The sequence below is a fragment of the Acinonyx jubatus genome, chromosome B4 (assembly GCF_027475565.1).
Source record: "Acinonyx jubatus isolate Ajub_Pintada_27869175 chromosome B4, VMU_Ajub_asm_v1.0, whole genome shotgun sequence".
NCBI lineage: Eukaryota > Metazoa > Chordata > Mammalia > Carnivora > Felidae > Acinonyx > Acinonyx jubatus.
Window position 1 is genome coordinate 135,144,743 of NC_069387.1, and position 282,156 is coordinate 135,426,898.

The 282,156-nt window shown below is 51.5% G+C and overlaps 5 protein-coding genes and 1 long non-coding RNA gene across 23 annotated transcripts in view; 5 read left to right on the forward strand and 1 right to left on the reverse strand.

Moving 5' to 3' along the window:
• Positions 1-10,200: 10,200 nt before the first annotated feature.
• UPK3A (uroplakin 3A) lies at positions 10,201-17,996 on the forward strand. 2 transcript variants are annotated; one of them, XM_053199507.1, is made up of 7 exons: positions 10,201-10,356; positions 11,371-11,526; positions 12,139-12,225; positions 12,647-12,923; positions 14,002-14,084; positions 15,950-16,082; positions 17,671-17,996. In XM_053199507.1, the coding sequence occupies exons 1-7, from the start codon at positions 10,305-10,307 to the stop codon at positions 17,816-17,818; spliced, it is 936 nt and encodes a 311-aa protein (XP_053055482.1). In that variant the 5' UTR covers positions 10,201-10,304; the 3' UTR covers positions 17,819-17,996. The 2 variants fall into 2 exon arrangements, with proteins under 2 accessions (XP_053055482.1, XP_026926285.1); XM_027070484.2 differs by lacking the exon at positions 12,139-12,225 and having other exon boundaries at positions 10,203-10,356.
• A 6,593-nt stretch (positions 17,997-24,589) lies between these two features.
• FAM118A (family with sequence similarity 118 member A) lies at positions 24,590-50,608 on the forward strand. Of its 12 annotated transcripts, none has more exons than XM_027070477.2 (9): positions 24,590-24,680; positions 35,965-36,020; positions 36,792-37,044; positions 40,034-40,255; positions 41,907-42,035; positions 43,264-43,549; positions 45,173-45,205; positions 46,003-46,086; positions 49,371-50,608. In XM_027070477.2, exons 2-9 carry the CDS (start codon positions 35,974-35,976, stop codon positions 49,388-49,390), a joined length of 1,074 nt encoding a protein of 357 aa, XP_026926278.1. In that variant the 5' UTR covers positions 24,590-24,680; positions 35,965-35,973; the 3' UTR covers positions 49,391-50,608. The 12 variants fall into 12 exon arrangements, 8 of the variants coding, with proteins under 8 accessions (XP_026926278.1, XP_026926276.1, XP_053055484.1 ...); XM_027070475.2 differs by having other exon boundaries at positions 24,599-24,680; positions 36,789-37,044; XR_008288905.1 differs by lacking the exons at positions 24,590-24,680; positions 49,371-50,608 and adding exons at positions 25,791-25,997; positions 44,007-44,613 and having other exon boundaries at positions 36,789-37,044; positions 44,938-45,205.
• A 1,460-nt stretch (positions 50,609-52,068) lies between these two features.
• Positions 52,069-127,790, reverse strand: SMC1B (structural maintenance of chromosomes 1B). Of its 4 annotated transcripts, none has more exons than XM_027070462.2 (25): positions 127,627-127,790; positions 113,217-113,405; positions 110,666-110,778; positions 110,375-110,578; positions 106,934-107,172; positions 105,399-105,657; positions 104,066-104,206; positions 99,212-99,294; positions 98,211-98,418; positions 95,330-95,515; positions 93,970-94,149; positions 86,131-86,277; positions 78,629-78,766; positions 78,238-78,354; positions 76,720-76,826; positions 66,235-66,376; positions 65,252-65,397; positions 63,800-63,953; positions 61,718-61,816; positions 59,757-59,913; positions 59,125-59,279; positions 57,938-58,089; positions 56,042-56,111; positions 53,799-53,909; positions 52,069-52,589 (listed from the first exon to the last, which is right to left on the reverse strand). In XM_027070462.2, exons 1-25 carry the CDS (start codon positions 127,733-127,735, stop codon positions 52,488-52,490), a joined length of 3,708 nt encoding a protein of 1,235 aa, XP_026926263.1. In that variant the 5' UTR covers positions 127,736-127,790; the 3' UTR covers positions 52,069-52,487. The 4 variants fall into 4 exon arrangements, with proteins under 4 accessions (XP_026926263.1, XP_026926264.1, XP_026926266.1 ...); XM_027070463.2 differs by lacking the exon at positions 127,627-127,790 and adding an exon at positions 126,306-126,471; XM_027070465.2 differs by lacking the exon at positions 95,330-95,515.
• On the forward strand, positions 127,534-147,044 carry RIBC2 (RIB43A domain with coiled-coils 2). Of its 2 annotated transcripts, XR_003424166.2 has the most exons (8): positions 127,534-128,177; positions 129,426-129,507; positions 132,878-133,222; positions 137,122-137,240; positions 140,411-140,638; positions 145,379-145,545; positions 146,496-146,754; positions 146,858-147,044. XR_003424166.2 is itself a non-coding variant. In XM_053199511.1 (7 exons), the coding sequence occupies exons 1-7, from the start codon at positions 128,064-128,066 to the stop codon at positions 146,934-146,936; spliced, it is 1,134 nt and encodes a 377-aa protein (XP_053055486.1). In that variant the 5' UTR covers positions 127,539-128,063; the 3' UTR covers positions 146,937-147,044. The 2 variants fall into 2 exon arrangements, 1 of the variants encoding a protein (XP_053055486.1); XM_053199511.1 differs by lacking the exon at positions 146,496-146,754 and having other exon boundaries at positions 127,539-128,177.
• A 45,643-nt stretch (positions 147,045-192,687) lies between these two features.
• On the forward strand, positions 192,688-276,205 carry FBLN1 (fibulin 1). Of its 2 annotated transcripts, XM_027070461.2 has the most exons (17): positions 192,691-192,868; positions 208,890-208,995; positions 214,388-214,523; positions 216,565-216,736; positions 220,884-220,943; positions 222,073-222,174; positions 223,006-223,143; positions 224,297-224,434; positions 228,551-228,694; positions 229,491-229,619; positions 230,305-230,430; positions 233,266-233,385; positions 234,250-234,381; positions 236,112-236,235; positions 251,685-251,827; positions 253,735-253,866; positions 275,395-276,205. In XM_027070461.2, exons 1-17 carry the CDS (start codon positions 192,793-192,795, stop codon positions 275,532-275,534), a joined length of 2,118 nt encoding a protein of 705 aa, XP_026926262.1. In that variant the 5' UTR covers positions 192,691-192,792; the 3' UTR covers positions 275,535-276,205. The 2 variants fall into 2 exon arrangements, with proteins under 2 accessions (XP_026926261.1, XP_026926262.1); XM_027070460.2 differs by lacking the exons at positions 251,685-251,827; positions 253,735-253,866; positions 275,395-276,205 and adding an exon at positions 243,744-244,186 and having other exon boundaries at positions 192,688-192,868.
• A 1,279-nt stretch (positions 276,206-277,484) lies between these two features.
• LOC128310993 (uncharacterized) overlaps positions 277,485-282,156 on the forward strand; it is a 6,501-nt gene continuing 1,829 nt past the window's right edge. Inside the window, exons 1-2 of the long non-coding RNA XR_008288908.1 lie at positions 277,485-281,688; positions 281,916-282,156. The exon at positions 281,916-282,156 is cut by the window's right edge and continues 1,829 nt beyond it. This is a non-coding gene — a long non-coding RNA (uncharacterized LOC128310993). The remainder of the gene's footprint in view (positions 281,689-281,915) is intronic.

Genomic DNA, 282,156 nt, shown 5'->3' on the forward strand with positions numbered 1-282,156 from the left:
GGCTCAAACTCACAAGTCGTGAGATCATGACCTGAGCCGAAGTCGGACGTCTAACCGAATGAGCCACCCAGGCGCCGCTCGTGAGAAAAAATGTTTAAGTCAGAAGGACAGATGAAACAAAGTGGGCCAAGTGTTGACTATTGGTGAGGCTGAGCCCCAGGCACACATTCTCTTATCTCTACTTCTGTGTGTGCTTTACGTTCTCCGTAACAAAAATCGGGTTTTCTAAGTGTTCGCGTTTGTTAGCGTCATATGTCAGAATCTTAGGTCTGCAGACTGAACTCAAGCACCGAGGAGACCCTTAGATATCACTTCCCGTGGTACGTTCAGCCATCCAGCCCGAGGGGAAAAGACCAGGCTGATCCCTTTTTCATCTTCCCACCCTCCTCTGGGCCCCTGCCCCCCATGGACTGCACCATTGGGCTCCCCACTCCCAGGCTTCCCTTAGGGTCCAGCAGCGGGGGTCCTGGCTGGAGATCGGGGGGCTAGAGGAGAGTGAGCTGGGTGTGTCTGGCTCTCCTGGAGGCCACCGGCAGGAGCCAGCTCTCTGTCTTCCAGCAGATTCTCTCCTTGCCCCTTGAGGCCTAGGAAAGGCCACCCCATGCCTCGTTTGTGCGCAGTCCCAAATTTCCCATTCTGGTGTGCAAACCTTTCCTGCACCGACTCAGGACCCCTCTGCCCAGCCAAACCTCATCCCCCCCAGAGCCCAGCCTAGGTGCCGCTTCCTTGGGGAGCCTTTCCTGCAGCCTGGAAGGAGTCCAAGCCCGATTCTAGGCTCCCCGAGCCTCCCCCTAGCCTGTTGTAGGTTTGTTTTTTTTTTTTTTAATGTGTTTCTGTGTGATTATTTGATGAATGTCCCCTTTTCCTAATACAGAGCATACTGGGCGCAGGGGCTGTTTCCCCCTGCAATGTTGGAATAATGGTATTCCCAGCACACAGTTGTAGGCACTTTGTAAGAAGTTTATTTATTTTTGAGAGACCCAGAGACAGCGTGAGTGGGAGAGGCAGAGAGAGAAGGAGAGAGAGAATCCCAAGCAGGCTCCATTTCAACCCGACCCGGGGTTGGGGGCTCGAACCCCGGAAACCGTGAGATCATGACCTGAGCAGAAACCAAGAGTCTGGCGCTTAAGCCCCTGAGCCACCCAGGCGCCCCAGCACTTAATAAGCGCTTGTTGAATGCATATTCCTTTGAAGGAAGGAATTAGTGAGGCGGTTTATCCTACAAGCAAGTGCGCTTAAGGAGCTGAATTTTTTACTTTAATTTGGATGACCTGTGAACAGCACGTGTCCGGCGGCTACGGAATCGGACACGCGGGTCTAGAGAAAGGGGCGGGGCTCAACCATACGGTTGGATTTGAGGAGCAGCCGCAGACCCGCCCCTCCCGAAACACACCCTCCTCTCCCCTCCCCTCCCCTCCCATGGTCTAGATGATGCGATCGGGTTATTTACTGCCCAGGATCTGCTTATTCAACCTTTACCGGCTCACTTAATCCTCACAATTGAGTCCTTTGTTATATACATTAGTTACTGATTTTATTATTTTTTTAAAGTTTATTTGTTTTTCAGAGAGAGTGAGCAGGGGAGGGGCCGAGACAGACAGAATCCCAAGCAGGCTCCGTGCTCACAGCACGTTCAGTCTGGGGCTCGAACCCAAGAACCGCGAGATCATAATCTGAGCTGAAATCGGGAGTCTGAGGCTTCCCCGACTGGGCCACCCAGGCGCCCCATTCCATGAGTCTATTTCATCCTTAGAGCAGACCCATGAGGGAGAGATTATGATCATTTCCAAATGAGGACATCGTGTAGCGAGTATTTTATTTGCCCAAAGCACAGCCTGCAGGGGCTGACAAGTCCCGTGGGCTTAACCTGGGTGCCTCCTGGCCTCCGGAGGGAACTGTCTAGGGAGCCCTGAGGCATTCACGGATTCACAAGAACTAGTTTGTCCTGCCTTTCCGGACAGGGGGTGGAGTTAGGGTGGGGACGCGACACTGAAAACTCATTTTAGATGTGTGGTTATTGGCAGGGTGTTCAGATGCAGGAGTAAAACCCAAAGGGCGGTGTCAGAAAACACCAGATTGATCGAGATGTGGGCACACATAGGGCAAGAACAGGGGTTTCTGAGCCTACCCTGCTGGGCTGTGCTGCCTGGCTGTCCCCGGCTCTTCCCTCCGGGCCTTGGTGGCTGTAAACGCACACGGGGCGGGGCTTCCAGCTGGCTGGGCAGTGCCTGGGTTGGGTGGGCTTTCGGAGGGGGTGAACAGCAGTTAAATCAGGCCGAGGCCTGGAGTACAGGCTCCCAGTGCCCAGCCATCACCCGAGGTCTGGGGGTGCCCCAACCCATCCCTCCATCCACAGCCCCCGCCCCCCCACCTCCACCCGCAGAAGTCCTGAAACACACAGTGAGCGTAACAGCGTAAACAGAACCACTGGCCTGGGAAGCAGGCTCAGCTTCCAGCAGGAGACAGAGGAAGCCACTGCAGCTTGTGAATCCTGTTTTCTCCCCTGTAAGGGCAGGGGTGGGTGTGGGGGGATGAAGGAAGGAAAGCGAGAGAGGGGGAAGCGCTTGGAGCTAGAAAGTCAAGCCTCTGACCCACCCAGGTTGGTTGGGGGTGAGGGGCCAGTGGGGACTGAGCCATGAGGCAGAGGGAGAGCAATTCTGAGCCAACAAGGACCATTTGGGGCCGGGCAAGAAAGGGCCCCATGCCTGCCAGCCTCCAGATCCCACAGATAAAGAGAGATTAATGTCTAATCCAGGCTTCATTCCAGAGATGGACAAACCAGTTTGCCAAGGCTCAACCAGAGAAGCCTCACCTTGCCCACCCCTCCCCCCCCCCCCCGCCCCAGGCAAGGGGGTGGGGGCCTGAGCATCCATCTGACCTTCCTGTGCCTCGAGGCAGAGCCCTTGACCTTGACTCTCTGTGGCAGGAGCAGTGGGGGATGGGGCTCCAAGAGAGTCTCCAGGACCCAGCGGGTCTGAGGGGCTGCCCTCAGTCCCCTGCGCCCTAAGGAACTTGGGGACATTCGGTAAATTCGGGTTGTAAATCAGTCCCCTCACCTCCTGCCACCCTCAGGTGTCCCTGGGTGGGAGAAGCTGTTGCTGGCCCCAAGAGATCCCCGAGACTCTAGGACAGAGGACCAGTCTCGTAGACCCCAAAGTGGATGCCGTCGGGAGCAGGACGAACATTGTAGATGGATCACTGCGCTGGGCTCCGGGTGGCCTGTTCTAGCCAATTTGCTTCTTTCCCAGAGCCTCAACTGGGAAAAAGGGAATCCAAAGGTCTAAAACTGACATCTTGATTCCCTGTCCTCTCCAGACCCACTCTTCCTGCGCCCCTCGTCTCCGTTTACGGCCACTCCAGCCGGTGGATGGTGGAAGGTGGCCCAGCCTTCAAAATATATCCTCAGGGGGAACATTCCTCCTGCCCCCGCTGATGCCAACCTGCTCTGTGCCTTGCCATAGCTCCTTCTTTCATTCATTCAACACTGATGGGCACCGGAGTCACTATAATAAAGGAGACTCCATCGTGGCCCAGGAGGGGCTCTTATTCTGGGGCTTGGGGAGCAAGACACGCCAGTGGAATGATGTCATCAGCGCTAGAGAGGTCGTGTGCGGGAGAGCCCCGGAAGGAAGACTCCCGGGAGAAGGACGGATTTGGGCTGGGTCTTGGAGGACAGGGGACCCCCAGGCAGGATCGTGGCTCAGTCACCCCAAGCAGTGGGCACAGGGGAGGGGCCTTGAGATAGCATCAGTTACTGATATCAAAGTTGGGAAGCACAGAGAAAGCTCTCATTTTTGGAGCCACAAAGGGCAAAAGAGAGAGCATGGGGAGCTTGGGGACATGCCAGCATCCAGTGGGGCTGGTGGCAGGGGTGAGGGGAGAGTGGGGAGGCAGACAGGTTGGCGGGAGCTGACCCACCATGCAGGGCCTTGGGCGCTGGGGTAGGAAGTGTGGCTGTATCCTGAAGACCGTCAAGGCCCCCAAGGGGGTTTTCTGCACAAGGGAGGTGACAACCAGATTCATATTTTAGAAAGGCCCCTCTGGAAAAAATAGTTTGAAACAGAGACGGGGGCAAACCATAAGAGACTCTTAAATAGAGAGAACAAACTGAGGGTTGATGGGGGGGAAGGGGAGGGGGAAGTGGGTGATGGGCATTGAGGAGGGCACCTGTTGGGATGAGCCCTGGGTGTCGTAGGTAAGTGATGAATCATGGGAATCCACTCCCAAAGCCAAGAGCACAATGTATATATACACTGTGTGTTAGCTAACTTGACAATAAATTATATTAAAAAAAAAAAAAAAAAAAGGAAGTCCCCGCTGGCTTCTGGGTAGAGATGCACTGGAGGGTGACAGGTTAAAGAGACCCAGGAGGAGGCAGGGCGGCATAGTGGTTAGGGACTGGGCACTGGGGTCCCATGACTTACATTTAAAATCTGCTTCCTACTTCTTACCTGGGGGCCACTGGACACACCTATTTGTCCAGCATAGCGGCCGACGCTGGATGCTGGGGTTAGAGACTCTGTTCCAGAGAGATGTTTACATTCTAGGTCCTCAGCCTCAGTTTCCCCATCTGTAAACTGGAGGCAATAATCATACCCGCCTCCCAGACCAGATGTGATAAACGAGTTAATATAGGTCAAACGCTCAGCATAGTCCCTGCCCCCGGGGGGCTCCTGCTGTTACTGGTTACTGGTCCAGGCAAGAAGGCACGGACAGAACCAGTTGTGTTCCCCCAAATGCACATGCTGAGGTCCTGACCCCCGGTATCTCTGAAAGTGACTGTATTTGGAGACGGGGCCTTTAAAGAGGTAATTAAGGTAAAATAAGGTCTGGAGGGTGAGCCCTAATCCAACGTGACTGGTGTCCTTAGAAAAAGAGGAGGTCGGGACACAGGCACACAGAGGGATGTCCACGTGAGGACACAGGGGGAGGACGCCCAGGAGAGAGGCTCAGAAGGAAGCAGACCTGCCCACACTGTGATCTCAGACTTCCAGCCTCTGGAACCGTGAGAAACAAGGTTTCTATGGCTTAAGTCCCCAGCCTGTGGAATCTGTTTCTGCAGCCCTAGCAAACTGATACACACACCAGGCAGCGTAGCAGGACCGGAAAGGAAGACACGGATATGAGTCGCTTGGGGGGGGGGGGGTGCGGGGGGGAACTCGTGTGTCCAGCACACAGTAGGTGCTCATTATCTGTCGAATATGGTTGGATCTGGCAGGACAGGGACCGGGAAGGGAGGGCTGAGGACGGTCGAGAGAAGGCAGGACAAACCCGATGGCACTGGGCAGAGGCAGATGAGAGCTCTAACCGCCAGCACTGCCCAGCCCCCAACCCCCAGCCACACAGCAAACACTTCATGCCTCTGCTCTGCCAGGGGGCACCTTGAGAGCCCACATTTACTGAGAAAGACACTAAGGCTTTGGAAAGGGGCAGGGACTGCTCCCGAGGGAAGCAGGGGCAGGGGCCTCCGGGACCGCCAGGGTGGGGACGCTCTGCAGGACAGGTGGCTGGAGCCTGGGAGAGAGGTGGGAGCTTCTGGGAACAGCCTGGAGCTGGAGGCGGGGGGGGGGGGGGGGGGGGGGGGGGGGGGTTGGGGGGGGGTGGGGGGGGGTGGATGGCCAGGCTCCCAAGGCTCAGGGCTCAGGCTATCTTACTTACATTCATTTCATTTTGTTTTCACGTGACTGGATCCAGGGGCACCTGAGTGGCTCAGTCGAAGCGTCTGACTTCGGCTCAGGTCATGATCTCACGGTTCATGGGTTCGAGCCCTGAGTCCGGCTCTGTGCTGACAGCTCAGAGCCCGGAGTCTGCTTCGGATTCTGTGTCTCCCTCTCTCTCTGCCCGTCTCCCACCCATTCCCTCTCTCTCTCTCTCTCTCTCTCTCTCTCAAATATTAATAAACATTGGGCACCCGGGTGGCTCAGTCGGTTAAGCATCCGACTTCAGCTCAGGTCAGGATCTCACAGTCCATGAGTTTGAGCCCCGCATCGGACTCTGTGCTGACAGCTCGGAGCCTGGAACCTGCTTCGGATTCTGTGTCTCCCTCTCTCTCTGCCCCTCCCGCACTCATGCTCTGTCTCTCAAAAAATGAATAAATGTTAAAAGAAATGTTTTTAAATAATTGAAAGAATGAATAAACATTAAAAAAAAATAAAACAAAGTGACTGGGTCTCAGCACTTTGGAAAGTTTCCAGGACTTTTCAGACGTAGCCAACACTAAAGGCAAGAGCTCACTGCGGTGAGGATTTCTGGCAACTTCTCTGGCTTCTAAAGAAAAGAGTCATGGAAACCAGAGGCCCAGGCCTCTCTGGTGCTTGGAGAAACATGTCGGGGTCAAGAATTTCCCACCCGTAAATTCCCCACGTTTCAAGTTCAGAGGAGGTCTGCGCAGGGCTGGGGTTTGCATAACCTCTCACATCCCAGCTCTTCCTGCTTTGCGGCCTCCTGACAAGCTTGTCATCTGGGCCAGGGTTCACGAAGATGGTCTGATGCACTGAGACGCACAAACAGATGTAAAGTCAGACTGAAGCTCGGTGCCCTGGAATTTGCTTGATCAAAAAGGGAAATTAAAAAAAAAAAAAAAAATATATATATATATATATATATATATATATATATATATTTTTTTTTTTTTGGCAAAAACGGTTTTGGAATGTGCACCCCGGGGCGCTGGGCACAGGAACCCCCCTGTCAGGGCCTCCTGGTTCCCCATTTCCCTCCACGCACACCAGCATGGTGTCTCCCAGCCAATGTGCCACAGTGACCCCATTTCCCCTTACACTTGTCCCTCTTCAGAATTCACCAAACAAAAGTCAGCATCTTTGAAGTGGATGTTTATAAATCCAAGACTTTTTTTTTTTTTCCCCAGAATGTTTGGAGGCCTTAGCAGATTATTTTAACTCTTTTCCCCAGATGTTCTTGCCATATTTGGGCAAGACAAGAGACAGGAGGGCTTTTTTTTGTTTTTTTTTTTTCATGAGAAACTGGACTGTCTGGGAGAAGGCCACGGGTGCCTGGGTCTTCTCTCTCTCACGGGCGATTCTGGGCTGAACCTTCATGAACAACTCAACCAGGTCCTGTTCCAGTCCAGGTACACAAGTGATCATCGGACGGGAAATGTCAGCCTGTAAACATTTTTGGAGGAACCCCACAGCACCTTGCCCAAGAGATCGCTATCTCTGGGGCCGAGACTTTCTGTCACTTTCTGTCTCCCAGAGATAAGGATCTGATCATCCACTCGGCATGGCAGGGCTCGGGGCGATCGGACCCGTGCCCATTTCACAGAGGGGAAAGCGAGGCCCAGAGAGGGGAGCAGCGTGTCCGGTTTTTAAACACATCTTCACGTGGGCACATTTCAAATCTATAGACACGTTTCACGAACAGTATAATGAATACCCATGTTTTTTTACCAAATGTTAACATTCTGCGACATGTGCTTTCTCTCTCTTTCTCTCTGTCCCTCCTTATTCATGTAGCTGCTCTCGCTTCGGAGGTGGTGACATCGTCCGGCATGCAGCTCCTTCTACGTGACCACGATACTGTGACTGCATTCTGGAAATGGCAGATCTACTCACTATTGTTATCTGATACACACTGCATAATCTGGGCTCCCCTCATTGTCCTACTAGCCGTTAATAGGGCTCTTTGTAGGTAGTTCTCATCCAGGAATTAATCAAGGGTCACCAGGGGCAGTTAGTGGCTGCGCCTCCTTCAGTCTTCAACAGTTCTCAGCCTTTTGTTTTGTGTTGTGTTTGCCGCTGGCTGTGCTGATATTAACACTTTCAAAACACCCAGGCCAGCTGGTTTGCAGGAAGTCCCTCAATTTGTGTTTGTCCGGTTGTTTCCTCTTGGTCTGATTGAGGTTAAACTTTTGGGATGGGAACACTGCAAAGAAGACCCTGGGCCCTTCTCAGAGGCGTGACACCAAGGAAGCACATGAAGTCAGTCCATCCATTATTGGTTATCTTACGTCTGATTACTTCCCTAAGCTGTTGTCCCCAGATTCCTGCACATCTTGTTCCTTAAAAAATCTTTCACCTATGGGGCGCCCGGGTGGCTCGGTCGGTGAAGTGTCCGACTTCGGCTCAGGTCATGATCGCGCTGTTTGTGGGTTCGAGGCCCGCGTCGGGCTCTGGGCTGACAGCGCAGAGCCTGGAGCCTGCTTCGGATGCTGTGTCTCCCTCTCTCTCTGCCCCTCCCCCGCTCACACTCCGTCTCTGTGTCTCTCAAAAATGAATACACATTCAAATTTTTTTTAATTTAATTTTTTATTTTTTAAAATTTACATCCCAATTAGTTAGCATATAGTGAAACCATGATTTCAGGAGTAGATTCCTTAATGCCTCTTATTCATTTAGCCCATCCCCAAACATTAAAACATTTTTAACAAAATGTTTCATCTATGGTTTTAACATTCATTGAGATGATTGTTTCTTGAAATCAGTTATTACCAGGATGTTTGCAAAATGGCGATTTTTGGTTTGTCATTCCTTGCACATTTATTAGTTGGTGTTCTCCGAAGAAAAATGTTCTCTTTTACAACATTTAAAAAATGTTTTTTTAATGTTTTTATTTATTTTTGAGACCGAGAGAGACAGAGCATGAGCAGGGGAGGGGCAGAGAGAGGGGGAGACATAGAAACTGAAGTGGGCTCCAGGCTCTGAGCTGTCAGCACAGAGCCCAACACGGGGCTCGAACTCACGGACTGCGAGATCATGACCTGAGCCAAAGTTGGACGTTCAACCGACTGAGCCACCCAGGCACCCCATACATGTTTTGTTTTGTTTTGTTTTTACTTTTTAAGTTTTTTAAAGATTTATTTATTCCGAGTTCGAGAGAGAAAGAGAGAGAGAGCAGAAGAGAGGGGCCGAGAGAGAGGGAGACAGACAAACCCAAGCAGGCTCCACACTGTCAGCACAGAGCCCAATGCAGGGCTCGAACCCACAAACCACAGATGATGACCTGAGCCGAAGCCAAGAGTCAGATGCTCAAATGACTGAGCCACCTAGGCTCCCCTGTTTTATAACATTTTTTAAAGTGCCAGTATTGGCCCGCGGATTCATGTTTCACCCAAGGGGCCAGATTTGTTACTTTCATTATTTATTTTGTGTGCAAACTTTCCATCTGGCCGCTGGGCGCCCCTTCAAGCCCCTTCTGGGCCTGCACCTTGGACATAGTCCCATCGTTTTCCAGTACTTTAGTTTCTAGGCTCCTCCTGACATTCTCTGTCCCAGCCCGGAAGTTACCATCTCTCCCAGGGGGCCCAGTGCCTTTTACTGGGGAAGGCTTTTGCAGGACCCAGAGTGCTAAGTGACTGTGGCTAGGCCCTTTGAGCAGACAGAGCTAGGGAGTTGCTATTTTTATCTTGGCAACACTACCAATTCAAAACTCCCTGAGTTCTCCTCCCCCCGCCCCCCCCCCCCCCCCGGCCCCCCAAATCTCCCTGGTGCTGCATTGAGGACCTGGGTCCTGACACCAGTTCTGGGGTATACCCAAGTCGCTGCAGAACCGCTCTGCCCTCCCCACCCCTGCTTCACTCCTGCGGTCCAGGCCTTGGCTACAGCTCTCTCTGCCTTCTCAGTGCTCTCTACAAGGGAGCACAGTCAGACAGGCCTCGTGAAGTTTCTCAGTAGTTTTCTGCACAGGGTTATGTCGTTCATGCTATACCCGGATTCCTTACTTTCTGTTAAGTTTCCAAATTTAGTCCCCCCCCCCCACTTGTTGATTTATTTCTTATATGTAAAATATAGTATGTAAGACACTCTTGGAGATTCCTGACGCTGGAAGAGTGTGTGTGCGGCCTGGAGAGTCCCAAGGGTCACACCGGGGTCTCTGGAGAGCTCACAGGCCCGGACCTCGTGGTCTCTATGACAGCGCTTTTTCTCATTAGCCTGTTTAATCTTCACAAGAGCCGAGAGAGTATCTGGCACCTAGTAGGGTCTCTGTAAACAGCTGTAGGAATTAGAGGCCCATTTCACAGGGTGGAAGCCGCGGCTCAAAGAGGGGACGTCTTGCCCGCAGAGGTCTCATTAGGGAAGAGACGCTGTGAGAGCGCCGCCCAGCTCCTTGCACACAGTAGGCGCTTCGGTGGAGACGCGGGGCGGGCGTGTGCCCCGGGGAACCAGAGTTCTGGGTAGACGGGGCGGGGCGTATGCAAATAGCCAGCGAGGAGGCCGGGGATTGGCCGGCGCGGGCGGGGGCGGGGCGCGCCGAGGGAGGGCCCAGGCCGCCAGGTGCGCGGACCCTGAGAGGCGCGGTGCCCGCTGGACCGCGCGCCCCGCGCTCCCCGCGGCTGGTTCAAGGCCATGCTTCCGCTCTGGGCCCTGCTGGCCCTCGGCTGCCTGCGCCTCGGCTCGGGTGAGCGGGGAAGGGGAGAAGGGGCCGTGCCTCGGGAGGGCGGGCAGCTGTGACCTGGGCCCTGACCCTCCCACAGTCCTCAGAGGAACCTGGATGCAAAGGAGCATTGGGAACGGGGAGCTTCGCGTGTTCACTCCAGGAACGGGCACGCCTGCCTGCTCTGTGCCAAGCCCTGTGGATCCTCTGGGGATTCGGGTGTTGCTAACAATAGACCACACTAACTAATAAGCTTCCTCAGGTGGGATTCCAGGGCTCAGGGATCACAGATCCCTGTGATGGGTGCTGTGAGAGACAGACGCACAGGGGGCTGCGGGAGAGCAGAGAAGGGGCGGGACTAGACCCTGGAGAGGCCTGGACTGGCGGGGATGGAGGGGCATTGCAGGGGAAGGGGCAGCCCCCGCAAGTTCAAGGAGGGAGACAGTATGGTCTATCCTGGGAACCTCCCGACCACTGTCCATCAGCGTGGCTGGAGCATGGGGTGGGGGGTGGGTGGGGGGCGTGCTTTGGGGTGAGGCCGCAGGCCCAAGGAAGCAAAGCCCAGAACCTCAGGACTTTGATGCCCCTTCAGAGGGGCTGGACTGTGTTGGAGTCCCTTCCAACGCAGTGGGGAGCCACAGAAGGGGCCCAGGAGGAGAGTGACAGGGTCAGGTTTGCATGTTAGAGAGCAGAGAATGGGGGAAGGGTCCACGTGAAGAGAGTGGAGCCACTGGACTGGGCTGACTGCGTGAAGAGATGCTTAGGAGAGGCAGTGGGGTTCTTGGCAACCGAAGAGAGAGGGCAGCAGGGGGCTGGACCGCTTGGCTTCAGGGGGTGGGAGGGGGGGTTGTGGGGGCAGGGGTGCCGCCTGTGTCTGAGACAAGTTCCTGAAATGGCCCTCGGGGAGGGCGAACCCCAGTGCCCGGCACACTCTGGGTGTCAGGAACCCTGTGCAGACATGGGGTGGGGGGCAGAGTGTGCCCAGGGGTGTGGGCTCGTCTGCTGGGGGTCAGCTCCTGTCCTCATTGCCTCCTCTAGGTGTGAACCTCCAGCCCCAGCTGGCCAGTGTGACCTTTGCCACCAACAACCCGACCCTCACCACGGTGGCCTTGGAAAAGCCTCTCTGCGTGTTTGACAGCTCCGCGGCCCTCGATGGCACTTTTGAGGTGTACCTCTATGTCCTGGTCGACTCAGGTAAAGGCCTTCTTCCCGCGGGCCGCACTGAAAGGGGCTTTGACCTGTCTGCAGGGAGGAGGAAAGGACAAGGGGAGTGGGGTGCTTTAGCACCGGAACGCGACTACCCCCGTGTACCTCGCTGACAGGCAGCCCTGGGGGCTCCGTGCCAGCCCTGGGCGGGGAGCTGAGGCCACATGTATGGACTCGTCCCCGAGAAGCGTCCAGTCTAGCGGAGAAATAAAGGCAGCACCAGTCACTGAGCACCTGCATCGTGCTCAGTGCTTCCCACACCTTAGAGCTAATATTGACAACCGGCCAGCAGGACAGCTGCTAGGATGCCCATCACAGAGCAAGGAATCAAGGCTCACAGAGGTGGAGTCACTCGTGGGAGCCCCCAGGCTGGAAAGGGAGCCCGGATCACTGTGGTGTCTCAAGCCCCGGCCCTTCCCCAGGCTCCCCGAGGTGGTGCCTGGCTGGGGTTTGCAAGGGAAACCATGCACTTGGACCCACGTGCTCTGGCCCGGCCTCGCCTGCTCACTGGGGCGATCCTGGGCTTCTGAGAGAAAGAACCCAGTGACGACCTCTGACATTTCTGGCAGCCCGTTCAGGGCCATCATTTCATTCTTTCAGCCGACACTTCCCACCTGTCTCCCTGCGCCCGATCTGTGCCCACGGCAGGGGGGTTCTCTCCCATTTTACAGACCAGGGCCCAGAGAGGTACGAGGGGTTGTCCAAAATCACCCAGCAAGTAAGGAAGGGACCTAGGACCCAACGCAGGTCTGTCTGCCTGCATGCTGTTTCCCCTGTACCGTAGCACCCTCCTTTCTCATTTTACGGAAGATCCAGGGCTCTCGGGGGAAAATGGTGGAAGTCTGTTGGGGCGGGAGGGTCTGTAGGAAGAGGAGGTGGGTGAGAGCCGGGAGCCGGGCACGGCGCCCGAAGCCGAGAGGTGATCCCGTCTGCCCCCTCCGTTGCACAGGGAGCCCTCGAAGCAGGGCTGAACCTGCCTCGGCCTGGGACGCAGGGCCCAGCATAGCGCTGGCTCAGGGAGGTTGTCCTCGGGTATTGGGTGAATGGCTGAGTGAGTGCCTTTGAGCTGAGGTGGCCAGGAATCTCACTCCCGACCCTGTCTCTGCAGCCAGCTCCAGGAACGCCTCCGTGCAGGATGCCAAGACCCCGCTGAGCTCCACCTTCCAGCAGACAGAGGGGGGAAGGACAGGCCCCTATAAGGCAGCGGCCTTTGACCTGATCCCCTGTGGTGACCTGCCCAGCTTGGATGCCATCGGGGATGTGGCCCGGGCCTCGGAAATCCTGGACGCCTACCTCGTCAAGGTGGGCGCCAACGGCACCTGCCTTTCAGACCCCAACTTCCACGGCCTCTGCAACCCGCCCCTGTCGGCGGCCACGGAGTACAGGTGGGTGTGGGCAGCTGTGGGTGAGTGACCGTCATGCCCCAGCCCTGAAGGGCCAGAAGGGCCCAGAAGGGCCGCGTTTCTTGTACCAGGACTGGCCCAGGGCTCACGAAGGGGCCTGCTTCAGGGCGTGTGACCATGCCAGGGCCCCATGCACTCAGAAGGACCCCTGCTTGGCTTAATCCTCTGCCTTTGTCATCTTGAAATTCTTTTATTATTTTTTAAATCTTTTTTTTTTCACATTTGTTTATTTTTGAGAGAGAGAGAGACACACAGAGACAGTGTGAGAGGGGGAGGGGCAGAGAGAGAGGGAGACCAGAATCCGAAACAGGGTCCAGGCTCTGAGCTGTCAGTACAGAGTCCGACGCGGGGCTCGAACTCACGGACCGTGAGATCATGACCTGAGCCGAAGTCGGACGCTCAACCGACTGAGCCCCCCCAGGCGCCCCCCCTTTTTTTTTTTAAGTGTTAAACTAGAGGCTGTTGATTTTTTGGTTCTCAGAATATCCGCTGTTTTAAACTGACCATGTATGAGACCGTCAGTGGGCTCTTGGTATTTTGTGCTGATCCTCCTTTATGATTAGAAACACTTGATTGGGGTTTTCTACATAAAAATATAGCCCTGTCCCAGGAAGGTTGAGTTGGGAATGAATATTATTCCTTTTTTTTTTTCTTTTTTAAAGTCTCTTTTGTGTGCCAAGGACCAAGCTGGGAATAGTGGAAGGCAAAAATACCACCAGGACAAATGGGTTAATGCTCAGCCAGTATGCTACAGGCCTCGTATAGATAATAGAGAAATGGTGGGGGCGGGGCTCCCAGAGGGAGAGCTGACCGGAGGGCCATTGGTCCCTTCCCGGAGGCTTCCTGGAAAGAGTCCAGGGGCAGGAATATGGGGCAACGGTGCCGATGCCAAATCCAGCACTGTCCTGTCGCCCAGAGCCCACCCTGTGGCCGCCTAGATTTCCATCTCCTAGAAGTACCCCGTCTGTCCCCCAAACCTGTCCTCCCAACCCCTCCCACCTGCCGGTGGCCGGGGCGCACAGGATGAATAGAAGTCGCCCTTTCCTCCGTCTCCTTGCAGGTTCAAGTACATCCTCGTCAACATGTCCGCGGGCTTAGTACAGGACCAGACCCTATGGTCCGACCCCATCCGCACCAACCGTCGTAAGTGGGGGGGGGGCGGGGGGGGAGGGCTGCGGGGCAACCCTCAGGGGAACCCGGGAAAGCAGACTCAGCCTGTCATGGGGAAAAGTCTCCCCAGATGCAGGGCAGGCTGTTGGGTTGATGAGGAAAGTGCATCTTTAAAAAAAATGTTTTTTAATATTTATTTATTTTTTTGAGAGAGAGAGAGAGAGAGAGAGAGAGAGAGAGAGTGCGTGCATGTGTGTGGGGTGGGAGGGAGGGGCAGAGAGAGAGGGAGACAGAATCCGAAGCAGGCTCCAGGCTCCGAGCTGTCAGCACAGAGCCGGGGCTCGAACTCACAAAGCATGAGATCATGACCTGAGCTAAAGTCGGACGCTTAACCGACCGAGCCACCCAGGGGCCCCAGAGGTGCATCTTAAAATGGTTTACCTGACATTTGCCCCCTCCCTTGTCTGAGGTGTTGTAGCGGGTTTTGCTGGCGTAACTGAGGTGGGTGTGGCGTTTGTCCTGCATTCCATCCTGACCCCCCCACCCCATGTTGAGTCCAACCCCACGGTAAGCTGACGGGCCATGCAGTAGCTCTGAAAGGTAGCTTGAAGTCACATGGCTAGTGACGGGTGTGGACAGGGCGTGTGTGCATGTGGCTGGGGTGCCCCGCCCCCCCCCCCCCCCCCCCCCCGTAACAGTGCTGCCTTGGGACCAAGAGTCCCGAGTTCAAGCCCAGCCTCTGCCCCTCACTGCTGTGTGAACCCTTCAGAACCTCAGTTCCCACATCTCAGAAGTGGGAGGAAAAACTCTTGGTCTGCCTCCCCAGCCGGATTCCTTTGAATTATCCAGGCAAAAGCACCAGGCCCGGTTCTTTTTGGGCAGGGCCCGAGGTCAGTTTGTGGGAAGACTGTGCCCTGTGGGATTAGGCAGACCGGCACGTAAACTCGAGTCTAGAGTCCGAGTGCCCTGGGACAGGAACTCAATCTCCCTGAGCTGCAGAAAGTGATCTGTAGAATGGGCATCTCGTGGGTCTATATGGGACAATGACCAGAAAGCAGCTAGTTCACTGTAGGACCTGTAAGTTGTTCACTGAGTTCTAAAGGTGACTTTGGTAGAGGGGTGGAGGGGTTCTGTTAGACCAGGGCCCTTTGCCTCATCTTTAAAAAAATGTTTTTTAATTTTTTAAAATTTATTTTTGAGAGGGTTTTGAGAGAAAGCAAGAGTGAGCAGAGGAGAGGCAGGCACAGAATCCAGAGCAGGCTCCAGGCTCTGAGCACAGAGCCCGACGCGGGGCTTGAACCCACCAACCGCGAGCTCATGACCTGGGCCGAAGTCGGATGCTTAACCCACTGAGCCACCCGGGTGCCCCAGGCCTCGTCTTTAATTGCGGATAATCCGTAGCCCATCCATTTCACCAGACGCGTTGAGTTAGGTTGTAATTTAAAATTATGCAAAAGGCCAGGGACACCTGGGTGGCTCAGTCAGTTAAAGCCTCGGACTTTGGCTCAGGCCATGATCTCACAGTTCGTGAGTTCAAGCCCTGCATCGGGCTCTGTGCTGACAGCCTGGAGCCTGCTTGGGATCCTCTGCCCCTCTCCCTCTGGCTCTCTCTCTGTCTCAAAATTAAGTAAACATTTTTTAAAAATAAAATTATGCGGAAAGACAGTTAAGAGAGGAAGAGACGAGACACGCGAGGTAGTTGGGACGTGGGTGTGGAACAAGCAAGATAATTGTGCCTCAGACCTGGGGGTGGGGACAGACACCGACCCGGGTCCCTGCTTCATCCTGAGATCTGTGGCTGCCGGGCCTGGGGGTTGGGGGGGGGGTCCCCTGTGTGTCCCTGGGAGAAGGCTGAGGGGTGCAGTGTCTGGGGAGTAAGTGGGCCCGTGTCCCATTAGCCACCCCCTACTCCGCGATCGACACGTGGCCGGGCCGGCGGAGCGGGGGCATGATCGTCATCACGTCCATCCTGGGCTCCCTGCCCTTCTTCCTGCTCGTCGCTTTTGCTGGTGCCATCGTCCTCAGCCTCCTGTGAGTAGCCACGGGCTGGAGGGTGCGACTCGGGGTGCACACCAGGCACGCTCCTCCTCGAGCGTCCCCCCCCCCCCCCCCCCGAGGCAGGGGAGAGCCCAGAAGGCCATGGAGCTGCCTTCCACCCCGGGGTGGGGGCGGGGCCGGGGGCTGGTGAGAGGGGAGCTGTGTCCTGGGGTGTCCGAGGTCAAATCATTCAGCTGGGTAGGGAGGGGCTCGGTACCCGGGCTTTGCGGGCAGGTTCCGGCTCTGACACCTCTCCTTCTGTGCCTCAATTTCCTCATCCGGGCGACGGGGATACGAATAAATACTATCCTCTTTGTGGAGTCTTGAAGGTTAAGTGACATAATCCCTAGAGTTTTCAGGGCAGCACCTGGACACTCAGTAAATATTAGCTTTGTTGTCGTAGTTCAGTTCACCTACTTGCTGTAAGATGGGGAAACTGAGGCCCAAGGTCACAACAGCCAGTTAAAACAGAGTTGAGCTCAGAGCCCTGGGCTTCTGAAGCTACCAACAGCTCTGATGTTGGACAAGGACTTGAGGTCTCCCGTGGGGGGTCCGTCGCAGCTCACAGGGCTGCCTGGTGGGAAGTCAGGTGTGCCCACAATCCACTCGTCCTGGGACGATGGCGCAGGGGGGGAATCAAGGCACCAGCAGGTGCTGTGGGAATCTAGAGGAAGGGGAGGAAGGTCCTGGCTGGATCCCTGCCAGGGAGGGCTTCCTGGAGGAAGGGGCAGGAGGAGCCGAGTCTGTACGGGGATGAGTCGTCAGGTCCTATGCAGAGTGCTGCTCAGAGACAGGGAGGCTCTGAAGGGGGAGAGGGTGCCTGCCCCAGTGCTGAGGACAGATGGGAAGTCCCCTTGGAGAAGGTGAAATTAAGGGGATACAGAGACCAGCCAGGTGGGAAAAGCCCTGTGGGCTGGGTGGGGGATGGGGAAGGGGACAATGAACTTGCAAATCAGGTTGCCCTCTGCCATTTAAGTCCTTAAAAACACAAATAACAGATGAGATTAGTCACTAGGAGACTGGTCTGTCTGGTCAGACTTGGGAGCCCTGGGGACACGGGTATGTCCCTCCCTCCTTGTGGGCAGCACGTTAATCTGGCAAAGGTCCTGTTCCCTGACGTTAGCCTGGCTCTCCCATTTATCCCTCCTCTACCCCCATCCCAGCCCCAGCGACACCAGACTGCCCACTGTTACCCCAGCCCTTCCTGTCGCGTGCCTGGAATGCCTTTCTCAGCCCCCTCCTTCGGGATCTACGACCTGTCCCCTCCTCCAGGAAGCCTTCCTGTCCGTTCTGTCTGGTCATTCTTTCCTGTGGCCTGTCTTCCACAATCTTAGCTCTTTGGGGATTTGGGACGGCAGCCTCCAAGCGTCCAGCTCATGGCAAGATCTGTAAATCATCTGTTCCCGCAGTTCCAAAGGGGGTGCCCCTTCCCTTATCCCGGGGCCCTGGCACGCAGTGAGGGCTCTGGAAAGACTGGTCTCTGGCCGAGGGCAGCGTCTAAGGAGAAAGGTCCCTGAGCAGCTGCAGGGCTTTAGGCTTGCTCTGTGCCCCTAACCCTTACTCTCTTCCTCTGCTTGGTCAGGGACACGGGCGGTTCTGACAGGGAAACGACACACGACTCCCAGATCACGCAGGAGGCCGTCCCCAAGTCCCTGGGGACCTCGGAGCCCGCGTACGCGTCTGGGAACCGGGGGCCGCCGCTGGACAGGGCTGAGGTGTATTCCAGCTAGCTGCAGGACTGAGCCCGGGCCCGCTCCTGGGCGGGAGGCCTTCTCCCCACTGGCCTTGCCCAGGGGGCGTGCGGGCAGCCGGTGCCCTGACCCCACCCACAGCGGAACAGGGTGTGTTGGCCCAACCTGCGGGAAAACTGTCAATAAAATCTTCCCAAGGTTTTGAGTTCCAAATGAATGAGGGACAAGACAGATGAATGAATGCTTGAGTCCGTGTTGGGCGGAGGGGCCGGATTGTTTCTCTAGAGGGTGGGGGCAGGGGACTGATTTTCCATCAGAGTGGAGGGGGTGAGGGTTAGGAAAACGGGTGTCAGAACCCCTGGAACATCCGGAAGATGGGGGAAGCAGCACCCCCCTGATCGCCTCCCGTGAGCTGGAGGGGTCCCGAGAGACGGGCCAGGCGTGCAGTCACTAGATGGTGTTTGGGGTTCGCTGACTCCGAGGTGCTTGAACCTGAACTGGGCCCCACAGGGGCAGCGGCCATCAACTCCTGTGTCCTCCAGCAGCCATCTCCTTCTCGCTGGGGCTCAGCTTCCTCATCTGTAAAATGGGCTGATGCGTAAATGGCTACTTTCAAGGCTCCTTCCCTGCTTTCCCTGAGGGCACCGCGGTAGGTGGGCCGAAGAGGCTTCCGGAAACAGAAGAGGGGCACCGAGTCCACTTGTGGGGGTGCCGCAGGGACCCTCCTACTCCTGCTTCCCGGCTCAGATGACTCAGTTCTCTCTTCTGAGCCAGGTAGCAAGACCACTTCCCTCTGGGGAATGTGCAAAACAAGTCATGGTTTTCCCATCACGGAAAGGAGAAATTTCTCCGAGCAGGGCTGGGTTAAAGCAGGCACGCTAACCTGTCAGCTGTGAGGGAGACAACACTCCTGAGAGGCGGCGGTCTCCCCGCTGGCCTTCATCAGCAGTGGCTGATGGATGGGGTCCACTGAGACCGCCAGATCTTCCTCTGGGGGTACGGATGCTGAGACCAGCACGGGTCCACCAGCGGGTTCCAAAGCCGGGAAGGCAGGAGGCAGAAACTGTGAGAAGAAGCCTAACGGCAGGCAAGGGTTAGGAGAAGCCAAAGCGGCTGAGGGTCCATCAGGGTGGCCGCGGCCACGGGAGCTGAGAGGAATCCAGTCCCTGGGCCGTGGGGAGGAGGGAGAGGTGGCACAGACTGGGTATGCTCCGGCCAGCTCTGGATCCCTCGACACTGTATTCCCAGCCCAGGAGCACTAGCCTGGGCGGCCACTGTGCTTCTGTGCTAATTCGTCCTCCCCGAGCCCTGCCTCCAGTAGGGCTGTGCTTCCAGAGCTCCTCCAGGAGAAACCCCAGCGGCCGCAGAGGGGAGGCAAGGCTTCCGGAAGTCTGCCCTTGTTAAAAATTCCTGCAAATGTGCATTTTGGGTTTTTTTCCATTTTTTAACAAGTAATCTCTACGCCCAGTGTGGGGCTCGAACTCACAACCCTGAGATCAAGAGTCGCACCCTGCCTTCTGTTTTGTAACATGCCTGTATTTATTTTAATTGAGGTGGGCTTCACATAACACACCAGTAACCACTTTAAAGCAAACAGTTCAGTGGCATTTAGAACATTCTTGATGTTATGCAACCATCACCTCTGCCTGGTTCCAGAATGTTTCCATCACCCCAAAAGGAAACCCTGTACCTATCAAGCAGGGACTTCCTGTTTCCTTCCCCCCCCACCCCCCCGACCCCGAGTCCCTGACAACCACCAGTGTCTCTGGACATTTTGTACCAACGGACTCCTACGACGCGTGGGCTTTTGAGTCTGGCTTGTCATGTTTGAGTCTTTGGTCATGTTTCTGAGGTCCAGCCACACCGTAGCAGGTGTCGGTGCCTTGTTCCCTGCTCATTCTCTCTCTCTCAAAAATAAAGAAACATTAAAAAGGAAGAAGAAGAAGAAGACAGGGCGCCTGGGTGGCTCTGTGGGTGGCTGGGTGGCTGAGCCGTCTTCGGCTCGGGTCATGATCTCACGGTTTGGGAGTTCAAGCCCCGCTCTCGTGGGCTCTGTGCTGACAGCTCAGAGTCAAAATCTTTGCGTCCCTCCCTCTCTCTCTGCCCCTCCCCCGCTCACATTCTGCCTTCTGTCGTGCTCTCTCTCAAAAATAAATAAGCATTATAAAACAACAAAAAAAGGCGACTCGTGGAGCAGCTCCCAGCCTGTACCCAGAAGCCCCTGCACATACTCACATCGGCCGCGTAGGCAGGGCTTCCCCACGGCTGCTCCGAGCCTTGGCCACACGCCCTGTGACCTCCAGGACAGGCGAGCACAGGAGGCACGGGGGGTCGGTGCCACAGAGCCGCCGCCAGCCTCCGCATCTTCCCTGGAGGCCGCCAGGGGCCGGGTTCCCATCCCGGGTTCCCATCCTGGGTTCTGATGAGGTTTAAGGCTTCCTGCCTTACGGTGCTGCTGGAGCAGGAAAGTTCAGTCCAGGAGTGTCCCCCTACTCATGAGGCAGTGGTCTGGCCCCTGGTGATTCTGGGTCAGCCTGCAGGATCGCAGGGGGCTGGGGTCTCGCCCGGCTTTCCTTGGCTGTCTGAGTCTAACAAGGAAATTCGTTTGTTCCCCACCGAATCTGCCAGCCTGGCCTCGGCAGGCCTGTTACGGCATAACCCACAGACTTTCTTTTTTGTTTTCTTTTGACTTGTTTTTTTTTGGGGGGGGGACGCGCAAGTGAGCGAGGGGCAGAGAGAGAGAGAGAAGCAGGGCTCACCTGACGCAGGGCTCGAACCCACGAACCGCGAGATCGTGACCTGAGCCAAAGCCGGACGGTTAACCAACTGAGCCGCCCAGGCGCCCACAGAGGCTGATGCGCGGAGCACACACGATGTGAGAGGCCCGGGGACTGGCTGAGATCACTTAAGGGGGATACAGAGACTGCAAGGGACCGAGCGCGTCCGCAGTGGGGCCGGGATGGAGGGACGCCCAAGAGAACAGGAAGAGAACTCACCGGAAAGATGCACCCTACCTTCTGTGACCCCGACGCGGTCTCTGGCCTCTGTTCTCCCGCTCGGCCCCCGAACCTCCCCATCACTGAGATGGTGACAGTGTTGCTCCCATGTCTCCAAAACCTCCTCCCCAATACACACTTCTGTCCACAAAACAGCCTCTCTGGGGTCCTTCGTTTGGTCCCTCCCGTGCAGCACCGGGGGAGAGAAGGGAAACCAGCGTCTTTCAGAGGGTGGGTTGAAGGGGGAGGCCAAGGCCCTGCTAACTCCCAGCCAGCTCTATCCCGTCTGAGCAGAAGAACCCAAGCAGCTGGGCGGGGAGGTGGGTGGAAGATATCGCGAGTGGTGCATGCGTTCTGGGCTGCACTAAGAAGGCTCTCAGAAACTCGTCATTGTAAATACCCACAGGAACGATTTTCCTGGCCCCTCCCCTGCCTGCCCCACGGCTGAGATGGCAGGACCTTCAAAATGCGCTTTCCATCTCCGCGTGGACACGGCCTCACCTTCCCTCCTACCCCAGGCGTGGCTCGCCAATGAACTAATCACATAGACGTGCTGTGTGACTTGGGGCAAGGAAGTAACCTCTCTGGGCGCCCTTGACCTCATGGGTGCAGAGAGGGTCGGAATGCTTGGGAAGCCCGCTCAAAGATAAGTGATTTTTTTTTTCCCTCAGATCTGATCAATCACAAAGTGATGTCATTCAGTTCAACCCAATAGAGCCCTGAGCCCCAGGCTTGGGAAAGCTGGCCAGAACAGAAATGCACAGACGAATTGTCAGAGCAGAGCCTTGGACAGAGCACGGTCTGCCCTTAAACACACAGGTCGGGCTAGAAGTCCCGTCGGATTCGGAGGTATGATCCCCTCCCCACCAATCAGGGCCGGAATAGTCAGGAGGGCTTCCTGGAGGAGAAGGTACTTTTCTCAGTTCCCTACCATCTCTAACCCAGCTCCTGAGCCCCGAGGCTGTATTCCACGGCCCTGTCACAGGTAGATAAATGCTGAAACAATAGGAACAAGGTCTCGGGACGTTGTGTTTCTTGTTCTTCCATTTTAAATTCAGGATTCTGAATTTTACAAGCGACACAGCACACTGGCTGCTTGAAGAGGACCGAGGAGGCTAGGGTGCTCTTTGGCGGGGCCTCAGACCCGTGCCCCGGTTACTGATCCCTTGAGCCTCCTTCCAGGCCCCTCCCCAGAGCCCTCTACCTTGCTGGAGAAGGTGCCTACAGTCACTATCCCCCCTCCTTTGTGGGTCGTGTGACAATCTGACGATGGACATGGAATTACTGTGGGACGTCTCTGCCCCTGGGAGCTCAGGAACACTCGCCGGGGGCCCCTTGGCACACAGGGCCCTGCTACTGCTCGACCTCGCCCCCAAAGCTCACCCTCTCTTCCCACCTGCACTGAATGGCTGTGCCCTATACGACAACCCCAGGCCTCGGAATGCGAAGGACGGTTCAACCTTCCGTGGCAAGGGGCAGGGGGAGAGGTCTGTCCCAAGTCACGCGAGCTCTCATCGCATCAAGAATGGCCCAGGGGAGGAAACTATCTGGACACAGATGCATCTGTCCCTGTCCTCCAACGCAGCTCCTGCTTCCTTCCTCCGTCTTCATTCGGCTCTCCATGCAGCAGTCAGGGATGCTGTGAAAATGTCCTGTCCGCACGTTGGCTGCTCCTCCCCCCACCTGCCGGTGTCCCCGTGTCTCCAGGTGTAGAAGCCAGAATCTTCCCACGACTGGGAGAGACGTCCTACCCTGAATGCTATCGGCTGCTCTCACTTCTCTCCAGCCACGGCATTCACCCAAGGAGGGGCTCTCGGGCGTTTCCAATTTGGGGCTATTCTGAACACGGCTGCTGTGAACCTTTATATGAGGTTTGCCACCAACACAGTTTTCATTTCCCCCCCCCTGGGATGAACACCCGAGGGTGTAATTGTTGGTCTGCACGTTCACTTTTGAAAGAAGCTGCCACACTGTTTTCCACAGTGGTTGGAAACCATTTACGGTTCCCCCGGCACGGGATGGATCATCCGGTTTTTCTGCATCCTTCCCAGCATTTGGTGTTACCACTATTTTTTATTTTAGCCTTTCTGATAGGTGGGCACACCTCACCTGCCCAGCAGCAGAGTGTGAGTTCTGGTTCCTCCGCACCCTAACAACACTCAGTATGGTTAGTCTTCTTAATTGGGGCCATTTAATTTTATATCCGTATGTAAGGCTATCTCTTTATGGTTTCGAGTTGCATTTTGCCAGCGGCTGAAAAGGTTGAGCATCTTTCCAGGTCCTTATTCGCCGTCCCTGTATCTATACCGATGAAGCATGTGTTCAAGTTTCTGTTTGTTTGTTTGTTTTTTAATTGGGTTGTTTGTCTTCTTACTATGAGTTATAAGAGTCCTTTCTATATTCTAGGTCGGGTCCTCAGAGAAATGGTTTGCAAATGTCTCCCCAGTCTGTGTGTTGCCCTTTCATTTTTCGTTCTCCTGTCCGCCCCTCGCCCAACTTCCTTTTTCTTTACAGCCTCGTCACGCCCTGACAGGTATGTTTATTGCTTGTGTTCCCTTCTACACAGACAGCTCCATGGGTTCAGGGGATGTTTGTCCTGCTCTGTCCTTGGCTCCCAGCACAGTGCGTACTCAGGACACATTTGTTCAGTGGCCATGCCGGGCTCCCTGGCCATATCCCAGCTGCTAAGGGGCTGGAGGGGCACATGAGCTGGTGTGTGGAGCCCTTAGAGTGGGCTGTTGCAAACTTCCAGGTCAGCAGTGAGGAGTCAGCTGGGGCGTGGGCACGGGCGGGGGTGGGGCAGAAAAGGGCTGGAGAGACTTTCCCAAGGTGCACGTGCCAAGCTCCCTTCCTCCCTTCTCCTGCCGGCGAAGCCATCCCACTCCGCACACGCCCCACCTCTGCCCGGTGCTGGATCACAGCCCTGCCTGTTGGCCTGCCCAATGGCAGGGGCAACACAAGTTTCTACAGGAAATTGATGGGGGGTGGTGTCCAAAGGGTATAATTAGCTCCCTTTCCATCAGTGTCTACAGTGCATGTGTAATTGAGGGGGTGTATACACAGAGGGTGAGGGTGTGTATGTGCCCTGCCTGCTATCTATGGAGGGTGTGGTCCAGGGTATATGATGTGTGGACATCCGGCCTCTCACAGCAGCGCGGGGCATCCGTGTGTTACGTGGGTCCTTCCATGCAATAAAGTGACAGGCTCCTCTCCAGGATGGAAGGATTGTTGGCTGGTCTCTGACGTCTTTTCTGGTCACCCCTCCTGGGACCCTGTCTGTGACTCTGGGCCTTCTCTCCCTTCTGACAGTGCAAAGCTCCCTGTGTGGCCAGACAGCCCCTGGCAGCAGTCCCAAGCAGATGCTTGCTCGCCAGCTTGGCTTAGATACTCTGAGTCCCCTGGGTCTGGTTTTCAGTCTGTTAAAGGGGAACGATAATACCGCCTGCATTTGGTGACTGTGTGGATGAAGCAGGATGTGCGTGAGAGTTTAGAAGGTGGCCCTTAGCAGGTGCTCAATAAATGGGAGCGAACACACGCGCACACAAGCGCGCCTGGTCCCTGGGCTCCGGGCGCTGAGTCTTGCTGTTTCACCCACAACCATATTTACTCCTTTGCTCAACGCACACTAGGACACGCTCAAGCCGGCTGGGTGGAGGCTAGGACGCAGACAATTACAGCCTGCAGCGCCCAGCGCTCTGTGACACACACACACACACACACACACACACACACCAGCCCACCAGCGCCATGCCAGTCCCTTATCTGCCCTGACAATGCTCCAGGCAGCCAGGTGGCACTACCTCTCAGTAATTTTCCACAACTTGAGAGAAGACGAGCCTCTCTCACACTTTCCTCTTAGGGGTTGCTCTGAGGACTGAACGAAGGCACGCATACAGCAGGCTCAGGTGAGTGCCTGGCACCACCCAGGAAGCCCACCTCTGCCTTGTTTATTAGGCACCCCCCCCCCCAAAGTTTACAGGCTGCTGAAACGCATGAGCTTCGCCGGGTGGGCTGGGGGGATGTTAACAAGCAATTAACGCCAGGCAGGGACAAAGATGCCAAGGAGGGAAGGAAGAATCATCAGCTCTGGCTGGCTTGGGCAGGGCAGGGAGAGCGGAGCTGGACAGGCTGCGCAGAGGAAGTGGTTTTTGCTCCAGTTGGGTCTTGTTCGCGGAAGGAGATTTCCAGGGGCAGAGAAAGGGGGGAGGGAGCCACTTGAATAACAGGATGACCAGGCGACGAGTTCAGCTGCGTGTTCCCGGGCCAAGTGCAACCACGCGTGATCATGAGTTCGCTCAAGCACCCCGTTTTACGGACGCAGACCCTGGGGCACGAAGGGGACTCGAACCCAACTGTCAGACCCTGGGGAAGGGCATTTCTTGATGAGGGGAGAGCGCGGGGGTGGGGGTGCACTCGCGCATTCACAAACGCCTGGCACCGACCGCCCCGGCTCCGTGCTAGCTGCTGGGGACCCAGGGGGGTCCTGCAGGCAGGGTCCCGGTTTTCTCGGGCAGGGAGGCAGCAAACAACAGGCGTGCGCGGTTTCAGAGACGGAGGAGGGCTCTGCAAGAGCAGAGCGCGGGGCTGGGGACGGGGGCCGACTGCTTCAGGTGGGCAGGGGGCTCCGGCCAGGAGGCGCATTTGGGACCCGCAGCGCACGCGTCGGGGGTCGGGAGCGCCCAGGCCGCGCGCGAACGCGCTTCGGGGCGCGGCTGCCGAGCGGCGCTTCCGGGCTCACAGAGACGCTCGCCGCGTCCCGGCAAAGTGCGCCTGCGCCCATTTTGCAGATGCGAGAAGCGAGGACGCGCAGCCAACCCCGGCAGGGCGGCGGCGCGGACGCCGGGTCGCGGGCGCGAGCGCCGTGCGCGCCCTCCTCTGCGCCTGCGCGGGAGAGCCCGAGGAGGGGGCGTGGCTCCGGGGGGCGGGGCCGGCGGTTTCGGGGCGGAACCTCCGCGCGGCTACGGCGGGCGTGCGGGGGAAGGCTTGGCGGCCGAGCCGCGGCCGGCCCCCGGGAGCCGCGCGGCGTCGGCTCGGGCTCCGGCTCGGGCGCCGGCTCCCGCCCCGGCTGCGCGCGCAGCCCTCGGGCCGCGGGCCGCCCTCCTCCGGCCCCGCCCAGCGCGGGGAGCGCGCGGCCGCCGCGAGAGCCGGAGACGAGGGCGACCGCTGAGCGGGAGGCGGCGGCGGGAGCGCGAGCTCCGGCCAGCGGCGCGGCGGCCCGGCAGGTGAGGGGACCGGGCGGGCAGGCCCCGGGGGGTCCGGGCCGAGAACCCCTTCGGGAACTCCGGCCGACCTCGGTCCCCGAGACCCCTCCCAGCCTTTCCCTGGGGACCCCAGCCTCCCGAGACACCCTGGGGGCCAGCCCGCGCCCCTCCGGACCCCTGGTCCCCGAGACCCTGTCGCAGTCCCTGGGCCACCTCTGGCCCCCGCCACTTGGAGGACCCCGCAACCCGAGACCCTTCAGGGTTTCCCCTAGACTTCCAGACACCCCGAGGACTCTCGGTTCCGGAAACCGCCCCCCACATCGCCTGAGGACCCCCTGAGCCCGCCCCAGGTTACCGTCCCGGTGCGCGGGGCTCCTGAGAAGCCCCCTGGGCCGCGCAGGCCCTCGGTGCCCTCTCTCCCCACCCCGGGGCTGCTCCCCTGCCCCTCTCTCTTACCACCTGCCCCGAGTGTCCACTCCCCCTTTGGCTGGTCTCCAGGCTGGGTTTCTCAAACCTGAGGTCCGTGGACCCCGAGGGGCACCCGTGAGTCTTCGCCTGGGGTTTGTGAATTTCACGAGTACCCAAGAAGTGGGGGCCTGTAACAGGTCAGCCGATGAGCCTCTGTAACAGAGCAGGGGGTGCGACCTCAGCCCCCGCAGGATCATTTGTGTTTGCTGTTGCATTGAAGCCAGGGCAGGGACAGTGTTTAACTTTTAATGCTCTTTGATGAGACTCATATGGCCTCACAGAAGAGTCTAGAGAACAGCGCTGATGTGGTGGAGGGAGGGAGAGCTACGTCGGTGAGGGAGTTAGGGCAAGTCAGCCTTTGAGGTCGTCTCCTCGGCTTAATCTTTTCACTGGTGGGACGCGTCTTTTTTCTCTTGAAGGCCTGATCATTAGGAGGAATTGACACTGGAGCTGGGGATGACAGAGTCCTTGCTCTCGGGGCCCCTCGCTGGAGGGGTGGGGGTGGGGGTTAGGAGGCTGAGCAAGTGGGTGGTTTTTCCAGTGTAGTGGCATTGAGCCCGGCTGGGGTGGGAGCCGGATTCTCAGGAAGTGGCGTTCCGGAGGGCTCGTTGAAGGGGAGGAAGGCTGATGGGTAACAGGTGAGCGGATTCTTGAAGGGTGGGGTTGCGGAGAAGCTTGCCAGAGCAGTTCCAGGGAAGGGGACAGTGTGTGAAAAGGCACAGAGGTGTTGCCACGAGGCACAGCCGATCTTGGAAATGGGAAGTGTGGCTGGAGCCGAGATCCATCCTGGGGTGGCTGGGGTGGCCTCCCTTAATGGCGATGTTCTCGGGGTGGTGTTGGAGAATCCAGCTTCGTTCCCTGAGGCTCATGCCCTTGGCCCTGTGCTGATTTACTGCCTCTGCCGTCACCCCAGGCAAGTGGTGATGCAGCGCAGGGCTGAAGGAAGGGAGGACTTACTTGGTGGGTGGAGAGGAGGGAGGGGGATTCTGGGGAGACCAGAAGGGGGGAACCTGGCAAGTTTGGCCGAGGGCGGGGTTTGAGGCAAAGAAAGGGGCGGGCGAGGGGGGTCAGGGTGAAAGTCCGGAGTCAGAGTCGAGGCCCGCTGAGGGGTTTAAGGAGGGAAGTGAGATGGTTTCTGTGTTTATGAACAGCCACTGGCTGCAGGGGGGGGCTGGGAGTGGGTGTTGTCTGGAGGAAGCCGGGTCATGGGAGCACGTGAGAGAGGGGTCCTGGGCCGGGGTGGTGACAATGGGGACCGTGGCTTGCTTCCTCAAGTCCAGAGCCCCGGGACTGCCGTTCAGCTCTTTCCTGTCTGAGCCTACAGTTTTCTGCCCGGGAACTGACTTTGGAACTTACTAGTTCCTGGAGGAGAGGTTTTGTCCTTTTTTAACTTTAACTTTATTTATTTATTTTGAAAGAGACAGCGTGTGAGTGGAGGAGGGGCGGAGGGAGAGAGAGAGCGTCCCAAGCAGGCCCCATGCTGTCAGCACAGAGCCCGAGAGGGGCTCCATCCCACAAAACTGTGAGATCAGGACCTGAGCCGCAGTCAGCCGCTTAACCGGCTGAGCCACCCAGGCGGCCCTAGGCTGTGTTAAGGGTTACCCCTTCTAATGTTTCCAGCAACGCTAGCAGACGGGAGATATTATTCCTCTTCTTACAGATGGCGGAGATAGAGACTCAGAGCGACTAACTTAGCGTTAAGAAGGACCACCAGCACCCGGTTGCTTAACTTGGAAGGCCGGGCTCTCCCTGCTACACCCTGCTTCCTCCCTGCCAGGAGCCTGGAGCATCCCCTGGCCCGGAGAGGGAAGTCCTGGGAGGCGGTGTTGGATCCCCGGTCCGCCCTCCTTGCCCGTCCCTGCGGAGGTCGGCGGTGTAGACCAAACAAAACTGTTGTGAACTGCTCGTTTTGCCTGCTGCTGCCTCTGCTGCCTCTTCGATCTTCCTCATAGTGGCCTCTTCCCTTAGCATTTCTGGAAAATGAGTCACGTAAGCAAGTGAAACTAGTGGTCAGTGAAACACCGTGGCTTGTTATTTGTGGAGATTTGGTGGTAAGAAGAGGTACGTCGGATGCAGTGAGTGCCTTAGATGGGGGTTTGGGGTCACGGTGGAGCAGGCGGTGCCCAGGGTAGTGCAGAGTTATGGGCCATGAGCCAGCGGTGAGTGTAGAGCGGGCCCCTGACTCTTTGGGGGGCCTTCACCAGGTCACTCCCTCTGAGTCTCCATTTCCGCTTCTCTAAGACGAGGGCATCTGGCATCCCGTACCTTTCGGATCCCTCCGTAATGTTGCATTTCACTAGAGGTGGACTTTCTAGAACATCTCTTCTTTTTGTTGGGTTGGAGACATGCTGGGGGTTCGGCCTGCCCTTGGCCTTGGCACTGGTGTGTCTTCACCATTATTGGCTTATCATGAAGTAGCACATCTGTTTGAGTTAATTCGACGTGTCTCATCTGATGATGGACAAACTCAAACAGCCAACATGTGATTAGTTGGCGGGGTGCCCGGCAAAATGTCAGGTATATTTGCTGTTCTGGACCACACTCGTGTTAGGAGGAAACATCATGGTGACTGGCCTCTTCGAAGGGTTTAATGTCAGCCTTGGCTGGATGAGATGTAAGAGAAATAGCTATTTCAAGGGGTTATTGGGAGGATTAAGTGAGAAAATGCATGCAAAGTGCTTGGTACTTTCCCCTGAATCTCATACGGGAACAAAAAATGTCAGTAACAAATGTGGTTTTTGGACTAAACTGTGACTTTTATGTTTTTTATTGGTGGGGGGTTTTGTTGTTTTCTTGGTTTGGGAAGTTTTGCCCAGTTTATGCCCAAGCAACTCCAGAGGCGTGGTTCATTTAAAACTGGTAAAAATAAGCATTTTTTTTTTTTCCCCTGTCGTAATTGATTTTGACTGAACTTTAGAAAGTGATGGGTTAAGTGTCATGTGTTCAAATTAAGGTTCAAATTAAGTGTCATGTGTTCTGTAAAGTGAAGAAAAACAGTTCATCCTGGAGATCCCCTATTAGGGATGGCTGGGACGAAGTTTAAGCTGCACTGTGGGCAAATTAGGGTGTGGTTGTGCTCCCGCCCTGGCACAGTGGTGTCGCAGAAATAAGCTGCCCGAGGCTGGGGGAGGTGAGCCGGCCGGTAGCGGCGCCCCCTTTCCGGTTGAGTGAGAACCTTTTCGGATGTTTGACTCACCTGGAGTTTTCACAACAATCCAACCGCTGGTGTGGCTGGTGGATTCCCAGGTGACAGACTTGGAAACTGAGGTGCAGAGAGCTCTCCCGGCTGGGACGCGGCGGTGTTTTCTTGACTCCAGGTCTTGTGTTTTCTCCGTGGTGCCTCCAGCGCTGCCTTCTGTTGGGAGTTGTAGTTTCGGGTCCGGGCCTCTCTCTGCGGTTCCGGAAGCTCGGTTGTTACCCGTTTGCACCTTGTTTCCGGATCAGGTGACCTCGTCGGCCTATCCGACTCTCTGGCAGTTTATTTCTCACCCCCAGGTGACTCATTTGTGGTTAGAAGCCTGGCTGTCAGCAGTACTTGAAAGCTTGGGCTCTTCTTACCCGGTGATTTGTGCTTCTGTGCCCCCCGCCCCCAAGTCTGCGTGGGAAGCCAGGCTGCCCTGAAGAAGGCGGTTTGTGGGAGTCACGTCGGAGTAGGAGAGGACAGCGGTAACCACGGGTGTCCGTGCTGGGAGCTGTGGGAACTGCCGTGGGACGCTGCTAAGTGGGAAGTGCTCGCTTCAGGGCTCCCGGGCTTTCAGACCCGCCTTGGTGCAGCCAGAGTACAACAGGTGGCTTTTGGCCTCCTTGTAGGACATCCCGGTCTTTAGGAACCCACGCTGGTTCCACGGATTGCACTTATCCTTGTACAGTTGACCCTTGAACCACACACGTTTGAACTCTGTGGGTCCATTTACCTGCAGCTTGTTTTCAGTAAATATATTGGAACATTTTTTTTTTTAGAGTTGTGAGTCTGTGAGTTGAAAGAACACAGACAAGCCACATAGCCTAGAACTGTCACAAGAACTCAGAACAAGTTAGGTATGTCTGAATGCATAAAATATTTGTAGATACCAGTTTATTTGATCAGTTAACTACCATAAAGCACACACAGATCCATTAAAGAGTTAAAATTCATCAAAACTGGCAGACTGTGTGTGACTTCATTCTCCGTGGAGAGAAATGTCGACAGACGTAGAAATGCACTGTTACAACTGCATAAAATTACCTGTAGTCCTACTGTACTGTCAGTATTTTGTAGCCACCTCTGGTCGCTGTTGTGGTGAGTTCAAGTCCTGCCAGTATCTGCTTAAAATGCCACGGGCACCGATCTCCCCGTGAGCATTTCATCTCTCTGTGCATTTTGTGTCTCGGTAAAAGGCGCTCTCTTGTGGCTCTTGCTGTTGGTAGTTAAGTTTTGGGGGAGTCAAAAGTTCTACGCACATTTTCAACCACGTGGGGTGCTGGTGCCCCACCTGTTCAAGGGTGAGCTCCTTCCGAGTCTGTCTCCTGTGAGCAGCACATTTACACATCTCTCCGTGTGGGTTACTTCTGTAACAGTGGTGGCTGTACCGTTGATAGAATGTTGTACAGAGGGCCGCCCTGTTGCCGGGCCTTTGTGGGAATCCAGTCATCTGTAGTCACGATGGCCGGTGTCACCCTTGCGCACACCTTCTGGGAGCATCTCATTCCGTCGCTCTCTGGATGGACTAGAGGTGAGGTGAAAGCCAACACGTGCAAACTCTGGCGGATGTTTGCAGTACCTCCTCCCCTGCTGTGTGAAGGGAATAGGTTTTGAGTACCTGTCTCTTGCCTGTGATCAAGGGCTGTACGACTTGAGAGCTCTCCCCACGCCCCTGGGTCGCTCAAAACCCATATCATTCACTTACAGAAAGAAACGAAGGGGTTTGTCTAAGGACGTTTGTTGATCCCACAGACTAATTTGTGGTTCGTGCTGTAATTTGTAATAGAAGGTAATTAGTTTCAGTTTAAGGTTTTTGTTGTGCTAACGCAATAAAGACCATTCTTGACAAACGTTTTCTCCCTCCGCCTCAGCACTCCAGATCCAAGCACTCATTGATCCGTTCTCTTGACGCTTTGGTCTCCTTCCTTTCCCGTCTCTGTGCTCTTCGTGGTGGTGGAAAACAGTGGTGGTGATGGGCGCTCCAAACTAGGGTCGGTTCTGCAGCTCAGCGTCTGGGCCTGTTCCGGCAGGTCGTTGGCTGGCCTCCCGGGCGTCACCCCTGCCCTTGTGCTGATCTGGCTGCTTGACTGGCACTGAGTGGCCCCGGGTAGCCTCTTCTGTGTTGGGTCGGGGGTGGTGCTGGGTTGTCACATGGTGTACCTCAGCTCTTCCCTGGGGGCTGTTCACCCTCCCAGAAGGCTGGAGTGCACTTGACAAGGCCCGGGTTCCAAGAGGGCTGGTTCCAGTGTCAAAGTGCCCCTCAAACTTTTGCTCGCTGCCTGTATCCCATTGGTCAAAGAAGTCACATGATGATGAGGTCCAGAGTTAGTGAGGGGACCGTCCAAGGGCGTGGTTATCAGGAAGCAGGATGGTAGGGGAAGGTCCTTAACAGTCTGGCACAGTGGGGTTAGGGAGTTGGGAGGGGGCCTTGTTTCGCTAGCCGCAATCACGAAGACCGTGGTTGTAGTTTATTCTTTTTTGCGTTGGACTCCGTTTGATGAACATTTATTTCATGCTGGATGCTGGGGGTTCAAAGAACAGGACAGTCTCTGGTTACTCTAAAGCTAGTTCATAAACTATGCATGATCTCAAATTAAAAAAATTTGTTTTTAATGTTTTTATTCATTTTTGAGACAGAGACAGAGCATGAGCGGGGGAGGGGCAGAGAGAGAGGGAGACACAGACTCCGAAGCAGGCTCCAGGCTCCGAGCTGTCAGCCCAGAGCCCGACGCGGGGCTCGAACTCCCGGACCGCGAGATCGTGACCTGGCTGAAGTCAGCCGCTTAACCGACGGAGCCACCCAGGCGCCCCTCATGATCTCAGATTTTAAGCAGAAAACATCCTGTTAAGACTTTTATTCGTGGTTTTAGAGAAAAGGGATGAGAGCTGCTTATACAGATCTGTGCTGGGGCCTGACTCCACTTTCAGAAAATGCTGATAGGTCCTTGAAGAAAAAAAAAAACGGGTTGCTCTGGGCCTGCACACTGGTGACGGCATGGTCACCAAGGAAACCAAAAGATGCAGCTTCTAAAAGGTCTCTGAAGGCTTTTGTTACTGTTGTCTAGAATCTGATTGGCTTAGCAGAATGGTGTCGGGGATGGGCACAGACTGCCAGCGGCCTGCCCTGCGTCCTGCTGAAACTTCTAGGATCTGGCGCTAATGGCCTTGGAAATCTCCTACTCGGCCCTTGGATTAAGAAGAAGGAGCGCTTTGGGGGTACTTTCTGGGTTATGGTGAGACTTGGCTCTGCTGAAGATTCTGCTGAAAGGACAGGAAATGAGGTAGTGTCTGTAGCGTGCAGTGTTCGAACGAACCGTAGATGTCTAAATATGGGCAGCTGTGCGGTTCATCTTCACGGTTCTTGGGTTGAGTTTTAATATAATTGAGTGCTTCCCCTGCTGGCTCCTTGGATTCTTAAAGGTGCACAGCAGTGTCTGTGTCTCAAGGCACATCTGGCCATTGCAGTTGGAGCCCGTGACTCGGTCTGAAGTGCCGTCTAAGGAGCTGGCTTCTGACCTTCATCGAGCTCAGGCAGAGAGAGGTTTGAGCGCTTAATCCAGCAACAAACCGCACGGCAGGGCAGGCTCTCATCTGTTATGTAAGCGTTCAGCACTTGCCGGATGAGTTCCTTTGGCAAACTTTGAAATCACATAATTTCGGAGTTCCGTCGAGCCTGCCAAAGTTTAAATCGTTCATACTTTTTGACAGGTGTGTCAATGCAATTTTTAGATTTCCAGTTTGTAACTAAGGTCCTGCCTGTGTGGCGAATCACAAGCATTTGAACAGAAGTTGCGAGAACGGCAGACAGGTGGAAGGAAGGTTTTTACCATGGAAACAGTTTGAGGCATTTCCAAAGTCTTTGGTTGACCAGTGACTGTTTAAGAGATATTCTAAAATGTTGCGTAGAGAAGGCCGAGGTGAAAGGCTCTTCCCCAGGAGTAACTATTTCAAAGCGGTGTGTGTTATTTTGCGGGGGAGGGTGGGAGGCAGCTGGATTGGTCAACCGATAAGCATCTCACGTTAACTTTTTTTTTTTTTTTAATTTTTTTAAACGTTTATTTGAGACCGAGAGAGACAGAACATGAACGGGGGAGAGGCGGAGAGAGAGGGAGACACAGAGTCTGAAGCAGGCTCCAGGCTCTGAGCGGTCAGCACAGAGCCCGATGCGGGGCTTGAACTCACGGACTGTGAGATCATGACCTGAGCCGAAGTCGGACGCTTGACCGACTGAGCCACCCAGGCCCCCCTCACGTTAACTTTTCAAATATGATTGAGTAGGACCGAGCCTCAAGTTCCTTCCTGAAGCAGGAGGTTAAAGAGCTACCTCACTGGCAGGTTGGAGCCAGTGCTGTTTGACTCCACAGTTTGAACGTCCAAGCACGTTTCACGGGAGACAGCCTCGAACTTTCAAAACTTGGTTGGCAAGAATTCACGTTTTATAGTTGTTAAAACTGACGATTGGTGAATAGTTATTGATATCTCAGGGCTGGGGTCCAGGGTTACTTAATATGGTGGAAAGTCCCAACATTTGTTACCTTCCTTAGAAAATATCTAGTAGGTTAAAAAAAAAAAAAAAAAAAAGATTTGACTTGATGGCTCTGATCGGAACTTTCTAGTGGGGAGGATGGAGGGAGGGGACGAGAGCCAGCCCGAACTTTGCCAGCCTTCCCCTTTGGGTAGATCTCAGGCCTCTGTGCAGGATTCCTCTTGCCTGTGGGCTGTGCTTTCTTAACATTCGAGCGAAGGTCACAGACACCATCCGTAGGTCGATGGAAGCATTGAACCCCTTCCCTGGGGCGGGGCGGGGCTGAGAGATGCATCCACGCCTGCACACGGGTGTATCTACGTTGTCAGGGCATATTCTTAGGATGCCATTTAGCTCTACAATCTAATGCTTATAGACCTATTAAGCCTTGTTTACTTACCCTGGGAAATTATTTTTGGTGACCTGATTCTAATTGAGATTAAAAGAAAAAAAGACTACACATGTAAAAAGGTGGTTTCCAGTCAGTGCAGGTTAGGATATGACAAACCACGCTTTTCCATATTTGCTGACCACTTTTCTGAAAGGTAGTTTGTCAGTGCATGCTGAGATGTTTTACGGTGTTTATATTCTTTAACTCAGCAATTGTACTTCTCAGGAATGTCTCCTAAATAAATAATTCCAAAATAGATAAAAATCTTTGTGCACAAAGATGGTTGTCCAAGTGCTATAGTAATGTCCTGCCTTGGGATTTTAGATAAAATAAATGATGGCATATTAATAAGGTAGAATTTTGTGTATGTAGCTATTACACTTCTAGTTCTGAATTAAAAAAAAATTTTTTTTAACGTTTATTTATTTTTGAGAGATAGAGACAGAACATGAACGGGGGAGAGGCGGAGAGAGAGGGAGACACAGAGTCTGAAGCAGGCTCCAGGCTCCGAGCTGTCAGCACAGAGCCCGACGCGGGGCTCGAACTCACGAACTGTGAGATCGTGACCTGAGCCAAAGTCAGACGCTTAACCGACTGAGCCACCCAGGCGCCCCTAGTTCTGAATCTTTTTAATAAGGAAAGGAAAATGCTTTTATTATAACGCATGGAAAAAAAGTAGGGTATGACCTTTGGACTCAAATGATGGGAAAAATGTAAACCACCTTGAGGGAAATGTACAGATGTTCCTAATAGTTCTTGCCCATAGGTAGCAGAGTAATGGGCTTTATAAACTTGATTTTTCTGTATATTTCCTTATTTACAGAAGTATTAGTTCTGGAATTGGGGGAAGGTGATTCTGTAAAATTCGTAGACTATGGAGATAGGTTGGCTGTAGAGACCTAGCTGGCTTAAGATGCTTGTTTTACGGAAGCTAAGAATCGACCTTTTACTTAGTTTGTATCTTTGGACTAGATTTCAGCCTGGCTGCAGGAGGGCTCCGCGCCCTGGAGATGTCGTCCCCCTGGCTTTGCTCTGGTGGGCAACTTGCCATCCTTCCTCCTGTGACCAGTCGTTTGTGCGCGTGCCCACGGGAAGCCCTCTGGAGTAGAGTCCTCTCACGGACCCGCCGTGCCATCTGCGCTGGGCACACGTTACTTTCCCTTCCCTTTCTGCCCAGAGTAGAGCTTCGGAGAGTCTGAATCTGAGCCTCCGCCTGGCCTGGTTGGTCACACGGACGTGGGAACGGTGGCTTGGGAAGCATTCTGGATGTATGTGTTTTGTATATGGCATTTTTTTAGGTATTGTGATTTAACAAAGATCCAGGACCTTTGATTTGAATTCTAGCTTTCACTCTTCCAGAGTCTTAATGAGAGAACTTTGATCTGGGAAATAGAAGGCACGGCTGACTTATTTTTCTCTCTAGGATTTACAGATGGATCCAGTGGAAAAGACCACAAACAGAAGTGAACAAAAATCCAGGTAAATAAAGTCAGCTACACCTTCATGCAGGTGTAGAGCACCTGTCACGGGTCTCCTGAGCTGGTGTTTATTTAGCCCCCGCACAGGGAAAGTGGAAGGAGAACGTTGTGTCAGGAGGGATGCTCGGGCTGTGTAGCCGCCCTTTGCTTCAACATAAGAACTGTTCCGGAAGGCAGTTCTCTCTTTGCCCGAGCAAGGGACTGTAACCTGGTCTCCAGACCAAGCAACAAGGGAACCCGGGGTCACGTCGGAGACTGGGAGGAGACTGGGAGTGCCATGCTTCTCTGGCTCAGTGGACCGCGGGTTACGGGCGTTAAGTGGTGTCGGGTTAAGGAGGTGTCAGCCTGGGGTGGGTCGCGATGGATAAGCGGCAGAAACCCGGTTTGGGCCGGGGACTTTCTTACCTGTCGCCGCCAGCAGGATCATTCTGTCATCGCGGTTGGTCTTTCCGAGCTCCCAGCAGCGTCAAAAGAGTTAAAATTGCCAGCGTGTTGTCCCCGTGTGTAGATGACTTAAATACGCGCTGCCCTCCAGGGGGACTCGTGACGACCAAGGCACAGCCGGCCCCAGCTCCTTTGTGGACGGAGGGCAGAGCGCGTGAGATAAACCCACAGCACAGCATGATGGGCGGGGCCTCTCTTCCAGCAGCGGCAAGTAGGGGGGTGACCGTGTTTGACCTGAGCCCCGCAGGTGTTCCTGGATGTCATGTTCCCTCTGACTGTGGTCCTTCCAGGGTGACTTTCGCGCTCTCTTTCCCTTGTTTTTAAGCAGAAAGTTTTTAAAAAGCCTCATCCGGAAGCAGCCCCAGGAGCTGCTCCTGGTCATCGGGACGGGCGTCAGCGCCGCGGTGGCCCCAGGAATCCGCGCCCTCTGCTCGTGGCGGAGCTGCATCGAGGCCGTCATCGAGGCCGCCGAGCAGCTCGAGGTGCTTCACCCCGGGGACGTCGCGGAATTCCGCAGGAAGGTGATGAAGGACCGGGACCTGCTGGTCGTCGCCCACGACCTGATCCGGAAGATGTCGCCTGTAAGTCTGTTTCAGAGGGCCGCTTCGGGTCTCCCTGGGTCACTTGCTTCCGGACGGGGCTGCAGAAGAGGGCGGAGCTGATGCGAACGCTTGCACGAGCCCGCGTCGCGTTCTGTTCTCGGCCGGGCCGGGCTGACGAGCCACCGTGTTCGTGTCCTTCAGAACCTGAACCGTCCCTTCCGACAGTGGTGATGCGGGCGCACCGCGGGGCTCCTGAAAGAGCCCATGCTGAGTGGAGCCGGGATACGAGACGTGGTGACTGGGGTGTCATGCCACACTGGGGACGAACCTTGGTTTCACGCCCATTTAGCAGACGGGTATCCTGGAGGTGTGGTTTTGGTTTAAGCAGGCCAGCCACGTAGCTTCGGAGGACAGGTGGTTCCCGAAAACATTTTAAGATGGGGGAAGCTAGAGCGTCTTTGTCCGCAGGGGGACGTGATCTGGTGGAGAGGAAGAGCGGTCCCCTCGAGTCGGGGGTGCCGGCGCAGGGTTGGGGGTCCGCCGTGAGGCAGCCGCCGTGGACAGGCAGGGACGCTGGGAAGCTACACGATGTGGAAGGGGCCAGGGGCGGGTTTCTTCTGGTTACTTCTGGGTTTATTAGAGCACAGCCGTCACCTGTGCGTTGGGGGTGGGGGGGGTAGGGGGGAGGGTGTTGGAGACGCTGCACAGAAAGCATGAGAGGGTGTCTGCAGGGTCATTGGGGAGACCGGGAGAGTTTAGGCCGCTGTGCCCCCAACTACTAACTTAATGTGGTCACATTTGTGTCCCCCACGTGGAAGTCCGGGCAGGCAGCCCCGGGACAGCATGCTGGTTTGCCAGGGCCGGGGCCCCCGGGCCTTGTTTTGTTCCTCTGCCAACATGTGCCTGTCCGGCAGGGCAGGAGGGGAGTGGGGAGGGCTCCCGCCTCACCCCTGCCTGACGTGGGAGCCGCATCTACCGCCTGTGTTCTCGTCGCGCCGGCCTGAGTCTCCAGCGTCTGGGAAGTGTTTGGGCTGGGCAGCTGTCCTGGGGGACGTGTTCTGTTGGCTCGGGGCAGCTGGGACGTGGGACCAGGCCTGGCCCGCTGCCTGTTTTGTAAATGAAGTTGCCGGTGCCCAGCCACGCCGATCATTTGCGTATTGTCCACGGCTGCTCTCACGCTCAGGCGCAGGGTCAGGTAGTTGTCTCAGAGAATGAGGCCCACAGACCCTGAAGCAGTTGCTGTCTGGGTCTTTGCAGACGGGGTTGCTGAGATGGACGGGGACGAGTCAGTGGACAGAGTAGTGTCGCGGGGCGGGTGGGGCGGGGCCGCGTGCGGTGAGAGGTGGTTCATTTGTTGAGAGGCCACGAGGCAGACACTTGGAGCTCCCGCACAGATGGAGCCTTCATCTACTCTTCTCTTTACTTCTGTGCGCTTTTTTAAACTTCATAAGACAGGAGTTAAGGTGAGGCCAGCCGGAACGGTTGTGTTTCCCCAGCCACGGTCAGCAGGTTGAGAACAGGTATGGGGTAAGTGGCGAGTTTTTCCAAATTGCCAGGAAATCCTGGCAAAGGACGGGAGGGGCAGCGAGGTTGAAAGCTTGGTCAGGGGAGTAGTTGTGGTGATAGATCATGGAATGGAAGCTGCCTCCTGGGAGAAGGTGGGTGGCCGGGGGGGGGGGGGGGGGGCAGGTCCGCGGGACCCGATTCGGTGGTGGGCGGGTCCTGCTGGCTTCGGGGTGGCCCTGGGCGCCGAGGTGCTGGCAGGGTGAGCAGGCGCGAGGGGAGGCCTGGCCAGAGGTTCTGAAAGGGCCAGGCTCTTGGTGGTGGTGAGGCTCGGGATGTGACAGCAGGCTGGTGGCGGAGATGGGACGCGGTCGGTGGAGGGGAGGGAGGGAGGTGCTTCGAGGGTCAGCTGAGTGGCTGAAGGAACCGGCAGGAACTGGCCCAGAAGTACAGCCAGAGAGACTTGATGGGGAGCTGGGTCCACCCCTGTGCTCCCAGGGCCGGGCCGGTTTTCAGTGGCACCAGGAGGTGGACGCTCACAGAAGTAGGTGAATGTGTGGGAATTTACCGATGACGGGCCCACGGGAACAGGGGAAGGGTTTTTAGGGTTGGGGAAGGAGTCGAGAATGTCAGAAAAGGGGGTTGAGCGCCGTCCTGGGGTCTTGGGACCTGGGACCTGCACCGGGACAGAGGTGGCTTCTGATGGACAGAACTGAGGGCGGGCCGGCGCATGTCGTGTCGTGTGCGGTGGGGGTGGCCGGGAGGCTCAGCCTTCCCGAGTGCACGCTGCCGCCTGACCCCCGCGCCCCCCTGGCTGCCCCCCAGCCCCACTCCCCCGCGGCCCCTCTCAGCAGGGCTCTTCGGAAGCTTGTGTGTGTTTGCGGCTCCCCCTCCCTCCTCTTGAGCCCGGGCTTTGCCCCCGTCGCTGCACGGAAGCGGCTCCGGTCAAGGCCGAAGGTGACCTTTGGTGCTCCATCCAGAGGCCGGATCTCCTTCCCGTCCCATTGGATCACCCAGCAGCATGTGCCTTACTGTCCTCCGCCTAACTTTAAGATGCTGTGGCACCGAGAAAGAGAAAGAGAAAACCAGCACCTCTGCAGCTCCTCACAGGGAATCTGAAGTCCGCAAAGCCCCACGTGATCTGGTGCCCGCCCTTACCCGCCAGGGCCCCGGATCACCCTCGGACCCACCTTTGCTGTTGCTACCTCAGTGCCTTTGCGTCCGCTCTTCCCTCTGCTTGGGCCACTCCCAGAGGGTGTGTGCTCCAGTGTCCCCATTCCTAGTGCCCTTTGCCCCCAGCAGCGCCGTCCCCCCTTTTCTGCTTTACTTTCTCGTAACGTTGGCCACCACTGACGTACCGCTTATGTTTTGTACGTTGTCTCCCTCCTCCAGGGTTTTAGGAAACTCTATGAGGTCGGGGTTTCCTTTCTTTCTGAAATCAGCAGCCAGAAAGAATGTTGCTGCCTAGGTGCTCAGTAGTTGCTGAGAGAGGATGTTTTGGTAACTCTGTTCCCCCTTTCTGTAGCGTACAGGTGACACCAAGCCCAACTTCTTCCAGGACTGCCTGATGGAGGTTTTCGACAACCTGGAACACCACATCCAGAACCCGCTGGTGTTGCAGTCCGTCCTCAGCCTGATGGACAGGGGCACGATGGTCCTCACCACCAACTACGACAACCTGCTGGAGATTTTCGGGCAGCAGCAGAGCAAGCCCATGGAGTCCCTGGACTTGAAGGACAAGACTAAGGTGCGGGCTGCAGGGTGGGGGGCGGGGGTGGCTCACCCCCTCCGCAGGCCGACCGAGCCTTCCCTTTCACGGCAGCCCATTAGCGATCGCGACACCGGGAGGGCGACGACTTGTCTCACCTGCGCGTTTCCTCTGTGCCTTTGTCCCGCGCACGTGCGAGGGCTGCTCACGTGCGTGTGTGTGCGTGGCAGGCCCTGTGGGAAGGAGGGCCAGTGGTTTGGGTGGCCCCTCCCCCTCGTTCTGGATCGGGTGATGCTGTGCGTGACGTTGTTATCTTGATATTTTCCCTTAGCACCGTACTGGGAATGTTTCCTGGCCACGAAGCTGCTTCTAAAAGCACGCTTACAAACGGCGGGGCAATGGGAGACCTGAACCAGAGTTGCCACCCTTTCTCTGTTATTATTAGCGTCTTTGCACAAGTACAAACGACACTGCCGTGAAGATGTTCACGCCTCCTGGTGTGTCCTTGTGGTGACTTCTTTAGGCTAAAATCTCAGAAGGGCGGCAGGGTCAGAGGGCATGAGTACGTTAGACAGATGATGTGAATCACCAGGTTGCTTCCCGGAAGATAGCCAGTTCCTGCCCCCACCAGCCGCGTCAGAGAGCACGCGCGTCCCACGTCTTGTCAACACGTGTCACCAAAAAGCAAAACAAAACACATTTCTCCCGTTGAGGTGGAAATCGGTGAACAGTGTACGTTTCTCTTTCTCTTATCACTAAGGTCGATCCTGGTTTCATTTTGTTGACTGTATTTCTTTTGTGAAATGTTTGTGTCTTTGTGTGTTTGCTTAAAGATGTTGTGTCATTACTAATGCCGCTGCTGGGTTATCCAGCTCATCCGCCCAGGAAGCCGAAGCGCGTAGAGATCGTGCCTTGACGTTGAGGGCTGCTCCTTGCGCCCTCCCCCGCGGAATGTGGCGAAACGTGTGCCGGCACGGTCCTCATGGTGGGGTCACGCCCTCCCCTTAGCTCTTTGTGACACGTGACGGAGCGCCTGCTCGCCGCACCCCAGCCACGCGGTCCCATCTGCGAGGCTCTCTGGCTGCTGCTGTTGTAAATCGCGTCCCTGGAAATCCAGTGCAAAGGGCCTGTGGCAGAAGTGCCGGCCCACCTCCTGCCCGGTGCCCACAGAGCTGGGCTCCTGCGGCGTGTCTGGTGGTGCCAGGCCTGCCCGCCGACGCGACGGTGGCCCTGGCGTGAAGACAAAATGGAGTGTGTGTGATGTGCAGCTTTTCAAGGGCCTTGTTCTAGATCTTGAGGTGAAGTCAGTCCAGGGCTGTTTGATAAGTTATGGGTCCACACGTGTGCTTTTCTGGGCGTACAGACGACACGTCCACGGCAGTGACTAAAATAGAACGTGTCACTCAGAAGCGAAAGTCCCCTTCATCCCCCTCAAGGAACCGGTCTCGGCAGGTCGCTGGCATCTCACGTGCTGAAAGCCGTCTGTAAAGCAGTTGTTGGTCCGACAGGACTCAAGTGGCACAATAGCCCGGTTCCTCTTAGGCTTTAAAGGTGTGATTATAAAGTGAAGTATTTCTCTCGCTCTTTCCAAGGAACGGTTGAAACCCGCGAGTCCGGCCTAGATGTCTTCCTCTTCTGCCTCCTTTAAATAACAGCTTTCTCCCCTCTGTCCTGGCTTGCTGTCCCACAGGTCCTTCAGTGGGCGAGAGGGCACATCAAATACGGGGTTCTCCACATTCACGGCTTGTACACTGATCCCTGCGGGATGGTCCTGGATCCGTCGGGGTACAAAGATGTTACTCAAGACCCGGAAGTCATGGTACGGCCCCCCTTCCTCAGGCACTGCTTGCGCCCCTTGGGACTTGGTGGCCCGCTGGCTGCTTGCTGGCAGTCCGAGCGGGTTCCTGGCCTCCAGGCATATTCCTGCCCCTCTGTCCACACAGCTGGCGCTGTTCTCAGCTCTGTCTCCCGGGGCTGGCGCGGTGAACGGAGGCCCGGTCCTCGTGCGGTGTGGCCCGGCCGCTCGGGGACGCAGGTGAATCTCTTCGGCGTGATCCGCGCCGGTTTTCTCCGGCCTCTCGTCCCGACCTCACGTGGTGCTTTTTTGCGTTCTTTCAGGCCTCCCCTCTCCTTTCTCTGCTTGGCATTCTCTCTAGCTTTCAAAACCTTGTTTTACACTTCATTCCTTCCCTGTGAGGCTTTTTTGATATCCTGGACAGAACGCTTACAAACCACAGTATTCTCACGGAGTCACCGGCAAGCTCGGGGTCGGGCGCCGTGGTCCTCGTGCCGATCCCGGCCCGGGGCCCAGGTGTGGCCAGACGGGTGGCCGGGCTGATGCCCCTCAGCTGCGTCGGTAATGCTGTGAGGACGTCTGGGTGGACACCGGACCTCCCCCTGGGGTGTTGGGCGTCTGAAGGGGCAACTTCCTGCCGCACGCCCGAGTGACCGCGCAGTCCTGGTGGCCCCCTCTGGCCCGCTCCCTGGGGTCCCTGTCCTTGGTCTCCCCCCTCCTCAGCTCTCTGCTCTCACTCCCAGAAACCCAGTTCTGACCACGGCACCCCTGTTACCGTCTGTGAGCCACGGAGACACGTTAATTCCAGACCGTCATACATAACAGTTCTGGACAGAAACGAATGGAACGTCCTTAGTTCCCATTTCGAGAATTTAAAATTGTACTTAATTCCAGGAGATTTGACTGGAGGGACTACACCACAAGGTGGGTGGTGGGTGGGCGTCAGACTCTCCTTACTTTAAGGTACGTCTACGCTGGACGTCGACTGGGACCTGGATCCGTGACCCCGGCTTGGAGAGGAAGGGGCTCCCGCGGGTGCCGAGCAGGGAGTGTGTGCGCGGCTCGGGCCTCAGTTTGCTCACGCGCCACACCGCGTTGACGCGAACGGCTTTGCCTCTCACACTGGGGACGGTGTGGCTGGTGGGGACGGCCTGTTGCCAAGCGACATTCTAAAGGCGCAGGCACGCGGCCGGGCCGGGACCTCGCCGTCTTTCAGACGAGCGTCCCTGTCTCTCGGCTGGTTTCTCCGCAGGAGGTGCTCCAGAACCTGTACCGCACCAAGTCCTTCCTGTTCGTGGGCTGCGGAGAGACCCTGCGGGACCAGATATTCCAGGCTCTCTTCCTCTACTCGGTGCCCAACAAGGTGGAGCTGGAGCACTACATGCTGGTGCTCAAGGAGGACGAGGACCATTTCTTCAAGCATCAAGCAGACATGCTTCTGCACGGGATCAAGGTCGTGTCGTACGGGGACTGTTTTGACTATTTTCCCGGATACGTGCAGGACCTCGCCTCTCAGATCTGCAGGCAGCGCAGCCCAGGTACGGGCCGTTCCCCCTTCCGGGCGTAAAGCGATGGGGTTCTTTCTGATTTTCCTTTCTTGGGGATAGAACGTACGTACCGCGAGACGAAGTGGAGATGTAGTTTTACACACCCTTACGTTGACCGGCCCTCCAGCCACGTTTTAAAAGGGTCCGTGTGTCCGTTACAAATCGGAGGCTGGGGCAAGTGGTCTGATGGTAACGTCTGCGAGCGGAGCCTTAGCGTTTAGCGCTGTGCGTGCAGGAGCCCCCGTGTACTCCTCTGTTTCCGATGGCCGGCTATGTCCCCGCCGAGGCCCTTAACCAGGAGAGCAAACTGCCCAGCCGGCCGCAGCCGTTGAGATGCTGAAACCCCAAAAAGTGCAGAGACCTCATTTATTCTCACCGTGTCGCTGCAGCTCACGACTTAGAACCGCAGAGACACGAGACGATTTCACGAAGACTTTTCTTTTCGCAAATAACATCTTTTCCCCGTTCTGCCGCGTGCAGCACACCCTCGTAGGTGATTCCTGGCCCGGCTGGGGGGGAGTTGTTGACCTGCCCAGGAAGGACCAGGGTAACTGAGCAGCTTTTAAGTGGGTCAGCCTGTCAGAAGGGCAGTTGATGGCTTGGAGGTCGGGGACGTCAAACACGGATGATGGTGGGCGTGGAGCGGTCTTTACTGGCTGCCATTTAATTGCAGCCAGAACCTTCCCCCCACTCCCCCCGGGCAGGGGACTTGGGTCAACCATGTGGACGGCTGCACGTGGCCGCTGTGACCTGGAAGGCCAAGATTGCGGCTGACCGGATGCGTACATGGTCCCGACAGCTCCGTCTCTCCCCGCTCGTCCTAGCGGACAGTTGGCTTTACGTCGAGGGCAGTGGTCCGTGTCGTAGCTGGAGGAGCAGCGGGGACGGACCCTCACGGGGCCCCACCCGCCGTCAGCTTTACCTTCTCCACCTTCGTGTTCGGTCACAGGACCCGGGGCCACGAAACAGATGATTCGATAGATGGCGAGGCCAGCTCAGAGGCGAATCACTTGCCCGGTGAACGCCCAGAGATTTCGGAGCCGGAGCGGGATCCGGTGTGTCCCAGGCAGGCCCGCGCGGCCTCGTCCTGCCCTCCCCACGGCCTCCCCCGCCTCCGCACGCACGGCTGCCCCGAGGACCGGGGCTCACGAAACCCGAGTGCCTTCCTGTCCCCGCTAGACCCCCTTCCGTGACCCCAGGTGCATCCGACGAGCTGTCAGGGCCAAAAGCTCTTTTGGACCCGGAATCTGTGACCGTGTCCTTCAGGACGTTTGTGCTTACCTTCGCGAATTCTCTCTCTTGACGGGAGAGGGTGGTGTCCTGGCGAGGACAGTCGTGACAGTGACCGCGGGTACCGTACCTTCCTCCCCGTGTGCCAGGCTGGCCCAGATGTGCCACACGTGGAGCCCCTCGGTCCTCATGGTAACCCAGGGAGGAGGCAAGGAGGGGCGCTCCCGGCCCGGGGCCCCACGGCACACCGGAGCTGGCGTTCAGGTCCCCTTGTCGCGATGCCTCTCCGAGCAGCCCTTGCCGCCGTCCCTGCCGCTGCCCTGAGGATGAGGACCAAGGGCACGTGACGTCTCGGTTCTGCTGACTCTCTTCTTTCTTCTCCAGATGCTGACCGAGTGGACAGCACCACGCTGTTGGGTAAACAGATCTTGATTTCTGCCAGCCCGTTCTTTGCCTACATGTGCTGCTAGCTCGCTGCCACTGTTGCAGAATCACCAAGTGTTTCTCGTAGTAAATACTTAGCCTGTATTGAAACGGCCCCCCCCAGAGGTGATGGCCAGCCCCGCCCTCGCGAGGGTCCCTGCCACAGCGCGGGGGTTAAAAACGCGTCCCCCCAGCAGGGAGGCGCAGCTCAAACACGGGTCATGTGCTGGCACCCGAGAATAATTTCCCGTCTTACAAGTGAGAGTTGCAGGGCGACCAGACGAGACTCCGTCTAAGGTGTAGCAGGCCTGGCCCGGCCCCCTCAGAAGTGCCCGTCGCCAAGGTTCTGAGCTTTCAGATCAGTTTTTCTGCTTGCTGCTTGTTGGAAAGGTGCAGCTTCTCGCTGCCAGGCCCTCTCTGGCCGGTTACGAATTTGCAAGACAGAGCCGGGCCGGGTGGCCGCCAGTGTCCTCCTGTGGGCGGAATGGGCACCGGGCCGTGCTCAGAGGTGGGCTGGTGGGGGAGAAGGGGCCGGTCTGTGCGGCCCTGGTGCCCCTGCCCGCCTGGCTCGGCCCCTCCGCTTTCCATTCCTGCCTCGTTTCCCTGTGAAAGGACGCCTTCGTTAGACCCTTTCCCACTTAAACGTGACTTTCAGATCCGTCCCTTTCTTTGGAAGAAAGCGCAACCCGTGGGGCATGGCAGGGGTTATTTGGCTATTGTTTCAGTAAAATCCGATTTATTAGCCCTTGAAGGGTGGATTCTAAAACAGATTAAAAATTTTCATCTCATAGGTAACGCGTGTCAGGACTGCGCGAAGAGAAAGCTGGAAGAGAACGGGATTGAAGATTCAAAGAGGCCCCGACGGTCCGATGCAGGTGCGTGTGCTTTCCGCGCAGCGGCCGCTTGGCCACACACAGCTGTTGGCGGCCCCTGTGTTTTGTCCGGTCATGAGGCCCCTTGCCGTGGGCGGGAGGGGTGAGGACACGTGTGTCCGTTGAAAGCGGCACGCGCTTGAGGAAGCGCACGGGAGGTCAGCCCAGGCTTCTCGCAGTGAGCGCTCTGTGCCGTCACACCCGCTTCGAGAAGCAGCATCGCTGGGAGCCTGTCCCCCACCCGCCACACCCCGGCTGACCACCGTCCTGCCTCCCCACCCGCTGCACCCCAGCTGACCACCACCTTGCCTTCTGTCCCTCGGGCCGCAGGGAAAACCACTTCAGGTCATCTGTCTTTTGTGCCCCATGTCACCGACAGGGAGTTACATAAACTGTTGATTTAAGCGGACAACGTCCGTGGCTCCGGGAGAGGAGACGTGGCGCCCTCACGCCTGCCTCCAGGCGTCGGCGCATCACCTCTAGTTGCCCACGTGCCGGCTCTGACTCCCGAACCGGCCCCTGCTGGTTGCCAGGGTCATAGCACGGATTGTGCCCTTCGGTCTGTCTATAGGCGGTAGAGTTTAAAAGGTGGAAAACAAAAGCGATTACTTTATTAAAACGACGCAAACGTTTTTTTTCTGGCCGAGCAGCCATCCCCGGTGCTGTGTTAACGGGACCAGTGTCAGCGGCGGGATGTTGTCAGTATCGAGGGCAAATGTGCTTTTTTGCTTGTTGCGTGTCGGTGCTTTTTATTTTTGAGGAATTTTTAGATTTCTCTTTGCCCTTGTCCAAAAAATAATGTTTTGTAGTATTTTTTTTTTTTTTAAGTTTATTTATTTATTTTGAGAGAGAGACAGCCAGAGCTGGGGAAGGACAGAAAGACAGGGGGAGAGAGAGAATCCCAAGCAGGCTCCACAGTCAGCACAGAACCCGACGTGGGCCTCGAACTCACAAACCGTGAGATCATGACCTGAGCTGAAATCGAGAGTCAGACGCTTAAGCGACGGAGCCACCCGTGCGGCCCACGTTATTTTCCAATGGATCATCGTCTGTCATAGGGCCCCTCCCTTCCCGTGACATTCGGCCTTCTGCCCGGCTCTGGACTGTGCACACTTGCCGTGTGGGAGCTCTCGCGCTTCCTAGGCCACTGTTGCAAAGACCTGTCTTCCTGCCCCGGCCATCTGGCCAGGACCTCCTCAGGGGGCGCTCACAGCCCCATGGGATAGGGGGGGACACCCCGGCCCTCGGGTGTCCTCATACTCCACTCACGGCCGGGGTGTGGGATTCTGCTGGGAAACCCACCGTCTCAAGGGTCCGTGTTTCCTGTTGGAGGTGGTCTGTTGCCAACCCAGCTCTCAGTGGTTTGTAGGTGATCTGTTGCCTGCCTTTCTGGAAGCTTTCAGGATCTTCTTTTTCCTCCTGTTCAGAAATTTCACGAATTTAGGTGGAGCTCTTTTTTATATACGTTGCTCAATTTTTTTTCCTGTGTCTCCAGCCCCAGGGATAATCTCTGGTTTCCCTGATTATGTCTTTCTGCTGTGTCCCCTTGTCCTCAAATTCATGCTGGCCGGGCCTCCTGGATTGTGTTCCGAGGTCCTGCATTTTCTCCGATGTCTTCCTGTTCATTTTGTGTTCAGCTCTTCAGAAACTTTCTGGGAGATTCTCAAAATCGTGTCCTAGTCTCTGGGTTCCGTTTTTATTTTGAGAGTATTACTGTTGATTTCTGGGAGCTCTTCTGTGTTCTGATTTACTCTCTTTCGTGGCATCTTTCCTCCCCTCCCCCCAAGACCGTGATCTTTTCAAATCTTGAGGGATACCAGAGGCTTCCCTGGTTGTCTGACTCCATTCCTGACAACATTGGGATTGAAGATTTTCAAATAACAGTTTATTTTTTTTGCTTTACATAAGAAAACCGAAGCAAAGTGCTCCTAAACGTAATAATCCACTAAGAATTTCTAGGCCTATGAAGCAAGTAACTCGTCAGTTTACCTATTTATTCGGCACCTAGAAGTTACCCCTCGGTGGGGCTGCCGTTAGAGTATCTTCCTCTTCTACATCGTGGGGAGCTTGTGCTGTCGAAGCGGCCTGGCACAGGTGCAAAGATTCACGGTGAATGCGGAGAACGCTTAGTGAAAGGAAGCAGTTTTATTTGATTTATTTATTTAATGTTTTTATTTATTTTGGAGACAGAGACAGAGCATGAGCAGGGGTGGGGTGGAAAGAAAGAGGGACACAGAATCCCAAGCAGGCTCCAGGCTCTGAGCTGTCAGCACAGAGCCCGACACGGGGCTGGAACTCACAAGCTGTGAGATCATGACCTGAGCTGAAGTTGGATGCTTAACCGACTGAGCCACCCAGGCGCCCGAAAATGAAGTAGTTTTAAAAGTGGGGCTCCGTGCAGAGTGTCCTCACCGGAGTAGGGCTGGTGACAAGGGGAGACGGGAGGCTGTGTCCTCGTTCATACCGGTTAGATGGACACCGAAGGGGCGGGCGTCCGGGTCCTTCGGCCGATTTTCTATAGCTTCAACACACTTCCCTGTAGAGAGAGGATGCCATTCCAGGAGCAGTTCCTCTGAAGTCTTTTGGCAAATATTTGGGTTGTGAATTTCGCTAGTGGGGACATTTATAACCAGACAGCGAGGGAAACGACGAAATTAGCGTTGACCTGTTTCCTCCAGGACAGGTGGTGGTTTCCGCTGGTCTGTCTCCTCCGTTTTCCTCCTGTCTGTCTGGGGCTCCTCCGTCGCCTGTGATACTTAAGAAGGCAGATCTTCTGGTCATTCTCTGCCGGTAGTGTTTCTGCTGCCACTGCCGCGCGCGTGTGCTTCTCCCGTCCAGGGCCTCCCCTGGGTGGCAGGCCGTGTGCCCGGTGGCCGAGCTCACCGCCCGGCAGACTTCACAGGATCAGCGGACGGGCCCCGCGTGCCGGCACCCGCTGCTCCCCAGGCGGCCGTGAGTGATGCTCAGAGGAAGCCCTCTGGGTCCGCGCTTAGTGCGGTGGCCGTTCCCATAGGCAGGCGGCGCGGACCTGCTGTTCCTCCGAGAAGGGAAAGGCGCCCGTTTCCACGGGTGGCGATTCCCGTCGGTCTTTGCAAACCTAGCACGGTGATTTACTTTGTTCCCGATGGCGACTACGGGTCACAACGCCGTTTCTAGACAGTGGCCACTGTGTCAAAGTCTTCAGCGTGTGCAGAAAACCGAACGGTGTGGGACGCCGACGTCCCGTCGTGGAGGCTCCTCCGAGCTGAATCTTAACGTCTGGGTCTTTCTTTGTTTTGTCGCAACAGACGATGCCGGAGGGTCTTGAAATCTTTAAAACCGCCAAAACCTGCCACTTGAAGACCAGCCTTGTGTAACCGCAGTGCCGTAACCCAAGCAACGAGGAATGTTCAGAGAACTCCGTGTGGCATCTCTCGCTCCAAAACCATCCTACACCCCGGGAGAGCCGCGCGGGCGCCTCGGAGGCCGGCTGCAAGTTCCACCGTGTGGTTCGCGCGTTCGGGAGGTAGAGCCTCACACGGGCCCCGACGGACGGCTACCTCAGTGACCGGCGTGGTGGGAGGGAGACCGGACTCCTGGCTTCTGCCCGACGGGCCCCCTTCGTCAAGGTGGTTTTTCCAGTAAAAAGGGGAGGGTGAGGACTGTCCAAGCAACAGTAGTTGCCAAAGAGGAAAGGGAAAAAAAAAAAAAAAAAAGACACTTAAACTTACGATTTTTACGTGGAAACGTGTTACTGTAGAAAAAAATTCAAAGTACGGTGGTTGCGTTGTTCACTAGGAAAGAACGAGCGGGTGCTTGTTTGAGGCACCGAGCCTGCTGCTGTGAGAGTGGTCGGTGTTGAAGAGGAAAGGCCAGCTGAGTGGGGTTGCTTTGGAATTCCCTAATTTTGGTGACTTCGGCTCCAAGGAGCGGCAGGGCCCAACTGGCCGCGGAGCCCCGGGGCCCCAGGGCCTTTGCACGAGCGCAGCTCGGCGCTGCACAAGTCGGTGTTGCGACGGGCGCCTGAGAAATGACCAGTGGAGCGCAAGACCAAGTTTGCAGCTTTTAGTTAGAATAGAAATCCCACGTTTTCAGAGTCTTTATTCTATGGGGGAAGGTCCAGCCTTTCTGTTCTTATCTCTTAGAAGTGTCTCCCCAGGGCCCATTTGGGGTTTGCCTGGAATGAGGTGGGCAGACCTTGTCAGGGGCGTTGGGGTTCACGCAGGCAGGAGAGCACCATGCTGGGGGCAGGGCTCACACCCGATGGTGGCCATGGCGGTGACCCTGGGACCCTGCTTGGTTTCCTCCCAGAGTGTGCCTATTTTGGATGTGCTGTCCTTGCCAAATTCCATGACGCTCCCCATTGATGGCGCTGGCCCCCCACCCTCCCCCCAGTACAGAGAAAGTTAAGAACAAGAAGCATAAGGTTGGAACATGTTGCGAGTGAGAGATAAGCCAGAGACCTGCTTGAGACACTTTTTTTCTCTTTTTGAAGCATGAAAAATCTTTTATGTTACTCTGGTCATAAATAAAATTTTAACCTCGACTACGTGTGCTCGGCTTTAGTTACGACAAAGCTGGGGGTAGTGGATTTAATGAGAACTTTGGCCTTGACTTCTCACTCAGCTGAGCAGTGACTGCTTGTGTTTAAATCTTCTAAAAAGCAGAGATTGTAATTTGTTGGTTTTTAAAGACACATTTCCCAAGTGCAACCAGAGGCGAATGTCTGTGTCTGAAAGTTGGTTGGACGCGGGGCAGGCCAGAACGACCGGCGTGGAAAGGGATGCGGAAGAGGAGAGGTTGGGCCAGCTGTGCGCCACGCTCCAGGCCGTGAGGCCTCATCGCCGTGACGGGCGGCCTCTGCAGTCGGGTCGGCTGTCCACTGAGCGAATTCAAACGCACGCTGGTTCCAACGTCCTTGGTCTGCTAGAGGCACCTGGAGCATGACTCGCTTGTTGGTGGCTCGCCGGCTGGCTCCCTGGGCCCGTGGTGGCACCCCAAGCACGAGTTTCCCGCCGGCCTGTGGTTTTCAGGAACGGGGTAGCCGGTGCCGTGACAAACCGTGCCGTGAAGGATCACCGACGGCGTGGGTCCCGGTGAGAGAGAGAGAGCGGCCCAAGGTGCGACCGGGGTCGACTCTGAGCTCACGTGGCAACGGGGACGTCTCGGCGCGAAGCTGATGTTGTGTAAAGCGGAGGAGGTCCGCGAGGCAGAGGTGTTGCTGGTGTTTTCTTAGGAACAGGAGACAGAGTGGCCTCTGCTCTCTACACTCGATAAGAGATTGATTGGCTGGGTGAGGGCAGGAAGCAGGTCTTCTGTGACTTTGGTCTAGGTGGGCACACGGGGCACTTCGTTTACGTGAAGCAGTGGGTGTTCAAAAGTGGCCGCGTCCCTGCTTCGGGAGGCTGCTCCCTCGTTAGCACTTGGGTCCAGCCCGTCTTAAGCGGAAGACCACCAGCATCTCGGAATTCTTTCTGTAAAGTTTGAGAGCGCACACACGAGCGTGCGTGTGTGTGTGTGTGTGTGTGTGCGCGCGCGTGCATGAGCACGGGAGGGGCAGGCGGAGAGAGAGTGCCTGGTGTTCAGGCTTTGCACTGACCACCAGGAGCCTGCTCGGGATATTCTATCTCGTGAACTGCAAGATCACAACCTGAGCAGACGTTGGACATTTAACCGACCGAGCCGCCCAGGCGCCGCTGGTCCTCACATGTCCACAGACCCTGTGTGGACGGGTAACTGTCAGTAGATTGCAGTGAGGGAGCTGCTCTGCTGTGTACAAAACTCTAATCCATTCTGAAAGGGAAATGAAGTATTATTGAAAATGCTGCAACTTTCCTCCCCAGAACCACGTATTTAAGCGGAGGAGTCAGTTGTTACTTAGGAAAGCCTGTGTACGACGTTTTCCCAACAGATTTATACTTAGAAAAATTCAGATTGCATTGAAGCAGACATAACTGTTTCACCTTAAAAGAATTTTTGTTTCTAAAATGATAGATCAGAGACATCTGCAGTTAGAATATTCTTTACTGAGATTTCCTGTATTGACATCAGTTCCCCTGAAATAACTTCCCATAAAACCCAGGTTCAACGTTCTATAACTAACAATATTTGAGAACCAAGAGTTTCCCTGAAAGATCACTTAAACATACTAGGCAAGACCTAAGTGAAAATAATGCAGAATCCAAAATTATTCTGACTGGCTTTCAAAATGACACAAAATTACATTTTTTTTTTAAATAATTCGCTCAACACTAACTCAGGAAACCTTACCCACGGGAAGGGGGCCCGGATGATGGACGCGAGCTACAGCGGCCCAGGCTGTCCCGACTGCTCCAGCAGTCTGTCATTCAAGAGCAACAACTAGGCAGCCGTGACTGTGACCCAGGTCACGGACACCCCCAGGTGTTCAGGGGGCACTCGCGGTCCTAACGCGACTCTTGGTTTCTTTTGCTGCTTTCTTGGCCTTCAGTGTCCGGATACTGAGAAAGATCCAGGGTCAGAACTCTGCTGAACATGCAGTCGTCGAACTGAAATGAGAAAAGACCGCTCAAGTCACCTGTCGACTTGGGGGAGAAACGTGTTATTAAACATAAAAGGAGGCCACTAGCGAATCTGGATTTGCACTTAAAAAGGAATCTCCTTATAACCACGGGTCTCCATTTACATCAGCTTTGTGTTTTGTATTATCTGGTAAAAGGTGCCCAGCGCGTGCCATCGCGGCGCACGGACTGCTCTGAGCTAAAGGCTACCGCGAACCAGCTGACACAGGAGCAGCTCTAAGGACCGAGCTCCATATTCACAAAGGAAACGTGCTCGATGTAGGAGGCCCCGCTCCGCTCTCACCAGCTCTCACCGGTGGAGAAGGCGCCCGCTTCCACACGCACCACAGGGCTTGCTAAGCGATCCGTGCTTACCACGGCTCCCCTCGCCTGCCCCCCAGCCCCCGCCCCTCGTGTTAGCCTGGAATGGTGTGTAAGCGCGGGGTCTAGCCGGCAGCCCTTGGGGTTACTCTTCACCAGGGCCTCTATGTGTACGTGTGATGCACGTGTTAAGCCGTTTTCCTCCTGTTAATCTGCCTTTTGCCAGTCTGATAACAGGGCCCCAGCCAGAGAACCTAAGTGCGTAGAGGAAAAAGGTAGTTTTTGTTCCCCTACGCTGGTGTGAGAATTTCCGGTGCTCCCTTGCATCTTGTAGGCACAGGAAGGGAAATTTTTATCTTCGTTTAGATGAAAACTCAGGAAGTAAAGCCTTACTGTCCCCAAACTGAATGATCTGAATTAGCTGCTCTACTCCATTAGCTCAGGTAAGTATTTTGAACAGCTGTAGGTGTGTTTGAATTCTAAGTTACTATACAACTTGGAACGTCTGGTGAATTTGTTTTGTTCCCCCTCTGGTCCTTTCTGAAAGATAAATGGGCCCTTTAGTGCTACCCACAGTGCATTTGTTTGGTCTAAAACATGCAGACGTTACGGAAATATGGAACACAGTATTAACAGTTTAGTGTGTACCTTATAGCTCTGTAATTTTGTTTGCTTTTTCACTTCAAGTCCATCTTAAAAATTCTGTCTACTGTCGTAGAAAAATAAGTCGTTTTAAAAAATCTTATTTGATTCAAAAACAATCACTTAAGCCTAATAGTTATCAACTGCAGAAATCAAACAGCATGTGCAGACCCCACTGGTACTTGTAATTTCACTGCGGGACACAACAGGGAGACTCCTGGGGCTGCCTTTTACCTCCGGGTAGATGCCTATCAGCGCATCGGCCTGGGAATAGAACTCCTCTTTTAGGGAAATGATTATCATCTGAAACTGCTCCTGAGTCTGCTCTTTGATGTAACTTGAGACCTGGGGGGGGGAGGGGGACAAAAAGCACACATTTCACCAGCAAGGAAAGGCTTCCTTTCTAAGGGCCCCGGGAGGGTGACTGTGCCCATCTCTGCCCATTGTAGGGGACAAAGCACTTACTTGCCTTTCTGGTAACTCAGTTAACCCAGTATAAGTGCAGAAATGGAAACCGCTCAGATTAAAAGGTGAAAAAAATTGTAAATCTTATGAAATCTGCCATCTAAACTTTAAGAATATTTTAAAGAACAAAGCTCTAACTTAAGATATCATCAAGTGAACATGCAATCAGTTTTCATAACAAGGTAAAAACGACCACTCAGACATTGAGGAAGGACCGGTCTTTAAATTTCCATCTTCCTATTTTGCTAATAACTCAGAGCCAGAAGATGGGAAAAGTGGCAATTATATATATTCAGGAACCATCCTCAAATCCAAGGAATGGGAGGGAGTAAGATAGAAAGGGGTCTTGTTGAACGAAATCTGCTGAGAACCCAGAGGGAGATGGAGAAGGACTGGGCACAGCCTCCCAGGATATTTGCCCACCCCCCGCACGTCTCTGAGGGGCTGGATGGCTCTGGGCCGCGCGTACGGGTCCCGACTGGGTGGGACTATGGCCCAGTGCTGGGCGAGGAGTCACTGGCGGAGGTGAGGGACCAGGAGGGGAAACTGCTTCTGGTGAAGGGGTTGAATTCACAGGCAGAAGGAACTCGGTTCAGCATCAGAGGCAGCAGTAGCCACTGTGGAGCGGCTGTGAGCGGCTGCGAGCGGGAGGGGGGGCGGGACGCACTGTGTTTGCCGAGGTGCACGGCGGGCACCCCGGGCACCAGAGGGGGTGGCCGTCACTTGGGAGCCGCTCACACGTCCGCCCGCGCTCAGCATGGCAGCGGAGCGGTCGGCAGGGTGGATCCTGGGGGAGACTGAAAGGTGACAGGTCTTTAATACACAGGCTGGATGCCACAGAACAGTCTTAAGTAAGACCTCGTCCCTGGAGAGGCCAGTAATACAGCTCCATCTTGCTGGAAGGCACGGATACCTTAAAAGCGAATGAGAAAAGAGCCCACAAAAATAGACCCCCGCCCTCCCACCCCAACATACAGAAGATGGGCTACAAAGCGCCAAAATTGACCTCTTCGGGGGAAGAGGTCTCCTAAATGAGGCCGTTGAGTCCAATCAGCCGATGCACGCTGGCCGGCGTTCAGGAGACGAACAGATTGTCTTTTGTTCCTGTTTTCTTTCCCTTCCCCAGTTAACCTGATGCCTGGCAGGTCACAGAAGGTGGCTCTTTCCTGTCCTCTACAAAGTTCAAAGGGATCGGGGACCTGGTTTTTAAACCTCTGACTACGGAGTGGACGTGTTCAGAACGCGGGGATGAGAAACCTGGGCTGGATGAACACAGCTCGGGCAGCGCTGAGTGAGGCCACGTGGGCCGCCAGAGGGGCCTCAGCCGCAGCTCCCGAAACCCCCCCCCGCCCCCCCCCGACTCTGGCATCTCCTGGCGGGCTCCAGGGAGCCCAGCGTCAGGGACCCAGGACTCCCTCTCTCAGAGGTGGACTCCTCAGCCAAGCTCACGAGACTAAGGTATATACGCCACGATGCCAGTTTACAAAGAGCCCGGTCGTCTCTGGAAGATGAACGTGCCTGGAAGCGGAACCAGGAGTCCAATTCGCCCAACTCCAGAATGGACGGCTCTGGCAGCGGGACCGTGACGCCTGGAGTCTGCAGGCAGGACCGCCCCTCCTCTTTGGTCGCGCTTCCACGGCTGACCCCGTGCTCCCGTCAGACTCACAGTGGGGAGCTGTGGCCTCACGGTCCGTCTCTTTCAGGTGGCTTTACACTGACGTCTAGAACCGGGGAGAAGCCACAGCCACCGCCAGCAGTGCTGTGGATTCAGCACAGCGATCCTGACCTGACTCCCTGTTTTGATTCCCCAGCAATTGACTGAGGATCCCCTGCCCCGCGAATGAAAACTGCTCCCCCACAGCATCTCCTGTTTAGATCTTTAACTTAGATTTGATTTTGAATCGGCCGTTCTCCAGCCAACTGGGTGTTCCAAGGTAGGCGGCCTTCTGACCAGCACGTGATCCTTGGACCACAGGTGTTCTTTTGGAAATTAAAGGCAGGGAGACACTCACTTTGCCAATGTTCGTGTTGTCCAGGGCTGCGTCCACTTCATCTAAGACAAAGAACGGAGCGGGCCGAAAACTAGGAAGAAATTACAAGTAACAGCTTTGGTTTTCGAGAGACCTGGAGAAGATTAACAGTACTCAGACTGAACAAGATCCATCCCCTTGGATGCTTCCGCCTCAGTCACCAAGTCACCAGTGACCCCGACGGTGCGTGCCGAATCCAACGGGCAGTGCTCAGTCGGTGTCCCGCATGACCTTTGCGGGTGGCATTGGGGGCTGCCCCCACCCGGCGGTCTGATGTCACAGATGCCCGTCTACTCCCCCACCTCCCCCACTGCTCCTTCCAGGTCTCTTCCGCCAGCTCCTCTCCGTGCGGTGCCCGAACGTTTTCACACCGCGGTGCCCTGGGGTACGGTCCATGGTCCTTCCACGCTAATTGGCTCGCGCGTGGTTTCCTCTCATCTCTGGGATTTAAACACCATCCGTATACCGATGGCTTCCACACCCTACCTGCCTCATGTGCCCAACAGCTTGCCCAGCGGTTCCTGGCGGGTGTCTGATGAACAGCTAAAGCTCATCCCAAATCCCACTCCTCAGCTGCCCCTCCAGACCTGTTCCCTCCCACGGTCTTTTCACTCGAGCTGGTATGTGTCACCCCTGCCGCCTCCCTCTCACCCCACACCTTGTCTGCTCAGCCGACACTCACCCTGGTCCAGCCCCTCTTCCCCTTTCTCCCTGACGGCTACCACAGTTCTATCCCTGTGTCCACCACTGTTGCATACGGCCCATTCACTACGGATGCCGGCTGTCTCTGGCCTCAGGGCCTTTGCACATGCTGTTCCTCATGTCTAGATAGAACAATCTTCCCTTAGCTGCATCCACATGACTTGCTCCCTTCATTCCTTCAAACTTTGTTCAAATGTTGCCTTCTCAAATAGGCCTTCCAGGGTGACTCTGATATTGCAAATCCCTCCCTGCTACTTACGGTCTCCAATTCCCTACTTTATTTTCTTCTCTATAGCATCTGCCATCTCCTGATAGTCTCTCTGTCAGAGAGTTAGTTTACTAAAATACCTTCTCCTCTGTCTTCCCCAACAAAAATAACATATCTTTGAGGCAAAGATTTTGTTTTGTTCCCTGCCGACTCTCCGGTGCCTGCACCACCACCCGACGACACACAGCAGATCTCTAATCAGTGTCTGTCGAATAAATGGATGGTAACAGTAATTACTAGTAAGGGACCCCTAGTAATAGTCTTATTCTGCTGCGATTTGCTCAACACAGGCTCACGTTTCGATTCCTGCTGCCTGCCTTCCCCACCAAAGTCTCCTGCATGAATGGTGGTTATTTTCTTTTCCTTTCCTGTCCTGGCCTCCTCTTACGAACATCAGCTGATGCTAATCCTTCTGGTTGTGAAAGTAGAGAGGGAGCACCATGCACACCTGGGCCTTCATCTAATGACTGGAATGTTGAACGCTAGCCGTCCTGATCTTAGCCGACATCTTCTCCATTTTCCTCACAGATTGCCACCACCATTAGTGGAGAGGAGGAGGTTAAACGTTTTTTCAGAAGAAATACTCTGTGTAACATTCTCTACCTAAACACGGCTCTCTGAATATATACTAGGAAAACAACACACGGGTTGGATGTTTTGTTCTGTTTGTTGGCAATCCTGATGTCACATCCGTCCATCCCAGGATTTCCTTTTCTTTCCTTTCTATAAACTTGGAATATTAGTAGCCTCTGGTAGCTGCAGAAATTTAGTGAAAATCTGTCAAGGACTGAATTACGTATTAGATTTTCAGTCTAAATTACTATAGGCCTAAAACAACCTGAATCGTCTGGCCGAAGAAAACAGTTTTGTAGCACATATGCTGAAAGACACTTCACTGTGGCCTTCACCTGTGCACCGCGAACAGGAGGGCCAAAGCCGCCACACACTTTTCTCCCCCTGACAGATTGTCCATTGGCATGAACCGTTTGCCTGGAGCCACGCAGTTATAGCCGATTCCCTCTAGGTAAGGCTCTTCTGGGTTTTCTGGGCTAAGAAATGCCTGAAACACAGGTTATTTGTTAGCAGCATCGCAGAAGCAATTAGTAAAATTTCGACTTTGGAAACTGAGAGAGGTTGTGAAATATTCTATTGGTGAGGTTTTCCTCCGTTCTGATGGGAAAATACCAATGCCTGTAAACAGGTGTCTAGCTGTTCATGCAGTCACAGGAAATAGGGTTGCGTGGGTTAGGAGAGGGAAAACATTCGAACACACACAAAGGAGTAGGCCTTCCCGTAGGACTGCCATCCAAACGTCAGCAGCACGTGTCGCAGTCTGACAAAAACAGTCTTTGCTCAGCCCACCCGTTGGCTCGTCATCAACCATTTATTGAACAGCCGTTGCGGGCCAGGTACTGTAGATACAGGCAGGAATCCTGCCTTCAAGAAGTTAATGGGTTTATTTTAGTCTTACTTTACTGAAGGTAAGTAAATTATTTTCAGCTGAAACCCTAAGTGTCTGATCCAGGATCAACTTTCAGCCACAAAAGAACACCAGCAGAAAGGCAAAAGCAGGTGTAGAAGTCCCCATGCACCCCTTGATTCCACGTTCAGTGCCACGGGGTCTGCTGTGGGTACTGACCGCGTCACGGGCAAAGGTTATAGCAAACGGACTATCGACACAGTCCTGCCTTTGGTTCCTTCCTCTCCTTTGTACTCCGCCCAACTTGTCACAGACCCCAGGTCAGCCATTCCCAAGACCCTCTACAGAACGTGACCCGTACTACAGAGACCACTGACTGTTCCATGAAACCAAATTAGCACCAGGCAACAGAACTCAGAACTGAAGAGAATCTGGAAACAAATGACTGAACCCCCTCATTTTTCAGATGAAGAAATAGAACCAGAGAGGTTCTGCCTTGTCCAGGCTGACCAGTGGGACAGTGAGTGGGATCTAGAACACAGTTACTATGGCAACCAGTCTTCTGGAATCGACTGGAAGTGGGTCACTCAGATAACGCGGTGGATATTTATTTCCCACCAGAAAAAAACCACCAGCAGCACGGTTTCCAGCAGCATTTGGGGTGGAAATACCTACTTGGGCGCTGACGTTTCTGCAGAGCTTCTTGTAGATTTGATCAATGGAGACTGAGACGTGCTCAAAACACTGGCTGAAAAGGTCGTATCTCCTTTTTTTCACCTGTTCAAACTCTTGCCTACACATTCTGGCTTCCTTTCTGCTGGCCTCAAAAGCTGAGAGAGAAGCAACGTTCTTTACTTTGAAGACCACTGGGGGGAGGGCTTCTCTTATTGCAACTTTAAAGCATAGAGTATCTTAAAAACTGGATTTTGAATTTGGTTGTCTTGAGTAAAATCTACCTTTAAAATACCCCAATTGTTATTAATTCTAAGAACATGGCTCTTAAAATTGATGGGCCCTTTTTCTAATAGGGCTAATTTTTAAATAATAGCGACAAATTCTGTGAAAGAGAATCTAAGACGGCCATTATACTGGTATAAAAAATTATGTTCTAAAATAACCAGTATACTTGTTTTTTTTTTTTTTTTAATTAAAGCAGAGCACTTTTTACAAAGGCAGCAACTAGTGACTCAGTACTAAAAGTACACATTAATATGGGATGACAGAGAAAGATCTAAGTTAAAAATAAAGAGACAGAACCCACGACCCCCAGGAGTGCGGCCTTGCTGACAAGTGCCGCCCAGCCTCACCGTCTGTGGACTCCTGGAACTTGTCCCTGATGGTCTTCAGGTTCTCCAGGGCTCTCAGGTTTGGGGCCGCCGTCTTCAACAGGACCTCCTCCTGGGACGCCACCTGCTGCAGCAGGAGTCTGAGGCTGGCCTCCACTTCTTTATCCGTTTGTAGAGCCTATTGACCGAGAACAGAGGTGAGACCGCTTGCCTTTCAGATCCTGGCTGCTGAGTAATTAGGCACAGGGCCCTTCAGGACCAGGTCCCTGCCTCCCTTTCTCCGCAGCCACCCCTTCCCTCCCTTGGCGCCTCGGAGTCTGAAACACAGTTGGGCCGCGCTGTCCGCAGCTCCCTTAGCCAGCTGTGCTGTGCCGTGGCTCCAGCGTTCTAGATACTGCTCTCCCGGAACATGCTTCACCTCCACACTTCCTAATGTGGGCAAAAAGCAGCAACTCATAGATCGCATTTTCTCATTGGTTAAAAAATACTGATCGTTTACTTATGGATTAGACCCTGAGGATTCAGTGATGAAAACTGTTCTGTCCTTGCTCTTAAAGAGCTCACTGGGAAGTCGGACACCCAGGCTGGCATTTCCAACAGTGTGGAAACCCTCTAACGGCAAGCGGAGGTGCTGCGGGGCAGGGAGAAGGCATCCAACCAGTCTGGAGGGGGAGACACTTCAGCTGAAGCCACCAGGATGAAGAGACCTTAAGCGAGGAGGGAAAGGAGGAAGGGGTGTAGGCGTGACCTTCCAGGAAAGCGTTCTTGGCCTCCCAGGGTGGTTCATTAACATGAGGAATGTGACGGTTTTAAGGCATTGAGAAGAGAATTATTTGAAAAATGTTGGGTACACTGGCTAATTTAGGTAACTTCTTAAAAACAGATACTTACCTCATGCCACCTACCAAAATAAACTTCAGATGAATTAAATAGGTAATGAAAACAAAACACGAACAATATTTATAAATATTTACTCAGTAATAAGGTGGGTAAGGATTTTCTAAATATGAAAGCACTAAATAGACTGCAGAGAAGACAAAAGCTGTTTTGTGACTGCCTAAAAATAGAACCGCGATCCAAGAGCCCAGCAAATCTCACAGCACCTGTAAGAACATGTGAAATTGAAAGGTGGACATTGCTACCTGGCATCTAGTCTCCACCCCTGTCTCACAGAGCCCATGTTTGAGCTTTCCTCCCTCACGGGTCCCTTGTAGCGGGGGGGGGGGGGGGGGGCGGGGGTCCCTGCTCCATCTGAGGCTCGCCAACCCCGTCCCCCCGACGGTGACTGGTCACCAGTTCTGGCCACTGTGATGCCAGCACAGCTCCTGGGGCTCTGTCAGAAGAGCCCTTCTTCACCCTTGACACACCACTACGAAGGCGGCCTGTCTCCTGCCTGAAGGTTGCGGGGCTGTGTGGCCGGAACGCTAGGACCGGCTAGTCGCTGTGCCCTCACCGAGAGACGCGGCCTCAGGAAGGAGGCAAAACGCAAATGCAGTATCGGAGCGCGGCTCACAGGGACGACGGAGCAGCAGAGCCAGAGATGCTGGATTAGAGACCCTGAAACCGGACCCCAGGTCTGTGCTCTGCGACTGTGACGGATGGGTCTGTCCCCTACTGTGGGGGCCACACCGGGACGGTGACAGGCCGACCCAGGCTCCTGGAGTACGGTGGTCACTTGTGTCTGCTGCGGGACTTCTCCGAGACTAATGGTCACTGTAAATCTCCAAGGAGACAGCCTTTCAAAAAACTGGCTGCCCACAGAAGACTTCATTTGGGAAGCATTTCCATGATACTCACGTTCTGTGAACAGTGAGAAAGGCTCACAGAAACATTTTTAAGAAGTTGTCTATTTATACCATTTCTTCAAACACCATTAGCAAATCTACTTTTCCCCCTGAACCTATGGTCAAAAAACTCTTCTGTATTATATGTAAATATTCACTGTCACCATGAACTAGCCCTAACGGAAATCCTCCATTTACCTTCAAATCCTCTCGTAGGGAGCTGTAGTCTACCTCAATGGCTGCTTCTTTTTCATAGATGTCACTTGTTGCCTGGGTACTTTCTGCTTCAGTTCCCAACTGAAAAACAGACGAAGCCCCTCCTTTGTTATGTGAAACGGGGAGCTCTACTCCTCCACCTGTCCCGAGCCCTTCAGTTGATCGCCACCTCACTCGGGTAAAAAGTTAAAATCCTCACGTGGCCTGCAAGGCTGTGATGACCCGGCAGCAAGACCCCCAGGTGCTCCATGTGCACAGAATGATTTTGGAACTAATGATCCGACACAGTCTCTCCCACCATAGAAGAGTCTTCTAGGAGAATCCTGGAGACCTAGGGAACATACCCTGTCTCCACACCTCCAGTGGAAGGGAAATCTCAGGTTCAGCCTCAAAACAGTGATAAGACAGTTACTCCTATGACAACTGTTGAAATGATTTCTACCTGGTGTTCCTTGTTCAGCCCTCTGGAGAGAGACAATTTCTACCTAGTGCTTTTTCTATTTTAGCCTTTATAGAAGATCTTATATTGTCTCCCCATTATGTGGCCACTACCAGACGTGCTTACCAAATTCCAGTCAGGGAACTCACCACTCAAGTAGTGGTAAAAGTGTTCCCTAGGAGAGGAAAGCTGTTTCTGTGGCCTCTCCTTCCCAACCCTGTATCCACCTTGGGACCAGAAAGAACCAATGTGATCTTTCCTCTGGGACAGGCCATCTTCTATTGGAGGAAAATGATCGTATTCCCCAAGACTTCTCTTCCCGGGACAATATGGTTGGGACCTTTTCACTCTCCTCAACACTTTATTCTTAAGAAGCATCATGCTTTAAAAAGTGAATGCAGGGGCTCCTGGGTGGCTCAGTCAGTTGAGCATCGGACTTTTGATTTTGGCTCAGGTTATGATTCCAGGGTCGTGAGCTTGAGCCTCATGTCAGGCTGCTGCTTAAGATTCTCTCTCTCTCTCTCTCTCTCTCTCTCTCTCTCTCTGCCCCTCTCCCCTGCTGGAGCGCTTGCTCTAAAAAATAAATTAAAAAAAATACTATTTTTCTTTCTAGAGTATAAGGACTATTGTTTTTCTGCTCCCATGTACTTCTGCTGTTAACAGACCCCCTCCCTTCTCTCTCTGCATCTACACAAGTGGACCTGTGACCCAGAACGAGCCAGAGTTCTTCCCCAGGATTTTCCCAGCAGAGAGTAGGGGAGAGTTCTCTTTCCCCTCTGGTCAGAACTAGTGGTTACAGCTGTAGCCTTGTGGGGAAGGCCCATTTGGGAGAATAAAGCCAATATATACTGAGCCAGAAAGAGTTCTTGATGGTGTTCAAATTCCTGGACTGAGTCTGGCATGAGATCGCCTCCATTCCAGTCCTGTCCCTTTACCCCCTTTAAAGCCTCTGAACTGGGTTTATGTCATTTGTGGCCTGGAAAGGGCTTTCTCCTTTCCTTACCTCCTGTCTAGAATGTGATCTCTGCTAAAATAAGAGAAAAAAGACAAAGACTTGGAGTATAAGGTCGTGAGAAGTAGTCATGTTAGCAAGGATGAAGGACTTCTGGAGTGGAGGGTGGACGGAACAGAGTAGATGTCTGACTGCCGGGCAGAGCAGGGCGGGGAGGAGGGAGGTAGGGGGGAGACCCCAGGGAAGAAAGGGCTCAGAGAGGAATGACCTGAAAGGCAGGACCAGCCGTTTCTGTTGCATCCTGTGGAGAGCTAACCGGAAGATACTCTGTCTGAAGCCACAGCACAGCCTTCCTAACACCATCCCCAGAGGTCGCTAACTCCAGCAGCTCTCACTCTACTCTCGGGTATCTAACGTGTGGGAAAGAAACTGGCCCATCCCGCGGGGGCTCAAAGGACGTGGATGGGCAAGAGATGGAAGAGACGGCACAAGACGCCCAGTCCTCTGTAACGACGATCCTTTTGCCTCCCAGGAGATGTCTCCTCCACTCCTAACGGGGCTCTGGGTGGGGCCAGGGGAACCGTCTGCAGCGCTGGGACTTGGCTAAGCAGCCACCGGGCGTTACACAAGTTCCCCACAGCTGGGTGCATTTTGAAGTCACGTGGTAGAATACCTCCACTTCAACGATGTCGTCCAGCGATCCCAACAAAAGAATTATTTCAAGGTCTTGAACTTTGCAGTCAAGCAGCATATTGTGCTTCTCTAGCCGTTTCTGTTCCAAAGAAGTCTGAATGATGGCAACTTCTTTTTGCCATTTTCCCACTTCCCTGTAAATACACAGATATGAGAAGTGATTATATCTTACCCATTCGAGCTGTACCAGAGAAGAGAAACGAATGTGTTACAAATAAAACTGCATGGAAAAGATTTTTTCCTAGGAGTGCTGTAAGTTCTAGAGTTATCGCACTGATGCTGTTATGTAAACTTTAACGCTCTTGAGAAAGGCCATGAATGTAATTAATTTATCCAATGGAGCATTTTCAAATAATAAACATAATTACTTTCATCGGGCTAGTTTGGCTTTAAAATCTATATAATTTTTCAAGCTGCATTTCTCCCTCAATATAAGCTCTACACTTTAGGAGCCTCAAACCAAGAGAAACAATCTTTTAACAAGAGAAATGTCTTACCAGGTAAGTCATGACATACCTATTTCCTACAGCCCCTATTAATGTAATGCCTTCTGTCTTAAATGAGGGTTTGGGGGTTTTACCAAGTAAAACAACGTGGTATTTTTAAGAGGTCCCAGAAACAGGACCAAAAAATAAAATAAATGAAGAATTACGTGGTTTTCAAGAATATGATGATAAACAGAGATGTGGTTCTGTTTAAATACAACCATGAAAACAATTCAAGACTAGATGAACTTTAACTCCACTCAGAAACCTTAGGCAAAGAACTTTCTGCTCTATCTCGAAATGCTGAAGGGCTTTGAACAGTGAGGAAAACTACGCAGTGCCAAGAGTGGAGCAAAAACAGAGCGCACGTTTCGTCTGACCACTTACGGTTGAAAAGCAGAGGTCGCTGGGGTGCGACAAGCCACCTGACTCCAAGTGTCCTTGTCACCATCACCACAAACACACATGCTCATCACGTGCCAGGTTCTAAGTGTCCTATGAACAACCCCTCACTGAATCCCGACAACCGTCCGGGGAGGCAGGCACTATGAGATCCCCACGTCAGTACTTCCTTCTGAGGAAAGGCAGGCACAGCGTGTAAGCAGCAGAACCGGGGTACCAACCACACGGGCTGGCTCCAGATCCCCCCCCTGGCCCGCCGTGCGTCCTCACCCAGACGGACTGTAGGAAGACCCTGTACACCAGTGTCAGAGGGACTCAGGGTAAGGGACTCTCTGTTCAGGGCCACGTCTGCATCTGCCAAAAAGAACTATGCGTTCTCAACAACCGACCGCCTCTTTTGGCTTTCCCCTAAATGAGAATGTCTGAAAGGTGTGATGTGGGACACATATTCAAGTAACAAACTGCCTCTAACAGATTTTAAATTGGTAGTAAATGTCTTTAAAACTCTGGTTGTGGTCCTTTAAGCTGACAAACTTCTTCATTACCTATCAATAGCCAGAACTTTCTTCCGTTCTTCTTCAAGCTGAGCTTGGACCTTCTCCGTGTTGGCATTCTGAGTGACAAATACGTCCTTAAGTTGCTGCCGCTTCGCCATGAGTTCATCCACAATTTGCAGACAAGTTTCTTCAGCCTGAATGAAGATGATTTGCATTGTAGACTTAATTATCTTTTACGTTAATAAGGTCAACAGATCATCTCATCGTCAATAAAGCAAAGCAGTGATTCTGTGTGCTGCTTGAACTTCTATTCCCGAATGTGACCTACTCTTGTTCTACACTTCTTGGGGAGACTGGTAATTACTACCTGCCTTTGTCCTTCACTTTGGATTCATTCCTCAGCTTGCTACCCTCTGACTCTGTTCCATTGGACGTTGTCCAATGAAAATGTTTTTGCAAAAATGACCTCTTAATTGGCAATTAAGCAGGCATCTCCCAGACTTTACCTTTTTGACAACTGTCCTCACTTCCGCCTTCCCGAGCTCCCCCCTCGCTTCACTGTTCCTCAGCATCTACTGCTCTGTCTGGGCGGCGGGGCAGGCTTGGGGGGTTGGGGGGGGGGGCGGTGAGGTCTCAACCATGCACATATGGCTTCAATCTACTCCCAATAACCAGCCTGGGCTTCTCCTGTTCTCCACGTGCCCTTCACCTGCTAGAGTTTGCTATCTAGATCTCACACAGGCAACTCAAGCTCTGTGGGTCCAGACTTTCCTCTCTTTAACTTGCCCCTCTATCCACGAATTGCCCAAATTAGAACTCAGGAGTCCTCAGCGGCACCTACCCCCCCCCACGCCTCTCCCACTTCAACACCTAATAATTTGTGAACCTGCTGATTTTACTTCCAGTATTTCTCACACCTGCCCCCTCCCCTTCCCGTCACTATGAGAACACTTCAGGAGTCCAACAGTGTTTACGCAATGAAAGAAATCATTTCAATGGCAACGCACTTCGGCCGCCTATAATTAGGTTACCTTCTTTAGGTTATCGATGTCTTCTCTGCCTTTTTCGATGGTTTCTTCTAACGTACGGATCTTATTCAGCTTCTTCTTCAGCTGATTGCGACTATATTCAAGTTGGATATTAAGCCGAGTTTTCTGTTTCTCAAATTCTAATCTAGTATAACAGAGTCAAGTGTTACAAGTGGCCAAGAGCCTTTAGTTCTTTATTTTTAATTGTTATCGTGGAAAATTTTTAAACAACTACAAAAGCAGAAGGAATACTATAATGAATCCTGTTTCATCTGGAACTCTACTGGGCACTGCTCCCCAGCACTGGGTTATTTGAAGCACATTTCAGACATCATATCATTTCATTGGTCAACATTTTAGTATGTGTCTCTGAAAGTGAAGTGACCATTAGAACAAAACCACAAACGACTATAGATAGAACTGATGACAATTCCTTAATATTAAATTGTGATCACTGCCAGATTTCCTGAGTCTCGTTAAAAAAAACAACTGGTTTGTTTGAATCAGAATTCATACATTGCATATGATACACGTTTCTTCAAACTTTTATTATCTCCCTCCCTCCCTTCCTCTTCAAGTGACAATTTATGTGCTTATTCTTGTTTATTTAGTCAGTCTTTGCAAATGGCTAGTCGTCCACAAACTCCAAACTTGGGAACTAAAGAACATGTTCCTTCCTGAAGCACTTCCTACTTTGCCAGCTTCACAGACTCCTCGTAAAGAATTCCAAGACCAACTGTAGCTCATTCTTCCCATCCTGTCTCCCTCACATACCCTAACAGCAACATTCAATCCAGAAACATTTTACAGCACTGTTATCAGAGATTGTGCTAGATCCTGCTGATACACAGACCACAACAAGAACAGGAATGATAAAAACCGAGTGCTATTCCATGAGAGGTTACTGCATGCCAGCCGCTGTTACAAACACCTTTCTGTGATTTAACTCACTTCAGTCCTATGACTCTCTGAGGTGGGTGGTAGTACTATCCCTGTTTACGATGAGGACGAGCAGACCAAGGCAGAGCCAAGTTTCCTGCCCCAGGCTACCCGGTCAGGACATGGTGGAACCAGGCGTGACACCCTCGGAGGCTCTGCTCTTAGCCGCTGACAATAGCGCCTGTGGTGGTGGTTAAGAACAAACCCCCGAAGGACTTATTTCTGCTGCAGACTCGTATGCAGACCACATATGAGTGAGACACTTCTTCACTGGCTCTGGTCACCACACTACTCCAGCTTTCCTCTCCCCTCACTGGCTGCTCCTTTAATAGTTTCTGGTGATCTCACCCAGGCACGTGGCTTTAAGTGCCATCTGCATACAGACCCAGACTTTATACCTCTCCCTGCACCTCTCTCATGAACTCCTAGCCTGGACATTCAACTGCCTACTCCACATTTTCAGTCGGATGTCAGAGGCATCCCAGGTACATAATAGATAAGCTACTGGAGGTAACGAGAGATTTTAGCAAACTTATCGTATGTTACATCGATCTAAACGTCGATAGCATGTTTAGTAGAAACCAGTAGAAACCAACTAGAAATACAGCATAAAAAGAAATACTATTCATAAGAGAAAAAAAAAACCTCTAAAATATCTAGGAAGTAAATTATGGTAACACAAGATCTCAATGGAAAAGAAAACTTTAAAATTCTAATAAAGAATATAGATGATTAGAATAAATGAAGAGTCATACTATGTTCTTAGATGGGAGGACTTGATATTTTGAAGATGTTCTCCCCAAATATATAATCAGAACCAGAATCTCAATCAGAATTCCAGTTGGATTTTTATGAGAAATTCAATAAACAGTAATAGACATAATTCTTTAGAAAGATAATCTACTGAAGTTCAAGCAGACTTCAGAAAAAAAGAATATGACAGGGATAAAGAGGGGGGCATTTTACAAGGATAAAGGGATTAATTCAGCAAAAAGACCTAATGATCCCAAATATGTATAGACCTAATCACAAGGCTTTAAAATACATAAAGTTGGGGCGCCTGGATGGCTCAGTCGGTTAAGCGTCCGACTTTGGCTCAGGTCATGATCTCGCGGTTTGTGAGTTCGAGCCCTGCATTGAGCTTTGTGCTGACAGCTCAGAGCCTGGAGCCTGCTTTGGATTCTGTGTCTCGCTCGCTCTCTGCCCCTCCCCTGCTCACGCTCTGTCTCTGTCTCAAAAATAAATAAGAAATTAAAAAAATTTAAATTAAAATAAACTCACACCACCAGAAGAAGAAATGGACAGATCCAAAAGTACACTTGGAAATTTCAACACCCCTCTCAGTGTTTGCTGAACAACCAGGCAGAGGACCAGTAAGTTACAGAGAGGATTCGAGTGACTAGATTTAACTGCCACCGAAAGAATACTCCACCCACCCCCCAGCAGGTGTCTATTAAACAACACACTTCTGAACCCCAGAAGGGTCTTTGAAAGAAATCACATGGGACGTTCGAAAATATTTTGAATGGGATGAGACTGAAAACACAACATACCAGAAGTAGTGGGATGCAGTATAAGCAATAGTTGCAAGGAAAGATACAGTTCAAAATACTTATATTAGAAAATAATGCTTATGTACCAAAATAAGTAGAAGGAAGAAAATAATAAAGGTGAGAACAGAAATCAACAACATAGACAAACCACAGAGAAAACCAACGAAGCCAAGAGCTGCTCTTAGAAAGGATCAATAAAACTAATACACCTCTAGCTAGGAATCAAGAAGAAAAGAAAGACAATAAATCACCAATATCAGAAATAAAAGAGATGATATCAGTACAGATCCTACAGGCATTAAAAAGGATAAAAAGTGATTATTATTAATAACTTTATGTTAATAAATTTGACAACCTGGGTGAAACACATAAATTCCTTGAAAGAAATAAACTACTAGAACCCATTCAAGGAAAAAAATACCCCGACCAGCCCTATATCTATTAGGAAAACTGAATTTGTAACTAAAAACTTTCCCACGAAGAAAGGTAGGTGGCCTCAGTGGCTTCACTGGCAAATTTCACCAAACTTTTAGGAGAGAAGTCATCTAATTCTACAAAAACGCTTCCAGAAAAAACAAGAGGAGAGAACAATTCTTGATTCATTTTATGGGTTTGGCATTAGGCATTACCCTGATACAAAAACATGACAAAGATATTCCAAGAAAAAAAAATATGTATACCAATACACTCATGAATGTAGATGCAAAAATCCTTAACAAAATTTTAGCAAATCAGATCCAAAAATATTTGAAAAGGATACAATACAGTACGACTGAATTGGGTTTATCCTAGGTATATCAAGTTGGTTTAACATTCTAAAATCAATCAGTATAATTTACTACATTAATAAACAACAAAAAACCCCAACCATGTAATCATCTCAAAAGACGACAGAAAAAGTATCCATTCATGATGAAACATTTAAGCAAACTACAAATAGAAAGGAACTATCTCAATCTGCTAAAGGGCACCTTAAAATTAAAACCATATCTAACTGTGAAAGACTGAATGCTCTGCCCCTAAGACTGGGAATAAGGCAGGATGTCCGCTCTCACCACTTTTACTTACTCGACATCGTACTGGAGGTTCTAGCTAGTGCAGTAAGACAAGAGAAAGAAATAAAAGGCACACTCATTGGAAAAGAAGAAATAAAATTATTTTTACTGAAATATGATCGTTTATATAAATAATCCCAAGGAATCTATAAAAAGAGCTCCTAGAACTAATAAGTTTAGCAAAGTTGTAGTATACAAGGTCAATTTATAAAAACCAATCTTATTTCAATATAGTACCAACAGTCTATTTGAAATTGATAATTAAAAACAGTTCTATTTATAATAGCATAAAAATATAAGGTACTTAAAATTGAACAAAATATGAATAAAATTTGTACACTGAACACTAAAGAACATTAATGAGAGAAGTTAAGGAAAATCTATGTAAGTGAAGATGGTTACTATTCATGCATTAGCATTAAAACATGTCAATTCTTCCCAAATTGATTTATAGATTTATACAGTCCCAATCAAAATCCCAGCAGACTTTTACGAGCAACTGAAAAGCTGATCCTAAAATGTACATGGAAATGCAAAGGACACAGAATAGGCAGGGGCTTGACCTGTTTTGTCCACTGTCGTAGTGTCAGTGCCTAGAAGAGTGCCTAACTCATGGGAGGCTTACATTAAATAGGTGTTGAATAAATAAATGGACTATGAATTATAGAGAATAAAATTAAAGGAATGGGCCAAAATATTGATAGTTTTTTATTTCCAGACAATGGGATAATGACTGATATTTTTAAAAAGTATTTTCTATGTTCTCTAGGAGGTACATATTACTTTTGTATTTAAAAACTGTATTTGATTATATGAAAAACCCACAACTAACATTATACTCAATGGGAATAAACTGAGAGCTTTTCCCCTAAGGTCAGGAACAAGACAAGATGTCCATTCTCACCACTTTTATTCAACATAATATTGGAAGTCCTAGCTACAGCAACCAGACAAGAAAAAGGCATGAAAGACATCCAGGCACCTGGTTAAGTGTCCAACTCTTGATATTGGTTCAAGTCATGATCAGCTCATGGTTCGTGGGATCAAGCCCTGCATCAGGCTCTGCGCTGACAGCACAGGGCCTGCCTGGGATTCTCTCTCCCTCCCTCTCTGTGCCCCTCCCCCACTTCTCACATGCATGTGCATGCTCTCTATCAAAATAAATAAACATTTAAAAAATTAAAAAAAAAAAAGTGGGGCACCTGGGTGGATCAATCAGTTGAGCATCTGACTTGGGCTCAGGTCATGATCTTACAGTTCGTGGGTTGGAGTCCCTCATCAGGCTCCATTGCTGACAGCTCAGAGCCTGGAGCCTGCTTTGGATTCTGTGTCTCCCTCTCTGTCCCTCCCCTGCTTGTGCACTCTTTCTCTCTCAAAAATAAATAAACATTTAAAAACATTTTTAGGGTGGCGCAGTCGGTTAAGCGTCCGACTTCAACCAGGTCACGATCTCGCGGTCCGTGAGTTCGAGCCCCACGTCGGGCTCTGGGCTGATGGCTCAGAGCCTGGAGCCTGTTTCCGATTCTGTGTCTCCCTCTCTCTCTGCCCCTCGCCCGTTCATGCTCTGTCTCTCTGTCCCAAAAATAAATAAACGTTGAAAAAAAAATTAAAAAAAAAATAAAAACATTTTTAAAGAAATAAAACGCAACCAAATTGGTACTGATGAAATAATACTTTCATTATTTACAGATGACATGCTAGCATATATAGAAAACCCTGAAGACTCCACCAAACAACTACTAGAACTGATAAATAAATTCAGTAAGGTTGCAGGACACAAAACCAATATACAGAAATCCATTGCATTTCTATAGACTAATAATGAAGCATCAGAAAGAGAAATTATGAAAACAATCCCATTTACAATTGCATCAAAAATAACAAAATGCCTAGGAATAAACTAGGAATTAACCAAAGGGGTGAAAGACCTATGCTCTGAAAACTATAAAACACTGAAGACAATACAAAGAAATGGAAAGACATCCCATGTTCATGGACTGGAAGAACAAATATTGTTAAAACGTCTGTACTACCCTAAGCAATCTACATATTTAATGCAATTGCTACCAAAATACCAATAGCATTTTTCACAGAACTAGAACAAACAATCCTAAAATTTGTCTGGAACCACAAAAGACCCTGAATAGCCAAAGCAATCTTAAAAACATAAAACTGCAGATATCACAACTCCATATTTCAAATTATACTACAAAGGAGTAATCGAAACAGTATGGTACAAGCACAAAAATAGACACACAGATCAAAGGAATGGAATAGAAAACCCAGAAAAAACCCACGATATGGTCAATTAATCTTTGACAAAGGAGGCAAGGCTATACAAGGGGAAAAGGACAGTCTCTTCAACAGATGGCGCTGGGAGAATGGGACGGCTCCACGCAAAAGAATGAAACTGGGCCACTTGCTTTCACCATACACAAAAATAACCTCAAAATGGATTAAAGACCTAGATATGAGACCGGAAACCGTAAAAATCCTAGAATAGAGGACAGGCAATAATGTCTCTGACATTGGCCAGAACAACTTTTTTCTAGATATGTCTCCTGAGGCAAGAAAAATAAAAGCAAAAATAAACTATTGGGACTACATCAAAATAAAAAGCTTCTGCACAGCAAAGGAAACAACCAACAAAACTAAAAGGCAACCTACAGAATAAGATACTTGCAAATGACATATTTGACAAAGGGTAGTATCTAAAATATATAAAAAACTTATACCACTCACCCAAGAAACAAAACACCCAAAAATCAAATAATCCATTTAAAAATGAACAGAACACATGAACAGACATTTCCCCAAAGGAGACATATAGATGGCCAACAGACACTTGAAAAGATGCTCCACATCACTCATCATCAGGGAAATACAAATCACAGCAAGTTATCACCTCACACCTATCACAATGGCTAAAATTTAAAAAAAAAAAATGCAAGAAAAAACAGGTGCAGGTGAGGGTGTGTAGAAAAAGGAACCTTCATGCACTGTTAGTGGGAATGCAAACTGGTACAGCCACTGTGGAAAACACAATAGAGGTTCATTTTTAAAAAGTTAAAAATAGAACTACCCTACAGTCCAGTAATCACACTACTGGGTATTTACCCTAAGAATATGAAAACACTAATTCAAAAGAATATATGCATCCCTATGTTTACAGCAGATTTACAATAGCTAAACTTTGAAAGCAGCCCAAGTGTCCATCAACAGAGGAATGGATAGAGAAGATGCAGTATGTATATACAATGGAATATTAGTCATAAAAAAGAATGAAATCTTGCCATTTGCAATGACCTGAATGGAGTTACTTACAGAGTATTATGCTAAGCAAAATAAGTCAGTCAGAGAAAGACAAATACAAAACAAATGAACAAAGGAAAAGAAAAGAGGCAAAGCAAAAAACAGACTCTTAACTAGAGAACAAGTACATGGTTACCATAGGGGAGGTGGGTGGGAGATATGTGGAATAGGTAAAGAGGATTAAGGGTAAGTACCCTTATCTTGATGAGCATATGGTGTAACACATAGAGCTGCTGAATCACTATATTGTATACCTGGAACTACTATAACACTGCATGTCAACTACACAGGAAATAAAAAACTTTTACAAGTAAGTAAAAATAAAAATTATATTTGATTTTTTGTCTGTGTGAGATGATGGATGTTACCTAAACTTACTGCGATAACAATTTTACAATGCATGTAACTCCGACCATTATGCTATACACCTTAAACTTAACACAGTGATGCATGTCAATTTTATCTCAATAAAACTGAAAAAAAGAGAAGTACCTAATACAAAATAAACCAATCATCTAGATGAGTATAAGTCTAGACCTTAAATAATCTGCAATCATAAATGCTTTGTGTTTCCTGTTTCTGCATGACTTTGACTACTTTTAAACATAAAATGATTACACCCCTTGGGCAAAGGGACTGTCCTTTGACTTACGGTACAACCTTGTCATTGTCACTATTGTATCCTTAAATTTAGAATTTATAGTCCTATTACCAATCACATTTGAATAGATAATACATGGATGTGGTACAAAATTAAAAAGGTGCAAGAATACACAAAAAATATCTCTTTCCCACCTTGTCAGTCTTCTCAGAGGCAACCACTCTTTACGATTTCTAAACATATATGTGTACATATGTTCTCCCCCGGATTGTCGTTTGTCTTGATTTTCTTCATGGTACTGTTGCCATGCAAAACATCTTTATTTCTATACCTTTGCATTTTATCCTTTCCTTTATGGTTCCCGGTGTTTAAGTCATACTGAAAGACCTTCTCTAATCTAAGATTATTTTTGAAAATTCTCTTATGGCTTATCCTAGTATTTTTATGCCTTCATTTTATTTCCTAGAATGTTTGGCATTGATCTGAGTCTGAAGAATGAGACAGGGACCCAAGTACATTTTTCCAGGTTGGAAACACATGTATCCCAACATGATTTACTGGAAAAGTATATTTTTTCTCTACTTATATAAAATGCCAGCTTTATATTAACTTGAATTTCCTTTATAGATCTGGACTCTATTTGTGAGCAAGTACCTCAAGATTTTAATTAATCCAACTTTATACATGTTTTCAAATCTGGGAGTCCTAGTCCTTTCTCATTACCCTTTTCAGATTTTTTCTTAGCTAGTTCTGAATGTGAACTGTAGAATCAGCTTACCCAGTTTTTTTTTTTTTTTTTTTAAAACCTTGTCCATACATGTGTTGAGATGAAATTATGGCTTAAATTAGGGAGAACCAACTTCTTTATAATACTGAGTCTTCCTATGAAAGAACTAGTATGCCTTTTCTTTTTTTTCTTTCTTTCCTTTGTTTCCATTTATTTATTTTTGAGAGACAGAGACAGAGCACCAGTGGGGGAGGGGCAGAGATAGAAGGAGTCAGAATCCAAAGCAGGTTCCAGGCTCCTAGCTGTCAGCACAGAGCCCAATGCGGGGCTCGAACTCACAAACTGTGATATCATGACCTGAGCTGAAGTCGGACGCTTAACTGACTGAGCCACCCAGGTGCCCCTGCCTTTTCTTTTTATTCAACTTTATTATTTCTCTGTCTTGTTTAAATTTCTTTTTTTAAAAAAGCTTATTTAGTTTTCAGAGGGGTGAGGGGCAGGGAGAGAGAGAGTGGAGAGAGAGAGGGAGAGGGGGAGAGAAAATCCTAAGCAGGCTCCACACTGCCAGCACAGAGCCCAATGGCTCAAACCCACAAATTGGGAGATCATGACCTGAGCCGAAATCAAGATTCGGACACTGACTGAGCCACCCAGGTGCCCCTAAAAGTTTCCTTATATACTTTCACATTTAGTAGCTTTATTCCCAAGTACCAAGTATTTTACACCTTTTTCCTAACATAATTGAGATATTTTCTCCCTATACATTGTCTCCCTGGTAGTTTCTATATAGAAAGGCTACTAATTTTAAAATTAATTTTTATATTAATTTTTAATCTATAATTCTCATATTAATATTTGTATTCAGCCACATGACTGAATGCTTTTTTGTTTCTAACAGTTTTCTAGGAATTTCAATTTCTAATTTGTTTTCTAGGAATTTCTAGATATATATCATATAACCTGCCAATAGTGGAAGTTTTGTTTCCTCCTTTGCAAATGTTTATGCCTTATTTATATTTCTTGTCTAACTCTATTGACTATTATTTCTAGGAGCACATTAGGTAACGGTGATACTGAATATTCTTCTCATTTCTAATTTTACTAGGAATACTTCTAGTGTTTTCCAACGTTACTCATGAAAACATAATGCTGATTTAGGATAAGGTATATTTTCTCATATTACAGATACCTACTCACATTTTAAGAATTTCAAATCAAGAATGGATGCTGAATTCTGTCTAGTTCTCTTAATCATTTCTAGAGTTGATTGATTTTTTTCCCCTTTGATCATTAATATGGCAAATTATAGCAATAATCCCTGATACGGAACCATCCTTTTATTTCCAGAATGAAATCTACACTGATAATGGTGGAATATTTTGCTGTTGTTGTTGTACTGCCTATTTCCTTTTAAAACTTATTTGGTTATTTACAGGTAGGAATGATTTAGATGTATATGTACATACCTTTTTTGGATTTTTTGCATCAATATTACTCAATATTATATTATGTTCATTTAATAAAAAGATGTTCATTTAATAAAACTTCCTCTTCTATACCATGAAGAAGTTTAAATATTGAACATTCGTTTAAATGTTAAATGTTGAAGTTCCTTATGCCTTTAAAGTTTGCTGGGATGATTCATTTGTGAAACCATACATGCCTGGTGGATTTGGGGAAGGGTGTGGTGGGCAGAAAGCTTTTTTACTTTCCTTTCTTATGGTAACTGACTTCCTCAGGTTTTTCTATCCTGGTAATATGTTATTTCTTGAAAATTACAAATTTTATCCATATACATGGATATTTATAGAGAAATAAGTAAATTACTGCCTTATTATTCTTTTAATAACTACTATGTTTGTGTAAGTATATCCTCATTCTCTTATTTCATATATTTATGCTTTCTTTCTTTAAAAAGTTACTGAATAGGGGCGCCTGGGTGGCTCAGTCAGTTGAGCTACCAACTTAGGCTCAGGTCCTGATCTCGCGGTTCGTGGGTTCGAGCCCCGCATCGGGCTCTGTGCTGACAGCTCGGAGCCTGGAGCCTGCATCGGATTCTGTGTCTCCCGCTCTCTCTGCCCCTCCCCCACTCATGCTCTGTCTCTCTCTGTCAGAAATAAACATTAAAAATAAAGTTACTGAATAAAAGAATTCTATCTCTATAAGAATATGAATGTTTACTAGATATTTCTCGATGAACTGAAATAAAGATTCGTTCAGCCACAATTCCCTTAAATTAAGAAATAATAGTTACGTTTATATATGTGTAAGTTGCTTACTAACATCTTCTGATAAAAATACCTTTTTTGATCAATTTCTTGTTGCTGTTTAACATGTTTCTTCTCAAATTCACGAATATTTTCCACACCAATTTCTTCACAGAAGTGTTGGAAAATATCATCTTCAACCTTTTAAATTATTTCAAAACAACTGGTTTACTAATTAATTTTTAGAAAGTATATAGACAATGCTTAAATCTAAATTCTTCCCACCAAGAACTTCCTGTATTAGGCTAAATACGAATCTGAAAAGCATTATTGTACTCTGAGGAGCCAGTGATTTCTTTCTCTTTAACTCCACAAACGACATCCATCTATTTTCAAATTTCTTACTCTAAAAACTAAATAAGAAAGCTCATAATTGGCCTTATTAACGGTTTTGGCTTTATGAAGTGTTTAACAAAATCAGAAATATTTCCTTTACGTTAGCTACACCATAATATAACATTCTACATAAATAAATAAAATATTCTTTCTATGTAAGTAATGCTATAGAGTCTTGGGCAATAGAAGCCATGAAGACTGGAACACTGAATTAAGACTCAGAAAGATCTGGAAAAACTAGAATGAGCCAAATCCCAACAAAATAACATTTAACCTCAATATCTTTAAAGCCCTGCATTTATTTATATACAATTACAGGATAAGAGAAACTTGTTGTTTTAAACAGCAGGACATGTTAAAAACTTTCAGGTTTTAGTTGAATATAAATTAAGCATGAATGTGATATCATTCATGCAGTGGTAAGTCATAATTTACATAACTAGATAATCAAAACTATGGAGAGTTATATAGTTCTATGTGTTGAGTCCCATGGTACTCTGTAGAGGTCAGACGATATTTTGGCCTTAAACTTTGTTCTGGGTATGGATAAACAACAGAGAGCCCAGGGGATGGCTGCCAGAGCTGGTCTTAAATCCACGGTCAACATACATGATTAAAGCATTAGGGGTACTTAACCTGGAAAAAAGATAATTAAAGTAACATAAGTGTGGTTTCAAAACCTGTGACACGAGGCAGAACTAAAGCAATGAGTGGAAGTTACTCAGCGATGGTGTGACAGACAACTTCCTCAGGATTAGACAGGATCAACAGCGGCATGAATTAAGCCACAAAGTTCGTGTCATGTTACAAGCAGAGGCTAGATGACCAGATCTTTGTTGCCCCGGAGGCAAGCACTGTGCCTGGTATATACAATAAACGTTCAAGAAATAATTACTGAGGGAAGAAGTAACTTTAAAAACTAATCTGAATGAAAAGTTCTTTCTTTCTTGCCGTTAAGGGCAGTGGGAGAAGAAAAAGGCCCTCGTTTTTACAATGGGCAAGGAGAAGAAGAGAGCAGAAGGAGTAAGTGTGCACTGGTCATGACCTCTCGCGAGGTGCCGCACTGGTTCTCCAAAGCCACAGACTCATTTGGCAGACCAGTGGAACCAGGCACTTATCGAACTGCTGTAGTGTATGTGCGAGAAGCCCCAAATCCGCTATCTGGTTGAGAACTCTACTTGACATGCCAATCGGTCATAAATACACGATGCGTGACCTTGTCTATCTCCTCTTGAAATTCTTCGATTCGTTGTTGCCGTTCTTTCACACCTTCACTCAACATAGTACATTGAGACGCAATGTTCAGCAGCTCACTCTGTAGCTGAGATTGCTCCTAATTACGAAAGAGAAAATTTTCTTTTTAAAATAGCTGTTTTAGCTTTAGATGGTGAAGCAAAAAAAGGTGACAGGAATCTTTTGGAATAAAAAGGGAATCCACGAGATAAGGTAACTGCAGGCACACCTGTATATCCAGATTAACAACCATAAAAATATAATCTCAATCATGGGATAAAGTGCAGAAATTACATGGTGTTATAGACATAGAATTCCTGAAATTCTCTGTCCTGGTTCTAATCTCCACCAAGTTTTATGCAAGCCCATATTACCCGGTAAAAAGCAGCAAGTTGCTTCTTTTTAATCATCTCTAGTTCACTCTGGGAATATTTGAGTCGTGTATGAGTTCCTTGTACTAGAGTCTGTATTTGTTTCAAGTCAGCTTCCTTGCGAAGTATCTTCATGAGATCCTAACAAGGGAGAGAAACATGAGAACATTTTATAAGAGAACAGCACTTTCATTTACCAGTGATCTCATAATTCACTAATTTTTATAAATAACCACACCCACGCCCCACCTTCCCTTCTTTCCTTTTTAAAATTTATTTGAGAGAGAGGGAGAAAGAGAGAGAGAGAGCCGGCAGAGGGGAGCAGAGAGAGAGAGAGAGAGAGAGAGAGAGAGAGAGGGAGAGAGAGAGAATCCCAAGCAGGCTCCACACCAGCAGGGCTGAGCCCGATGCAGGGCTCAAACTCACGAACAGTGAGACTGTGACCTGAGCCAAAATCAAGAGTCAGACGCTTAACCGATGGAGCCCCCCAGGCACTCCCCATCTTCCCTTCTTCTGATAAGAGACTGGCAACTAAGTACACAAGCCATCCGGAGTGCCCACGATGCCCTACAACAAGCACCCTCAAAAACTAACACACTTCCGAACAGGAAACAGAAATGAAAAACGAGGAATGGGAAGCGTGTGTTCCATACAAGGCACGTAAGCGGCTGAAATGGAATCAGCCTTGCTTTTAGCGCATCCCCTTCCTCCTTCACCCACCCTATTACTCAGCCAGATTAACTTCCTAGTATATGTCCTTCTGTATTTTCCTCCTAGTCTTTACATGAATATATGCGTACACAGAGTCACTTGTTTTACAAGTTTAGAATCACGTTGCATATGTGTTTCTGCCTCCTGTTTTTCTCAGTTACTCACAAAAGGCAATTGATAAAGCTCTAGATCAATTCTTTCAATGGCTGTGTATGATTCCAGAGTCCACCTGTACCAAAATTATCCAACTGTTCTCTTAATGATGGGCTGGGTTTCTGCCACTGCCAGCAGCTGCAACAACATACTTGTATGTACACCATTAAGTGTTCACGTTTTCATTTCCATGCAATAGATCCTCAGGGTGCGATCAAGGGGTCAAATGTATTCACGTGTTTAACAGCAGCTACCGCTGCTTTGCCAAAGGCTAGAACTCTCCTTTCCATAAATAACGGAGGAGTACATGTCTCTTTACTTCTCCTCCAGCATTTATATATATTTCCAAGCCTTATGGATAGGTATGAAGTAATCTGAATTTGCTTTGTATTCCCTTGAGTGCTACATTCTATACTGAGCATTTTTTCATGTTTATTGGCCAATGGACAACTTCTTTCCACGAACTGTCTAATCTTATCCTTTCCCCAGATGTTCTATCATGTCTTTTGCATGTCAACTTGGAAAGAACTCTTTGATAAGCAGAGAACCTAGTCTTCATTTTAAACTTAAAAAACTGTATACGATGGGTTTTATCCTCATTTAACTTTTTTACATTCAGTCTTTTAATCTGGAATTTATTTTTGTGTTATAACATGGGGCATAGCATTACTTTCTCTAGATATGCCAATACCATTTACTAAATCATCTATCCTTTTCCCACCAAACTGAAACATCTCTTTGTTGTATACTAAGTTGTCAGTATACCGGGCAGTATTTCTGGAATTCCTCTTGTTTCATTAATCTGTCCATCCCTATGTCAATACTACATCAGCTTGACTGCAATGGCTTCTCATGGTATTCTGTACACCAGCAAGAGAAGTTCTACCTTCCCCACTTTTGTCACATATTTTCTTTTACTAATCTTAGGGAATTCTTCATTTGTAAAAATTAGAACGTCATTTTATCAAGTTAAAATGTCCTCAATAAGGGGCACCTGGGTGGTTCAGATAGTTAAGCGTCTGACTTCAGCTCACGTCATAATCTTGTGGTGTGTGGATTTGAGCCCCGCATTGGGCTCTGGGCTGACAGCTCAGAGCCTGGAGCCTGCTTCGAATTGTGTGTCTCCCTCTCTCTCTCTGCCCCTCTCCTGCTCACCTCTGCCCCCCCTCCCAAGGTAAGTAACATTTCAAAAAATTTAAAAAGAGATTCTATGTTTAAAAAAATCCTCCATAACATTAAAATTTCTTTTTCAATGTTTATTTTTGAGAGCGAGCAAGCAAGCATGAATGGGGGCGGGGCAGAGAGAAAGGGAGACACAGAATCTGAAGCAGGCTCCAGGCTCCTAGCTGTCAGCACAGAACCCGATGCGGGGCTCGAACTCACAAACCTGTGAGATCGTGACCTGAGCTGAAGTCGGATGCTTAACCAACTGAGCCACCCAGGCACCCCTCCCCAATAATATTTTAATTAAAATTGTATTTAGTTTTATATTAATTAGAAGATTTCTAACCCAAGAATATAGTATGCCTTTCCTCTTTGTGTTTTTCATTAAGATTTATTTTCTAGAAAATTTTTTTAATCTTTATTTATTTGAGAGACAGAGACAGAGAGAGAGAGAGAGAGAGAGAACACAAGTTGGGAAGGGGCAGAAACAGAAAGGGAGAGAGAACTCCAAGCAGGCTCTGTGCTGTTCACGCAGAGACCAACGTGGGACTTGAACCCATGAACCCTGAGATCACAGCCTGAGCTAAGATGGAGAGTAGGACACTTAACCAACTGAGCCACCCAGGTGCCCCAGTTACTGTGTCTTTAGGTTTACAGTTATTCCTCTTGTGAGAATCTTTTCCCACTTTTAGATGTTTTTTGATAGTCCAGAGAAAAACTGGAGTTTTGTTTATCCACATAGCCCTCCCATTAGCTTATTAAATCTAGTAGTTTCAAAACTATAATCCTATTATCAGCAAAAAGTTAGTTTTTTTCTTTTCAAAGATTTATACAAATTTCATTTGTGCCTAACTATATTTACCATAATTTCCAAGACCACATTATATAATAATGTTGATAATAGATATCTCAGTCTACTTCCTAATTTTAACACGGCTTTAATGTTTCACCATTTAAGCAATTACACCTGTTAGGTTTGGGTAAAAGCTATTTATTTAAATCATTTCCACCATTTACTCTTTTAGTTAGCACTTTAATTAGAGCTACCTGCTGAACTTTACCAAATACATTTTTACATATAATGATATGATTTTTCTTATAAGCTGGCAAGTTTCCGTCCTTTCCTATAATCTAGAATGCCTTAGCGAAGATTAGAATTATATTAGAAGTCACCTGGAAACCCACGAGACCCAGAATCCTTGTTTCAATTGTGGTGAAACACACAGAACATTCACCATGTTTACCATTTTCAAGTGTGCAGTTCAGTGGTGTCTAAGTTGCATGTCTGTTGTTGTGTGGCCCTTCTCCAGAAGTCTTTTCATCTTGTAAAACTACAACTTTTGCCCACTGAAGAACTTTATGCTCAGTGAACCACAGTCCGTTCTCCGCACTCCCGAGCCCCGGCACCTGGCAGTCTACTTTCTGTCTCTATGAATCTGACTCCTCTAGGGGCCTCATGTACGTGGAATCCTACAGTATTCGTCTTTTTGCGACTGGCTTATTTCATGTAGCATCACGTCCTCAGGTTCATCCACTGTGTAGCAGGTGTTGGAATTTCCTCCCTTTTTAAGGATGAGTATTTCACTGAATGTACAGAACACATTTGTCTGTCCATTCATCCAGCGATGAACACTTGGGTTGCTTCTACTTTTTGTCTGTTGTGAATAATACCGTTAGGAACATGGGTGTACAACTATCTCTTCTAGACCCTGCTTTCAATTCCTTGGAGTATATACCCAGAAGCAGAATTACTGGATCATACAATGATTCTAGTTTGAATGTTTAAAGGAGCCACCATACTGTCTTCCACAGCTGCTGTCTATTTTACATTCTGGGCGTGTTTATTCAATGGTGGGTCACCCAGCTAGCAGTGGCTTAAAAAAAATGTGGGTTTATTTTTCTCACACAAAAGCAGTGTGATGCAGGCTGATGCAGTTCCTCAACAACGGCATCTAACTTTTAGTTTCCTAGTACAGTGGCTTTATCCTCATGCTTGCTGCCTCTTGGTGCAAGATGGCTGCTGCCTCCCCAGGCCTCTTGACTGAATTCCGGTAAGGAAGAAGAAAATGCAAGTGACTACCAATAATTCCATCTGTATCTCTAAAACGGTCACGTGGCCACTGGTAGCTACAATGAAACTTAGGAAATCAAGTTGTCTTAGTTTTTTTATGATTCTGTAATAGAGCCAAGCAAGAAAGGAAGATGTTATGGATGGGGCCTGGCCAGCAGACTGCACCACTGCCTAACTTTTCAAATGTCCCACTTCTTTTCTAGTTGGTCGGTCTCTCTGTCTGTCTGTCTATCTATCTATCTATCTATCTATCTATCTATCTATCTATCTATCTATCTATGTGTGTGTATATGTATGTATGTATGTATCTACCTATCTTCTTTTAAGTAGGCTTCATACCCAGAACAGAGCTCAGTATGGAGTTTGAACTCATGACTATGAGATCGAGATTTGAACTGAGATCAAGAGTTGGACACTTAACTGAGCCACCCAGGCGTCCCTATATTTATCTTTATATTTTTAATTATATTTTTCTGAAAATATCCCATTTCTTTCAGATTTTTTGTTATTACATAGTTATTTGCTTTTAAGATTCTCTTTAAATGATTTTAATTTTCTCATTTCCAGGCTGTATATTTTTGCTTCTAATTTTTCCTCCCTTTATTAAAATTGCAATTTCTTAGCCTTTCAAAAGAACAGCTTTTAGATTCACTAGTCTTTTTTCTATTTTGACTTGTTCTCTAATTAATTTTAGCTTAAAAAACTGCATTATAAGTTTTTTCTGTTTATTTTGTGGCTGTTGTTCTAATTTCTTAAAGTAATAAATGCCCTTATATTGAATCTTTCTTCTGAAGGTATTTCCTCTTGATGTAGCTTTTATGTCTCACAGACTTCCCATTTACCACTTTAGAGACATGTTGTGATTTGCCTTTTCATTACTTCTTTGATCCCAAAACTACCTATAAGTACATTTCTTAATTTCTATGCAAACGAAAATTTTTTTAGTTGTTACTTCTAACTTAATTTAATTATAATCAAGGTGACCTTTTAAAAACCTATTGAGATTTCTATTATGGACAAGTATATGATCAGTTTTTATAATTATTTCATGGATATTTTAAATAATATCTCACATTTATTGAGTACTTTGATCAGTGTTCTATAAAGTTTACATTTATTCACCCACTTAATCCTCTTAACAGTGCTATGAAGGTGCTTTGTTACCCCCAGTCTCAGTTCAGGGTCCAGGGGAGGGGGCCAACCATAAAGAAATCTGGAAGGTGATAGAAATGTCCTAAATATGATTATGGGGGCAATTACATGACTACATACAACTGTCAAAACATACTGAATCACACACTTAAAATTGGTGCCTATTACTGTATATAAATTACACCTCATTAAAGCCAACAAAAAGTCACACAATATATTTACAACATATATGACTAAGAATTAATTTACTTATACAAATAATTCTTTTTTTTTAATGTTTTCTATTATTTATTTTTGAGAGTGAGTGAGCGAGCGAGCCAGGGAACACACAAGTGGGGGAAGGGCAGAGAGCAAGAGAGACACACACACAGAATCCGAGGCAGGCTCCAGGCTCTGAGCTGTCAGCGCAGAGCCCTACACAGGGCTCAAACCCACGAACCATGAGATCATGACCTAAGCTGAAGCCGGATGCTTAACCGACTGAGCCACCCAGGTGCCCTGAAAATAATTCTTAAAGTAGGTAATAAAATAACAAGCAGCCTAATAGAAAAATGTGCACAAGAAATAAGTACTTTATAGCAAAAATTACAAAGAACCAATGAATATATGAGGAAATGCTCAACCTCAGTTATAATTTAAGAAATGCATATTCAAACAATCAGATATTTTTTTTAACCAATCAGATTGGCAAAGATTAAAAATCTGTTAATATCCAATGTAGCCCTCTAGGGATATACACATTCTACTATAGATTTTCTTTTGATGGGAATTTAGTAACATACATACCCTTAGACCTGGAAATTCCACTTATAGGAATTCATCTTAGAGATGTATTTATACAAAGATATTTTATTTATTTATCTACTGTTTATTTTTGAGAGAGACAGAGCGTGAGCGGGGGAGGGGCAGAGAGCGAGGGAAACACAGAAGGCAAAGCAGGCTCCAGGCTCTGAGCCGTCAGCACAGAGCCCAACGCGGGGCTCGAACTCACAGACCATGAGATCATGCCCTGAGCTGAAGTCGGACACTTAACTGTAATGAGCCATCCAGGCACCCCCAAATAAAGGTATTTTAAAGAATAACAACAAACATGTATACAGTACTCACACATGCCAGATACCATTTTAAGTATTTTAACTGGATTATCTGATTTAATCCTTAAAATAACCCTAAAAGGAAGGTACTTTTATTCTCCCCATTTTACAGGCAGGAAAACTAAGATACAATGGGGTTAGGTATCTTGCCCAAGGTCATACTGCCAGCAAGTGGCAGAGCCAGGATTCAAACTCAGGCAGTGTGGCTACAGAATTTATCCTCCCAGGTAGTTTGTTTTTCATCCTCTAAAGAACATGTAATGAGGGGCACCTGGGTAGCTCAGTTGGTTAAGCGTCCAACTCTTGACTTTGTCTCAGGTCACGATTTCCCAGTTCGTGAGCTCGAACCTTGCATCAGGCTCTGTGCTGACAGTGTGGAACCTGGTTGGGATTCTGTCTCCCTCCCTCTCAGCCCCTCCTCCACTTGCTCTCTCTCTCTCTCTCTCAAAGTAAAAATAAACTTAAAAAAATTTTTTTTATATATATAATGATGCATCATTTGTAATAGCAAAACCCAACACATCCATTATTGGAGACTGATGCAATAAACACAATCTATATAATGAAATACCAGGCAGGATTCATTAAAAATAAGTGGTTCTCTGGGAGCCTGGGTGGCTCAGTCGGTTAAGCGTCCGACTTCCGGCTCGGGTCATGATCTCGTGAGTTCGAGCCCCATGTCAGGCTCTGTGTTGACAGCTTGGAGCCTGGAGCCTGCTTCGCATCCTGTGTCTCCCTCTCTCTCTGCCCCTCCTCCACTCGCATTCTTTCTCTCCGCCAAAATAAATAATAAACATTTAAAATAAAAAAGTCATTCTCTGTATGCTAAGATGAAAACATGTCCGTGTCATAACATAAAATGAAAAAACTTGTTGCAAACATTATTTGTAGCAAAAGTCTATCATAAAACAAGTAGGAAAAATAATATATATGCTTACATATACAGAGAAAATTTCCAGAGGCTATATATCAGACTGTGTTTAGCAAATATCATGGAGATGTAAGGATAGGTAAGAGAAAGATTTTTATATTTTAATTTATTCTATTTTGCTTTACTTGAATTTTTTTAAGCAGGCATAGTCCTTGTATTAGTCCAAAAATTTGTTTAAAAACACAATTACTCTCCTTAGTATGCCACAATGTCTACAGCATGGGCTTACCTTTAATTCCTGGATCAGCTGGGTTCTTCTGTCTCTTAAGTTCTTTATCTCCTTCTCATCCCAGCATCTAGCCTTGTATTTTAAGTCACTTGATCCTCCAGAGATCACCCCAGATTTTAAAAATAATGTTCCATCAAGAGCTACTGTCTGTAAAATTAAAAACATTTTATCCTGGAGAGATGTACATAAGGAAGATAAAGATTGGACATAATATGGAAATTTTTCCAGCTGAGAATTTATAGATGAGAAAAACCACTTAATGAAATTTATGAATAAAATACCCAACTTATGAAGGGACAGACACTAGCCAATAAATGAACCACAAATACAAGTCCTGTTTTGCTAAGGCCCAAAGCAATTCTAGGCAACAGATTAGCAGCAATTAAAAAGTTTCAAAGTAAATTGTACATTAGTTCCAAACATATTCAATAATGAGAGGCAAATTTGGTATCAAATAGTTTGCATTATATATTCCTGTGTTTTGAAGAATTTCTTACCACATGCCAGTGGCATATTATGAAAACAGTCTTAGATACCAAGCATATCACATTCTCCCCGATGCAAATGAAACCGGGAGGAAGAAAAACATTTAAACAGAGTCAGAGGTACAAAATAGCTTCAAGTTTATAGTCCAGTGAGTAATCATATGCTTTATGCAGTAAATGATTCTCAGTGTTTTGCAAATGTTTCTAATTATTTGGTGAAAGCAGGTGCAGACCAACTGTGTAAGACTAAAACCATGCAATGTGAGCTTTAAAAAAAAAAAAAAAGTCAACAAATAGGAATCTCATTCATTCCTTCATTCAGACAAACATTCCCTGCGTGCTACTGTGTTTGAGACGTTCCATACCGGGGACCAGAGTGACCAAAGAAGTGACATATGGTACTGACCCTCAGCAAATCACTCTCGTGGGGAAAAGAAACATATCATTACAACATAAAGCGATGAGAAGCTAGAATCATACTCAGAATAATCTGGAAACATAAAACTGGAGGATTCCAACCCAGCTGCTCTGCAGAGGCTTCCTGAAGAGGCGAAGGCTTCCACTGTATCTTATCAGAGGAACTAGTTAGACGTTAACTAGCTATATTTACCAGAAAACTCAGTTTATTTCTGTCTCACAATTACAGAGGTACGCGTTCCAGGGTTTTTATGGTGACTCCAGAGTTAACAAAAACCCAGACTCCTGACAGAATATTGCTGTACCATCCTTAGCATTTGGATCACTCTTCAAGGGAGACAGCCTTGTTATTTTCTGGAAGGCTTTAGGGGCTCCTTTCCTTCCCAACTGTCGGCTTGGCGATCAGTTTGCTCATGGTCTGAAATGGCTCATGGGGAAAAGTGTTACTGGATAGCAACAGCAGTGGCATGGAGACTGAGCTCCTAACGGGAAGCTCTCTCTGAGCGGGAGGGCAGTTTGGGAAGCCCACTGGTACACACCTTGCTGACTCCTCTGACTTCTTCACAACAATGTGCAGTGATATGGAGGCAGCATCCCTCCCTGGGAACACTTTTAGCTGGGGCTATGTCTGCCCGGCCAAACCGTATTTCATTCACACCGAAGGAAAGGTGAAGAACCACATAGGCTCCTCTCCTTTTCTGCTTTTAAGTTCTCCACAAAGCTTACTCTACGTTTACACTATGTGTCACTAGTGATGTGTATGTCTGAATCTCTTACGTGACCGTTTCAAAGTCATTTGGTAGTCCAGGAGAATCCTACAGCTCCAGCTACTGTGTCTATGTTTCACAAAAGGAGGTAAAAGTTCTATTAAGAAACTTTCCTGGCAGGACTCCTGATGACTGCCATTTACTTCCAATTGTCCCCCCTAGATTGTCACGCAGGAAGATCAGGCTTCTGTTAGTAAGGAAAACAGGGAAAGGGATACTAAGCAGGCAACTGCAGTCTCTGACACACACAGGTAGGAGGTAGCCCAGAAAAGGGCGGTGGTGGAATGCAGGCAGCGGGGCACGGACACACAGACTGTGCGCGTACGTGCATGTGTCACAGGGGTGGGATGGAGACAGAGGCAACGTGAGTTTGGAATTCCTAGAAAGTAACGCGACAGTGAAGGAACAGCACAGAGGTACGGCTAGCAGGCAGGGCAGATCGTGGAGCTCTTTGTGTGCCCTCACGGGAAAATGGGGACTGAACACCACTAAGGACCAGGGAGTTTATGGAGGGCGCGGAGGGGATTAACATGGAATGGGATGGTAGCACATAGGAGACAGAAGTGATCAGACATGAGCTTTAAACAGACCATTCTGGCAATTATTTGAAAAACAGACTGGTCCAATAGACTGGGATTATAGAGGTTATGAGGAAATCCTTGGGGAAAAACCAGAACTTCATTTAGCTAGAATAGTGGTACCAAGAGTTAAATACAGGAGATCAAGATTTAGAAAGAACATTAATTTAGTTTCAGACATACTGATTTTACAGTGCTTGTAGGCTAGTATTTTATTTACTTATTTATAATGCATATTTTGATTACTTTCTAAAAGAAATTAGATTTCATAAATCATAATAAAGATTATAATAAATATAAATATGCAGTAAGATAGCCTCAAATAATAACTAGAGATAAGAAATCATACTAGGTGGAAAAAGAACCAAATATAATAATCTATAATGAGAAATCACTGAAAAAGAGAAAATGAGAAATCACTGAATTCAATTAAGCAAGCAGAAAAACAAAAATTATTCAATATATGATATTGGGATAGGTAATTAACCATTTAGGGGGAAAAAGCTAATACCTATACCTAATAATACACATCAAAATAAATTTCAGATTAAAATTCAGAACCGGTACCACCAAAAAACATGAGAAAAATTAAGTAAATATATATTTGATTTTATAGTAAAGACCCCATTAAACATGTAAAAACAATACTCACAAAAGTTAAACTGCTTCCTAAACATATAGCTTATATACCATAGTACGCACTAGAGCTTGCTAGGGTATGGTTGCCAGATTTAGCAAAGAGAGAAGCAGCACACCCAGTTACATGTGAATTTCAGATAAACAATGAAAAAAATTTTAATACAGGTGGTATGTCCAAATGTTTTCTCTGGTAACTGTAGGAGACAAGTTAGGGATGGCTTTCATTTTCCTTTTTGAGCTCTATTTTCCCAAATCTCTGAATTGCACATTTATTAACTTGTGTATCTGATATACAAAAGCCAAACATAACAGTGAGGAAAAACCTCACCGGGGCTGGCGTGGAGAGGGGCACAAAGAGCTCTGCGCTAATGAGAATCTGCCATATCGTGCATGGGAGTACAACGCCAGCGCCCTCTTCCCAGCTACAAGTCAACTTCTCCTCTTTGAGCAGGGGTACAGTTTTCTGAGGCTCTTTTTACTTCATTGCTTGGTTGGCTGCTGCTGTTGTTACTACAACGGTTTACTACTGCATATAACGTGCTCGGCACAGTACAGAGATGCTGTTTAGTTCTATGTTCACAACCCCATTAAGTAGATACTATTTCCATTGTACAGATAGGGACCAAAAGATATTAGGTAACTTGCCTAAGGCCATACACGGGGACCAAAGCCCAAGTTGGCTGAACATCTATCCCCGTGTTCTCACCGACCATGTTATACACTTCCTTCAATTCCAAAAACATTGTGAGCACCAATCACAGAATTATGAATCTTACTTGTTTTAATAGTTTCTAGGTTTATTAAAATAACATTTCTTCCCAAGGTAAATGTAATCTCCAACAACCTATTTTCATTTGATTTACAGTCAAATTCCTATTCCAGAGGACTATAATTATAACTTCCAGCCTGCAATTTCCTTAACTTAAATCTTACATTAGTTGGTCAGGGTTGTAATCCTAGTCGGAGGTCACATTCCTGAAAAATACCTTGGCTGGCACAGTTGGGATTTCATGACAGAAGAGTGGGAGGAATTTTTAAATAACACTAAATGAAACTTCTAGAGAGTATGTGCTAGAAAAAAATTCTTAGGCATTAAACACTTATTCTGCAGGATTACCAACCAATCCACCGAATCAGCTTCGACTGTTTCAAGAATAGCGTTTCAGTCTTATAAACTGCTAAGGTAGATTCTCCCATAAATTTTTGTGTTATGCAGATTCTACATATTTTTAACGTTCCCTTTCAGTGGTATGAAAAATAATATACTTTAATATTTTATTTCTGAATGGAAAAGATATTCACTGAATTCAAAATCCAAAAGATACAAGACTGTAGAGTGAAAAATTTCCCTGGCCCCTACCACCCACATGCCCTCCCCAGAGGTTATCAGTGATGTGATTCTCCCAGAATGTTCTTGCATAAACAGATGCGTGCAAACATCTCTTATTTCCCCCAATGTTTTACACACATGGTAACACACTACACACTAGTCTACATATGACTTTTTTAAAAAACTGAATAGATCTTGGAGGTGGTCTCATACTTGTACATAAAGGACTTCATTCTTATTTAAGGTTGCACATTATCAGTATTCCATTCTATGAACACACTACTTTCATTGAATTAGTCTTGTCTGGAATGTTTCCCATTTTTCCTGTTACACAGAATGGTTCAATAAATAAATCATTTCATGTACATGTGAGTTCATCTGTGTGTGAAGTTCCTAACAAGTACAACTGGTAGAACGGCCCTTCGCAGAGCTGATACGAATTTTATACTCTCAGAGCAGGGGATGGAAGGGTTTCTCTCCTCACACGGTGTTAGCAAACCTTCCAATGTTTATCAACCCGACAGGTGGAAAAAGCATTGAGTGCAGTTTTAGTCGGCATTTCCCATATAAAGGGAGAATGAGTTTTCACATAGAAGAGCAATTATATTTCCTTCCACGATAATACATTTGTTCAAATCCTTCATTTTTCTGCTTTGTGTTCTTTTTTTCCATTGATTTATAGGAAAATTTGCTCTTTACTCTGAGCTGCAAATATTATCCCTGGTTTGCCATGTCTTTTGATTTTGCTTGTGGTTTGTGCCATGCAGAATTTTTTATGTGAATTTACCCATCTTTTATGGCTTTGGGTTTTGTTTTTTTTTTTGTCATACTGAAAAGGTCTTACTATCTCTGACATTAAGAATAAAGCCCCGGGGTGCCTGGGGGGCTCAGTGGGTTGATCGACTGACTTTGGCTCAGGTCATGATCTCGTGGTTTGTGGGTTTGAGCCCCGTGTCAGGCTCTGTGCTGACAGCTCAGAGCCTAGAGCCTGCTTCTGATTCTGTGTCTCCCTCTTTCTCTGCCCCTCCCACACTTATGCTCTGTCTCTCTCTCAGAAATAAACATTAAAAAAAAATTAAAAAAAAAATAAATCCCCCATGCTTTCTCTTAATAGACTTATAGTTTCATTTCTCGCATTTATATTTTGAATCCATCTGAAATATATTCTGATATAAGGTATGAAATTTAGATTCAACTATGTTCTGTTCTAGATGGTGCCCAGTTTTTAAATTTAAAAAAAAAAAAATTTTTTTTTTAATGTTTATTTATTTTTGAGACAGAGAGAAACAGAGCATGAACAGGGGAGGGGCAGAGAGAGAGGGAGACACAGAATCGGAAACAGGCTCCAGGCTCTGAGCTGTCAGCACAGAGCCCGACGCGGGGCTCGAACTCACGGACCGTGAGATCATGACCTGAGCCGAAGTCGGACGCTTAACCGACCGAGCCACCCAGGCGCCCCTTAAATTTTTTTTTTTTAATGTTTATTATTTATTTCTGAGAGAGAGACAGAGTGAGAGTGGGGAGTGGCACAGAGAGAGAGGGAGACACAGGATCTGAAGGAGCTCCAGGCTCCGAGTGGTCAGCCACAGAGCCCGACGCAGGGCTTGAACTCACGAACCGTGAGATCGTGACCTGAGCTAAAGTTGGACGCTTAACCGACTGAGCCACCCAGGAGCCCTGGTACCCAGTTTTTTCAATTTACTGTACCCTGCATTTTATTTTGTTTAATGTGCATAATTTTTGGAAAAATGATCTTTTCACAAATTACTAGCTAGTTAATGACATTTTTCTGGGTCTGTTTTTTGCTAACCATGTTAAAAACATAAATATATCTTTCCATATACTTTTTAAAGTAAGTCACCCAACTTATGGGAAAGGAAACAAATTATTATTGTTTCTCTGGTTAAGGGGAATGGATGGAATAATCGCATGCATTTAAAGAGAGTCCAGATTTTAAAATGTTGCTATATAAATTTAAAAATATTTAGAAATTGAGTTATCATAAAAATCTTGATGACCAAACTATAGCTAGCAGAACCGCTATAACTTATATTATGTAGTTCATATATACTGTGTAGATTATAAACTAGCCCAAATATCATTTTGTGACGTCACTTGCAGTATTTGAATTTAGAAACATTTTAAACCCAATATCAAGTCTGTAGAAAGATATCAAGTCCATGGAAAACCAAAAGCACAAATTGAAGACATTTTCTGTGAAATGTGACGTCTACACAGAAAATTCTTTAAGTGGAACAGGAAGAAGATAAAGTCCCTGAAATATACTTAAGATACAAGTAAGACAAATGAAGCTAATTAGAATTTTGAAATAATGAAAAGAACGAGAGACAGCCTAGAGGAGTAAGGCGTGTTACTGTGAACAAGATATAGGGCCGTGAAAGTTCGTTGAATGAAAGAATAAACAGTCTTATCTTCATGTGACCTCTTTAAATTGACCATACAAATCTTCAAAATCAATTTTACAAACATATTTTACAAACATACAAAAATCAATTCTAGTATAAATAGGTCGCAAAATATCTTAAGCTCACTTATGATACCTCCTTAAATTTAATGTGTAGAAGTCAATGACAGTGATCAAATTACGATTACTGAAAGAAGTACTAAAATGTATGAGAAATTAATCATGTTAGGTAAGTTAATAAACTCAATACTGGAAATTCCTACTTCTCATAACAATAGCCTATTTTGTATTAATCTGCAATTCTGGACATTCCAGATCTGATGTGTAAATTAGCTTAGTACTAAATAAAAAAACAACTGGCACTTTTTGAGAGCTATTTGCTAGGCACTGAAATGGAATTTTGCATGTTATTACTTAATTTAACCCTCTAACCCTATGAAATGGGTACTATTATTTCTCCAATTTTAAATGATAAAATTAGATGTGTAGAAACTCTCTGGAAGGTGTATCATTAAATACTAAGTAGCATCACTGGTCTTACCTCATAACTTATGCTCTCAGACTCTATGTTATAATTCATAACAAATGTAGTTCAAAAAAACCCTATGTCAGATAATTTGAGGAATTTAACACTGCTTAACTAAATATAAATTATTCAACTGAGTAAAACGGTATTTTTTAAATAAAAATTATCCTCTTGAGATTAGCATTCAGTAAGCTCATTTCAATTGTGCTATCCTTAGAACTTCAAGTGTGCCAAGACCGTGAATGTGTAAAAGGACAATGTCTGCGTTGAGCTACGGAAGAATTAATATAAAATATAAGCCCCTAAAACCTTTTTCCCGGTATCCAGAAACACATGTATGATATATGAAATGCCAGGAAAGTCAGAGATGCACCAAGGACATTTACTGCATGTCAGGTAAAAAAAAAAAAAAAATTAACTGCGTTAGGCTATGATTACAATAGATCTAATTTCTAAAATACAATTTATGATAACAGGGAATACTACAGAAATTAATTCTTTGAAAATTCAACGAGACATTTTAACAATCACCGAAGCCGTAACTGTCCTAGGTTCTGTTAGTTTTCCTTCTAAAAGAGAGCATATGAGCATATATAAATATTTGTGTGTATAGTATGTTAGTCTCATAAATACTGCTTCAAATTATCCCAAGGTGTGATCTAAGCCTCTTACTTTCCGTCTTTCAGGTCCACCGAATGCAATATGCCTTGCTTCCTCCACAGTCTCACAGACAAGGCCATTTCCACACACGAACTGAATTACTTTCTTCAGCTGAGGAAACTGAGTCTTTATGACATCAATCATCATTTTACAGCCTTTAATCTCCCTCAGTCTTTCATTGATTGGCTTGATCTGAAAGGTTAAAAAGTACTTGTTATATTAGATACACTAAAATAAAAATGCAATATTTAGTACATGCTCAAAAAGCATACATAAGCATGACAGCAAAAAATTAACAGAATGAACTTATATGCAATAAAATTTGACAAGAACCTGATGAACTATATCCCACTGACTGGCCCACGTAACATTTAAAGGAAACACACTTGAGCAAAAGCCAGAAGATACAATTTCCAGATTCAACTCTGCCACCAGCCAGCTGGGCCAAAGCAATGGCTGACCAGGGTTCCAGGCTCTCAAAATGAGAAAAGCTAATGGGAGATAACGCCCATTTACGTATGTGTCAAGAGAGTGGCACATCATGGAACTCTGAAAATCATTTTAGGCTTAAATGACCAGGAAGGCCTTCAGACCTTTTTTGACATGACTTTTAGGCTGGGTGTGTAAACAGATTTTTAAAAAGCGTCTGCGATGATTACTGGAAAACAGCAGGTAGGTATGACCTCACTGTTACGAGAACAAGCCAGTGAGAACTAATGACAGACAAGGCGGAGAGTCAAGTGCAGGGCAGTCCAAGTCTAGGGCACAAGCTCTAACCGCTACACACACTGCCTGCAGCTCAGGGTCTTGAAAGCTGGACCAAGCAGAGCATTTTCTCTAGGAGGCAAAAAACCAGTAAAGGACGTCAATTATGATAACGACAAGCCTCCTGCTATGGGAATTTACTCTGGGTACTCTAAGGCCTCTCAATACATAAGGCCCCAAATTTTGTCTGCTCCACCAAAGACTGATATGTGTTTCCTGCGATGTATGTAAATACGTGATTGCATATTTAACAACTGAGACCCAGGGTTGGCATTTCAAGGACAGACTGATATGTCTTAACTGTTCCTACCGTTTGCTACAGAACAAAATAAATTGCTGGCTAGCAGGCAGAGTGGTGTACCACTAGAGTCATGTCCTCAAAATCATCAAGGTACACTTACAGCAAAACTAAATTAGAAAGAAATGATATTAAATCAAGAACTACTTATGCTTTGCCTACCAATACTCTAACACCAGCCATTTGAGTGACTAACAGGCATTCAAGCTATGACTTTTTTCCTATCACTGCCTAGTTTTAGGCAATAAAGACATGCTTTAAAGACAAGATTTTGTCACCACTAAGTAATAAACATTACAAATCTCTTACATCAAGGTAATCTAGAGCAAGGAATGTCTCCGGTTCAGCTCTTTCCTCCTTCAGAAATCGAATACAATCTTTTGCTACCTTTTCAGAGGCTACAACAATGGCAACCATGTAGCGACCAAAAAGTTTAGTAACAGCCAGTTGGTATTTCTTATGAATAGGGTGGCAGAGGTCAAGCAGTCTTCCAAACTTAGCAGGTGTCAAAACAGGAGAAAACAAACACATTATTGAGGGACAAATAATTCAGTTTTTCAACGTAACAGATCATAATGGACCATAAACTAATTTTACAGAACTATAAATATCATATTTGAACACTGTCTCATTCAAATGGACATAGGTTTAATTAGGAAGTATCCATTTAGGTGTGCCACACTTCATTTAAGAGCAATGAGGAGAGACTAGCCTTACCAAGGTATTGAAATGCTTCACGAAGCCACGGTAATTCATCCACTCTCTGAGTATTAAATAAGAATCTATGAGGTGCCTGCTACATGCAGTTTACTGAGCTAGAAATTGTGTGACCATCACTGAACAAGTGACCTTACAAGGCTTTCAGTCCAGTAGAGAAGATATAAATGACAATTACAAGCATGCACAAAATAGAGGGATAATATACACTGTGATAACACGAAGTATTCTGAGCGCGTGTAACAGGGACCAGGTTGACTGGAGAAGCCGGGGAAGTCTTCCTATGAAGAAGTGTTAGATGAGATCTGATGAATGGCCAAGAAGTAATTAGACTGAAAATCAAAAACTTTACTAGAAAGTGTCAGCATATCAACCGTCCCGTATCATCACTGCTCCCTAGAAAATCTGAAGATTCAATTTTACATCTTTCTACTCTTTCTTCATTTAATAGGTTCTATTTCAGGAATACCAATTTCTTTATGATAGGGCATCGTTGTCTTTAATATTCATTATCTTGCTGTTTGTATTTTTCTTCTCCGCTCAACCTGTGATTAACTCAAACCTTACTTCCAGGTCAGTCATTTGACTTTCAGCTACATAACCCATTCCTCACTACTTGCAATTTACTTACTAGTTCAGCAATAATATTTGTTCTTGATTTGTTTTCGTGGCTCTATGTTTTACTTTTTATTTTGTTTTAGCTCAGATGTGAATCTGGTTTTATGAATTCAAGCTCTTACTAAATTATCCATAGCACACCATACTTAAGGGGGATTTTGTTCAGTAACCTTCTTCCAGACTAGCCTCTTTGACTCCTAAATGCTTTTTTAAAAATTTTATTTAAAAATGTTTTTTTCAGAGACAGAGCGTGAACAGGGGAGGGGCAGAGAGAGAGGGAGACACAGAATCTGAAGCAGGGTCCAGCTCCAAGATATCAGCACAGAGGCCGACATGGGGCTCGAACCCACGAACTGTGAGATCACGACCTGAGCCAAAGTTGGACGCTTAACCAACTGAGCCACCCAGGCGCCCCATTCTAAATGCTTTTTAAATTACTCTTTCTTTTTATTATTGCATGTACCTACAGCTGTTGTATTGATTCTTTTCAACTTGCTTACGTGGGCAGCTCTGTTCAGACCTTTAAGTTGCTGTGGTGGATAACTTTCCTGAGTGCCTCACCTACAACTGAGAGCACCAAGTGGTGGACTAAATTAGGTATTTTCTGTTTTATCTCCTCAGTATTTTCTGGTCTGTTTTCTATCACCTAATGGCGTGGAGGATAGGGGCAAATGAGAGCGGAGTTGAGGTTGTGTAGATCTCTTGTCTGAATACTTGAGCTTTGCTCTTTCTTCTGAGTTTTTAATCAATATCCAATCCCAAGGTTCCTCTGCCTCGGGGGAGGAGGGAAAATTCCATTTTGGGTACAGGGTTTTGAATTGGCCTTTACTTCCATCTAAGAACATCAGAGGTTTATGTTTGCTGACCCACTAGTTTTGAATCAGAAGGAAACAAATATATATAATATATATACACACATACATACACACACTCACACACGTATATACTTGTGTTTACTTGTTGCTAGATTAAGGGATACTAGGTGAGAATTCTCAGGAATTTGTCAGTTTTCCTTCTGCAGAGTTAAGAACAAGAAATGTTCAATTTTTTTTCTTTTTTTTTTTTTTTAAATCATGGACTATCACCATTTTCTGAAGTTTACGGCATTAGATGTAATAGCCCCGTTCCTTTTTTGGTTGTTAAACTACTTTTTAAAACTAGTTTCGTCATTTTGTTTGGTACTAGGGGGAAGGATTGTGTGACCCAGCCTTATTCCTCCCCCATCACTACCCAGAAGTCAAGACCAGTTTCAAAACAGTTCAAGAGGTTGCCAGGGCCAAAAGCTAAGAACAGGCCCTCCTAAGAGAAGGACTGCACGGTGTCCCCTGGTGTTAATGACAAGAGAGTGAGACACCACAACCCCGACAGCAGAGGAAGTCATTCTGTGAAGCTGATGCCCCAACAACCGGAGCTGTCCTGCAGCTAATAAAATGTATCAGCAGAAGCGGATACATGGATTTAGAGAATAAAACATCATTATTTCAAAAGTATGCCATTGAGGTTAACTGAAAATACTAAAAACAAAACAAAACAAAACAAAACAAAACAAAACAAAACAAAACCAAGAACATGAGGCTTGAGGCGATCTGTTGTGACCTATGGGGATAGTGGTCGTAACTCAGACTTTCTGGGTCATACTGTTAATGTCCAGGTTTCTCTCAGATAATTACTTATCTTTAGACGCTGTTGGAAGTTAAATTTTGTCACAATTATCTACTATTATATTTTCAATACAAATAATCAAACACAAAACTAAAAGACTTCTGAATTCTGCTTCCTAATAATGGTAACTTTTTAAATCCCAAGTAAGAAAGCTTAGCCCTTTTGTTTCAATTAACTATTCACTTCTAATTACCACAGAATCTGGGTAAAGTCTTTTAAGGTGTTCTAGAACTTCTGCTCTCTTCTGCTGACGTTTTCCCTCATGGTTATCAATTCCAGCATTCTGCAATTCACTTCTAATAAGGTTCAATTCTTCATTAACTTCAGACATTCTTGATTTTGTGTTTTCAATTTCAACCACTAGGGTTTCCTCTTGCTGTTTTTTCTCTTTCAAGCAATCCCTACATAACAATAACAACAAGTTACTAGCAAAAAGAAAAAAAATTAATTGCAAGATACAACATACTGTGGTCTGGCACTGTAGGGGAATGGAATAGTGCTTATCAATTTTAAATGATGAAAACGACAATAAAACAAGCTTAGCACCAGACATGGGCAAAGAGATGTTGATCATTCTTTGTTGATTCAGAAGATACACATTTCTGAAGACTAAGAGAGTGAAAGTAAGGATAGATCACTATAATCAGAGGAGTCGTTGTGGGCTTAATAAGAAGTAAATGCCAATGAAAAACAAAAATCTTAGTGGGAGGATAATCAGGTCATGCCAGCTATCGTGACATAACTTATTATAACACATCAATACCAACATTTCAAGTTTCATCACTTGAAAGTTTATATTTTAAAACTTAAATAGTGTATTTACTTATGTGGTTAAGTCTAATTTTTAATTATCTACAATGAAATGAAAAAAATGGAGGAGTGAGGGGCCCCTGGATGGCTCAGTTGGTTAAATGTCCAACTCCTGATTTCAGTTCAGGTCGTGATCTTGCAGTCATGGGATCGAGCCCCACATTGGACCCCATGCTGAGTATGGAGGCTGCTTGGGATTCTCTCTCTCTCCTTCTCTCTCTGCCCCTTCCCCCCTCAAAACAAATAAACATTTTTTTAAAAAAGAAAAAAACTGCAGGAGTGAGAACATTATGATACAGTGGAAGCTTTCATTTCACAGATATACCCCAAATATACCAGACCCTTGAGACATAAGAAAGCCACAAGAATTTCCCCTGTACCCACATGCATGTTTTTGTATATTCTTCCAACTTCTCTATTCGTTTTTTATGATCTTCTATCTGCTCTTTTATTTGTTTTAGATTTTCCTAAAACAGGAAGAAAACTTAAAATCAATTACAGCAACTCCAAATAAAGTTATTTTTCACTATCCTCCTAGAAGTTACTACAGAATTGTAAGATGTTCTAAACTTGAAATATATCAAATATAACCATATGAAAACACCTATAAGCGCAAGGTTTAACTCTGAAAAGGCAGTAAAGCATAGAGCTTTGAGTCTGTAAGGGTCAAGGTTCAAATCCTGGCTCCACCATTCACTAGATATTTGGCAACTCCAAACTCTAAGGGTTGATCTTCAAATGTCTACACATTTCTTATCCGTCCCTCAAACTAATTCATTCAATAAATATTTATTCCCTGGCTGCCATGTACTGGGAACTAGAGATATAATAATGAACAGGATAGAGTCTCTGCTCTTAAGGACTGAGGGCTGGTGGGAGACACACAAGTAGACAGTAATTCTAGGGCAGCTACTTGGTGTTACAAACAGCATAGGCACCTGGAAGGCAACCATGGGCTTGTGAGACTAGGACTTTGCAAAAGTCTTGCTCCATTCACTGTATCACTAAATACAAGTGCTGTACTAGCCTTCAAGGTTTCATATCTAACCTTTCCCGTATTCACCCCGTGCACTACAGCCAGATTAACCTTTCTTACTCCATTACTAAGTGATCTAAAACCAGGAGCATACCAAAGTAAAAACAATTCCCTTTCAGTATATAATAGCAGATGAAATGACAAAATTTTCATCTGGAAAAGGAAAAATATATTCTATGAAGATAATTATGTCATTTTACTCATTTGTAATACAAATTCACTGAATAAACATCTACTGTGCTAGGTGCCGGAGTTATAAAAATAAGCAAGACATAGTTCCTTTTCTCTAGAACTCACACATTTCACAATTAGAGTCGTTATACTGAAATTCTATTATCACAAACTTAAGAATTCCATTCAAAGAGGGGCCCCTGGGTGGCTCAGTCGGTTAAGCGTCCGACTTCGGCTCAGGTCGTGATCCCACAGTTCATGGGCTCGAGCCCTGCGTCAGGCTCTGTGCTGACAGCTCAGAGCCTGGAGCTTGCTTCCGATTCTGTGTCTCCCTCTCTCTCTCTGCCCCTCTCCTGCTCATAGTTTGTGTCTCTCTCTGTCTCAAAAATAAACATTAAAAAAATAAAACTTTCAACAACAAAAAAGAATTCCATTCAAAGAAGCAAAAACAAGATGAACGAGGCATACCAAATTAAGTCAATTGGAAACACCTGCCTCTGCCTTTGCTCTGGCCACTCCCAGGGCTTGTATCACGCCAGCTGGGCTCCTTTGTGGTCAATACTTATCAAGGTCACCATCTGTTATGCCAAGAGCTCAGAACAAACTTCAGATATGGCTTAGTTTAAAGAATGGGCTTTAATGAAGAAAATGGAAAAGGCCAGGGTCTTCCCATGGAGAAGTGGTTAAGGCCTGGGTGTTCTGCTCGACACACAATAGAGGATAATCAGACAGTTTTGGTACCAGGTCTGGATTTGCGATGCCGGCTGATCACGCAGTTGTCTGGGAGAAGCAAACACCGCCCAGAACCTTGTGATCTCAGGATCTGTGGGAAGTTAAAGCTCCTCCTGTCCTGTGGGAAACTGAGTCTGGGTACAGACGTCTCCATCTGTCTCCAACCTGACATGTTCTTCTTCTACTAGCGATGTGTTTATATTCAAAAGACAGCCGCAGGGCGCCTGACACTCGATTTCAGTTCGGGTCATGATCTCACCGCTCGTGAGATCAAGCACCGTGTCAGGCTCTGTGCTGACAGCATGGAGCCTGCTTGGGATTCTCTCCCTGCCTTCCCCTCTCCCACTCACGTGTATGCATGTGTGCTCTCTGTCACATAAACATTAAAAAAAAAAAGACAGCTGCAATTCAACCACCACTTACTGACATCTAAGTACATGGTTTACAACGAACACTGTTACAAACCCTGCCTTTAAAAGCTTCCAGTCTAGTAGAACTGGTACCAAATGAACTGTACTTCTTATTCAATCTGATAAAAGCCCTTAGATGCAGATTAAGCCCAATGAGTAATTAGATGAGGAATAAATTATTTTCAGGTTTTTGGTGGGAAGAAAAAGTGGGCCCGAGAAGGCTTTGCAGTGTGAGTAACTACAGAATTTAATATGTAAAGATGAGGAGGTTTTCCCAAAACTAGCATGTACAAAGGCAAAAATGTACAAAGAATATTTACTGAAATCAGTGTACAATTTCATAACGTGATGCAAACGATACAAGTGTTTTAAAGTAGTTACTGCTTTGGTACCGCATCTGTTTTTCTCCTTCCACAAAACGTTCCCTCTTCCACTCATGATTATCAAATAGTTCGCCTTTCATTCTTGGTCGTCTTTTCAGCTGCCAATTCACAACACGCCCAACGTGAGAGGCAGTGCAGTGTATGAAGAAGACTGACTGTGGAGACAAAGCGCCTGGAACCAAATCCCAGTTCCTCCACTTACTCGTTTAGTCAAGTGAACCATGTTGTGCCTTGATTCCTTCATCCGTGAAATTCGCCCATCGAATATTTACTGATTATCCCTTCTGGATAAGGAACTATTCTAGACACTTGGGTTGTATCGGGGAACAAAACAGACAAACATCTCCCCGCTTTTGTGGAGTTAACTTTCTAGAGGGGGAAGGCAGACAAATATAGTATGGAAATTAAATCATGTGTTAGGAGAGAAACACTTTGGGAGAACAGAGCTGGGGCAAGGCCAGCAGAAGTGTGGTGGGTACTGTAATTTTAGATAGGGAGGTCAGGGTAGGCTTCAATGAGAAAGCAACATCTGAGCAAAGACTTGCAGGAAGTGAGGGAGTGGCAAATGAAGAAATGTACGGCAAGCTTGTTCCTAGCAGAGGAATAACCGGTGCAAAGGCCTGAAGGCAGAAATATGTCCAACATGTTCCAGGAGGCCAGTACAGCCAGATCACAGGGAGTAAGAGGGAGAACAGATAAAGGAGATTTGAAAGGTAAACTGGAGGGGGAGGGGCGAGCGACCAGGTAGCTCTATGGAGGGCACTCGAGGACCCTGACTTTGTGTGTGATGGCGAGCCACTGGAGGAAGTAAAAAAGAGCAAGTGTCATGATCTTAGATATGAAAACCATTTTTTTGGCTGCTGTGCTGAGGCCGTTGTAGAGGAGACGACAGCGGAAACAGGAAAACCTGGCAGGCTATCAGAGTGGTACAAACAAACAAACAAACCAACAAGAAGATGGTGATCGGGACCAGCAGGGCAGTGGAGAAGCAATACGAGACTTGGTACACGTACAAAGTGGAGCTGGCACAATTCCCTAAAGGAGTCAAAGATGGAACCCACGTTTTCTGGTCGGAGCAACCAGTAAGAGTGAATCTCATCACCTAAAATGGGAAAGATTACGTGTGGGAAGCATGTGGGGGTGAAGGTCAGAAGCTCGGCTTGGATTAAGTTTGAGAGATCTATTCAACATCCACAAAGGAGGTGCTGACAAAGCAGCTGGATATATGAGGTTGTGAGGAAGAGATACGAATTGGGGAGTCATCAGCGGATGACATTCAAATCTATGGGAATATACGTCACCAATGCAGAAAACTTAGAAAAGAGGAAAATCCAGGATGAGAACATAATAATACTAGGATCTACTTCATAAATTTGTCTGAATATTAAATAAATCGGGTTCAGAGCAGTGCCGTAAAATGCTATATACGTGGTATGTACAAATAAACACTACACTATAATATTGTTGCTGTTTTCTCTGGAAAACGTCAGACCCATTTCCACAGACATATTTCATTTTGAAATCCCAATCCTCAGTTTCCTCATCTGTACCCTAGAGTAAATACCTACTCTTTGTTATTATTGTGAGATGTACAGGAGCCAACGAATGCAACGTGCCTGGCAAAGTAATCAATCAACGTTTTCTTCTAAATTCCAAATATTTACTTATAAGTCAAATGTATATATAATTCAGAACCATTTACCCTTTACAGTTCTTATCAGAAATGGTCATATTTTTAGGATGGCCCACCGACTGTATAAAATATCACGATTTGTGATCTGTTGAATTGCCATAATAATTTTGGAGTCCAATTCTCACTCTTTGGAAAACGAGGTCATGAGGCATAGAGGAAAAGACCAGACACTTCGTATATTGTCACACGCTTTCATCTTATTCAACCTCCCGTCTCTCTGAGGTAGACTCATTGGTCCCTCTTGCACAAATGAAGAAATCAAGGCCCAGCCCAGACAAGTTAAATAATTTAGTTACTTCTCAAGACTACACAGTCCCGTGACAGGAGGAGACTGGCTGGAAGCCAGGTCTGCCTAACTGGAGGGCAGAGCACTATCATGCGGCCTTGATGGTCACTTCCCATGCAGTGCAGTAAGCTCCCAGGCTCCTCCTGGGCTGTGTCCTTGATGTTTCCACAGGGCCTTGCATTCACCTCTGTTAAGATACTTGTCTGTTTTTTCTCTTTATTTATCCTCCTCCTCACCTCACTGAACTAAAACACATGAAGGAAAAAAAATTGTGTGATGTGCTCATGCCCATCACCACATAGGTGTGTAGAAAACACTGATTACATGAAAGAAGGTGCTTTCTGCTTCTATCTTAGACCATGATGAAGGAGCACCTAAAGGACACTAAGTGGCAAAACAAGGAACCCAGAATTTTTAAATTGCTTATGCCTAATGTAAATCCATTAATATACTGAAAAGCTGACACAAGAAGAGAATACCATTTCACTGATGGTAACTCCCCGTCATGACTGCACAAACAGAGGTACCTGAACTTCTCCATGCCTCCTCTTCTCGAATGCCAGTCTTTCTTTGTCAGCCCTCTGTTCCCACTGCAGCTTTTCCAGTTGTTGGGTCATTATAGCCACTTTCTTTCTTACTTGTTCCTTAAGTTCTTTATAACGATCCAGCTGTATAAGGAGTATTAAAATATTACTAACTCACAGAAGAAACACGAGAGGAAATTTTTATGTGATATCCTTTGACTAGAAGATAATCTTATCAGTTTTAAGTAAATCGGATCATAATTGGTTATCTTTTCCAGGTAAGATAATGTGAACGTAAAATGAACCTCTTCTTATTTAAAACTGCCTAGATAGACAGATAAGGATTCAAAACCAACTCTATAAAGTCTCTGCAAGAAAAACTTAAAGAGAAAGGGGATTAAAAAATAAAACAAGAAGGGGATTAAACTCATTAACAGTCCACATGCAAGGAGTTCAGATAAAAAATCAAATATTTTATTTATATAGTTATTTTGGTATATATTTTATGATGTAAAATTATCACAACATTAATGAAAGATAAATGATAAAAAGTCAGTTGAGAGAATGTTTGAAAACTCTGAATTAAAAATTATGGGAGCTCTACTACCAATTTGTCATAATTATTTTTTTCCCATTTGTTATAATTAAATCTTACATACCAAATTGCATATTAATTCACCACCACATTTAAACCACCTCAAACAATCAACTTCCCTCCTGCCAATTAAGTGGTCATGTTTCTTCAAAGCCACGTATATCTGATTTTTTTTTTTAATTTTTTTTTCAACGTTTTTTATTTTATTTTTGGGACAGAGAGAGACAGAGCATGAATGGGGGAGGGGCAGAGAGAGAGGGAGACACAGAATCGGAAACAGGCTCCAGGCTCCGAGCCATCAGCCCAGAGCCCGACGCGGGGCTCGAACTCACAGACCGCGAGATCGTGACCTGGCTGAAGTCGGACGCTTAACCGACTGCGCCACCCAGGCGCCCCGCGTATATCTGATTTTTAAGTTTTTATAATATCCGTAAGGAAAAAATGATTACCTCAAAAACCTAAGAATATCAATTACCTAATTTTATTACAAAATGATACCATGTGGTCTTGTTGAAGTATTTTCTATGACTTTAATGAACTCATAAAGGTTATAATGCCATCGAATTTTATAAAACAAAAATACCCTAAAGATACATTTTGCATATAGGCTGAAAAATTTCAATCCCCATCACTGAGATGAGGACTGTCTGAGGTCAATCTCTTAAAGTATCAGAGAGGACATCCTTTAAGTTATTTCTAAGAAGCTGAAATAATAGTTTTCTCATATGTTGACTTGTTCACCTGACTGGCTTCTAGTTCAATGTCTCGCCTTTTGTATAAGATTTCTTCCTCAACCTGCTTCTCAAAACTTCTCCATGCACCATCTAAATCAACCAGCTCTGTCTCCAGGGCCTTTATGTCATCTTCCTGTTTAGAACATTGTTTTTCACTGTCCTTTATTGATTTCTTAGCCACATCTAATTTCTTGAGATGGTGAGAAGTATTTTCTTTGGCTTTAATGTATTGAGGCCTTTTCTGATTTAAAAGTGCTTCAAGAGATCTAAAAAGAAAATAAAGTTTGCTTTAAAGTAAATTAAATCTATACCATATAAGGGAAAGAAGTTCTTTTGATCAAATCATACATTTAAAAATAAACTTTAAAAATTGACTTTCAGAGACTATAAGCAGATCAGTGATTTCCAGAGGTTGGGGGGGAGGTACTGAACAGGTGGAGCACAGGGAAATTTTTTGAGTGGTAAACCACTCTGTATGATACCATAATGGTGGATATAGGACATCGTACATTTGTGAAAACCTATAGAACTTCATGGCACCAAGAGTGAACCTTAATGAAATGTATACAAATTAAAAAAATCACTTAGGAGGCTAAGGGATCCAGATGGAATACAAAATGTGACCAAAGAATCTACTGTATTACCAGTGTATGAAATCACCTTCCTGAAGGGGATTGGGAGGAAAGGTGCTAACCTAAGTAACTCTGAAAATGAGTCAAGTCTATAAAACTAAAAGCAAGAGGACCTGGGTACAGGCACCGTACTCTCATTGCCAAAGTTGCTCCCCATGAGGGTATGGGTTAACATCAGCAGTACCGCCACAGATGATTACTAGAACTGAAAATGACCGGCTGACCGTGGAAGCCAGGTTGCTCGCTATTGCCATGGAGGTTACGGACAGGCGAGAGAAGGTCAACATCAACAATGATGGCAACTCATATTATGATGTATTAGACAAATGCTAGGTCATATAACATATTATATGTAGATGTTCCCGACGTGATGAGAAGGACATTTTACCCCCTGCGGCCTTCCCCTTCAAAATCCGTAAACCTTGACTAATGATGAGAAACTATCGGGCGAATCCAAATTAAGAGACATTCTACAAAAAAACCTGACCAATATGGCTCAAAATTATCTAGGTCATCAAAAACAAGGAAAGGCTGAGAAACTGTCACGGCCAAGAGGAGCCCACAAAAACAGGATAATAAATGTAACATAGTGTCCTGGACCAGAGACAAAAGACACTGGGGAAAAGAGAGAAAATATTAGTCAACCATGGACTTCAGTTAACAGTAGTGCATGAACACTGGTTCACTAATTCTGACACATGTATCATATTAATAATGTTATTAAGTAGGAGAAACTGAATGTGGGGAATATGGGAACTCTTACTATCTTTGTAATTTTTCTGTATATCTAAAAGTATTCCAAAGTAAAAAGTTTATCTAAAAAATCAACTTTCAAAATGTCATTTATATTTTTATTTTTTTATCAATGTACATAAAACCTAACTGGTAATAACTATGTTTTAAAACTCACTTTAACTCTTTTTCTGTTTGTTGTAGTTTTCTAGTTAGCATTCCATGTTCCTTTTTCTTGGCTTTAACTATGTTTTCATGATCAGAAAGAGACTCTTTTGTGACACTCAAATTCCTGTTCACACGCTCTAACTCGGTGTTCAGAAAATGAATTTTCCTTTCATTATGATATAGTTGGAAAAGCTGTAATTGTATTTTGTTTATTTTCAGTTCTTCAAGGAGACTCTGGTAACGTTCTGCCTATAAAACAGTACAATTCAGTAACAGTTAAAAGGGAATATACTGAAGTTGACCTTTCATAAACTCAGCGAGAGTACCAACAAATGATCTCTAAGGAATCAAATTATTTATTATTTAAGTATCATTCACAAGTTATCAAATTTATGAAGTTAATTCTTGTCAAAAGTAGCATTATTTGGAGGTTTCTGGGTACACATACACAACAAACCAGTAAACCAGATTTTATTCTCATATACTCAGTGATATGGTGGTAAGAACAATGAAGTGGCACCTGCTAACCTGGGTCCTCATCGCATTTCTGTTTGGACCTTGGACCTCAGAGTATGGCAAGTCCATTAATGTTTTTTTTTTTTTTTTTCCAACGTTTTTTATTTATTTTGGGGACAGAGAGAGACAGAGCATGAATGGGGGAGGGGCAGAGAGAGAGGGAGACACAGAATCGGAAACAGGCTCCAGGCTCCGAGCCATCAGCCCAGAGCCTGACGCGGGGCTCGAACTCACGGACCGCGAGATCATGACCTGGCTGAAGTCGGATGCTTAACCGAATGTGCCACCAAGGCGCCCCACGTTTCTTTTTTTTAAAGTTTCTAGTTATTTATTTTGAGAGCCTGCACACGCATGTGGGAAGGGCAGAGAGAGAGAGAAGGAGAGGGAGAGGGGGAGAGGGAGAGAGGGAGAGGGAGAGAGGGGGAGAGAGAGAGAGAGAGAGAGGGAATCCGAAGAAGGTGCCGCACTGTCAGCACTTAGCCCAATGTAGGGCTCAATCTCACAAACTGTGAGATCATGACCTGAGCCAAAATCAACAGCTGGACACTTAACCAACTGAGCCACCCCGGTGCCTCACCATTAACATTTTTGCTATCAGTTTCCTCATTTGTAAACTGAAGAAAGTTGAATGACTTATAGGGTCCCTAGCAACATTAAATCCAAGAATTCCAGGTAAAATTCCTGCTATAAGATATAATTTTTCTATTAATAGAACAGGAATATTAAAATTCTAAAGTATATGGACAATGGAAGAATTTCTTTACCATTTGTACTCTTAATAAAGGAATAAAGGAATGGGCTGCCTTGAGAGAAAAGCTCCTAATCAATGACGTATTCCAAGTAACAGGTAAAAAGCCATCTGCCATGACACCGTAACAAATAGGAATTTCAACGATTCTAACTGTCCTCATAATGTTTAATGTTCTGCAACTCTACTTTCTGAAAGCTGTTTCAATATATTATGAAAAAACGTAGTCTGACTCTCACCAATACCACCCCTTACCACTAACAAACCCAAGGACACATACGCACATGTAAAAATATGAAGAAACAAACATCACAGTGAGAAACACAACACTTTTATTTCTTCAAATATTATTGACTGCCTACTATGTGCCAGGCCTTTGCTGCTGGGAATATAGGAAGGAAGAAGACAGAAAAAGTCCCTGCTCTTACAACCTTATAATCTAGTTGTTTTAATGGGGGGGGGGGGGGATTAGAGATTAAACAAGCAAACAAATAATAAACAAGATAATTGCATGCAGCAATAGATGTTACAAAAGAAACGATAGGGTAATACAACCGTACCAGGGAGGGGAAGGCCAATTTAGATTGGTGGTGTGGAGAGCAAATGCCTACCTGAGAAAATGGCAATGAAACCCTGAATGAGAGTATTGGCCATGAAAAAAAATCAGGCATACAGCTATCCAAGCAGAGGAAATAGCAAAAGCTTCAAGCTAGAAGTGAGGACGGTATGTTCAATAAGTAGTAAAGGCCAGTGTGGTGGGAGAGTAGAGGAAACCAAAGCGTGAGAGGTGGGTGATGGTCTAGGTCAGTAGGCTGGACAGGGACACTAGTGGGAAGCACTGCACTGATGGAGGTTTTGTGCAAGAGAAAGACAAAATTTGGGGCGTCTTGGTGGCTCAGTCCATTGAGCGTCCAACTCTCGGTTTTGGCTCAGGTCATGATCTCATGGTTTGTGGGTCCGAGCCCCACTTTGGGCTCTGCACTGACAGTGAGGAGCCTGCCTGGGATTCTCTCTCTCCCTCCCTCTCTGCCCCTCTGCCACTCACGCTTGCTAGCTCTCTCTCAAAAATAAACATTTAAAAATTAAAAAAAAAGAGAACAGAGTCTGATTTGCATTGGACAAAGATCTAAATTTTTTTTAATGTTTATTTTTGAGGGAGACAGACACACACACAGAGTGTGAGCAGGGGAGGGGCAGAAAGAGAGGGAGACACAGAATCCGAAGGAGGCTCCAAGGTGTCAGCACAGAGCCCAACATGGGGCTCAAACCCACGAACCACAAGATCATGACCTGAGCCAAAATCAGATGCTTAACTGACTGAGCCACCCAGGCACGCTGACAAAGATCACTCTAAACGCAAAGAACTATCAACCATAAAGGAGGTACTCTACTAGGCATTGTAAAGGGCACCAAGAAATACCACAGAACAGCATATGCAAAGCATGCCTAGGGCCTCCTAGAGGTTCCCAATACCCTTTTAGGGAGCCCCTGAAGTCAAAACTCTTTCCATAATAATAGTAAGACTTCATTTGCCTTTTTCATTGTGTTGACATTTACACTGATGGTGCAAAAGCCAATGGTGGGTAAAGCTGCTAGGCCTTCACATAAATAAGATTTAATACAGAAGGCGATAGGAGCCTTCACCTGTCTTCCTTTAAGCCATATATTAAGGAGATTATAAATATGTAAAACAATGTCACCCTTCTGGTTAGTTTTACAAAATGCTATTATTTTTCATAAAAGTATGTTGTTTATATTAATGTGTAATGTTTCTTATTGCTGTTTTTACATTGATCATTATAATATATTTCTTAAATTTCTCAGTTTTAATTTCAAACACAATAAATATCGGTCAGAAACTCCTTGGGGACCTCAATAATTTATGAGAGTGTAAAGGGACAAGATCCAAAAGTTGAAAGCCTATGCCATGTAAGATATACACCCCTCAAGCTTATTTTTAGTTGGGAAAATCAGACATTTTTGTACTTCAGGTAGCAATGCCTATTTAGGAAACAAAACAGTAGAGACTACGTCAAAAAGCTTATTTTTAATGAAGAGTGGGCCTTATTTGTCTTACATTATAAAAAAAAAAATCTTTTTAGTAACCCAAAGCCAATACCTAGCAATGCTGACAGACAAAAGACTTTGTATACAACAGTTACTGGTTTCATCTCCATGACGCCTTACCTCTTCTTTCTCTAACTTTGCATGTTTGCGCTCTGCAGCCACATTTTTTTTCTTATTAAAATTAAACTGTGCATCCTCTTCAGCTTTCAGTAACTTTCTTTTCTTTTCCTCATATTCTCCTATGAGCTCTCCTGAAGTGCTGATTTCCTCAAAAAACTGGGTTCTTTCTTTGGGTTTTTTCATTGAAATCGACTCCACAGTTCCCTTTCAAAAACAGTAAAGCACATCAACATAAAATATGTGGATGCATTTTCAAAATCATGAGCCAACTAAACGAGTACAGCTCCTTACCTGAAACACGAGACAGTTCCGTGCTTTGACCATCACGCCTATCTTTTCCAACTCGGCTATGTAAGCAGAACGAGTCACTGGATTATCATCAAAATGAAATTCCGAGCATCCCCCTAAGAGAATAAAACTGTTATTGGAACTATAAATACCAGACATGTAACAACTATTCAAAGGTTAGTAAAATTATTTTTCTTATTGAAGTGGCCAGTTATGTAACAACATAGGTGTTATTAATAAACGCATTCAATCAGTCAACAATTATTGAATGTCTACTCTATGCCAAGGAGAATTCTATAGCAGTGAACAAAACGGAGGACAGTCTGGATCTCAAGGAGCTTATATATCCCACAGTGCAGACAAAAATGAGATATGTAAGTACAATAAAGATGTGAGAAAATGTTAAGTGCTAAGAAGTAAAAGAGAGCTGGGAAGGGGATATGGAAGTTTCTGTGACAGGGAACAGACATTACAATTTTAAACAGGATAGTGTTGCAGGATGAATGCTTATGTCTCCCCCCCCTCCCCCAATTCATATCTAGAAATCCTAATGGTATTAGAAGGTGGGGCCTTTGGGAGGTCATTAAGTTGTGACTGTGGAGCCCTCATGAATGGGATTCGTGGGCTTATAAAAGAGCCCCCACAGAGCTCCCTAGTTCCTTCCACCATGTGAGAACACAATGAGCTGTATGCAACCCAGAAGAGAGCCCCTCATCTGACCGTACTGGCAGCCTGAGCTTGAACTCCCAGTCTTCAGAACTGTGAGAAATAAGTTTTTATTATTTATAAGCTATCTAGTCTGTGGTGTTTTGTTATAGCAGCCCAAACAAACTAAGACAGATGGGCTAAGAGCAAAAACAAAGCTGAGGCATTGCACTTCTGGTCTGAACATATATTACAAAGCCACAGTAATCCAAACAGTATGGCACTGGCATAAAAACAGACACAGAAACCAATGGCACAGAATAGAGAGCCCAGAAATACTGCATGAATGCACCTATATGTGGAATCTAAAATAGTCAAACTCATAGAAACAGAATAGAATCGTGGATGCCAGTGGCTAAGGGGAGAAAAAATGGGGGGAGATGTTGGTCAAGTATTATAAAGTTTCTGTTATGCAAGATGCTAAGTTCTGGGGATCTAACATAGAGCAATGTGACTACAGTTAACAATTTGTATTATAAACTTCAAATCTGCTAAGAGGGTAGATCTTAAGTATTCTCACCACAAACACACACAACAATAGTGCCTGCATGCAAAGAAAATGGGAACTATGTAAGGTGGTACATGTTAATTAGCTCAACTGTGGTACTGACTTCACAGTGTATATTAAAACATACAGGTTTTAAATACACGCCATTTTGTGAAATTAACATTTTTTCTTTTTCTTTTAAAGTAAGCTCCAGGCCCGACCTGGGGCTCAAACCCACAACCTCAAGCTCAGGAGTCACATGTTCCGCCAACCGTGCCAGCCAGGTGCCCCTAAATACATGCAGTTTTTTACCTGTCAATTATACCTCAATAAAGATGGGAAAAATAAATTTATGACGATTTAGTAAATAAAGAGTAGGCTAGAGAATCCTTACTGAAACAGAGACTTTTGAGTAAAAACCCAAAAGTGAGAAAGAAAATTCACCAATAAAGATACCTAGGTGATAAAGTGGTAAAAATACTTAAATTACACATTAAGGTATAGGTATACAAGTATTTATTAATAAAATAGTATTTATACATTAGAAAATTAAGTCCATGTTCTAGTGGACCAGAATGAAATATCAAAAACAAAAAACCAAAACCAAGACGCCTATATTATGGAGGCTCTATAAACTCTGAACATATAGAAAAGATATTCATAAACAACTCTCAATCTTGCTTCTTCAGGAAACAGGAATTATAGGATTTAAATCACAAAATACAAATTCATAGATTTCACTCAAATTGCTACTCAGTGGTACAAAAACTTTCTATACAAACCAAAAATACAGGGGCATCTGGGTAGCTCAGTTGGTTAAGCATATGACTCTTGTTTCGGCTCAGGTCATGATCTCATGACTTGTAAGACTGAGCCCTGTGCCAGGCTCCTTGCTGACAGTGTGGAGCCTGCTTGGGATTCTCTCTCTGCCCCTCCCCTGCTCACACACGCATGCATGGTCTCTCTTTCTCTAAACTTTAGTAAGTATGTATGTGTATGTGTGTGTGTATCTGTCTGTACATATACATATACTCAGTTCATCACTAAGAAAAAGTTAAACATACGTAAAGAACCTCCATCATTTTAACCTAATAACCAGTAGAAAAATGCTATCTGACAGTAGAGAAATTTGAACAAATATGTCTGCTTTAAAAAGAGTCTTAGTGGAGACTCATACAGGTTCTATTATTTACTTCTGAGATTTGCAATCCAAGAGAGGAAAACAAAAAAACCTCCAAATCTCTAGTTTACTATGCCAGTGAAATAATAAATCACACCCTTCAAATAAATAAAAAACAGGTCATCTGACTTAACTTTTGAAAAATCAAAGGACTCATAAGCAAGTATCTACAAAAAAAATACCTCGGATAATCCTTGTAAATGTTTTCTCCTCTCCACTTTCCTCCACGTACACAATTTTTACACTCGCACAAGAAGAGACAGGTTTTCCAATATGTGCTCCATAAATGAGTTCTTGAATATTTTTCACTCTTAAATTAGCTGTTTTCTCTCCCATTACAAAACTAAGTGCATCCATTACATTAGATTTTCCTGGGAAAGAAAAGACAGAGAGAGAAGTTATCCCTTGTTAACAATAAAAAACCTTGCCCAGAGACAAAGAAGCCAACAATGGAAGTGAAATATAGCCAATACACATGTCTAAAGAGTAGTACTGTCTTGTCTATGTTTAAAATGCATGTGACCAATTTTATATAGATCACTGCGTTCTTCCATGCAGCTATGGCAGAGTATTAAGTGGCCTAAGTTTAAGGATCTAAGCAAGTGGATCTAAACCCAACTCTCTTCCATTATTAAATATTGTACTATGGCAACTCACTTAACCTCTCCGAATTTCAGTCATTCCATTTTATGATTAACTATCACCTATTTTAAAAAATGGCTAAGTATGTCCAAGATATCACAAGGACTAGAATAAGGTTGCCGGAATACGTATGATTGTAGGAGGTGGCGGTACAGAAAAGTTATAGAGCAGGTCTGAGCCTGCAATCCTCTGAAAGGCCTGCTCACAAGATTGGCTGTCATCTGGGGATTTGTATTTTGGGAGAGTTTCCATCACTTTCTGGTAAGAATGTCTCACTGTGCCGAAAGTGTTTATACGACATGATTGATGCTGGACACCTCGCCTGTTTTCTTTTTAGGAGTCTGGAATTTTGGTAGATTTTGGTTTGTGCTAGACAGAGGGTGCCTAGCTGAACGTTCCCCAATAAAAATCCTGGGCACTGAGTCTTTGCTTGAGGTTCTTTGGTAGACAAATTTCACGTATATTGCCACTACACATTGCTGGAGGAGTTGCCTGTCCTGTGTGACCCCACTGGGGGAGGATTCTTAGAACCTCGTGCCTGGTTTCTTCAGTTTGTCCCATGTGCCTTCCCTCTTGCAGAGTTTGCTCTGTTCCCTTTCGCTGTAACACATAACAATCCTGAGTACAACTACACGCTGAGTTCTGTGAATCCTCCTAGCAAATCACCGAAACGGGGGGGGGGAGGGGGAGGGGGGTTTGGTCTTGGGCATTCCTGATCCAAAGGCCAAATTGTTATACAATCATGAGCCCACAGTTTGCTCTAAGACAATTTCCAAGGTGCTGTGTCATTGCTACTACCATCTGTATCTATCTACCTATCAATCAATCAATCAATCAATCAATCACATTCCTTCCCCCATATCCGCAAGGAACTTAAATTTCCAATGCCAGAACAGGAGGAAGATAATACAAAGAAAATACTGCCAGCCAGTGGAAATATGGCTTAGTTTTAGAAGTTTACGATCTTGGCTTGAACTCACAACCCTGAGATCAAGACTCGCATGCTCTACCAACTGAACCAGCCAGGCGCCCCAGTTTGTAATCTTTCTAAAAAGAATCAGAAGTGGTTAAATGCTATAAATGTATTTAGCTAAGTTTCAATTAATGACTGGGTATGAAACATGGCTTTTTGGGTTGACTGAAAGCTATTATAAGCCAGATAGGACAAAGTGAATACTAATCGAGTTGAATTAAATCTCACTGTAACAGAATTAAAGAGAAACCGGTTTTGGTCAATCCTTATTTAAAATCTGCCTAAAATAAACACTTGCTTACCCAAATTAATTTATTCCATTAATATCTTTTGAATAGCTATTATGTTAATAGCTATTAAGGATATAGCAAAAGAAGAAGACAAAAAGCCTCCCAGCCTAATGAAGGTTATGTTCTATTAAGAGAGACAAAAGACAAAAAAAAGACAATTCCATACTAGAGTTAAGTATCATAAGTAAGGAAATAAACTGGGTGATGGAATAGAGGGTAACTGGGAGACATAACTTCAGATAGGATGGTCAGGAAACATTTTAAGAGCCTACTGACCAGCCAGTGTTAGCTTAAGACTCATCTGCTGAAAAGAATGAATGAATGGACAAACGAACAAACAAACCAAGTTTGGTAATGGTCAGACAGGGGACCTCTGCTGTAAAAACTCAAAATCAACATAAGGAAAATAATAATTCTGGAAGAATGATCTTTTAGGTCATCATCACTCAAAGACAGAAAAATTACACTATCACTCTCCAGTGTCCAGACCTCAATATTTCCATTCATTTGCTTTCTTAACTAACATGCTAAGTCCCTTTTCATTCCAATTCTGCACATCCTCCTCCCATTTCCTCCTCCTTTCCCATCCTTCTGCCCATTCAAGTCCTTATGACTTCAGGTGTCTCCCAGCTGTACTCCTACATCTGTTATCCAGTCTTTGCAACAATCCTATGAAGTAGGTTTTAATTTGTGTTTCATAAATTAAAAAGTAGAGACTCAAAGTCAAACAAATTGTATGTTTTGGAGGTGTCTGAATCCAAAATCTATATACTCTTCCAACAAAAAGCAGAGAATTATAATCCACTATAGTAAGTTCTAAAATAAAATTAACACACCTAGACACACTTAAGAGAAGCACTAGCTACTGGAGGCTCTGAGTAGACTTTAGCAGGAGATGATTCGGGGCTAAGTTTTAAAGGGTAATTAAGAAGTTCGGGGAGGGGGTAAACATACCATTCCAGGAAAAGACAACAGCTTGGTCATAGGTACCGAGAAGTAAGAGAGCATGGTACCATTTCAGTAAAAAATGGCAAATAATTTTATATAGGTGGAGCAGAGCTTACCAGGTTGAAAATGGTAAGAGAGAAATTAAACTTTATGCTGAAGAGGATTGGAGGATTTTAGGAATAGCAGTGAATTTTTCAGACATGTTTTATCAAGATTTCTCAGACAATAACCCACCAGAAAAATGAGCAAAGGATATAAAAAGGCAATTCAGAGAAAAATATAAAAGGCGCCTAAACATATGAAAAGATACTTAAGCTCAGTCATAATAAGAAAAATATAAATTAAAACTGTATTGACTACCAGTTCTATCGTACTGGCAAAAATCCAAAACTTTGAAAACACGTGCCTTTGGTGAGGCAGAAGGGAAACATACCCTTTCATATATTGTTGCTGGAGTTACAAAATGATACAACTCCTATAGAGGGGAAATTCTGCAATAGCTAATGAAATTATAAATCCATTTGTCTTTATTTTTTATTTGAATTCCAGTATAGTTAACATATATTAACTTCAGGTATACAATACTGTGATTCAATAGTTTCATATATTACACCATGCTCATCATGATAAGCATACTCTTAATCCCCTTTACCTATTTTTTCAATCCTCCTACATACCTCCCTTTTGGTAACCATCTGTTTATTCTCTATAGTTAAGAATCTGTTTCTTGGTTTGTCTTTTTGCTTTGTTCATTTGTTGTTTCTTAAATTCCACATATGAAATCATATTGTATTTGTCTGACTTATTTCACTTAGCATTATACTCTCTTGCTCCATGTATGTCTTTGCAAATGGCAAGATTTCATTCATTTTTTATGGCCGAATAATATTCCACTGTGTGTATGTATACATGTATGTATGTATATATGTATGTATGTATGTGGTATATATATATGTATGTGTGGATATATAAATGTAAATATATATATATATATATATATATATCACTTCTTTATTCATCACTTGATGGACACCTGGGTTGCTTACATATCTTGGCCAATGTAAGTAATGCATCTATAAACATAGGGGTGGAATATCCCCTCGAATTTGTGGGTTTTTTTAAAAATTTTTATTTATTTTTGAGAGAAAGAGAGAGAGACACAGTGGGCAGGGGAGGGGCAGAGAGAGAGGGAGACGCAGAATCTGAAGCAGGCTCCAAGCTCTGAGCTGCGGCACAGAGCCTGATGCAGGGCTCCAACTCACAACTGTGCGATCATGACCTGAGCTGAAGTTGGACACTTAACTGACTGAGCCACTCAGGTGCCCCCAAATTAGTGTTTTTGTATTCTTTGGGTAAATACCCAGTAGTGCGATTGCTGGATCATAAGCCAGTTCTGTTTTTAACTTTCTGAGGAATCTCTATACTGTTTTCCACAGTGGCTGCACCAGTTTGCATTCCCACCAACAGCGCACAAGGGTTTTTCTCCACATCCTGGCCAACACCTGTTGTTTCTTGTGCTTTTGATTTTAGCCACTGTGGCAGGTGTGAGGTGATACCTCATTGTAGTTTTGATTTGCATCTCCCCGATGATGAGTGATGTGGAACATCTTTCCATGTGTCTGTTGACCATCTGGATGTGTTTGGAGAAATGTCTGTTCATGCTGTCTGCCCATTTTTAATTGGACTATTTGATTTTTGGGTGTTGAGTTGTTTAGCTTCTGTATATATTTTGGATACTAACACTTCATCTAAATCCATTCATCTTTTGAGCCAGCAATTCCACTTCTAAAAATCTATCTCCCTGATTTATGTGCACAACTGTACAATGGCAAATACACAATTATGCAATTCATTACAGGTTGTTTCTAACAGAAAAAGACTGGAAACAACTCAAGTGTCCAAAAATTAAGGGAACGCTTGAAATAGCTGTATAACAGCTACACAATGGAGAATTACACAGCAGAAAGAGAACAGAAGAGGATATAGTAAGTAAAAAAAGTGCATAACAGCATATATAGTAAAAAACTAACTATGAACTTTGATGTAATGAGAAGTGAGGAGTTAGAGATAGCAATACATACATATTTGCTTGCATTTGCAAAAAGAAAACACTGAAAGACGATCAAGAAATGAATGGTCATCTATACAAGGTGAAGAGCAGGACATGGAAACTGAGTTGGATACCTGTCTGCCTCTCCTGGTCCATTTTCTTTTCTTTTCTCTCGCTTTTTTTTTAATTTTAAGTTTATTTATTTATTATTTACTTATTTTGAGAAAGACAGAGTCAGCACAAGTAGGGGAGGGACAGAGAGAGAGGGAGACAGAGAATCCCAAGCAGGCTCCACACCATCAGCACGGAGTCTGACATGGGGCTAGAACCCACTAAACTATGAGATCATGACCTGAGCCAAAATCAAGAGTTGGACATTTAACCAACTAAGCCACCCAGGAGCTCCTCCTGGTCCATTTTCTACCCTGCTTTCTGCCCTGTATCAATAGGTTCTCATGCCTTTTGGCTTCTACTTGGATTGGGCCAATGGGGAGCTCTGGCAGGAGGGAAGGAAAAGAATAGGGTCAGGGTATTTATTCCCTTACTTCCCTCTCTGTGAGGTGGCTTCTAGTTAGCTGTGTCTTTCGATAGGTCACCACCCTTTCAAATTTCCTTCTGGGTTCCTTCCTCTCTGGGCCTTGGGTGGTGACAGATCCATCATGCTAACCCTGCAATTCCTCTAGTCCTTCCAATTCCTTTATAGCCTTACACACATTTGTAATTACTCCCTTTGTAAACAAATCTTCCACAAATTGTCCTCATCTGAGTGTGCCACCTGTTTCCTGTTGGGACCCTACCTGATAGGGGAACAGTACAGAAGCAAGATCTCTTGGTGTATACCTTTATATAGAGTTTTGAGCGTTGAAATATGTGTACGTATTGTCATTTAAAAAAAAAAAAAAAACCCTAAAATTTAAAAATTCTATAAATGAAGGGCGCCTGGGTGGCTCAGTTGGTTAAGCGTCCGACTCAAGCCATGATCTCAGGATCATGATTTGAGCCCCACATCGGTATCTTAAGTCTGCTTAAGATTCTCTCTAAAAAAATTAAAAATAAAAATTCAAAAACAGAAACAAGTAAACTTAAGTGAATATTAAATTGGTGATAGCCATATTGAGAAATGGTTTATTTCAAGGGACCTCAGATCACAAAATTCTGACTGTACATTCTTAGTGGGATGTATTTCAAGCACCAAAAAGAAGTATAAAAGAACTTTAAATTTCCTTTAGTATCTTTATTGTTTGTAATGATACTGGCATTGGTAGTTTTAAGATCATTTTCTCTGTATTATAGATTTAAGCAAATAAGTATATTAGTGATGTTAGGAATTATTTTCAAAGTAAGAAAAAATATTTGCAATGACAAGAATCAGGGCACAGTTATGTTAAAACATAAACATAGTTATGTTAAAACTGAATGGGGGGCACCTGGGTAGCTCAGTGGGTTAAACATCTGACTCTTGATTTCAGCTCAGGTCGTAATCTCATCGTTTGTGGGATTAAACCCCACATTGGGCTCTGTGCTGTGAGCACAGAGATTCTCTGCTTAGGGTTCTCTGTCCCCCCACCCCGTCCCTACCCTGCCTACACACAAGTATGCACATGCATGTTCTCTCTCAAAATAAATAAGCTTTAAAAAAAAAAAAAGCCTCAGTTTTATAAACCTTAATGAAATGCTGATTCAGTCATAAATATTATTTGGCATTAAAACCATCTGGGTAGCACACAGGGTAATGTCTCTGACATCAGCTGTAGCAATAGTTTCTAGATAGGTCCCCTGAAGCAAGGGAAATAAAAGCAAAAATAAACTATTGGAACTACATCAAAAAAAAAAAAAAAAAAGCTTCCGCACAGCAAACAATTAATGAAACTAAAAGACAACCTGTGGAATGGGAGATCTTTGCAAATGACATAGTAAATGATTACTATTTAAAGTATATATAGAAGTTATACAACCCAACACCCAAAATACAAATAATCCAATTGAAAATGCGCAGACAACATGAACAGACATTTCTCCAAAGAACACATCCAGATAGTCAACAGACACATGGAAAGATGTTCCACATCACTCATCATCGGGGAGATGCAAATCAAAACTACAATGAGGTATCACCTCACACCTGCCACAGTGGCTAAAATCAAAAGCACAAGAAACAACAGGTGTTGGCCAGGATGTGGAGAAAAAGAAACCCTTGTGCGCTGTTGGTGGGAATGCAGACTGGTGCAGCACTCTGAAAACCAGTATAGAGGTTCCTCAAAAAATTAAAAATAGATCTACCCTACAATCCAGTAATCACACTACTGGATATTTACCCAAAGAATACAAAAACACTAACTCAAAATGATATATGTACCCCTATGTTTATAGATGCGCTATTTACATTGGTCAAGGTATGTAAGCAGCCCAGGTGTCCATCAACTGATGAATGGATGAAGGAGATGTGGCATGTATATACAATGGAGTAGTACCCAGTCATAAAAAGGAATGAAATCTTGCCATTTGCAACAACATGGATGGAGCTAGAGTACAATGTTAAGTGGAATAAATCGGAAATGACAAATACCATATGATTTCACTCATGTGGCATTTAATGAACAAAGGAAGAGAGAGAGAGAGAGAGACAAACCAAGAAACACTAAGTATAGAGAACAAACATAGTTACCAGAGGATAGATGGTAAAGGGATGGGTGAAATAGGTTATGGGGAGTAAAGGGGATTAAAGAGTATACTTCTCATGATGAATGCTGAGCAGTGTATAGAATTTTTCAAACACTGTATCATATTAAAATTTAAAACTTAATAAAATTTAAAAAACTTGGGTAAATGCTTGATAAAGAACATTTGTATAATGTCAAAGCAACACTAGGAGACCAGACTAGTTAGAAGGGAAAAACTAACTGCACAATGTAGTGATCGCTGTCACCACCCTAATCCAGGGGTCAATCTTAGCATCACTAGTGGTAAAACAAGTAGGTGTTAGGTGATGTAATACCATGAGAAATACACAACATCACCTATGATGGAATCTAGCCAAAACTGTTTAATTTGAACCCATCAGCCTTTTAGGTATTGAATGTTTTCAAATGTCTTTTCCTCATCTATCAAGAAATAAAATGGATCTTCTTTCTTGTGGAAACAAATGAAGATTACTGAGGGAACAGAGTGGCACACAGATTAAAGTAGGGTAAGACCAAAGATTGGGAACTCAGCTAAAAGATTACTGCATTAATCCAAGGAAGAAATGATGAGAGCCTGAAACCCTGAGAGTAGTGGCAAAAGAGGGAAGAGCACAGGTTAGCGTTCTGGGTGTGACAGGGAGAATTTATTTAAAGATGAAGGAGAATTCATTCAGGTGGCAGCCATATGAAACTCCGGGAGTAAAGCATTCTAAGTCCAAGGAACAGCATATGCTAAGACCCTGAAATGGAAATAAGCTTGGTCTGTGTAAGGAAGGCAAAAAAGAAAAGCAATTCTGACCAAAGCATAGTAAACACAGTGAAAAAGAATATTAAAGAAGAGAAATACACAGAGGCCAGATCATAAAGGCCTTTGTGGATCATGGTAGAAATACCGGATTTCATTCCAAGTGTGGGGGAAAGCCAGTCGAGAGTTTTAAGCTAGGCAGTGCTCTGATTTATAGATTTCCTTTGTTTGTTAACCACTCACTCTGGGTGCTGTGAAAATGAATTGTAGGCAGACAAGAAAGCAAGCAGAGGGATGTGTTAGGAGGTCATAGCAATAGTCCAAATGAGAGCTCTAGCATCTTCGATTGTGATAGTGGCGAAAAATGGCAAGAAACAACTGGATTCAGGATGTATTTCAGAGGTAGAGTTATTCGGATTTATAGAAGATTAAATGAGGGAAGTGGAGCATAGAAGGAGGAATAAAGAATGACTCTGGGTTTCTGGTCTGAATAAATGAGTAAACTGCATCCCTTACCAAGCAGGTAAGACCTAGGAAGGAATAAGTTTGTCTCGTGGAAGTGGGGGAGAGGAAATTTGCTACTCTTTCTGATTATAGTGCTTTATTTTTTTTAGATTTTATTTTCTATGCCCAACGTGGGCATTAATTTCTATGCCCAACGTGGGGTCTGAACTTGACTGAGCCAGCTAGGCGACTTCTAGGTCTGCTAGAAGTAGCAAAAAATGAAAATATGCTGAATATTATAGGCTAGATATATAATTTTGGAAGTCAGTAGCATAAAGATGGCATTTGAAGCCATGAAACTGAATAAGATCGTGTGGGAAAAGAACACAGGGAAGAGAAAGACAAAGGACCTATTTCCAGGGGGTGGGAGGATTCTAGTGCTTAAGAGACCCGGGGAGAAGCAGCCAATAACTGAGGGCTTGCCAGTGAAACAGGAGAAAACCTAGTCGGTACACAAAGTCAAAAAGAGCCAAGTGACCCAAGGGAGGGGTGAAATGTGATCTATCATGCCACCTAGACAGCAAGACCTTCCCTTGACCAACTTCTTTAAAAACACCCCCAGTACTTCCTATCTCTGTTTCTATTTTTCTCCTTATTACTTAACGCTTTAATATTCTATATACTTTTCATATTTAGTGTGTTGTCTGTCTCTCCACCTTTGAATGTAAGTTCTATATGGAAAGGGATTTTTATGTTTGTTCACTGATGAGAATGGTACATGGCATATAGCAGGCATTCAATCATTTTTAAATGAATGAAATACCACTGATATATCAAAGGGAATGAGGATAGGAAATTGGCCACTGACTCTTACAAGATGTAGGTCAACAGTGACATAGAGAAATTTCAGTGGAGCTTGAAAACTTGAAATCACACTTGAAAACTGAATCAAGAGCACTGAGAATGGCTCAGGGTTTCACTGTATTGATAAATTGGGGCAATAGCCTAAAGAGACAGTGAAGTTCAAGGGATTTTCCCCCAAGCATTTCATAAAATTTTTTTTTCAACTTATTTATTTTGAGAGAGGCAGAGAGAGCGAGCGCAAGTGGGGGAGAAGGGCAGAGAGAGAATACCAAGCAGACTCCACACTCCACGCTGGGCCCAAAGTGCAATCCTATGATATAGTAAGATCATGACCTGAGCCAAAATCAACAGTCAGATGCTTAACCAACCGAGTCACCCAGGCGCCCCTATAAAATTTTCAAACATACAAGAAAGTTGAAAGAATTTCATAGTAAACACCCATACATTTACCACTGAATTCTACAATTAACATTGTACTATACTTTCTTTTCATACAGCTATATACCCTCTATGTTATAAGAGTGATAATAAGACATGTATTAATGCCAATGAAAACTACCCAATAAGGGAGAAAGATAAAATCCAGAGAGAGAATTACAAAATAAAAGGGGGAAGGATTTAAAACAGAGGTGGAGAGGACTCAGGTACACTTGTAGTACTTCTCTGCTAAATATGCTTCAAAGTCTACCATTTTCTTCCACAAAGTTAAATATACCACCCTGGCAAGGACTGACCCAAAAGGATTTCAACGTTATATCCTGCGGCTCCTCTACACATTCTCGCCAATTTGGACTATTAGCTGTCCCACCGACAGACCTTCCCAAACCCCTGGAAAAATACTCTTTACTCTTTGAGCCAGTTCAAATGATAATTCCTCTAGAAAACCTTCCCTAATCTTGACCTCTTCTTGTCCATACCTCCCCAAATCAGATCTAGTATTTTCCTTGCTTAAAGTTCTATAAACAATGTTACTGGGTCTTCTATTTCAATTCGTGTATTTTCTTATACTCCGTAAACCTTGAGAGCAGAAGCTGTCTTATGATACATACCTTCTTCTGCTTCTGACACTATGTATACGCAAAAACTATTTGCTGAATTCAAGTGGAGAACACTAAGGTTAAAATCAAAATGAGATTTTTCCCACTACCACAAAAAATCAACATTAGATTTACTAAAAACAAATGAGAACATGTCAAATTTTGACAGGTGGTGACAACAGGAAATTATTACAAAAAGTATGACTAACTAGCTAAATTGAAGTTTAAGAGAAAATGAATGTAGCAGGTAATTATCAATTGGTTTAATAAAATCTACCTAAATGTGCCAGTAATTCCATAAGATTATTTATTAAAAGATGACTTATTAACAAGTGTTCAAATGAATATAAATGAAAAACCACCCATTAAATTAGTCTTGGATGAGTATTATACTGAATTTTAGCCTTTGTATAGAAGGAGAATGTGAAGAGCTCATGCGAAACTCAGCAATAAGTAAACCAGAAATTTTTGTTGTAGAGAGATTATATTAAAGGCAATGCTAAAAGAATCCATGACTGGCTTTCTATGGTTCCAAGCAAAGTCTCTGGGTTACCACAAATTCTCAAGAGGGAAGTGCAGCTTCCAGGGCACCGGGACAAGAGGAATTTGTGAAGGCATTTGCACAATAACCTTAAGGCTTGTTGTTAATCACAATATGTATTGTTGAATTAAGATAAGAGATAAGAATATTTTGAAACTTACAGTTTGGCACTGGTTTTAAAAAGTTCAAAACATCACTTCGACAGGATCTTGAGTGGTAATGGGCAAGTGTTTTAGGCTGACTGTAGTATAAGATTTCACGTAAACACACATTCAAAATATTACACTGTTGTAAGTACAAAACACAATTGAGCAACCCTTCACATAATCACCAGTTAAAAGGTGAAGAAAATCAACTGACGGTGGGTCTGGTAACCTGATACATGAGTGAAGGTTAGGGTAAGAACGTAAGGAATGTTTATAATAATTATCTTTTCAGTGTCTTTTTGACAACGGAATCAAGCGTGAATGAGGAAGTATATTACCCAGAAGATGCATGAAAATCCTCAGTTATGTGCATATTTCCAAGCTTGCCTATTCTTTCACATATACTAACTGCAAAGAAAACATTAAACAGTAGTTACCTTTGTAAAGCAACAGAAGTTTCACAACAGTTTCATAATAATTATACGTCAGGTTGGAGTGCCAGGAAAACACAAATTTCAGTTTCCTACTCAGGGTCTGTCAAATAAGTTAATTTATTCAGGCAAACATTATCCTTCAACCCAAGAATGGTTTCCGGGCTCAGAAAGGAAATCTGGACTGAGAGAGCCAAAAGAAGACTCGAGAGTTAGGAAAAATCTCAAAGTAACTATCATTTCAGGCCCTCCAGCAGCCGGGGTCATTACATCTCTTGTTTCTTATCACAGAGCAGTGGGGAGCCTGGTCAGGCCCGAACTCGAACTCAAGTCCAGGCTCTGCCCCTTACTGGGCAACCTTGCAGAGTCATCTGGCCCCTCTGAACCGGTTTCCTAAACCATAAAATGGGATAATACCCATTCATGAGGGTTAAACAGAAACAGGGGTGCCAGGAACTTGGTGAGACTCCATGCATGCCATTATTATCACACTATTCCTGTGTAGAAAGTTCCCTGAATCCAAAATGTTGTTCAGCCTCCTTAGAACCAATGATTTCCTTCAGATCTCACTCTCCGTCTTTGGATGAGGAAGGGAAGGGGCTGGCGAGAAGTGTAGAGAGTAAGACAGAGCCACTCACGTCAAGCAGGGGCCTGTGTCAACGACAGAGCAGCTCAGGGCACTGCAGCTGAGACCGGATATCGCCCAGACCAGCATCAGCCGGTGACACAGTCAGAAGTGATAACCAGCAGAAGGAAAGAGAGAGGACGGCAAAGGCCAGGCCTGATCAAACCCCTTTAAAAAGAGAGGATGTGGGGGACACCTGGGAGGCTGGGTCAGGTAAGCCTCTGACTCTTGATTTCTGCTCAGATTGTGATCTCACCATCAGGAGGGTAATAAGCCTTGTGGGGGCTCCAAGCTGAGCGTGGAGCCCGCTTAAGAGTCTCTCCCTCCCTCTCCCCCTGCCCTCCCCCATTGGGGCACGTGAGCCTGCACACTCTCTCCATCTCTCTCGCTCAATTAAGAAAAAAAAAAAAAAAAAGAGCGTGGGGGGGGCGCCTGGGTGGCTCAGTCGGTTGAGTCTCCGACTTCGGCTCAGGTCACGATCTCACGGTTCGTGGGTTCAAGCCCCGGGTCGGGCTCTGGGCTGATGGCTCAGAGCCTGGAGCCTGCTTCGGATTCTGGGTCTCCCTCTCTCTCTGCCCCTCCCCTGCTTACGCTCTGTCTCAAAACAAAAGTTTTTTTAAAAAAGAGGATTTCTGCAGCCAGGTGTCAGACTCCCCAGACACCGACCCCTCTATGTCTGACCACTTCCAAACGGCAGCTGGTGGAAGGCTCTGCAGGGTTGACCTCAGGAAAGAACAGAGGTCCTTCCCCGCTTGGACTTAGAAAGCGGGAAGTACTGAGCAGAGACCCTGACCGAGGCCTCCTCTCAACAGGGCGCTCAGACGGACTCCAGGATGGGCTGGTTAGCTTCCTACCTCCTGTCCATCTCGCTTTTTTGTGCCTTGTGCTTTGCGGGACGTGAAAGAAGCTAAGTTACACGGGTGGCGAAATGTCGCTGAGTCTGGAATCCCGAACCTGCTGTATGGTAACCTCGCTTTATGACTGAAATGAGCGGACGCTGTGGGAAAAGACACAACCCGCGTGTGCGCCGTCACAGCGCGCTGGTGACAAGAGGGAACGAGGAGGGCGGGAGAAGCCACCGCGAAGCGAAGCTCGAGGAGCCAGCGCAAAGGAGAGGAGGGGCCTGGACAAACCCGGGGTTGGTGTGCGGGAGGGGTCGTGGCGCAGCTGCAGAGGGCGCGGGGGCCAAGGGGTGGAGGGTCTGGGTCCGGACGCCAGGGGGCGGGGGCCGGCGGCAGAGAGCAAGCGGCAGGGGCTGGGAGTAGAGGGTCAGGCGACGGAGGGGTGGGGGCGGAGGGCAAGGGTGGGCACCCGGCGGCGGGGTCTGGGGGCACAGGGCAGGCGTGGGCGGAGGGCCGGGTGCTGGGGGTGGAGAGTGGGGGGTCTCAGCGGCGTTGGGCCGGGAGCGCAGGGTGGGAGTCTGCGCCCCGCGTGGTTGTTGGAGGGCCTGGGACTGGGGCGGAGGGGTCACGGTTCAGGAGGGGGAAGGGCCAAGAGCGCTGGGTGGGAGTTGGTGGGGGGGGGGGGGTTGGTGGCGGAGGACGAGGCCCTGGGCGGAAGGCACCTGGTGGCTGGGGGCACAGAGAGGGGGTGGCCCCCCTGGGGGCCCCCTGGGGGGGTTGGCGGAGGGCTGGGGGTGGAGGGCCAGGGGCTGGGGGCGACGGTGGGCACCCAGCGGCGGGGGTGGGCGCTCGGGAGGTTTGTGGAGGACTGGGGGTGGAGGGTGGGGGTCCCAGTCGGCGGGGGGGCCGGGAGCGCTGGGCGGGGGTCGGCGCCGGGGGGGGGGTTGGCGGAGGGCAGGGGGCACCGGGCGGGGGTGGAGGTCGGGTCGGGGTGGAGGACGAGAGCCAAGGTGGGCACCTGGCGGCGGGGGACGCAGGGCGGGGGTTGGCGCCCGCGGGGTTGGCGGAGGGCCGGGGCTGCGGGCGGGCACCTGGCGGCGGGGGCCGGGGGCACCGTGTGGGGGTGGGGGCGGGGGGCTGGGGGTGGAGGACGAGGGTGAAGGTGGGCACCCGGCGGCTGAGGGCGGGGGGTGGGCGCCCGGGGGGTTGGCGGAGGCCCACGGCCGTAACCCGCCCGCGTCCAGCCCGCTAGGCCGCCCTCACGTCACGTCCCCTCGGGCAAAATGGGTTCTGGGTGACCCGGGAGGGCAGAGGCGTTCAGGGTCCCAGTTACCGGAGCCGTTGGGGCCGATGATGCAGGTGAACCTCCTGAAGGGGCCGATGACCTGGCGCCCCCGCCACGACTTAAAGTTCTCCACGAGCAACACCTCCAAACGGCCCATGGCTGCGCCCTCCGCGCCTCAAGCGGCGTCCGCACACGCCGGCGGGAAAGCGCGGGAAGTGCTTGCGGCTTCTCGCGAGAGGAGAGCGAGACTCCGGCGAGCGCCGCGCGGTTCCCAAGCAACCGGGTTGTTTACGTTTCCGAGGAGAGCGGGGCTTGGAGAGGTCGCAGGAGTACTGCAAGCTTGCGGAGCCGGCTCGATTCGCACCCGCCCGGCCTCCTAGGGAGCCAGCCTGGCTTAGGCTGCAGCTTGTTTTATTTTGGTTGTCTTTCCTTTTTCATCTCGTTTGTCTTAAAAGCCCCTCAGGGTTTCTTCGCGATTTCCAGCCATGGAGATAGCGCAGCCCAGAGACCTGGAGCGGTACTTAAGCCTGGCCAAGAGGAGGCACGGGGAGCTGTGCCGGCAGAAACGGATCTTCAACGCCAGGAACAGGATCATCGGGGTGAGGCCCTCTACCCGGTGGGAATGGGGGGGTGGGGGCAGCGAGGGGCGGGCGGCGGAGACCAGGGATGAGCCCTTGCAGCGAAACTGCTGATCCAAGCACGGCCGCAAAGGGCACTGGCTCGTCGTGTTAACTGCCGAAGAGGGGGAAGACCTTCGCAGACACCTACCCTCTCACTTGCAGGACAGGCAAACTGAGTCCTGCAGCAGGGACGGAGCTTGCCTTCAGTGAGTGGCTAGTCAGAGACCGGAAGGCGGGTCTCGTTTCTCTGAACCGGATTTTCTGCACCACCAGGGGTTCCTTCCAGTCTATTCATTTGACACATGCCAGCGAGTTACTATTTTGTGGCACGCCTCAGCTGGGCACAGGAAATGAGGAATATGGCAATCCCTGCCTGACCTTGCAGAGTTCATGGCCCGATGGACTCTAGCATTAAAACGGTCACGTTAGCAAACCGTAAGAGACTCTTAAATACAGAAGACAGGGCCGCCTAGGTGGCTCGTCGGTTGAGCCTCGCACTTCGGCTCAGGTCATGATCTCACAGTTTGTGGGTTCGAGCCCCGCATTGGGCTCTGTGCTGACAGCTCAGAGCTTGGAGCCTGCTTCAGATTCTGTGTCTCCCTCGCTCTCTGCCCCTCCCCCACTCACGCTCTGTCTGTCTCTCTCTCTCTCAAAAATAAACACTAAAAAATTATAGATACAGAAAACAAACCGGAGGTTGGGGGGGGGGGGCGGAGCTGGGCTACATGGGTGATGAGCATTAAGGAGTGAGTGCACTTGGGATCCGCACTGGGTGTTGTATGTAAGTAATAAATTACTGGGTTCTATTCCTGAAACCAATACTGCACTGTATGTTAACTAACTTGAATTCACGTAAATAAATAAATAACATACTCTAAAAAAAATTAACTATATTACAAAAAACAAAAATGGTCCACTGCTCACAGCAGTGGAATCAGGGCTGTGAGGGAGGGGAGCATGGGGTGTCAGGGGTGCACAGACTGAGACTGGGAGAGGACATCAGTGCTTCCTAGAGGAGGAGTTGCCCTGTTCTGCAGATATCTATCAACTAAGAGAAAGGGAGAAGGAGGCTCTGGGGACAGGCTGAAAAGGTATGAAAAGAACTGATGTGTCCCTAAGACAACTAGTTAACAGTGGAACAAGGCTTAAAAAAAGATCAGTAGGATTGTTATCAACCGACTAAAACTATCTGGCTGTAACTCCGCTCCCTTTGTTTTCCATTTCCAGGGAGACACAGACGCCTGGGATGCTCAGGTTCATGACCAGAAGATAAAAGAAGCAACCGAAAAAGCTAGACATGAAACTTTTGGTGAGCATCTCTTGAAGCCTAGCTAGCAGTCTGGGGCTGTATAACTCCAGACTCCGGTCCTCATTGGCTTCAAAAGTGTAAAAGCTTGTCATTTTCACACTCTTCATCCTTTTAAAATTTCACCATTGTTTGTGCTCAGTTAACTTAATGTGCTGATTTTTTCTCTCTTGAAAGGAAAACAGCTATTGAATTCTATGGGGGGTGTAGGAAATGTATTGTGAGGGTAAATGTACATTGTTCTCGGGAACATAAACCCGAGAACATAACCCCGAGAACATAAAATTTTATGTTTATTTTTGAGAGAAAGAGAGAGTGTGCGCGAGCCGGGGGGACACAGAAAGAGACACACACACGCAGAATCCCAAGCAGGCTCCACTCTCTGAGCTGTCAGCACAGAGCCCGATGCGGGGCTGGAACTCACGAACTGTGAGATCATGACCTGAGCCGAAGTTCGGACGCTTAACCGACTGATGCGCCCAGGCGTCCCTGTTCTCAGTTTTCTTTAAAAACCGGACATGAAAACCCTTAAACACACACACCATTCTCTGCCAAAAAGTTTCAGACCTTCTCCTGGGGACAGCTGCTTGCACTAGAGGACACAGGGACACTCTTGGTTCACACTGGCTGTGGTGACTCAGAGCAAGATAAGATACTGTCGGAGCTCTGAGATAATTCCAAACAGGGGCGCCTGGGTGGCTCAGTAGGTTAAGTGTCTGATTCTTGATTTTGACTCAGGTCACGATCTCATGGTTCATGGGATAGAGCCCTGAGTGGGGCTCCTTGCTGAGTGTGGGGCCTGCTTAAGATTATCTCTCCCTCTCTGCCCCTGCCCCACCTGTGCGCGAGCTCTCTCTCTTACAAAATAATAAACATTTTTTTAAAAATTCCAAATAGAAGTCACTTTCCCACATCAGGTGCAACAAGTCCAGCTTATTTCTTCTTAAAGCACTATAAGGATTTTTTAAATAGGAAGAAGCAGGATGCAAAATTGTATATACCATGGGCTATCCATTAAATGTTAAAATATATAAAAAGAAATAAGCTTAGAAAAAGACAGAAAGGAAATAGACCAAAATGTCAGCAGTGGTGATGTTGGCATGGTGGAATACAAGGGAAATATATTTTTTTCTTTGTACCATTCTCTAGTTCCTAAGCAGTTTACCTTTGTCATGTTTAAAAATAATTCAAACCTGGGGCACTAGGTGGCTCAGTCGGTTAAGCATGGGACTTTTGATTTTGGCTCAGGTCATGATCTCACAGTTTGTGGGATCGAGCCCCACATTGGGCTCCTCACTGGGCGTGGGGCCTGCTTGAGATTCTCTCTCTCTCTCTCTCTCTCTCTCTCTCTCTCTCTCTCTTTCTCTCTCTCTCTCTCTCTCTCTCCCCCCCCGCCCTTTTCCCACTCGCACACTCTAAATAAATAAATAAATAAATAAATAAATAAATAAATAAACTTGAACAAAATAATTCTTACAAGATAAATAAAACTTACAACAGTGATAGGACAGACACATATGTACCCACTACCAGATTAAATGTTAACATTTTGCCAATTGGCTTTAGATCTCTTATTTTAAGAATGCTTTTTGAGAATTAAGTCCTATATATGTATGTGTGTATATATAGCTATATATATAAGTACTATAATGTATATATAAAAATGTGTGTTTATATGTAAATATATATAAACCCTACCTATGTAAATGTGTGTGTATAGTTATAGATGGATAGATAGAGCTCTCCCCCACCTCCCCTTCCCTCTTCCTCCCTCCTCACAGGGGTGCGACATTTCCATGCATGTTTCTTGTAATGCTGTACTATTTATGGACATATTCATGAGGATATAAAATTGTGTGCGTGTGTTTTAAAATTTTACACAAATTTTATGTGACATTTTGCATAAATACATGGAATGGATCCTTTTGCACCTTTGTGTCCGCAACGTATTTTTAAAATTAATCGTTGATCTACATACAGAGTGCTCACTTTAAGTATTTTGTGATATTTATATGAATTAACTGCAATTTTTTTATTCATTCCCCTATGGGCAGATTTTTTTCCAAACCCTGCTGCATGCCTATCCAGGCATTGTGTCCCTAGTGTATGCAGGTGAGAGATACCATAGAAGAGGAACTAATACGTATTGGGGTGTGCATGTTTTCAGGTTTATGGGATATTGGCAGGTTGCTTTCCAAAGTTACAAGTGCACCAAGTTACATTCCCACAAGCAGTGAATGAGAAATTTTGTTTCCTTACTGTCCTTACTAATGTTCTATTATATTCTATTATTAGCATTGTATATGCTATATAGCATTAGCATTGTATCTATTCTAATATATTCTATTATTAGCATTGTAAATATTTTGCCAACTTATTAGATGTTTCCCATCTTGTAAGGTCAACCATCTTTTCACAACTTCTTGATCATTTGGGTTTCTTTCTTTTTTAATTTCTTTTTAATGTTTATTTATTTTTGAGAGAGAGAGAGAGAAAGAGAGATCACCAATGGGGGGAGAGGGGCAGAGAGAGAGGGAGACACAGAATCCAAAGCAGGCTCCAGGCTGTGAGCTGCAGCACAGAGCCTGACGTAGGGCTTGAACCCACGAGTGGGGAGATCATGACCTGAGCCGATGTTGGTCGCCCAACTGACCCAGGCACCCCCATTCAGGTTTCTTTATAGTGATTTTCCTGTTCCTATTCTTGGCCCATTATTTTCTTTGGTTGTTTGGTTTTTTAAACTGATTTGTAGGTACTCTTTGTATATTCAGAATACTAATTTTGGGGCGCCTGGGTGGCTCAGTCAGTTAAGTGTCCAACTTCAGCTCAGATCATGATCTTGTGGTTTGTGAGTTCAAGCCCCGCGTTGAGCTCTGTGCTGACAGCTCGGAGCCTGGAGCCTTCTTCAGATTCTGTGTCTCCCTCTCTCTCTCTGCCCCTCCCCCACTTGCTCGCTCGCTTGCTCTCTCTCTCTCTTTCAAAAATAAACATTAGGGGCGCCTGGGTGGCTCAGTCAGTTAAGCGGCCGACTTCGGCTCAGGTCACGATCTCGCGGTCCGTGAGTTCGAGCCCCACGTCAGGCTCTGTGCTGACAGCTCACAGCCTGGAGCCTGTTTCAGATTCTGTGTCTCCCTCTCTCTGACCCTCCCCCCTTCATACTCTGTCTCTCTCTGTCTCAAAAATAAATAAACGTTAAAAAAATAAATAAATAAACATTAAAAAAATTTTTTTAAATATTAATTCTTTAATGGTTGTGTTAGCCTTTTGAAGGCTTATATTACCTTTAGGATCACTAGAAATTATTTTTTAAGGTGGATTCAAATTTATTTTTTCTCTGAACCTTAATCTTATGGGTATGCTGTGTCTCTTCTAGCTGCTGAAATGAGGCAAAATGACAAAATCACATGCATATTAGAAGGCCGAGAAAGGAGAGATAGGAAAAGCCTCTGTAAAGCCATCAATGACTTCCAGCAGACCTTCCAGAAGCCAGAAACTCGCCGTGAATTTGACCTATCTGACCCCCTAGCCCTTAGGAAAGATCTCCCAGCCAGGCAGTCGGATAACGATATTCGGAATACGGTATCGGGAATGCAGAAATTCATGGGAGAGGATTTAAACTTCCACGAGAGGAAGAAATTCCAGGAGGAACAAAACCGAGAATGGTCCTTACAACAGCAGCGGGAACGGGAGAGTGCCCGTGCCCACCAAAGATGTGCAGGTAATGAAGCCCAAAGGGACAAACCGGTCCCAATACTTTCTCCGACCAATCAAACCCGTGGGTTTCCCCCTGCTTTGTTTGGTGTTTCATGTCCTACCACTGTGCTGTGTTGGCCGCCGGGGAAAGAGCCTGTGTTCCAGGATGTAAACGTCTTCATTTCTGAGCTTGCAACTCTGTGCTCCCCCTGGGCTCCAGCCAGGTGCAGGTGCAAAACCCACCCTGCCCAAAGGAGGTGCCCAGTCTGCTGGGAAGACAGTGGGAAATACACAGGTCCAGTTGGGTCTTCTGGGGGCTGTGTTAGAAGTTCTCGCAGGGAACGGGGGGCGGGGGGGGGGGGCGGGGGGGTGAGGCCTAGGGCTCAGGGGTCACGTGTCCTCACCAGGACCCTCCAGGCCCAGGGAACCCCTCTGGCAAAGCCTCCAAGACCTGGAACAACCTCCATCCCTGAGGCAGTTGCGACAAGTCCAGTAAACTCTGCCTGCACTAAGGTGACCGGTGTTTTCTTTTTTTTGTTTTAAAAAAAAAATTTTTTTTTTGGTAATTTTTATTTATTTTTGAAAGAGTGCGAGTGGGGGAGGAACGGAGAGAGAGGGAGACACAGAACCTGAAAGGGGCTCCAGGCTCCCAACTGGCAGCAACAAAGCCTGACGCGGGGCTCAAGCTCACGAACGGCAAGATCATGACCTGAGCCGAAGGCGGACGCCTAACCGACGGAGCCACCCGGGCGCCCCAAGGTGACCGCCAAGCTTCCGCATCCAAGCTCTGTTTTCAGGCGGCTCCTTCATCCGCGGCCTGTGCCATAGCTGGTCATCTCTTCCTCCTGGAAATACTTCCTCCGCCAGCTTCCAGGACCCGCTCTCATCCCGGCTCCCCTCCCCTGGCCCCCTGGTTGGTTTCTCCTCCCCTTCCGAACCAACCTCCGGGTGTTGTTGCTTACCAGTGCCCTCTGCGCCCTGCCTGCCTCAACCACACTTGGTCTTGGCGCTCTCAACTAGTCTCGTGGGTTTAGATACCACCGATAGGCCATCTTTCCCCCAAACGTACCCTTCCAGCCTGGATTCTTCCCTGATTCTCAGCCCACACGTCCTGTCACCTCTGGACGTTTATCTGCTCTTGGGTGTCTAACGAACTTATCAGAGTCAACACAAGACACCCTGGCCTGCCCCCCCGTGAACCGCCACCCCCGTCAATGGGAACTCCATTGTTCCAGTTGCGCAAGCCCCAACCCCAAGGCGTCTTGACTCCTTCCTTTGCCTCAAATGCCATGTCCAGTCCAGCAGCAAATCACCCCAAATCACAACCGCCTCTCTCCACCTCCACTCTTACCCCTCTGGGCTAAGCTGTCAGCATCTCTCAGTGCGATTATTGCAATCGCCTGCAGGTGGTCTCCGTGCTTCTGCCCTTGGCCCTCTATAGTTGCTTCTCAACCCAGTGACCAGGATGATCCTGCTAAAAATTAAGCTAGATCTTTTGCGCACACCCTTCCAATAGCTTCTCATTTTACTCAGAATAAGCACCAGATTCATCTCAAGGACCGGGAAGGTTTTCGTAGTCTGGAATGATCCCCTACCACGCTGCCTTTCATTCCTTTCATCCTCGCCACACTGGCTTCCTCACTCAGAATGTTAAGTGTGTCAGGCTCACTTCTGCCTCAGGGCCTTTGCACCTACTGTTTCCTCTGCCTGGAAACATTTCCCCATATATCTGCATGGCTTGCCCCTTATCCTTCTTTGGGTCTTTGATGAAATGCCATCTTACCAGAGAGGTCTCTCCCCTGACCACTATTTTAAATTGCAACCCCATACCCTCCCCCATGCCCATACTCTGTCTCCCTTTCCTTGCTGTATTTTTCTGCAAAGCCCCATCACTGACATACTGTATGATTATTTATTTGTCATCCCTCTCCCCAGCATCCTATCCCAGGCTCGTTGAAGGCAGGAGATTTGCTCTGTCTTATTCACTGCTCTGTCTTTCATTCTTGGCACATAGATATCTGTTGAACAATGCATCCGTAGGGCTTTCAAGATCTCAGCCACCTCCCAGGCTCTCCACATGTCCATCTCTGGCTAAAAGACTTTGTCTCAGCCTTGGACTTAGTCCTTGAACTGCCCCCTGGACATCTCCCTGGACTTGGTCCTTGAACTGCCCCCTGGACATCTCCCCAGGCACTTCAGAATATCCTGGAGAGTAACCCTGAACTTCCCTCTGGCTCTGCTCCTCCCCCCGCCATCCTCCCCTCCATCAATGACACCTCCTTCCCTAGTCAAGTCACAAACCCAGGAGTCCTCCTTGAGCCACCCTTGTTCTCAGGCCATCCTCAATTCCCGTCCTTCCACCTCCTGCATGTATCTTGAATGGCCCGCTTCTCCCATCCCTGCTGTCACCACAGTGATACGAGTCACCACCTTTTTTTTTTTTTTTTTAATCACCTGGAGGGACCACACCAAGGGCTTTCTAATAGTCCTTCATGTTCTTTCTTGTCCTTTCTGGTCTCTTCTCAACATAGCAGTCAGAGTGCTGATTTTTAAACAATGTCACCCCTAGTCCCTCCATCCCAGCTTAAAACCCTCCAATGGCTTCCCTCTTACATCTGGAACAAAATGCAAAATCCTCTGTAGCCTACAGGGCCCTGCGTGCTGGGCCACTGCTCAGCCCCTGTGTCACCTTATGCCCCCTACCCCACTCACTGTGTTCCAGCCACTTGGCTTCCTTTCACTTCTGGGTGCCGACAGATCCTTGTTCATGTCAGACCCGTTGCACCTGCTCTCCACCCAGCTTCTTGTCCTTCCAGACCTCAGCTCCAAGGTCACTTCCTCCCAGAGAAGCACGCTTCCTCTCTTCCTCCCCATCCCCGTCTGCCTGAGCCAGGTATTCCCAGTGTGTCCCCTCCCAGGAGGACCCTTTCCCCCTACAGCACTCCCGCAGTGTGCATTCATAGATCTCTTTCGGGGTTCATCTGTTTGTGACCTGGCTCATTGCCCAGACAGTAAGTTCGCCAAAGGCAGGAAGAACCCTTTCTGTCTTGCCCGTCACTACACACTTTGTGCCCTGCAAAGGGCACAGTCCTGTGTGTACCTCCTCGTGGCGCTGTGTCAACTGAAAGGATGAATGAAGGAGGGGAAGACAGATGAAGCTCAAGTGGAACGGAGGCCCCTGCCTCACGGCTGGAGTTTGCTCTTGTGTTTGGACATCAGGAGGATGCCATGGGGCACAAACACCACGTGAAGGACCTTTGGATCGGTGGCTTTTTTTTGTTTGTTTGTTTAAAGTAACAACCCTGCAATGTAGGAGTTGTCCTGCTTCCCAGATGAGGGCTGGAGGCTCGGAAAGGTTGGGTAATAGTTCAGGTTTGCAGAGCTAGGGAGTGTCTGGGCTGGGATAGGAGCCTGCTCTTATCTGAGTCCAGATCTTTACCTTTTGTTGTTTGCATGTTCCACGTTAACCTCTTCTGATGCTGCTGCTGCTCATTGGCCTGGAAAAGTCCTAGTGTCACTGCATGAATATCTCCCCACTCTGACACCCCTCCTCTGCGGAGCCCCATCTGCTCCCCACAGCAGAGCTCCCTTGTCCTTGTAAGAAGATGGATGAGGGTCCCAGCCCAGGACCACAGCAGACATCACCAATTCCCAGCAGAATTTACCCATCCCTAGCAGACATCACCAATCGCCAGCAGACCTTACTGATCCCCGGTAGTGATGCTGACCCTTGGGGCCTGCACCCAAGAGCTCTACCTGAATCACCTCATCTAAGTGTCCCAGCAGCCTTGAGCATCCCCTCTCTCTGGGTGAGGGCAGGATAAGAAGAGACGCGTGGCTGGACACTCCACAGGGTGCTCTGCGCACCTGGGAAGGAGCTCTGGGCGGGCAAGCGAGGTGTGACTGCGTTTCGTTTCCTTTCAGAGGGCCTCTACTTCAAGACAAGGCTGCAGTTTGATGAAACGGCCAAGCATTTACAGAATCTGGAAAGTGCCACCAGAAAGGCGGTTTGTGCAGCTGTGAAAGAATTCAACAGGAACCAGGTAGCTCCCGGGACGCCCCAGTCTCCCCGTCCCAAGTCCCAAGCTCAGCCCTTCACCGACTCACACCACACCATCCACATGGTCCTCCTGGGGGCTGCCCTGGTACAGATTGAGTGCGCCCCCGCCCCTGCTCCTGAGCTTGGGAGCCTGGGGATGGGGGGGAGGGGGGCGCGGTGGGCTTGTCTAAACTCTGCAAACCTCAGATTCTTCTCTAACACTGAGGACAGTGACATCTACCTAAACGGCCATCCAGCACTGCTCTGGCATCCTGTCTTGGTCTCACTTCTTTGTCACCTCTCAGAGCTCATCCTCATCAAGACCAGGTCCTGGCACTCACTAAGGGCAACAATCATCATGTTGATGATCGGGGCTCCTGACACCTCCCTCCTCTCTAAACTCTGCGGGACCTCCTCCCAAACTCTCCACCTCCGGCCTTTTGCTCTGCCCGTTCCCTCACTGGCCTTGCTTCAAGCTCTCTAGTCCTCCAGTTAATCAGACCCCGGCTCCAGACTTCTTTACAAATGCAGTTCTACGTCCTGGGTGGGATGGGGGCCGCCCTGGATTCATTTATCCGGTGAACTGGTTGCCCAGAACTGTGGTCTGTGGAGTAGGGCAGGCGGGACGATGAGCTGGAGAGCAGGAAGGGATAGAACTCTGCTGCAGTGTTTTTGCAGCCTCGCCGTGTTTAACTCCCATGTGTGCATGTGTATTATGAAGCACTGTTCATGTGTGGTCTAATGGTGTCACGCTGTGAGATAAATATATTGGAACACAAGCTCAAAAATGTCCTGCTGGTGGGACATTTATGTAATCAAAACCTCCGGGAGAGGCGGGACCAGAGACCAGAGACCAGAGAGAATGTTGGTTTTCAGCGGGGCAGGGGATGGGGGTGGGGCGGGGACCGAGGAGGACAAACTGCCGGGGATGGGGGGAGACCAAGGGCAGACCGCGGCACCAGCCGGGAGACCGAAGGCCATCTTAGACATCCTGTGGTCCTTGCCTTGTGTGCAGACGATGCCCAAGAGGAGAGGTCACCTGCTCCAGGGCCCGCAGAGAATTCATGGTAGATGGGGCTTTTGTGTACTGTGTGCTGGGTACTCTGTGCCGTGAGCTGGGTGCTGTGTGCTGGGTACTGTGTGCTGTGAGCTGGGTGTTGTGTATTGGGTGCTGGGTGCTTGGTGCTGTGTGCTGTATACTCTGTGCTGTGAGCTGTGTGCCGTGTACTGTGTGCTGGGTGCTGTGTACTGGGTGCTGGATTCTGTGTACTGGGTGCTGTGAGCTGGGTGCTAGATTCTGTGTGCTGTGAGCTGGGTGCTGTGTACTGGGTGCTGGGTGCCGTGTGCTGGGTGCTTGGTGCTGGATGCTGCGTACTGTGTGCCGGGTGCTCTATGCCATGTACTGTGTGCTGCTGCGTACTGGGTGCCGGGTGCTGGGTGCCGGGCGCCGGGTGCTGTGCACTGCACTGTGGCCGCTCTTCCGGCCATTCATTTAGTCGCTCGCTCATTGGCTCAGCGGATCATTTAGCGAGCCCTCCCGCTGGGGGACCGCCCTTGGCCTTCTCGGAAACCGTGTCGCCGCACTCGCCGACGCTCTCACTCGGTAACCTCCGCGGCGAGCGCCTGCACCGCGCCAGCCCTCTCGGGGTCCCCCAGCTCCGCGCGTGCGCGCTGCCAGGCCTCGCCGCCAGGCCACGCCCCCCGCGCCCGGGGAAGCCGCCGTCGGCTTTTGCCGCTCTGCTCCTGAGTGGAAAACAGGCCGGAGCATCCAGGCGGAGGCCCAGGTAACCTTCCTCCGGAGCCACTTGCGGGCGGGCCGGTCCGGCTCCGCAGAGGAGGCCCGCACTGGAGCGTGTCCCCCTGGGAGGAGAGGGCTGCTCCTTTCCCCGGACACGTGCTGCGGTTCAGGGCCGGTGGCAGACGCCGGACCCCGACTGTGCAGGCGCCAGGCCGGGCTCTCGTCTGCCGCCTTGGGACGACCCGGCTCAGTGCCTCCGTTTTACCATCTGTAGAGTGGGGATAATGGCAGTACCCAGCAGTACCAGTCAGAGGGAGCCAAGCCTGCAGGTCGGCTGAGGGCTCTGCTCCTCGTCACCCTCACCCCGAAGCCCAGGGCCCCCAACCGCAGCAGCACAAGAGAAGGAACGTGTCCTGTCCCTCCCCCCACCCCCCCAACCCCGCCTCATCCTGCCACGACAGTCACCTCTGCTCACACTTCACGGGCCCGAGGAAGCCACGTGGCCACGAGCGCTCTAAGCAGGTGGGGAAGTACGGCTGCGCCACCTTGCAGGAGGAGCTCGGGAGACAGTTTGTGACCAGCGACAATGACTGTCACACGTGCTCGTGAGGTCGTCGTGGGATTAAACGAGTGAATACACGCAACGTGTTGGCCCGTTTAGCGCACTGTCCTCCAACTACCTTCCCCGGCCAGAGGGGTATGATTAGTCGATAAACAAACAACGAGTTGTTTAATTAATTAACTCAGTGCGTGAGTCCGGGCTCGTCCCACCGCAAAGCCTGTGCTGCCGTGACGCCGTCGAGCTGGCCTTTCGCGAGCGCGCGCGGCGTGCGGGCACCTTGCCCAGCGCCCTTGTTTGCTGCTAGAGAGAACGGGTAACACCGAGCCGAGAACCGGCTGCAGCCCAGAGAGGGGGCGTGACTTGCTCCGGTCACATGGCCAGGGCCCTGTCCCTCCACTCCTCACCCTCCCCGGATCAGGGATCTGACCCGGAATCTGTCTGTCCCCGGGGCCCGTGGCCCACGTGCATCGAGAGCATTTTCACCTTTGAGGGGTCGCCGCCGTTGTGAATCACTCTGGCGGGTATTCTCTGTGGCCTGCGGCCACCCAAGGGGACCAGGGCCACTGGGAGGGGCACGCAGCCCTGCCCTGGGGGAGATGGCGGCCTAACCTGGGGAGGCCGCTCCCCTCTTCGACAAATCAGTGCAGAGGGGGGCTCCCTCAGCCCAGCCCTCGTGCCCCCCATCACCCAGGCTGCCAGGGTCCAAGGGCCTCCCCACGCCTGTCTGCCGACTCTCCGCCCCCGCCCCACCTGTCCCAGGCGCACTTTACCATTGTCTTCCTTCAAGAGACCCCAGTGAGATGCGCCAGCCTTGCCTCAGTCCCCACGGGGTCACCCAGGGCACCTTCCTCACTGTCCGTCCTCCCCTGTGCAGGCCACCGAGTCAGTGGAAAGGAAGACTCGGGAGAAAAAACAAGAACAAGAAGACGACTTGGCCGAGATCTCCAACCTGCTGCGTGGGGACCTGCTCTCCGAGAACCCGCAGCAGGCAGCCAGCTCCTTCGGGCCCCACCGCGTGGTCCCCGACCGCTGGAAAGGCATGACCCGGGAGCAGCTGGAGCAGATCCGTCTGGTTCAGAAGCAGCAAATCCAGGAGAAGCTGGTACCTGCCCGCCCATCCCCCACCCCAGCCCCCAGCCGCAGACCTGTACACCCGCTGCCTTCCTGCAGCCGTCTAGTTCTCACCGCTGCTGTACTTGTCCCTAGAAGCAGCTCTCAAGGGGTTTACGTTTGGGGAGGTAGGGAGATATGTACTGGGGTGGAAGTAAGGCTGGGCCAAGGGGATGGAAGGTGCTGAGTTTGAGAAGGGTCCCCAGGGGACTGGGAAGTGACACTGGAACAAAGACCTGAAGGAGGGGAGGCAGCGCACCACGCGAGTATTGCAAATATTGCAAACATCGGAGGAAGGACCACCAGGGGATGAGCTGCAAGGACAAGGCATTGAGGCAGGAGTAGAGAAGAGCAGGGAGCCTGGTGGGCCGTGGAGGAATGAGGGGGGAGGGAGAGGAAGAGGTCTGGGAGGGGGAAGGTCAAGGTCCTGGCAGCCCATGGGGAAGAGCTTTTCTGTGATGGAGATGAGGAGCACTGGAGGGTTTTGAGAGGAGTGACACGTGTGGCAGGATCCCTCTTGCTGCTGTTTTGAGAAAAGGCTCTATTGGGGTGGGGGTGGGGGTGGGAGGAGAGGGCCTGTTACGGAGGCTGTTGCAGCGGTCAAGGTGAGAGATGATGCTGGCTGGTCCAGGGCCCTGGCAGCCAGGGTGCTGAGAAATGGTCAGATTCTGGATCTATTTTGAAAGTAGAGTGAGCAGGGTTGGTTGAAGGGTTGGGTGGGGCATATGAGACCCAGAGGAGTTAAGGATTACTCCAGGCCTTGTGGCCTGGGCAATGAGAAGGATGGAGTTGGCATTTACAGAGACAGGAAGAGGGCGAGAGGAGCAGGTTGATAGGGGAATGGAAGTCACAGGCGCAATTTTGGAAACGATGCGTGTGCAGTGTGCGTCACACATCTATATCTGTGAGGATTCCATGCCTGAGCATGGCAGAAAACCCTAACTAACAGCATCTTAAATAAAACAGAACTTTATCTCTGGCATATAGACATCACATGGCAACTCCAGGGTCCTTGACTAACATTCTGCCATCCTTGGCAACTGGCTCCCTCCTCCTAGTACAGGATGGCTGCTTGAGCCCCAGCCCTCACATGCATATTCCATCTAGCAGGAAAAGGAATGAGGAAGAACACTCTAAGGACATTTCTCAGAAGTTTCACAGGACACTTCCGCTTAAATTCCACTGGATAACACTTAGTCACAAGGTTGCCCCTAACTGGGAAATGTAGTGTTTATTTCAGGCGGCAAGGTAGCCGGCAATGGTTTTATTGAGGAAGACCGAAAAATGGCTACCGGGAGGCAAGTAACATTTTCTGCCACAACCTAAAGCCAGTAGGCAGTTGGATACATAGTCGGGAGTTCAGAACAAGGTCTGGAGACATAAGCATAGAGGCATGGCCACACAGAGAGTATTTAAAGCCGCGAACCTGGCTAAGGTCACGCAGGGAATGAGTGAAGACAGGGAGAAGGGGACTAAGGACTGAATTCATGGGACAACCCCCACCCCCACCTTCATTTATAGAGAGCGAGGGGGCTGAGAAGGAGCAGCCAAAGAGGGAGGAGGGACCCGGCAAGGGGAGCCCCCAGGTCAAACCCTGTGGCTGGGCTGCTGGCTGAACCCAGGATCCAGGGGGCAGTCGCCGGGGACTCTATCAGGAGCATCTTTGGAGGAGGCGTGGGGGACAGAAAGGTAACAGGCAGGAAGGAAGTGGAGACCCACCGATGCAGACACCGCTTTCAAAGTGTTTTGCTGAAAAAGGTGCAGAGAAATGGGGTGGTAGCTGGTGGGGACAGTCGTTTGCTTTTTCTGATTATGGAAATAACAGCATACTTGTTATGCCACGAGGGCGACGCAGTAGAGAGGGGGAAATTGATGTCAGAGGGGACTTGCTGGAGCCCGTGTCCCCAGCAGGAGAACAAGGCCCTGGGAGCACTAGTTGAAGCTTGGGGTGGGTGGGAACTCAGGCTGATCGTCCTTGGCCGTGGGGGTGGGCTTCACTTCTGGAACCCCTATTTTCTGGGGAAACAGGAAGGGAGGTCAGCAGCCGAGGGTGAGGGGGTCAGGTTGGGGGTTCGAGGACTGAGAATGGTCATTAGGAGAGCTGGAGAAGAATGGCCTAGGAGAAAGGGGAGGGATGGCCAGGCAGAGCCAGGGCTGGAGGTCATGCACTTGAAGTGTCCTCAGTGAGTGCAGTCAGATGACGTTCCCCGGCCACGCTTAGCTGTACAGACCTGCCCGGCATGTCTGACCCAAGTGAGAGTTTCGAGGGCACCGAGGGCATCTGCGCCAGGGGGTGTCAGCCGTGGACGCCGGGCCGAACAAGGAGGGAAATGAAGTCACAGGAGAGCCAGGACAGTAGAAAGCACGCGGTCAGTGGATGGCAGGTCCCGGGGTGGGGCGAGGACTCGAAAAACCGGGCTGCTGGAGAGAGGGTGGGAGAGGCAGATCAGAATGGTGGTGGACGGGACACTTGAGGGTGACACTAGGGAGGCTGACATCCTTGGTAATGACAAGGTGGGGGCAGATGTTCTCGAAGGGGGGGGGGGGTCTCTGGACCGGCAACATCGGCATTGCCTAGGAACTTGGGAGAAATGCAGATTCGCAGGCCCCACCCCAGACCTTCTGAACCAGAAATCCTGGGGCAGACCCACAGTCTGGAGCCAGGAAAGCCCCCCAGGGGTTCTTCTGATGCCCACTGGAGTTCGAGGATCACTGGTAGGCTGGGCCCAGGGGGTGACAGCTGATAGGCTGGCACTAGGTCTTTGGAGAGGAGGGGGGATCACGGAGAAGCCAGGAAGAAGGAAGTTCTCAGGCCTGCAAGGGTGGACGGGGCTGCCCCAGGGTCAGCAGATGACCACCCCAGGTGGGGTGCTGGCAGGTGCCAGGGTCAGTGTGAGCTTCTGAGCAGGCAGGTACTGGGGGAGGGGCAGCGGCCTGGCTCAGGAAAGGGGGAGCGGGTAGAAGAGCTCCCCTGCTGGCTCTCGTCCAGGTGCACAGGGTCAACGGTGTGGGAGGGAAAACAGCCCCTGCGTGAGAGGGGACAGCCGGGGGCAGGCAGGGAAGTAGCCCAAGGTGGGAAGAGCCCCGAGGTTGGCAGGGAATGTGGGTCGCCCTTGCCAGGCCTTGCTCTGTCCTTCACTCCTACAATTCAGCCCAACTGTCTGGCAAGGAGGGACGGCCACCTGTCCTGAGAGCAGCATTTTTATCTGATTTTCAATCTTCGTAGAAAATTAAGACCGAAAAGCGCAAAGGGGAAAAAAGCCTAGACCAGGCCTCACCGCTCAGAAATCCGCCTGCCCCCTTCCGCACCCCTGTATGCCCTCCGGAGCACTTCCCCCCTCTGCATGGAGACAGTTTGGAAAATTGAGGTCAAAGAATAGGTAGGCTGTCTGTCTCTTAGTCCAGGGCAAGCAGGTCCCCATGGCACTCCATATTCTTTTTTTTTTTCCCAAGTTTATTTATCTTGAGAGAGAGAGAAAGAGAGAGAAAGTGAGCGAGCAGGGGCAGAGAGGGGGAGAGAGAGAATCCCAAGCAGGCTCCGTACTGTAAACTCGGAGCCCAACTCCGGGCTCGAACCCACAAACCCTGAGATCACGACCTGAGCTGAAATCAAGAGTCAAACATTTAACCGACTGAGCCCTCCAGGGTGCTCCAGCATCCTGTATTCTTTAAAAAAATTTTTTAAACATTTATTCATTTTTGAGAGAGTGTGAGTAGGGGAGGGGCAGAGAGAGAGGGAGACACAGAATCCCAAGCAGGTTCCAGGCTCCCAGCTGTCAGCACAGAGCCCGACGCGGGGCTCGAACCCACGAACCGTGAGATCATGACCTGAGCTGAAGTCGGACGCTTAACCAACTGAGCCCCCCAGGCGCCCCAGCATCCTGTATTTCTTGACGAAAACACCTTGTGTTATGACTCAGGGCAGCTGTGAGTAGCCTCACTTTACAGGTGAGGAAACTGAGGCTCAGGCAGGCAAAATGACTTGCCCTGTAGGCGGCAGAACCGGGCACCAGCTTCCTCTCGGTCCTGGGTGGGGGGCCAGGCCCTCTGCCAGCCCGTCTGCACCCGGTGGCTGGCAGGCCCAGGTCGGGGGGGCGGGGGGGCACCGCTGAACACTCTACTTCTGCTCAGCGGGTGAGCAGAAGCCCCGCCCTAAAACCCACGGAAGGGAAGGAGGTGTGTTCATCTTCAGACCTGGTGTCACCTGCTTTTGCTTCCTTTTGCAGGAGAAGGCTGAGCTGACCAATAATTCAGACTCAGGACGGCCGGTAGAACGGCTCACGTTTCTGGGAGCGACCCCTTCCCTCCGCATTGATGGGTTTTCCTCTTCTAGGGCTCAGTGGTTTTTATAGAGGGGGCTGGAAGCCAATGAGGAGTTAGCTGAGATGCAGAAATTCACCCCCAAGGCCTTGAGCCCGCTGGCCTTGGGTGGGGCTGCCGCTTCAGTAGGTTCTGGAAGCCACCAGGTGATCCCCGTGTTCAGCAGTGCGCCCCACTGGCAGCGTCCGGGTAGGAGGCCGGGAGGCACGCAGGCCCTGCCCGCGGAGCCCTGGGCTGGCAGGTGGCGCTGGTCTCCTCTGATGCCCTGCATGATGTTGCTCACCTGCCTGCCCCCTCTCTGAGCCTCAGTTTCCCCATCTGTGAAATGAGAGGCCGATTCTCCCGGGCGATCCCCTGGATCTCTTCCTGGGGAGGGGGGGCGGTGGTGGTGAGTCGCCTCTCCCCCCTCCAGCGGCTTCGGGAAGAAGAGTGGCAGCGAGACAGGGACTGGGACCGGCAGAGGGTGCAGAGGGCTGGCTCCACCCTGCTCGTAGAGCGGCAGCAGAAACGCCAGCAGCGGGACCTACGCCGGGCACTGGACTGCGCCAACCTCAGCCTGGCCAAGGAGCAGCGCTCGCAGTGAGGGCCTGGGCCAAGGGGCAGGGGCAGGGGCAGGGGGAGGGGTGACGGCAGAGCAGGTGGGGCCGGCAGGGGGCACCAGAGCCGAGATCCCGCCGAGTCGTGGGGACGGTCGGGCAGGCAGCACGGGCCCACCTCCCCGAGTCTTTCCCACGCAAGGGCCCCAGGCCCCGGCCGTGTATCTCACCAAAGCCCCCTCGCAGCAGTGACTTGGGCTCGGGCACAGCCTCCTGGTAGAGAATTCAAGCAGAAGGGAGAGAGGGGCTGAAAGCTACAAGCCGGCCATTAAGTGCTTGGAAACCACTGGTGCCAGCACAGGCCAGGAGACCCTCCGTGGGAGGCGCGCATGTGGGCATAGCGCCCCCCAGCGGCTCAGACATGGGTGCGGGTCGTGGGGTACGCCCAGGGGGAGGGCTCTTGGGCCTGGGGGAGTCAGAAGGCTTTTCTGAGGAGGTTGCTTGGCATAGACATCGGGAGGTGGCGGGAGGCGGGGGGGGGGGGGGGGGGGGGGGGGGCGGGACCGTGCCAGCTGCTGCAGCTGCCAAGGGCAAGCTGGAGTCTCTTCCTCACACTGACAGACCCCACCCATAGTTCAGAGTGCCAGCGACAGAAAACGTCTAATGCAGATCCGTAGGTGAACTTGGTTAAAAAACAAAACAAAAAACACAGTATTGGGGCACCTGGGTGGCTCAGTCGGTTAAGCATCCGACTCTTAACTTCAGCTCAGGTCATGATCCCATAGTCATGAGATCGAGCCCTGGGTTGGGCTCTGTGCTGGGCATGAAGCCTGCTTAAGACTCTCTTCCTGTCCCTCTGCCCCTCACCACCCTCTCTGAAATCCCCCCAACCCCACCCCAAACCCCACATTACTTATTGCCTTAGTTATTTGTGTGTCCATCAAGCTCTTGGCTTGAACTCAGAAGAGACCCACCAGTATTTTCTCTAATCAGGTGTCTGTTCCCTGGCGGGTCCATTGCTGGCTGCTCACTTCCGCCGGGGGCCCCAGAGGAGCAGTAGAGATGATCCCACAGAATGGAATGAACAGATGTCTTTACAGCCACGTCCACAGAGATTTAATTCTAAGACCTCTGCAGACTATGCCGGTGCCAGTGCCCAGTGTAACCGCAGGGCGATGATAAAACACATCCCTCCCTCACCCTTGAGCTCCTCGGGCTGGAATGTATTCCGTATCCCGGGGCTAACACACGGGTAAAAAGTCTGTGGCCTTCTTCCTTACATATTAAAAAAAGATAGATTCCTTAGGAAACCAGGCATTTGCTGATTTTTTTTTTTCTCCTTGTTTTATTTTCAGGAAAAAATATATGGAAGAAGTCTGTACAAATCAACCCACTGAAGGTTATTTCACGCAATTTAATACAGGAAGTCGATAGTGAAAAAGACACGGTCCTTGTCTTCTGAATTGTTCATGCATAAAACGCAGCAGCCTTTTGAAGAGTCGCATTTATTACAAAGAAATACACCCCGTGTTTCAGGAGTGACTTTCGACTCCGCTTTTTCACGGCGGGCAAACCGTGTTAATCCCCTCCCCTGTGTGTGTACGAGGTTTCTGTTCAGCTCTGCCCCGAAAGTGTGTTCCTGGAGCAGCCGTGGGGGCCGTACAGGGAAGGCGTAGACGTGGCCCTGCCAGGACCATCCCAGAGAGAGTGGCATCCGAGGGGGCCTGTGTGTCACCGGCACCCCGGGTCCAGCTGCCGTGAAAGCTAACGGGAGCACTCACTACATGCAAGGCATTTAGAACAATTTGACCCTCGGGGCGGCTAGTGGCGGGTGGGTATCTTTATTACTCATCTGCTCTGGGAGAGGAGCCTGAGATACAGACATGTTAAGTGTCTTGCTCAAGGTCACGTGGACAGGCAGTGATGGGCCTGGGGTTGAAGCCGGGGCGTCCGGCTCTCCTGGTTCTGGTAACAGAGACCCCAAAACAAGAGTGGCTTCAGCAAAGCAGTTTACGTCTCGCTCCCGGAGCAGCCCTCTGTCACTTCTCTGCCAGCTCCCGTCCTGTGGCCCAGGGATGCTGCTCCGTGTCATTGGGCCACAAGGGAGCAAAGGGGGCAGTCCTGGCCCTCAAGGACGAGCCACAGACAACGTACACTTCACCTCCGTTCACATCGTATCGGCCAGAAACCGGCTCACGAACTGTGAGATCATGACCCGAGCTGAAATCAAGAGTCTGACGCTTAACCGACTGAGCCAGCCAGGTGCCCCAAATTTCACCTTTTTGTAAGGGTACCGGTCGTATTGGATTAGGTCCCACCCCAGTGACCTTATCTTCACTAATTACATCTACAATAACCTTATTTCCAAATAAGGTCACGGCTGAAATACTGGAGGTGAGGACTCTAACATATCTTTCTGAGGGTGGGGGGCAGGGCACACAATTCAACCCGTAACGGGGAACGCAGGGGACACCTGGTCCCATTGCCTCCCAGGATGATCCAATTCGGAATGTTGCTGGCCAGGCTGAACAAGCCACACTTTGAGGGAGGGTACGGGTGATGGAGGAGAGACGCCCCATCCAGATGGTCAGCCCTGCCGCGTTTGGGCAGGGAGATAAAGTGAGAAATGGGAGGTAATGTCTGTCCATCCGCTGCACACTGAGTGCTCTCCGAGGCCCTGTGCCAGGGTCCCCCACAGCCCGGCAGGGGTGCTGATGAAGGAGATCCTTGCAAAGGAGTACAGGGTGAGTCGTACAGGGGCCGGCGGGCACAGGCGAGTAAGGGAGAGAGAGAGCTCTTGGAGCCCACTGCAGCCATCAATAACATGTCGGTATGACTGGGATCATGGCCCTAGTGTGGAGAAGCTTGCTTTAAACGCTGAATTTTGCATCATTTTATGGAAAATATTCCAAGGGGAAGACCCCCGGTTTGGAAACCTTGGGCGCTTGTTTGCTTTACGTGCACCCTCTGCTGGTGACCGGAAGTATGACACGTTCCCCGTGGTTCTCAAGTGGGCAAGTGACCCCAGTGATTGAAGGACCAGCCAGGCCAGGCGCCGGACAGGTTCCTGCCACAGCCCTGACACCTCCGGGTGTGGCGATCGACCTCCCGCCAGGAGAAAGCAGGAGAAGGGAGCTCAAGACTTGGCTCTGGCTGGAAGGCGGAGCCAGGGTCCAGGCGCCGGGCGTCTCCATCACTGCTCTGAACGGCCCCGTACGGTTTTACACACACAGACGCACACCCTCCGAAGGGCTTGGCTTTGCTTTGTCTCACTTTTCCTCAACATCTTATTATAAAAATTTTCAAACCTACGGAAGAAAACCAGAATTGTACAGTATACACCCAGGCACCACTACCTAGACCCTGCAGTTAAGATTTTGCTCTACTCGCTTCCTTTATTATCTCCTCACAGACTGGCTTTACAAATTCCAGTTAGAGGTGCCTGGGGGCCTCAGTCGGTTAAGCATCTGACTTCTGCTCAGGTCATAAGCTCACGGTTCGTGAGTTCGAGCCCCGCGTCGGGCTCTGTGCTGACAGCTCGGAGCCTGGATGGAGCCCGCTTCGGGTTCTGTGTCTCCCTCTCTCTCTCTCTCTCTCTCTCTCTCTCTCTCTGCCGTAGAGTGTCATCAGTGATCAAAAGAAACGAGCTATCAAGCCACCACAAGACGCGGAGGAAACTTTGGTGCACATTACCGGGTGAAAGAAGCCAATCCGAAAAGGCTACATAATGAGTGATTCTAACTGTATGACATTCTGGAGAAGACAAAACCGGTAAGATGATCAGTGGTTGCCAGGGAGTCGCGGGGAGGGTGGATTGGGCGGGAGGAGCACAGAGGATTTTGAGGGCAGTGAAACTACTCTGCATCATACCGTAATGCTGGATGCAGGTCGTCATGTATTTGTTCAGACCCATATAATGTACAGCTGTGGCCTAAATGAGCACCATACGTTTGTGGAAGGAGTAAAGAGTGGCTTCCCCTCACTTCCTGTATCATCAGCGATGCCGCGTGCCCACGCCACCTGTTGCCAAGCACTCTACCAAGTGCATTCCTTCCGCACACCTCAGTTCTTCGCGATGGTTCTCACCAGTCAGGATTATTGCTCCCATTTGCCACAGATGAAGTCACTGAGGTGGAGAATTTCCACTTCCAACGCAGGGATCCATATGGCGGGTCGAGCGTCCCGAAAATATTTGTCCGCCACAACTCCACTAGATCTTGGATTAATTACAGCAGGGATTTTTGTCTGCATTGCTGAACTCACAAGGGAGTAAATGAAACCGTGAAAGTCATTCATACGCATAAGAATGAACGGTGGCTTGAGACCAAAATAGTGAACGTTAATAAGGAATAGAAACGGGCTGCCCCGGTGGCAAAGGATGATAACAGGAATCCAGAGTTTGGGGGGGTTAATAATTAGGAGAAAAATAAGAGGCCCTCATGAAGGGGGAGTATCAAAAACTGAGACCTCTGCACTAATCTGGGACCTTGGAAGGTGGCTATGCCCTTGATAAAAGGGAGGGATAGAAAGAGACTGTGGAAAGCAATGAGTCTTCACCCTGGTTATGGGATAATGATGATGGTGGTGGTGATGCTGATGGTGATGGCAATGATGGTGACGATGGTGATGGGGATGATAGTGATGATGATGTGATGGTGGTGATGATGGTGATGGGGATGATGGGGATGATGGTGACGTTGATGGTGATGGGGATGATGATGATGGTGATGCTGATGATGGGGATGGGGATGATGGTGATGATGATATGACGGTGGTGATGGTAGTGATAATGGTGATGACGATGGGGATGATGATGATGGCGGTGATGAGGTTGATGATTGCAGTCCTTGAGAATTCACACCCATATGCCCACTCTTGTATAGCTCCAGAGTTTCCGTTCTTCAAAGAGGTGAGAGAAATCCCCAGAAGAAAAATTAAACCTAAGTGTTCTCAGATTAATTTTACTTCCATGGAACCTAGTAGGGGCTAACATAAATAATCTCAGGACAAAAGCAGTCCCAATTTAGACTCCTCAGGGTTCTCCCAGATTAAATTCAACCAAAGACAAGCTCTCACAAACACAAAACATGCAAGCAAGGAAGTCACCATGAGTAACTATCTGTAGAAACCACCATTCAGATTTGGATCTCCCTAGGACTTTAGACAATGAAATTATCAAATATAGGTATTTTTATTTATTTATTTTAACATTTATTCATTTTTGAGAGAGAGACAGAGTGCGATTTGCAGGGGGAGGGGGGGAGGGTAGAGAGAGACAGAAACACAGAATCCGAAGCAGGCTCCAGGCTCCGAGCTGTCAGCACAGAGCCCGACTTGGGGCTCAAACCCGTGAACCGCGAGATCATGAGCCAAGCCAAAGTCGGCCACTTAACCAACTGAGCCACCCAGGCGCCCCCCGAGTACCGGTATTTTTAAAAGTGTTATTGGTCTTTTGCTTCCAGCCTTGATGGAGTAACGAGTACTGGACTATCTCTCCTGCTTTTAAACAACAGAAAGCTGGACAAAATAAACAGGACAACTATTTTCAGGTGCTGGACGACAGACAGTGCAGGACTGTGGTCTCTGAGAGAAGGGGGGCAAGGTGAACTGTATGCTCACCCAGTGCTTCTTCCGGAAGGCATCACTATGCTTGGCAGAAAGGAGGACCCCAGGCAGTATACACTAATGTCACTGAGCCGAGGCAGAGCCCAGAGCCCGAGAAGCGGAGGCATCAGTAATTTATAAATCAGAGTGACCATGTGACCCAGCAAGTCCCCTCCTCATGGTATGCCCAAGAGAATTAAAAACGTATGTCCACACAAAAATTTGTGCACGAATGTCCAGGGCAGTCAGTGTTCGCCAATGACAGGGTGATGGGGATGATCACAAAAGTCCATGAGACAACTTTTTTGGAGCAGAGGAATGTACAGAAAAAAGAAACAAGGCTCTATTCCCCACCCCCATCAAATAAGAGGGGGAAGAAGCCCTAACACACCTGCTACCAGATTCCTGTGGAATGAACTTGGTGGCTGTCTGCAGTGCCCATGACCACCAGCAGGTGGCACTCTGTCTTGCACGCATCTGCCCTTTGCAGGGCCATCTTGTCTCCATGTATGCCTCTGATCTCTCTAGGCAGATAGACGAGGCTGGTGGGGAGGCTGTGAGTATAATCCCCTGTGACAGTCACCTTGGAGTGACGCTGCAGAGAGGAGACGACCGGTCCCCATGCTTCTTGCCTGGTCACGGGCCAGAGCACGGCGGCTGAAATATGGCGAGAGGACTTTTGAGTACATTTTCCATAAGAGGCGTCTTCTTGACCTGTGACGTGTCCACATGGTGTTAAAACAATGACAAGAGGGGGCTGGGAGAAGCTGAGAGAGGGCAAGACCCTGGGCCCCGTGGACCCACACGGCCTTCCTCTGAGCTTACCCCCCACTCGGCAAAGGCCCAGGTGGTACCTACAGCCTTGTCCGATCACTCCCGGGCTCATGCTGCCCTGTCTTGGAACCTAGCCACCCGTCTGCCAAGCCCTGGCAAAGTCAGTTTTGCCTATCCTGTGCCTGGTAGGTCTGCTTTCCTTCTTTTCCTTTGCCAAACGAGTGATGAATCCAAGGCCCCAAGGGCCAATCCCCAGCTAGCACTGCTTATGGCCCCAGTGTGGAGAGATGGAATGTCTGGGATTTAGTGGGTCTTTTCTTCTTACCAGATGTTCTAGAAAGCTCTCCAAACACTCTTGTTCTGATAGTGCCAGAAGGGACTTCAACCCTATTGTCCATAATTGTTGGAGATGGAACATTCCAACACCCATTGGAGAAAGAGGCAGCTCGGGACATCACACCAGGCTGAGCTGTGAGCTAGTCACCTCCTAGGGTTCCCATCTTGGGCTCAACAAATGTGCCTTTGTTGACTGGACGTCCAGTGGGAACTCGCGGAGCCTTAGGACGGGGCTGACACTTCCCCGAGGTGAGAACTGGTGCAAGCCAACCATCATCAAGGTGACTCTGTCCTTGGCTGGCTCATGCGGTAAGTGGCCCAGAATGGCCTTTTGGCTCCAGGGCTACCACTGGTGAGGCTGGTCTCATTCCCAACTCTGATTCGTGACTGGGGAGTCTGATTAGACCTGGTGGTCCTTTAAAATGGACAGCCTTGAGGCTCCTGGGTGGCTCAGTCGGTTAAGCGTCCAACGTCGGCTCAGGTCATGATCTCGTGGTTCGTGAGTTCGAGCCCCACTTTGGGCTCTGTGCTGACAGCTAGGAGCCGGGAGCCTGCTTCGGATTCTATGTGTGTGTGTGTGTCTCTCTCTCTCTGCCCCACCCCTGCTCGTGCTCTTTCTCTCTCCTTCAAAAATAAATAAACATTTAAAAAAAAAAAATGGTTAAATAAATAAATAAATAAATAAAACGGGCAGCCCACAGGTTAAGGTTTCATCCCTGTTCCCGTCTCTGTGGCCAGGGGGATGTGGCTCAGAGTGTAAGCAGAGGCAAAAGGGGGGTTGGGGGGCTTGCAGCAACCTTAGCACTTCCAGCAAAACATAATCGTGTCCATAGCGGAAGCTCGTGGAGCCTAGAGCCACACCGACAGGATACACGCGTCATGGGGTGAAAACCTTCATGAATCTGGGACACGTTTTGGCCAGTTTTATTTCCCAGACGACGAACCGAGACGTAAAGACTAGAATTAACTTCCCCAAAGTGGAGCTGGGCTTCCGGAAGTCCCAGGAGGAATGGTGGGCAGAGCCCCAGGTCACCGGGACGGGCGAGAGCTTCTCCGATGCACGTCGCTAGCCAGACCTTCGCCCTGGGATGCCAGGCTCAGCATCGAATGCCCCCTTGCTATCTAAACAGTCAGAGTGAATGTGTCCAAACGGAATTCTGCCCCCAAACCCATTCCTCCAAATCTCCACCATCTCCGTCAAGGGCGGTCCCATTCTCCCAATCGCTGAGGCCAAAAAGTTTGGATGCACCCCTGGGTTTTCTCCCTCTCACATCCCACATCCACTCCGTCAGCAAATTCTATTGCCTAGATTTCAAACTATTGTACAAATCTGACCACTTCTTAACTGCCTTCATGGCTAACTCTTTGTGCAGCCTGTTCTCTCCGGCCTGGATGATCGCATTAACCTCCTCTCTGCTGTCCCTGCTGCTCTCCCTTTGGCCACACACAGCCCTTTCCCACAAAGAAGCCACAGAAACCAAGTTGAAATGCACGCCAGGCTGTCATTTTGCTCAAGCCCTCCAGGGACTCCCCGTTCACCCAGAGTGAAGCCAGTGGCCTTCAAAGCCCATGTGACCTCACTCCCTGCCATGCGTCTCTCTGACCTCCTCTCTGACCGCCCTCCTCCTTCCTCACTCCGCTCCGACCGCCCTTGCCTCATTACTATGCACTCAGCGTGCCAGCCTAGCTCTGGCCGCCGCGGCTTCGTGCCGGGTGTGTTCTCCAGCTCAAAATGCTCTTTCTCTGGATATCCAGGTGGCCGACTCTATCCTCTCCCTGAGGCCTCAGCTCAGAGTTCATTTTCTCAGTGAGGCTCTTTCCTGGGTCCTGCATCCGATGAAACCACTCCTCCCCCAGAACACCCTTTCCGCCCTGCTTTAGTTTTTTCTCCACGGCATCCATCACCGGGGATGTGTGTTTCGTCGGCCCTCGCCCGTCTCTAGACGCCGAGCCCCGCGAGGGAAGAGACTTTGCTCCAATTCCTGCCGTTCCCAGAACCCGGAACACTGCCTGACATATATTTGTTGCACCGATTAATGAAGTTTTAGAGCCTACGCCTGAGCCGGTCCGCTCGGCATTCAGGCTCACTCGGGGCAGGTCCAGAGAGCGAGTGGTAGGAATCCACTGGGGACCCATTTGTATGATGCTGGAGGAGCTGCCAGGGAGCAATCCCCCAGGGGGGAAGGGCAGTCTTGGCACACAGTGTGCCCTAATTGTAATGGCTTTGCCGACAATGGAGAGAGACGTGGCTCAGCTCTGCGGGACTCTTGTCGGAGATACAGGGGACGGCACCAGGAGTCCACGGGCCAGTGTTCCTTGGGGCGTGTGAAACACCAGGCAGCGTGACCCTGAGTCGTACCAGAGAGGTGTCTCAAGATGTCAGAGAGCACGACCAGCCAGCCTTGGCGGGGGGAACATGTCACCCAGCCGCCAGGGGCGAGGAGGCAACTAGGAGAGACGCACATGTGCCAGGCGCAGTCGTAGGTCCTGCGCCGCGGCAATTAACAAGACACGCCCACTAACGGGGGGGGGGGGGGGCAGAAATACACATGCGAATGGGTACCTGGACAAGATCAGCTCCAGGAGACATAAACACCACCAAGAAAATGGCTATGAGGGGCACTTGGTTCTAGCCAACATTTTCAACGGTGATGTGGATGAAGCTCTAAAAAATATACAGTCCTCAGGTGGTCAGGTGAGTAGAGCCAGAATCAGGACCGCGTCATCTGGAGCACAGCCAAACGGAATTTGGTGGGGGTGAGTTGTCGAGATCTGGAATCCGGTTCCCCGAACCAATTACAGTAACTCAGGATGTCAGAGTCCACAGAGCGTGTAAAAGGGATTTGGGGCTACAAGTCAAGGACGGCATGCTCATTCTGCCACTCATTCAACGAACTTTGGGTGGGTGCTGAGAGCGCTAGGTACTCTTCTGCACGATATGGATAAAACAAAGCAAGGCAGGGGCGCCTGGGTGGCTCAATCGGGCGAACGTCTGACTGGCTCAGGTCGTGATCTCACAGTTCGTGGGTTCGAGCCCCGCGTCGGGCTCTGTGCTGACGGCTCGGAGCCCGGAGCCCGCTTCGGATTCTGCGTCTCCCTCTCTCTCTGCTCCTCCCCCGCTCGTGCTCTGTCTCTCTCTCTCTCTCTCTCTAATGTAAATAAATACTTAAAAAAATTAAAAACAAACAAAATAAACAAAGCAAGACATACTCCTGTCCTTATGAGGCTTACATTCCAGTGGGAGGACGGTCAACGAACAAGATACGCAGGTAAACCTGTGCGCGAAGAGAGGGAGGGACCCTAACGAGTGGAGAGGAAAGGGGTTAGCGTGTGTTTGAGGAGGCATTGTGCACTTGTAGGTGCGGTGACTCACGTCAACGGGTTCCCTGGGAAGCAGACTGATTTGGAGATTCGTGCACAGGACGTTTGTTTGGGAGGGCAGCTGGGATCAGCATGTGTGGGGGGAGGGGGGAAAGGCAGGATGGGGCTGAGGCGGAACTGAGCTGTGACAGGGCCCAGCAGAGACAGCAGCTGGCCCCACACGGAGCTCTGGAGATGGACGGGCCTTCAGAATTGCCGAAAATCAGGCCTTCACAGCCCGTGTTGATCAGTCCGTGGGCCAGGCTGCTCCTGGAAGGAGGTGTGGCCGAGGGTGGGCTGATGGCAATCCTCAAAGGGACCAAGAGGAATCCGGGCCGCGCATCCCAGTGTCCACCACGCCGAGGAAGTCGTCAGCGAGAAGGGGATGTGGAACTAAGACCCTGAAGGCGACGAGGGTCAAAGCCTTTCCGGACAGGAGGGGACAGCAAGTGCAAAGGCCCCGGGGAGGAATGACGCTTTGGGTGTTCAAGGAGGCCGGTGTGGCTGGAGCTGAGTCGGTGCGGGGGCGGGGAGGGGAGAAGGGAAGACCCCACAGGCCTTTGCAAGGATTTTGACATTTCCTGGGAGTCCGATTGGTGCCTTTGGAGGGTTTTGAGCAAGGGGCGAGCTAGCTCGCATGTGGAGACGGCTCCTCCAGCTCCTGGGGCTGGAGTGCGCGAACGAACGCAGCAGGGATGAAACCGGGCCCAGAGGGGAGCCCACGGGAATTATCCGGCTGGGAGTGATGGCGCCTCGGGACCAGCTGCAGAAGTGGGGGCGTGACGTGCTTCTGGACAGATCTGAAGACGGAGTGAACAGGAAGGCCGACACGCGGGTGCACAGTGTGAAGGGGCGTGAGGGTGACCCCCGGTTTGGAGACTGAGCGTGCGTTTGAATGGAGTTTCTGTTACAAAAACAGATGCCTTCTCCCAGAGCACGCCGTGTCGGGTCCCAGCCTGCCACGCAGGGCCTGCCCCGGGCAGTTAAGAGTCAGCCTTTCTCCAAACCCTTTGGTTCGTTCTCCGAGTGGGAGTCGCCGAGCGATGGGTGGGTGGTTTCACCGGGGGGGGGGGGGGTGGGGGGTCGGGTGAGCAGGGTGTCATGTACGGAGGGACCTCACACAGTGGAGGGGTGTAGACAGACCCCACCATCCAGCTGGGTCTCCTCTTCGGGGACGCTTGTACAACAATACTGAGAAATTAATGCTCTGAGTGGCAAAACCCAGTACGGATCTCATAACTACTGTAATTTTGAAGTAGGGGTGGCCATTGATCGGTGACAGGTCACGGGTGCCACTGATGCTCCTCTCGAAGAACGTTCCGCACCTTCGTGATGGAAGGAAATGCTACATTTCAATTGTAAGTTGGTTGAAATAAAGACGTAATTTCTCCCCATCCTATTTCACGGAACTTCCCCTCGGGTCTCTCAGGATCCCACGGACCCAGGTGAAAAAGCCCTGTATTGCACCAGCTTTGCTGTTGGGGTGCGTAAGCTGAGGCTCAGAGAGGTGAAGCGATTTGCTTGAAGCCACACAGCACTGAGCCGGGATGGGGGCCCGTGCCGTGTGGCCCCAAAGCGCTTTGGATCTGCTTTCCGTCTTCATTCGGAGGTAAGCCCGCTTGCTCGGCTGGGCCGATGGGAAGATGAGCACTGAATGTACAGAGGCAGCACGGTCCACGCGGGGGCTCCATGACGTGCCCCTCCCGGATCCACAGACCACCAGGCAAGAATGGGCCCCGAGAACCTGCCCCACAGCTGGCAACATCCTGGATGACTCGGGCTGTTTCAGGGAGAGCCCGGTTCTCTCTCTTGGGCTCCAAGACGGCAAGATGGCAAGTTGGCAAGATGAGCGGTAGGTCCTGGGCTCCAACTTGGCAAGATGAGCGGTAGGTCCTCGTGGGGGGGATGGGCAGGGAGCCGTCCGGTCACAGAAGCACCACGAGGAGTGGGAGAGGTTTTCCTGACCTTGACTCCAACCTGCTAGGCAAGCAAGCCCCAGAAGAGGGACAGAATTGAATCTGTCTCCCAACTCCTTCCACACGGTATGCACAGGCGGAGGGGTGGGGGGAGACGTCCTCTGGAAGGTGTCGCTGTTTGGATCTGGGGGTCCCTTCGTGCCGAATTAGCTGCACGTAGTCCATTCTCTTTTGCTTCCTCTCCGGGGCTCCCTGAGCCATGCCCGGCTCGTCCACAACAGCACCGAGGCCCCAGAGGGTTCTGGGGGTTCCCGGGGCTGAGGCCCTCCCCTGGCAGCCTGGGTGCCCTGGGGAAGCTGGATAGAGACCTGTTGTCTGATGGGACCCGTGTAGTCCCTGTGCAGCGATGGGGCCCAGGGGCTGAAAGGGAAGAGTAGAGTCCTGGGGCTCAGTAGGTTAAGCCTCTGACTCTTGATTTCTCACACTTTGTGAGTTCGAGCCCCACACTGGGCTCTGGGCTAACAGTGCCGGAGCCTGCTTGGGATTCTCTCTCTCCCTCTCTCTCTAAACTCCCCCCGCCCCGCACCATCTCTCTCTCTGTTGCTCAAAAAAAAGGGGGGGCACCTGGGTGGCTCAGTCGGTTAAGCATCTGACTTCAGCTCAGGTCGTGATCTTGTAGTTCAAGAGTTTGAGCCCCGCGTCGGGCTGTGTGCTGACAGCTCAGAGCCCGGAGCCTGCTTCGGATTCTGTGTCTCCCTCTCTCTCTGCCCCTCCCCCGCTCATGCTCTGCCTCTGTCTCTCTCTCTCAAAAATAAACAAACATTAAAAAACAAAGAACAAAAAACAAAAAAAGGAAGCAAGTGGAAACAGTGGGTAAATGGGCGATGGAGTCACGCCCCCTAGGTTCAAATAGCATCCCTGCCTCTTGCCAGCCACGCACCTTTGGAAAAATGACCTTCCCGGGCAGGTTCCCACATCTACAAAATGGGGATGATGAGCGTATCATCATACCAGACTAGTGGGGATAAAAGGGCATGGCTCACTGAAGTGCTCGGCACACAAGAGAAATGTCATAAATGTTAGTGATTATGCTGCAAAAATACACTTGGGGGGGTCCCGGGCTCACTCGTGAGTACTGTACCAGGAATGGCACTGACGGGACCCAAACCGTGAGCACGGAATTTGACAAAGGCAAGGATAAAGTTCTCCATCCAAATTCAAAGCGTTGGTTCTCTGTAAATGTTTTTCCATCTGTGTCTCGGAGAAGAGTCACCTCTCCCTGTATAAGCCCTTGAGACCTTTGGAAGGAATTGTCGAGTGAGAAAACCTAGCTTGTCCCGACTTGTGGGACTTAAGCCGTTCCTTTTCTCGGTCAACAAACCCCGCGTGAGCAGCGTCCGTGTGCCTGGCTGGCGACACCAGGGGACAATGGCCAGGCCTTTGTCCCTAAAGGGTTCACCATCCAGGGCTCTAGGGGCCTCCCCGGTGCAAGTTCAGATGAACAGCCTGAAATTTACCGAGAGGCTGGCTTTCTTCCACCCAGAAACTCACGGAAGACGGCGATTCTGGAGGAGTGATCCAACAACCGTTTCTTGGAATCATAAATGTCTGAGCGTTGCTGCAATCCTTTCTATTATCTTGTTTTCTTTTTCCATCGGAGCCAAGATTTTAATGCTACATCTGTGTGAGTATCTTTTGGTAATAAGAACCAAATGTTGTCGGTGGAAATGACTGGAAATTACACTGAGGATCAGAATGTGGGGTTTTAGATTCCCTTTTGGAAGGCAGTGCTGAGAAACAAACACACAAGACGTTTTGCCTCTAAATCACCTCGGGTCGTTGCGACACTCAGGTCTCCCGCCTCCTCCCAGGCATCGGGAAGACGGGGGTGGGGGGAGATGGGGGTGAAATGCCTTGGGTGCGGGCGTCCCCCAGCTGGCAGGAAGTGTCCCAGGGTGCAACTGAAACCTCTATTAGAAGTCTCCACCCAGATGTCCCACAGGCACCTCAGACTCAACGTGTCCAAACTGGATCCATCATTCCCCCCAGACCTGCTCTTCTGTCTGCGAATCCCCCACTGGGGAGAGGCACCACCTGGTCCTGGGCGAGAAATCTGGGACTTGCCCTCCGCCACCCGTGCTGCCCCACATCAGTCAAGGGCTGGTCCCCCCCCCTTCCTATCGCCCTGGCCGCTGTCCTGGCACGGGGGCCTCCTCCGAAGTCTGGACCACTGCAGACCACAGCCTCCTCTTGCCCACCTCCGACAAGCCCACTCCTCACCCTTCCAGCCAAAGTGACCTCTGGAAAAATCCAGATTCCACTCGGTCGTGGCTCTTTTGGAGACCTGAACTAGAATCGGAATCCTTTGGTGTCTCCCCTTGGATTCCACCTTCGGAGTAAAATGTAAATAACAACAATACAAACTCATATGTGGGGAGCTGAGACCAGGATGCTCCGGGTGGGTCCACGCCCCTTCCTCCTGTCCACTATGTTAGACAGATAATGCAGAGCACAACTCCTTTTCCAAATATTAGTAGCCTTCCACTTGGGTTTTGCACTTGAGAGTCACGAGGGGGGATAGAGACCACCCTGGGCCCCATCACCCCTCACCTGGGACCGGCCGCTCGGGCCTGGGCCAGCGTCTCCACAGCGCTGTGCGGCCCGCTTGGGGCAGCCTCAGGGGCTCTGATGAATAACAGATTTGTATCGTTTGCTTTGTTTTGCTTTGTTCCTAGAAGGCAGCCAGGGAGCAAATATTTGCTAGGTGAATGCATAAACCCTGCTTCCCTGGGATAGCTCCCCAGCCAGTCTGCCCTGAGATGCCCAAAAGGCAACCCAGAAGACGCCCAGCGAGAGCTCAGTGTGGGTTTTGTCAAGCTGGTGGTGTCTCCAGGAGAATCCTAACAATGGCCAATGGCTGCGCGAATTATTTCATGTGATCCTGACCACAACCTGTGAGCTACACACGTCGATCACACCCGTCTCCGGATGAGAAATTGAGGCCCTGGTCGGCTAAGTCACGGGCCCAAGGTTTGCGTGGAGCACTCTCTCTCTCTCTCTCTCTCTCTCTCTGTCTCTTTCTCTCTCTCTCCTCCCTGCCTTGGCAAATTCCCCGGCTGCCGCCCCGGCTGCACCTATGGAGTCGTGGGTGCAGAGCCCGGAACAAAGTCGGGTCAACCCTTTCACCCAACAGACGTTGGCTGAGAAGAGTGTATGGATGCATCGGTGAATCCGATGCCAAACAGCCTCCTCCTCCCACAGCGCCCACCCCCTGCAAACCCTGCCCTCCCCTCCCCGCACCTCTTTTGGATTCAGTACTAAAGCCCCCTCCCCCCCAACCCCCGACAGCTGTAAACTGATATCTGGGAGAGGAAGTCCTCACTCTCCATTCATTTAACATAAACAACTCAGACACCGGCCGCTCCCAGGAGTCAACAGCTCCGCGGTCACCAATTTGTGGAACATCCGCGAAACGGTCACCCGTTTCAGCGAACTCATGACAAACGACGTGTGGTTTTGCTGCGGGGAGGTGGGCGTGGGCTCCGGGCACCGGCGGATGGCAGAACGGACAGGGGGGTGGCCTCCCAAGGCGCCCGCTGCCAGCGGCCTCTAGCCGAGGCCTCCTTCCCGGAGCGCGTAATTGGTTGTGCATGCTGTTGTTACGGCCTGTGTGGAAATCGGGACGAAAAGAATTCGGTGGGAAGGTTGTTGTCCGAGACCGCATGGCTGACTCCCCGCGGACGCCTCCTCTAACCTGCTCCCAATTAGGGGTTTGGCGGGAGGGTGCGGGGTGTGGGCCCAGGGCCTGGCTGTTGTTTGCACGGCTCCTTGACCAAACTCTGCCTCTCAGGGCCCTTTGTGGGGCCGTGCGCATCTTCTCGTTTGAAATGCAGCCTGGGAAAAGCCCCGGGGAGGTGAGGAAGCACCAGATCTCATGGGCCAGGCCGCTCTATTGGATTTCATGCGAAGGGCTGCGAAGTCGTTGAGCCCCGTCCCTCCCTCCGCTGGCCTGGGCCTAGCATCCAGGTTAACGGGGCTGACGCTCAGAGTCTGGATGCTTCCAGAAGTGGCTGCCACCTCGATTCGAGAAAAGAGCCGGACGGAAAATTGGGAAGACGCGGTATTTTCTTCCAAGGCTTGGGCATCGTTCCTGCCATCTACGAAAATACTCTTGGCTATATTTAGGCAGTGCCATTAACAGGACTCTCTCTCTCTCTCTCTCTCTCTCTCTCTCTCTTTTCTCTCAAGAACGTCTGTCAGTTTGTTTTTGTCATTTAATATTTTCTCCTGCCACCTGGGGAAGTCATCAAGCACTCACATTCCAGAATCAACTTTTCCTGCTGTTGGCTAATTAAAATAAACCTCTGGCCAAGTTACAACCTTCGTGCCAGTGGAAAGTGTTGGTGGATGTTTTCCCGGCCTCGGGTGAAGAGGTGTTGCTAGAGTTTCTGGGGCGCCGGCTCTGGGCCAGGCACCGTCCGCATGGCTGCTCATCTCGGGCTCTTGTCTACCGTGTGTTGTGAGAGCTGTGCCATCATCTCATCAGGTCCTAGGCGAGGGCACCAAGCCCTAGGGGGTCAAGCCACAGTCGCGGGGGGAGTGGGGACACTGAGATTTGGAACCAGGTTTACTTGACTCTTAAATTCTGTGTTGAACACGGCGTTCAGGTAGAGGTGGAAGAGACAGACGTTGGGGACACTCACTTCCGAAGTTCTGTGGGCTTCACTTTAAATATATATATATATTTTTCACATGTATTCACTTTTTGAGAGACAGAGACGGGGTGCAAGCAGGGCAGGGGCCGAGAGAGAAGGAGACACAGAATCTGAAACAGGCTCCAGGCTCCGAGCCGTCAGCACAGAGCCCGACGCGGGGCTTGAACCCACGAGCCGCAAGATCACGGCCTGAGCCGAAGTCGGATGCTCAACCAACTGAGCCACCCAGGCGCCCCTCTGTGGACTTCATTTTAATGTGGAAATTCCACAGGGCATCTAATAGCTCCCGGAAGTGTCCTCCACGGAAGGGGCCCGGACCTGGGGCTCAAGGGGACAGACCTCTCTCCTGGTCGCCCCCCCACCCCATCAACACTACATCGAGAAGTCTGCCTGGCTTCCAGCCCTCACCCCCCAATGGAAGCAACAGTGAAGTCCCCATCACTGTTCCCAGGGGCCCCAGGACGTCAGGTGTGAATTTAAAGCAGTCCCCCAGGCTTCTCTCCGAATGCAGAGCTTGGCACATTGGAAAAAAGTGCCTGCTTTCTGGATGGGCGTAGTCCCTTGCCAGCTTGCAGCGGGTGGCATCTGGGCCGCCATTCACCTCTTGGCCTTGCCACTGTGGGCGGCGAAAGGTTCGCACCGTGCAGCCCTGACTTCCCTCGGCAAGGAGGCTGTCAGTCACAAGTGCACAGCCACATTTTCCAGAACCTTCCTTCTAGCGTCAGGGCCCGACAGACGGCAACAGAGACATAAGGAAATAGGTCATATTGTTCCATGCCTACGGTGTGCCAGGCACTGTTCAGAGCATGTCTAGTTGTATTTTTTTTTTTATTTATTTTTTTAACGTTTATTTATTTTTGAGACAGAGAGAGACAGAGCATGAACGGGGGAGGGTCAGAGAGAGAGGAAGACACAGAATCTGAAACAGGCTCCAGGCTCTGAGCCGTCAGCCCAGAGCCTGACACGGGGCTCGAACTCACAGACCGAGAGATCGTGACCTGAGCCGAAGTCGGACGCTTAGCCGACTGAGCCCCCCAGGCGCCCCAGGTTGTATTAACTGGTTAATCCGCACCACCACCCTATGTGGTAGGTTCTGTTATTATCCCCATTTAACAGATGGGGGAACTGAGGCTGTCATTTGAGAATACAGGGACCGTGGGGCCAGGCTTCTTTTGAAAACGCAGATCCGTGGGGCCAGGATCTTGTCAACCAAGTCTCCTGGCTTTCCCCCGACACTGACTCTGCTCCAGCAGCACCCGGAAAACCCTATCATGCCTCTGGATCTCTGCACAGGCCATTTGTCCCCCAGGCTGCCCCTCCCCACTTGGTCTGCCTGGCAAACACCTCTTTTCATCTTTCAGTAACTATGTGAGCAGCATTGGTTTGATCTCTTTCCAAGAACAGCTCCCTGCTTGCTTCCTCTAGGCCCCCGCTGCTCTGGCCACACACAGCTGTCAAGGGACACCTTGCAGATTCCCCGTGTTCACCGTCCACTTCCTGGAGTCGATGGTGAGTCCTGAGATCCCAGAGATATCCCAGAGGCGGGGTCGGATGTGTGCGATAGGGTCAGAGGGAAGGGCTTGGCGGGAGCTGTGCATTTGGGAGCCAGTGACGAAGAGATGGTAACCAGAGCCACAGGGGAGGAAGAAAGGGCTCAGGAGAAAGCGGGGGGGAGAAAAGAGGAGATCTAGGACCCAACACGATGGGAAGGGCAGGTGGACGCTGTGGCCGGTGGGACAGAAGACCCAGGGGCGGGTGGAGTCACAGAAGGGACTCCAAGGAAGGGATTGCTTTCAGGAAGGGGGATGGCGGCCATGTTGAATGACCTCCTCGTAGGAGCAGACGCTTTGTTTCCACCTGCACTCAGGCCCTTCCACGTCTTCCACAAGATGGCGGACAGCGTGGGGCAGGGGCTTAGTTTTTGCTTGTATCCACATCCCCAGCATTTCACCACCACCCCCGCCCCGGGCTGCCTCAGGAATGGAGACATGGAAATATCCACTTCCGGTTTCCCTGAAGCAGGTGTGAATTTGTTTTTGGGAAACCGGGCTACTTTCTGGGAGTTAAAGACGGGTAAATGTGTCCTTGATTGCAAGAGGCTCATGCTCTCCCCAAGGAATCCGTGGCAGCAGACAACTGTGGCGTAAAATGAAACACCCAGATGTGCTGTTCTACTTGGAAGGGGGGAAAAAACCCCGGCTGTGCTCACTGTGGCTTTGTTTGGCTTTTAAACACTGATTGGTCAAAGTGAATGATGTTTTCCAGATGCTCCCATCTCCTCCAGTCTGGAGTCCGGCTGGCCAGCTGGGCCCCCGCCGTGGGCCTCTCCTTCAGTCCCCTCTCCGGGGCAGCCAGACGGTCTCCCTCAGGCGCAGCTTCCACCCATCTCGCTGTGGCTGTGGCTGTGACCTCGCTTCCTGCCGCAGAGGAGGGCTGGGCAGGTGGCACCCGTGGGCCCTTCCTGTTCTCACACTCTGTAGTTGGGTGCCTCCTGGGCTGGCGACTACCGGGCATTTAAGGACGCCCAGGGGGTTAGCAGTAGTGATGCCTTTTATTTGAAAAGTGCTTCGTTCTCTTCGTAGACACGGCCCTACAGGTCTGTCCTGAGCTGCCTGCCCGGCACTACGTCCTATCGGGAAACCCGCCCCTGCCAACTTCAGCCCCACGCCGACTCCTGCCTCTGAGCTGCTGTCCTTTGGAATTTATGACACCCCGCCTGGACTCGATGGGTCGTTTTCTTCTCTCAGGGTAACCGACTTTCTTAGATTCTGATACTTGCAAAAAACTGGCGAGACACCTAGGCTGACATTTCTTTTTTCACCTTTTGTTTTGAAATAATGATAGAGTCACAGAAGGTTGCAAGAATAGCACAGAGGCTTTTCCGTCCCGGGTGATGGAGGCGATCCCTCCCACGAGGCACAGCTAAAAACTCTGGACATTTTGTATAAAACGAGTGAGGGGAAGATTCTGCAAGGTGGAGAGAGGCAGGAAGGCCGACGAGGGGCCTCAGGACCCAAGCAACGACACGACGGTGAGCTCCCGGGGTTCTCTTTGGCCGTATGCACCCTAGACCTGGGGCTGAGGCGGCTGCTATCTGGAAATGCCAGCGGGCACAGACAACCAGAAGCCCGACAAAAGCTCGTTCTCTCTAGCCACAGGACCGGGAAGGGGCAGCCCAGCAAGACAGAAAACTTTGAGACAAAAACTGCCCTACTTTAGCTAAACACACAGAAGAAAACAGGGCTTTGCCCAGGCCCACCCCAGGCTGTAACGAGGGCCCGACTTCCCTACTGGGGTGGTGTCGGGGATGGCTGAGTGGGGAGCCAAGACTTTCGTCCCTGCCAGCTGGGAATGAGGCCCCTCTCCCGTGGCGGTGTCAGTAAAGACACGTGGGGAGTCTCGACCTCTACCCCAGCTCAGCAGTAACGAGGCATTTCTCCCCCTCCCCATGGGGGTTTGGTCAGAGGAGGCCAAGTAGGGTCGGGACCTTTACCGTGGCCCAGTGGTAACAAGGTCACCCTCCCCCCCAGTCCCCCCGACCCGGGACTCCAGGTGGGGAGAGTTAACAAAGCACCTGTATCCCTCCCAGCCGGGGAGATTTCGGCGCAGGCTCGGTGGGGAGCCAGAACTCCTACCCACCCCCCAGGGGGAATGGGAAGCACCCACCTCGGGTGTCAAGAAAGGCTGAGTGGAAAACCAGCATTTCCATCTCCACCTGGCAACAGTAAGGCAGCCCCCCACTCCCCCTGCCAGAGTGGTGTGAGAGAAAGCCAGCTGAAACAGAAGGTTTAAATCAGATCCAAAATCGCATACGTAATATGAGAACGTCCGGGTTTCGGCTGGAAATCACTCATCAGACCAAGAACCAGAAAGACCTCAAACAGAATGGAAAGAGGCAATAAATACATACCAACCCCGAGATGACAAGAGATGTTAGCTTATCTGGCAAAGATCACCAAGCACCCATGAGAGAAAGGCTTTGGCAAGCAGTTATGAATGTGCTCAGAGCAAATGAAAAAATAGAAAGTCTCAGCAAAGAACTAGGAGATAGAAAAGGGGACGAATCTGTAAACTGGAAGACAGAACGATACCAATCACCTGATATGGACACCTGAGGGACAACAGGCTGGGGTGGGGAACGAACAGAGCCCCAGTGACCCGCGGGATTGTGACAAAGGATCAGATCTTTGTTACATCGGAGTCTTAGAAGGGGAAGAGAAAGAGGGGGGAGCTAAAATCATAACCGAAAGCTTCCCAAATCTGGCAAGAAACATAAACTATAGCTTCAAGAAGGTGAGCACGTTCCAGATACGATCAGTCTGAATAAATGCACACCAGGACACGTCATAGTCAAAATTCTGGACACTAAAGACAAAGAAAAACTTCTCAAAAGCAGCAGGAGGAAAGGGACATCCTACCTACAGGGGAAAAAATAGGAAGACTAGCACAGAGGCTGTTATATTATAGCAGACTCCTCACTAGAAATCACAAAGGCCTGGGGCTCCTGGGGGACTCAGTCAGCTAAGCATTCAAGTCTTGATTTTGGCTCCGATTATGATCTCATGGCTCATGAGTTTGAGCCCTGTGTTGGGTTCTGCACTGAGCGTGGAGTCTGCTTGGGATTCTCTCTCACTCTCTCTGCCTCTCTCCCATTCTCTCTCTCTAAAAAGGAAAGGAAGAAAGAAAGAAAGAAAGAAAGAAAGAAAGAAAGAAAGAAAGAAAGAAAGAAGAAAAAAAAAGAAAGAAATCACAAAGGCCAGAAGGAAGTGGCAGGATATTTAACAAGGGCTGAAAGGAAAAATTCAGAATTCTATGTGCAGAGAAAATATTCCCGAAATGAAAGAAACCAACACATTATCAGACAACAGAAAGCTAAGAGGAAGTTTTGTCAGTCGACCTGTCCTAAAATAATTGCTAGAGGAAATTTTCTAGACAGAAAGGAAGCAATGAAATGAGAAGCCTTGGAATATTGGGAAAGCAAGCAAAAGTATGGGAAAATACAATGGGTTTTTCTTCTCCTCTTTAGTTTTCTAAATTATGTTTGACATTGATGTGTTTCCAAATATATGTAGAAGAAATATTTAAGACAAAGATAAATGGGAGAGTAAAGGAACCTGAAGGGAGGTATGATGTCTACATTTCACTCTGACTGGTAAAATGATCTCGATAGACTGTGATAAGCTTTGTATCTATAACACAATAATAGCTAAAGCAACTTCTAAAATAGTTCTACCGAGCAGTATCTTAAAAAACATGACAGACAAATGAAAACGGAAGTCTAAAGACTGCTCAAGTAACTCACACGGGGCAAAATGGAAACAAAGAAAAAGGGAATAAATATAATACGCAAGCCAAAGGCAGACTGAAGCCCTAACATGTCTGTCAATAATGAAATGTAAATGGCCACTTACCACGTGAAGACAACTAAATGACAGAAGTTGGCAATTAAGAGACGGGAGTTAGCATCGTGGATTTTTACACTGACCCAACTGTATTCTGTCCACAAGAAACTCACTTACAATGGGGTAGGCAGGTTAGAATCAAAAGAGTAGAGAAAGGTACATCGCATAAATATCAATCAAAGGAAAGCAGTGGCTACATTAATGTCAGACGGCGTAGATTTCATAGCGAAGCAAATTACCGGAGATACAGATTGTATGATGATGAATGGACAGCTCTACCACAAGACGCACCAATTCTGAATGTGCATCAAAGAACGAAGCCGCAAATTTTGTGGAAGAAAAGCGGGTAGGCTTGAGAAGAGAAATAGATCACTCTATATTTGTACTTGGAGACTTCAACGTGCCTCTCTCCATGTTTGAAAGAATAGCTAGACAGACTATCACCAAAGACACAGGTCTCAACGACACTGTTGACCAACAGGACCTACACAACACTTGTAGAACACCCTACCCCACAATAGCAGGACACATATTCTTTTAACTTCCAGGAAATCTACACCAAGATAGACCATATCCTGGACCATAACACAGACCTCAAAATAATTAAAAGAATTGAAACCATACAGTATGTTCCCTAATCACAACAGGAGCCAAGTAGAAATTAATGACAAAAAGCTAACAGGGAAATCTCCAGACACTGGGAAATGAGACAGCATGCTTCCAAATAATCCATGGGTCAAAGAAGAAGTCTCAAGGGAAGTAAAAAAAAAAAAAATACACGGAGCTGAATTAAAGTAAATACATGACATATCAAAATGTGTGAGACACAGATAAAGCAGTACCGAGAAGGAAATTTATAGCATGGGATGCATACATTAGCAAAGAGGAAACACCTCAAATCAACAATCCAGGGTTCCACCTCAAGATGCTGTAAGAGGAAGACAAAAATAAACCCAAAGGAAATAGAGATAAGGAAATAATAAAGAGTAGAAATCAGAAGATAGGAGAAAAAAAAAATAGAAGCAGAGAAAAACCCACAACACAAAGAGTTGGTTCTTTGAAAGATAAGACCAACAAATGCAGCAAGACTGACAAATGACAAGGAGAAATATACAAATTGCCATGTCACTCCAGATCCTTCCTCTAAGGGTTAATGAGGGAAATCTATGAGCAACCGTGTACACATAACATTTGGCACATTAGATGAAGTGGGTCACCTTCTCCGAAAACTCACACTAATCACAAGTCACTCAATATGAAACAGATCATTGGAACAGCCCTACAACTATTAAGAAAACTGAATTCATTATTTTATAACTCCTAGAAAAAGAAGTCTCCAGGTCGGGATGGTTTTACTGACAGATTCTGCCAAATGCTTAAAGAAGAATTAACATTAATTCTACACTGTCTCTTCCAGAAAAAAGAAGGAGGAACACTTTCCAAATTCTTTTTATGAAGTTAGTATTATCCTGATATCAAAACAAGATAATGACAGGACAATAAAAAAACATTTTACAGACCAATATCCCTCATGAATTTAGATACAAACATCCTTAACAAAATAGTAGTAAGTAGAATCTAGCAATGCACAGAAATAATTATATACCATGACCACACGGGGTTTATTCCGGGAATGAAATCTGGTTCAATATTTCAAAGTCAATCGATGTACTTATTAATGAACTAAAGAAGAAAAAAAATGATATGATCATATCAACTGAAAGGTCAGGTTCAGGGCCAAATCTGTTCTGACCATTTTTATTCAACATGGTGCTGGAGGGTCTAGTCAGTAATAAAAAGCAAGAAAAGGAAATAAAGGGCATTACAGATCAGAAAGGAAGAAATACCGTTCCTAATCACAGATGACATAATTTTCTACATAGAAAATTCCAAGGAATCTGCAAAAAACTCCTGGCACTAATAAGTGCGTTGAGCAGTACCTCAGGATATAGGGTGAATATACAGAAATCAAATTTTTCTATATACTAGCAATGAACATGTGGACACCAAAATTAAAAATACAATGCCATTTATCATCACTCAAACATGCAGTACTTACGTATAAACCTAATGGAGCAGGTACAGCATGAAATTTAGACAATATTGATGAGAGAAACTAAAGAACTAAGTAAATGGAGAGACATACATTGTTCCTGGATCGGAAGATACAATGAGGTAATGATGTGTTGATGTGTCCAAACAGGTATACGTGTTTAATGCAATTTCTATTAAAGTCCCAGCAAGATATAGACAATATAGAGATATAAAGATTATTCCAAAATCTATATGGGAAGGCAAAGAAACTAGACTAGCTAAAACAATTTTGAAAAGGAAGAATAAAGGGGGGAGAATCAACATACCCAGTTTGATTTCTTCTACAGCTACAGTAACCAAAACTGTTCTATTGACAAAGGAAGAGACACGTAGACCGATGGAATGGAATAAAAAGCCTAGAAGTAGAACCACATGAATACGCCCAACTGACTTTTGATAAAGGTGCAAAAGTAATTCAATAGAGGAGAGATAGCCATGTCCACAAATGGCGCTGAAGCAATCGAACATCCATCGCCTAAAAAGTAAATACATAAGTAAATCTCAACCTCAGTTCCACACCCATCAAGAAATTCAGTCAAAATGGATCACAAACTTAAGCGTAAAACGTAAAACTTTCGGAAAAAGAAAGCATGGGAGAAAATCTGTGGGAACGAGGTAAAATCTGGGACTAGGTGAGGTGTTTTCAGAGGTGATGTCCCCGGCATTATTCAGGAAAGGAGACATTCGTGAATTTGAGTCATTAATATTTAAAAATTTTGCTCTGAGAAAAATCCTGTTAAAAACATGGAAATACAAGCTACAAACTGGGAAGAAATATTTGCAAACCCCATATCCAACAAAGGACCAGTATCTGGAATACATCAAGAGCTCTCAAAGAACAAAACTCAACAGCAAAAAAAAGCCTCCCGTTTAAATAGAGAATGGACAAAAGACACGAAGAGACATTTCATCAAAGAAAATATACAGAAAACAAATAGGCACATGAGAAAGATAGTCAACACCCTTAGCCATTAGGGAAATGCAAATGAAAGCCATAGTGGGAGGGGCTCCTAGGTGGCTCAGTCGATTAAGCATCCAACTTTGGCTCAGGTCATGATCTCACGGTTTGTGAGTTCGAGCCCTGCCCATGGGGCTCTGTGCTGTCAGCACGGAGCCTGCTTTGGATGTCCTCTCTCTCTCTCTCTCTCTCTCTCTCTCTCTCTCTCTCTCTGCCCCTCCTCTGCTCATGCTCTTTCTGTCTCAAAAACAAGTAAACATTTAAATAAATAAATAAATAAATAAATAAATAAATAAATAAATAAAACCACAGTGGGATGGCTCAGTACACGCCTATCGAAATGGCTAAAATAAAAAACAGCGACAACACCAAATGCTGGTGAGGATGTGCAGAAACTAGGGAATGTAAAATGGTACCGCCAGTCTGGAAAGTAATTCGGCAGTTTTTTAAAAAATTAAGTGTTCAGCTACCATATGTGCCCCCGCCCCCAACAATTGTCTTCCTGGGTACGTATCCCAGAGAAATGAAGATTCATGTTCACACAACAACCCATACACTAATGTTTATAGCACCTTTATTCTTAACGGCCCAAATCGGAATAACCCAGATGCTCTGGAGTATTCACTGAGCATGGTCACGGTCAGTCTGTGTGGAGGACCTTTATGAGACTGGGGGGGCTCCTTTCTGTTCCTAGTTTGCTAAACTTTTTGTTTTTTATCATGAATAGATCTTGAATTTGTCAAATGCTTCTTCTGTATCTATTGAGATGATTATATATAATTTGTGTCCTGTGGTGAATGGCATCGATTAATTTTTAAATGTTAAACTTGCATTTCATTTCCATGATAACTCCAACTTGGCCATGATGTATTATCCTTTTGATACATGGCTGGATTTGATCAGACAGTATCTTGCTAACGATTTTTGTGTCTATATTCATGAGGGATATTAAGCCGCAATTTCCTTTTCTCCTAGCCTCTCTGTCTGGTTTTGGCACGAGAGCAATGCTGGCCTTTGAAAACGGCTTGAGAAGCATTCCCTTCTCCTCGGCTTTCTGAAGGAGTTTGTGTAAAATCAGTATCCCTTTTATCTTGGGTGTTTGATCTGATTCGCTTATTAATCTTCCGATCTTCCCTCTAACTAACCGTCAATCCCGCTACCGATACAGTAGGTCCTTAGCACACGTGGGATGAACGGATGCGTTGCTTCTGGATCAACGGTCGCACGTTCGAATGGCTTCGAGGCTGAACCAGTAAAGTAAGTAGGTGAATCGGCTGAGTCCGTGATAGGGAGCGGTGGGGCCCGTGGCTAAAGGGTAAAGCCTTCAGATTCAAACTGTTGAAAAAACTTACTCGTGGATCCCGCCTGCAGACCTGTGGTTTGCAACCCCTATCGGCAGTTCTAATTCCCGTTTTGCGAAGACCCGGGGAAGATGAGAGAGAGCGTTCTGCGAGCCCTCTCTTACTCAGAGATGAAAACTGTGTACACGCGGCTGTTTGTTGCTTTCTTTGCGCTGGGCCGCCTGTTTCTCTGCCTCCCTGCTCCCGTGTCTCTCATGCAACCCCGAGGTTGCGAGCTCCTGGTAAGGCCTTAGCTTTCAGACGGAAGGCAGGGGGCGTGGTGGCCTTATGCGCCCAGGCAAAGTGGCAGCTGCCTCCGCAAAGGTCGGGCAGGTGGGAAATGCCACCGCTTGTCCTTTCCAGCCCAGGCCCAGGAGGGAGCCTTGCCGGCAACACACGGTGTTCGGCATTCGGGCAGCGTTTTGTGGCTAGTGGGCCAGAAGCGCGCAGGAGTTGCAATTTTCTCTCTGGGTTGTCCTGGAACTTTTGTTCATACCCCCACGTGCAATCGCGTGCCCCGGACTTCTCAAGCCACTCTCCCTTGCCTCCCCTTCTTCGGAGTTGCGTTCACGGGCAGGGTCACGCGGCAAAACTTCGGACAGTGCGTGTCCGTGCTGGGTGTGCAGGGAATAAGCTGGACACGGCCCGGCCCCTGAAGTCCCAGGACCGTGTCCCGTCACCGTACTGGCTGGAAGCCTTCAAAGAAAGACACAACAGGCTCCCACTGTGCTTCCCGAGGCAAGGCCATGTATTGAACATTTAAAAAACCTTTCCGTTCAAAATTGTCAAAATAAAAAGCAAAGGCTTGTCTTCTGAAGGGTTAAGCGTCCACACGGGAGAAAATTGCTCATGTGGAACTAATTCTTTTCCAAACAGGCTTCGTCCCTGAGGGGTTGCCGGGTGGTGTTTTTAGGGAGTTGAAATGTTCTGTTAGGACACGGCGGGGGTCGCGCTGGCGGTGTGGTCCTCACTTGGGTCTCGGTGGTGACTTCAGGGTTTAAAACAATTGTTTTGAGGGGCGCCTGGGCGGCGCAGTCGGTTAAGCGTCCGACTTCGGCTCAGGTCACGATCTCGCGGTCCATGAGTTCGAGCCCCGCGTCAGGCTCTGGGCTGACGACGGCTCGGAGCCTGGAGCCCGTTTCCAATTCTGTGTCTCCCTCTCTCTCTGCCCCTCCCCCGTTCATGCTCTGTCTCTCTCTGTCCCCAAAATAAATAAACGTTAAAAAAAAAAAACAGTTGTTTTGATCAGCTCTGAAGTCTTACGAATTCTGAACAACTCCGAACGACGAATAAATTCTCACTTGTGCCTCTAAAGTAGAGGTCATCTCTTTACGGGCTGTTTTATTTTTCTATTAAAGTTTCAGAAATGTATTTTGAATTTTCTCTGGCTCAGAATGAAGTCATAAGACCTCCGAATTGCCAACAGACGCTCTCTTGCTAGAACGTGAGCGTGTGGGGAAGTTTTATTCAAGTGATTTTCGTGTGCGGAAGAAGATGAGGCACATATAAAACCTGCCACGAAAAATCTCGGGGGGAATGTCTCAGATTCGATTTCGGGGTTCGGTCTCACGTAGATAATGATGGTCTTTAACGTACACACGTATTTGCCCTCTTTTTCTGCTTGGGCTCATTGTTTGTTTGTTTGGCCTGTGTCCCTGCTGTGACTCTAATATTGCCGAAACTTGAACCTGGAAAACTGGCGCTTGAGATTAGGCATAAAATTATAAGACTGTATACCTCCAAATGTTTTTCATGCACTTTGGATGAAACTGAGTCTTCAGCTCCAATGTTCCCTTGTGCCAATAATGAGCATGTGCTGGGACTAATGCAGGTTGTTGAGGGTGCTTGCCAAACGTACTTCTAAAGCTAACCCCATTAGGGGAAAAAAAAGAAATAGCATTACAGCACGTTGGCTCGAAAGCAGTTTACCCAATGGTTGGCCCCCAAATGTTTCTCATTAAGGATCTTCCCCAAGGACAGGCCTGGGACTTGTTTATTCCTTAAATCTTCAGTCCCTAGCTCAGGGTCCGATGGTGTTAGGTGCTCAGCAGATACCGGCTAAACGGATTCTTTGAAAACGTTTGACACCAACAGGTGTGTGAAGAGGATGGGTCCCCAGGAGTACGATCCACGCCTCAAGGTAAAGGATGCTATTCCGCCTTTCGTCTTCAACACGAACTATTAGAACTCTGAGCGGATGGTGCCCTGACATCTTGGAGGGAGGGAGTCCGGAGAGGGGAGGAAGAGAGTTTAATGCTGCCAAGTTCCTGGGTAGGGCCTGTCCCTCCCGCAGAACTTGTTGGGGGTGATTGACTCCCAGGAGAAATTTTGGGGAATGCTGAGGAACAGGGAACTTGCCCTTTGGGGGGCCTGGGCTGTGGGGTGGAGGCAGTCTTGGAGGTCGGCGCAGAGAGGTTTTGCTGGTGGCCTCTGTCTGGACCGTCCTCCGTCTTTCCTCGGTGCTCCCTCTCTGGGAAGACTATGCTGCCCCCGTCTGGGTTACCTGTCTCCTCTCTTCCGTGCCTCCATCTGCCGTGAACAAATCACGTGGTATTGGAATCCTGTTTCCTTCCCAGCCCGTGAGCTCCGTTGAGAGGGACCATGTCTTTGCGCCTCTGTGATCAACGCAGTGTTCTTAGGTTCCCCACTGCTCTTTCAAGGTTCTTGCAAAGATATTGTATTTTCTCTCCCCCGACACCTACTTCCAGCTGCTTTTGAGATTTTTCTTTGTTACTGTTGGCCATTCTGACAGGTGTGAGGTCGTATCTCATTGTGGTTTTGATTTGTATTTCCCTGATGATGAACGATGTTGAGCATCTTTTCACGTGTCTGTTGGCCATCTGGTTGTCTTTGTTGGAAAAGTGTCTATTCATGCCTTTTGCCCATTTCTTCACTGGATTATTTGGTTTTTGGGTGTTGGGTTTGATAAGTTCTTTATAGATTTGGAAACTAACCCTTTATCCAATATGTCATTTGTAAATATCTTCTCCCATTCCATCGGTTGCCTTTTAGTTTTGGTGGATTATTTCCTTCACAGTGCAAAAGGATTTTATCTTGATGAGGTCCCAGTAGTTCATTTTTGCTTTTATTTCCCTTGCCCCTGGAGACGTGTCAAGTAAGATGTTGTTGCGGCCAGGGTCAGAGAAGTTGCTGCCTGTTTTCTCCTCTAGGGAGGGCACTTGTTGGGATGAGCACTGGGTGTTTTATGTAAGAGATGAATCACTGGGTTCTACTCCTGAAACCAATACTACACTGTGTATTAACTCACTTGAATTTAAATAAATTAATTTCAAAAAAAGATTTTTCTTTGTGTTTGTTTTTCAACAGTTTGACTATTCTGTGCTTAGAATATGGTTTTCTTAGTGTTTATCCTGTTTGGGGTAAATTGAACTTCTCAAAAACATGGGTTGACATCTTTTCTTGTTTGAGGCAAATTCTTGGCCACAATCTGAATACTGTTTTTTCTCCTCCCTTTTTTTCTGGAGCTACAATTACATGTATGTTAGAACTTTTCTAAAAAAATTATTTTATTTGAGAGAGAGAGAGAGAGGGCAAGCAGGGGAGAGGCAGAGAGAGAGGGAGAAAGAGAATCTCAAGCAGGCTCCACATTCAGTGCAGAGCCCAACGTGGGGCTTGATCCTAAGACCCTGGGATCATGACCTGAGCCGAGATCAAGAGTCGAATGCTCAACCCACTGAGCCACCCAGGCACCTCTGTATGTTAGACCCTTTGACTACATCACATAGGTCTTTTATTCTTTGCATTTTTAAAAATCTATTCTTTTTCTTTCTACATTTTAGTTTACATATTTTTTTACTGACTTGATTTCCACTCACTTTTCTTGTGTCATGCTGTGCCTAATCTGTTGTTAAAACTTTCCATTGAGTACTTAATTTCTCACTTTGAGAAGGTCAGTTTGGTTATTTGGTTCTTTCTCTTTAAAGATTCCAATTTTTTAAATGTTTATTTATCTCTGAGAGGGAGAGAAAGACAGAGTATGAGCAGAGGAGGGGCAGAGAGAGACAGAGACACAGAATCTGAAGCAGGCTCTAGGATCTGAGCTGTCAGCACAGAGCCTGATGTGGGGCTCAAACCCCCAAACTGAAAGATCATGACTTGAGCTTAAGTGGGACACTTAACCGACTGAGCCACCCAGCTGCCCCAGATTCCAATTTATTATTATTATTACTATTATTATTATCTTGCTGTTGAAAATCTACCTTTCATTATTTTGCATGCATGTTTCTTTTTTTATTAATTTTTAAAAAATATTTATTATTTATTTTTGAGAAAGAGAGGGAGAGAGAGAGCGCGCAAGCAGGGGAGGGGCAGAGAGAGAGGGAGACACAGAGTCTGAAGCAGGCTCCGGGCTCCGAGCTGTCATCACAGAGCCCAACGCAGGGCTTGAACTCTCAAACCATGAGGTTGTGACCTCAGCCGAATTCGGCTGCTTAACTGACTGAGCTACCTGGGAACCCCTCATACATGTTTCTTTATTTCCTTTGACATTGTTATTTCAAAGCCCTGTTGGCTAAGTTCAAGGTCTGCATCAAGTGTGGCTATACATCCTTTGCCTGTGTTTTCTCTCCATTATTTGTCATGTTTTCTTCACTTATCTCATGTCTTGTAATTTCAACTGAGTGCTGGACATTGTGCATGGAAAACGAGGGGGCTCCCTTCCCAAAAATATTCCTGCTTAACTGAAAGCAAAACTGTTCTTGTTAGACAAATAGTATGAGGGACTTTGCACCCAAATCCAACCAGAAATTGAGCAGGGAAGGGGCTGGGTTGTAGTTTTAGTCATGGCCAGTGTGTCTCTGGGTGTCCCCATTCCCAGAGCACATCCTCCTGAGCTTTTGATCGAGAACCTGGTGAGACCTTGTCTCCGTGGCCCTGAAAGCCTTCGGGAGAGTCAGCTCTGCCCTGCAGGGGCTCCAGCCCAGCTCTCCCACTTCCTGCCAGGTGGCTTTGACAGCTGGCAAATGTGTGGAGCAGGGGGTCAGAGAGTGTGTTTGAGGCAGGCTTCTCCCCGGCTCGTCTGTTGTGCCCTAAGCCCTGCTCTGCCTTCCAGCTTTCCCCTTGGCTCCCTAGATCCCTGCACAGCATGAGAACTCAGCAAACGCACCACTGGGAGGAATGATCGGTGCGCCTGAACTCTCTCAAGCTTCCTCACCCGGCTTTCCACGTGACCACTGGAATATTTGCTGGTTTCTCTTCTTCCCTGGCAGAAGCTCCTGGCCAGAAACAGCTTGATCCTTGGTCCTCAAGAAAAAAACAGTGGCCGGAGACGGTCAGCTCTCCTCAACATCTCATTTCTTCCGCAGCTCTACCATGCCCTTTAAAAAGATGATTTCTTTCTCTCAAAATAAATAAATAAACTTAAAAAAGGGGGGGTGCCTGTGGGGTGCCTGGGTGGCTCAGTCGGTTGAGCTTCCGACTTAGGCTCAGGTCGTGATCTCTCGGTTTGTGAGTTTGAGCCCCGCGTCGGGCTCTGGGCTGACGGCTCGGAGCCTGGGCCCGCTTCAGATTCTGGGTCTCCCTCTCTCTGACCCTCCCCCACTTGTGCTCTGTCTCTGTCTCTCAAAAATAAAAATAAATAAATGTATAAAAAAATAATAAAAAAATAATAAAAAGGGGCAGGGGGTGCCTGGATGGCTCAGTTGGTTGAACATCTAACTCTTGATTTCATGGGATCAAGCCCAGCCTGCTTGGGAGTCTCTCTCTCTCTCTCTTGCTCAAAATAAATAAATAAAGTTTCAAAAAAAGATGTTATTTGCCATTTATCCAGGTTTTCCAATGGATGCTATAGGAACATTGGCCTGGGATGATCTACTACTTAGTCCAACTTTTTTAAAAGTTTATTTATTTTGAGAGAGAGGGAGCATGCAAGAGTGTGGGGGAGGGGCAGAGAGAGAGGGAGAGAGAGAGAATCCCAAGCAGCTTCCATATCCTCACTGCAGAGCCTGATGTAGGGCCTGAACCCACAAACTGTGAGATCATGACCTGAGCTGAAACCAAGAACCAGACGCTTAACTGACCGAGCCACCCAGGTGTCCCGTGACTTACTCCAATTTTTAAAAAGCAGAAAAAGAATGTCTCCTATATAGTTTAATCCACATATTTGCTTCAAAAAATCATGCTTAAGTGAAAAAAAAACCCTCAATATATAGTTGCATCTTTGCCATGATTCCAACTGCAAGAATCCCCCACACGAATGAACAGAAACTGGAAAGGAACATGTGAAAAATGAGCCTAATGGGTTGGGGTGGGGGGTGTGTCCATTTTCCTCGGTGCTTTTGATTTCCTTTCATAGAATTAATGTGTGGTTTATCGAAAAATTTTTTAAATATTGTTTTAGGGGCGCCCGGGTAGCTCAGTCGGTTGAGCGTCCGACGTTGGCTCAGGTCACGATCTCCCGGTCCGTGAGTTCGAGCCCCGCGTCGGGCTCTGTGCTGGCCGCTCAGAGCCTGGAGCCTGCTTCCGATTCTGTGTCTCCCTCTCTCTCTGCCCCTCCCCCGTTCATGCTCTGTCTCTCTCTGTCTCAAAAATAAATAAACGTTAAAAAAAAAAAAAGCTGGGGAAAATTGACCACACTGACCCATTGGAGTCTCCTGTCCATTCTCTGGTGTTTTCGTGGCTGGAGCTCTGGACTTGGAGCCAGGAAAGCCACGGAGGGGGAGCACCTGGCGTGGCCCCTTGCCGGTGGCATGACACTTCGTAAGCCCCTGGTCCTCCTGAGCCTCTGTTTCTCTACCTAGACATTGGGCACAGTGTTCCTATCTCATGGGAGCGTTTGAGGACTCAGGGCCATGCTGTGTGCCGCTTGCCAGAGCTTGGCCAACTCTGCCTTTGAGCCACGGGGTTGGCAGGCGTGAGCAGATGGCAGCTACGGAGGCTCAGCTCACCGGTAGAGGGACACGTGCTCGACCAGGGCAAGGGGGGGCCGATCCAATTAGACGCACCCGCCAGTTAGGGCCATCCGTTCATTCTCCACGTTTCCACGGGACACTAAATGTGGATGAACACAAGACTGAGCTGGAGTCTGAGAAGGACGAGAGGCAGTTTTGCCCCGTGGTCAGAGAGATGGGGGAATGGTCGATGCCAGCACGGCTGTGAGACTCGGGGGAGCAGGACCACGGGGACCCAGAAGAGGGCCGGTGGGAGAGGACACGTGCCTCCCAACCTGCCCCCACAGACCACCCGACTGTGCCCGGTGTCAACCCCGAGGTCCCAGAGGGAGTGAAAGGTGTTTGGTGGTCTGAAACACGAGGGCACGTAAAACGTGGCCATAAATGAAGTCAGCCTCATAAACTGAGAAATCCCAAACGCAGGCCGACTCTCTCCACGTCAGAGTAAACACTGCACATTTTCTAGGAAGACCGAAGCTAAAACCACACAAAAGGTCGGAGCCCGTTCTGTGGCGAGATACAAGCCCCTGTGTCCGATGTGCCTCCCAGATCGAGAAGCTTCTGTTCGGGGTCAGGGCGGGTGGGCAAGGGCGGTGCTGAGGTGCCCCACCCCAGTCATCAGACGGCTCCTGAGGAGTCTGGGAACACTTGGGAGGGGGGGTTGTGGGGAATGGAGTTGCCAGGAGGGAAAGGGTTTCCCAGGTGAGGGAAACACAGCCACAGGTGAAGGAAGGATATTTCGGGTCCGAATGGAAGTCCCAGCCGCCCCCTCGCCGTGTCAGCTCCAGGGAGTCAGGGTTTTGTCTGCTTGGTTCCCTTCCGCGCCTAAAACAGTGCCTGGACATAGTGGTTGTTCAAGAAAATGCCTGTTGCACGAATGGGTGAACAATCGATTCGCTGAGGACGCAGACAGAAGAGGTTAAAGAGAACGGGCAGGGCAGAGCGTCCCAGGGGCCTCATGTGACAGTCTGAGGCCTGGACATGGTCCCGCAGACAGCAGGGAGCCAGCAGGGATGCTCTCGGTATTGCCCAACTGCCCCAGGCGCCTGGGGCGGGGGTGGGGGCGGCCGTGGGGCTGCTGCACCCTGAGCACTGCCACGGCCACGGCCACGGCCACAGCCACAAACACGGCAGCCCTCCAGGACAGCCCAGGGGCTCGGCCGACGCCTTGTGTGCGTGCAGGGCTCCTCCTGGCCACACCACCACATGGCCACGCGGCAAGAAGGAGCGGGAAATGAACGGCAGCCAAGCCAAGCGGCCGGAATGAAGGTGAAGGGCAAGCCAGGCTCCGCAGACAAATGCAAACCCAGGAGAGGAGGCTGCCCTGGGCAGAGAGCGCACCGGGGTGCAGAGGGACAATGGCGCCCCCGTGCCTACCTCTGCAAAATGGCAGCTTCCCAGCCCGCGGGGTTCTAGGTGATGAGCCAAAGTGTGGCACAGCGCTGGCCCTTGGTCAGGGCTCACACCAGGATATGGGGCACCTGAGCGGCTCAGTCGGTTAAGCATGTGACCCTCTCTTTTTTTTTTTTTTTAAGAGAGAGAGAACGTGCACACATGAGTGGGGAGGGGCAGAGAGAGAGAGAGAGAGAGAGAGAGAGAGAGAGAATCTCAAGCGGGCTCCGTGCTCAGCACAAGCCTGACTCAGGGCTCAATCCCATGACCCTGGGATCCTGACCTCAGCTGAAATCAAGAGTTGGACGCTCAACCAACTGAGCCACCCAGGGGCCCCAGGCATCTGACTCCTGATTTCAGCTCAGGTCATGATCTCATAGTTGTGGGACTGAGCCCCGTGTCAGAGCGTGGAGCCTGCTTAAATTCTCTCTCTCCCAGATATTTGCAAATGACCTATCGGACAAAGGGTTAATATCAAAAATCCATAAAGAACTCACCAAACTGAACACCTAAAAAACAAATAATCCGGTGAAGAAACGGGCAGAAGACATGAATAGACACTTTTCCAAAGAAGACATCCAGATGGCCAACAGACACATGAAAAGATGCTCAACGTCACTCATCAGCAGGGAAATACAAATCAAAACCACAATGAGATACCGCCTCACTCCTATGGAATGGCTGAAATGAACGACTCAGGCAACAACAGGTGTCGGGGAGGATGCGGAGAAAGGGGAACCCTCTTGCGCTGTTGGTGGGAATGCAAGCTGGTGCAGCCACTCTGGAAAACAGCATGGAGATTCCTCAAAAAATTAAAAATAGAACTACCCTACGACCCAGCAATTGCACTACTGGGAATGTATCCAAAGGCTACAGGAGTCCTGATTCATAGGGCCACATATGACCCCAATGTTTATATCGGCGCTATCAACAATAGCCAAAGGATGGAAAGAGCCCAAATGTCCATCGACTGACGAATGGGCAAAGGAGATGTGGTTTCTATATACAATGGAATACTACTCGGTGATGAAAAAGAATGAAGTCTTACCATTTGCAACCACGTGGATTGAACCGGAGTGTATTATGCTAAGCGAAACAAGTCAGAGAAAGACAGTTATCGCGTGATTTCACTCACACGTGGAATTTGAGAAACATAACAGATGATCGTAGGCGGAGGGAAGGAAAAAAAGATAAAAACAGGGAGGGGGCCAAACCGTAAGAGACTCTCAGATACAGAGAGCAAACTGAGGGTCGATGGGGGCGGGGGGTTGGGAGGGGGGGACAATGGGTGACGGGCATGAAGGAGGGCACTTGTTGGGATGAGCACCGGGTGTCGTGTGTAAGAGATGATTCGCTGGGTTCCGCTCCTGAGGCCAAGACTATGCTGTGTGTTAGCTAAGTTGAGACGAAAAAGAAATTCTTACTTTATATCCCCTCCCACGCCCCCCAAAAAGATTCTCTCTCTCTCTCTGTCTCCCTCTGCCCCACTCCTCTCTCTGTCTCTAAAAAAAAAAAAAAAAAAGAAAGAAAGAAAAAAAAGAAGACACTTCAGGATACAACTGAAAATGACCCTCCTGGGGTGGCCGAGGCATCTCTGCAAACCTTTGCCGTGTTTCCCGCCGCAGGTGCCCTGCCCTCCCTGTCTGCGTCCTCCTCCCAGCTCTGGTTTCGGGACCTCCACGAGGCCCTTCAAGATCAGCTCTCCCCACACATCCTTCTCCTCCCCTACTTCTCCATCCCAGCCAACTCTTAGCAGACAGGTCCCTGTGCTAAGCTCAGGTCTAGAAGCCCCCACACGTTGGTTACCCTATTTAACCCTCCCAACATCGGTAGGAGTGTGATGTCATTCCCTTTATTATAAAGAAGCCGCTGCAGCTCAGAGCCGGGGAGTGACCTGCCTAAGGTCATCTAGCCAGTGACGGGGAGGGGCAGCGTCCAAACAGAGGCCTGTGAAGACAGAGCTTGCTCTTGGCCATCAGGAGACCTTGCCGGGTGTGAGACCTGTGACTGTGGTCTCTAACGTTGTCCTTGGGTGCTCTCTGTGGACAGGGGGAATCCTGATTATTCTCCACTGGGGTTAGCTTTCCATGTTCGCCTCCACCCAGGAGACCAGGAGCTGAGGTTTTTGAGAGCCAGGCCCATGCCGCACTTGCCCAAATTCACCACACTCTCCTCCTGTGTTTCCTCCTTTCCTCGCCCGCCTGGCATGCTTCTGTGAGCAACGTCCGGCCCCGTGCTGGGGCTGCACGGCTCTCCCTGGTACTGAAATGGCCGGGGGTAGGTCTCCCCCAGACCACGAGCTCCTCGAGGGAGGTCCTGGCACAGGGCTGTGCTCAGCATCTGCGGCGTGAATGAATCTGGTCCAACGTGGCTTGAGAGCGAAGCGGCCCTGGGGACTAGACCGAGTGTTGGTTTTGCTGTTGAGTCTGCGGGATCCCAGGCAAGTCCCTTCGCCCATCTGAACCTCGGTTTTCTCATCTGCAGAATGGGGACAAGTTGTGGTAAAGAGAGATGAAGACCCTTGCCACGCTGAGTTGCGGGGTGGCCTGATGGGGGTCGGGAGGGATGATGGTGGGTCCCCAGCCAGCTCCGGTGTGCACTTGCTCCTTGCTAAGCAAAGCGGACGCTTTGCAAGGCTCGCAGCTGCACAGATTTAATCATGAGTCAATACAAAAGATTGTTGAGTTCCTTTTAGAAAAACACTACCTACGGAGACTTTTGGCACTGAGCCTTTAGTTTGGCAAGTTTGCCCGGGTGGCAGAGACCCCAGTGGCTCCCCCCACCCCCTACACGCAGCTGGAGCCTGTGGGGAAACTTTGGGCCTTTAATTGGAACCATTTGTCCTTCCAGCAAATGGCAGGTGACTCGGCCAGCTTAGGGAGAGACGCTCATTGGAGCAGCATGTGCCCTTTGACTCATTCATCTGACTTCTGGGAATCCGTCCTAAAGAAATAACCCCAAAAATGAAAAGCCTCATGAACAAATAAATGGTCTTTGCAGTATTTCTTATATCAGCAAAGAAACTGGAATTAACTCAAACATCCAATAGGGGAATGAGTTGATGTCTCCCCCACTTGATGGCGTCTTGTTGCCCATCGAGAAGGAATGGCTAAGGAGGCTTCATGGCCACACGGGGCACGTTTATGATAGACTGTAAATTAAAGACACCGGGTTCCAAGACTCTGTGCCCTGAGATGAACTACGTAAACTGTGCGTGTAAAATCCTGGCAACAGGCTCGGGGCACGTCTGCTTGTGTCAGGGCGTGGGATTATAGGAGATTTTTTCCCCCTCCATCTTCCTGATTTTCTGCAATGTGGTTGTTGTGAAAAGTATATTATAAACCTGAAAAGTCAAAGCAAAGAAACAATGGCTGGTCTTCCTGGGGTGGAGACTGAACTCCTGACTTTGTGAAAACAAGTTCTGCAGAAACACTGGTGTGGCTTATCTTTGATTTTTAAAAATGTGTATTATTTATTTTCAAGAGAGAGAGAGAGAGAGAGACAGAGAGACAGAGCGTGAGCAGGGGAGGGGCAGAGAGAGAGGGAGACACAGGGTCCGAAACAGGCTCCAGGCTCCGAGCTGTCCACACAGAGCCCGCCGTGGGCCTTGAACCCGTGAACTGTGAGATCATGACCTGAGCCGAAGTCGGACGCTTAACCGGCTGAGCCACCCGGGCGCCCCTAGATTTTATTTTTCTTCAGTGAAAAAGTCATACGTGTAGAGAGTAAAAAAGTCATCAGTGCAGAAAGATCTAGGAATGCCACTGCCCTAATGAAATAGCATCTTTCGTCCAAAATTTTCTCCATATTCATATATATCATATAAAATATATACATTTTAACAAAGCCTAGTGTGTATATATATATAATAGTATATATATAGTGTATGTGTATATATAGCATATTTATAGTATACGGTATATAAAATATATACTTTAACAAAGCCTACTGTATATATATTATGTATATTCAATTTTAACTTATGCCTTCATTTGCATTTTATTTTATTTTATTTATTTATTTTTTTTAATATATGAAATTTATTGTGAAATTGGTTCCCATACAACACCCAGTGCTCATCCCAAAAGGTGCCCTCCTCAATACCCATCACCCACCCTCCCCTCTATTTGCATTTTATTAAAAAACAGCCACCTCTGTTGTCACGGTCTTCGTACAGAATTTTAAAAAGTTACGTGATATTCCATAGCAGGGATATGTCACGTCCTTACTTAACTATTCTCTCTCCTACACACTGGTGGTTATGTTTCCTTTTATGCTCATATTCCTATTATAAATCTCATAGCAATAAACAAAATTGCACGTGACTCACATATAGCTGTACATACTGGATACGTAAAATCTTACAACTTTCCTTTATATGAGTGGCCACCACTTAGAAACCACGGTAGAAAACACACGCCATTCAGAATGTCAATAAAATATAGAAAGCACTGAGAGATCTGCCCTTGTAAAAAATGCAAAATTTTAATAAGGGGTTCAGCTGTCAAGAGGGAGCCATGGCAAGACAGGATTCCCCAACGGTGCCCCTGACCTTCTGCGCATGGGCTGTTCTCAGCACACTAATATACCTCTCTCTCTCTCTCTGTCTCTTTGTCTCTCTCTGTCTCTGTCTCTGTCTCTCTTCAAGCTTGTCTGTGCTGAACTCAACCCAACAATCTCACGTACAAAGTTGTACATTCCTCCCACCGGTGGCAACCAGAGTCATGTTCAGATACCCCATCCAGACGCCCACCGGAAATTAGAAGCACTCTTCTCACTGCCCACCATCCGTAAGGGAATGCCCGTTCCTCCTCTAATTCCGTAAACAATCCCAAGTATCAAGCAGGATTCTCGGTTGCCACCGGCTCTGGTCGATGTAAATGGAGAGAAGTTCATTGGAAGGGTCCTGGGCAGCCCGTAGAACCATCGGCAATACCGCAGACCAAGCCTAGAAGCTGGGCTAGACCAGGCACATCTGGAGTAAAGCCAGGGCCACAGCCAAATTCAGGCCCGGAAATTTCACGTTTCTGCTGCTGCTGCTGCTTCTAGCTACCCACCAAAGGGATTTGCCCCCAGGCCTGCCTCTTTCCATTACCAGCTCCCACTACAAAGTCTGGGGTGGTTGTGTGTGGTCAGCTCCCCTCGGTCACAGGCCAGCACCCTGGTTTCGAGGGAGGCCGGTGTGGGAAAAGTACAAGTTTAGACTCTGTAGTGGGAAGAAATCAGGGCTCCCTCAAGAGCTCTTCAGTGGAGAATCCCTCAGACAAGGGGAGAAAATGAGAGGTGCCCGTCAGAATCCCCACTCTGCAACTCAGGCTAACAGGAAGTTTCGAGATCGCCATTCCACGGCAGTATCTCCGGCAAACAGCGAAAGGACCTGCAGGTCTGTCCTGAAGCAAACAAAAACCCAAACAAAAGGCAGTCTGAGTTTCCACCACTGTCCTCAAGGCATCGGGGCAGTTTTTCCAGAATTTGTTCAGTTAGATTCTCTCTCTCTCTCTCTTTTTTTAAAGTAGGCGTCACCCCCAAAGTGAAGCCTTGAAGACGGGCCTTTAAAAAAGGGAATTAAGGGGCTCAGTCGGTTAAGCTTATGACTTCGGCTCAGGTCATGGTCTCATGGAGACAAACATGGCTCCCAACGCGGGGCTTGAACTCACCACCCTGAGCTCAAGACCTGAGTTGAGATGAAGAGTCGGATGCTCAACCGAGTCCCCCAGGCGCCCCCAGCTTCTCTCATTTTTGTCAACACAATTGCATTTGCTTCAGCATGTAGCAGCTTTCCTGTCCCTATAACCGCATGAGCTCCGTGCTTTTAATCTCTTTGATTACCATCTGTCCCACTTGTGCTTAACTACTCTTGGGACGGCCCAAGCATCATGCCCGGTCTCCCAAAGACACAATCCCGTTGGCTTTTCTGTTTTCTAGGCTTCTGCTGGTGCCACGGGAGCTCCAGGCTTCAAAGCAGAGGGCAGCACTCCTGGAACTCTGTTTCACATAACAATAAATGCGGGTGCTTTTATTTGCATTTGCCCTGACAGTTCTTTCTTGGATCCATAGAGTCCCAGGACAGCTGAGGTTCTAGAATGCCCTGGAATGGTGTACGCTCCCTCTCCTCCTTCCCTCCCTAGTTCTGATGCCCTTTACAATGTCCCAGACCACGATGCATAACACCTCTTCCTCACCCTTGTCTTTGTACCCGCTGAGGTCTGCTAAAGCTGTGTAACAAAGTACCATAGACTGTGTGGCTTGCAAGACAGAAACTTATTCTCTGACAGTTCCGGAGACTGGAAGCCTCGGATTCAGATGTCAGCATGGTTGCTTTCTCCCGAGGCCTCTCTCCTTGGCTTGTAGACGGCTGTCCCCTTGTGTCTGCACATGGCCATCCCTAAGTGTGTGCCCGTGCATGCAAACGCATGCTGATCTCTTTAAAAAAAAATTTTTTTTTTGAGACAGAGCATGAGCAAAGGAGAGGGGCAGAGAGAGAATCTCAAGCAGGCTCCACACTCAGCCAGAGCCCGACGTGGGGCTCGATCCCACAACCGGGAGATCATGACCTGAGCTAAAATCGAGTCAGACGCTCAACTGAGCCACCCAGGCACCCCACCTTACTTCCTTTTTTAAAATCTTTGTTTTTTTTTTTAATATTTATTTATCTTGAGGGAGAGAGAGAGAGAGAGAGAGTGGGGTGAGTGGGGAAGGGGCAGATAGAGGGGGAGACAGAATCCCAAGCAGGCTCTAGGCTCCGAGCTGTCAGCACAGAGCCCGATGCAGGGGCTTGAACTCATGAACCGCGAGATCATGACCTGAGCCGAAGTCGTAAGCTTAACTAACTGAGCCACCCAGGCGCCCCTTAATTCCCTTTTTTAAAGGCCTGTCTCCAGATACAGTCACAATCTGGGGGACTTCCACAGGTGGAGTTTGGAGAAGCCTAATTCAGCACCCAGCTCCCACCAACCACCTGGCACTGTGCTGGGTGGGCACGTTGGGGTGATAAGACACACCCAAACTGCATCCCGGCCCAGCTGCTGGTCCCTATGAAGCCGGCAGCTTCCTCCAGGATCCTGTTTCATTCGCTGTGAAACAGGAGTCACAGAATTGGGGGCACGCCTTCCATACGGCTGGCCGTGTAAGTGAAATTAGATAGAAGGCCCGAGACACGTGTGGGTGCTGGACACTGGAAATCTGCAACTTTAGGGTCACAAGGGAGACAGAAATATAAGAAGCACCCCCCCCCGCCCCGCACCCGCCACTGCCGGGGATTTCCATGGTCGTGGCCTTCCCTGATGATAGGAAGTTGTCGCTAGATGTGGGGCACCCAGCGTAGGCCTTTCACTGATGGCCGCTCCCCTGAGGACAAACATGTCCTTCTTGAGGGCCTTGATTCGGTGCCCTGGTGAGGAGGTGGGGTGGGGGGAGGCGGGGCGGGGTTAGGAGACAGATGTCTGCTGGGGGATCGGGGGAGCCCGGGGCTATACGGTTTTGTGTATAATTGTATATATCTGGCACAATTTGGAATCTCTAATTTTCTGCGGCCCCCTTGAGGGGACAGAATTCTCTAGTCAGGCCACTGCCCCAGGACCTTCCTAGTGAGGAAGAGACCCTAGGATAGAGCGGGAAAGGGCCCCAGAGGGGCCGGGAGGGGATCTAGGGGTAGAGGAGGTGGTTGGGCCACAGCACGGGTCCGCTCCTGAGCCGCCGGAGGACAGGGCCCAGGGAGCCACACTGGGTGTCGGGGACTCGGCCACCTCCCGAGCTGCTGTCTCCTTGGCCGAGATATGCAAGGACAGCCTCCGTCCCAGGGGGCGTTGCGAGGCCGTGCGACTCTGACCCTCACCCCGCGCCACTGCCAGCTGCTGGCGGCCACCCTCCCCGCGGGTGCCCGGCAAGGGTTTTGTGCACACCGAGGATGTGCACAGTCCCTGCCCTCAGGGAGCGCGTGGGCCTGTGGCGGGAGCGAAAATCAACACGTTGACAAGGAGGTCAAGGAGGACCAAGAGGGAAAAGGGTCGGGAAGCGGTTGGAACTGCAGGCTGGGGAGCACCCAGGCCCCCCCGGGCGCTTGGGTTAGCACCACGGGCAGGGCAGGAAGAGCCCTGGGCCAAGTAGCATCCTGGCAGATTCCTGGAGGACAGAAGGAGCCGGCGGAGCACTGAGGCAGGAAGGCAGGGGTGCCTGGGTGTTGCAGGAGCCCGGAGCTAGGGGTGCAGGGCCGGGTTGTGCCGGGAGGGGTGGGGGGGGCAGGGCAGCCACAGCCTTCAGGGTGGGGAGCACAGGCAGGAACCCCAGGAGGCTTGTCCTCCAGAGTTTGGGCAGGCGTCAAAGCCATTTGTTTTCTGACTTGGAGAAAAACAGCCCACATGTGCCAACAATGAGCTTTCAAACAAATGGAGAGCTGTTTGTTTGGGGGGGCGGGGCGGGGAGCAAGGAGCTTGTGCTGCTCCTCTGAGATCCGAGAAAGCTGGGCTGTCACAGTGGGACATGACAAGTGGCTTCCTGCTTGGAGCACAATCCAAGGAGGGGGGGTGTTGTCTTGCCCCAGCGCCCTCCCTCCCAACCCCCGCCGGGGGTTAGGTGGTGGGAGCCTCCCTGGTCCCTAATCCCCCCCATGGAACCTCGCAGAAGACCAGTCCCATCTTTCGCAAACTACACACCGCGTGCTATTCATCAAGCGTCTTGACTCTTACATAGACACCCAGAACTTTGGGTTCTGGTTAGAACTTTGTTCCGGAAGAACCACGTCTCCCCTGGTGAAATGGTGCACGTTCTTTGGTCAGAAAACAGGAGCTGTATCAGTGATCATAACTCGGTCAAGTTTAGGTATAGGGATTATACCACTCCAGGTTTCTGGCACAATTATTCCTTTGTGTCGCAACTGTTCCTGAAAAAAAAAATTAACAAAATTTTCACTAGTAAACACCATCTCCGATTTCTTTTTGTTCCCTTTAGATCTTTGAGCTACACGAATACAGTTTTTTCAGCATACAATTGCAGTGTGGACCTCTACGTTCACACTCAATTTTGCTTTTTGAGGTGTGTGTGTGTGTGTGTGTTTACATAATATTAGTCCACAAAGATCGTATTTCTTTTTTTTTTTAATTTTTTAACATTTATTTATTTTTGAGAGACAGAGCACAAAGGGGGGAAAGGCAGAGAGAGAACGAGACACAGAACCCAAAGGAGGCTCCAGGCTCTGAGCTGTCAGCACAGAGCCCGATGCGGGGCTCGAACTCACAAACCGTGAGTGAGATCATGACCTGAGCCGGAGTCGGACGCTCAACCGACTGAGCCACCCAGGTGCCCCACAAAGATTTTATTTCTACTCAGGAATCCAATTCAGCCCTTTCAACAGCGGCACAATATTCCACTGAATCATGGAATGTTGGTAGAATTGAATCTAATCATACCCACCATAAAAAATAGCCTATTGTTGGACACTGTATTTGTTTCTAGATTGTCCCCTGTAATAAACAATTGGGTCATTACAAAAATAAACGAGTAAAGGTTATGAAAGAAGTTACAAGAAAAGAAATACACATGGCTAATAAGCCTCTGAAACATGTTCAAACTCTGTGGTGATACATCAGATGATGATCGATGGTACGGAGAAACAGCAAGACGCCCTTTCCTCTTGCCTGTGGAAGTAGCCCAAATTAAACAAAGATGTTACTCAATGCCGGAGGGTGGCGGACAGACCCGGGGCTTGGCCGCGTCTCTCTCTGGGGATGTGAATCAGTCCATTCCCGGGCGCGGCAATCACTCTTCAAGGGCATCCAGTTCTCTGCCGGGAGCTGAGCCTCGAACATGCGGGTTTCACTCCTCAACCCCCACTACCACCCCCCCCCCCATTTGAAAGGACCTCCATGTCCAATGCCAGGGGAGTGGGGAAGCAAACGTGTGTGCTTTTTCATACTATTTTCATACTATTTTTCATACTATTCACTCACTAGATGTGGCATGACGATTTCTAATAAGACAGGGAAGACAGGGAAATGTTTGTTACAGCGTTCGGTGAAAAACAGAGCCTTGGTACGAGTCGCTCTCAGACGAGCCCGGGACTGGGACTCAGACTCCAAATCCTCCCATCTTGGCCAGTGACCTCACGTCTCTGAGCCTTGGTGTTCTCATCTGCAGAATGGGGGCGCTAATAACTATGGCTGTTGTATTAACAAAATAACGTGCAGGCGTGTGATACGCGGTGCTCTTCTGAACTGTAAACTCTCCCCAGGGACCCCTTACTGTCTCGTGGCTTAAAAAACAAAACAAAACAGCAAAGCACAAACCTGTCTCCAATCAGATCTCCCCACCTACCCCTGTCCAACTGCTTGCCTCTTGCATGAACCTCAGACACCCCCACCATCCGGTTAAGTGGACCAGATAACCTTCGAGAGCTGCCCAGGGCAGGAATCACTTAGCCCCAACCCACGGCTCATCTTTCGGGGGCCAATCCCAAGCCACCCTTTTGGGGAAGCATCTTTAGGCTGTGATTTCTCAAGCGAGCCCCCTCATGAGCGTTCTTACATTCTCTGCAAACCTCCCACTTACCAGGCATCTGGTGAGGGCACGAGGGTTTTTAGTTTTTCTTCTTTTTAACTGTTTTAAATCTAACATCCACTTATTTTTTTTAATTTTTTTTTTTATTCATGTTTATTTGAGACAGAGAGAGACAGAGCATGAACGGGGGAGGGTCAGAGAGGGAGGGAGACACAGAATCTGAAACAGGCTCCAGGCTCTGAGCAGTCAGCCCAGAGCCCGACGCGGGGCTCCAACTCACGGACCGCGAGATCATGACCTGAGCCGAAGTCGGACGCTTAACCAACTGAGCCACCCAGGCGCCCCTCTAACATGCATTTAGAAAAGGGCACATAGCGTAAGTGAACAGCTTGATGAAATTTTCATAAACGGAACCCAACTTTGTAACCAATGTCCAGATTTAAAAATCAGATCCACCTCCCCAGAGGGCCCCCCCCCCCCGTGCTCCCCAAGGGCCATCACTCTCCTGACTTCTAAACTGTACACGTGCTTCACATAGACCGAGTCACGCGGCTTCCTAGCACGTGGCTCCACGGCCCCGTGGTGTCTCTGAGAGCCATTCTTGGGCTCCACGAAGGCTGCAGCACCCACTTTTCACCCACCTGGGAGGTGCCACCGCTCCACGATGTGTTTTCATTCTATTGCTGGTGATGTCGGGAAGTTCCTAACGGGAAGCTAGTATGTGTGAATAGTGCTGTTATGAACACCCTAGTACCCAGCTTTTGGTGCACACTCACACGTGTGTGCATTTGTGCTGGGTGTAAACGTGGGGGTGGGATTGCTGGGTGAGGGGGTCGGTGCATTCAACTGAATGGTGCTCCTATGGGTCTCCTCTGCGTCTTCACCGGCACCAGTTGGGGGGTTTGTCCTTTTAAAACAAATTTATTTGGGCCCCTGGGTGGCTCAGTTAAACATCGGACTTCGGCTCAGGTCATGATCTCAGGGTTTGTGAGTTCCAGCCGCCATTGGGCTCTGTGCTGACAGCTCGGAGCCTGGAGCCTGCTTCAGATTCTGTGTCTCCCTCTCTCTCTGCTCTCCTCCGCTCATGCTCTCTGTCTCTGTCTCAAGAGAAACAAAACATTAAAACACAAAACAAATTTACTTATGGCTCCGACAGACTAATTTACCCTCAGTGACCACTGGCCTGCTTGGAGCCGTGAATTCTGCACAGGGAAGTAGCTGGCGCAGGCCCAGCGTTCCAAGGCTGCTTCCTCTCCCGCAAACCGAATCTTTTCCTCTGCGCTCCGGGACCCTGGGTTCGTCACATGCCACTGGTGTTGGGAATGTCGCTTGAATTCGTCTCGCCTGAGCGGCAGTCTCCTGAGGGCAGAGCCGGGTCCCAGGACGCGACGGACTTGCAGGCCCCGGGATGATCCGTGAGTGACGGGCGGCGGGAAACGAGAAGACCCGCGGGCCACGTCCCGCGGGGAGCCCCCGCCTCGAAGGGACACCGCCCTTCCACCCCCCCCACCCCCCCCAGAAAGCGCCTCCGACCCTTTGGGACCCCTCGCTCCCGCGGTCCCCGTCCCCCCGCCCTTTCTGCGGAGTCGGGCGGAGCTAACCTTTGCTACCCGGCCCGCCCCTCGGGTCGGCGGGTGGGGAAGGGATCGGGTTTCTCCGGCGCACGGGGGGGAGGGGGAGGGCGGCAGCGGAGGGGGTGCGTCCCGCCCGGAGGCGCCCCCCCCCCGGCCCCCCGCCGGGGAGACGTTTGAGGGGAGACCCCCCGCTCCCGCCCCTCGGGGCCGGAGTGCGCGCGCCCCGGGCGGGGGGCGGCCCGCGAGGGAGGGCCCCGTGCGCCCTGCGGCCCCGCCTCCGCCGCGCCCTCCTCCGGGGCGGGATAATTGAACCGCGCCGCCGGGGCCCAGCGTTGGCTGCGGAGGCTCGGCCGGAGCGTGGAGCCCAGGAGCCGCGCCCCGCGCCCCGCGCCTTTGTCCGCCCGCCGCCCGCCGCCCGCCGGCCCCATGGAGCGCGCCGCGCCGAGGAGGGTCCCGCTGCCGCTGCTGCTGCTCGGCGGCCTCTCGCTGCTGGCCGCCCGAGGTAGGGGCGCCCCGAGTCCACGGCCCCCGCTCTAGGGGCTCCCCTCCCGGCCCCGCACCTCCGGGAAGTCCCGGAGCTGCAGTAGCCGTCGGCGTCTCGGCGCTGCGCCCCCGCCGCGCTCCTGACAGTGCCCTCCCCGCACCCCACTCCTGGCCCCCGGCCGAATCATCTCGGTGACCTGGGGCACTTGTTTCAAAGACCGTAGGTCCTCCTCCCCACCCCCACCCCCGCCCGCCTTCCCGCGCTGCCCACGCTCGCGCCCACCCGTCTTCCCACCGCGGCCAAGGTTGGGAGGCGGGCAGGAAGCCCCAGCCGACGCTCGCGGCGCCCCTCCGGCCGCGCTCTGCCTCCAGAAGGCCCTGGCGAATCGGTTCTCACTGCCCCCACCTCCACCTCTTGGTAGGGGCTGTGGTACCCAGCCTGTTGGCGAGAAGACTGAGACGGGACAGTACTTTGCCCAGGAGACCAAGCCAGTCGTGGGTTAGGGGTGGACGTGGGAGAGCAGAAAGGAAGGGAGCAGTCTGGGGATAGCTGTGTGTCGGGAAACCTCTGCCCTCCTGGGACATAGAGGGCCCCGAGGGAGGTCCTGCCAGGCTACATGCTCAGCCGGGGCTGGGATCAGGCCACTTCCAAACCCACCCACCCTGTGGCGGCCAGGGGGCTGAGTCTCCCCCGGTAGACCTCTGGCCAGGCCCCTCGGCCCAGGACGGACAGCCCTGGGATGGATCCTGTTTCTCCCCTCACCCTCAAGGCCTAGCTCCTGGGAGGCGACCACCAGGCCCTGAGGATTAAGTGCAGCTGCCGGTGAGCAGAGCCGCGGCCTCTGACCTCTCCGCTGACCCGTGACTCATCAGTCATTAGACAGGCCTGCCCGCCCAGAGGCTTTGTTCTTCCTGGGGCCTGGACCACCCTTGGAATCCTAGATCCTTTATCTCTGGCTTAGCTTGGTTTCACCTCTCCCGTGACCACCCTCCGTCTTGATCAAAAGGTCGCCCCTGGGAGGTTGGGGGCGGAGGGCAGAGCTCTGCAGAGGGTCCCGGGCTCACTCACTGGCTGCAGCAGATCCCGGAGCTCCGGCTGTGTCCTGGGTGTGTGCTGGGGGGGTATCCAGCATGTGTGGGGTGGGGGAGAGGGCATGGGAGGCGCAGGGCTCAGGGTTGGCAGCAAGAGCCGGCCCCCCCCCTCCCCTCCCCGCCCCGGGGCTCAGAGGCTTGGAGGGGATGGTGCCTGGGCGGGAGCTGGCCAGGTGGGCAGAGGGAAGAAGGGCATTCATCGGAAGATGAGAGCAAGCCCAGAGGGGGGCCCTGATCGGAGGCCACACAAGGCTCCTGTTCAAACAGAAAGGACCCCAGGGCCCCCGTGTATTGTGCAGACAAGGCAACTGCGACAGGCCCGGGCGAACTCTTTCGAGGCTGAGTGCCCGGTCCTTCTCCACTGTTCTGTTCTGCCTCGTATGTGAGGAAGCTGCCCTGCCATCTGACTCCGAAAAAACACGGAGACTCGGTCAGGCTGGAGGGGCGCACGTCGTCTTTACAGAGAAGGCCCGGACTTCAGGGGCACGTGATAAAGCAAACCCGCTCATTGCGCACGGTGGCGTGGCCTTCCATGTCTTTGGGGGCGGCCCCTCTTTTGAGTTGCAGTGACTTCCATACAGTTTGGGTTTTCTTCCCTGGTTTCCTTCTGCGGCTGCAAGCTTGGAAGCCCGAAGGTTCCCCGAAGTGACACGGCCCCACGCCGCAGGCCTGCGGGGTCCACGGGGAAACCTAATTGAAAAGTGATCATGGAAAAGGCCATGGAGTGGGGAGCCCTTTAGCCGAGCTGCTGAAACTCGGCCCGGCCACTGCGGTGCAGAAGGGCGCTGATCTCCCCTGCCAAGGGACAGAGCTGAGCCACACTCTGTCCTGTGTCTGTCTGCCCTGTTGGGCTTTCCTGAGAGCGGGGCAGGAGGGAGGGAGTGGAGAGGAGGAGGGCATTTGGGAAAGACAACTGTGTTTTCTCCAAGACTTTCTTGGCCTCCGGCTGGCTCCGGCGGGGCAGTGTTTCCGACTGATTACAGAGCAAGTCGCTGGGAGGGAGAACAAAGACGGGAGAGGGCTTGGCTTGGAAACACGTGGCCCGCACCGCTGCTGGAACTTTCCCAGGCTGGCAGGGGGTGGGGGGAGACAGACTGGGGAGGGGGGCTGCCAGAGCGTTGAATGCATGAAGATGAGACTTGGGGGTGCCCCTCGGGCTCTGGCGACACCTTCTTCTGGCACTGCCTGAGACCCCCCTCAACTCAGGGCTCTGCCACCCGTGCTGGACTGTGGGGGGCGGGGGAAGGGCACCACGAGCTTTGGTGGGACGGGAAACAAGGTTGCCCGTATCCTGCTGGAAAAGTCCATGCGAAGGTTGGTGGTTTTCTCATTTGTAAAACAGAACAGAAACCCACTTCTTAGGTTGTCTTGAGGACTGAGGGACAGACGGGAGGGCGAGGCCTGCCAAGGTAGCTGGATTACTATGACCTATCATTTGTGTTGCCCCCTCCCCAGGGTAAGCCGGTGTCCTTGTCCCCAAGATGCTCTGAAAGTCCTATTCATTTTCCCAGAAGGGCCTCCGAACTGGCAGCTGTCGAGGGCCAGAGCCATGTCGGGGAAGGTCAGGCAGAGCGGCGTCAGCTGAGCTCCCCGGGCAATCAGTCGTTGGGGCATTAGGTGTCGGCTCTGTGCCAGACGCTGTTCTGAATCTTGGGGACACGGTGAGGAAGAAGAGAGGCCTGGCCTTTCTGCCCATGGGGTCCCCACCCCCCAGGAGAGCCTGAAGAGCCAACAGTCCATTTCAAACCAACCCCGACAGGCAGAGAGTCAGGGAGGACCCCCCCCTCCCCACCCGAGGACGCAGCATGCAAGGTGGGGTGTGGGAGGAGCTGGCTGGGTTTCTGGAAAGGTCCGGGAGGGTGGTGTTCAGGCAGAGGGAGCAGCATGGGCAGAGGCCCGGGAGGCGAGAGAGGACGTGGACGCGTCCCCACTTCCCTCCAGTTAGTTCCTTTGATGGCAGGGCCCTGAGCCGTGGGTGCGTCGGGTGGGGCAGCCGTGCAGACGAAGCTTTAGGAGCCAGTTCTAATGGCGCGCACAATCCCCCCGCCGGTGTATTTTATCTGTAATAAAAGACCCTACTTTGCAAAACATCCGATTATAACAGTTTGACTAATAAATGCCTTTGCAGGCGCTGCATGGTTCCAGTCTCCTTGTAATGATCCCAGATGTGACCACATAACCAAATGGGGACAGCCATTATGTCAGCTTCCCTGGGATCAGAGACGCTTCAGCCTGGAGGGAGCTTGGAGATGAGAGGGTGTGGCTGGGAGCCTTGGGAAGGCAGGACCAGGGGCTGGGTCGGTGCCCGCTGGGCCTGCCCCCTTGGCCCTCAGGCTGGTCCTCACCTGACTCTGGGTCAGGAGGGAGCCAGGTGCCTGCGTGTTATCACGAGGTCCTACGTGGTGGGAGCCAGCCCTCAAAGGAGGTTGGGAGACCGGTCCCGATTCTGAAAGTGACCAATCCCGTGCCCTCTGTACTTCTGTTTCCGTAAATCTGGAATGAGTACACGCTCTGCTCTAGGAAATTATAAGTGGCATAGTTTACATTTAGCCACTAATTTAATCCTCTCAACAACCCTATGAAGAGGGTACTATTATTGTTTTCATTTTACAGACATATATACCAAGGCCCAGACCAGTTAAGTAACTTGCCTGGGAAGCACAGCAGTAAATAGAAGGCCAGCTCACAGCACAACATGCTCCTGACCGCTCGGTTCTCTCGCCTTAAATTTAACGAGGGAAGAGCAGGTAGGACAGCGCTCGAGTCCCATTAACAATTGCTGCACGCGTGTCCTGAGGAGGAACATGCGTTTGGCATGCACGGGGGACCACAGGGCCCTCGAGGGGCTCGTGGCTGGCTTGGCAGGAAGTGATCCCCAAGGTGATGGCATCTGTCTTGTTTCAGATCCGTGGACAGGCCTGTCCTGTACTGGGGAGGCCATGGCCGTGGTGCCGGAGGGCTGTTTGCTCGGGGACCCAGCCCAGGGCCTGGCCTTGGCCCTGCCTCTGCCTTGGGTGTGGCCCAAGTCAGGCCCTCCCTGCTGCCATCTGGGGGTGGGGTTCAGGGACCCCTCAAGGAACCTGCCGTAGGCAGTGCTGTGGGGGTGGGGGGGAGACGGTGCGCACAGGGGCAGATGCCCCTGACCACAGGACCCTGGGTGAGGTCTAGAACTGTCCACAGGGTATGAAGTCGCCCCTTTCCTGGCACCGTTATAAAGGAAAATGTCCTTGGCTGGACCCGGGTTCCAGACACAACAGGGCGGGCCCGGCCTCTGGAGAAGACGGCCCTGGAAATTGTTTAGGTCATGTTCCTGCTTAATCTGCCCCCAGCCTTGCCAAGTGATCCTGCCAGAGGGCCGTGCTGACGTGGCCAACGCTGGGAGCAGGGACACTGGATTCCTGCCCACCCTGTTGCTGGCTTCCTGGGGGACCCAACCACCAAGCCCCCCTCCCCTACTGCTCCTGAGGGCGGGGGCCCCAGAGCCTTTCTTTCTCCAAGTGGAGGGTCTGTGATGTGTGTTCTAAGCTGCACCGACGCCACACGGATGGGGGTCCGGGCCCTCCAGGATCCCTACACCTGGGGTCCGATGGGGCCCAGGTTTTATGATGGGCACTTGAGAATTTGGGGAGGAGTGGTTTGTCTGTCAGGACACGGAAACCACAGATCAGCTGGCCCGCTCTTTGTGTAGGTGGGGGAAACTGAGGCCCAGAGAGAGGAAGTAGGTGGAAAGGGTCATTCACAGGCTGCTTCCCAGTTCTGTTGAGCAAACGTTTCCCAAGCATCCCTTATGGGCCTGGCCGGAGCCCTGAGGAGCTATTTGTCATGAGCCCATCATTTGTCAGTTTGTCACGTACTCAGCAAGCACGAGGCCCTGGGGACGCAGAGCTGCGTGCCCTAGGAGTCTTCTGCGGCCCGGGACCAAATTGCTGCAAACTGACAACAGAGATGTGTCCTCGCACCATCCTGGCGGCCAGAAGTCAGGTATCGCGGGGTCTGTAGAACTTCAGTCCCCTCAGAGGCTCTGGGAAAGGGTCCACCCTTGCGTCTCCCAGCTCCCGGGGGCTCTTGGTGCTCCTGGGCTCGTGGCTGCCTCTGTCTTCACACTGCCTTTTCCTTCTGGGTTTCTCTTCCAAGGACACTTGTCTTGGGATTTAGAGCTCACCTGGGTGATCCAAGAGGATCTCATCTTGAGATCCTTAATTGCACCTGCAAAGACCCTGATTCCAAATAAGGTCGCATTCCAGGGTCAGGACGTGGATGTATCTTTTCAGGGGCCACTGCACCTGCTAACAGCAAACACAGGAATAGGTGCCCTGACGAGGATATGTCGGTAGGAATCAGTGCCATAGTGACCATGACGTGTCATGACGGTGACAGCAGCCCCGGGTGGCTCTCAAGTGGGCGGAGAGGGGAGGGGATACCTAGCTGAGGTGTGAGTGGCGAGGAGCCGTCTGTGGAAAGATCTGGGGAGAGCTTTTGGGTAAAAGGAACAGCTGGTCCCAGGCCCCAGGTGGGACCAGGTATATTGGAGGGACCAGAAGGGAGTGTGTACCTCTGGGAAGAGGCAGAGGGCAGCTGAGACGGGAGGGCTTTAAAAATCGGGGCGCAGACTGGGTTTTATCCAAAGTTCACTGGGAAGCCGCCGGAGGACTTTAAGCAGAGGAGTGAGGTTATTTGGCTCAGGTTTCCAGAAGTCACTCTGGACTGCTGCATGACATCTGGGGAGAGGCGGCATGAGCCAGTGTGGAGGCTTGTGCAGGGTCCAGGGCTAGAGGTACCCTGGGCAGAGTGGCAGTCGGGGGGCCGCTGGGAAGTGGATAGAGGTAGAGCTGGAGTAGACAGGACTTGCCATGCGATGGGAGGTAGAGGGTGAGGGACAAGGGGTGATTCAGGCTGACCCCGTTATTGTCGCGCGAGCAGCTGGACGGATGGGGGGCCGGACGGGGTGGGCAAGAGTGCAAGTTCTGTGTGGACACTCTAAGCGTCCCGTCTGACATCTGGGGGAGCCTGGGTTTGGGGGCGAGATCAGGCTACAGGCAGACATGTGGGGGTCTCAGCCCATAGGATGAGGCGACAGGAGACGACCCAGGGGGATGGCCGGGGCGGGGGCGCGAGGGGTCACAGGACTGAGCTCTGCCCGGCACGTTGAGGGGGAAGTGTACCTGCTTGGGGGCTTCCAGAAACCTGGGTGGTGGCTGGGATCTTGCCAGGACTGGTTTTGAGATGGGAGCATTTTTATGCTAATGGGGTGAGCCAGTATTTTCTTTCTATTTATTTATTTGTTTATTTATATATAGAGAGAGGAGAGAGAGCATGAGCAGGGGAGGGGCAGAGAGAGAGGGAGAGAGAGAATCCCAAGCAAGCTCCGAGCTCGGGGCTCGATCCCCACAAACCATGAGATCATGACCTGAGCTGAAATCAAGAGTCGGACGCTTAACCGACTGAGCCACCCAGACGCCCCGAGCCAGTATTTTTCTTGAACCTGTTTTTCCTTTTGGATCGTGTCACCTGCTGGAGTAAAACGTCCCAGGAGCTTTGCTGCCTACATACGCCTCCTATTTTGACATCAGACTTCTCTCTGCAACCACTCCTGTTTTTATCCCCCATTCTCCGTGAGTGCGGGTGAGGCCACCAAGGCTCAGAGAGGTCAAGCAGTGCGCCTGTGGGCACACAGCGGCCCCACCAGGATTGAAACCTGGGAGCACGGCCCTCAACTCGCGTTCGTAAGCGGGACACGGAACCCCCTCATGTATCTTTCTGGCTGAGAAGTCTGGATTTTGCTAAGTCCGGCTTTGGGAGGAAGCCAGTTTCCTTCAGCGTGTTATTGGGGGGGGGGGGGTCAGCTTTAGAGTCCGAGCCAGGCTCCAAGGCCACCTCCGTGTTTGCTCTGTGGCCTCGGGCCACTTGCTTAATCTCTCCCTGACTCCCTGCTTCCTAGAGTGGCTAGGATCACATGAGATCATTCTTTCACCGGAATGTATTGAGTGCTCCGAGGCCGCGTGGGGCAAGGTGCAGGGACCCAGCCCTCATGACACTAAGTACACAGTGCAGTTAATTATTTGTGCTAAGTGCCGGGAAGCTCAGGGTGCAAAGAGGCCGTGGAACGGCTGTGTGCGTGTGCGTGCGTGTGCGTGTGCGTGTGCGTGTGTGTGTGTGTGTGTGTGGAGGGGATCAGTGACGGAAGACTTCTGGAGGAAAGGGCCTCTGGACTGGCGTGGGTGTGGATGAACTGGCTGTCGGAAGAGAGTGTGCCCGGCACCACCCGGCTTCCAGCTTCCAAAGGCCAGGTGCAGACGACACATGACAGGTGGCCGGAGAGTTCAGAGCAGAAGCGGGAGAGAGGGGTCCCCGCAGGGTGGGATGCTGCAGAGATGTCGGGAGGTGAGGCTAGCCCACGTGTCCGCTGGCCTTGGCGGGAGGAGGCTCCTGCCCGGAGGGAGAGATCTGGGAGATGCTTCGTGGCAGGTGCTGGTGGAGGGTTGGGCGGGGGGGGGAGGTTGAGGCACGGGCGGCTCTTGTGTGGAGCCGTGAAAGCAGACCCGGGCATGCCCTGCTTCCTCCTGGGAGGCCGGGTGCCGTTGAAGAGGGGATGGTTCTGTCCCTATCCCAGACCTGCAGGGGTCTGTACACCAGACACCAGTGACAATTGCCTGGTGCCTCCCTGGGCCACCCCCTTGAGGACGGGACGGGGTCCTGTCTTTTCACCTCTGGAATCCCCTGCCCCAAGCCAGAAGCCTGCACGTGGAAGGGTCATGAGAGGGGCTTTTTAAACACGATTTTTTTTTTAAGTCCTCTCTACCCCCAGCTTGGGGCTCGGGCTCCCAGCCCACGTCGAGCGTCGCACGGTCCGCCGACTGAGTGGGCCATAGGGGGGCTCTTTTGAATGTGTGCGGGGCTTAGGACCGCTCACAGGCCAGTCAGGCATCGGCCGGAGCCCCTGCGAGGATGACAGGTGGCAGGCTGACATTCTGGAAGCTTCCATCCCAGGAGCACCCCGGAACCCCTCTGACTGCCGGCCGGCATCTGCCGTGTTGGAGAGAACGTGTGTCTGTCTCTCTACCCCTCGACAAGAACGCGTACTCCTCTGGACCACGGGTTCAGAACCACCACGTTTCACAGTCCACACTGCAGCCCTCACGAAGGCGTAATTCGCCTGGAAGGGGTTTGGTTTTAACGCCTGTCTCAGCGGACAGATGGCATCCGCTGCCCTTGAACCAGTCTGTCTGTCTACCTGCTCACCAGGGACTTCCGGTGGGGGTGTCTCTTTCCCGAGGGCAGGGGGCGGGGTGGCGGTCCTCTGGCGATGTGTCAGTCTGGGGGAGCGTGTGATTCCCGTCAAGAAGGATGCCCTCTCCCTAGCGGTGCGGTGCCTTCTGTGGCTGCCCGATTGGGAGGGTTCTTTCTGTGGACGGGCACCGACGTAAGCATTTTGCCCGAATTAGCACATTGTTCTTCCCAGCCCTACACGGTTACCACCCGTTTGATGGATGGAGATGAGGGGGCTCAGTGAGGTGGAGGGCAGATTTGGGGCCAGGCGGTTTATTTTTGAGAGCCAGAGAGCCAGCAGGGCGGGGGGCAGAGGGAATCCCAGACACCGCCAGCGCAGAGCCCGACGTGGGGTCGAGCTCGCAAAACCGTGAGATCGGGGCCTGAGCCCAAACCGAGAGCGGGCACCTAATCGACCGAGCCTCCCCGGGCGCCCCCGGGGCTGGGCGGTTTTAACCCACAACATCTCTCGCCTTCCCCTGGGATGCCCGAGTCCAAAGCCAAGAAGATTTTGCAAGAGAGGTTTTGCTTGGTTTATATTATGCTTTGTGGATCCACTTCACGCAGTCAGAGTACAGGAACCGGAGGTTAACTGTGCTTTATCGAAGCTTCCTCTCCGAAGGGAGGGAAGCGATCTGAGCGAGAAGACTGCAGGCTGCCTGAGGCCCCGCTTCTCTCCTAAGAGCCCCTCCAGCCGGGCAGCGGGCATGGGCGGGCATCGATAACTGGCATCGCTCCCAGAAGTTAGGGATGGAAGGCAGAAGTGTCCTCATTTGCTCCAGGTTGCTGAGGGCCGTTCGGGCGTGGTGGGGTCTCCACGCGGGATTTCTGTGACCTGATGCCCAGCTGTGCGTCCTGTGTCAGCACGGAGCTGGGGATCCCCCCACCCTCCCCTCCACTGACGATGCTGAATTCTTCCCTGTGTGGCTGGGGAAGCGAGGATGGAAGGACGGCCTCCTTGTCACCTCCAGAAGCCTTCCCTTGGCTCTTGCCTGGGCCGGGGAGTGAGTGCCACCCTCTTCTTTCCTTCGTTACTTAACATTTCACTTGTTCCGTTGGAGGTCACCTGGCTTGCTGCGTAAAACGTCGCATTCACCACTAACCTGCTATGAGAGGATGTTCTAAGACATGGTTTACCGAATTAATCCTTGCTATGGTCTTCACATTCATGCAGTAAAACAACACCGATTGTTGGGGGCATCTGGGTGGCTGAGTCGGTTGAGCGTCCGACTTGGGCTCAGGTCACGATCTCGCGGTTCGTGGGTTCGAGCCCCGCGTTGGGCTGTGTGCTGACAGCTCGGAGCCTGGAGCCTGTCTTCGGATTCTGTGCCCGCCCCCTCACTCTCTGCCCCTCCCCCGCTCCTACTCTGTCTCCCTCTCTCTCTAAAATAAATAAACATTAAAAAAACAAACAAACCACAACATCAATTGAAAGAGGCAAGTGAGTTAATCAGCAGAACACCCAACTCCTCTTCTGTTGAAGGGTGATACAAAATGCCACACAAACACTCAATTAAAAATTTTTTTTAATGTTTATTTATTTTTGAGAGAAAGAGAGTGTGTGCCTGAGTGGGGAAAGGGCAGAGAAAGAGACAGACAGACAGACACAGAGGGTCCGGAGCAGGCTCCGCGCTGACAGCAGGGAGCCCGATGTGGGGCTCGAACTCAAGAACCATGAGATCAGGACCTGAGCCGAAGTTGGAGGCTTAACCTACTGAGCCCCCCCAGGCACCCCCCCACTCAGTTTTTTTTAATGTGTTTTTTCCATTGTGATGAAATACACGTAACGTTAAGCATTTGAACCGTTTCTAAGTGCACAGTCGGGAGTTAAGAACCTTCACCCTGTTGTGCCACCAGCTATCTCCAGAGCTCTTTCCTTTCCCCAAACTGAGGCCCTGTCCCCGAGAAGCACGAACTCCCCACCTACTTTCCGTCTGTGTGAATGCGGCTCCTCTCGGGACCTCTTAAGTGGAATCAGGCAGCGTTTACTTATCCTTTTGCGACTGGCTTGTTTCACTGAGGATGTCGTCTTCGACCACAGCGTTTTAAATGAAGCGTTTAGTTCGCTCTTAGATGGTCAGCTTTTTTTTAAAGACAACAGTCGTGCGGGGTGTTCAAGTTCATTTTAACCCAAGGATGCATGCACTGCCATTGTTCTATAGGAACGAGGAAGGGCAAGGCGGGGGGCCCGGGTGGTTCTGTGGTTAAGCGTCTGACTTTGGCTCAGGTCATGATCTCACGGTTCGTGAGTTCGAGCTCCGCGTCGAGCTCTCTACTGTCAGTGAGGAGCCTGCTTTGGATTCTCTGTCTCCCTCTCTCTCTGCCACTCCCCACTCAAGCTCGCTCGCTCTCTCTCTCTCTCTCTCTCTCTCAAAAATAAATAAATAAACATTAAAAAAAAAAAAAGGCAATGAGGGAGAGTGAGTGATGGTCTAGACTGTCCTACTCCACTTGGTTTTAGTGGAACAGCACATTGGGGTCTTTAGGATGGAAGCACCATAGGCAATGAATGGTTTTCCGTACTCTCCGGGTTACGGCAAACATTTGTAGTGACTGTAATTCCCCTCGTGAACACCAGGGACAAAGCAGGGACACCAGCCCGGGCTCCCTGCCTGGTATTCTTTCCCCGGGCCATCTCTCTTTCTGACCCAAAGTGATTTTTCACCACCAGAGTAACGCTTGTTCACTACAAAGGGGACACGTATGAAAACAGCAAAGACAGTGCGTCCCTTTCCAGTTGGGACGTTTCTTGGAAGACGTGTGTCCGGGGGTGGGAGTGGTATTGGCTTTTGTACTTTGGAGAGCCTGGCCCTGCCCCATCGAAAGGAGATGCTTGGGAGGAGCCAGGAGGCTTTATTTGTTTCAGAACGTAAGTTCATAACAGACCTTTTCTTGGACAGGATACACCTGTCTTTTAGAGACAGACCTACTGCAGACAGTATCTTTGTTGACATCTTGAGCCGTGACGCCGGAACATTCTTCAGGGTGTCCCCCTCGCTCTACCTCCTTTCCCCGCAGCTCCACTTTCCTCCGATGGGTTGGGGTAACCGTCTCTAAGGCCAAGAGAGTGGCAGTTCTGAGTCTCAGACCGATGCCCCAGCAGGTCCCGGGCTCTTGCTTAAATTCTCAGCAGCCTGGCACTTTGCGGAAGTCGGCTCCAATCAAACGTTGTCCTTTGGGATCATTCCCTCCCCCTGAAGAGGCATGTTTGCAGCAAACCCTATACTTCAAGGTCGTCTTGCCCATCAGGCCCCCAGTGAAGATGCCTGTGGCCATTGCATCCTGCTCAACTTCCTGAGCCTCGCTTGCTGTTTGTGCCGGGCATGGGCAGGTGCTTCAGGGTCACTGAGAGGAGAAGAATGCGATCCTTGCCCCAGAGGAGTTTGTAATTCACCAGGAGGCAGACGAGCCTAGCTTTGGAGGCTGTCAAAACCAAACCTGGTGCCTGACTTTGTCCCTCTGGCTGTGTGACCTCGAGCTGGTCACTTGACCTCTCTGAGCTGGAATTTTCTGATCTGCAAAATGGGGACCCTAATGAACTGGCCTCCCTGGGTCCTTGGGGAAATCAAGGAAGTGCCCGTGTTGTACCTGGCACATAGTAGGTGCCCAGTGAGTGTGCGGCACCAGTGGTAATGGCAGTGATGGGGGAGGAGGCACGGTGTTGAGGGACATGCCAACAGAACTGGGTGATGTCTGGAGGCGAGCAGGTGACAGGGCGAAACAGAGAGGGGCCAGAGCCTAGAGGGGTCAGAGCCCAGACCAAGGAGCAGTGAAATGAGAGGTTGGCAGGGAAACATCAGGGATTTTGAGTGACACTCATTCAAAGTGCAGAGCTGGCCACCCACTGGTGTTGGGAGAGTGAGGTGTGTTCCAGGTGGGGACGAGGACACCTTAGCATTTATGTCCATGTCACTGTTAGGTGACCTAACTCCATTTGGCTCCTTCCTTGTGTAATTATGTTTGGAATCCGGGTTCCATACCTGTAGCCGCTGATGTGACAGTTCAGTGGCAGAGTACCCACGGCAAACGGTTTAAAGACAGTGGTGAATGGGGATGGTTGAGGAACAGAAGTAGGGAATTCTCTGGCTGACTTCCGTGCGCCAGGCGCCCACAAGAACCCTGTGATTCGGTGGTCCGTGCCCCATTTCACAGATTGGGACACAGACCTGGGTGCAGATGGCTTCAAGAATTTGCCCAGGGATGTTGAGCTGCAGAGTGAGGCCCGGGGCTCAAACCCAGCTCTGCCTGATGCTGAACCCTTCCTTCCCTCTGCACTGCCCCACCCCAAAGGAGCATGATAAATACAGCGGCCGGCATTCTCCCTCAGGTCCCTCCGACTTTAAGCTGCAGCTCTCAGCTCATCCCCAGCTCACTACCTCAGCCTTCACCAGAAGCCCATGAACTTTGGCCAGTTGGCTCAGCTCTACAGGCCACCCATCGGCCACAGGTGCTGGCTGCAAACATGTCCCTGGTCACCGTGCTCCAGCCACATGGTTGGTGGGGCTGGGTGTTTCTTGGGACGGCAACCCGCTGTGATTGCCCAAGAATGCCTTCCCCCTGATCCAGCTCCTCTCCTTTGGCTGTTCTGGCCTACGCCAATGCTCAGGACTTGAGGGATAAACGTTTATGAACAAAGATGTTCAACCCAGAGCTGTTCGTTCCTGAGTGTAAAATACCAGAAGTGAAGAGAGGGGGAACGGGTTGGGAAAGTTGCCTTTTCTGCTCTACAGCGTGATGCCGTGTGGCCTGCATGATGGCATAGAAAGAGGGCTTGAGGGGTCGAGGGGGAGAGAGATGCTGAATGCAAAGAGGCTTACTTGGTGTCAGGCTGGTTATTAGGATGGGGGCCGTGATGCCCTGCCCTGGTCTGTTCCCCGTGCCTCTGCCTCATCACTGTCCAGCTGGCTGTGGACCCTGGCGGGCTCTCCACGGCTAATCTGATGGGGCCGTGCGCGAGGCTGATGGCGTGCCTCATGCCCAAGGGGGATGAGCTGACCCCAGATGGCTGTGGGGCTCCCACCTGGCTGCCTGCTCATTCCCCACCCCCCAAACCCGGGACCCAGCCCCCAGACGGCTCTGCTTTGCACAAGTCCCAGCCTTGTGGCTGCTTCAAGCATTCCAGGGACATTCCAGATTTCTGAACTGAGCGGAGGACTTAACATTTTATTGTCCTGCTGAGAATAAGGTTCAAAGTGCTCAGGTTCCCCAGGGAGAGTCATTTCCAAATGTTTCCACAGCCCTGGGCACAAAGTTCTCGCCCTGCTGAGCTGGCTGTGGGAGTCTAAGCTTTAACTGGGCTTGCCTTTCTCAGAGTCTGAGGGAGGCCTTGGGGCCACTGCTCATCCCTGGGGGCTTCCACACACCCACACAGGGCCGTGGTTCCCCATTTCTCATGGGCCATGGCAAGCATACCCCCTTTGTTTCTTTAACACATAATCAAGCGGCGTCTGGGTGGCTCGGTCGGTTAAGTTTCTGACTTCGGTTCAGGTCATGATCTCACAGCTCATGGATTCGAGCCCCATGTCAGGCTCTGTGCTGACAGCTCAGGGCCTGGAGCCTGCTTTGGATTCTGTCTCTCTCTCTCTCTCTCTGCCCCTCCCTGACTCGTGCTCTGTCTCTCTCTCTCTCTCAAAAATAAATGTTAAAAAAAATGAAAACACGTAATCAAACGCTGTTTTCTGAGAGCTCACTGTGTGCTCAGAACTTTATAAGCACACTCGCTCAGCATCTCTGCAAAGGTTGTTTCGAGCCCCGTTTTCACCGTTGGAGCTTTGGCTCAGAGAGGGGAAGCCACCTGCCTGGGGTCACAGAGCAAGAAAGCGCTGGAGCCGGGATTGGAGCTGTGACCCCAGAGCGCATGCTTTTTCCGCTCGGCTCTGTAGCTGCTGCTTGCCAGCTTTGTGCCGAGGAACTTGAGGAAAAGGGATGGCCCAGCTTGTAAGACCTCTGCGGCTGGGAGGGCAAGGCCGTCGGAAATGTTGGAACAGTGAGGTGTGCTCCCCGGACAGGGGGTGGGCTGTGAGCAGGGGGGCACCCAGGCCAGGCTGGGTGGATTGTCACTCTCACCCAAACCACCTTGGAATTCCCCCCCCCCCCCCCGCTGGCCCCGTGGGGGTGGGGCCGGGACGGGGTACCTCCCTCATTGCGGAGAGCAACCCAGGGGTCCCCAGAAGCCCCGGCGGAGGGGTAGCCCTGACTCGGTTCCAGGCGACACCCCTCGTCCTCCTGGCCACGGGAAAGGGCCGGCCGTGCACTAACTCTCCCGGGATCTTTCTGGAAGGGCTACTCTTGGTGCCGGCCTGGAGGGCCTTCAAGGGCAGCGTGTGCCCCGCCCGGTCTGACTGCACAGGTGTTTGTGCTGGTTGAGGGCCGGTTGTCAAAGCTGGTGTTTTAGGAACTCTCGGCCTCATGCGAAGCCCAAGAATGAGCCTCCCTTCTGGGGCCGCCCCGAGGGCCCGGCCTTGGAAGAATAATGAACTCCAACGGGACACCCATGGCTGCTGGCGCCTCGAAACGCTGCCAGGCCCGGTGGGATTTACCCCGTCGGGTGCTGGAAAGCCATCGGTGAGAAAACGTGGGGTTTCGTAAAAGCCAGTTTCACAACGTCCTGCGCAGCGTGATCCTGCACTCAGGCCGCAGAGGCTTTTAGTGCTAATGCTCCCGGCCACGCGAGCCCTCTAGGCTGAGGGCATCTTGGTACCCAGCTGCTCCTGCCTTGGGGGGGGGGCCCTCTCCTTCCCCCGAGGCACGAGGCTCATTGGGGCAGCCGTCTGGGGTGAGGCCGAGAGCCAGGCTGGGGACCGGAGGGCTGTCGTCCAGCTGTGAGGGCACGCGTGGGCCGGCTGCTGAACCTTCTGTCCTTGGGGAGCCCTCCTTCTGTCCTTCGGGTGAGCGGAGACGCCCGTGTCGTGCAGATCAAGGGCAGGAGCGGTCAGCCGCTGCATCACGAGGACTGCCACCCCGCCGACAAGTTGCTGCAGAAATTAACCGAGAGCGCCCGGACGTGGCTCCCAGAAGCTGGCCTAGAAATGTTGGCGCTTTTCTTCTTGCCCGGGTGGGCTCGTGGCGTGGGGGGTCCCCGTTTCCGTTCTGCCCTCCGGGTCTGTGTATGTCACAGTCCTCCCTGGAGTCTGCCCTCTGCTCAGCAGGGGAGGCTCCCCGGGTTGTCTCAGTGCTGCCGGGAGCCTCCAGGCCACCCCCATTTCCGACCCTCTAAGAGTCCGGTTTCCAGTGCCTGGGCACCCTCACTGCCGGGCTGCACGACGCGTGCTCACGTCCCTGCCTTGGTTGCCCTTCCGACCCGTCTGGGCAGGGTCCCCATCCGAGTTTCTGTTGTGTGGCTGGAGCAGGGATTCAGCCCAAGTGGGTGTGCATCCCGGGTGCTGAGCCGCAGCCCCATCAGAGCTGGATGCGGAAGGTACCGGTTAAGGTACTGGTTAAGGTACTGGTTGAGGCGTTAGGCTTTCCCAGGAAGGAGCCGGCGTGGATTCCAGCCCAGGACCCAGTGGGTTCAAAGTTCACGCTGTGGAGCGTCCGAGGATGTGTGCGGGCCCGTCCGGTCCGGCCTCACCTGCCCTGGATGCCTGAGGAAATGGGGTAGGGGGCTCCTGTCCAAGGGGACCTTGCGTGGGTGAGTGGTGAGCCGGCCCCCTCACCAGGTGCCCTGCTCTCTTCCCGCACAGTGGCCGCAGACACCCTCATGGAGGCTTGCTGTGCAGACGGACATCAAATGGCCACACAGCACAGGGACTGCTCACTGCCTTATGCCTCGGAATCCAAGGAATGCAGGTACGTTTGCCAGTGACGGCCGTTTTACCAGAACCGTGTTCCTCTAGCAGGAAGCCGGGTGTGCTGGGACCCCTGGCAGAGTCTGGCGTGCAGGCCCAGATCCGCCCAGGCTGTGGGGGGCGTGGTGGATGACCCCCGCCTCCTTCCTCTGTGCTCCCACGTCCCCGCACGGGACAGGGCTCCCCCTTCCTGGGGTGGCCCCGGCGTCTCTCCCCTTCACTGGGCTGCAGAGCAAAGAGAGCTTTGCTGGGGTGGCTGTTCTCTCTGCCACCGCCGGGCACTGTGGCCAAGTCAGTCTCCTCCTAACAAAAAGGGGTCTGTTTGGGGGGGGGAGGGGCGGTCGGATGAGATCACGTGACTGGCGAGTCACAGCGTGGCCTGCCTTCAGACCCCGACAGCGCACGTAAGCCGGTCCAGAGCGGAGCGTTCCCGCAGACGGTTGTTCCCCTACGCAGTAGCCAAAACCTGGACGGACTGTGCTTTTTTTCCCTAAATTAACCCAAGCTCCCTCGAAGGTTTGGCAGGCGTTAAGCATCGAGTAAACCATGAAGGTCTGGAATGTCGATTGTCACCGGAAAGGTAACAGTAAGAGTAGGGGCCAGCCTGTACAGAGCTGCTCCCTGCTGTGTGTGATGAACGTTTTCCTCACGTAACCCCGCTGTTAATCCCGGCTTACAGCCCAGGAACCTGAGCTCTGCCCCCTGCGCACAGCCGGTGGGTGACGGTGTTGGGATTCGAACCCAGATCGGCTCGCCCGGGGAGCAGATGTCAGGGAGGCGAGGCCCCGAGAGCGTTCCCTCCTTGTGACAGCCGTGCGTTTCCTCCGTGCGGCCCTCGGAGCCGTGGGGAGCTGGGTGGAGAGCGGCCAAGGAGGGTGCAGTGAAGTTTCCTTCCCTCGTTCTGGACTTCTGCATCTGAGCTGGCAGCGGGCATAACGCGATCGGCCAGCGTCGCCGGGCGACGTAAATCTCGATTTGGGAAAATGCTTGAAAGGTCCAGAGCGTTGTGGACTGAACAGAGGGAGAGAAAACAGGACGGTCGGTTGTTTGAATTGACGGGGAGGGGGGAGGCCACGCACTCAGGATTTGCGGGGCGTCTGATGGGCGAGAGCTGGGAGTTTGGCTCCCGAGTGTGGCTCGGAGGGGCCGAGGCAGAGCCGGGCGGTCAGCACCGAGCACTGTGTTTGGGGACCAAGCCAGCGAGGAGCAGCCTGGCCCTGGGAAGCTGGGTGGACTGGGCTGGATTTCTGGCTGTGTAACCTGAGCCAGCGCAGAGCCTCGGTTTCCCCAAGTGCAAAAGGAGGGTTGTGACACCATGCTTTTGGGGCTGGGACGATGACAGGAGGAGGAGGGAAGACGCCAGCCCCACAAAGCCAGGCAGTGTGAGTGTTGCAGTCTGCCCGGGCCGCCGTGACGAACACCACACGCTGTGGGGCTTGAACAACCCACATTTATGGTCTCACAGCTCCGGAGGCCGGAAGGCCGGGATCACGGCGTGGGCAGGGCGGTCTCCTCCCGAGGCCTCTCTCGTGGGCTTGCAGACGGCCGTCCTCCTCTGCGTCCCCACACGGTCATCCCTCTGTGCGTGTCGGTGTCCTGACCTCCCCTTCTTAGCAGGACCTAAGTCATAGTGGATCAGGGCCACCCGGATCACCTAACTTGACCTTTCTCACCTCCGTAAAGGCCCTGTCTCCAAATACAATATCACGTTTGAGATACTGGGGGTGAGGACGTCAATGTGGAATTTGGGGGGACACAGTTCCACTCGTAACAGGGAGCCTCTATTATCAATACTTACTGAAATCACAGACGTTAAAGTAGGGCATCAGCCGAACCTCTCTGTGTACAGATGGAGAGACTGAGGTCAGAGAAACTCAGAAGCTGGGGGCCCCTACTTGTGAATTTGGATCTCAGTCACTGCTCCGTTTATGAGTGACTTCTAGCCACCAAAGTCTTTAATAAGTTCTGGAGTTATCTTTAATCCCCAGACTACGTGGAAAATACCTTCTTCGCTATGCAGCACGCGTTTGTTCTGTGACATCTTGGTCAAGGGTAAATTTCGAACGTGCATGTAGAGATAATCCTAAAATGCAGAGAATGTCACCTGAATGGCCGAGTGGGAATTTCTTCTCTCTGTGGGGAATGTGGCTACACGTCCGGGTTCCCTTGACCCCCGACTGCCTGCTGGTGGCACTCACTTCATATCACAGGGGCCTACGGAAATTCCGGCTGGGTGGCGAGCGTTCGCAGATTACGACGTCCTCCCCGGCCACCGCTTACCGGTCACGGCCAGTTTCACGGAAGCTCCAGGAGGCTAATTGGCTTGTCCCAGTGAACTCACGGGCCGGGCTGTGTGTGTGTCCAGAGCCTCTTGGAGAGTACTTAGCGAGCTGATCGGCTCTAACCGCGTCACTGTCCGCCGTCCCTCCAAGCCTCTCCTGAACATTTTCCGCTTTGCTCAGTTACCTTTGGGGTTCAAACCCCACGTAGTCTGCGGAGATCGGAGGCCGAGCCTGGGCTGGTGGCTCAAAGAGAGATGTCGCTCATCTAAGAACACAATTGGGTTTTTATTCAAGAAGCAGGCACTGAGGGGCGCCTGGGTGGCTCAGTCGATTAAAGCGTCCAACTTCTGCTCAGGTCATGATCTCACGGTCCTCGGTTTGAGCCCCGCGTCGGGCTCTGTGCTGATAACTCTGTGCTTTGGATCCTCTGTCCCCCCCCCCCCCGCCCCCCTCTGCCTCTCCCCTACTCTCTGTTTCTCTCTCAAAACTAAATAAACATGAAAAACATTTTTTTAAAAAAAGAAGCAGGCATTGAGTGCCACTGTGAGGGATACTCAGGAGAACGCGACCCCTCCCCAGCCCTCCGTGCTTTCTGTTCCAGGGGGCGAGGACAGCAGATAATTGTGAGCCCAAAGTCAGGTGTTCGGTGCCGGGACGGGCGTGGGCTCTGAGTGCCGGGCCTGACCAGCAGCCCATCGAGGCCTGATAGCAGGGATTTTCTCGCAAACTCAATATTATCACGGACGGCGAAGGCAGGGGAGGGGGAGAGAGCAGGTCATAAATCAAATCTGGTTTAAGAGGTTCTTCTTGTTAGTGATAGTTAAAGGATGCAGGAACCAAAGATCACCGGCCGCTTGGTAACTTAGGCCTCGTATCATTTTTCTTCTTCGGGAGTGGCATTCGACCTTTCCGGTTTTAAGTAAAATTCTCAGTTTTCATTCATCCAGCGCCTCCTCGTTGCCCCTCACTGCTGCTCTGAGCTCAGGATGAGGTGGGATGTTGTAACGGGATGTTTGAGCCGGGGCTTGACGGAGGGAAGCGAGCAAGCCGGGCGGGATGTCAGATTGCTGGTCCAAGTCTAGGGCAGGGAGAGTGCAGGGCGGGGATCGGGGGGATCTGGACGCGGGTCTCCAGACGCCCAGCTCCAGGCCCCACCAGGGCACAGCTTTGTAACCGTGGCCGCGGGAGCCTTTTCGGTGCGGAAGACTGTTCTAGTCTGCCAGGCCACCCCTCCCTGCGTCCCTGAAGCCTCGGCATGGTCCTGGCACACAGTAGGGACGCAGCCAGATTTCTTTTACTTGCGGTGACATACACGTAGCATAACTTTTACCGTCTTTTTTTTTAAGTTTTATTTTATTTATTTTGAGGGAGAGATAGAGAGCACGAGTGAGGGAGGGGCAGAGAGAGGGAGAGAGAGAATCCCAAGCAGGCTCCACACCGTCAGCACAGAGCCCGACACAGGGCTCGAACTCACGAGCTGCGAGATGGTGACCTGACCTGAAATCAAGAGTCGGACGCTTAACGGAGTGCGCCGCCTGGGTGCCCCCTTTGACCTTCTTAACGAATTTTAGGCGCCTGGCTCCACGTACTCGCCATCCCCGAATGTTCTCGTCTTTCCAGATCGAAACTCCGTCCCCGCACCTGGTGTATTTTCTGTCTGATTTTTGACGATTCCAGGTTCTTCATAGAAGTGGGAACAAACAGTATCTGTCCTCTTGTGCCTGGCTCATTTCCCCGAGGATCCTGTCTCCGAGGCCCGTCCATGTCGTAGCAGGGGACAGGATCTCCTTCCCCGTTGGGGCGGAATCCCGTGTCGCTGTGCGGATGGGCCATGTTTCGTTCACCCGTCCCTCTGTGGACGCTCGGGCTGCTTCCTTCTTTGGACTGTTGTGAATGATGCTGTCGTGGACGTGACTGTGCAAACATCTCTCTGAGTGCCTGCTTTCAATTTTTGGAGGGGTGTATCCTGCTGGATCACGGAATAGTTCTGTTTTTAATTTCTCGAGGAACTACGCCTCCTGCTTTGTACAGCAGCTTTGACACCCCCATCCACAGTCCCCGGGGCCTCCAGGCCTCATCCTGAGGCTCTCAGGCTGTTTTCTGTCCAGCCGGTGTCTTTGAGTGAATGGATGGACGGGTGCCTGTCTGGTTGCTGTTCCTGACAGTTTAGTGAAATGCCCAGTATTTGCAAACTCACCCAAAGCACGAATGAAACGTGTAGTATCACCAGCCTAGACAAACCCATCCTGGAGCCCCAGATGGTTCTGGAAGCACATGGGAAGCCAGGTGCGGAGCCCCAGCCCCGCAGGTGGAGGTGGGGGGAAGGGCGGGTTGGGGGCTGCCGCTCATGGGCGGAGGAAGCCCGGCTGGCCGGCCGCAGGAGGAGGCCGGGCTGGGCCCATTCTCTCTGGACACGCGCAGGGTAGGTGGCTCCTCCGGTCCTGGCTGGCGTTGGCTGAAGCCGGGGTTATTTCGGGTCTGGTGGGAGCCGTACCTGTGACTCACACACACCTCCTGCTCACTTACCCGCCTCCGGGCCAGGCCCCACCGCCCTGAGCACATTGTGGCAGGGGAGGGTCCTTCTGCCCACCCAAGCCTGTTATGCGTGGCGTCTTCCGTCTTCTTCCTGGGGCCCCCCGTGGGGCCGGGAGACGGGGACGCTGCAGCGTGGTGTCACTGTTGCCATCGTCCTCCCTCTGTGGCCTGAGGCCAGCTACTGCACCTGTCTGGAGCCTGGGAAACGGGGATGAGTGCTGGGGTCTGGTGAAGGATAAGGGTGCCCGTGTTTGGGTGTTGTCACTAGGTGGGAGCTTTTTGCAGGGCGAGGCTTGGAGCCGGGAGATGAACGGGGACTCCAGCGGCACATGGGGGTCTCCTGCCTCCGCCCCCAGACCCCACCCTGCATCCAGCCTCTCTCATTCTGCACTTATTGAGCACCATCTGTCTGCTGGCGTGTGTGCGTGTGTGTGTGCGCGGGTGGGTGGGGCTGGGTTGGGAAACGGGAGGCACCCGAAGGTGACAGAGCTCCCGTCCCCGAGGGGCTGCTGCTCCCAGGGCCTGTGGACCCCCCAGCGGGCCCCTCCCCCACCGAGCCCTGGCCTCTGCCCGCAGGATGGTCCGGGAACAGTGCTGTCACAGCCAGCTGGAGGAGCTCCACTGTGCCACAGGCATCAACCTGGCCAACGAGCAGGACAGCTGCGCCATGCAGCACAATGACAACGCCAGCCTCGAGGCTACGTTCGTGAAGGTGAGGACCCGTCCCCCGCCGGCCAGCAGCCGCTGTCCCCCAGCCGGAGGCCTGGGTCCTCTCCTGCCTGCGGCATCTGCCCAGACCACCCGCCCTCGCGAGCGGCAGGGTGGGAGGAGGGAGGAGCCCAGGAGGGGGGAGGGCCCTAGGAGGGGGGAGGGGCCTCTCAGGGCCCTCCCCCATCCCCCACCCCCTTGAGTTTAGTCATGAACCCTGGACAACACTGAGGAGACCAGGATGGAGGGACCCAGGCTTGCCCTGAGGGCCTCCCATCCCAGGACCTCTGGCAGGAGTGCAGAGGTCAGAGCAGAGGCTGCCTGGGCTCAGGGTCTTCAGAGCCCTCTTTGCAGCTCACGGCAGGCCCCCCACCCTGCCCAGGACGCCCCCTCAAGCTTTCCTGCCCACCAGGGAAGTAGAGCCTGGAGCTCAGAATGGGACCCCCGGGGTCTCTGAAAACACGTGACATCCCTAACTGCCCTAGAAGAGGAAAGTGAGTTCAGAGTGGCCCACACCCCAAAGTGGCCTGGCAGGGGAGGAGTCTGTGGAGGTGGAAAATGGGGCGTGGGGTCCACTGGGCCCTAGGGGGGGCTGAGTTCTGAGCAGGTGACTTCACCCAGGTCGGGCCCAGTCCCTGAGGGCCTCTGTCCCTGTGAAAGATCTGCCTCTTCGCACGGGGGTGGGGCAGTTCCTGAGAGCTTTCTGGTCGGGCCTGAAAACCGTAAATGAACTAGGCTGTCCCTCCCTCACCACGCACTGAGAGAGAAAAACAACCACAGGGAGCTTTGGACCTGGTCAGCGGGGTCCTGGGTCCTGGTCGGGGGACAGCCGCAGGAGGAAAGGGTTCCCATTCCCAGTCAGGAAGGCCAGGAAGTAACTCCGAGGAGCGTGAATCGGAACGGAATCTGGATTCTGGGGGGGAGGGTGGGGGCTCCTTTCTGAGGGCTCTGTCTTCACACAGATTGGGGCGTGGAGTAGTTGGGAGCTCCAGAGCCTCCTCCGCCCACCTTCAATCTTCATGGGCCTTCATGGTGGAAGCTTCTGGCGCGAGGGGGCTAGGAGGGGTGAGGGTGGGGCAGACTGGTTGAGGGGTCCCGGGAGCCAGGAGCTCGGGCGTCCAGTGACCGCCTCCCGAGGCAGGGCAGGGGCTCTTCAGACACCGTCTGCCCAGCAGACAGCTCTGCCCTTGTCCCCAGACTAGAGAGAAGGGGGGTGGCGTGTGTGGAAAAGCCACGGAACATCCTAACGGGAGTGGGAACAGGCCACTTTGGCAGACGAGTGATTTGTGTTTCCGGGGAGGATTCGTCATGCCCTGGAAGGTGGAGGGGGTAGCCGAAGCCTCCCTCTTTCTGGCGGGGGACGGGGGGGGGGGTTGTAGAATGCCCCATCAACCTCCGCAGAAACTCGAGCCAAGCCCCACCTCCTGGCTCCTGCTGTGGACCTGTTGGAAAGTTCTGTGCCTTTCTGAGGATAATAAGGACTGGAACGGGGCTGTTCGTACATCAAGGGCCGAATGAACCCCCTGGATTCAGGTGTGACTTTCAGGAACACCGGGGTCCGGGTGACAGGCAGTGACTTGACGACTTGTCTTCAGGTGCCCGTGCTTCTCGAATGCACAGCGTGCTTCCTGCCGGGCTCTGGAGGGAAGAGACGCGTGCAGATGCATTTTCCTGGGCATCACAGAGAAACCTTCGACCGCACACGAGGAGTGGAGCCTCAGGGCGCCCTTGTGTGACCCTTAGCGGATCCCTGTCCTAGCTAATTCCTCCCGGAGATGTAGGAGCCGGGCAGGAGGGGGGACATCTGGTGTTGGGGGACACGTGCCGGGTGCAACCCCTTTAAGGCTGCTTTCAGAGCCAGGACCTGTGAGGTTGGGTTGGCAACGTGCTCCGGGCTTGGCTTGCTGAGCTCTACACAGTGCCAGCGTTTAGAGGAGACAGCTACGTCAGCCGGCGTCCTCGCCGCCTGGGGACACGGGGATCAGCGAGGCCGGGGGCCCTGCTCTGTTGTGTGGCTTCTCCACCTGGAGTCTCTGTGTTTGCAGAGGTGCTGCCATTGCTGCCTGCTGGGGAGGGCGGCCCAGGCCCAGGGCCAGAGCTGCGAGTACACCCTCATGGTCGGCTACCAGTGTGGGCTGGTCTTCCGGGCATGCTGTGTCAAGGGCCAGGAGACCGCAGACTTTGCCCCCGGGGACCTTGGGGACCTCCAAGAAGCAGGTAATTTCCTCCGTCTTTTCCCTTTCGGGCGGCGCACCAGTCAGGGTCATCCGAAGAAATAAAGCCAACAGAATATGTGTGCATGTGTATGCAGAGAAAGAAATGTATTTTGAGGAATTGGCTCACTCGGGTCTGAAATCCGCAGGGTGGGCCAGCAGGCCAGAGACCCAAGGGAGAGTTTGTATTGCAGCTTCAGTCCAAATGCCGTCTGCTAGCAGAATTCCTTCTCGCTTGGAGGAGGTCAGTCTTCACCTGATTAGATGAGGCCCACCCACATTACAGAGGGCGATCTGTTTTACTCAAAGTCCGTTGATGTAAATGGTAATCTCCTCTAAATGATACCGTCACAGCAAATAGAGACCCGTGTTGGACCAAATCTCTGGGTACCGTGGCCCAACCGAGTTAACACACAAAATTAACAATCACAGGCAGAGTAAGCACGCACGTTTGCTGTTGCCTGAACTCAGCACAGACTGACAGAGCACTGTTGGCGTTTGTCACCTCCTCTGAGAGGCCACTGCCCTGGAGTTGGGACCGAAGGCGTGGGATCTGGGATCTGACAAGTCTGGGTTCACGTCCCTGTCCTAACGTGTATTTTAGGTAAACTGATTTATCCAGACCTCAGTTCGCTCCTCGGTGCAATGGGGACAATTGCAGTGTCTGGGAGGACGAGGTGTCTGGTGTGGCACCTGGCTCCACAAACGTTTATCGCCACGGTTCTTCCCTGCGTTTCTAACAGCCCAGGCAGCATGGCGGGTGGCTTGCTCTCAGTTCACAGACGAGGGCCTGATGCTCAAGGCCACAAGGCCGACACACAGGGGAGGGAGAACACCGGCCTCCCGCGCCCCGGCCAGTGCCCTTTCTCTCTCCATCTGGTGCCAGTGATGTGCAGACAAGAGGCAGGCGGGGGTACCACTCACGGCTGCCTGCCTGGGCTCTTTCGGCTAATAGATACTTTTTCAGCAAAGAAGCGAGTGACCCCCCCCACCCCCCCCACCACCAAAGCAGCTTCCAGGGTGCTCCCGGCTGTTCATTCGCCACCCTCCGTTTGTCCCAGGCCGGATGAATCCAAGCCTTGGGGCATGGCTCAGTTACACGGTTCAGGAAACTTCTTGTTTGTCTAATAATCTCTTCCACTGATGCAGGGCTTCCTGGGCCATAATGGAAATAAGCCTGGAAACTTTCAGGAGTCCGCTGGGCCCCAGGCTTGCTGTCTGACTTTGGGCTCCTTTCCTCCTGACTCGGATGCCCTACCCCCTCCCCACTGTGGCGGGTGAGGGGCGGGAAGGCCTTCGGTGAGAGGAGCTCGCACACCTGTACCTGTGGTCCCTTAGGCTGCCCGTCCCGTGGCCGTGTAACCTTGGTGGCTTCATGCTTCTGCGTCAGATGGCCCAGTCTCTCTTTGTGATTGCTCGTGGATGCCCTGGGGCTGATTTCAGATTCTCGTAAAGGATGGTTGGAACCCCATTCTGGCTCCCTCCGTGACTCTTGGAACCAGAGATGACATTTTCACTTTAAACAAACCCAAGCTATTCGTGCTGGCGGAGTATTTCTCCCGTGTCTCTGGGAAGGATTTTTGTCGATTTACGTCTTGTTTCCATCATGCTGTCTGGGCTTTTCTGCTGCTCCAGATGTTTTCTCTCCTGTCTTTTATCCGCTTCCGTCCTTGCCCCAGCCTTTCCCCAGAGTCTCTGTGAGGACTCCCTGCCCTTCCTCCTCGCGGACACAGACGTACCTTCCTCCCGTCCACTAACGCTGATCGCGGGCCTACTGTGTCCTGTCATGGGGCCACACAGAGGGCCCACAGACCACTGTTGGCCTCTAACAAAAATAAGTACAGAAGTTGAGAGGAAGCTTTTAGAAACTTTAAAGCATTCGATAGCATCACTTATGTCCATTTAATTTCTAAATGGGGGCTTCTATGTCTGTATTCTTGAGTTCTTTCTGGCAATTCGTTTATATTACATGTTATCAAAAGATTGGCTCAAAACAAAGGAAAGAGCCCTGTCCCTTTACCACGGAGGGTTTGGGTGGAACACTAGTAGGACATATATTGATTATCCCCATTCTACAGACTGGGAGATTGAGGCTGGCGACACCCAGGTTCTGGATTCGTTTTGGGGCAGAAATGGTGGTCCGTTAGGGCCGGGCTTGTTCCCACAGAACACCACGCAGATCTTGACGGTGAAGAAATAGCTCTTCACGGGTCCTCCCAGCAGACGTCCCGGCCTGTGCCTTGGCCTGGACTGAATGCCCCCCGTGAGCAGAGAGTCCCCAGATTGCAGAGGTTCCCAGCCCCCTAACCTAGAAGAGATGATTCGCACTTGCAAGGTCTTTTTCGCAGTTCCTCGCCAAGCAAAAAGTTTGCTTAGGGACCCTTACCGTATTTTAACAGCGCTGAGAAAAGACCGCCTCTGTGCAGTTAGTGTAGGTAAATTATGCCGTATTAGATTTCCTAGCGGAATCACTAAACCGTTTGGTCGTAATGATGTTTATTTTTCTGCCGTGCGTGGATTACGCACTCACTGGGGGCGGTTTAGAAGATACAGAAAGCAGAAGAAAAAGGAAATTCACATAGAGAGAAATACGGTTTCCATTAGGTCCATTTCCTTTCCTGGTTTTTTCTGCGGTCTCTTTCGGTGTCTCTTGATGTGGGAAACAAAGGCAGATAGACCTCAATTTCCTTCTAGGCTGCAGCCCCTTGGCAGATACTGGGGCAGCAGAGTAACACGTTTCTGCGGGATTCCCTGCTGTCTCGGCCCTGATGCTTTGCTGGAGGGAAAAACCATCCTGGTTTGACAAGAGCTAGGCCTCCGGTGCCCTGGGAGTCTTTAGCAGGTGAAAACGTCCCTGGAAACTTCCCCCGGACTTTACCTCCCCCGACCCCACAGTATATAACCAGCCTCTCCTCATGGTCCCCGGACAGCTCTTTCTGCCCACGGGTCCTGTCCCCGGGCTTTGATAAAATCGCCTTTTGCAGCAAAGACGTCTTCAAGAATTCCTTCCTGGTCGTCGGCTCCAGACCCCACACCCCACTATCGCCCCAAAAACATCATCTCTCACACGGATGCGCTTTGATTTTTGCTCCTGCCCCACCCCGCCCAGCGCTGTAACATAATGCTGTTGACTTGTGATTGAGTTGGGTTCCCTGTCACCCGGTCTTGAGGAAGGGTCCTCGACTTCGGAGGCCTTGGTTTTCGAGGATTTTTAGGGATCCTCCCCGCCCTTGGCCGTACGCAAGCTGAAAGGACTAACCCATTTCTTCTCTTACCCCACAACTACCAGTGGAAAACCACCCCATTCGATTAAATTGGGGTACCCCGCCGTCTCCCGTGGCCGTGTTGACTTTTCTGTTGAGTGCAGGGGCCTTGTCTAAGCCGAGTGCTCAAGCCCCAGCACAGATGCTCAGACCCGTCTGCGGAATGAACCCAGTGAGTGGCTATGGATGACCGGCGGTAAACTGAGTTTTGCAGGCAAGCTGTAGGAGGACATTCATTTCCTGGGGCTCCGCAGACGGGCTGGTGGGGAGCTTCAGCAACAGAAACGTAGCGTCTCACAGTCTGGAGTCTAGACGCCCCAGAGCAGGGTGTTGGCGGAGGGCTCCTTCCTTCTGAGGCTTCGGGGCAGAATCTGCTCCTGGGCGGGCCTCTCTCCCGGCCGCCCCGGTGCTCCTTGGCCAGTGCACGGATGGCTCTCTCCTGCCTGTGTCTTCACATCCTTTTTCCTCGGTGCGTGTCTGTCTCTGCGTCCAGGTTCCTCTTTTTATAAGGACACAGACCACCCTGATCCACCTTAACTCGATCCTCTGCCAAGACTCTCCTCCAAAGTAAGGTCACGTTCACAGGTACTGGAGGTTAGAGCTATAATATCTTCTGGGCGAGGTGAGTGGGGGGGAAGACACAATTCACGCCCTAACAAGAAGCCTTCCCCAGGTGCACCGTTTGGGGGCCGTGACTGCGTTTGCTGAAATAGGGCAAGTGCTTCGGATGGCCTCAGCACCCACAGCACTCGGTTGAAGCGCTGAGCTAATGAAACGGGCGTGATTGCCCGGTGCTTATGGGGAGGTAGAGAATTCAGAGTTGCTGCTGAGATAAGACGGGACGCTGTGTTTGGATAAATGTCCGATTTGCCTCTCTTTCTCCCACAGCCAAGATTTCGGAGATTGAGGAGGAGCAGGAGGACCCGTACCTGAACGACCGCTGCAGAGGTGAGGCCCTGCTCCCTCCAGCGGGCCGTGAATCCAGCCTGCGGGGGAGTCCGCGCTCACGTCCTCGGGAGTCTGACGTCCTGGCAAGAGCGTTGGGCTGAGTCAGCTGAAGTCGCTCTGTCCTCCCTGCACCCCTGGGCCCCCTTCCTCCTTCCCTGCGGGCTGGGGCCTGATGGGCCAGGGGGAGACAGGGTGAGCTCACAGGAAGCGGCCGTGTGGGCCCTTAAAAGCTCCCAGCACAGCGCCCCGCCCCACCAACACAGGCTCTGTGAAGGGTGAACGCCACCGGAGGGAGGGCCGAGTGTTACTTGCCTTGTGTCCCGGAGCCCCAGCTGTGCCACTGGTGGCATCATTCGCAAATTTAAAGTGACTAGGGCCTGGCAGGTTTGCTTGTCACATGATAAAACTAGATTTGTCTTTCGTGGACCGTTCCGCATGTCTTGACGGGCAAGTCTGCTCCAGAGGTTCATTAGGAAGCTTGCCCTGTGGTCGGGGCGTTAATTGGGAGCCAGTGAAATCACAGAACGATGTGGCCCGGGTACAATGACAGGCCGCACAGAGGTGGGGTGGGAGGTGGGGGTGGGGTGGGGAGGGCACAGAGCCCAGAAAGCTCTCTGAGGGGTGTGGGAGGCCTTCCTGGGGGAGGGAAAGGCTGGTTTGCAGTGGGTGAGGGGGGGCTGGCCAAGGAAGTAACACTGGGCACGCGGTGTTGGAGACACCCAGACTCGCGCGGCTCACGGGGAGGGGTGGGCCCGGGGCTAGAGGGAGAGGCTGGAGAAGCGGGCAGGGGGCTCGCAGGGCCTGGGGAGCGGCCAGAACTGTGACAGAACGTTTAGCCAGCTGGTAGAGGTCTGTCCCTGTGAGATTGGCTCTCTGAGCACCCGTCAGCTGCCCTGCAGGAAGTGTGGTTGGAGGGGAGGTCCCGGGGTCGTGCAGGGGCCAGATCCCGGGGGTCTCCCTCGGGAAGGGAGGGGTGCCACGCTGGAGAGGGTGGGCTCCAACCTGGGGAGCCTGTGTCCCGTGTGTCGTCCACCCGGAGGGCGTTTGCCTGGCCCACAGGGAGCCGGAAACGCCAGAGGCTTGTGGTGGGTGTTTGGCTCCCGGTTGCCCTGATTTGCTCTGATTCCAGGTGGCGGCCCCTGCAAACAGCAGTGCCGAGACACGGGGGAGGGGGTCGTCTGCTCCTGCTTCGTGGGCTACCAGCTGCTGCCCGACAGCGTCTCCTGTGAAGGTAACCGTCACGGAGCTCTGGCCACAGCAGGGCGGCGGGGGGCCTCTGCCCCCGTCTCTGCTTGACACTCTGCACACGTCGGGGCCCCGTTCGTAGGCAGGTGGAGTCTACGGCGCCCGGCCACGGCTCTCCTCCCGGGGCATATACACACCGTGCTGGGAAACGGGGCTGGGTTTGGCGTCTGACCGGGCTCTGAATCCAGGATCTGAGTGGCCCTGGGCACATCCCTCAGCCTCTCTCTCCCCTCCCATTTGGGGTAGGGGAGATGGAGGACAGTGACAGCCTCTTAGAGGGGTCCTAAGGGTCATGTGACTCCAGTGCAGGGCCTCGCGCTGCTTAGTGCGTTCTCAAAATGAGCGGTAGGGGGCGCCTGGGTGGCTCAGTCGGTTGAGCGTCTGATTTCGGCTCAGGGCGTGATCACGCTGTTCGTGAGTTGGAGCCCCGCGTCGGGCTCTGTGCCGACAGCTCGGAGCCTGGAGCCTGCTTCGGATTCTGTGTCTCCCACTCTGTCTCTGCCCCTCCCCTGCTCATTCTCTCTCTCTCTCTCTCTTTCGAAAATCAAGAACACATTAAAACAAAACAAAACAAAACAAAACAAAACAAAAAAAACGAGCAGTCGCTCTGAAACTTAGCCGGGGAAGGAAACCATTGGTTTTGATTGCGTGGTGAGTGCCCGAGACCTCTGCAGGTGCACAGCCCGAATACACACGGGTGGGGGACTGGAGAGATGCTGGGAACCCATTTACGGTGCCTTCCGGTACATTCCTCGTGGTGAAGCGCCGGGGTCCTTTGTTCTTGCTGTTACTCCCTCGTTGCCTCCATCTGTCCTAGATATCAACGAATGCATCACGGGCAGCCACAATTGCCGGCTTGGGGAGTCCTGTGTCAATACAGTGGGCTCTTTCCGCTGCCAGAGAGACAGCAGCTGTGGGACTGGCTATGAGCTCACAGAGGACAATGATTGCAAAGGTATAACACTCTCCAGTCTACACACCTCAGCTCTCCAGGAATAGATAGAATGAGATAGTAAAGGCAGCACTGGACCCCACCTGTGACTGCCTGGGGCACCGACCCGTTGTGTCGTTAGTAAAGATTTACCTTCTTATCTTAACGCTGAGTTAATGACAATGGTGAGTTTGGACTTCTGAAAAGGCTCAGAGCAGGATCATTTCAAAGCAAGATGAGAAGTGAATGAACTTCAGGTGCTCACATGTGCCTTCTACAAAAAAAAAAAAAAAAAAAATCTGTACAACAGCTGCCTTCCATCTGATTCCAGACTTCCTTGAAGTTCAAAGCTTATTCTCTTCCGCTGCCTAAAAACACAACATTTCTGGCTGCTGGCCTTTCCCCGCCAAGCCATAGATGTTGTTTGGCAGATAAGGCTTTGATGAGGATCTATGAGAACATAGTTTTCTTCTGAGGGTTTCCAGCCCTTCAGAACGAAAAGCACCACTTGTATAAAAGTTTTGGTTGAGTTACGAGGGTAACTCAAAAGCCAGGCACGCCCTCCTGACGTCGCAGGGCCTTTGGGCAAAGCTCTGTTCAGTCTATCCTCGCAGCCTCGCTGGGCGGTTTGGACCCTGAGATCCCAGGGGCCCAGCCAGCTGAGTATACACTTTTGAACATTTGACAGCCATGAACTTCAAAGGAAGGGCAGCCAAAATGTCCGATCATGGCAATCACCACTGTTCGTATTTGGAATATTGTGACAATGTCAGAATGAATGAGTTTGTAGGCACAGTTTTTATTGCCACTAAGATCATTGCTTTATTGTCTAAACCAAATGTGCACTTAGCCTAGAGGTAAAAAAAAAAAAAAAAAAAAATCCCACATACTGCCCGGAAAATGCCTGGGTTATTTAGTATATAACAGAAAGTTTGCCTCATAAGAGCCTTGGTGGGGGGGGTGGGGGGGGGGAAAGAACTTTAAATCTTTAGCAACGCGAGCACTATTTGGCTAACTAAGGCTCTTTTTTTTTTTATGTGACTTCTCGATTGGAATGTTTCGGGTTGTAGTCTGAGTAATGAGCATTAGGAAAAAAAACTTTGTGATTTTTGTGAATGTTGTAAGTTGCCTCTGGCAGGACTCTTGCTAACAATTTCCTTTTTTTATGATGTACCAGATATTGACGAGTGTGAGAGTGGTATTCATAACTGCCTCCCCGATTTTATCTGTCAGAATACTCTGGGATCCTTCCGCTGCAGACCCAAGCTACAATGCAAGAGTGGCTTTATACAAGATGCTCTAGGCAACTGTATTGGTAAGACATTGCCGCCAGGGTCCCCCAGGCAGGGCGAGCGCTCGAGCGGCGGGCCACAGCTCTAGAACGCGCTGGGCCTGCCGAGCAGAGGTCGGCAAGCATATCCTCAGAAGGGCTGGGAAGCCAATATGTTAGCCATATGGTCTCTGTTGCAAAAACTCGGCTCTGTGGACCAAGCTAGGGAGCAGCCACAGATTTGTGAACAAACGCACGGTACCGTGTCCCCGTAAAACTTGATTTGCAAAAACAGGTGCAGGCCGGGTGTGGCCGCAGGGCTGTAGTTGACTGACCCCTGGTTCGGCTTCAGTTTTGGAGTTCGAGACACGTGGTTTAGAATGAATGCGTTAAGGTGGTTTATGTCCCTCCTTTGACTCTGAATTTCGTCCTCTATAAAATGTGAATAATCCTACTACCTGGTTTGGCGGCTTGAGGCAAGGATGGAACAAGATGATTGGGAAATGCCTTGTGTGTTAAAGTTTTGTTGTAGAAAATACTTTATATCAGTGGATTTCATCGAGATGGAAGGGAGAATGGGGGTGCCAGGGGCCTGGGGCGGGAATGTGGGGAGTTAGCGTTTACCCCGCAGAGTTTCAGTTGGGGCAAATTAAAAAGTTGTGTGGATGGAAGGCGGTGATGGCTGCACGGCCGTGTGAACGTATTTAATGCCACCTGTCTATACGCTTAAAAATCGTTAAAATGGCAAATTTTATGTCACATACATTTCACCGCAAAACAAATCTACTGTATTGCCTGACGTCAGAGCAAGACTGCTGTGGAATTAAAGGAAATCCCGTGTGAATGGTCACACTCTCGGGATGGAGAAGCAGCGTGGGGAGGGGGCAGGGAGCTGAGGGACGAGTCACGAGCTCTGCAAACGGAAGGTGACACCCCTTTCTCCCGGAGTCACCCAGGCTATAACCACTTGGCTCGGCCGGTGTTTGCTGTTGGCATTTGTGTCCAGATCCGGCCTGGCCTTGGTCTCTGCCCAGCAGAAGCTTCTGGGTCCTGCCTTTGAGGACGGGAACACTCCCCCCCCACACACACACCCCTGCCAGAGAGCTGCAAACACCACCAATTAGAACCCTCCTTCACTGAGGCTGTCCCGTTTCCCTCCTTAAAGGGCACTTCTGGAAGCTGGTTTCTGTCTTAGGTTTGCCTCGCCCTCTCTCAGATAAATCTGTATTGATCTTTGATTTGAAATGACAGTTTGGACAGAAATCTCTCTCGCCTTTTTTTTTTTTTTTAAACCATCCCAGAGTATTTAAAGACAAATAGACCAGTAACCCCCTGGGACAGAGGCCTCCTTGGAACCCTACCCCAGACTTCTGCTTTTAAAGCTCCCCAGTTATCCGGTGCGGGGAGGGTGGGGAGGCATCGGAGCTGTGGGGGCCTCCGCTTGGCTGGGGTTGGCCCCCCGCCAGCCTCCTGCCAGCCGGGCTGTCGTCACCCAGCACAGGGGGCCTGTGAGCAGGGGGCTGATGGCTCTCCCAGGGCCAGCAGGGAGGAGGGTCCTGCCCAGACTTGCAGGGCGCTTGGAGGGGGCTCCGCAGAGGAGGCTGGCATCTGTTTGGGGTGGAAACCCTGACTCATGACAAAATCAGCCCCGATTTCCACACGGAAGAAGCTTTTGCGAGTCTGTGTAGCCCCGTTGCCCCTCTACAGGGTGCAAAGTGTGTAGGGGACAAGATGTGAGAGTAGGGGTGGGGACAGTCCCCTCTGCATCCTTCCCTAGATGCAGGGAGAGCCTGGGTGAGCAGAGCAAAGCCCCGAAGGAGCCCCACCCGCCAGTCCCTGGGTGTTTGGAGGGTCTACAGAGCAGCCACGAGGCATCCCACAACTCGGGCTCGGGCAGGTGCCCCTTCTCGTGCCCACAGTGCTCTTTAGTGCTCCTAAAGAAACTCAGGATCCTTTCTTTAAAACGTTTTTTCTTTAATATATATTTTTTACTTTATTCAGTTTGAGAGAGTGAGCGTGAGGATAGAGGGAGGAAGAGAGAGTGCGAGACAGAGAGAGAGAGAGAGAGGGGAAAAGCACGGGGGGGGGGGGCAGAGAGAGAGAGAGAATCCCAAGTCGACGCCACACTGTTAGCACAGAGCCCACTGTGGGGCTCGATCCCACAACCTGTGAGATCATGACCTGAACTGAAATCAAGAGTGGACGCTTTGCCAATGGAGCCCCCCAGGCGCCCGGAGACGATCCTATCTTTGTTGGTTTTCTTTTTCCTGCTTCCTCTGATTCCCTGTCGGGGTTCTCACCGTCTACCTTTCGGCTTCAGTGAGGACGACGGAATGGGCCAGAGCAGGGCTTCCCGCGCACTGCATCTTGGGGTGTTCCGAGGTGTTCCATCGGGGCAATCAAGGGTCCTGTCGTCATTGGGTTAAAGTTAGCGAGGTGCTTTTCAGCCGGGATCATCCGGGCTTTTCCCGTGTGAGCCCGTAAGAGACAGAGGTCGTATGACGTGTTCCCAAACGGCTTGGACCTTTTCTATTTATTTGTTCTTTATTTTTCCCGGTGTCCCATTCATGCATTGATTGCCTGGTCCTTCCTTACCTTGTGGTGCTCACAGGTGGGGGGACTCCCCTGCCCGGGGAGCACACCATATCTCAAGGGGTACTTGTGTTCCACGGAACACAGTTTGGGAACTGTAGATCTGCTTGGCGAGCACAAAACCTCCGGGGGAGGCAGCGATGTCGTTGCTAGACGTTGCATTTGTTCTTGATACGGGGCAGGGGACAAATTTCTTTCTGTAAAGGGCTGCCTAGTAAGTACCAGGTTCATGTGCTGTAGGGTCTATGTTGCAGCTCGGGTGTTCCAATAAAGCTTTATTGACAAAAACAGGCAGTGAGCTGGATTTGACTGGCGGACTGTAGCCTGTCAACGCTGATGTTCGGGCTGGGAGGCAGGACACCCTGCTTCTAGAGCCGGCTAGCTTTTGTAAACTGTTAAGTGCTGCGCTGCTGTGTGAAGGCTGACTCCAGGGGCGGCTCCGGGTCCTACCCCTGGCTGTCCTGGCCCCTGACTGTTCAAGGAGCGTGGGGCTTGGCCGGGAGGGGAGAACGACGGCTGATCCCTCTTTTTGACTTTGGCTCAGGGGCCTTCTACCATAACTCCCTTCTCTCTGTCCCCTGGGTACTTTGCAAGTGTCTGAACAAGGGGATTCTTAAAAACCTAGGTGCCTGTAGAAGTCTCCCCCGAGTAAGAAGTGTAGCCTCTGTGGTTTTACACCAAATTCGAGCTGGGGGAATGAAGGGTCCTCCTTGTCCGATCACTGGTTCGCACTCGCCAGGCGTGTGTCCAGCAGAGGTGAAGGCCCCATGCAGGCACGTGCAGTCAAGGAGGGAGACCACAGTGCGGTGAACTTGGAGCCAGCAGCCCCTCCCCGCTGGGCACAAGTCAGCTCGGGCCTGAGGAGCCCAGATGGGGGCCGGACAGGAAGGGGCCTCCAGGAGGTGACACGCAAGCTGTGAAAGTGTTTCCCAGGCAGACAGGGGAGGTGACTTCCCAGCCAGGGGCTGTGTGAATAAAGGCACAGAGGTGGGACCCAAGCGGCCTGTCCAGGAGCCATCAGTGTGTTGTAAGGGCTCAAGCCTGGTCGCGGGGACCGCTGGCCAGAGTGAGGCCGAGGCCAGGCGGGCCGGGCCCATCATCGGAGGAGCCCAGAGCCTCGCAGGGGCAAGAGTTTCGGCGCCAAGGGCACTTAGCCCCGCACCCCGTGTGGAGCGAGTGAACACGAGATGGCCCCTGAATTGCCAGCCCTGCGGTGGGGACTGCGAGTCCTGTAGGATTCAGAAGGGACATAGCCACGTGACCGTGGGCAGACCTGGGAGCCAGGCACGCGGCTTCAGATTCGGTGCAGGGAAGGATGGGAGGCTTGAAGCTTTAGGGGCAGGGAGATGCCACGGAGGTGGTATTTCAGGTGGCATGTGTTGGCAAAACCCGGGAGCCGGCTGGAAGCCTGCCGCGTGGTCCAGGGTGAGGGCATCGTAGTACTTCTGTTTGTGGTTTTGCAATAAGGAGGGAAGTTGGGGGGGGGGGGGCGGGTTTCGGAGATCTAGCTGTTGGGTTTTGGGAAGCCCTCCACATTTAACCTCGCTGTCTCTGTCTTTCCTGCTGCAGATATCAATGAATGTTTAAGTATCAGTGCCCCATGCCCTGTTGGGCAGACATGCATCAACACGGAGGGCTCCTACACATGTCAGAAGAACGTGCCCAATTGTGGCCGTGGCTACCATCTCAACGAGGAGGGAACCCGCTGTATTGGTTGGTATCGGAAAAGAGAACCAATCTGAAATCAACTTTTCTGTCTGCGCCTGGCACCCCCCTCCCTTCTCTGGAAGGGGAGGAGGAGATCCCCCAAGTGAACCTGTCCATCCATCCCGTTGCTCATTTCCAAGCTTAGACCTTCGTCATCTATTGCCTGGACCATGGCAGTAGCCTGCCAGCCTACCACTGTCCCCAGTTTTACCCCTTTCAGTCTGTCCAGGGTCTCTTGAGCTGGAAGCCCTCTCATTCCTCCCTGCTCACAGCCCCCGTTGGTGACAGACAAGGACAGATGCCCCTGCTTACAACCTAGTCCTCCTGAGGTGGCCCCACCTTCACGAGCTTTATAATTCAGATGAACTAGGCCTTGCAGCTCCCTAAAGAAGCCCTGCCCTGTCCTCTCTGTGTAGTATTTTGCTCTTACGTTATTCCCTCTGCCTACCCGCTGCTACGTTCCTTTGGATCCAGACCCCTGCCAGCCAGAGAGAAGCTCTCTACAACTCCCAGAATACTTCCTTAACGTCTCCCCGGGTCACTGGGCCCTTTCCGCCTCAGCTAGGGCCATTGCTGGCTGGCCAGAGCAGGAGGCCCTGAGGGTAGGGGCTGCATCTGGGTCCGCTGTGTCCCCGCATGGGGCCCAGCACGTAGCAGGTGCTCTGGGACATCGTGTTGAAGAGCCAATGATACTGCTTTGTCAACGTACAGTTTAGTTTGCTGCTCTCCCGGCTTCCTTTCTGACCATCTCAGGGAAAAGCCCCCGCTTGACGTTTTTCAACGTGTCCTTCTCTTTTGCAAGATGTGGATGAGTGCGCGGCGCCCTCTGAGCCCTGTGGGCCGGGGCACCTGTGTGTCAACTCGCCTGGAAGTTTCCGTTGTGAGTGCAAAGCCGGATACTATTTCGACGGCATCAGCAGGACGTGCGTGGGTACGTGGGTATCCCTGAAGGCCTGGGGGGGGGGGGCCCAGCCAGGTGGCACCCTGGCGTGGCCACAGTCTACGCCTCACCTCGGAGAGCCCTAGTGCAGCAGTCCCCGAGAAGAGACCCTGAGTCAAGAGACCCCCGTCCGGTCCCAGCCCTGGTGCTGCACTCCCGGGTGTCACTCGCCCACAGAACAGGTGTTCTGCTTGACTCAAGACCTCCAAGGGTCTATGAGACCCCAGCCCACTCCGCAAATGCCCGAGAGCATTCGTGATTTTCTCCCAGAGTCGCTGCCCTCGTGCAGGGCTGCGGGGCTGTGTGCCTGAGGCACGGTGGCCTCAGCGCCGGGAACGGGGACAGACCCCGCCGGCCGAGCGCCTGCCATCCGCAGACCAGGGTGCTCGGGGGAGGCTGGCCCCTTGTCAGACCCCAGTGGACCCTCGTTCAGGGCTCTGGGGTGGGGAACTGATGGGTGGGCACGTCCTCAGGTGTGCGTCACAGAAGGGACACGCGACTGGCCCGGTGAGCAGACGGGCGGGCGTGGCCCCGGCTCCCTCGCCCACTCGTGCCGTGGGTTTGACTCGTGGGACGAGTCACTTTGCGCCTCTCATCTGAGCAGAGAGGCTGCGGGAGGTGGGGTCGCCAGCAGAGGCTTGGGTGGCACTGAGGGGGCCCACCTGCTCCGTTTCAGACATCAACGAGTGTCGGCGCTATCCCGGGCGCCTGTGCGGCCACAAGTGCGAGAACACGCCGGGCTCCTACTACTGCAGCTGCTCCGTGGGCTTCCGGCTCTCTGCCGACGGCCGCTCGTGTGAAGGTGAGGCGGCCTGGGTGCCGGGCAGGCTGATCGACTCCCTTCTCTCGGAGAAGCCACGGCTCCACCCGCAGACGCCGTCCGTTGGGACAGACTCGAGTTTGTTTCCCAAGCGCAGATTAAGTGAGGCATCAGTGGGGGAAATGCCTGTGACAGGTGACGTGTCAGAGATGCCTGGGCCTCCTGGGTCCCGGAGCGCCCAGTGGCATCTGCCCAGGGCCACACACGTGGGGAACGGATAAGCCGGTTTAGGAACAAGGGACGTGGCTAAGAGTGCGGGATGGGGAGGCGTCCCACCCGCCCTGTGTTCACGTGACCTCCGGGAGTGGCTGGCCTCGCCTGCCTCAGTGTCCTACCAGGAGACAGGGCTTGGTAGGTCAGATTTTCGAGGAAACGGGTAAGACAGAGTTTACCCAGACTGTTGCATCCGCGGAGAAGGGCTTGGGGGTAAAACGATCTCAGTTTGGGAAAAGCAGAAGGCAGGAGGCTTTTTAAATTTTTCTTTATTAAAAATTTTTTAAAAATGTTTTATTTATTTTTGAGAGAGAGAGACACAGAGTGTGAGCGGGGGGAAGGGGCAGAGAGAGAGAGAGACACACACACACAGAATCCGAAGCAGGCTCCAGGCTCCGAGCTGTCAGGACAGAGCCTGATGTGGGGCTCGATCTCACAAACCGTGAGATCGTGACCTGAGCCGACGCTGGACGCTTAACTGACTGAGCCACCGAAGTGCCCCAAAGGGCAGAAGGCTTTTTAAATGCTGGGGTGTGCTAAAGACAAGTGCTGCAGGACGTTAAGTGGGGGATCAGCATGTTTAGGCTGGCTGCACCTGCTAACTCCCACAGAGACTGGGAGGGCAGGGGTGGAGGTGGGGGGCGGGGACCTGCCCTTCCCAGTGATCGCACTTCAAAGGCGTGGTTTGCAGGTCCTGGGTTGTAGGGGGTACATCTCAAAGGGACAGAGCAAGGATTGACATTTGCAAGTTTGCTAAAGTCAACACTTCTAAGAAAAAGGGAGGTCAGGACCGAGTATCTTCTTTGGGCTGCTCTGAGCTTTCTCAGGTAGGCACTTTAAGGGTCTGGGGTCATCATCCTGGGCACCCGTCTTGGGCCGGTAGAAGCCATGCTAAAGTGTGCTCAGGGCCCTTAGTCTGCCGGGTGGAGGCTGGAGGGAGTTGTTAGTGCTGAGCCTGTCGGTTCTCGGATAACATCCACCTCCTCTGGGGCTGGACCGAGATGGCGTGAAGTGTGTTCAGCACAGGGCCTGGCACACCGTAGGCGCTCAGCAGATGTCACATCTTCTCTGAGGACTAGGTTCTGACATCAGCAAAGTCCAGAGCTCTTACGGCCCTCGGCGCTCCCCTCCCGTCGCCCGGCAAGCCCTGTTCTGTGCAGCGCGGCGCCTGGGTACAGCGTCTGGACGCTCGGCAGGACGATCACAAGAGTCACATATGCCCAGACGCACCCAGTACGCACAGGTCTCCCACTGGAGGGTGGACGGTGTGACGGGATCCTGGGCCCTCGGGTCCCCCCAAGATTCTAGGATCTGTCCCCAGGAACCAGACTCAATGCACGTGTTCTGGCAAGGAGAAAAAGATTGATGCACAGGGGTCCCTCGAGCTTGGGTTCAAATCCCAGCTTGACCATGTTATGGCCTTGAAGAAGTAACTCGGCACTTCTGGGCCCCATTGTCCTCATCTGCAAAAGTGGGGGGAGCAGGACCCACCTTACTGGGGGCCGTGAGGATGATGCACGTGGAGAGCGTATCCCAATGTCCTGTGTGAGACCCAGTGCCAGCTATGGGGACCGTGGGTGTCACTGCTGTTAGCATTCGTGGCTTACGCTGTTCTTCATCAGTCCCCAGTGACTGGAAAGGAGGTAGTCACGTCTACGTGAGTAGCAGCATTGGGGACACAAAACCGGGGCATGGCCAGCTTTGCCCTAGCCTTCCGCTACGCATTTGTAAAGCAACCCCGATAAGGTGCGTAGCAAGAACGGGGTTCCTGCCTTCGAGGAGTGTCTCTAGGATTTGATGAGAAACCACACTGGGCAGCAGGGACGGCCAGACAGGGTGTTGGGGGTGCTGCAGGGACGAAACACGGGGCGAGAGGCTAATGGACGTTCTTAGCTGCTCACCCCGTCTGCCCTGCTAGGAATTAGCAGTAAATAAATGTGAGAAGGGACTTCTAGGCCGGACGTTGGCACAAATCTTTTCCTAAAAGCCGCATAGTAAATATTTTAGGCTCTGCCCGCCACACTCTATGTTGCGGGTACCCACTTCTTTGCAGGGCAAAGGCGGCCATACGCCAGGGTAAATGAGTGAGCATGGCTGTGGGCCAATAGAACTTCCTTTACAAAAGCAAGTGGTGGGCCAGAATTGCGCTGATCCCTGCTCTCAGCGAAGGGAACAGACGAGCGGGAGCTCAGAGTCGCTGCGTGGGCTGGTGGTGAGCTTTACGCACTGGGGTATCCGGGATGTGGGCACATCAACGGTTCGCTCGGGCCTCCGTCTCTGCAGAGGGCATCGTCTTGGAGGTGAACTGGGGAGGGCTGTGATCACGTCTCCAGTTGAGGACTAGAACTGACCCTGGGAGCCTGAGGCGGGACCCACCGGACGGAGCCGAGACCGGAGGCTTTATGTCGTCCTGATGAAAGATTCTGGATCCATCAGCCGGGGGAGTGGGGGCGGGGGGGATAGAATGGGAGCCCCTGTCCCTCGGGGCGACCCCAGGTGGCAGACGGCGGGACTTCGGGCCCTCCATATGTGTTCCCTTGAGGGGGACCAGGGGTGTGCGGGGTGGCTCCAAGCGGGGTGACCTCCGGGGACCCTCTCTTTCAGACGTGAACGAGTGTAACAGCAGTCCCTGCAGCCAGGAATGCGCCAACGTGTACGGCTCCTACCAGTGTTACTGTCGGCGAGGGCACCAGCTCAGCGATGTGGACGGGGTCACCTGCGAAGGTGAGGGGGGCGCCCCGCCCGGCTGAGGGGAGAGCACCCCCGCCCCTTTCTCCCGAATGCCCTTGCAGGCTGGCGGCCGGTGTAGGTTTTTTCTCCCTGCAGCTGAGGCTTGTTTGGATACAAATGAGTCCTCGAGGGTGAGGTTTAGAAAGCAGCACACCCACTCCCCGGATTTTTCTTTCCGAAATGCATAGCTGGTGAGCGCCATGTCGTGTGGGGGCCTTGGACCACACGTGGCGGGGACCGCAGGTGCCAGGGCTTGGCGGTGTGCGACCCTGGGGCGAGGAGGGGCCTCAGGGGGCCCCCCCCGCATGCCCGATTCGAAGCTCTGCCTCTCCCTGGTGGGGAACCATCCATCACCTGCAGCCTGAGGGCCGACCCCAGCCCCACCGGGCTGTCAGAGGGTTGAAGACGACCCAGAAGCGCTTAGTACAGTGCCTGGCGCACCGTAGGTGCTGAAAGGTGCTGTTGGGATTCCTACCGTTTCCACGGAAGGCGTGTTTCCTATTAGCACGTGGATAACCGTTAGCGTCAGGGTGTGCCTGCAGCCCGCAGGCCATCTGTGCTACGTACTGTTCTGAAGCCCTTGGCCTTTCCCCCTCCACTTGGCCCCCGTACTGCCTCCTTCCTCCACGTGTACGTACTTTGCACCGTGGACTTGCTGTGTGACGCTGGGCTAAGCTCTTCCCCTCTCTGGGCCTCACGTTCCCCTCTGATGTAAAGGTTCCTGAGCCCCACCCCAGTACTTTGTGGCTTCCTGTGTCCAGATGGCCCCATGTGGCCGTCCTCCCAGGCCCCTTCCTGGCCCACTGTTGGGAATGGAGCTCGGCCACGGGATGCTGAGGGTGGGCTTTGCCGTCACAGACATTGACGAGTGCGCCCTGCCCACCGGGGGCCACATCTGCTCCTATCGCTGCATCAACATCCCTGGAAGCTTCCAGTGCACCTGCCCTCCGTCCGGATACAGGCTGGCCCCCAACGGCCGCAACTGCCAAGGTGAGCGCTGGGGACGGCCTGGGGCTCTGTGGTGCCGGGGAGCTGAGGCCAGGCAGCCTCCCTGACCCACTGGGGGGGTGCATCTGGGAAGGGGAGGGGGGGCCTCTGCATCCACAGAGTGTCTCGGGGTCCACACGCACCCTGGTCTCTCACTCCTGGCATGCCTGTCTTCGGGGGGTTTTGACCCTCCCACCCTGCCCTCAGCAGCTCCGAGGGGGCCAGAACAGGGGCTGACAGCCTTTAGGAAGTAGGACCCCATCCCACAGCAGGGGGGCTACTCGGTCAGCCTTTCATCCACTGATTCGACAAGCCCTTGACGTAAGCCAGGCCCTGCCGAGAGTTACGGGCAGAGCTGTGAGCAGGTGGGGGGGGGGGGGGGCCTCTGTCCCAAGGTGCTGATGACTGCCCTGCTGAGGGTGGGCGTGGTCCGCAGTGGGACAGCCCCGAGGTCTCTGTATTCATGAGGGCCCCGCTGGGGCCAGGGGTCAGCTCCCGCATGGACTAAATGAGGGGGGCCGATGGCCCCCATCTGCAGTCAGCTCCCATATCTAAGAACACCCTAGGAGTCACTGTGACTCCTGTAACCGAGCCATTTGGTGACCAAGAGAGGGTATCGAGTAGATATTTGTGAACAAACAATCCCGGAGTGGATCGAGGGACGGCCCCAAGAAGCTGAGCCACAGAGGTCGGGTCTGTCCGGCCCCTTCCTCATGAGCCCCCACACAAGACTGTCGACCCAGAGGCTCAGAGGCCCCGGGTTCTGCACACGTGATTTCTGGTCGTGAGGAAGGACTTTGATCAAAGGCAGGCAGGAGCGGTGGCCTTTCCTGGGAGGCACCCACTCAGCGCGTCCGCAGCTCTGGGTGGAAGTCACTTTGTTTTCGCCTCTCTGGCGGAGCAGATGACTTTCTTGCTCCTGGCCGGCCTCTCTTGCCGCAACCTGGGGTCCTGCCAGACACAGCAAAACACATTCCTGAGCCTCGGCCTTTGAGATTAGGAGTGTTGTTTTTACCGCCGAGATCAGGCGTTTGGCACCTCTCACAGACGCCTCTCAGGCTCGCCAGACCCCACCATTCTGCTGCTCCTGAGACCTGTGGGAAAGAGGACAGCTCCCCGTGTCCGGGGACCTCTCAGGACAGTGCCCCAGGCCTCACCGACCCCGGGCTCTCGGCACAACGTAGAACTCCTTGAAGCCTTGGTGTCCTCATCCGTCACATGCAGCCATTAGCTTCTGCCATTTCCTTCTGGCATGTCACGAGTCCCCCGTGAGGTGACGGTACTGACCCTCAGGAGCCTCGGACAGGTGCTGGCTGCTTAGAACCTTGGCTCTGGCCCACGTGGGTTCAAAGCTCAACTCTGCCGCGCGCAAAATGTGCGGCCTTGGATGAGCCCCGGAGCCTGTGTGAGCTCCTGCCTACACTGAGGATAATAACAGTTCTTGCCCAGTGAGCTGTTGGAAGAATGGAACTCTCCAAAGCTCATCCCAGAACTGTGAACGATGAGTAAAACCTCCATAAATACCGATCATCCTATAAGTAAGAAAGCTGGCAAGGGCACTGCCACAGAGAGCAGGGGAGGGAGGGGAGCAGGGGAGCAGCCAGGGGAGGGCAAGGGCGGCCCCATCTCCCCCCTCAGTCCTGCCTGGTGGGAGGCCCCAGCGCCACCATTTGGGGATGGGGTCGGCTCGGGCGGCCTCAGCCTTCACCGGGCTGCCTTGGGGTCTCTCACAGACATCGATGAGTGTGTGACCGGCATCCACAACTGCTCCATCAACGAGACCTGCTTCAACATTCAGGGTGGCTTCCGCTGCCTGGCCTTCGAGTGCCCCAAGAACTACCGTCGCTCCGCAGACACGTAAGTCCCTCGGGCCCCGCCGTTGTCTGTCTGCGTCGGCCTTCCTGGGGGCCTGGCTCCCGGCCTGGGTGGGCGGCTCATGAACTGTGCCCTCCCACCGGGACCCTGGGAAACTTGAGGACCCCGATTCTCAAGCCCCTAAACGCCGGGAGGCTGGTTGCAGAGAGCCTAGGTAGTGACTTCAAGGAGGGCAGGCCTGGCCTCAGGGAGCCTGTGCGAGGAGCCAGACAGAAACACCAGGCCTGAGACCTTGGGCCCGAGGCAGCTTGCCGGGCCTCAGCTTCGTCATCTGCGAGATGCAGAGGTCAGAACATACTCTGACCCAGACGAAGGTAGTGATGCTTCTGGGTGAGCTGATGTGGTTGCTGGGGCATCGTCATTAGGCGACCCCCCCTCCTGAAAGCCAGATTCCATTCAGCCCGGTGACTGCGTGGGAACGGCACGGAATTTTCTGTGTCCCAAACTTGAGGCTGTATGTTCCTATGTTATTGGAAGCTCCGTCCTTCCCAGGCCACTAGGGTGTCTGCTGGGATGTCCAGAAACCCCCTTCCTCAGGGCGTAGGGAGGACCTCTGGTCTCACTGCATACCACCCTACCCCTAATTTTATTCAGCAAGGTTCATTTCATGCCACTGTCAGTAATTTCAGGAGGAGCTCTCTAGTGGGGCCAGATTCGGGAGCACGGGTGCGTGACCCCTCCTTCCAACCCCCGGAAACGCTCAAAGCCAGTGCACAGCTAGGCTGACCGCAACTCGGTCTTTTGACCGTGAGCCTGCTCCTCCCGCTGGAGGGTCAGGGCCTCCTTGGCTGGTGCACCCGGCCCCAGTGTCCACTCGCTCAAGCCCAAAGGGCGGCTGCCCTGGCTTGCGGTTCTGGCCTGGCCTCCGGCTTGCTGAATGCCAGATGCTCAGACCTCCGTCTCCCCAGCGGCACTCTGGGCTCTTCCCAGGTGCTCGTCCTCCGGCCTCGCCACCTTCGCGGGCTTGCTCTGTTCTCCCAGCCCACGTACGTTCGTCCGCCTGGAGATCCGATAGCTCGTGTCCTCCCTGTGCCCCGGTTAGGGAAGAGGCACCCCAGAACTGAGCCCCGGAGGGCAGCGAGGGCGTACCTCGGACCCCTAAGAAAGTTCCGTTTCCTCAATTTGAGGCTGGGCTGCTATTTGTGGTATTAAGTTCCTGCTCCCCCAGTTCTTTGTCTGTGTCTGGGCTCGAGGACTCTGGAAGACTGGCTGGCGCTGGGCATTCTAATGCAGGCAGCCACGAAGCCCAGACCGGAGGCAGCCTCCCTCTGGGGGTCTGCGTGCTTCCCGAGCCCAAGGGTGGACAGGTGGGCGCCGTGAGCTGAGGTTGTGACTGAAATCAGCAGACCCGGCCCCTTCCTGCGCGTTGGCATTTGCTGTGGAAGCCTTGGCCATGCCTCGGTGCTGGAGAAAGTCATTTACTTGTTTGGGGACCGCGGGCATACTGTGTGCAGGCACCCGGGCAGACATTGGGCCCACAAAGGCCCCCGTGCCCAGCACCGTGCCTACTAAGAGCACATTCCAGAGCAGCAGTGGCCACAGAGTGCAGCAGAGTCCCCATGTGGCTTGGGTGGGGGGTGCCTGGAGTAGGCGTTGGTGGAATGAATGGGGAGGGGGAAACTGAGTTAGGCAAAGAGGGAGGGAGAGGCGGGCAGGACTGGAGTAGGGCTGGGGACAGGGGATCGAAGGGCGTCCGGCCATGAAATGGGGTGCTCAGTGGGGAGCCTGGGCTGGCATTCTGCTCACTGTGGGGATTGATGCTTCAGGGCTCGGTCTGTCCCATCCCACGGCTTCATCAGCATGTACCGGGGGCTGATAAAGAGGGGGCTTGTCATTTTCTGTGAGTAGGAAGAGGGAGCAGGGCCCCACCCACAGTACAAGCAAGAGAGGGAAGATGGGGCTCCAAGCTGCCCCTCTGGGGAGGACGGCCCAGGTTAACACCCATGCCTGCTCGCCAGCGGCCCCCCCCCCCCCCCCGCCAGCGGCGGGCGCAGAGGGGGAGGAGAAAGAAACTGGGGGTAGTGGCCAGGCCAAGCCCTCCAGGACTGAGTTCTCCAGCTTCTTGGGGAAGCTGTGGCATTCCAGAAAGATGCCAGCTTGGAGTTACTCCATTCCAGGTCGCTTGGGCTCCTTGGAGCCTCTATCCCCTCAGCTGTGAAGCGGGTGGTGAGGCCTCCCTGCCAGGTTCCTGCGGGGTGAGCCTTGATGGTGGAGCAGGGCCCCCTCATAAAGCTCACGCTGGGTTCAGCCCCCATGGGGGAGTGGGTAGGCGCCCCAAAGGTCTGTCTTGCTGCCAGTTTTTAGGGGGGTGCTCCCTGGTGTCCAGGGCAGGGCCTGAAAGGGCTGTGTGGAAAGGGGAAGAGCCAGGGCTGGGATTCCAGACTTCCAGACTCGCTCTCCTGTTCCTTGGGGCTGTGGCCTCAGGTCAGTCTCTTGGCCACCCGGGGGCCCTTTCTGTGTCTGCAACACCTGCTTGGCAAGGCCTTGGGGATTAGCAGGGATTAGTGGTAAGGAGCTCCAGGCAGCCAGCCCGGTGCTGGGACAAGAGTGGTAGGGAGTGAGGACGGTGATGACCGGCCATCCCGTTTCTCTCCCTCGGGGCACTTCAGCTTAGCCACAGAGTTTCCTCGGGGCACCTCTGCTGTTCCCTGCCTGCCGCTTGCCGCCCGTGTGACTGGTTGAGCTCCCAGCCCTCCGATGGGAGACGAGACACGGGCGTCTGAGGGGCTGTGTGGTTGGGGCCATCATGCTACGGAATCACGGGCTAGCCGGGAGCCTGGTGTAGGAAGGGGGGTTGGGGCTGGAACCCCAAGTTGAGTGGCCATTGGAGGCTTGTATCCTGGTTGTCCCCTCCTAGAGAGAGGAGTTACCGTAGGACCACGGGGGCTCGGAGCTTAGTGTCAGCATAGTGACAAAACTCTGACAAATGGTAGACCGACCCAGGCAGGATACAGGCTGGAGCTCCAAGCGAGGAGTGGCCCGTCTTCTCGGCCCTGTTAGCGCCTCAGGCTGGAGTTTTCTTGCTTTGTAGCTTCTTTTCCTCATCCTCCAAAATCCTCTTAAAGAATTTATTATCTGACCTGCAGAAAGCAATTTATAAAATTTAAAAGAGCTGTATCAGGAAAGACCCACTAGCCAGCATTTCTGTAGGTAACATTTAGGGAGTCTTGATAGGGAAGAGTTAAGGTGTGTGCCCTCTCTCTGTCTCTCTGTCTCTCTCTGGGCCTCAGCCTTCTCTTTCTGTCCACACAGTCTCCTTCTGGGCAGTGTCCCTGGCGGCCAAGGGGCGGTAACTGGAGCATGACCCAGCAGGCTGGGCCACAAACCACAGGGCTGGGCCTCATGGATCGTCCAGGCTGTTAAGATCCTGACCACACGATTCCCTCCTACCCACAGGAGGAATGTCAAAGCGTTCCAGAGCCTGGGATGGGACTGAAAACATCCTCTTTATCCCCTCAGCAGGACGGACCCCTGAGACATGCGGTCTTAGAAGCCAGAGGAAGGCCGCACAGCCTCGGTTGGCACAGCTGTGGGCCTGAGGGTACAATGCGGGTGGACAGGGGTGAGGGGAGTGGAGCCCTGCCTTGGCCTGTTCCCAGGGCTTCTGTCCAGAATGACAAGAGCGTGAAAGCCAGGGAGGTGCCGGCAGGGAAGGCTATAAGCGCGAGACAGCCTGGGGGGGTGGCCAGAATGGCCGTGCCTCCCAGGAGAAGGGACTGGGCCTGGGGGACCTTCTCTCTCTAGTGTGTGGCTACTTCCAGTATTGCATTTTCACAGAAAATAGAGTGTTCCGATCAAATCCGTTGAACTGAAAAATTGGGGCGCGTTGTTCTCTTGTACATGACGAGATGGAAACCAAGGCGTGTGGTCCCAGGGACCTGGCCCTTCTCTGTGCGACGACAGCCCTCCAGACATGCTGGCGAACAAAGACTTTTGTGTGGGTGCCCAGGGCGGCGGGCAGTTTGCCGGATGCGGTAGTTGAGGTTTCTGTGATGTTTCCATAAGCTCAGGGTAGAGCAGGACAGGAGCGTTGAAGTTGGAGCTGACCGGGAAAACCGGGGCCGTACGTGTTTGTGCACATTTACTGGGGTGCATAGCATGTGTCAAGTTCACGCCGGGTCCTGGAGATGAAGCCGGGGAGCCATCGCCCGGCCCTTGGGAAGTGAATGGTCCACACAGAGCCAGGCCGAGAAATGCCTCGTGTGAGAAATGCCCGCGGCTCTGCGGTTAATGCCTCTTCGGGGTTCGTGGTGGGGGTGTGGGGACCATGGAGGAGGGAGCGTCCGGTTCTCTGGTGTAGTGGCTGCGGGAGCTCGAACGTCATGCACACGTCACGTCCCCTCTGGCCACACGTGCTGGGTTAATGCGTCCATCTGACAAATCAAAACCCCGTCCTTGGACAGGGTACAGGCCACACGGAAGTGGGACAAGCTTAAGTCACATGAAGGCGACTCTAGTGCCACCTGCTGGCCAGACCACCAGGCCTTTCCGGAAGCAGCTGGTGCGTGTCTGCGCGCGCGTGCGTGCGTGTGCGTGTGTGTGTGTGTGTGTGTGTGTGTGTGCGCGTGCGCGTGTGGATGAAGGCTTTGAAGTGAGACAGGCCAACTTTGTTTCTGCCACTTAATACAGACTGTGGTGTCACAGACAAGTTACGTGTCCTCACTGAGCTTTGATCTTCCCGTCAGTAGAGCAGGAGAACAGTGTGGGACGACGAAATGAGCTAACGGAAGGAGAAACCCTGATTCACCCAGCACGAGGCCAGGCACCTTCCCTCAGGGTCTCCCGAACCCCCCGGAACCTTATCGTTTGGCCTGGAGCTAGGTGTCTCGGGGGGTAGGCCGCCCCTCAGCAGCACCCTTCTGCTTTCCTTCTCTGCTATCTGTCCCCTCTGCCTCTGGGCCCCTCCCATGCATGACTGCCCCACAGTGCTCCTGATCCTCACCCACCGTGGAGGATCATCCCCAGGGAGTACCCTGGAGCTCGCTCCCAGGGCTGGCCTAGCGAAGCCGGCTCAGAATGGTAAACGGCCAAATAAATGAGATGATTCCCCTCATCCCGATAGAGAGCCGGAAATCGGATGGAAAAAAAAGAGACCCTGGCCACAATAAACGCCAAATGTGAAATAAGTCCAAGTAACCCAACACAAAGCACAGAAACTTAAAGAGCCGAAAGGGAGACGAGATGGAAGGCTAGGACGGTACTTGCTCCTGGCCAGAGAATCCAAACACGGTCAACATGGCAGAACTTCCTGGGGCATGCTCTGCCAGCTCCCGTGGGGCTCTGCACTTGGGCTCCACTTCCAAAGGCAGCTGCCATCAGAGTGTGATGGCCTGGTGTTCAGGAGGCAGGAGATCGTCCCTGTCCCCAATCTCTCACAGGAAGTTAGAGCCTGTCTCCGTCTCCATCCGGGGAAGTGAGGAGCTCTCACCATCCTGTCACTGAAAGTTGGAGCCTATAGCAGGAAGTCAGAATCTCTTTCCATCCTGTCACAGGAAGTTAGGACCTCTCTCTAATCCTATCACAGGAATCAGGAGCTATCACCAACCTATCACAGGAAGTTAGAACCTATCACAGGAAGTTAGAACCCCTTTCCGTTCTGTCTGAGGAATTAGGAGCTCTCAGCATCCTGTCACAGGAAGTCGGAACTTCTTTCCATCCGGTCACAGGAAGTTAGAACCTCTTTCCATCCGGTCACAGGAAGTTAGAACCTCTTTCCATCCGGTCACAGGAAGTTAGAACCTCTTTCCATCCGGTCACAGGAAGTTAGAAACTATCAACATTCTGTCACAGGAAGTTAGGAACTCTCACCATTCTGTCACTGGAAGTTAGGAGCTCTCACCATTCTGTTACAGGAAGTCAGAACGTCTTTCCATCCTGTTATAGGAAGTTAGGAGCTGTCACCGTCCTGTCACAGGAAGTTGGAACCTATAACAGAAGTTAGACCTCGTTCCATTCTGCCTCAGAAATTAGGAGCTCACCATCCTGTCACAGGAAGTTAGAGTGTGCCACAGGAAGTCAGAACTTCTTCCCATCCTGTCACAGGAAGTTAGGAGTGATCACCATCCGGTCACAGGAAGTTAGAACCTATAACAGGAAGTTAGAACCTCTTTCCATCCTGTCGCTGGAAGTTAGGAGCTATCATCATTCTGTCACAGGAAGTCAGAACTTCATTCCATCCTGTCCTGGATGTTTGGAGCTATCACCATCCTGCCATTGGAAATTAGAACCTGTAACAGGAACTTAGAACCTCTTTCCATCCTGCCACAGGAAGTTAGGAGCTATCGCCATTCTGTCACGGGAAGTTAGAACCTCTTTCCATCCGGTCACAGGAAGTTAGAACCTCTTTCCATCCGGTCACAGGAAGTTAGAACCTCTTTCCATCCGGTCACAGGAAGTTAGAACCTCTTTCCATCCGGTCACAGGAAGTTAGGAACTATCACCATCCTGTCACAGTAAGTCAGAGAATGTCACAGGAAGTTAGAACCTCTTTCCATCCGGTCACAGGAAGTTAGAACCTCTTTCCATCCGGTCACAGGAAGTTAGAACCTCTTTCCCTCTGGTCACAGGAAGTTAGAACCTCTTTCCATCCGGTCACAGGAAGTTAGAACCTCTTTCCATCCGGTCACAGGAAGTTAGGAACTATCACCATTCTGTCATAGGAAGTGGGGCGCTCTCCCCGTTCTGTCACAGGAACTTAGAACCTCTTTCCATGCTGTCACAGGAAATTAGGGGCTATCGTCATCCTGTTACAGGAAGTTAGAACCCATCCCCATCTCCATTCCAGGCCCTGGCTGTCCCTGTGGACACACAGGAAACTGGGCCTGGAGCACAAGACCCAGCGAGGCGGGTGGGGATCAGACCTCACTGCCTGAGCACAAATCTGGCTTCCTCACTCTGTGACCTTGGGAAGGCCTCCCGACTCTTCCAGGCTCAGTTTCCGCATCTGAAGAATGGCACTCGGGCCACTCTCACGGTGCAGTTACGGTGCTCGCGCTAGAGAACGCTTGGTGACGAGTGGCCAAGCGCTTGATAGATGGCAGTGGCCGTGACCGCTAGCGGTGGAGATGACCGCCTCCGGGGTCATCTCCGTGCCCCGCCAAGAGCCCCGTGTAGCCGTGACCACGGCCTGGGTGAGGGGCCGGGCGCCCGGACGACACTCAGAGGGCAGGGTGCGCCCGGGGAGTGTGGCCCGGCGGGGGGTGCTCTGCCGGCGAGAGGGGACACACCTCACTCCTGGCACGGCCCTAGACCCCGGCCACCCAGCGCCCCCTGAGGGTGTTGGAAGAGGCTAGTGCCTGAGTCAGCGGCCCGGAGGTCCACGGCACCTCCCGCAGGTGAGTGAGGGGTGCTCTTCCTTTAGCCGAATCGGCCAGAGGGGTGGCGGGAGTCCCTGCCCGGCGAGCCCCCGCTTTCCCTCGCGCTCTGTTGTGCCTCCGCTTGCTGAATTTGCTCTAATCCTTTTCTTGTCTCTCTGTCCACTTTTCTTGCAGCCGCTGCGAGCGCTTGCCTTGCCATGAGAATCAGGAGTGCCCCAAGCTGCCTCTGAGAATAACCTACTACCACCTCTCTTTCCCCACCAACATCCAAGTGCCCGCGGTGGTTTTCCGCATGGGCCCCTCCAATGCCGTCCCCGGGGACAGCATGCAGCTGGCTATCACCAGCGGCAACGAGGAGGGCTTTTTCAGCACCCGGAAGGTGAGCCACCACAGCGGGGTGGTGGCCCTCACCAAGCCCGTCCCTGAGCCCAGGGACTTGCTCCTGACCGTCAAGATGGACCTCTATCGCCATGGCACCGTCAGCTCCTTTGTGGCCAAGCTTTTCATCTTTGTGTCCGCAGAGCTCTGAGCACTTGCTTTGGGCCGCCGGGGGCTCCCTCTTGTTGCTTTCCTCGCCCTCCCCTCCGGGATCTTAATAAAGTTTCAGCAGGCGATCCTACCCAGCATGCCTCACGTGCCTTGGTTTTATTTCGCCCGGGTGGGAGGCCGTGCTGTTCATCACCCTGGGGCGAACCAGGCACCTGCCACTGCCTGGTGCTCCCACGCGGTGACGGAGGAGTGGTTTTCATATGCTCGTATGCATCTGGGAGTCCCTGTTGACGGAGGTCACCGTCTACACCGCCAGGGAGCCCGGGGACGGGGTTAAGGAGGCGCACGTGTATCACCTCAGATGAATGAGCTCTCCTCCATCTTGTGTTGAGCCCGAAGGCTGAGGCCGTCATTGGAAAGAGGGTATCGGGCTCCTTCCGCTCTCGTTCTATAGATGTGGAGACTGAGGCCCAGAGAAGGGGCAAGGCTCGGCCAGGGTTTTGTGGCCTATTTGTAGCAGAGCCGGGCCGCGGGACCAAGTCTCTGGCTGCGCTTGGTGTCCTGGCTGTATTGCGTGGAGCTGACCCTTTAACGGAGTCCAGAAAACTCGATCCTGAGCCTCTCGTTCTGTTTGTCTTGATGACAAGCCTGAACCGGTGGGAGAAAGACCCAGAACACAGTTGCAGAATCTTGGCTGCCGCTCTTGCCTGAATACGGTTAGTTGCCTCGGCTGGGGAGCCTGCCCCCCTCCCAGGAGGAGGAGGCAGAGGATAAGACGATAGATGGGCCACTCGTTGTGCTTCGGGTCCTTCGTGTGCATCGCCTCAGTGCCGCAAGGCAGGTGTCTCATCCCCATGGAGACCCAGAGACAGCAAGTGATTTGCCCAGGCTCGCACAGCTGGTGTTTGAACCCTAGCTTGCTGACTCCATAACTCCAACTATTCCATTCTCACAACACCTTCAGCATGGGCCTCGACCCACCCGCCTCTCTTCATTTCCTCCACCATGACTCCGGCCAAACCATGGTCACCAGTCCCCAGAGTGCCCTTCGAGGCCCTGTATGATTTTGTCCTTGCACGCGTCCCCAGCCCGACTACAAATTGTTCCCCCCTTGCTCCCTTCCCTTGAGCCACACCGCTGAGTTCTTTGCTGCCTCAGGCCCTTTGCACACGCTTTGCACCCTTGGCTCCAATGTTGGCTAAAGCTCAGCTTAAGTGCTCCTTTCTCAGTGAGGCCTTCCTCTTGGCTCAGCTCCTCTGTCAGTCTTTCTGCTACCTCGCGCTTCCTTTGTTATGCTTATCACGGTTTGCATTTCCCATGTATCCGTGTTTCGTGTGTCTGTCTTCACCACCCCGGAGGGCTCTGGGCCGGCAGAGACCAGCTCTGTCCCCTTCAGCGATGTGTCCCTAGCTCCTGGCGAGGTGCCTAACACACAGGAGATGCTCTGTCCATGCCCGTTGAGGGAACGGATAACTTTCTACCAACACTGGCTTATGTCTCTAGCATTACTGTGACTGCCGATGCTGTTTCCAAGCAGAAACCCGAGGGGAAGGCAGAACATCACAGGGGAACCAGGATATTGCGGGGTCCTAAGATCCTTCCTATAGTTCCGTGTAAGTTGGTGGGGGGAGGGTGTGCTGGCCTTGCTGTCTGGCAGGGAAGACAGATGCCTTGTGCCTGTTGACAGAGTGGCAGTTGAACTACCGTGGAAGCCAGTCACCTCAAGCCTTCCACGCTGTCTCCCATACCTCTCTCTGAGCATGTCTGGTCTGTACCGGCTCCCAGTCTCCCATCTTCTAGAGCATTCTCCAAGCTGCAGCCAGAGGACCCCTCTGAAGGACCAGCCTGGTCTCGTTAGGACCTTCTGTGATTCATTTACCAGCGGGTCAAGTCCAGCTCTCTTGGAATGGTATCCAAGGCCATGCTCGATCTAGCCTTTGCCCACATTTTCAACTCTATCCTAGCTCATCCCCTCGTTCTAGTCCTGCAGGGGTGCTTGTCCTCCCCTGAACGTGCCTTCTCTGGCTTTAGCGTGTGCCCTGCCACCCTCCTACAAACTGCTATGTTTCTTGAAGGCTTAACTCAAAAGTCATCTCCTCAGTGAAGCCTTTCCTTAACCTGAGCTCCAGTAGCCCTGAACATCTGCACATTTTCCCTGTTATCTTGTGATTATTACTTTTTATTATCCCTAATGCACTGGGACCTTTCGGAGGACACGGATTATGTCTGTATTCTCGACACCTGCAGTGTTTGGCCTATAGAAAGAGTTCAGTAAACAACTGAATAAATAGATGGATGGACAGATGGATGAATGGATGGATGATGAATGGATGATGGGAAGGTGGATGAATGGATGGATGGGTAGATGGATGGATGGATAGATGATGGATGGATGGATGGATGGATGGACGAATGATCGATGGATGGTATTTTCAAGGCTAAGTTCAAATATGCCCTCTTCTGTGAAGTTAGCAAGGCACAGCAGGGATCCGGTTATCGTATTCAAGTATTCCTTCCCCATGCTCCAGATTATCCAGGTTGGAAGAAGCCCTTTTCCTTCATGTCTAGGAGTGTTGAGTTGGGGGGAAATGCTCAGGGGCTTTAGAGGCCATGCAGTGACCTTACAGAGTTTGCCAGAGTCCCCTGTACGACATTCCCACCAACTGACCATCCAGCTTAGCTTGCTCTCTCCCTTGTTTGTAGAAGTCCCTACATCTTAAGGTGGCCCATTCCATTTCAGGACGCCTCTGCTGTCTCTGTGTGTGCGCCTGAGTGCCTATGTGGGGCTGATATCTGCACTACCTGGAGGCTTCTCTCTGCCCTGCAGTTCCTTGGGGCTATACGGTCATAGTCCTACATCGTGCTGCTGAGATCATACAGTGCAGAACAAAAATAATAACCAAGAGTTTGAATGTCCTCCTGGCCATTTACTAGTTCTGTGACCTTGCAGAAGTCATTTGCCTTTCAGAGCTTCAAGGCCCCCGTCATGGGTTATGTTGAAAATTACATGTAATTGAAGATGAGGCCCTATCTGGTATATATAGTCGGCAGTCAGTAAGTGTTGGTTTTTTCATTCATCGGAGGGAATGTGAGTGTCCATTTGGATCTTGAGTTCAATGGGGAATGAAGGCTCAGAGGGTTTGGATGTGTCTAAGGTCACTGCCATCACCTCGGACTCCTAGGACTCTGCACTTCTGACTCCATCACTGTCCTAACCCAAGCTCCCCAGGGCAAGTGATAATAATCATGGCTATCATTATTGTAATGATAATAATCATGACTATGATAGCTAACACATGTACTGCTTGCTGAGGGCCAGGTACTGCTCCAAGCATTAAATTGAACTCTCACAACAGCCTTGTGAGGAAAACATGGTTATGATCCCCATTTCACATTGGAGACATGGAGGCATAGAGCAGATAAGTAACTTGCTCAGAGTCCCACAGCTGGTCTCAGGTGGAGCTGGGATTCACACCCAGGCAGTCTGGCTCTGCCTCCTGTCCTCCGAAACCCTGTCCCCTGCTGTCTTGAATGCTGTGAAGCAGATAGGATTGCTGGGATCAGTCAGTGCCGGTTGGATTGTTACTCCGGCCTCATCTCTGAAATCACTGGATACAAGCCCCATTCTATGATTTCCAAGTATAAAGGAAGCAGTGTAGTGTAGAGGGAAGAGCTGTAAAGACTCAGTGAGATATAGTGACGAAAAGGAATGAAATCTGGGCATTTTCAACAGCGTGGATGGAACTGGAGGGTACGATGCTAAGTGAAATAAGTCAGAAAAAGACAGATGTCAAATGATTTCACTCATGTGTAGAATTTGAGAAACTTAACAGAAGACCCTAGGGGAAGGGAAGGAAAAATAAGGTACAAACAGAGAGGGAGGCAAACCACAAGAGACTCTTAAATACACAGAAAAAACTGAAGGTTGATGGGGGTGGAAGTTTGGGCCCTGGGGAAAATGGGTGATGGGCATTGAGGGCACTGGTTGGGATGAGCACTGGGTGTTGTAGAAGTGATGAATCACGGGTATCTATTTCTGAAGCCAAGACTACACTGTATGTTAGCTAACTTGACAATTAAAAAAAAAAAGCCATTTCAGCTATGTGATTTTGGGTAGAGAAACTTAAAATTTTATTATATTACATGGTCATTTGGTAGTAACCTTATCCTCACATAGCATCACTGTTTTCATTAAGTAAATAGAGTCCATGATGTACTGACCAAAAATAAATAAACCAAAAGAGTAAGTGAGATAATGTGTGCAAACCCTCTAGCACAGAGAATCTGGAAAGATGCAGCAGCATAGTGTTTGAAGCTCTCTGGATTCCAACCCAAAACACACAAACAACTAGACAAAAAAATTTAAATCTACAGAAAATATGCACAACTAAATGAGGTGACAGGATATCCCTACGAACCCCCAAATACACTGTATGTCCATCGGCATGGTATCGGCACCTGTGCAGAAGAAAGCAGTGGGAGACTCCAGAATAGTCAACAGATATTCCCTAGAAAATACAGAGGACAAATTATGGAGCAGCGGCTGAGTCTGGGAGACATTTACTCAGTCCATTCCAGTGCGTGCAAGGAGCTCATGGAAGCATTGAGGGAACGGAGCCATCTAGCCCCTAGGAACCCCTGAAACTGAGCCAGCGGGGCTTCCCTTAATGTCAGGACCTCACACTATGGAGAAATTGCTGGGTGGGAAATGCAGAGTTGAGTAGGAAAGAGACAACATACTGGATAAAGAAGGTCCAGGTAAATGTAGAGGAATATCAGAAGGCCAGCTGGCCCAAATGACAGATAAGGGAGTTCTGTGAAGTCAGAAAAACTGTGAATGTGCCTTTTTCTAAAATTTCAGGAAAACTAATTCCGCTTGAAAATGATCAACCAAAAAGTAGCAAGGTTGAATCTCCTACAAAAATTATTGTAAGAAAGGAGATAATAAGGAACAGAATGGCATCCCTCCAGATAATGAAAATACATCAGTAACAGATGTTCACAGTCTAGATCAAAACTGTAACCTATATCAAAACAGAGTAAGAGCACTAAGAAAATGATCAAAAATGTAAGAAAACTGTGGGTCAGAATTAAGAAAAACTGAGACATGAAGTGACAGAACCCAGGAAATAATTTAAAACTAAAGCAAAAAACAATTTCAGAAATATTTCAGAGAAAGAGTGACCAAAAAGAAGACAAATTTTATAAGTCAAAAAAGAAGTAGAAGAGATGAAAAGGCTCAAAGAGAAAGTGACGGACATAGAAGACACACACAGAAGACCCACCATACAGATAATAGAAATCTCTGAAGCACTAACCCAAAACAAAGGAAAGAAATAAGTATTAAAAATGGTAACTCAAGCAAGTTTCCAGAAACTTAAAAAAAAGAAAAAAAGATTTGAAAATCCACATTGAAAGAACGCAGCATGCCTGAACATATCTACTCAGAGCAGCAAATATCAAGACATAGTCTAGCAAAATTATCGGACTTTGTTATTTTTTTAATTTTAGAGAGAGTGTGAGCAGGGGAGGGGGCAGAGGGAAAGCGAGAATCTTAAGCAGGCTCCACGCTCAGAGAGAAGCCCCACATGAGGCTCGATCTCACAGCCCTGGGATCATGACCTGAGCAGATATCAAGAGTCGGATGCTCAACTTAGTAAGCCACCTGGGGGCCTCAAATTATCGGACTTTAAAGGAAAGAGAAGACAGGGGCACCTGGGTGGCTCAGTCAGTAAAGCACCGACTTTGGCTCAGGTCATGATCTCGCAGTCCATGGGCTTGAGCCCCACATCAGGCTCTGTGCTGACAGCTCAGCCTGCTTCGGATTCTGTGTCTCCCTCTCTCTCTGCTCCTTCTCCACTTGTGCTCTGTCTCTCAAAAATAAACATTAAAAAAAATGAAAGGAAAGAGAAGACAAACAGTGGGCATCTAGGCAAAAACAGCAATGACTTATAAGGGGAAAAAGTATGTTGTCATCAGACTTTTTCACAGCAACACTTATGCTGGGAGACGATGAATACTTAGGATCCTCAAGAAAACATAAGCCAAGGATTATATGCCCAATGAAACAGACTCATGTGTACAAAGGACACAAGCCACTATCAACATGCAAAAGTATCAGCCTACAAGCATTAAGCATAGTTGCTTATCCAACCACAACTAAGTGAGTATTGTAAGGACAGCATATAGAATGAATTGTTATATGTCCAAACAATGTAGATAAATATGAATTGCTGTCTGTCCAAACAACGTAGATATAGCACGTCTATAAAACCTGCAGGAAGAATAGGGAGGATGTATCCAAAAATATATATATTATTTTAAGTAATTGTGTTCGTGGTGGTGGTGGTAATTTTAGTCTTGCTCTTCTGAGACTACTGTGTCAGAATATAGAATAACTAAATAAATAATTATGGGATATTCTATCATCTCCTGTGTTCTTAAGAACCAGGATTCTGATACGGAAGAAAAGAGATTCCTCTGGAATACAGAAGAGATTAAAAGTCTGTGTGGTTCTCGTTTTGAATCAGAAATATCAGTAGGAACTCATGATATATTTTACCTTTAAAAATGTCCACTGAAGAGGCCTGGGAGAAATGGCCAACCCAGTAGCACCAAACATATCTGGTATCTAGATTGTGGTCTTGAAATACTGTTTACCGCTAAAAAACCAAAACCAAAACAAAACAAAGGCTTCTCGGAGATGTAGCTGGGGCAGTAGAAGTACAAAATAAGGCTGGACCGCCCCGTCATACCAGAGAGCAAGAGAGCTATTGGACATTACTGGGGCCAAGTCGAAAGGACACAGGAGCCACTCTGATCTTCCCTCTGGACAAAGATGGGAAAACTTGAGCTCCAGCAAAGGATAATCATTGCAGTGGGTTGAAACCCATCAAACAGTTCACAGCCATGAGTTCATACCGATACTTGAAAAAATCAACAGGTAAGCTCTGGATGATGAGAGAGAGCTAGTTCATGGTCCTGAAAACTTATTAAACTACATCTTTGTTCCGGGTAGGTGTTACATTTATGTTTTATTTTACAATAAAGAGGATTTAAAATGTTTCTAGCCCACATATTTTAAACTCGCACCTGAAACAAGTCCCCGCCTCTTCCCCCTCCTCCCGATCTGTCGCAGGACACCGTGGGTTTGACTTCTCCGTGCTGGGCGCCGAGCTGGGCACCGCGTGCACGTTCTCTCACTTACCACCCCTGCGACCCACCTGACCCAGGGCTCCGGGAAGGCGGGACCGTGTCTCCCACGTTTGCTTCGGCATCCTTGGTGCCCGGCGCCCAGCAGGCCCTGAAAACACACCTGTTGAGTGAGCGGATGAACAAATGTGTCTGCAGTTGTAGAAACGGAATTGGCAAATAGCCCAGCTTCGCTCACCCGCAGCCAGGGCCGGTGCAAACGGGAGTGTGGGTCCCGGTCCAGGTCGCAGGAAGGGCCACGAGGCATCCCCGCCGAGCAGCCGGGCCGCGGAGGCCACTGTGGTTCTACGCGGGAGCCGCCTCTGGACGGGCGCTCCCCACCTGGCCACCTGCTGGTCCTCCTGGATCCTGGGTCTCTGTGGGAGTGGTGGTTGCGACATTCCCATCCGCCTCTTGTGCTGTGGTTCCCCCCAGGCTCCGCCAAGAGAAGACAGACACCGTCCGCTGCATCAAGTCCTGCCGTCCCAACGACGTCACCTGCGTGTTGGATCCTGTGCACACCATCTCCCATACTGTTGTCTCGCTGCCCACCTTCCGAGAGTTCACCCGCCCTGAAGGTGAGTGGCGACTCCCATGGCTGGAATCGGCGTGGGGGCCCCAAGGCAGGTCCCCGCAAGAGAGACGTCCCTGCGAGGCAGCCCCCTCAGGGGCCTCCCAATGCTTGAGCCGAGAGCTTGGCCCCAAGGAGCTTCTCCTTGGTAAGATGCAGATTTGCCTCCGCATCTCCTCTGTGTCCCCCGAGCACACAGCACCGTGCCGGCCCATTCCGGGCTCTCGGCTCAGGAGGGCGCGCTTCTTCTGGGTCGCAGCTGTCCGGCAAATATCTTTTTGGGTGTTGGCTCTCTGCCGAGCACTGGGAGTCAGGGAGGGCCTCTGGGAGGAAGTGACTTCCCCACTGGGGTCTAAGTGGGAGGTTCGTAGTGAAAGTGGGGAGCAGGGACAGAGGGGGGTGCCAAGCGGAGCAGAACTCCTCTGGAAAGGTCTGGAGGTAAGTCTGGGGGACAGCGGGCATTTGAGGAACTAAGCCCAGGTTTCCTGGCTGGGAGGGGTAGAGGCTTGGCAAGAGACAGGCTGGAAAGGATAAGCCTTAACGTGGGTAGCGTTGGGGCTTCTGGTCCAAGGCTTTTGGAAGCCATTACGGGGCTGCACCTGCTGCTGACCACAGAGGGGCTGGATCGGATCCAGGGAGCCCAGGAGTAGAACAGTGTTCCAACCCCCACCCCTGCTGCCGGCACCTGGTGGGAGGCTGTGTGTGGGTGCTGTTCTGCACGCCTTTTGCTGCTGGGTGTACATCCCCCATGCGGGGCTGCTGTGATCTCCTGCCCCCGCTTCCTCCGGGAGGGGAGGGGTTTCGTCTCTGGCCTTGGGAGGAGCTCCACCGTGATTGATTCCTGCAGTAAACGTTGACCGGGCCTCCCGGGTGCCAGGCTCAAGGCCGGGCTCTGGGGCACAGCGATAGGAAGAACACTGTGAGCCTCTGAGGGCAGATGTATAGCTGAGCCAGCGTGACCACACCCCGTGTTTACCCTGCGACAGGGTCCCGCGAGAGCACATGCCAGAACATAAAAGGGGGGAAGGGGGGAGAGAGGGGTGGCGAGGGCAGGAGAGGCTCCCCAGGGACGTGGTCGCCTGACGGAGCTCGTTCCTCTGGCAAAGGGGCGGCACAGGATCTCCGCAGGGAGGCACGGACTCGGAGAAAATCGCCGACTGGGGTCTGCCGCGTGCAAAATGACACGTTCCAGCCAACCACATACAAATCCTTCCCAAACCGCTAACGGCCGGTTTTGTGGCCTCTCGGGCAGCGCCGGTCTCTGAGTTGATTCTGCAGGGAGTGGAGCGTGGCTGGAGACGCCTGTTGGCGTCACGGGCCCAACAGATCCAGACCTTGACCTTTAACGCTGAAAGGACCCTTAGTGGGCACCACCAGTCAGCCTCCTTCACTCCAAAGGCGAGGAAACCGAGGCCCAGAGGGAGGACGCCTCCAGATCATCCAGAGCCAGGGTAGCATCGGGGCCTCGCGCCCCCAGCCCAGGGTAGTCTGCCCCACTTCATATCAGAAGGCCACGGAGGTAGACACAGCCACCGATCTGCCCAGCGCTCCCGGAGAGGCAGCTTTGCTGACCCACATCACCGTGGGCAAGAGACCACCCACCGTCTTGCCCTTGTTGACCCCCCCTCCCTTTGCCTCTCATCCACCTCCCTTCCCCTTCTTCCAGCTTCGGGAAGATTTATGACTAATTACTAATTGCTCCTCAGCTCCGGCACTGCTGATTACTCTATGGCCTCAGAGAAGATCCAAGGTTTCTCCAGGCCTCAGTTTCCCCGCTGATAACAAGGGGGACAGGCTGTGACCTGTGAGCCCTCAGGACCCCTCCGCCTTCTCCGTGCAGGGCTCCCGGGCACCGGGTGCCCGTGACCCAGGGGTGCATTTCTGGGCTCTCCGTGCTGTGCTTCCTTCTCGCAGAGATCATCTTTCTCCGGGCCATCATGCCCATGTATCCCGCCAACCACGCCGACATCATCTTCGACATCACGGAAGGGAACCTGCGAGACTCCTTCGATATCATCAAGCGCTACATGGACGGCATGACTGTGGGTGAGTTGCCGGAGGCGTTCAGGTCTGTCCAGACGCCTCCTTGTCCTCCCGGCCAGCGGCCTGGCAGAGGCCCGCTGTGCCGGTCTGCTGGGACGACCTCTCTGGACCACCCAGCTGCCGTCCGAGCCCCCCTCCTAGAGCCTTCCTTGCCCTGCAGGGCCAGCTGGGGACCCCCAGGGCAACCGCGGGCTTGGAGTGGGGTCCGCTCCCGGCTGGGCCAGTCTCCCACCCGTGAATGGGTGCATTAGCTGGGTCTCTGTGTCTCACAATCACGAGCTTCTGGCCATACCTCACGGGCAAGGTGTTTGTCTCAGGACCCAATCCCCAGGTCAGTGGGACCTGTTAGGATTTTTATTCTGGTGGTGCAATGGAAGGAAAGCAAGTAAGGAGTCAGAGCCTGAGCTCTGGTCTCGGCCCCAGACGGCTGGCCTTGTGGTGTGTCCAGATGTTGTCCCTCCTGGCAGGTCCCGGGCACCGCCCCGCCATGGGCTGGGGCCCTTCCGCTGGGGCAGAGAGGGAGGGGAAGGGCTCCATCAGAGGCCCAGGCGGGGAAGCAGGTGAGTCTGGGTAAGTGGTTCATAAACCTCTCCTGAACGGTCACGTTTTTATAGACCTTAAGTTCTCGGGGAGTGAAAACATTCCCGTCTACCATTCTGGACTTAGATGTAGACCCAGGGTTTTCCGAGCAGCTGAGTCCCCGGGGTCCGGGCCCTTTCCTCACGTAGGCCTCAGTTTCTCCACGGCGAACGGGGACAGGAGGGACTGGGCTTCGTGGTCTCCTAGGCCCTGGATTCTGTGAGGTGTCCGTCCACCGGGAGAAGCTGCAGAGTGGTCGGCCCTGGAGCAGAACGTTCTGGAAGGAGGTCTCTAGGTGGCGCTGTTGGATCTTAGAACCCTGTCCCCTGCGCCCCCGGCGCCGCCGACCGTTGTTAAACTGGCAGCTGGAGACAGGGAATCGTTATTCCCCTGTTGCCAAAGAGCCATTTATAGTGACTTTACAAGCTCTTAAATGGGTTTGCATGTTGTAAACATGACTGAGTCATTTAGGGGCTCCCCACCCCCAGCCGCCTCCTCCGCTAGTTCGCAGCAGGAATAATTAGTTAATTACAATTAATGGTACATTAGTCCTCCCTGGGATTCCAAGGGGAGGGCATATGCAGCTTGGCTGTGAGCCGTCGTGAAACCTTCTGCACACCCTGGGCCTCAGTTTCCCCCATGTTAGATGAACAGGCCCTTCAGGGACCCCCGGGGCCTGGGGCTGAGGGCAGGCAGGAGGAGGCAGGGTCAGGGTTTGCTCCGCTTGGGTGGGGTGGTGGTGCCTCACCTGCAACAGCGGTGCCCGGGAGGCCCCTTCCTGCCACCCCTGTGGGCATGGCTTCCACTCGGGGTAAATCACAGCCTTGGAACCGTACGAGCAGGACCGGAACCTTCGGATTTACTCGTTCATTCTTTCCATTCCTGCTCTTTTCCCCGAGCCCCCGTCTGTGCCAGGCCCGAGGCTGGGCAGTGTGGGTCCACAGGTGAATGTTTTGCATTCCAGCCGGGGAGACAGACGGCCCCACAAACCCATCATGAAAATCTGACACTGAAGACACTGATAAGCCTCTGTGGCCTGCGAGGGCTCTCAGGGGGTGGCCCCTTCGGTTCCCCGCTAAATCCCTCCTGGGTGACCCCAGCCAGGGGGTTGGGCAGCGGCTGGGCCCCGATCCAGTGCCCACCAGCGCGTTTTTCTAGCCGCATCTGTCCTCCGGACAGAATCAACCTGGGAGTCTCCGTTTCTGGGCTTCCCATCCACTGGGGCAGAAAATCTTGGCGTGTCAGAGCCCGGAGGCTCCTGGAGACCATCTCTCCCGATTCCTCTTTGTAGAGGGGGAAACCAAGGCCCAGAGAGGCGAGAGGGCTTGCTGTCCTTCTCACGGCGCCCCGGGGCAGAGCGGGGAACAGAACGGAGCCCCTGGGAATGGAATGTGGATAAGGCCACAAAGACAAGAGCGGCTGTCCCTCCCTGCACTTGGTCACGCGTGCCCTGGTCTTTGGAATCCAGGCTGGTGCTTCGTGGAGGAGGGATGGGCTGGCCCCGGGGAATGCGTTCCGCTTCCGGGTGGGCCCGGCCACCTCCACTCCTCGGTGTGACTGCAGGAGGCCCATCTGGCCGGGGTCCTGGAGTTTGCCTGTGCCAGCGTCCTCTCCCGGGTAGAGGACTGAGGCCAGAGGAGTCTGGATGGCAAGGTCTTGCTGAGGCGGGACCCGGGCTGTGTTTTGGGTTGGCCTCTCGTCTCTATACCTACCCGATCGTTGCTGCCTTACTTCTCTGCTTAGGGTCTCTTCCCTGGACTTCCTTAATCCCGCCTCTGTCCCAAATAACTCCTGTGCACCCCGGGGGCTTCTGGGCCTCTTAGGGTAGCCGTGCTGGCACATGCTGGCCCTGGACACGGACACAGCACGGCAGCTCCAGGCGTGTCCACCTGCACTGGATGGTTCGCTGCTGGCCCTGAGCCCAGGTGTGAGCAGCCTGCAAGCCACGTGTTCACCCGGCGTCCGTCCCGGCTCGGTTCTGACAAATACCTTCAGGGACGGGTGTGACTGTCTCCCTGGGGGCAAAGGAGGGAGCTGAGTTAAGTAAGCACCTGGGACCGGGCATCAGAAACACCTTGGGGCCCCGGGAGGTGGGGGGCGGGGTTTGCAAACTTGTTTTTAGTGGTGCTGTTCTCTTTTCAAGCAATGTCTTAGGCAGAAACCCTTGATGTCCTTGGGAAAGGAAGAAAGTGTTTTCCAGAGGCACGCAAGCCTCCTGTCTGCTGTGCGCAGCAGGATCCGGGGGCTCTGGGCCCAGTGTGAACCACTGTGCAGCCCCCCGCTGCCTGTCGTACCCGGGAAAGGACCCCTACCTACTCACAGGTGTTGGCCGAACCCCTCCCCGCTTTAGGCCATGCGCTTTGCGGATACTGGACACCGGGGTCAGGAAGGCTTCCTGGAGGAGGTGTGGTCTGAGCTGAGTCTCCACACACTTGAAGGAGTGGCTTACAGCGAGTCCCAGGGGCAGGTGTTTCCTCCCCGGCCACAACCCCGTGACCCAGCGGGACTGTCGCCATTCATGGGTGAGGGGCACTGGAGGCAGAGCGGGCCTGGAGCCCGGTCCTCCCTGAACACCCGGAGCTGGAGCCCACTGATGGCCGGGGCTGACTTGGGCAAAGTGACTGAGAATTTGGGTCCCAGAGAAATAACAAGGGTACAGACCGCCAGGACCCTGAGGCCACTGAGCTCATTCTTCCCCCGAACAACAGAAGAAAGTGCCCTGAGTCCACCCAGAACCTAAAAGGGCCAGGCCTTCCCCTAACGTACCCTTTAAAAGCCCGTTCTTAGCGGGGATAAAGGCGGCTCCTGCTGTCTGTGGAAGGCCCAAGCAGCCGTCCTGTGGCATTCCTCCTTAACCAGCTGTCAGTGAAAAATGAAAAATGCATTTTCTGCCCGTGCAAAAATGCCCTATTAATGCCTGAGGTATTCTCGGGCCACTACAAAAGCCTTCCTCATCCGGCCCCGGGTTCATGGTTCCCTGTGCAGGCTACTGGCCGCAGTCGGGGGCTGCGTGGGGAAGGGGTCCCTCAGGTGACGGCTCCGGAATGGGGGCTGTGATGGGGGGAGGGACTCATGGAAGCCTCCCCAGAGCCAAGGGGGAGCTATAGACAGCACTAGGCTGGAGTTGCTTTTTAAAAACTTTTCAATGTCTTTTAAAGTTTATTTTTGAGAGAGATTGAGAGAGAGAGACAGAGCACGAGCAGGGGAGGGGCAGACAGAGGGTGACACAGAATCCGAAGCAGGCTCCGGGCTCCGAGCTGTCAGCGCAGAGCCCGACACGGGGCTCGAACTCACGAACCGCGAGATCATGACCTGAGCCGAAGTCGGAAGCTTAACTGCCCAAGCCACCCAGGCGCCCCTTGAGTTGCCTTCTAGAGCCGCCTTTTAATTTTGCGTGCAGCTGGCCTGATCCTTGGCCAGTGGGCAAACTGACGGGGTCTCGGCAGCTTTTTGCTGCCACGTAGCCGTTTCGTGGACTTGAAGGTTCCCCACCAGGCAGTGACATACAGTGGGTGATCACGTATTTACCCGAGGCCACGCTGAGAAGACCACCCCAGCTCACACACAGGCTCCACGGGGAAACAGCTTCCTGAAACCCTCACCCCTCCCTGGCAAGAAAGGGCCCCCAGCCTGTGATGGAGCTGTGATTCCACACAGTCCACTTTGGGTGGTACATCTCACGTTTCCTGGCGGCTTTTTTTTTTAAGTTTATTTTGAGGGAGAGAGAGTAGGGCGGGGGCAGAGAGAGAGGGAGAGAGGTTCCCAAGCAGGTTCCACGCTGTCAGTACAGAGCCTGACACGGGGCTTGAACCCATGAACCGTGAGATCGTGACCTGAGCCTAAATCAAGTCAGATGCTTAACCCACTGAACCACCCAGGCGCCCCTCACGTTTCCTGTTTTTAATGGGGTCCTCTACGCTGGCCCCTGGTGTGTGAGGTGGGATTCCCAAAATTTGACTGCATTCGTGGGCACACTTTATAATTAATAATATTAATTAAAATAAGAACAGCCCTAAAACTACTAGGTAGTTAGTTCCAACCCCCCCCCCCCCCCAATAAACTGAAATACAAGAGGCGGGTTTGCTAACTGTCCTTCCCCGATGGAGTAGAGAGTTTTGTTTTTCAGTCTGTGCGTAATTAACGGGAAGGCTGTAATGTTACTAAAACGAGCACGGACACAGAACAAATCAGTGCCCGCGGTACCCATGGCGTGGGGCCTCATGAGATTTCCACGAACCTTTTGGCTCGAACTGTGACCGCCCCTGTGTTATGGCCTCAGAGACCCTGGCCACAAACTACATCTCAGATCAGTTTCACGCAGGCATGAACTGTTGCTTCAGATGCAGGCCGCTCCCACGGTTAAATGGTGCAGATCTGCAGGAATCTAATGTTGGCCGCAGTCACTTCACTCCCCGCTGGCCGGGCTTGGGGAGGCCCGTGGGCGTGGAGGGCACCAGGACCGCTCAGTTAACCGGCTTGCCCGCTCTGCCATGCTTCTTGAGCACCTACTATGCGCTGAGCGGGGAACATGCAGTGTCTGCCTCTAGGGAGGCTGACTCCCCAGAGAGCAACAGGAGAGCACGGTGGGAGGTGCTGTGGGTGCAGAGCCCAGTCCCCCTGCCTGGGCACATCAGCCCATGCTGCCGGGAGGAGGTGGTGCCTGGGGTGGGCTTGGCCGTGACCGGGTGAGAAACACGAGAAGGATAGCACAGGCCCCGTACCCTTACTCAGCATGCTGGTGTTTCGAACCTTTTTTTTTTTTAATGTTTATTTCTTTTGAGAGAGAGAGAGAGCGGGGTGGGGGGGCAGAGAGAGACAGAGAGAGAGAGAGAGAGAGAGAGAGAGAGAGAATCCCAAGCAGGCTCTGCACTGTCAGCCCAGGGACGTGGGGCTCCAACCCACGAACCGTGCGATCATGACCTGAGCTGAAGTCGAGTCGGATGCTTAACCTACTGAGCCACCCAGGTGCCCCGTGGACATCTTGACCACCTAAGTTTGAAGGGTGGGGGGGGGCGGTCTTTACTCATGAAGGGTGGCCTTGAGGCTTCAAGACAAGCACTACACGAATCCTGGAGTGTCTCCGCCCAAGCGTCGCTCAGCCCTTCGCCCTAACTTGCCTACAGGGCGGCAACTCTCAACGGTTACCTCCCTGAGTTCCGGGGTTTGGAATAACGACACTCTTCACTGACCCAGGGACCTGCCACCACTCGGCACCAAGCGCAGGTTTGAGCTCCAGTAACCGCACGCACACGCATCACATGCTTCCTACAGAGTGCTGTGTGTCTGGAGGTCCTGCCTACACTCCGTGGCCCCATCACCTCACCTTCCCCGTGGTTCCAGAAACACGCGGAGGCCTCCTGCGGCCAGACCCTGGGTCGGCTCTTGGAGGCTAAGATAGTTGAGAGGTGCTCTTCCCGCGCTCTCTGGGAAGAGAGCTCCAAGCCCGGAGAGGGGGACGGACACCAAACTGGACCCTCCTGGGGCTGTGTGGAATGTGCTGGGCACACAGAGGAGAGGCCAAACCCACTGGCCTCACGGAGCAGTCAAGGGAAGCTTCCTGGAAGAGGTAACATAAGTGTCAGGTCTTGACAGCTGAGTAGGAGCAAGCCAGGCCGAGAGGCGTTCTTGGCCCTGGGGGCAGCATGACAGGAGGCGGGGTGGGAAGCCACCACTCTTAGTTTGGTGCTCCCAGAGCATCGAGGATGCACAGCGAGGGCGAGAAGCGAGGCTGGGGGGGGGGGGGGGTTGTCACGGGGCCGGGACTCCCAGGACTTCTGTGGCCCACAGGGAGCCACTGGTGGTCTGTGATGTTCCTTGGGGGGCTTGAGCTGTCCACCCTGCTTCTAGATCCCTCTGCCGCCTCCTGCGATGGGGGCTGTCCCCACTTCACAGATGAAAAGGCTGAGGCCAGAGGGACCAAGTGACTTGCCAGGGCCTCTCAGCTGGGGAGCATTGGAGGACGGAACTTGGACCTGGGCCACCTGTCCCCAGAGTCTCCCGTCCCATGGCCTGCGTGGTGCAGCCCTGTGCACTCTGGTCTACACCAGCTGGCGTCTCTACCACCGGCATCAGCCTCGTGTCCCCCGTGCCAGGCCGCCCGGGGCCCAGGGACAGGATCTGGAGGTCCGGCCCGGTTTTGCTTGCGAGTGGAGAAGCCACCGGCTGGCCACGCGTGCGTTCGCTCAGACCCACGCATGGAGCCCTTTTACAAGCTCCACGCCCTTGAGCGTCCTCCTCACTCGTGAACGCTCCCTGTGCCGCCTCGTGGGACGCCCCCCCCCCCCCCCGGGGTGGGCATCACTGTTCAGAGAAGAAATGACGGAAGGCCGCCCCCGGGTCCTGCAGCCAGCCAGTCAGAGCCGCAGCTGGTGAGCAGGTCCGCAAGGTGCCAGCTCTGTTCTTGGTTTGCCCCGAGCCCCGTGGGAGGCTCTGGCACCCCTGGGGCCCCCGAGAAACTGAAACGCGTTCCTGTTCCGGCTCCTGGCACCGCGGCTGCTTGGTAAAATCTGAATGAATGGAGGGTCATGTGATGGTCCCACTCACCCTAGAGATGGTTACCTAAGTCAGGTTTGGAAGGGATGTGCCCTAATTATAGACGCCCATTAATGCAATCAGATCAGACAATTATGTGAAAGCCCCCAGCAGTGCCTGGTGCACAATGGGTGTGCAGAAAGCCCATCCCAATGGCACCGGATCTCTCTCCGTGGAAAGGAGTTGACAGTCCCCGCTTCCCACGTTGTCTGTGCTGAAGCGTGATGTGCATTGATGGGGGTGCTGACACCCTCCTACGGTACCCCTCTTAAAGGAAACTAAGAACATTTTCATTCTGAAATAGAATTCTAAATTTCATTTGTGAGTGTATAAGGATTATTGCTCATTTCAAGTTTACCATTTGAATGTTTTTTATGTTTATTTTTGAGAGAGAGAGAGAGAGAGAGAGAGAGCGCGTAAGCAGGGGAGGGGCAGAGAGAGGGAGACACAGAATCTGAAGCAGGCTCCGGGCTCCGAGCTGTCAGCACAGAGCCGCACGCGGGGCCCGAACCCATGAACCGCGAGATTGTGACCTGAGCCCAAGTCAGACACTTAACCGACTGAGTCCCCCAGGCGCCCCTCAAGTTTGCCATTTGAAAAATACCAGTAGCTGGGGTGGCCCTTTTGGGGGCAAGACAGGATTGAGTCTCTGTGAGCACAGTCGGAGCACTGAGCTTGGGGTAAGGCATTCTGGGCTTGCTTCTCGGTTCTCTCTTTACAGCTGTGCGACCTCAGGCAGGTCACAGAACCTCTCTGAGCCTCAGTTTGCATCTCGGCGACATCGCCACAACACTTAAGTGGCCGGGTCAGCGACCGCCTTGTAGGAGCGGAGTTGAACACAGCGGGGTGGGCTGTTAGGGGATACATGAGCCCCTGCGAGGCAGCCACCTAGCGCTGGAGCAGGAGAGAGCTTGTGCCCCCCGACGGGACGACAGTCCAGAGGGAGGCACTTGGGACAGGGCCAAGACTGTTCACCCCACAGCAGCTCCGGCTGCCCGGGGGCTTATGGAATCAGCCCGCGGGGTGGCCTCCGCGGGCGAGGCAGGCCCGCCAGGAGCAGGATGGTGGAGGCCATGCCTTCCGGGTTCTGTCATCCCTCAATCATCTTGCTCGTTCAGCACAACATCCTGGGCCGGGCCCTGGGCTGGGTGCTGTGCTACAAATTTGCACCCAAGCTACAGAGCCTGCTTTCAGGAAGCTGCCTCTTAGCTTCCCTAGCATCCTGCCGTCGTAGGCTCCGTACCTGTTATTGTCTCAGAGGGAGACAGAAATGGGGTGTGGCCCGGCTGCCACGTCCAGCTGAATGTGTTGCGCACTGCAAAACCCTGCGGGGGTACCGTTTGCAGCCTCTTTCGTGTGCAGTGCACGACATCAGCTGCCCTGATATAAGAGCTTGTGAGCAAAGATACCAACCTCATGGCACCCCTGCCCTCCCTTCCCCCAACCCCCCCACCGCCAGGCCGGGCCTCTCTCAGAGCAAAGCGCTTTGCTTACCCAGCCATCTGGCTTCAGGTCACCATCTCTTGTCCTAGCCAGCAAGGGCCCAGATCACCTCGTTAAAACCATTACCCCCTAAGGGGTTAAACATGTGCTGCTGACCCCGTCCGGCCGCCTGATTCAGAAAGCTTGGCCCGGGATCAGTACACATTACGGAGCAGATTCAGAATTCCATCTGAAAACAACAGCGAGGCTGTCCCTGCCGGTGACGAGTGATTGGCCGGGTCCCGGCTTTCACGGCAAATCCCAGGGATTAGGCGCTCCCTCTTCTCCCGGAGGCACAGCCCGCCCGTCACCCCAGGGCCACACCCTGGCCAGCAGCCAGCTTGTTTCCCAGGGTGATGGCCCAGCTGCCTCTGGGCCCGGGATGGGCTGCGGCCTGACTTCACCCTGAGGCTGGAGGCCTCACTGAGGGAAGTAGGAGGTGGAGGGGAGGTGGAGGGGAGGGGGTCCCTCGGAGGGGACTGGATGGAGTTGAGAGGCACAGACATTTCTTGTGTCCCCTGTGCTGGGATCCTGTGGAGCAGAGATGGGGTGAAGGCACCGGGCCCAGCGCTATGCCTGACCGCGTAACCGTATGAAAGGGCAGCTGGATTGGGGGCTCTCAACCCCCAATTTCACAGGCACAGACTCTCAGAGGCGCCCCATCACACAGCTGATGATGCCCCCCGGAGCTCCCCCAGGCTCACGCCGGGCCCCCAGAGGGCTCACTGGGGCTCAGCGCTTTTAGTCCACCCGAGCGAGGCACGCAGGGGCCACGGGGAACAGCAGGACACCGCCCTGTTCCTGCCCGGGCTGCCTCAGTGGCCCCAAGTGGCATGCTGGGCATTTGTCCTGCACTCAGGGCCTCCGCCCCAGGAGGGACCTCCCCATCCCACCCCCCCAGCTCAGCTTTCTGGACCAAACTCAAGCCAGCAGCCCAGGACTCGGCCGGGGAAAGTCAAAGGTTGCCGCCCACACGAGCGGCCCCCTCCGCGGCCACCTCGGGGAGGGAGGGGACAGCGTGGTAGAGAGGACGACACAAGAGAAGGCCACACGGAGCCTCGCGTCTGAGCCCCCGGACAGGCTTCGTGGTGAGTCTCAGCTGATGATGCGGCTTGAGAGCTTGGTGGGCCGGACAGCTCTGTGTTCCTGCGCGGTGGGGCCGCCGTGGGTGGGACTGTCCCGGCCCTGGCAAGAGGGTGGAAGCAGACAAAACTCAAGACACCGGCCCTGCTGGTGGGCCAAGGTGCCCATCAGGTTCGGGCCTGGAGACTCGCCGGCCTGGGGGCGTCTGTGAGTTCCCGCCCCCGCGCCTGCTTGGTCCCCACGGACCAAGGCCTCAGGTCACTGTTGTCCAGACACGCAGAGCAGGTGGAAGGCAGCAGGGTCACAGCGGTGTCATGGTGCCACAGAGGGTGCAGAGAGGGGCGAGAGGTGGGAAGTACGCTCGTCCGTGAACCCCGGGTCACCCAGAGAGCCCAGCCCGGCGCCTGGTGCAGGGCGGGATTCCAGCGATCGGCCAGGACTGGGGCTGGTGGACTGAGGGCAGGGACAATGTGGGGACAGAGGACCCCCTTGTGACTTCCTGAGAAGGCCAGCTGTGGGTCCTGGGACCCCGAGATGCTGTCCTCGCGAGCCTCGTCCGGCCTCACGACCCCACCCGCACCTGGACCGTGTGTCACATGGGGCTGCTTGTGACAGATGGCCTCCGCCTGTACCTGGCTGCACGGTCCCACGGGCACCCGCTGAGCCTGGTCAAGTGTCCTCTTCTCTCAGCAAAAGGTGCTCTAACCACTTGGCTCTGAAAGCCGGGAGCCAGGGACCCCCACGGCCAGTTGTGGCTGGGACTGCCGGCTTTTAAACCCCTCCTCCCCGGCTGGAGAGACGTCCTCAGCCTAGGCCTGTCCTTGTCCTCCTCGGCGCTCAGCACTCTTGTCCCTTCCCCTCCCTCCACTGTGCGCAAGCCACACCAGCCCAGGCCTCAGACCCCAGACACTCCGTGGCCTCTCTCTTCTTCCAGACTTCAGCCATGACGTTCAGCTCTTTCTCCTCCGGGTAAACTCCTACCCATCCCTCAGAGCCCAGGGCAGGGTCATCGCCTCTTGCACGCCCTCCGCACCCCTGCAGGCGGAGTACTGAGCTACTCCACCCCGCACCCCCACGGCACCCTGGATGGGCCCTTTGGGACTGTTCTCATATCCCTTCTTCCAGCAAATAATGTCTGTGTCCTGCGGGGGTAGGTCCTAGTCCAGGGGACACGGCAGTGACCAAGACAGACGGACAGACATGAATCCTTGCGAGAAACTCATTTTATTCCAGAGGGGAGGCGCAGAAAGAAACAAGCAGAATACGTTCACAGTCAGCGGGTGGTGAGGGCTACACAGAGGGCTGGAGGGGAGGAGGGGCGGGTGGGGTGTGGAGGGGAGGAGCCACTTTAAATCTGGTGGAGACAGTCGTCTAACACCCCGAGGAGCCGAGGCAACGAGCCACACAGAGATGTGAGGAAGAGAGCATATGCAAAGTCCCTGAGGCGGAGGGAACAGCACATGCAAAGTCCCTGGGGCAGAGGTGAGCCTGGTGTGTTTGAGCCGCAGCAAGGAGGCCAGTGTGGCTGAGCCGAGGCAGGAGCTGGTGGCTGGTGGGGCAGGGTCTTGAGGCTGTTGTGAGGCCTCTGGCTTTTGCACTGGGTGAGCTGGGAGCCACGTGAGGGTCTCAAGGTGAAGAGTGAGGTGACCTAACGCCTTAAAGTCTCCCTCTGGGTGTGGAGCCGGGACTCTCACAGCAGCCTGGACTGAGGCAGCAGTGGCTTCGGCCACGTGGGTCCAGCGGAAGGCGTGAGAGGGAGACAGATTCGGGGCGAAATTGGAAGGGAGTGCCACGTTTTGCTCACCCATTGGGTGTGGGTGGATAACCCCACAGATTTTGGCCCTGAAGAGAGGAGATCGGTGTTGCCGTCTGCCGAGACGGGAAGGCCGTGACGTGGCAGCTTGGAGGAGGCCAGGAGTTCACTCAGAACCTGGGGATCGAGGCGCCACAGCCCCGAGGCAGTGAGAAGTGGTAATCGATGAGCCTGGGAGACGTTAGCGTGTGGATGGTGGCCGGAGCCCCGAGACCCTGCGAGCTCGCCGTGGGAGCAAGTGTGGACACAGAAGCCGCCGGGACGGGGCGCCACAGCCCTCACGCTCAAGGTGGGGGACAGCAGGCAAGCCTGGAGCCCTGATGTCCCGGGAGAGGGAAGGCCGTTTGCGGGAGGACAGGCGCACCCACTGGATTTGGTGACACCCAGGCCCCTGGTGACCTCGGCCAGGCCGTCCCCGTGGACACAGTGGAAGGGAGACACTCGGGACAGGAGCGCCGGAGGCTCCTTCTAGAAAATCTAGAAGACCATCTGCTGTGAATGGGAGCAGAGAAATGCCCGTGCTTGCGGCGGGCACGCGGCGGTCATGGCCTCGTGGGTCCTCGCCTGGCTTGACGTGAACTCCACGAGGCAGGGGCTCATCTGTGCAAGGCCCGCTCCATCACACGTGCGCGTGTGCACACCCCCGCATGCGCGAGGAGGCCCCCCCGGGCCCGGCAGGCTGCAGGACCACGCAGACCTGCCCGCTTCCAGCGTCACCACGGGGTTAGAGCGAGCCCAGAGCAGCCCCTTCGTGTCCCCCGAGGTTCTCCCGGGGACCGTCTGTGTCCAGCCAGGATGATTTACGACCCTCTCCTACCGCTGCCGTCGTGCGCCTTTGGGGGGGGACGTCTTTGATATCACGGGGCGTGTTCGTGAATTGTTCCCCGTTTTAAAACAAAAGCAAGAACGAAGCCAAACAGCCACAGAGGCACGTTGTGCGACGTCCGAAGGAAAGTGTGGGGACGACCCGAATCTTCCGAAGCCTCGGCTGACGGCCATAAATACGCACAGGACGCAGACACCCCCCATCACCCATGATCGCGAAGAGCGTTGCCTGCAGCCTCGATGTCGGGTGTTTCCAGAAGGGCCCTGCGAGGAGCGTCCGCTCCGTGGCCGAGACCGGGGACCCCCAAGTGGCGTCCTGGTCATCGCTGCCGTCAGACCCATAGCTGTGACCCTCCCTCGTCCGGCACGTTCCAGATGCTACTTGCAGAACCTCTAGGAGACTCACCACATCTCCGGATGAGGAAACGGAGGCACGGACTCAGGAGGGCGCGCGGGGTGTTGGGACTCCACGTGGGGCTCCTGGGCCGTGACCTTCCTGTGTGACCTCGGGCCGGGCAAAGCCCTGCTCTTTGAGGTCCAGCCCAGCCCTGAAATTCCTCTGCCTCCACATGTCTGAGCACCCCCCACCCCCAGCTCTTCTGGGCGGGCCGGCCGGTCCTTCAACGTCCAGCCGAGACTGACTCCCTGGTGAAGCTTCCACGAGCTCCCGGGGCCCGGTCTGGGGTGAGCACTTTTCCTGGAGCGTCTCTGCTTACTTTCCCAGCCTCGCCACCCCACCCTCTGTGTCTGACGTCGGCGGGGGGCCCAGAGCTCTGCGAGGACCCACACCAGCGCCGGTCGGTGTTCGTAACCGCGGCACCGGGCGCGCTGCCTGCCCAGAGCCGGGGCTCCGTGCTTGCCGAAGGAATAAAGAAGAGAGGGCACGCGCCATGGCCAGCTGCTGGGGCTTGGGGTACCTGTCTGTACCCGGCAGGTGCCCACCCGGCCGGCGTTCGAATTCCTCGGGGCCTTGGCTGCCCCTGAAGGAGGAGGGTGGTGCTGTATTGCCCTCTGGAAAGTGGAGGGCAGGACTTGTCTGTGTCTGGGGTCCCCGGGTCTTTAATGCTAAGTCACGTGGGCAAGACCTGTGTGCACCCTGCCCCTTCCGTAGCCTTTGCTCATCCTGGGGGGCTGCGAGGGGTTCGGCGTGGCCGGAGCAGAGAGTGCGAGAAATCAGGCCGGACAGGGCGTGGGGGCCTGATCAAGGTGTGTGCTCCACACCCGCTGGGAGCCGGGGGCTGGGGTGGGTGGGATGTGATGTGTGCCAGGGCCTCGCACGAGCCCAGAACTTGCGTTCTAGGAGGCCGGCTGCGGCCGCAGCCGGGGAGTGCATTGGGGGTGAGGAGGAAGGTGTTGGAAGGTCAGGCCTGGCCTGAGGTAGGGTGGGGCTGGGGCTGGAGCGGACGGGAGGGTCTGGAAACTCCCGTGGATGGGCTTCGTCCGCCTGCCTAGTGATGGCGCGTCAGGGTTGGAAGCCAGGCGCCTGTTGGCCTCCAGTCTCGCGTTCTCTGGAGGCTGGAGGAGGCCGGTGGATTTGGGGGCGGGGGGGCATCTGGGGAGATCCGAGCGGCTGGCGAGCTTGGGTCTGGGGCAGCAGGACCCCAGCAGGTAGGTGGGAGGGGCAGGAAAGGATTGCCCATCCCTCCCTTCAAGGGCACACTTTTGGCCAAGTCGGTGCAAGTCAGTACATCAGATGGCCAATCCCTTCCAGAAAAGCACCAGGCCTTCTCTTCCTCCGGCGGGCCACGCAGCTCGGTGGAAGGGGCGGTGGCCCAGGGCTGGCTCCCTGATGCCCAGACCTGACTCACTTCACCACGCTGAGCCCGTGTTCTCCTCCAGGACGAACGAGGCTGACACAGGAGGACGAGAGGGTAGATGGGAATGGGCTTTGCGAGCACATTGGCAAGCGCTGCAGAGACGTCAGCTTCCGCATCGAGGGGGAAGGCAGGTCTATGCAGAGCGGCATTTCTTTCCAGATTTCTCCTGGAGGGCAAGGTGGACTCTGGGGAGCTGCCTTAGCTCACGGGAGGCCTGTGGCGGGGGCACATTTATAACGATCAAGAAATACGGACGGTGAGTTCTGCTGAGACATGTTGGGAGCCATTTGGTATTTTAATTTTTTTTAATGTTTATTTATTTTTGAGAGAGAGAGACAGAGAGACAGAGAGTGAGCAGGGGAGGGGTAGAGAAAGAGGGAGACGCAGAAACTGAAGCAGGCTCCAGGCTCCGAGCTGTCAGCACAGAGCCCGACGCGGGGCTCGAACTCACAAACCATGAGATCGTGACCTGCGCCTAAGTCAGATGCTTAACCAACTGAGCCACCCAGGCTCCCTGCCATTTGGCATTTTAAATATGGAGCCCAGACACCTGTCCCCCTTCCTCGCAAGCACCTGCCTGGGTGTTTCTCGGGGCGAGAAGTCAGGGCTGCGGGAGCTCCGTTCCTTCCTTGCCGACTATTTATGTGACTGCTTCATGGTTCATTCCTTTCTGCCAGGTTTGCCCTATGTGTGTGACTCAGCCAGGGAAAGCACATTCCGGAAGCTTCCTCCACATCATGCAGCCCCGTGAGGGGGGAGGAGACACAGTGGGATGGGACGGGCTGGGCTTTGGGGTCAGTCCCAGCTGGCGGGCATCCGGACCTGTGAGCCGTGTGACCTGGGGCATCTGGGCTCTCAGAGCCCACTCCCCTCCCCCTGGGGAAGGGAGGTGATGTCTGTTCCTGACAGCAGTATGGTGAGGACCCAAGAAGCCACGGGCATGTGGGATCCCCCCATCTCCCTTCCCCTTGGCCGGCTCTGTTCCCTCTCCCAGCCCATCCATGCTCTAGTTTTGTTTTGTTTCTTCGAGTTGTCTCTACACCCAACATGGGGACTCGAACTCGTAACCCTGAGATCAAGAGTCACATGCTCCACTGACTGAGCCGGCCAGGAGCCCCACATGGTAGTTTTTTCTCTTTGTCTGTACCAGCAGTATATCTTCATTTTCTTGAGTTTTCCTTTTTGCCCTTGGTCTGTGCTGTTAATCCCCATCTGCGGGGATCATTATTTCTACCAAGGAAACTTCCCTGAGACGCGGGTGATGATGTGCTCCTTCCCCGTTGCCGTCGCGTTTGTGTTTGGCAAGACCTCGTGGCTCTCCTCTGAGCTCCTGGGTCGTGGCCCCCGGCACCTCGTCCTCACGGGCCGGCGCTCTGCCTTCCTCCCTGCTTCTGGCTCCGCGTGGCAGCTGCCCAGGCCGGACAGTGAAGCCTGGCTCTCGCTTGTCCCCCTTTCCTGTGCGTTCTTCCCCGACAGTCTCCTTTCTGGGTGATCATTTTCAACCTTACAGATTGTGCTTAATGCTTTGGTGTTCAGTTCATTCATTCATTCATTCATTCGTCCAGCAAGTGTTGGTTAACCGCCACCTATGTGTCAGGTTCAAAGTGGGACGAAGTGTCCCACAAACCAGAGATACGAGAACGGCCAAGAGAGACGTGCCATTGGCCTCCAGACTCACACGGCAGCGGGGAGACCGATAGTCACCAAGTAAGCAAATGACTATCACGTGGTTTCAAGTAGTGACAGCTTCTCACTCTTTGCTACGTCAACAGGTGACTCTTAACCTCTGTCTTTTCTAACCTGAATCTCTTTTAAAGAGCACAGTTAACTTCCACTGACGTGAGATCATCACGGAAGCCTCTCGATTCATCACCTTGCTTGTTAAAATCCTCTTCGACGTGCTGTTCACGCGATTACACTTGGTCAGTTAGAATCACAGGACTTCTGGGTTGAAGGCTGAGCTTCAGAAAGGATGGCGACTGACACAAGGTCACGCCGCTGGTCAGCGAGGAACCAGCAGGGGAACCCAAGGCTGCCGACGGCAGGTGTCTTTATAGACCGGCGTCTCGTGTCAGGGACACAGGACTCATGCAGAGAACTGGTTTTCATCCTTCCCAACACCTGGTGGACAATCAGGTGCCAACTAAGCAGCAGAGGCTGAGGGGCAGTGGCTTCAAGGGCCAGGAATGCAGACCCCAGACCGCACGAGGTGACGAAGGTCCCCCATCAGACCCGTGTGCCTCACGTCGCCGGGCTCCTGGATCCCAGCACGTCAGCTGCAATTTACAAAGCAGAGACCAGACATGAAGGTGAAGTGCCCGAGGGGGCCTACATTTTTCAAAGGGGGGAAAAAAAGGCTTAATTATATCTTTAGGAGGCACAGACACGCCAAGGAATACCAGCAACGTCTGACAGACGAAGCAGAAATGCCAAGGACGAGGATTTGGAAGATTAACACAGTTGAACTCGGCACCGTGGCCTTTTTTTTTCCTGGGGCTCTGGAAAGCTGAGGAGGTAAACACCCCAGCAGGTGAGGTGGACATACCAGGCAAGACGGAAACGTGCCTCTCCCTTTGGCCTGCCTTTTGCTGCCAGAGTGGTCATGAGCTACTGTCCCTCAGAGTTTTCCGTGGCCCCTCTTCCCTTCAGGACGGAGTTTCGTCTTCCTTGCTAGATTGTGGGGGACCTCAGGGACTGATGTCTCATCTTCCTCTGCCTTTATCCCACTCAGTAATCGTGACGGAGCTCCTGCTGTGTCCTGCCCCAGGCCCTGTGCTGGGGACAGCGGGGACAGAGAAGAACAAAGTGCAGATGTGCCCCAGAAAGGGGAGCTGGCTGTGACTGCGGTGGGCAGATGTGGCGTTACAGCCGAGGGAGAGCGGGTACCGGGTACTCCCAGGGCTAGGGAGGCTTCATGAAAGAGGACGTAAGCAGTCCAGCTGGTCCCCAGGGCCTGGCACGTGACAGATGCCAATATCATACCTGCAGAATCAAGTCGATGGCTGGAGCCAGCCCCGGTGGAGGCTTTCCGATCTCAGTGGTGACACGGATGGGCACCGTGCGTCTCTAGTCCCTCCCTGGTTTCTCTGCAGTAGGAGGGCTGGTGGTGGCTCTGAATGCACACTCCTCTGGACCAGTGGTGGGGAGGAAGCCAGGAGACGGCTGCAGACCCAGATTCCTGGTTCTGCAAGACTGACGGGGTGGGAGGTCCCAGGAACAGCCTTGACCACCTCCTCAGCCTCGTCTGCCTGTCTCTCCCCAGGACTGACACTGTTCCCAGAACTGGTCTGAACCGTCATACTTTTGGGGTTTGCACATGTCCTTAGTGCTTCCTAGGCTCGTAATTATTTCTCAAAATCCAATGTAATGTCTGTGGAATCTTCCTTAAACCTGCCCTGTGCAGAATGCCCTCTGTTGGGTGGATGAGAGGATGGATGGATGGATGGATGGATGGATGGATGGATGGATGGATGGATTGATGGAGGATGGGTGGATGGATGGGTGGGTGGGTGGATGGATGGATGGATGAGGATGTGGATGGATGGATGGATGGATGGATGGGTGGATGGATGAATGGATGGATGGATGGGTGGGTGGATGGGTGGGTGGATGGGCACATGGATGGATGGATGGGTGGATGGGTGGAGGATGGGTAGGTGGATGGATGGATGGATGGAAGATAGGTGGATGGGTATGGGTGGGTGGATGGATGGATGGATGGATGGAGGATGGGTGGATGGATGGGTGGATGGATGGATGGATGGATGGATGAATAGATGGGTGGGTGGATGGGTGGGTGGATGGGCACATGGATGGGTGGATGGGTGGAGGATGGGTAGGTGGATGGATGGATGGATGGAAGATAGGTGGATGGGTATGGGTGGGTGGATGGATGGATGGATGGATGGATGGGTGGATGGATGGATGAATGGATGGATGGGTGGGTGGATGGGCACATGGATGGGTGGATGGGTGGAGGATGGGTAGGTGGATGGATGGATGGAAGATAGGTGGATGGGTATGGGTGGGTGGATGGATGGATGGATGGATGGGTGGATGGATGGGTGGAAGGATGTATGAATGGATGGATGGATGGGTGGGTGGATGGGTGGGTGGATGGGCGGATGGATGGGTGGATGGGTGGAGGATGGGTAGGTGGATGGATGGATGGAAGATAGGTGGATGGTATGGGTGGTGGATGGATGGATGGATGGGATGGATGGATGGGTGGATGGATGGATGGTGGGTGGATGGATGGATGGAGGATGGTGATGGATGGGGATGGATGGGATGGATGGATGGGTGGGTGGATGGGTGGATGGATGGATGGATGGAGGACAGGTGGATAGGTATGGGTGGGTGGATGGATGGATGGAGGATGGGTAGATGGATGGATGGGTAGGAAAGCTGTGAAGAAAAAGGTAATAGCAGGAGAAAGCCTGGGCTCGGTCAAAGGGAGGACTAGGAGGTTGAACTCAAGCCTGAACTACTCTGGGAATGGAGGGAACGTGTCCACCCAAACCAAAGCAGAAGTAGAGCTAGTCCACAGAATGGGTGTGGCCTGCAAAGGGAGCCCTGGGTTAGCAGGGATTATGGATAGAGGTGGAGATTTGGTGTTGACATTAGGTCACAGGGAAGGGATCGAGAAGCTCCTTCTGGTTGGAGGGTGGGGGGAAGGCAAGGGGCACACTCCTGAGCCCCGCTTGTGCACTTGGGATTTCTCGTTTCACACTTGCAGCACGAATATTCGTGCCACCTTAATCAATCACTTTTCTCGTTAAATGGGAAGATTCTGCAAAATCCCGACTCTGCATGTGACCTGCATCAGAAGGCAGGCCCCCTCCTCCCTGGCCCTTCCCAGTGTCCCTTTCACTCAGGCAGCCCCTGGCTTCCTTCCCTGGTTCTTTGGTCTCTGTGCGCAGCTGCGGCCCGAGCCACAGGCGAGCCAGTGCCTCGCAGAAATCAAACCTCCAACAGTGCCTGTGATGGACTTAGATGCAGACGAGCTCTACACATTTGGGGCCTTCCTTTCAGTACGTTTTGAAATCAACCCAATAAGAATACTCAACACTTGCCCTCTTTTTCCATCCTGCAAGAGTTCAGCCGTCCTTTGAAAATCAGATCACATTTAAATTGGAAATGGGATGCGTTTTGCCGCCGCGAGTCATTTCTGAGGAGGTAGAGGGCGTGCTCGTGCTCGTTCTGTTTCTGATTTTGAAGGTTGCTATTTTTATGTTTAAGTTTATTTATTTATTTTGAGAGAGACAGCGTGAGTGTTGGAGGGGCTGAGAGAGAGGGAGAGAGAGAATCTCAAGCAGGCTCTGCACCGTCAGCATGGTGCCCGATGCGGGGCTCAAACCCATGAAACTGTGAGACTGTGACCTGATCAAACCAAGAGTCAGCCGCTTAACTGACACCTGGGTGGCTCAGTCGGTTAAGCACCAACTTCGGCTCAGGTCATGATCTCATGCTTTGTGGGTTCGAGCCCCATGTCGGGCTCTGTGCTGACAACTCAGAACCTGGAGCCTGCTTTGGATTCTCTGTCTCCCTCGCTCTCTGCCCCTCCCCCACTCACACACTGTCTCTCTCTCTCAAAAATAAATAAACATTAAAAAAAAAATAGTTCTCAGTCTCCCCCAGCCTCTCACCTCTTCCTTGAAGATCTGGAAACTCTGAGTACTGGGAGCGTAGTCTTAACCTCAGCCCCAAGGACAGGTGACGTCCGCAGGTAACCCAGGCCCCTGAGGCTGGTGTGCACCACTGTGGGGCTGAGGCCAGGAGGGAGGAGAAGGTGACACTGATCAGGGCATAGCGGGTGCTGGACTGCCGGGGGGGGGGGGGGCGGACAGGGAAGCATGCTTGACTTGGCACCTGTGAGCCCCCACTGAGCTGGCCCAGACTCTGTACCCCGGGAGGGGTGGGTGGGAGTGGCCGGGTCATCAGGGGCCGCTGGCACACGGAGGGTGGTGACAAGCCCACATCTTCAGCAGCGAGCTGAAGATGTTCGTGGGCGTTCACCCAGGACAAAGCTACAACGTCACCACCCGGCAGGGGCAGAGAAAGGGTGCTGACAGCCTGCAGAATATCTCTCCATCAGAGCTGAAGCCCTTGTTTACTTAGAATAGCCTGGAATCCCACGCCGGCTGCCGGGCATTTCATTTTTGAAACACAAGCCCAGAGAGTGAAAGGGGGGATGGCACTCCCAAATTCCCCTTCTGAGCGTGAACTTGGTGTTCCTGACCGGGAGCCAGCGCTGGTGCGGGAGGCCTTCTCCAGCCTTCTATGTGGGCCCCAGGGGCCTCACCGCGCTGCCTCGTGCGTGCTTCCTAAGTTGGCGGCAGGGATGTTTGTAGAAACCAGCCTGGAATCAGCAGTCGATGCCGCAAACAATCAGTGGCGAATTCTCAGCATGTGGTTGTGGAACTTCAGGCTCCAAGCTTGCTCTGGGTCACGTGACTGGCAGGTGCTAGCCCACGCTTCCCACCCTGGCCTTCAGCTGCAGATCAGCCACAGAAGTGGCCATAGAGTACTTCCAGGGAACCGCCACCCCCCCCCCCATATCACATGACCTTGGACAAGTCCTAGCATCAGAACAGGTGGGGTGGAGAAAGTCCCCTGCAGGGACTGAGGCTCAACGAGCCTGCAGACTTTGCTTGCGTTGCTTCGTCTGTCGGGAGGAACGCCTCCTCCAAGAAGCCCTCCCTGACTCCCCCAGACTTCACCTCCTCCATTCTCCCCTGCTGGACTTCTCTCAGCCCTGCACTTACTTAGATCCTCCACCGGCTTTGAAGCCAGGATTCTATTATTTTCTCTGTCTCACTGAGAACAGCTCCTGGTGCCTACGGGAGAAGGCATGAATGCGTGGGGAGGTGAAGAGGGGAGCCCTCCGTCCGGCGGGGAGGTCGCCCTGCGCATCTCGGGCAGATGCTGTGCTGGGTCGCCCGGATCACGCGGTGCAGAAGCACGGGGTCACATGGTATCATTTGCTCCCTGAGGAATCGGAGGCCCAGAGAGGGCTGCAGTCTTTCCACAGCCCAGCGAGGCTAACGCCCACCCTAGCCTCGTGTGTCTCGTCCCAGAGTGCGGGAGAGTTCTCTCTGGGCCTTTGGCCGTCCCGCAGAGGCGAGGAGGTGCCAGCAGGGCCCGGAGACAGGGAGGTGGCCAGGCACAGGGGAGGAGGCCTCCAGTCATGGCCTTCGTGTGGTCCCTCCCCTGGTCCAGGGAGGGACAGTCGTGTCCTGGGCGCCCGCTCCACGACAGGCCCTCTTCTGGGCTCTTTCGAATCCCCCGTCAGGAAAATGCCGGCGGTGAGCTCACCGCCCTATGCCACGCAGGGGACTCCAGCGTCCGGCTCAGAGTGGGGCTCGACGCGGTCTAAGACGCCTTCCGTTCTCTCCCCAGGTGTCGTGCGCCAAGTACGGCCCATCGTGGGCCCGTTTCACGCCGTCCTGAAGCTGGAGATGAACTACGTGGTCGGGGGGGTGGTGTCCCACCGAAACGTCGTCAACGTGCACATCTTCGTCTCCGAGTACTGGTTCTGAGGGCCCGTCCTGGCGCCGCCACGCCTCTGGGCCAAGTCCCTGCTCCAGCCACCGTGCCCGCCCTGCCGAGCTCTCTTAAGTTTTTGTTTGTAATGTCAGGCCCGCACGTATTAAGCTGCGGCCAGATGAACAAGTTCATCTCCTGTGTTTCGGTATTTAAATAGCGAGCCCAATTACTCAACCGTTTGTTGGAAACCTTGCTTGTTCGTATTATTTTCTTCATGCAGAGGTCAACGTTTGCTCCTTTCTCTGCCTGCGGGCTGGGCCTTGCGAAGGACCCAGGAAGGAAGGGCGTTTTTCGGGGGGCAGCCAGTCCAGATGCCGAGAGAAAACCAGTTCTTGCACTGACTGTACGAAATTTGACGTTCGGTACTTTTTTTTTTTTTTTTTTTTTTTTTTTTTTGGCCAATCGGGTGTTTTACGCCCAACGATGGGGCTGCGGTAGAGTAGCAGGTATGACCAGTTCTGCCCAGAAGCTGCATAACACGATGCCCCGGGGAGCACTCAGAAGGTGCCCTACGGTTCTGTTGAAACAGGAAAGGGAAAGGCACAGCCTGTTAGGTTTGTGTGCGAGCCGTGCGTGTTCACCAGGGGAATGGCTGGACTTTCTCGGCACCTGCATCCGTCCTTTCTTATCATAGGGGGGGGAAATAAACAGTTTTGCGAGCCTCCCCATGGCCTGTGCCTGACAGTCTTTCAAGAAGAGGGCTCTCGAAGTGCCTGGGAATGTCCCCTCAGGCCTTCTCAGAGACCCCGCCTCCTGGGGAGGTTCTGGGGGTGGGGCCCAGCACATATTGGAACAGCTTCCCACCCGGGTCACTTCTGATACCACGCCCACCTCTGAGAAGTGTGGCTCCAGCCCACCCTGTGCCCCACGACCAGGCCTGCTAGGCAAGACCCGGAGCCCCAGCGTCTGATAGAATTGCTTGAGGGATTCTGGTCCCTTCTTGAAATCACTGCGGAGAAATAACAATTCTCTTCAGCAGGGAAGAGGGGCCACCAGTGTGCACTGAGTCCCCCCCGCCCCCGCCGCCCCCATGCACTTGGCACGTGGTGCCTCATCCACGGCTCCCAGAGCCCAGTGAGGTGGGCACGATCGTACGCAATTTCGAGATGAGTGAACAGGGCTCAATTGCCTAAGTCACACAGCTTTTTAGGGACAAGGGATTCAAATTCAGTTTATCGGACGCCAAGCTCTGGGTCAGAAGAATCGTGGGCAGAGCTGGGTTTCTAGGGTGTCCCGTTACTGCCAGCATTGATGGTGGAGTCAAGGTGCAGCCTGTGTCCTGAGGCGCACTGGGACGCACGGGGATGTGGCAGCGGGGTCCCTGGCTTCCACACACGCCTCTCCTCCAGCCCCTGCCCACATGTATCCCATCTTCTTAGGTATGGATGCCCCTTGTGGCTCAGAGCCTCTCTCCTCCTGTATCCCAGCTCATCTCGGCAGCCTGGACCCTGGCACTGGTTGAGATCTCAGCCCCACGTGGGACTTCGCCCTCGTTGGGATTTCAACGTGGCCCCAGTTCTGCAGAATGTGGTCTCTAGCCACCTTCGGGAACTCCCCGCGTTTCTGAGGTCGCTCATTTGGGGGGCACTGGTCTGTGAACGTCAGGCCCGGGCCAGCCAGGCACAAGAGCTGCTGGGGCCTGGCCGTCTCGAAGTGGTGGGGAGGGGGACAACAGGTGTAGGACTGGACAATCCAGGGAGCCATCTGAGCGGCTCTGGAGACCAGTGATTTGGGGTCTTGGCAGAGAAGGGCGGGGGGAACCTGGGGTCTGATCACGGGAATGGAAGCCTGGGGGTGAAGGGCAGGAAATGAGAGGCCGCTTGGGGTTCTGGTTTCCTGCCTGGAATTTGGGGGCGGGGCGGAGGCAAGTTGGGGGTGGGGGGCAAGTCTGCAGGAGCCAGGCAGCTCTGGGCCCAGGCCCTTGGAGGGGGAGGTATCTCCTGCTCCCTGAGGCCTGGGGTGGGAGTTGGGGGGGAGGTACTGCAGGGCCGAATGGGAAGGGAGAAACGAGGACCCCTGGAACAGGGGCCTTCCCACTTTCTTTATAGGGGTTAGAGTGGGAGCTGCCATTGGTGGGCAGGGCCAAGCCCCCTGCCACTGATTGGCTCTCGGGAGAGCACGTGACTCAAACTGGCCAATCAGCCCTTCCCAAGAGTGCGCTCTGGGGCGTGGGAGCCAGCCGAGGGGAGGCACAGAGGGGACAAGGAGCTGCCAGGTGGAGATGGGGCGGGAGGAGGGGGAGCTGGGCGCCTGTCCCGCCTGACTGGGGGAGCCAGAGAGGCCGGCTCGGGCCTCACCTTGGGAGGGCCCAGCAGCGTGACTTACTGGCATCTGCCCAGCCTCAGTTTCTGCATCTGGAAAGCGGAGGCGATAATCGCTGCCCGGCCGCCCTGCCCTAGACGGCAGTGAGCAGCGCCGGCTGGAGACGCAGGGCACGAAAGTGCTGCCTACCTGTGTGTAATCTTAATTCACTCATCGTCCAGAGCGGTGACGAGGAGGGCGAGGATCGCGATGGCCACTGTCAATCAAACCACACCAATTCCCTGCGCAAGTACGGCGTCTTCCTGCCTCTGCATTTTCTTAACCATCCGTGAGAGAGTCAGTAGAGCCGTTGTGTAAATTAGACACGAGCACAACTTCTCCTGTTGCATAGCGTGCTCCGGGTTGGGCACCTGGTGGACCACTAAGTATCCCATTGGTCTTGCCAAGTAATGACTGCCGGGGCCCAGCTTCGGCTGCATCAGGGGACCAGCTAATGTGAACCCGCAGTGCCTCCGGGCCCCAGACAACAGGGGTCCCTTAGAACACAGTAATTGAGGGGAATCGCTAAAGGGAAAGCAAGTTCAGGAGAGGGCAAACGCACACCGACACCAGACCGAATCATTTTTGCTGACTTGGTAGAGAAGAAGCTTGGAGGGAAGGTTCCAGAAGGTCTTGTGCTGTACTATTCTACCAGAAAGCTGCGTCCGTTTTGAATGAAGGGAACTTACACTAACGTTCAGAGGAGCACAGCAGCGTTGTGGCAGGAGTCCCTGGGTCGCCTGGTGTCCTGGAGGGGCTGGTGTAGATGGAGGCAGGGCCACCCATCACCTGGAACCCACGGAGGTAAGCCGGCTTTCCTAAGTCCCCACAAGGTTCTCAGGTTTGTTCAGGTGAACACACCTGGAAACCATGCTGCATTCTTTCATTCCCAGTATTTTGTCATGACAATTTTCAAACATACAGCAAAGTTGAACAAATTTTACAGTGAATGCCGGGATTCTATTGGTAACATTTTACAAGATCACTTTGCACTTTGGTTTTAATGTTTATTTATTTTTGAGAGAGAGACAGAGAGAGAATGAGCAGGGAAGGAGCAGAGAGAGGGGGGACAGAGGATCCAAGCAGTCACTGAGAGCAGAGAGCCCGGTGCAGGGCTCAGACTCACGAACCGTGAGATCATGACCTGAGCCTAAGTTGGACGCTTAACCGATTGAGCCACCCAGGTGCCCCAATTAGATGCCACATTTTGTTAGAGTCTAGTGTGGACAAGCAGTGGAGACAGAGACCCCAGAGGAGTCTGAACTGGTTTTGTGGGACATGACTTCGGCAGCAGGCTCCTTGCTCCCTCCTCTGTCAGGGACACCCAGTCTGCTTGTCCTGAGGCCACTTCCTGGACTGCAGCGGGACCGTCACCGTGAGCCGATTCAGATTCATATCCAGGACACTTCGCGTATTGTGACCCCTTCCCTGGCTGTGCTGTGCTCGCCTGGGTGGCATCGGGGTCCCAGCCACAGTTCTTTTCCTGTCGTGCTTCCCAGCGCCATTCACAGCGAAGGGGTGGGCTTCTAGGTGCTGCTCACCACCCTCCTGGACGTGGAATAAGATGGAAAGTGACTCTTGAGTGACTGTTGAGGTCTCAAGGGAGAAACAGAGCACGGCAGAGCTTGTAGAATATGGCCTTTAGGGAGTATGGTGGCCGTCACCGTGACCCCGATGATAATCACGTTACATTTCGTACAACTCCTGTTTCGTGCCAGGAACACTTCTAACTGTCCCCCAGCACGCATGCGCGAACGCATTTCCTCCTTAGCTCCTCAGCCAGGCCAGCTCGGGGCCATCTTCTCATAAGGAGACACCTGTCTCATCCCCTGGATGACCCTCTGCTCCCATCACTACAGAACTCACAGTGTGACCACCCGTCCTGTGACCCCCCGTCATGTCTCCCCAATGCCAGGATCCCCAAGATACTGGATCTGTGACTTTACTTTTTAAAACTTTGTATTGGGACGCCTGGGTGGCTCCGTTGGTTGAGCATCTGACTCTTGATTTCAGCTCATGTCATGATCCCAGAATTGTGGGATTGAGCCCCGAGTCAGGCTCTGCACTAAGCATGGGGCCTGCTTAAGATTCTCTCCCTCCCTCTCTCTCTCTCTCTCTTTCTCTCCCTCTGCCTCCCGCCCCACTCAAAAAAAAAAAAAAAAAAACTCTTGTTATTTTTTATCTCTTTTTAATGCATTAAAGTATAGAGTGTATGAAAGCTCTCATACCCATCACCTGGCTTCAACAATTACCAATTAACCACCTTTTTACTATTCCTCCTGGTCTCTCCCTTCTCTCGACTCCTTTTGTTTTTCCAGGAGTATTTTTTTTTTCAATAGACTTTCTTTTTTAGCACAGTTTTAGATTCACAGAAAAGGGGTGAAGATAGCACACGGTTCGCATACACCGGGCCCCCAGTCTCTCCACTGTAAATAGTTTCCATTAGTCTCGTACGTCTGTTATAATCAGTGAACCCATATTAATGTATCATTGTTAACTAAAATACGTACTTTAGTTTGGTTCCCTTGCCTTGTACTTAATATCCTTTTGGTGTTCCAGGACCCCATCTAGGACACCGCGTTACATGTCATTGTCATGTCCCCTGAGCTCCTCTGGGCTGTGACAGTGTCTCACACTTTCCTTGTTGTTAATGACCTTGGCAGTCTTGAGGAGTACTGGACAGGCATTTTGTAGGACGCCCCTCAGCTGGGCTTTGTCTTATGGTTAGACTGGGCTATGGGTTTGGGGGAGGAAGACCATGGAGGGGAAGTGTCCTTCTAACCCGTCATAGCAGGGCACCTGCCATCAACATGACTGATAACGGTCAACGCTGACTTTCGTCATCTGGGTGAGGTGCGTCTGTCGGCCTTCTCTGCTGTGAGGCCGCCCTGTCCTCCTGTCCGTTCTGTCCTCTTTGGGAGGAAGTCACTACACACAGCCCAGCCTTAAGGAGTGAGGAATTACTCTCCAGCATCTTGAGGGCAGAGTGCAGGGAGTATTTTAAAGCAAAGCCCAGGCATCCTGTCGCTTCGTGTTTAAATACTTTAAATACTGTGTTAATATACATTTCTAATGATAAGGGCTTTTATTTTTCTAAGTTTATTTATTTATTTTGAGAGAGAGAGAGAGGGAGACAGAGAATCCCAAGCAGGCCCCGTGCTGTTAGCGTCACTTGCACACATTTTTGTATAAACGTTCAGAGCAGCTGCGTCCATGACAAGCCAAAGATTGCCTGCAGCCACCAGAAGCTGGGAGAATCCTGGAAAGAATCCTCTCTCAGAGCCTCCAGAAGGAGTTAACCTTGCCGATACCTTGATTTCTGGCCGCGGACCCCCAGAACTGGGAGAGCACAGATGGCTGCTTTTTTAAGCCATTAAGATCGTGGTGATTTGTGACAGCAGGAAACCTGGGAAACCGATACTCTGTGTGTGTGTGTGTGTGTGTGTGTGTGTGTGTGTGTGTGTACATATATGTGTATGTAAATTTTCCAAATTCCTGCTCAACAATACATCTCTTGGTGTATACATTTTTTGGAGAGCATAGATAGTGAATTAATACTGCTATTTTCTCATATTTTGCAAAAACAAGGCATCCCGACTGTGGGTACACGTACCTCGCGTGTCCCTTTGGTCTCAGCCTTGAGGACAGCGGCTTCATCGGGGGCCCCTGTGGCCCTGGGATTTGCTACCAGAAGGGGGGGCACGGGGCGCAGGGGATCGCCCACCTCAACACGACTGGTGCAGTGAAATCAAGCATCCAAGTGACAGCAAGGAGCCCAGAAGGGAAAGTGCAGCCGCAATTCCATTTGGAGAATTCAACCGCGATTCGCCGTGTCCGCGCCTCAAGGTGCCGCGATTTAATTATTAAACATTAGGGGGCATTAGAAGGGTGATCCATTTTAAACACGGCTGCTTTATTAATCTCTGTGGCAGCTCCTGCATGAATCGGTGTCATTTGAGTAAGCAATGGTGCTAGAATTACGCACGAAATTATGTACGGGAAAGGGTCCGCAGTCAAGTCAGAGAGAAGCGATTACTTTGAATCATTGAAACCTCCCGCATTGGGTCTCCCAGCAGATAAATGTCACCCTGGCTGGTTCCTGTTGGTTTTCTGCAGGCACTTAGCTACCACCCCGTGAGCTGGCTGTCTTCTGGATGGTGTCTTTCGTGCCCCGTGAAATAAGCACACGTCTCTTCCTGGATGGGCCCCCTCGCTGAGCCACCCTAGACCCGCTCACGTCAACTGCCCTGGCCTCCAGGTCCTGCTGCTTCCCAGTAACTTGCTCCTTTAGAGCAAAGCACCCCAGATCCAGCC

Bases quoted from the DNA above. Each gene is read 5' to 3' on its own strand.
- FAM118A (XM_027070471.2), top strand. From the start codon at position 32,856: ATGGTGAGACTTGGCTCTGCTGAAGATTCTGCTGAAAGGACAGGAAAT. The intron at 36,021-36,788 runs GTAAATAAAGTC...CTTGTTTTTAAG, and splicing joins AGAAGTGAACAAAAATCCAG to CAGAAAGTTTTTAAAAAGCC. The intron at 43,550-45,172 runs GTACGGGCCGTT...TTTCTTCTCCAG, and splicing joins CTGCAGGCAGCGCAGCCCAG to ATGCTGACCGAGTGGACAGC.
- UPK3A (XM_053199507.1), top strand. From the start codon at position 10,305: ATGCTTCCGCTCTGGGCCCTGCTGGCCCTCGGCTGCCTGCGCCTCGGC. The intron at 11,527-12,138 runs GTAAAGGCCTTC...TCATTCTTTCAG, and splicing joins CTATGTCCTGGTCGACTCAG to CCGACACTTCCCACCTGTCT. The intron at 12,226-12,646 runs GTACGAGGGGTT...CTGTCTCTGCAG, and splicing joins ACAGACCAGGGCCCAGAGAG to CCAGCTCCAGGAACGCCTCC.
- SMC1B (XM_027070462.2), bottom strand. From the start codon at position 127,735: ATGGGCCGTTTGGAGGTGTTGCTCGTGGAGAACTTTAAGTCGTGGCGG. The intron at 63,954-65,251 runs GTAATGAAGAAG...GTGTATTTACAG, and splicing joins AAAGTTCTGGCTATTGATAG to GGAAGTGGGAAAATGGCAAA. The intron at 59,914-61,717 runs GTAAATGGAGGA...CTCGGTCAATAG, and splicing joins CCCTACGAGAGGATTTGAAG to GCTCTACAAACGGATAAAGA.
- FBLN1 (XM_027070461.2), top strand. From the start codon at position 192,793: ATGGAGCGCGCCGCGCCGAGGAGGGTCCCGCTGCCGCTGCTGCTGCTC. The intron at 216,737-220,883 runs GTAATTTCCTCC...TTTCTCCCACAG, and splicing joins TGGGGACCTCCAAGAAGCAG to CCAAGATTTCGGAGATTGAG. The intron at 229,620-230,304 runs GTACGTGGGTAT...GCTCCGTTTCAG, and splicing joins CATCAGCAGGACGTGCGTGG to ACATCAACGAGTGTCGGCGC.
- RIBC2 (XM_053199511.1), top strand. From the start codon at position 128,064: ATGGAGATAGCGCAGCCCAGAGACCTGGAGCGGTACTTAAGCCTGGCC. The intron at 133,223-137,121 runs GTAATGAAGCCC...GTTTCCTTTCAG, and splicing joins TGCCCACCAAAGATGTGCAG to AGGGCCTCTACTTCAAGACA. The intron at 140,639-145,378 runs GTACCTGCCCGC...TCCCCCCTCCAG, and splicing joins AGCAAATCCAGGAGAAGCTG to CGGCTTCGGGAAGAAGAGTG.